Source organism: Pristiophorus japonicus, chromosome 15 (assembly GCF_044704955.1).
Source record: "Pristiophorus japonicus isolate sPriJap1 chromosome 15, sPriJap1.hap1, whole genome shotgun sequence".
Lineage (NCBI taxonomy): Eukaryota > Metazoa > Chordata > Chondrichthyes > Pristiophoridae > Pristiophorus > Pristiophorus japonicus.
The window spans coordinates 13,716,821-13,954,785 of NC_091991.1; the positions used below are offsets into that span (position 1 = coordinate 13,716,821).

General features: G+C 49.4%; 3 protein-coding genes across 3 annotated transcripts in view; 2 read left to right on the forward strand and 1 right to left on the reverse strand.

The window, feature by feature from the left end:
* LOC139281403 (dihydrofolate reductase) overlaps window positions 1-12,769 on the reverse strand; it is an 18,403-nt gene extending 5,634 nt beyond the window's left edge. The window contains exons 1-4 of the mRNA XM_070901562.1: window positions 12,123-12,769; window positions 11,504-11,553; window positions 5,712-5,808; window positions 1,280-1,406 (exon numbers count right to left, since the gene is read on the reverse strand). Coding sequence (XP_070757663.1) covers window positions 1,280-1,406; window positions 5,712-5,808; window positions 11,504-11,553; window positions 12,123-12,208 — 360 coding nt within the window. The 5' untranslated portion in view covers window positions 12,209-12,769. The remainder of the gene's footprint in view (window positions 1-1,279; window positions 1,407-5,711; window positions 5,809-11,503; window positions 11,554-12,122) is intronic.
* A 65,585-nt stretch (window positions 12,770-78,354) lies between these two features.
* Window positions 78,355-224,480, forward strand: btbd11b (BTB (POZ) domain containing 11b). The gene is made up of 17 exons (XM_070900172.1): window positions 78,355-79,286; window positions 154,223-154,363; window positions 177,665-177,857; window positions 179,530-179,682; window positions 181,282-181,447; window positions 183,183-183,272; window positions 184,423-184,524; window positions 185,807-185,900; window positions 194,931-195,066; window positions 195,730-195,947; window positions 198,070-198,248; window positions 215,451-215,556; window positions 215,662-215,764; window positions 218,751-218,841; window positions 219,970-220,038; window positions 220,980-221,093; window positions 223,950-224,480. Exons 1-17 carry the CDS (start codon window positions 78,497-78,499, stop codon window positions 224,157-224,159), a joined length of 2,955 nt encoding a protein of 984 aa, XP_070756273.1. The 5' UTR covers window positions 78,355-78,496; the 3' UTR covers window positions 224,160-224,480.
* A 12,679-nt stretch (window positions 224,481-237,159) lies between these two features.
* The window catches only part of pwp1 (PWP1 homolog, endonuclein), a 53,075-nt gene continuing 52,269 nt past the window's right edge, over window positions 237,160-237,965 (forward strand). The window contains exons 1-2 of the mRNA XM_070900174.1: window positions 237,160-237,301; window positions 237,906-237,965. The exon at window positions 237,906-237,965 is cut by the window's right edge and continues 10 nt beyond it. Of these exons, the coding sequence (XP_070756275.1) occupies window positions 237,236-237,301; window positions 237,906-237,965 (126 nt within the window). The 5' untranslated portion in view covers window positions 237,160-237,235. The remainder of the gene's footprint in view (window positions 237,302-237,905) is intronic.

Consider the following 237,965-nt stretch of genomic DNA (forward strand, 5'->3'; position numbering starts at 1 on the left):
ACGGGGGTGCCCGGGGGGGGCCCCAGTACTGCACTGGGAGTGTCAGCCTAGATTTTTATGCTCAAGTCCCTGGAGTGGGACTTGAACCCACAACTTTCTGGCTCAGAAAAATATATAAAATATCGTTTGACACAACTTCCTCCTTCTGGCACAAATAATTCAGAGTTGCTGGAAGTGTGGGCTGGTGAAAGATTCCCTATTCTTAAAACAGTGACACCCGTGATTCAGCTAATTGCTCAACTGTTATCAGTAAAATTTCTCGCCCCAAATCTAACCCATTAGTTCCTGTATACACCGCAGTAAGTGACTAAATCTCATCGTGCAATGAGCTCAGCCTCAGCACTGTGCACAATATAAAACGTACACCTCAAGCCAGAGCTGGACCCATTTCTGGCTGGGGTGGTGGTCAGTGTTGCAAGGATTATCAAGGCTGAAGGGATCTCCTGGACTTGTTTCGATCACCATGGGAATTGGGAGGTGGTGTCGGAGGGAAATCTCCCAGATTTTGTCCCCAAATTGGCCTGGGTTTGCATCTATTTATGCGCCTCTAAGGAGATCACATGGTTTTTGGTGTAGGGCGCCTATTTATTGTAATACACAAGGTATCAGAGTGGTGTGGGACAGGCCAGATGGACCCACAGGGTCTTTTCCTGTCCATCATTGTTCAAATGCCCACCAGTCATTTGTTGTAATCTCTGGTTCCTGGAGTGATTCTCCACTGAGCCATATCCATCTGATCACCCCCACCCCATGTGCCCATCACCACTTCAACACTCGCCCATCACCGCTGTTCCCGTTCAATAAAGGGTTCTAAAGGGGCAGCTTCAACAAGTGAACCATTATTCCCACCCCTGTCCCTCAGGTTGGTTCTCTACCCAACTCCATTCACCGTTTCATCATCTCAAGCAGTTGCAGCAACAGGGAACGTCACACGTGGCCAGGAATTTCTTCGGAGCGGTGACCCGTTCCATATCTTTGACGGATTTTCGGTGTAAACCACATTTACATGCTTAAACCCGAGAAAATCCCAGCCCACAGTGTTGCAGAACTGGATGGGGGCTGGTTGAGCGACAACAGTCTAGCTCTCATCACCTGAGTCTCCCGTTTCTCCTCCAGTAAATGGGTAATGGGCTGGCTGGGGAAAGCAGGGCCGACTGGCGTCAATGCAAAGCCCACAAGTTGTCCCTAATGGACAGGAGAGCAGCGGAATGGGCGGAACCCTGACACACTCTGATCTGATAAATGTGGAATAATACTGAATACATTTTCACATCCTTACCGCATAGGGCTTGACACCGCCTATAACCCATATTGTTTCAACCTCTTCACTCAGCGGAGGGAGGGAGCAGAGTACAAGAGCGCTGGGCAAGTCTCGGCAGAGATAGTTAGCATTCTCGGGCACAGAACTGATAAAAAATAAACCTGAAATCAGTCACTGTCCTAGCTGAAGTATAACTGATCAATTTAAATAATTCTTAAACAAAAAAGTATTTACTTGCTTTTAAATCACCCCTTCAAAAATGTAACGCAGTATTTTGTCTCGGCTCAATGTACAAGAATGACATGGGGAAAGCTTCAGTGTTTGAGAATTATGTGAAAGGCTTTTTGTTCAGTTAGCAAACTGATCTAAGCGGGTCCTGTGGCAGCTATATTTGTGATCAAAGAAATAAAGTCATTGCAAACACATTTCATCCTCGATGGAGCTGTCTTTGGATTGGACCTGCCGTTTCCATTTATTGCCCGAATTCAGTGGAGCAATTGTGTGCGACAACTTTACACTGACTCAGGGGTCCGAGCGCTGGCGGAACACGGGAGGTGATCCTGTGTTTAAGGGTGATCCCTCACACAGAGCACAAAGCGGGTTGTGTAGAGGACACAGAGAGGCTGCAAGGAGATTTAGATAGGTTAAACGAATGGGCTGAGGTTTGGCAGATTGAATACAATGTCGGAAAGTGTGAGGTCATCCACCTTGGAAAAAAAAACAGTAAAAGGGAATATTATTTGAATGGGGAGAAATTACAACATGCTGCGGTGCAGAGGGACCTGGGGGTCCTTGTGCATGAAACTCTTTTGGAGCAAACAAAAACATTAAACCGTGGCCCCCCGATCTGGGGGACGCACCAAACATTTACAACGCCCATTTTTTGTTTTTTTTGGGGGGGTTTTTGTGTTTTTTGGGCACTAAAATAATATTATTTTTCCTAAGTGCCCCCTATAAAAGGGGAGGGAGACACTAAAAAACACCGGCAATTAAAACAAATTAAACTTTAAAACATAAAATCAAATTAAAATTTGGTTGCTGGGCGTGACGATGTACTCCAGTCCCTCCGGTCCCACCTCTCGCGGAAGGCCGCAAGCGTACCGGTGGACACCGCGTGCTCCATCGCCAAGGACACCCTGGCGCGGATGTACGCGCGGAAGAGAGGCAGGCAGTCAGGTTGAACGACCCCCTCGACCGCCCGCTGCCTGGACCGGCTGATGGCACCCTTGGCCGTGCCCAGGAGCAGTCCTACGAGGAGGCCCTCGGACCTACCCGCTCCCCTCCGCACAGGGTGTCCAAAGATCAGGAGTGTGGGACTGAAGTGCAGCCAGAATTTCAGGAGCAGCCCCTTTAATAATAAAACAGGGGCTGCAACCTCATGCATTCCATAAAAACATGGAACACGGACTCTTCCAGACCGCAGAAATTGCAGGCGGCCTGGGAGCCCGTGAACCGGCTTAAAAATTTATTGCACGGGACTGCTCCGTGCACCACCCTCCAAGCCAAGTCCCCGATAAATACTGGGAGGACTCCCGCGTAGAGTGCCCTCCGTCGGGGAACCCGCCTCCTCCGGACGGCAAGATGGTACGCCATGGCGTGTCCGGACGGCAGGCGAGGATGGCAAAGTTGAGGGTGTGCAGGAGCAGCCCGTACAGGAAACCCCTCCGCGCGGAACTGAAAGGAACAGAGGGGATTTCCTCGAGGCGGCTCAAGTTGTGAGGCGCCGGCTCCCGAGGGAGGTTCTGAAACTCTTTTGAGTTCACCTGTGAAGACATAAAAACAATAAACGGTGCCACCCGACCTGGGTGACACTCCAGACATTTTCAAGGCCCTTTTTTTCCCCCCTTTTTTTGGTTTTTTTTTGTGTTTTTCTTTTTTTTTTGTTTTTTTTTTGTTTTTTTTTTTGGGCACTAAAATAACAATTTTCCCCAGTGCCCCCTATAAAAGGGAAGGGGGACACTAAAAGCACCGGCAATTAAAACAAATTAAACTTTAAAACGTAAAATCAAATTAAAATTTGGTTGCCGGGCGTGATGATGCACTCCAGTCCCTCCGGTGCCCACCTCTCGCGGAAGGCCGCGAGCGTACCGGTGGACACCGCGTGCTCCATCTCCAAGGACACCCTGGACCGGATGTAAGAGCGGAAGAGAGGCAGGCAGTCAGGTTGAACGACCCCCTCGACCGCCCGCTGCCTGGACCGGCTGATGGCACCCTTGGCCGTGCCCAGGAGCAGTCCTACGAGGAGGCCTTCGGACCTACCCGCTCCCCTCCGCACAGGGTGCCCAAAGATCAGGAGAGTGGGACTGAAGTGCAGCCAGAATTTCAGGAGCAGCCCCTTCAAATAGTGGAACAGGGGCTGCAACCTTGTGCACTCCATAAAAACATGGAACACGGACTCCTCCAGACCGCAGAAATTGCAGGCGGCCTGGGAGTCCGTGAACCGGCTTAAAAATTTGTTGCACGGCACTGCTCCGTGCACCACCCTCCAGGCCAAGTCCCCGATAAATACTGGGAGGACTCCCGCGTAGAGTGCCCTCCGTCGGGGAACCCGCCTCCTCCGGACGGCAAGATGGTACGCCATGGCGTGTCCGGACGGCAGGCGAGGATGGCAAAGTTGAGGGTGTGCAGGAGCAGCCCGTACAGGAAACCCCTCCGCGCGGAACTGAAAGGAACAGAGGGGATTTCCTCGAGGCGGCTCAAGTTGTGAGGCGCCGGCTCCCGAGGGAGGTTCTGAATCCCAAAAGGTTAGTTTGCAGGTGCAGCAGGTAATCAGGAAGGCGAATAGAATGTTGGCCTTCATTGCGAGAGGGATGGAGTACAAAAGCAGGGAGGTCCTGCTGCAACTGTATAGGGTATTGGTGAGGCCGCACCTGGAGTACTGCGTGCAGTTTTGGTCACCTTACTTAAGGAAGGATATACTAGCTTTGGAGGGGGTACAGAGACGATTCACTAGGCTGATTCCGGAGATGAGGGGGTTACCTTATGATGATAGATTGAGTAGACTGGGTCTTTACTCGTTGGAGTTCAGAAGGATGAAGGGTGATCTTATAGAAACATTTAAAATAATGAAAAGGATAGACAAGATAGAGGCAGAGAGGTTGTTTCCACTGGTTGGGGAGACTAGAACTAGGGGGCACAGCCTCAAAATACAGGGGAGCCAATTTAAAACCAAGTTGAGAAGTAATTTCTTCTCCCAGAGGGTTGTGAATCTGTGGAATTCTCTGCCCAAGGAAGCAGTTGAGGCTAGCTCATTGAATGTATTCAAATCACAGATAGATAGATTTTTAACCAATAAGGGAATTAAGGGTTATGGGGAGCAGGCGGGTAAGTGGAGCTGAGTCCACGGCCAGAACAGCCATGATCTTGTTGAATGGTGGAGCAGGCTCGAGGGGCTAGATGGCCTACTCCTGTTCCTAATTCTTATGTTCTTATGTTCACTCATTGGTTGAGTTCATGTTAATCAAAGCCTCAGACAGGTTTGGATAAGGTTGACAGAGAAAGGCTGTTCCCATTAGCTGATGGTACATGGACTAGGGGGACACAGATTTAAGGGTACAAGGACTAGAGGACACAGATTTAAGGGTACATGGACTAGGGGGACACAGATTTAAGGGTACATGGACTAGGGGACATAGATTTAAGGGTACATGGATTAGGGGTCACAGATTTAAGGGTACATCGACTGGAGGACACAGATTTAAGGGTACAAGGATGAGAGGACACAGATTTAAGGTTTTGGGCAAGAGATACAGGGGGGATGTGAGGAAGAACTTTTTTACGCAGCGAGTGGTAATGACCTGGAACTCGCTGCCGACGAGGATGGTGGAAGCAGAGACGATCAATGATTTCAAAAGGAAATTGGATAGGCACTTGAGGGAATTAAACTTGCAGGGCTACGGGGAGAGTGCAGGGAAATGGGACTGACTGGCTGGCTCGACAGAGAGCCGGCATGAATCGAATGGCCTCCTTCTTTGCCATAATGGCTATGACTTGTTGGGTTGGATTCCCCTCCGAATTATGGCCAGTTTGGGAGCAGAAAATGGGTTCCTAATGTCGTCAGGGGGAAGAGTGTTGACCCACTGACTCATTTCCTCCAACTTCCATCCACTACCCAACTCAAAAATGATTGCTACTATACAGGTGGAGTTTTGGGAGAGTGGGCAGGGATCTGGGAGGTGACAATATTTTCAAGGGCTTTAGCGAGGAAAGGGAGATTTGTACTGGGCTGAGGTAGAACAGGGCTGATGGGCCGAGCTGACAGAAAGGCGACACTTCAACTAAACAAACAATTCCGTCCTTTAACAGTCAACGTGCTCAAGATTCCATGGCTCACACAGTGAGCTCAAAGCCATCAGTTTCCCAGTGGAAAGGATGAAGATTGTGCGATTCATCTGGTTTGTAAATCCAATTTCTCCATCTTATGGACAATCTCAAGTCTCAAACAATGTACCTCAAGGTTCTGCTTAAAACGACACCATAGCAGTTCGGCAAAGATGGACAGTCTTTGACGGCACTTCCTCGGCCCCAGATCACCAGGTTTTTCCTGCCTAAAATTGGAATAGTATAAAAAGTGACATTATCTCCATTCCATTCAAATTGATAACTTAAAACCTTTGTGCAAAATTAAAGTAACAAAACTAGCAGTATAACAGCCTGAGTATACAGTAATTTGGGGCAGGCAATATACTGCACAAGTATTGATTAAATCATTATATTGGGAGCTGATTAAAATGTATTAATATCTGTAATCTGAGTTGGCTCCTCAGAGCATTCCTGAGCAATGGTTTAAAGCCAAACTACAACATTAATGGTGTGGTCAGTGAGCTGCTCATTCACATGCATTAAATTATTTGTATTTTAATGCTAATTGTAAGGGGCTGGAATGGCCATCAGACAAGGGTCTGGGAGCAGTCCTCCGCCCCCCCCTCAGGGTCACCCCCCCACCGGTCACTACCCCCTCTCCTCCTCCACCCCCCTCCCTGCCCCCCCCCCCCTCTCCGACCCCCCTCCTCCAACCCCAGGGTCACTAACCACCTTCCCCCCCACAGGTCACTATCCCCCCCCCCCCCTTCAGGGTCACTCTCCCCCCTCAGGGTCACTATCCCCCCTCTCCCACCCACCCCCCCCTCAGGGTCACTATCCCCCCCTCAGGTTCACTATTCCCCCCTCCCCCCTCAGGGTCACTATCCCCCCTCCCCCCCGCCCTCGGTCACTATCTCCCCTCCCTCTCCCCCCCCCAGGGTCACTATCCCCCACCTCCCCCCCCCCAGGGTCACTATCCCCCCCTCCCTCACCCCCCAGTGTCATTATCCCACTCCTCCCCCCTCCCAGGGGTCACTACCCTACCCCCCCCCCCTCCCCACCTCAGATCACTACCCCCTGCCCCCCCGCGGCACCACCCTGGGTCACTCTTCCCCCCCCCCCCCCCCTCCAGGGTCACTATCCCCCACCTCCCCTCCCCCAGGGGTCACTACCCAACCCACCCCAGATCACTACCCCCTGCCCCCCCGCGCCACCACCCTGGGTCACTCCTCTCCACCTCCCCCCCCCCCCCCGCGCCACCACCCTGGGTCACTCCTCCCCCCCCCCCCCCAGGGTCACTTCCTGCCCACTTGGACCTCAGATACCAGACACCAGTTGGGAAATGCTTTCCCCGAGGCGATGTGAAGGAGCACAGTCCCTGTATTGGTACCAACTCCATCCCTTGGTTCAGCCTCACCCCATCAAATTACACAGTGACATCGATAGATTAAGTGAATGGGCAAAACTGTGGCAAATGGATTTCAATGTCAGCAAATGTGAGCTCATCCACTTTGGACCTAAAAAGGATAGAACAAAATACTTTCTAAATGGTGAAAGGCTAAAAACAGAATGTCCGAAGAGACTTGGGATGTTACGTACATAGATCATTAAAATGTCATGGATACAGAATATAATCATAAAGATTGGCCTTTATATCTAGAGGACTAGAATACAAGGGGGGTAGAAGTTATATTACGGCTGGTTAGACCACACCTGGAGCAGTTTTGGGCACCACACCTTAGGGAGGATGTATTAACCTCGGAGGGAGTGCAGCGTAGGTTTACCAGAATGATACCCGGACGTCATAGGTTAAGTTACGAGGAGAGGTTACACAAATTAGGGCTGTATTATCATGAATTTATAAGGTTAAGCGGTAATCTGATCAAGGTTTTCAAGATATGAAGGGGAACAGAGAGATAGTGAGAAACTATTTCTGCTGGTTGGGGATTCTCGGTCCAGGGGGTATAGTCTAAAAATTAGAGCCAGGCCTTTCAGCAGTGAAATTAGGAAACACTTCTACACACAAAGGGTGGTAGAAGTTTGGAACTTTCATCCGTAAACGCCAATTGATGCTTGGGGTCAATTGTTAGCTTTCTGTTAACCAAAGGTATTGAGGGATATGGGCCAAAGGCAGGTATGTGAAGTTAGATCACCCATGATCTCATCGAATGGCGGAACAGGCTCGAGGGGCATAGTGACCCCTTTCTGTTCCTATGATCATAGAAACATAGAAAATAGGTGCAGGAGCAGGCCATTCAGCCCTTCTAGCCTGCACCGCCATTCAATGAGTTCATGGCTGAACATGAAACTTCAGTATCCCCTTCCTGCTTTCACGCCATACCCCTTGATCCCCCGAGTAGTAAGGACTTCATCTAACTCCCTTTTGAATATATTTAGTGAATTGGCCTCAACTACTTTCTGTGGTAGAGAATTCCACAGGTTCACCACTCTCTGGGTGAAGAAGTTTCTCCTTATCTCGGTCCTAAATGGCTTACCCCTTATCCTTAGACTGTGACCCCTGGTTCTGGACTTCCCCAACATTGGGAACATTCTTCCTGCATCCAACCTGTCCAAACCCGTCAGAATTTTAAACGTTTCTATGAGGTCCCCTCTCACTCTTCTGAACTCCAGTGAATACAAGCCCAGTTGATCCAGTCTTTCTTGATAGGTCAGTCCCACCATCCCGGGAATCAGTCTGGTGAATCTTCGCTGCACTCCCTCAATAGCAAGAATGTCCTTCCTCAAGTTAGGAGACCAAAACTGTACACAATACTCCAGGTGTGGCCTCACCAAGGCCCTGTACAACTGTAGCAACACCTCCCTGCCCCTGTACTCAAATCCCCTCGCTATGAAGGCCAACATGCCATTTGCTTTCTTAACCGCCTGCTGTACCTGCATGCCAACCTTCAATGACTGATGTACCATGACACCCAGGTCTCGTTGCACCTTCCCTTTTCCTAATCTGTCACCATTCAGATAATAGTCTGTCTCTCTGTTTTTACCACCAAAGTGGATAACCTCACATTTATCCACATTATACTTCATCTGCCACGCATTTGCCCACTCACCTAACCTATCCAAGTCACTCTGCAGCCTCATAGCATCCTCCTCGCAGCTCACACTGTCACCCAACTTAGTGTCATCCGCAAATTTGGAGATACTACATTTAATCCCCTCGTCTAAATCATTAATGTACAATGTAAACAGCTGGGGCCCCAGCACAGAACCCTGCGGTACCCCACTAGTCACTGCCTGCCATTCCGAAAAGTACCCATTTACTCCTACTCTTTGCTTCCTGTCTGACAACCAGTTCTCAATCCACATCAGCACACTACCCCTAATCCCATGTGCTTTAACTTTGCACATTAATCTCCTGTGTGGGACCTTGTTGAAAGCCTTCTGAAAGTCCAAATATACCACATCAACTGGTACTCCTTTGTCCACTTTATTGGAAACATCCTCAAAAAATTCCAGAAGATTTGTCAAGCATGATCTCCCTTTCACAAATCCATGCTGACTTGGACCTATCATGTCACCATTTTCCAAATGCGCTGCTATGACATCCTTAATAATTGATTCCATCATTTTACCCACTACTGAGGTCAGGCTGACCGGTCTATAATTCCCTGCTTTCTCTCTCCCTCCTTTTTTAAAAAGTGGGGTTACATTGGCTACCCTCCACTCGATAGGAACTGATCCAGAGTCAATGGAATGTTGGAAAATGACTGTCAATGCATCTGCTATTTCCAAGGCCACCTCCTTAAGTACTCTGGGATGCAGTCCATCAGGCCCTGGGGATTTATCGGCCTTCAATCCCATCAATTTCCCCAACACAATTTCCCGACTAATAAAGATTTCCCTCAGTTCCTCCTCCTTACTAGACCCTCTGACCCCTTTTATATCCGGAAGGTTGTTTGTGTCCTCCTTAGTGAATACTGAACCAAAGTACTTGTTCAATTGGTCTGCCATTTCTTTGTTCCCCGTTATGACTTCCCCTGATTCTGACTGCAGGGGACCTACGTTTGTCTTTACTAACCTTTTTCTCTTTACATACCTATAGAAACTTTTGCAATCCGCCTTAATGTTCCCTGCAAGCTTCTTCTCGTACTCCATTTTCCCTGCCCTAATCAAGCCCTTTGTCCTCCTCTGCTGAGTTCTAAATTTCTCCCAGTCCCCAGGTTCGCTGCTATTTCTGGCCAATTTGTATGCCATTTCCTTGGCTTTAATACTATCCCTGATTTCCCTAGATAGCCACGGTTGAGCCACCTTCCCTTTTTTATTTTTACGCCAGACAGGAATGTACAATTGTTGTAATTCATCCATGCGGTCTCTAAATGTCTGCCATTGCCCATCCACAGTCAACCCCTTAAGTATCATTAGCCAATCTATCTTAGCCAATTCATGCCTCATACCTTCAAAGTTACCCTTCTTTAAGTTCTGGACCATGGTCTCTGAATTAACTGTTTCATTCTCCATCCTAATGCAGAATTCCACCATATTATGGTCACTCTTCCCCAAGGGGCCTCGCACAATGAGATTGCTAATTAATCCTCTCTCATTACACAATACCCAGTCTAAGATGGCCTCCCCCCTAGTTGGTTCCTCGACATATTGGTCTAGAAAACCATCCCTTATGCACTCCAGGAAATCCTCCTCCACCGTATTGCTTCCAGTTTGGCTAGCCCAATCTATGTGCATATTAAAGTCACCCATTATAACTGCTGCACCTTTATTGCATGCACTCCTAATTTCCTGTTTGATGCCCTCCCCAACATCACTACTACTGTTTGGAGGTCTGTACACAACTCCCACTAACGATTTTTGCCCTTTAGTGTTCTGCAGCTCTACCCATATAGATTCCACATCATCCAAGCTAATGTCTTTCCTAACTATTGCATTAATCTCCTCTTTAACCAGCAATGCTACCCCACCTCCTTTTCCTTTTATTCTATCCTTCCTGAATGTTGAATACCCCTGGATGTTGAGTTCCCAGCCCTGATCATCCTGGAGCCACGTCTCCGTAATCCCAATTACATCATATTTGTTAACATCTATTTGCACAGTTAATTCATCCACCTTATTGCGGATACTCCTTGCATTAAGACACAAAGCTTCAGGCTTGCTTTTTTAACACCCTTTGTCCTTTTAGAATTTTGCTGTACAGTGGCCCTTTTTGTTCTTTGCCTTGGGTTTCAAAAGCCCAGCGGGAGATCGAGAGCCAGCGGCAGTTGGTGAGAGGGGAGCGACCTATCAAAAGCGTACCGGTGCAGCTACAGCGGGAGAAAGCAAAATAGAAGTAGAAAGTAATCAAAAAGTGACGTCACAGCCAATGGGGTAAGTGATTGGTGAGTAGCTTTTCTTTTATTTTTTATATCAGTAAGTGAACTGTAACATTGTTATTACCAATTTAAGGGTATCTAAGGTTAAGACATGGCAGGAGAGCTCGGTCACGTGATATGCTCCTCCTGTACCATGTGGGAACTCGGGGACACTTCCGGTGTCCCTGGGCGCTACGTGTGTGGGAAGTGTATCCGCCTCGAGCTCTTGACGGTCCGCGTTGCGGAATTGGAGCTGAGGGTGGATTCACTCTGGAGCATCCACGATGCCGAGAATGACGTGAGTATCACGTGTAGTGAGTTGGTCTTACCGCAGGAGAAGGGTCCACAGCCAGATAGGGAATGGAAGACCAGCAGGAAGAGCAGTGCAAGAAAGATAGTGCAGGGGTCCCCTGTGGTCATCCCCCTGCAAAACAGATACACTGCTTTGAGTACTGTTGGGGAGGATGACTCATCAGCAGTGGGCTCGGCCACCCAGGATAGAGTTTAACAGGATTGGCGATGTTTGTAAAAGGGGCAGTTCAGTTTAAAGTGAGTGGAGAGCTGAAACAGGACTCTGATATATTTTTGGCCTCAGCAAATGACTTTGTGCATCAGTACCTACCTGGAGCGGAGACCGCAGTAATCTTCGAAAAAAAGTAACGAAACTCATTCCTGCAGATGAGAAAGCTGTGATTAGTAACGGTGCGGGATATAATGTGTTACTGGGAAGGCGTATCTGGGGCTCAGTGATGGAGAGAAGCAAAACAGGAAATGCTGGAAACACTCAGCGGGTCAGGCAGCTTCTGTGGGGAGAGAAACTGAGTTCAGGTTTCAGGTCGGTGCCTTTCACCAGAACTAGAAACAGTGAGAGACGGAACAGGTTTCAAAGAATAGCGAGACATTTTTACAGATTTGACACTGATGGTTAGGGCAGGGAAGCATTAAAAGTTTTTCTTGAGTTAAAACGTATGTGGTTGGATAACATGAACTAAAGGTGATCACCGAACAGAACATTAATCCCGACCCCGGGCAGCCAGGAATATGAGCAGCCCAGGTTCCAGCTCAGGAGGCCTCGCCCCTCCTGATATCTGAACTGATGGGATTACAGTTCCTGACAACACAACACTCAGTCAGTCAGTCAGTCAGTCACTGACATCTCCACCCTGTCCAGAACCGGTCCGGCCAACTCAATGGAAATAAAAGCTTTCTAACCCGTGGCCCTAACAGTCGCTGATACTCACGGTAGCTCCCATGGCACAGTCCCACATTTCCCAATCCCCAGATTCACATCCGCGGCGGAGATCACACGCAAGGGTTTCTGACTCATTTCAATCCCACAGACCGAGGCTGCAACAGGGAGCTGGAAGTGAGAGAGACTGGCTGCACTGATCGGCACCCGGCTCTGAACTACAAGCTCAGCAAACCAGAGAGACAGGCTGTATTCACGGATTAACTACAGGGTCAGGAGTGGAGAAAGAGAAAGAGAGACTGCATTAAATGTTTGACCACAGGATCAGGAGTGGGCGGGGAGAGAGAGACAGAGACTGCATTAACTGTTTAACCACAGGATCAGGAGTGGCTGGAGAGAGAGAGAGAGAGACTGCATTAACTGTTTAACCACAGGATCAGGAGTGGGTGGAGAGAGAGAGAGAGAGACACTGCATTAACTGTTTAACCACAGGATCAGGAGTGGCTGGAGAGAGAGAGACTGCATTAACTGTTTAACCACAGGATCAGGAGTGGGTGGAGAGAGAGAGAGAGACTGCATTAACTGTTTAACCACAGGATCAGGAGTGGGTGGAGAGAGAGACAGAGACTGCATTAACTGTTTAACCACAGTATGATATCTTCAAGAGCACACTTAACACACGATGGCTGCAGGTCTGGAACTTCCTGTGGAAGCCTCCTTCCTGTCAGGTGACCTGACTGTATTAAACAGCACTAGCTGCAGTAAAACAGTAGGTCCACAGTGTGGAGCTACATACATTACTCTTCTCCCTCCTTAATGAAGAAGTCATTATGACAAACAATCATCATACATAACTTGCATGGTTATACATAACAAAGGATATGGACTTATTTTGCAACATTTACAAATCAAGCTTAACCACTTGTTTTCTGTTTCGAAGAGAATATCTTCGCTTTCGAACAGAACCTTCCAAACATGGTGTCGAATTTAAACTCATTCGAGGCTGATCCTGAGGGAAGTTTTCTTCCAAGGCATGCCCTTGATTTCCATTTGAACTCTCTCTCACTTCAGACTGTTGGTTTACCTGACTCAGACTCAGACTTACATTCTGATTTTCTCTTGGATTTGTTTCCAGTACATTGGATGTAGGATAGGCTATTGGTATATCAAAACTATCTGATGAGTCAGAAATAATTGAATCATTCCCACCTTCAACTACTTCCATGTTTGTGGATAAAATATGATCAATGTGAATAAACCTAACCTATCCAGTATCAAACATCTTGACCAAATATGTGCGAGGACCAAACATTTTGACCAAATATGTGCGAGGACCACATATCTTCACCACTCTTCCTGGTAACCACTTTACACATTTATGGTGATGGTTCTTCATTCTCACCTTCTGATTTAATTTCACACTTCTCTCTTTTACTCTGCCTCTATCATGATTCTCTTTCTGTCTTAATTGTGTCTTCTACGGACTGTGCCAAAGTTTGGTTTCAACAATGAGAGTCTGGTTCTTGGCTGTCGTTTGAGAAACAACTCTGCTGGTGTTCTACCAATAGTTTTGTGAGCCATATTATGATACGTTATTAGAAAATTAGCCAATTTGTGGTCCAATGACAACTGTCGTTTCTTTGGAGTTGGATCCAACATTTGTTTGACGAGGGCACATTTTACAATTTGTACGGTGCGCTCTGCTGCACCATTCGAAGCAGGGTGGCATGGTGGAACCTTGGTATGTTTCACACCATTTTTGCTCGTGTACTGTGCAAATTCTTCTGAACAAAATTATGGTCCATTATCTGAAACAATTTCTTATGGGAGGCCAAATGAAGAAAATAATCTTTGCAAAATGTCTAATGTTTTACTTCTTGTTATTTTAAACATTGGAAACACCTCAACCCACTTTGAATGGCTATTAATCCTAATGAACAATTGTTGTCCTTCTAGCTCAGCAAAATTAATATTGGCCTTTGCCACATCATGGGAGGCCATTTCCTGTAATGGAACTGATGGTGGTTGCTTGCTTACCGATTGACATGTCGTACACTGACTTACGATGTACTCTATATCTTTATCAAGACCTGGCCACCATAGGTAACTGCGTGCAAAACTCTTGGTCAAGCACATTCCCAGGTGCTGGTCATGGAGGTCTCCTAATAATTTTGGACATGAATTTATTTGGTATAACCACTCTTGCACCCCACATGATACAATCTTTATCGATTGATAATTCATTCCTACGAATGAAGAATGGATGAATATCTTTGTCTGTTACCTGGTTTGGCCATCTGTTTGCAATATAATCTTACACCTTTAACATAAGTGGGTCATGTTTGGTTGCTCTACCAATCTCTTCAGCTGTGACTGGCAGTTCATCAATGTATGAAAAATAGAACACCTCTTCCCTATCGGGTGTAACTTGAAGGCAATCTAGACATTGCATCAGCATTACTGTGATCAGCTGATCATCTGTATTCAATATCATATGTATATGCTGACAAACTCAAAGCCCTTCTCTGCATTCGGGCTGCAGCTAATGTTGGAACTGGGGACTTTGGATGGAGGATTGCTGTCAGGGGCTTATGGTCCGTAACGAGAGTAAGCTTATGACCATACAAGTATTTGTGGAACTTCTTGACCCCAAAAATTAATGCCAAAGCTTCCCTTTCGATTTGCGCATAATTACACTCACTGGCACTGAGCGTGCGTGAAGCAAAAGTAATTGGTCTCTCTTCCCCACTACGTGATACATGAGAGATTTCTGCCCCAACTCCATATGGAGAGGCATCATATGCTAACTTGATCTTCTTATATATGTCATAGTGAACTAACATGGTGCTCTCTACCAATTCACTTTTACACTTCTTGAATGCTGTTTTGCATTCGTTTGACCACTTCCAATGGGTCTGTTTTTTCAAAAGTTCATTCAGTGGCTGTATTACTGTAGCCAAATTTGGTAGGAACTTCCCATAATAGTTCAAAAGACCCAAAAATGATTGAAGTTCAGTGACATTCATGGGAGTGGGTGCATTTCTGATTGCATCCAGCTTTCCCTTGGTTGGATGTAAACCATCTTTGTCTACTCTGTACCCTAAGTACTCCACTGAGTTTAGAAGTAACTCACACTTGTGAGCAGACACTCGTACTCTGTGCTTCTCTAGCCATTTGAGGACTTCATTCAGTATGTTATGAATTTGCCTATTTGGTGCTGAAATTAATATGTCATCTAAATAACATACTACCCCTTCAATACCTTGCAAAATCTGGTTCATCACCCCTTGGAATATGGCAGGAGCAGAAGACACTCCAAACGGTAGCCTATTAAATTGATGTAGGCCTAGATGAGTATTTATAGTCAAGCATGACTTGGACTCCTCATCTAGTTCAAGCTGTAAGTAGGCATTCGTAAAATCCAACTTTGAGAAGATCTGACCACCTGTCAATGTTGTGAACAAATCTTCTATATTTGGCAATGTATTGGGGACAGTACCCTCTAGAACCTGGTTTACTGTTACTTTATAATCACCACACAATCTTACCTTACCATCGGACTTAGGTACAACAACAATGGGTGTAACCCAATTACATCGATCTATCTTACAAATAATGTTCACAGTCTCTAGCTCAACTTTCTCCTTGAGTGCATATGGTATGGAACGTGGCTTGTAGTAAACCTGACACTCGCCTTGAAGCCTTGGATCGGACTGCCCGTTTCGCAGAACACCTTCGGATAATCCTTGATGACATCACCCTTTGATGCAAATCTCGTTTCAACACGAAAAATCTCACTCCATTCCAGCTTCAATGATCACAACCAGTTTCTTCCTAATAAGACAGGCTTGTCTCCTGCCACTACTATTAGAGGCAAGCTCTGAACTTGATCCTTGTATTTCACCGGTACGGTAATATGTCCTACCACCGGAATGTTCTCTCCCGAGTAGCCTCGCAGCTCTATCTTGGCTTTCTCCAATGGGAAATCATGCAATTTGTCAAGGTATAGCAACTCCGGCACTACACTCATAATTTTATACCCTCAGCCTACTCTGTTCCAAAGAAAACAAACCCAGCCTATCCAATCTTTCCTCATAGCTAAAATTCTCCAGTCCAGCCAACATCCTCGTAAATCTCCTCTGCACCCTCTCTAGTGCAATCACATCTGTAATGTGGTGACCAGAACTGCATGCAGTACTCTAGTTGTGAGCTAACCAGTGTTTTATACACAACCTCCTTGTTCTCGTATTCTATGCTGCGGCTAATAAAGGCAAATATTCTATATGCCTTCTTAACCACCCACACAATTGTGATACCTTGTGTATCACAACTTATACATTCTCCACCCCACCCGAAACCATGTGATCTCCTGGGAGAGGCAAAAATACAGGTAAAAGACCCAGGCCAATTTTTGAGGAAAAAATCTGGGAAATTCCTCTCCAACCCATCTAGACGATCGAAACTAGTCCAGGAGATCACTCTGGCCTTGAATTCCCTGCAGTACCTACCTTCTGTAAGAGAGTTAATCTCCGCCACAGCCAGAAACAAATCCAGCTTTTGCTTGAAGGAATTCAGTGAGTGCATCCACCACATGAAACAGCAGCCTGTTCCAGAGGTCTATTATTCTCTGTGAAAAGAACCACCTCCTGACATCTAACCTAGATCTAGCCTTATACAACTTAAATTTGTGCCCCCTGGTCCTGCCTAACCTATTTCATTGAAATAAATGGTCAGCTGGAAAACTGCCTATTCCCTTTATTATATTCATTATTAATTATATTCAGTTCATAGATATCTTCCTACAGTCCACAGCTTTCTTCTTCATTATCAATCACACAGCCGATTGTGTATCATCTGCAAACTTCTTAATTATACCCCCTACATTCAAGTCTCAATCATTGATATATACCACAAAAAGCAAGGGATCTAGTACTGAGTCCTGCGGAACCCCATTGGAAACAGCCTTCCAGTCACAAAAACATCCATCAGCCATTACCCTCTGCTTCCTGCTTCTGAGCCAATTTTGGATCCAACTTGCCACTTTGCCTTAGAGCCCACGGGCTTTTACTTTCGTGACCAATCTGCCATATGGGACCTTATCAAAAGCCTTGCTAAAATCCATATACACTACATCAAACACATTACCCTCATCGACCCTCCTGGTTACCTCCTCAAAATAATTCAACCAAATTAGTCAGACATGACCTTCCCTGACTGTCCTTGATTAATCCATGTCTTTCTAAATGAAGATTCATCCTGTCCTTCAGAATTTTTTCCAATAATTTTCCCCCCCGCCAAACTTAGACTGATTGGCCTGTAATTACTCGGACTATCCCTTTCTCCCTTTTTAAAGAAAGGTACCACTTTAGTAGTCCTCCAGCATCACACCTGTAGCCAGAGAGGATTGGAAAATGATGGTCAGAGCCTCTGCTATTTCTTCTTTTGCTTCCCTTAACAGCCTGTGATACATTTCATCCGGGCCTGGGGATTTATCCACTTTCAAAGGTGCTAAACCCCTTAGTACTTCCTCTCTCACTATGTTTATTTCATCTAATATTTTACACTCCCCCTTGCTTATTGCAAAGTCCATATCGCCCCTCTCTTTTGTGAAAACAGAGGCAAAGTATTCATTAAGAACCATACCCACATCTTCCACCTCCACACACAGATTACCTTTTTGGTCTTTAATAGGCCCTACTCTTTCTTTAGTTATCCTCTTGCTCGGAATGTATTCTTAAATCATCTTTGGGTTTTCCTTGATGATACTTGCCAAAAAATGTTCATGCTCTCTCTTTGCTTTCATAATTTCTTTTTTACTTCCACCCCTGCACTTTCTATACTCCTTTAGAGTTTCTGCAATATTGAACCCTCGGTATCTATCATAAGCCTCCCATTTTTTCATTATCCTACCCTGTCTGCCCCTTGACATTCAACGGCCTCTAGATTAGTTAGTCCCGCCCTTTTTCTTTCAGGAACATACTTGCCCCGAACCCTTCGGATCTCTTCCGTGAATGCCTCCCACTGCTCTGACACTGATTTATCTTCAAGTAGCTGTTTCCTGTCCACTATGGCTAAATCACCTTTCAACTTACCAAAATTGGCTTTTCCCCAATTGAGAACTTTTATTCCTGGTCTATCTTTGTCTTTTCCATAACTACCCTAAATCTAACTGAATTATGATCACTAGCACCTAAATGCTCTCCCACTGATACCCCTTCCACCTGCCCAGCTTCATTCCCTAAAACTAAGTCCAGAACCGCCCCCTCCCTTGTTGGGTTTGCTACATACTGGCAAAAAAGTTTTCCTAAATGCATTTTAGGAATGCCATACCCTCTATTCCTTTCACACTAATTTGATCCCAGTTAATATTAGGGTAGTGAAATCCCCTACTATTACTGCCCTATAGTTTTTGCACTTCTCAGAAATTGGCCCACATATTTGCTCTTCTATCTCCCTCCGACTATTTGGGGGTCTATAGTACACTCCCAGCAGTGTGATCGCCCCTTTTCTTTTTTCAATTCGACCCATATGGCAATCCTTCCAACATATCATCCCTCCTCATAGCTGTAATTGTTTCTTTAATCAATACTGCAACCCCCCTCCTTTTTTACCCCCTCTCTACCCCGTCTGAAAACCCTGTAACCAGGAATGTTGAGCTGCCATACCTGCCCTTCTTTTAGCCATGTATCAGTAATAGCTATAATATCGTACTCCCAAGTGTCTATCTGTGCTCTCAGCTCATCTGCCTTATTCCCTAGACTCCTTGCATTAAAGTATATATCATTTAGCATTGCCAAACTCCCTTATTGTCTATTTTCTAACTGTTTCCTCTGCCTTCCAAATTCAATTTCTACTTTTTTGCTTTCCAATTCCAGCTTTGCTTCTCTCCCTACTGAATCTATTCTCAGGTTCCCATCCCCCTGCCAAGCTAGTTTAATCAGTGGCCGTGCCTTCAGCTGCTTGGGCCCCAAGCTCTGGAACTCCCTCCCTAAACCTCTCCGCTCCTTAAAACCTACCCCTTTAACCAAGCTTTTGATCATCTGCCATAATTTCTTCTTATGTGGCTCAGTGTCAAATTTATCTGTTTTGTCTTGTAACACTGCTGTGAAGCACCTTGGGACATTTTACTATGTTAAAGGTGCTATACAAATAAAAGTAGTTGTTGTTGATATTGGTCCCGGCTCTGTTGAGGTGCAACCTGTCCGGCTTGAATAGGTCCCACCTCCCCCAGAAGCGGTCCCAATGCCCCAGGAATCTAAAGCCTTCCCTCCTGCACCATCTCTCCAGCCACGCATTCATCTGCTCTATCCTCCTATTTCTGTACTCACTAGCATGTGGCACCGGGAGTAATCTGGAGATCACAACCTTTGAGGTCCTGCTTTTTAATCTCTCTCGTAGCTCACTAAAATCTGCCTGCAGGACCTCATCCCTCTTTCTATCTAAGTCCGTGGTCCCAATATGGATCATGACCTCTGGCTGTTCACCCTCTCCCCGCAGAATGCTCTGCAGCCGCTCGGTGACATCCTTGACCCTGGCACCAGGGAGGCAACATACCATCCTGGAGTCACGTAGAAATGCCTGCCTGCTCCGCTAACCATCGAAGCCCCTACCAATATAACACTTCCATTCTTCTTCCCCCCCTCCCCCTCTGCAGCTGAGCCACTCATGGTGCCATGGGCTTGGCTCTGGCCAGTTGAACCATCGCCCCCACCAGTACTCAATACAGAATACTGGTTGGAGAGTAAGATGCACTCAGGGGACTCCTGCACTATCTGCCTGGTCCTCCTCTTCTGACTGGTGGTCACCCACTTCCTCTCTGCCTGCACACTCTTAAGCGGCGGGGTGACTACCTCTCGAAACGAGCTATCCACGAAGTTCTCAGCCTCGCGGATGCACCCGGAGCTCGAGTTGCCGGAGCTGGTAACACTTCCTGCACACGTAGTCGTCCAGGCTACGCAAAGCATCCAGGACTTCCCACATGGCACAGGATGTGCACTCCACGGGACTGAGCTGTCCTGCCACGCCTCTAGTTATTTGACTATGAACTAAACTATGAACTATTTGACTATGAAATAAACTTAAAACTAGAAGACAAAAACACTCACCAGCCACTCACCAATCAGCGGTTTCCCTTGAGCCGACATCACCTTTTCGATTTTTGCCTGTGTTGGGTCGATCCCGGTCTCCGCGCTCTTTTATCCCGCTCTGCCCCACCTCCCCTCGGGTCCGCCGCCTTGTCATTTATTTAAATAATTAGTTTTTTTAAGTTTTGAAGTATCACTCAATTATCTATCTACAGTTTCTATTCTATAACTGCGGCTCTTAATTTACACCAATGCCCTGGTTTTAGAGAAAAAGAGAAAAATAGTGCCCCTGAGATTCCGGTTGGAAGCTTCTTTCGAACGAATGCCTCCGACCGGAGAATTTTTACGAGTTTACCTGTTGGTCCCGGAGGCGCCTGCGATTGCGTTGGGGAGGCCTTCTCTGCCTGTGCTGTGGAGTGCGCTCCCGTCCTCCAGGTTCCAACGCAGACGGTGCACTCACGTGTGATTGCTCAACCAATCAGCTAAAGTATTCCCAATAATCGCAATGAGAACTCCGTATCTACGAGTTCTCATTGCTATTAATGAGAGAAAAAAAAACCCACTCTAAACACCATAATAAAAAATAAAAAACACACCTCGCATAATTAAAATTAATTGAAATTAAAGTTAAACGTCTTTAGAAAAAAAAATCACAAATGACATTTTATGTGACTGTGACAAAGGTGAACTATCCCTCCTCGTCCTCCTGGACCTATCTGCAGTCTTCAACATGGTTCTGCTCCACATAATTCTGCTCCAACGCCTCTCCACCATCGTCCAGCTGGGTGGGACTGCACTCGCCTGGTTCCATTCTTATCTATCTAATCGTAGCCAGAGAATCTCCTGCAACAGCTTCTCTTCCCTCTCCTGCATCGTTACCTCTGGTGTCAAGGATCTATCCTTGGCCCCCTCCTATTTCTTATCTACACGTTGCCCCTTGGCGACATCATCTGGAAACACAGGGTCAGTTTCCACATGTACGCTGATGACACCCAGCTCTACCTCACCACCATTTCTCTCAACCCCTCCACGGTCTCTAAATTGTCAGACTGCTTGTCCGACATCCAGTTCAGGATGAGCAGAAATGTTCTCCAACTAAATATTTGGAAGATGGAACCCATTGTCTTCAAACCCTACCACAAGCTCCTTTCCCTAGCCATCGATTCCATCCCTCTCCCTGATTACTGTCTGAGGCTGAACCTTGGTGTCATATTTGACCCCAAAATGAACTTCCTGTCACATATCCGCATCATCATTAAGATCGCCTATTTCCATCTCCATCACATCACCCGTCTCTGTCCTTGCCTCAGCTTAGCTATCCGTGCTTTTGTTACCTCAAGACATGACTAGTCCAATGCTCTCCTGGCTGGCCTCCCATGTTCTACGCTCCATAAACTTGAGATCATCCAAAACTCAGCTGCCGGTGTCCTAACTCATACAAGTCCTGTTCACCCATTACCCCTGTGCTCGCCGACCTACATTGGCTCCAATGGCCGTGCAGTTCTTGGAACGGTCTCGCACTGACCGCTCTCCGCCTTCTCCAGTGTAAACACCACCCGGCATGCAGATTTAAAGATCCCGCACCGACCGCTCACTGGCTTGTCCACTGTGAACACTGCCCAGTGTGGAGATTTAAAGGGGCCGTGCAGGCTGCTCACTGACTTGTCCACTGAACACTGCCCGGTGCGGAGATTTTTAAAGGGGCCACGTACTAAACAAAACCAGCCACGCAGAACAAAGCGCCGCAGACGGGAATGTTGATTGGCTCTTAGTTATGTAACACCTCAATTTTAAAATTCTCATCCTTGTGCCAATTCTGGCTTCTTGAGCATCCACGATTTTAATCATTCCAGCTTTGGTGGCCGTGCCTTCAGCTGCCTGGGCCCGAAGCTCTGGAACCCCCTCCCTAAACCTCTCCACCTCTCTCTTCTCCTTTAAGACACTCCTTAAAACCTTCCTCTTTCTATCCTAATATCTCCTTATGTGGCTCGATGTAAAATTTAGTTTGATAACCCTCCTGTGAAGCACCTTGGGACGTTTTACTACATTAAAGGTGCTGTATAAATGCATGTTGTTGTTGAATCTCTTTGTCCGCCCCCCCCCCCCCCCCCCCGGCCATGGAGTGTCGGAGTAGATGCGTTGGAGCAGTTTGCCAACTTTACATCGATTCATCCCGGGTCAATATTCCATATTCCTTCATGCTGCATTTAAGTTAGAGAGCAACCAACTGGTGGGAAAAAATTCACACATTTATTGGACATTTTACGCATTGAACGTTACAACTGTAGCTTCACTGTGGCCCAGTAATCACCAAATGTTTTAAACTAAGATGTGGCCTCTTGCACTCTTTTTATATTTACATGCTTAGAGATAAAAACTTGAAAGCTTCAAAAACATACAGCAGAACAGAAGCATTAGTTTCCATATCCATGAATCCCCCTCACCGACCCTCCCAACCCCCCACCCAACTCCCCCCCCAACCCCCCCCCCCACACCCCTGCTTATTCCCCTCACCCCACCTCCCCATCCCCCACCCTACCCGCTCACCCCGAACCCCCTTCCCGCTCATCCCCTAACCCCCTCCCTCCCTCACCACCCCCCCCCCCCCCATGGGACATTCGTGCTCTGTATGACTTCCCCATCAAGAGCCATCGAGAGACTGGGCTGGCCGCAAACTGGCTGCGTGTTTACCTATATTGCACTTTAGATAATTGCATGACTGTGAAGCACTTTGGAACATCCGGAGGACGTAAAAGCACTTTTAAAATAAAAGTTGTTTTTTGATGTCGATTTTAATGGCCTCAACAGCAATATCATGACTGATAGAATCCCACTGAGGATGGAGCATAACCTGCCGGGCTGGAACAAAGAAATCTTGGGTGTTTTGAAACAGCAACGTCCTGAGGCACCTCACCAGATGCACAACGCAGGAGCGGACTGCTGTGGGCTTTCAAACTTCAGAGTTTTACATTTGAAGCCAACCCGAATCAAACTGAGCTTTCACTTCGAAGGCAGCAATCTCACTGGGGAATGGCACCTGTCTGAAGGAATATCCAACATCAGCTGCTCCAGAGTGCAAGTACGCAAAACAACAGACGCACTTTGTTTCTCCGCATTGAACCAGCACCGAGGTCATTTAAGAAATAACACTTCAAACAAATAAATATTCTTCACTCTCCCCAAGGCAACTGGGAGTTTCAAAGTGCAGCTCCAAGTGAAATAGAGTTTTCTTCCAGGGGCCATCTGAAGTTTTAAAGCCCACAGCAGTCCACTCCTGCGTTGTGCATCTGGTGAGGTGCCTCAGGGAGACCAGGAAATAGCCGGAGGTAGCTTTCAGTGACTGGGGCCAGGGGAGATGGTTATCTTAAGTAAAGAAAGAAAGACTTGGACTTCTACAGCGCCTTTCACGACCAACAAGTAGCTCAAAGCGCTTTATAGTACCTTTTGAATTGTAGTCACTGTTGTAATGTAGGAAACGCGACAGCCAATTTGCTCACAGCAAGCTCCCACAAACGGCAATGTAATAATGACCAGATAATCTGTTTTTGTTATGTTGATTGGGAGATAAATATTGACCAGGACACCGTGGATAACTCCCCTGCTCTTCTTCGAAATAGTGTCATGGGATCTTATATGTCCATCTGAGGGGGCAGACGGGGCCTCGGCTTTAATGTCTTATCCGAAAGATGCCACCTCCGACAGTGTAGCACTCGCTCAGTACTGCTCCTCCTATAGTACAGCGCTTCCTCAGTACTGCCCCTCCATCAGTGTGCTCCCTCAGTACTGCCCCTCCGACAGTGCAGCGTTCCTGCAGTACTGCCTCTCCGACAGTGCGGCCCTCCCTCAGTATTGCCCCTCCGACAGTGCAACGCTCTCTCAGTACTGCCCCTCCGACAGTGCAGCACTCGCTCAGTACTGCTCCTCCTATAGTACAGCACTTCCTCAGTACTGCCCCTCCGACAGTGCAGCACTCACTCAGTAGTGCCCCTCCGACAGTGCAGCACTCACTCAGTAGTGCCCCTCCGACAGTGCAGCACTCATTCAGTAGTGCCCCTCCGACAGTGCAGCACTCACTCAGTAGTGCCCCTCCGACAGTGCAGCATTCACTCAGTAGTGCCCCTCCGACAATGCAGCACTCACTCAGTCGTGCCCCTCTGACAGTGCAGCACTCACTCAGTAGTGCCCCTCCGACAGTGCAGCACTCACTCAGTAGTGCCCCTCCGACAGTGCAGCACTCACTCAGTAGTGCCCCTCCGACAGTGCAACACTCACTCAGTAGTGCCCCTCCGACAGTGCAGCACTCACTCAGTAGTGCCCCTCCGACAGTGCAGCACTCACTCAGTAGTGCCCCTCCGACAGTGCAACACTCACTCAGTAGTGCCCCTCCGACAGTGCAGCATTCACTCAGTAGTGCCCCTCCGACAATGCAGCACTCACTCAGTCGTGCCCCTCTGACAGTGCAGCACTCACTCAGTAGTGCCCCTCCGACAGTGCAGCACTCACTCAGTAGTGCCCCTCCGACAGTGCAGCACTCACTCAGTAGTGCCCCTCCGACAGTGCAACACTCACTCAGTAGTGCCCCTCCGACAGTGCAGCACTCACTCAGTAGTGCCCCTCCGACAGTGCAGCACTCACTCAGTAGTGCCCCTCCGACAGTGCAACACTCACTCAGTAGTGCCCCTCCGACAGTGCAGCACTCACTCAGTGTCAGCGTAGATTTTTGTGCTCAGTCACTGAAGTGGGACTTGAACCCACAACCTTCTGACCCATAGGCTTTTAAAAAAATATTAATAGTTATTGAACATTAACAACATTGTGACCATTCCATTGTATCATACAAATCCATTCTGCCCCTCTGCACAGCCATTTCTCCAACACAAATTAAACCTGGAGTTTAATTTGTCTCCTGTAACATATAATAATCTATTGTACTTTACAAATTGATCATAAAATACTATCTTTAAATTCTTTTCAGAATAAAACATTCATAGAGCCTTATAGTGATCTTTTAGTTTATGTTTAAAATACTCTTTTAGGTTTATTCTCCTCTCCTTAAAAAACAGAGCATTCCTTCTTTGCATAATCACAAATCTAGCTAAACTGAACATTACATTAATTGCCACTCCGCTAGACTCGGGCAGACTCTCCTGCAATCCACATCTTGAAATTTGAGTCCCCCGGGATTCCCATTCTTGCTCTTCAGTCCTCACCCAGCAAGAAAACCTCCGGCCACTCCACTCACACCTCCTGCTCCTTCTCCCATCTCCTCGTCACTCAAGGAGCTTCCTTCTGCCTCACACTCACAGCGGGTGGGGCCTTTGTGACAAACCCCACAGCTCTCTGCCCTGCAGTTCCGAGCGATGTGTCCAGACTTACCACAGTTATAACAGTACAGGTCTGGACAGCTTCTTACTAAATGGTCCTGTCCAAGACACTAATAGCAAACCTTCACCTGGTTATCATGCAGAACCCGGAAGTATTGCACTCCTTCCATTGGCTCGAGTTTCATGCTGTAGGGTAATGACTTCACCCCTTCTGGGAACCGCACTTTTACATAATGGGTTCCATCAGCTACCCGCGTTCCAGCATAGTAGCTCCTCTTTATTACTGAGCAAAGTTTAATATCCCAAGACTCCAACTTTTTTATCAACACATCGGCCTCAACATAAACCGGCAAGTTTAAGAATGAAACCACCACCTCTTCGGAATACAGCAAAGATACATCCAAGTACTTCTCACCAACCTTCAGGCTCAGTAAAAGTCTTTCCACCTCCTCTCGGCCACTGACCGTCACTTCGAATCCAACATTCGGCTTTGGTCGGCAAGTAAAGCAACTTCCCTCACAGTCCTCATGTACGGCCTGAATAATATCCCAAGCTCGCATCTCCTTATCCTGGCAGTGAACTACCACCGTGTTTTCTTTTCCAAACCTCCTGAGGTCCCGGCCCAAATCTTTGAGCCTTTTATTCTCCCTTCTCAAGATATTCTCTCCCCTGGTTAAATTCACACTGGGAGCATTGTCCTCTGAGGGGCCCGGCTTTATTGTGTTTAAAAGGAAGTAAAAGGCACACCTTTAATAACACACACAGAATAGTAATACCAATACACAATGAGGCGTACAACACATTGAATAAAATGTCAACATACAGCCTGTGGGGAAAAGAATACAGCTTAAACTCTAAATGGGGTAAAGAGGAGAATGCATTTACATTTACACAAATTATCCCAGCCTCCCCCTCCCAATTCCCCGAACTAACTAAGTTATAGCTCTGGGGGTTCAGGAGCTATGCTCACCAATCCCTTTTGACAGTTGCCGGTGAATCGCGGTTTCGGGGTTCGCTGCACTTGGCCTTCTAGGTGAGCCGTACCCCAGACGGAGGAAAGGACTTCGGACTGCGTAGTCTTTAGTTGGGGTGAGTCCGTTGATGCGGTATGTTGCGTTTTGGATGTATGGGGTAAGTACCCACTTTCTTTGGTTAGGAATAGTTTTAGTTAGTCCTTTTTGGTAATTTCTCACCCGTTGGTCGTTCAGAAGTAGATTGTAGAGTGGAAATAAATGTCGATTCTTCGGTTTTTGCTGAGTTGGTTTCGGTTGGTCGTTTCGCTGGTTGTGGTGGCCTGGGTTGTCAATTTGGTTGCTGACAACCTTCCGTTTCGTGGGCCTCGTGCTCGGTCAGTCCTTGATGATTTCTTGTAGTTTTCTTCACTACTCCATTTCTTCACTCCCCACCTCTAGTTGCTTGAGTGTTCCTTTCCTTGTAAAACTGGGAATTGATATACCCCAAAAAGCCTTCCTTATCTCCCACAAAATCTGGCCCAGCTCTTTGTTTCAATTTTGCAGCCCAGCTAACTGAAACTTGATTAGGTGGTTTTAATCTGGCTTTTCTGAGTTGATGAGCTCTTGTTCAGTGAGCCCGATATTTCCAAGCCTGTTGAAAAGGTGTTGGAATATGTATGTGACATTTGGATCCTCTGGGTGGGGTGGATAATGTTTCTTCTGTGGTCGATTGTTAAAATGTAAATGTCTTCTAGGGACAGGTTTCGAGGGTAAACAGTTCCCAGGCAATTTGATTAGCTCCAATGTCCAAACTGGCCCTTTAGAGATTGACCCCACCCCCTTTTCTTGCAAACCCAACATTCACCTTTTAAAAATCCCAAATTTGATTAAAGTTCGTAGTTTCTTCCATGTGCACTTTAAGATTTCAAACTTTCTGGTAGATAGTTCCAAATTAAATTCCCTTTCCAATGAGTCCAAACACTGGGGGGGGGGGGGGGTTTCTCCATAAATGCATCCCCTTTTATCCCCTGCAGGCCTCGTCTGCCCCTTTAAACTCATTTGTGTCCCGAAGTTTTTCCTTCCATTTTAAAAGTCCAGAAAGGGATTCTTCTCCTCTGCAGGGGAAAGGTACCAGAAATCTTTGCAAAATATTGGTAAATTCTACAAAAGCACTGGAGCAAGACCTAAAACAAGGGAAGCTTTCATAAACAAAGATTCTCCATGTTTCTAATTGCCGTATCAATTGAAACATTAAACAAGAGGAGAGGAAATGTTTTCTGTAACTTGCATACCATTCACAATCCATTCATTGTACCGCACAGCCTGTGTGGAGTATAAATATTAGCACAGACTTGTTGGGCCGAATGATCTGTTTTGGATAAACTTGATTTAGTTTTCAATCATTTAAGAATTGTTTAAAAATAAAAAAAATGAATTTCAGATTTTTAAAACATGGTTACTATAATATTTTATGGTCCCAAAATATTTTTGTAAACTGACACATATTTGTTAAAGGCAAATCGTGTTTAACCAACTTGATGGAGTTTTTTGATGAGGTAACAGAAAGGGTTGATGAGGGTAATGTAATAGAAAGAAAGAAACATAGAAAATAGGTGCAAGAGTAGGCCATTCGGCCCTTCGAGCCTGCACCACCATTCAATAAGATCATGGCTGATCATGTAACTTCAGTACCCCATTCCTGCTTTCTCTCCATACCACTTGATCACTTTAGCCATAAGGGCCACATCTAACTCCCTTTTGAATATGTCCAACGAACTGGCATCAACAACTTTCTGTGGTAGAGAATTCCACAGGTTCACAATTACCTGAGTGAAGAAGTTTCTCCTCATCTCAGTCCTAAATGGCTTACCCCTTATCCTTAGACTGTGACCCCTGGTTCTGGACTTCCCCAACATCGGGAACATTCTTCCTGCATCTGACCTGTCCAATCCCATCAGATTTTGATATGTTTCTATGAGATCCCCTCTCATTCTTCTAAATTCCAGTGAATATGAGCCTAGTCGATCCAGTCTTTCTTCATATGTCAGTCCTGCCATCCCGGGAATCAGTCTGGTGAACCTTCGCTGCACTCCCTCAATAGCAAGAATGTTTTTCCTCAGATTAGGAGACCAAAACTGATCACAATATTCAAGATGTGGCCTCACCAAGGCCCTGTACAACTGTAGTAAGACCTCCCTGCTCCGAAACTCAAATCCTCTCGCTATGAAGGTCAACATGCCATTTGCCTTCTTCACCACCTGCTGTATCTGCATTGCAAACTTTCAATGACTGATGTACCATGACACCCAGGTCTCGTTGCACCTCCCCTTTTCCTAATCTGTCACCATTCAGATAATATTCTGCCTTCCTGTTTTTGCCACAAAAGTGGATAACCTCACATTTATCTACATTATACTGCATCTGCCTTGCATTTGCCCACTCACCTAACCTGTCCAAGTTACCCTGCAGCCTCTTAGCATTCTCAATTGACGATGTGTGCATGGATTTCCAAAAGGTGTTTGATAAAGTGCCACATAATAGGCTTGCAGGCAAAGTTGAAGCCCATGGAATAAAAGGGACAGTGGCAGCATGGATACGGAACTGGCTAAATGACAGGAAACAGAGAGTAGTGGTGCACGGTTGTCTTTCGGACTGGAGGAAGGTATACAGTGGTGTTCCGCAGGGGGCGGTACTGGGATCATTGCTTTTCTTGATATATATTAATGACTTGGACTTGGGCGTACAGGGCACAATTTCAAAATTTGCAGATGACACAAAACTTGGAAGTATAGTGAACAGTGAAGAGGATAGTGATAGACTTCAAGAGGACATAGTCAGGCTGGTGGAATGGGCCGACACGTGCCAGATGAAATTTAATGCAGAGCAGTGCAAAGTGATACATTTTGGTAGTAAGAATGAGGAGAGACAATATAAACTAAAGGGTACAATTCTAAAGTGGGTGCATGAACAGGGAGACCTGGGGGTATGTGTGCACAAATCGCTGAAGGTGGCAGGGCAGGTTGAGAAAGCGGTTAAAAAAGCTTACAGGATCCTGGGCTTCATAAATAGAGGCATATAGTACAAAAGCAAGGAAGTTATGATGAACTTGTATAAAACACTGGTTTGGTATATTGTGTCCACTTCTGGGCACTTTAGGAAGGATGTGAAGGCCTTAGAGAGGGTGCAGAAAAGATTTATGAGATTTATGGTTCCAGGGATGAGGGACTACAGTTAGGTGGATAGACTGGAGAAGCTGGGGTTGTTCTCCTTAGAGCAGAGAAGGTTGAGAGGAGATTTGATCGAGGTGTTCAAAATGATGAGTGGTCTGGACAGAGTAGATAGAGAGAAACTGTTCCCATTGGCGGAAGGGTCGAGAACCAGAGGACACAGATTTAAGGTAATTGGCAGAAGAACCAAAGGCAACATGAGGAAAAACTTGTTTATGCAGCGAGTGGTTAGGATCTGGAATGCACTGCCTGAGGGTGGGGGAGGCAGACTCAATCGTGGCTTTCAAAAGGGAGTTGGATAAGTAGCTGAAAGAAAATAAATTGTAGGGCTATGGGGAAAGGGCGGGGGAGGGGACCAGCAGAGAGCCAGCACAGCTCGACGGGCCGAATGGCCTTCTTCCGTGCAGTAACAATTCAATGATTCTAAGATTCTATATTCTATGTAACCTCTCCCGTTAATCAACAGAATACAAAAATGGTTCATTTCCACTGAAGATTATTGGTAGACATTGTCAAAACAAAAATACAAGATTAAAAATGTGCCCCCTTGGTAATGCTGTCCCGCTCCCTGTACGTTATTCTTGTCCCTAATATATATAGAATGATTTCATGTTGTCAGTGTGAAACATCCTGAGGTGGACAGAACAAAGAGGCAACAATATCTCATCTTACAAGAGCCTCTAAGTTAATTTATTCAAGGTACTGTCTGGTCATTTAAACAGGTTACCCACTGGGCAAACTCACTGGGCGAGCAGCAGTGGACCCATTTCTGCAACTGTGCAATTGCCTTCTTGACAAACCTGTATTCGTCCCGCATCCCTGCCCACTTCCCAGCGGTCCTTGCTCTGTAAACCCACAGACAGATTCCCCTACATAGCGAGTGCTAAACAAATGTTGTATTTCTGCTTCATGCATTTAATGATAACAATACAGACTCCACGAAGCTATTCCTCCCCCAGACGAGGCCTCTGTAACCGGGAAGCTGCTGATAGATCAGTTTGAGGCGTTCGATAGTCAGGTGGCGAGCTTCAGCGAGTCCACCATGGCTTTGGGGTCATGGGCACCAGTGATGCATTTGGCAGTTTTCTGTGCATTCCAGGGATCATAAATATGTTTGGCAGGAAAAGCACTGGCAGAGATTGCCTCTAAACACAAGCACATGCATTCAGCAGAATGCCAATACCCGACATCTTCGATACCAGGGTAAAAACTAAACAATTAACATCAAACAAAATTCGCTTTTTAATATACAGTACAATGATTCCTCAAATATAGTTTTAAAAATTGCTGTCATTCAGCAAAATATGACCATGGAGCCATGCATTCCAGGTCGGTTATTGAAGTTGGGTTAATGAAAGGAATGTTGGCTGTAAGCCCTTTATCTCAGCTGGACTTGTGTCCTGGGGACAGAAAGTATAACCGTAGATAATATCACTGGTGCCAACATATGGTAGTGGAGAGATATTGAACCTTGGTTCAGTGGTAAATCAGCTCCCACTACACTCACATGACAGACAAATACCAGCAGCAGCGGGGAAAAGCACAGATGGGTGGTGAGGGTGCAAGGTTGGAAACGGCTTTGTCAATGATAGCCACCCCAAGAGTAGAGGGGCCACGGGAGATGGCAAGGTCAAGGGGCTGGTCTTGAATATGGCTGGGACCGTTTATATAGAGAAGAGGAATAGGGAGGACATGAAGGCAGTGAATTGGAAGGAGAGAGAAGATTAGCAAAGATTGAAACGGCTGAAGATGAGGAGTTGCTCAGTAGAGGCCAACATGGGTAATAAGAACATAAGAAATAGGAGCAGGAGTAGGCCATACGGCCCCTCGAGCCTGCTCCGCCATTCAATAAGATCATGGCTGATCTGATCATGGACTCAGGTCCACTTCCCCGCCCGCTCCCCATAACCCCTTATCCCCTTATCCTTTAAGAAACTGTCTATTTCTGTCTTAAATTTATTCAATGTCCCAGCTTCCACAGCTCTCTGAGGCAGTGAATTCCACAGATTTACAATACTCTGAGAGAAGAAATTTCTCCTCATCTCAGTTTTAAATGGGCGGCCCCTTATTCTAAGATCATGCCCTCTAGTTCTAGTCTCCCCCATCAATGGAAACATCCTCTCTGCATCCACCTTGTCAAGCCCCCTTATAATCTTATACATTTCGATTCTTCTGAATTCCAATGAGTAGAGGCCCAACCTACTCAACCTTTCCTCACAAGTCAACCCCCCCCCCCATCTCCGGAATCAACCTCGTGAACCTTCTCTGAACTGCCTCCAAAGCAATTCAATAAGATCATGCCTGATCCTCGATCTGGTCGAGAGGAGTAGGTGATAACTGGGATTTTTAGGAGAAACATTCAAAGGAGGTGGAGGGGTGAGAGGAGAGTTGGGAAGAGCTTTTCTCACCCAGAGGGTGGTGGGGGTCTGGAACTCACTGCCTGAAAGGGTGGTAGAGGCAGAAACCCTCATAGCATTTAAAAAGTAGTTGGCTATGCACTTGAAGTGCCGTAACCTGCAGGGCTATGGACCAAGAGCTGGAAATTGGGATTAGGCTGGATAGCTCTTTTTCGGCCAGCGCAGACATGATGGGCAGAATGGCCTCCTTCCGTGCCGTCAATTTCTATAAAACTAGGAAATGGGGAAAGAGAGCAAAGTGTGACTGTCTTGTTGATAAGGGCCACACCACCCCTGCGGGGTTTGGCTGGGGAGCTGGTAGGAAGTATAGCCAGACAGGGAAGCCTTGGTAAGGGACATCCGTGAGCCAAGTTTCAGTGAAAACCAGGATGTCAGTGCAGTCAACCACAGAGTGACAGCCTTCAAATACTTTTCCACCGTAACACAGATATGCATCAAGTACCTGATGTAATCTCCTTTAGGGTCAGTTCTACATCCAAAACCCAAAGGACAGTAGCAATTAAAAAACTGTCGGCAGAAGGAGCTGCAAGTCAGCCAACTCCCAGCCGGTGCCCAGTGATAACTCTCCAAATACCTTGGGTGTTATATAAATGCAAGCTGTTGCTGAATATTTCAGCTCTAAACAGGATATTTTGTTACAGCACAGACTGTGAATTCATCAACGCAACAGAGAAAAGCAGAACCTAAGATATTTGTGGTTACTCAAGTAGCACTTGTTGAAAGAAAGACTTTATATAGCGCCTTTCACGACCACCAGGTGTCTCAAAGCGCTTTACAGCCAATTAAGTACTTTTGGAGTGTAGTCACTGTTGTCATGTAGGAAATGCGCCAACCAATTTGTGCACAAACAAGCTCGCACAAACAGCAATGTGATAATAACCAAATAATCTGTTTTTTTGTTATGTTAGTTGAGGGATAAATATTGGCCAGGACACTGGGGATAACTTCCCTGCTCTTCTGCGAACTAGTGCCATGTGATATTTTACCTTCACCTGACAGAGCAGACGGGGCCTCGGTTTAATGTCTCTTTGAAAGATGGCACCTCCGACAGTGCAGCACTCCCTCAGCACTGCATTGGAGTGCAGTAGCCTAGATTTTTGTGCTCATGTCCCTGGAGTGGGACTTGAACTCACAACCTTCTGACTCAGAGGCAAGGGTGCTACCCACTGAGCCACAGCTGACTTAAACTTGGCAAGGGCGGGGGGGGAAAGGTGGTCTGCTTCTCCCATCAAAGAATGGTGTACTGTATCAGGAGGTGGAGATGAGGAAGCATGGGTACATGGAGCAATGTGGTATATGCTCCATTCCTTACTGCAGCGTGCTTCCACCCTCAGAGACATTAATGTGGGCAAGCATGCAGATTAGATGTTGCAGTGTCGGTGGAACATGTTTCCCAACAGTCAGCACCTCTAAGCAGGCTAGTCCCCTTGTCAGTGGCTGGACAAAACCACAGCATGATGAAAATTGCTGAGGGGGAGAGAAGCGCTAATGGGAAAAGGAGGAGAACCAGAAATGTATCGAACTATAGAAGTTTACAGCACAGGCGATCAAACACCCCAGCATGTCCACAATACAACACCACTGACAATGCCCCACTCTTTCCCCATCGCCCTGTATCCTCCTCTGCATAAACCATTTATCCTAGTTTCTCTTACAAACTGAAATGCTGTCCGCCTCAACCAAACTTGTCCGCCTCAACCAAACTTTAAATAAAAAGGAAATTCTGCTCCAAACATGATTAGATTAAATAAAAATCTTCGGGCATTGCGAGTGACCAGAAGAGTCACTTATGATTTTGTTTTGATTCATACCGAGTTCTTGCAATGATGGGACTCCATACTCGTCCTGGTGATCAAGGACAGGTTCCCCATGGCCTTGATCACCATGAACGTTTCTGTTGTGTCCTTACACTCTACGGCAAATCAAATTGAGGCACATACTGGAGACAAGGTCACTCTGTGACCTGTACCTTTATTCACAGGACCAAGGAGTGTTGACCCTGCGTGGGACCTCCCTTTATATACCTGGATGACCAGGTGAGGAGTGTCTCCCACAAGTTCACCCCCTGTGGTCAGGGTGTGCATTTCTTGGGTGTATACAGTGTACAGTGTTGTTACATGAAGGTTACAGTTACATGAAGGTTACATACATGACATCACGTCCCCCCCAATGTCTTTGGGTCAAAAATTGAGTCCTTCAGGCGGTCGACGCTCTCTTGTGGAGCGCCGCAGTTGGGGCTCTGGTTGTTGAGCCTTGGCATGTGTCTCTGTCACCTGTGGTGATTCCGGCTTGTCCGGGCTGGCTGCAGGGACTGTGCATGCTGCTGAAGGTTCTTGTTGCTCGTTCACTGGCAGTGGTGTGGGCAACATCTTATGATTTTCCTCAGGTTCCTCAGTGTCCATGCTGAACCTTTTTTTTACTTGGTCCAGATGCTTGCGGCATAGCTGTCCATTGTTGAGTCTGACCACTATGACCCTATTCCCCTCTTTACCAATTACAGTACCCTCGAGCCACTTGGGCCCCAAAGCGTGATTAAGAACAAATACAGGGTCATCGATTTCTATATATCTCCCCTTTGAGTTACGGTCATGGCACTCATTTTGGGACTGGCACTTGCCCTCAACAATGTCTGACAGGACTGGATGAATGAGAGACAACCGAGTTTTAAGTGTACGTTTCATGAGTAGTTCCGCTGGCGGGACTCCCGTGAGTGAATGCGGTCGGGACCTATAGGCCAGCAGGAGGCGCGATAGGCGGCATTGAAGGGAGGGTCCTTGAATCCGGAGCATGCCTTGTTTTATGATTTGGACCGCACGTTCCGCCTGACCATTGGAAGCCGGCTTGAACGGTGCTGTCCTGACATGTTTGATGCCATTACCTGACATGAACTCCCGGAATTCATAGCTAGTGAAGCATGGGCCGTTGTCGCTAACCAGGATGTCTGGCAAGCCATGGGTCGCAAAGACCGCACACAGACTCTCCACTGTGGTGGATGTCGTGCACAAATTCAATATGATGCACTCGATCCATTTCGAGTACGCATCAACAAAAATGAGGAACATTTTCTCCATCAACGGGCCCGCGTAGTCTACGTGTATACGTGACCATGGCTTGGTGGGCCAGGGCCACCGGCTGAGTGGGGCCTCCCTGGGGGCATTGTCGTGCACCTGCGACACAATGTTCCAGGTCTGCATCAATTCCCGGCCACCATACATGTGACCGGGCAATGGCCTTCATTAGCACAATGCCTGGGTGCACGTTGTGGAGTTTCCTGATGAATGCTTCCCTTCCCTTCTGGAGCATGACTACCCGGCTGCTCCATAGTAGGCAGTTGGCTTGGATGGAGAGCTCCATCCATCTGTGAAACGGTCTGACCTCTTCAGGGCATGCTCTGTGTGCGGGCGCCCAATCCCCAGTAAGGACACATTTCTTAATCAAGGATAGGAGGGGATTTCTGCTGGTCCAGATTTTGATCTGGTGGGCTGTGATGGGGGAGCCTGCTCTGTCGAAAGCATCGACAGCCATGACCATCTCAGCACTTTGCTCCACTGCCCCCTCAGTGGTGGCCAGTGGAAGCCTGCTGAGCACATCAGTGCAATTTCGGTGCCTGGCCGGTGCCGTATGGTGTAGTCATACGCAGCCAGCGTGAGAGCCCATCGCTGTATACGAGCTGACGCATTGGCATTGACAACTTTGCTGTCGGACAACAGGGATGTTAACGGCTTGTGGTCCGTTTCTAACGCGAATCTTCTGCCAAAAAGGTACTGGTGCATCTTTTTCACCCCGTAAACACATGCGAGTGCTTCCTTTTCAACCATCCCATATCCCCTTTCTGCTTAGGAGAGCAACCTGGAAGCATAAGCCACGGGTTGGAGTTGACCCTCATCATTATTCTGCTGCAACACGCACCCAACCCCATAGGATGATGCATCACATGTTAAAACCAATTTCTTACAGGGGTTGTACAGAGTCAACAGCTTGTTAGAACAAAGCAGGTTCTGCGCCCGATTGAAAGCCTGTTCTTGACAGTTCCCCCAAAACCAATCACAACCCTTACGCAGGAGTACGTGTAGTGGCTTCAACAATTTGCTTAAGTTCGGCAGAAAGTTCCCGAAATAGTTCAATAGTCCTAGAAATGAACGCAACTCCGATGTGTTGCCAGGCCTGGGTGCGCAACGGATCGCCTCCGTTTTGGATTCGGTAGGCCGGATCCCGTCTGCAGCAACCCTCCTGCCCAAAAACCCGACCTCTGGGGCCAAAAACACACACTTAGACTTCTTTAGTCGCAGGCCTACCCGGTCCAGTCGGCATAGCACCTCCTCCAGGTTGTGAAGGTGTTCCTCGGTGTCTCGACCCGTGATAAGGATGTCGTCCTGAAATACGATTGTTCCGATTTGAGCAGGCTTTCCATGTTCCTTTGAAAGATAGCGGCTGCTGAACGAATGCCAAATGGACACCTGTTGTAAACAAACAGCCCCTTGTGCGTGGTGATGGTGGTCAGTAGCTTGGATTCTTCGGCCAGTTCCTGGGTCATGTAGGCCGAGGTGAGGTCCAACTTGATGAACGGCTTGCCTCCTGCCAGCGTTGCAAAAAGATCCTCCACTCTCGGAAGCGGGTATTGGTTTGCAGTGACACTCAGTTGATGGTGGCCTTGTAGTCGCCACAGATCTTGACCGAGCCATCCGTTTTTAGGACAGGGACGATGGGGCTTGCCCTGTCGCTGAATTCAACAGGCGAAATTATACCCTCTCTTAGCAACCTGTCCAACTCACTCTCAATTTTCTCCCGCATGACATACGGCACAGCTCTGGCTTTGTGATGCACTGATGTGGCGTCCAGGGTGACGCGTATCACTACTTTGGTACCTTTGAAAGTACTGACACCAGGTTGAAATAGTGACTCAAACTTTTGTAGGACCTATGAGCATGAACTTCGCTCCACAAATGAAATGGCGTGCACATCCCCCCATTTCCAGTTCATCTCAGCTAGCCAGCTCCTCCCCAAAAGCGCGGGACCATTTCCCGGGACAATCCAGAGTGGCAGCCGATTCTCTGATCCATTATGTGTGACCACCAACATTGCACTGCCTAGCACTGGGATGATCTCTTTGGTGTACATCTGTAATTGCGTGTCAATGCGTTCTAGTTTGAGATTGCTAGCTCTGACTGGCCATAGTTTCTCGAATTGTTGGACACTCATAAGTGACTGGCTGGCCCCTGTGTCCAGCTCCATGCGTACCGGGATGCTGTTTAACAGTACTCTCATCATCATGGGTGGCGTCTTTGTGTATGAGCTGTGGATGTTTGCCACCTGAACCCGCTGAACTTCAGCGTCCATTGCTGTGTACCAAGCATACCCCTGCCTTGCAGACCCCTCTTGTGGTTCATCCATTTCGTAAATCAGCCTCGCTGCGGGCTTCCTGCACATTCTGGCCAAATGTCCACTGAAGTTACAATTTCTACAGATAAATTGTTGAATCCGGCAGGTTTTCACAGCATGTCTGCCCCCGCACCTCCAGCATGAGCTGAGATTGTTGTGAACAAAAGAGCTGTTTCCTGGCATTCCTCTCTGATTGTCTCTTTGATTACTCTTGAGCACTCTGTTAGTTGGTGTCAATGGCCCCATCCCGGGATGTACTGTCCCTTATGATGGTGTAATTGTCCGTTCGACCTGCGATTGTCTCTGTTGAGGACCCACTCTAGAGTCTGTTATTGCCTGGTTGGTGTCGAATTGTCCTTGCCTGCCTGCAGGGTTCTGAGTCGCGTTTACCATGTTAACTCCCTGCTCCATCGCCACGTTGGAAGCAGAGTTGCGCGCGTATATGATCTTGGTTTCCTCCTCCCCCGCCATGAAGGTTTGAGCCATCAACGCCGGCGCTTCCAAGGTCAAGTCCTTGGTCTCAATTAGCTTCCTAAAAATCCCGGCATGAGCAATGCCCCCAATGAAGAAATCCCGCAACATCTCCCCCCTGCAGGCGTCTGTGAACTTAGAGGCTGACCAAGCGCCGAAGGTCCGCAACAAAATCCGGTATGCTCTGCCCTTCCCGACGTCAGTGCGTATAGAAACGGTGTCGGGCCATGTATATACTGCTCGATGGTTTGAGGTGCTCACCGATCAGTTTGCTGAGCTCCTCAAAGGTCTTGTCCGGCTTCTCGGGTGGGAGCAGGTCTTTCATCAGCGCCCACGTCTTAGGTCCACAGCTGGTCAGTAGATGCGCCTTTCGCTTGTCAGCCACTGCATCTCCCAGCCAGACCTTCGTGACAAAGCTCTGCTGGAGCCTCTCAACGAAATCATCCCAGTCCTCACCAACACAGTACCGTTCCTCTGTGCTACCAGTGGCCATTCTCGTGCGTCGTTGATTCCTGTTTCTCGTCGCCAAATGTTGTGTCCTTACACTCTACTGCAAATCAACACGAGGCACATACTGGAGACAAGGTCACTCTGTGACCTGTACCTTTATTCACAGGACCAAGGAGTGCTGACCCTGCGTGGGACCTCCCTTTATATACCTGGATGACCAGGTGAGGAGTGTCTCCCACAAGTTCACCTCCTGTGGTCAAGATGTGCATTTCTTGGGTGTATAAAGTGTACAGTGTTGTTACATGAAGGTTACAGTTACATGAAGATTACATACATGACAGTTTCCACAGGCATCTCTCCATTCGGCTTATGTGTCTGGAAATGTTTGTACGTTCGAGGTGCTGCCTCCGATGATCCTGTAAAAAGAAGCAAGTGGAAGAGCCGATGAATCTTGGCCATGATAAAGTGAGGCGTACGAAAGCACAGGCCTTACACTAAACATCCGTAAAACAAAGGTCCTCCATCAGCCTGTCCTCGCCGCACAGCACTGCCCCCCAGTCATCAAGATCCACGGCACGGCCCTGGACAACGTGGACCATTTCCCATACCTCAGGAGCCTCTTATCAACAAGAGCACACATTGACGACGAGATTCAACACTGCCTCCAGTGTTCCAATGCAGCCTTCGGCCACCTGAGGAAAAGAGTGTTCGAAGACCAGGCCCTCAAATCTACCACCAAGCTCATGGTCTACAGGGCTGTAGTAATACCTGCCCTCCTGTATGGCTCAGAGACATGGACCATGTACAGTAGACACCTCAAGTCGCTGGAGAAATACCACCAACGATGTCTCTGCAAAATCCTACAAATCCCCTGGGAGGACAAATGCACCAACATTAGCGTCCTCGACCAGGCCAACATCCCCAGTATTGAAACACTGATCACACTCGATCAGCTCCATTGGGCAGGCCACATTGTCTGCATGCCAGAGACGAGACTCCCAAAGCATGTGCTCTACTCGGAACTCCTTCACGGCAAAAGCCTCCCTGATAAAGTGCAACATCCCCACCGACACCTGGGAGTCCCTGGCCAAAGACCGCCCTAAGTGGAGGAAGTGCATCCGGAAGGGAGCTGAGCACCTCGAGTCTCACCGCTGAGAGCATGCAGAAATCAAGCGCAGGCAGCGGAAAGAGCGTGCGGCAAATCTGTCCCACCCTCCCTTGCCCTCAACGACTATCTGTCCCACCTGTGACAGGGACTGTGGCTCTCGTATTGGACTGTTCAGCCACCTAAGGACTCATTTTAAGAGTGGAAGCAAGTCTTCCTCGATTCCGAGGGACTGCCTATGATGATGATGATAATGACGAGATCTTGAGTGACTAAACTGCATGGACCTCTGCTCTCAATTCATTCATGTCAAGTACAGAAACTAATTAAGGCAAATCAGTTTTTACTCAAAGATACATTTCAGATCAACTTTTGCTTCTTTGAATTATGAAGTTTAAAAGCAGAATACTTTCAGCACCAGAGAAATTAGCCTGTGGTCTTGTAACACCTGCTAAATACTGGTGCTCGTGTTATTAGTAATGGTTTGGAAACACGCCGGCTCCTGAAGTGAGAGGGGGCCATCAAACTAGTTTCCACTTATTAGGGTCAAGTTTCGGCCTGAGTTGCTCCAATTTTTTTGGAGCAACTGGTTTAGAATGGAGTATCTTAGAAATTGCAATTCTCGGCATTTAGTTTGCTCCAGTTCTAGTCAGTTAGAATAGTTTCATTTTGGAACATTTTTTTTTCAAAGGAGGGCGTGTCCGGCCACTTACGTCTGTTTTGAAAGTTTAGGCAGTGAAAACTTACTCCAAATGAACTTAGAATAGAGTAAGCGTAGATTTTTGAACGCTCAGAAAAACCTTGTCTACACTTTAGAAATCAAGCGGAGGTTGCAAATCAGGCGTAGGGAACGAGGGGTGGGGGGGCGGGGGCAAGGGAAGTCATTAAATTTTACAAACATTCAACAGTCTTACTTGTACAAATAAAGAGCCACCCTGAATAAAAAATTATAAACAAAGCAAATACAAAATGTTGTATATTCCTACCTGTGAGAAGCAGCAGCAGCCTTCGAGCTGCGATGCTTCAGGAAGGTCTTCCATGTAGGAGACAGGGGCGGCGTCAGTGGCTCGACGGCGGCCGAAGACACAGCAAGCAGCCTTCGAGCTGCGAGGGAAGCTGAGGCCATTCGGCCAGGGACAGGGAGGGGCACCCAGATAGCCAGTTTGAAACTTAAATTTGTAATTGCAGAATGGGTGCTGCATTGTCAACACCACGTATTATGCAATGGTTCGCCAGCAATTCACTGCATAGGAGAGAATTGATTAGAGCTCACCGCACCAAGAACGTCGTAGCCCGTAGGCTGATGGGCAGGAGACCTTACCCACGTCGCCAATATCGAGCCAGGTGCTCGTACCTGGACACGAGCGAGGCTGATTGTGTCAAAAGGCTGCGTTTTCGCAGAGAAGTTGTCGTTGAGATCTGTGATATGCTGAGAGCAGATTTGCAGCCCAGAAGCAGAACATCAACTGCCTTGTCTGTTGAAGTGAAGGTAACAGCTGCACTTGCCTTCTATGCCTCGGGATCGTTTCAGGTTACAACTGGAGATATGTGCGCCATCTCTCAACGTGTACTACATGCCTGCGTTTACCAGGTCAAGGCTGCACTGTATGCACGGAGGAATGACTTCATCAATTTCCCAATGACCGCACAAGCGATCCATGAGAGGGCTGTGGGCTTCTTCAGGATTGCTGGCTGCCCAAAGGTACAGGGCTGCATTGATTGTACCCACATAGCCTTGCAAGCACCTGTGGAGGATTCCGAGCAGTACAGGAATAGAAAAGGTTTCCACTCTATCAATGTGCAGTTCGTGTGTGACGACAAACAGCGCATCATGTCAGTCAATGCGAAATACCCTGGCAGCACCCACGATGCGTTCATCCTACGCGACAGCGTTATATCTGACATGTTTGAGCAGCAGCCAGAAGGGCAGAGCTGGCTACTGGGAGACAAAGGCCTGACCACCTGGCTCATGACGCCGCTCCGCGTGATACGGACAGAAGCTGACCGTCAATACAACATGGCACACATTGCGACGCGCAGCATCTTGAGAGGACGGTTGGCATATTGAAACAGCATTTCCGATGCCTGGACCATTCCGGAGGCCACTTGCAATACTCTCCTCAGATTGTCGGTCACTTCACTGTTGTGTGCTGCATGCTCCATAACTTAGTCATCATGAGGCAGCAGGAGCTGGTAGTGGAACCAGAAGGCCCACATGAGGGTCCAGTGCATGATGATAGTATTACAGAAGAGCAGGATGTGGATGATGACGACGATCAGGAAAACATGCAAGTGCCAAATGCCGGAGCACGAGGTCGGAGGAGGGCCGTCCATCGTGCTTCTTTAACGATTGCTTGAGCCTTGCTCCAGCAGCTCATCCGTGAACCCTTCAATTACTGATGCCTGAGGGCTCTGCGACCACTGTTGCGCATGGACATGTTTATTCTTTGGAGTTGTTCCTACGTTGTGTTGTGTTAATGGAAGATGAATCAGTTTTAATGAAAAAATATTTTATTGAAAAGTTAACGTCACTGTAATAAAATATTTGTTGTATCAAAATTCACTTTTTAATATGACTCTTAAAGATCACTTAAAAACTTTAAGATCACTTCTAAACTTGTAAAGTTACAGAACAATTTCAATGTGAAAAATCTTACACTCTTAAGATCACTTAAACTTCAAGATCACTTTTACATAGAAACATAGAAACATAGAAAATAGGTGCAGGAGTAGGCCATTCGGCCCTTCTAGCCTGCACCGCCATTCAATGAGTTCATGGCTGAACATTCAACTTCAGTACCCCATTCCTGCTTTCTCGCCATACCCCTTGATCCCCCTAGCAGTAAGGTGCAAAATTAAATAAGTTACAAAAAGTGAGAGCATTTACATTATAAGATCACTTAAAAACCCTAAGATCACTTATAAGTTGTAAAGTTATAAAACTTACAAAACAATTTCATAGAGATTTATGACACAGACATGGGCCATACGGCCCATCATGTCTATGCCGGTTGAAAAAGAGCTATCTAGCCAAATCCCACTTTCCAGCTCTTAGTCTGTAGCCCTGTAGGTTACTGCATTTCCAAGTGCATATCCAAGTACTTATTAAATGTTGTGAGGCTTTCTGCCTCTACCATCCTTTCAGGCAGGGGGTTCCAGATCCCTACGACCCTTTGGCTCAAAAATGTTCTCAACTTCCCTCTAATCCTTCTACCAATTACTTCAAATCTATGCCCCCTGGTTATTGACCTCTCTGCTTAGGTGCTGACTATCCACTCTTTCTCGGCTCCTCATAATTTTATACACCTCAATCATGTCTCCCCTCAGCCTCCTCTGTTCCAAAGGAAACAATCCCAGCCGATCCAATCTTTCCTCATAGCTAAAATTCTTCAGTCCTGGCAACATCCTCATAAATCTCCTCGGTATCCTCTCGAGTGCAATCACATCTTTCCTGTAATGTGGTGACCAGAACTGTAGGCAGTACTCTAGTTGTGGTCTAGTGTTTCATACAGTTCCAGCATAACCTCCCTGCTCTTGTAGTCTGTGCCTCAGCTAATAAAGGAAAATATCCTGTATGCCCTCTTAACCAACTTATCTGCCTATCCTGCACCTTCAGGGATCTGTGGACATGCACTCCAAAGGTCCTTCTATTCCTCTACACTTCTCAGTATCCTACCATTTATTCTGTATTCCCTTGTCTTGTTAGCCTTACCCAAATGTGAAAAATCTTACACTTAAGATCACTTAGACTTCAGGATCACTTTTTAGGTGCAAAATTAAATAAGATACAAAATGTAAGAGCATTTACACTACAAGATCACTTAAAAACCCTAAGATCACTTATAAGTTGTAAAGTTACAAAACTTACAAAACAATTTCAATTTGAAAAACGCTACTATAGCTACATCAAGAACAAGAACAAAAGCAGCAAAGAAAGGCTGCAACCATGTCTCATCCACATCTCAGTGAATGTTCACTTCTTCATGGGGGTGTCATTTGATTGGTGGGGCTGTGTGCCCTTATTGCAGCAGCTACCTCCCTGACAGCCTGTGCCGTCACTTGCATGCCCTCCCTGACGGCCTGTGCCATCGATTGCACTCCCTCGGACATTCCCTCCCTAAGTTCCCGTGTCTTTACTGCTATTTCTCCCGTCAGGACCGTCACCTCTTCACCCACTGCACTGACGCTACCGATGAGTGATCGGGTAAGCTCATTGGTCTCCATACCCAATGCCACAACCTGAGCCACATCTGTTGCATGCTGCATCTCAGGAGAGCGTGTCTCCAATCTCCTTCTCCTCTGCCTGGGTCTGCCTCGCGGCGCCACTACACTGAGAGGCGCGCAGGGAAGGTGGGAAGCTCGGTGTTCCAAACGGCACCACTACACAAGGAGGCGCGGGTCAGGATGGTGGGACGCTCTGTGTTCCAGACGGCAGTACTAGAGAGAGAGGTGCAGGCTGGGACTGTGGGACGCTCTGTGTTGCAGATGGCAGTACTAGAGAGAGAGGCTCGGACTGGGACAGTGGGACGCTCTGTGTTCCAGACGACAGTACTAGAGAGAGAGGCTCGGGCTGGGACAGTGGGGCGCTCGGTGTTCCAGATGACAGCACTCGAGTGCGAGCTGTGGGCTGGGATGGTGGGTGAATGGGTGTAAACTGCTTCATTATATCACCAGCACCACTGGGACCCACAACGTCGGAATCAAAACCATGGAAGGTGGAACCAGAACCTATGCGAGTGGGAAGCGCAGGCTCGGACGGTAGTGCACTGACTGTAGAATGCTGCATTATACAAGCAGCACCACTGGGACCCACAACATTGGAATCAAAACCATGGAAGGTGGAACCAGAGCCTATGCAAGGGGTTGAAACTCTGATGCCCCTTAATGGGGACTCATAAACAGTAATTTGGAAGCTCTCCCCTGTAGACATTTCAGTCATCGGCGCCATCATCCAGTCTGGATCAGTCTGCATATGGTTGTACTGGTCTGGATCATTAGGGTTGGCAGCATCATCATCATCATCATCATCATGTCCTGCAAAATACATCAGAACAGTCAAATGTTTAACAGCAAGGGAAGGGGGCAGGATGGGTGGCATGAGTACTCTCACACATAGCAGGCCAGGCAGTAGGTTGATTTGAAGGGCCACGATGCATTTTCAGGACTTGCCCTCTTCCTTGCGTGCGGGCCCAGCTTGTGCTGTACTGATTGCTTTTCTCCATGTACGACTCATCATAGCAGCTACCCTCTGTTCCAAGGGTGTCAGTGGATGCAGATTGGGCACGCCTCCTCCTGTCCGAGTTGCTTCCCTTTTGTTGTGGGCCAATTTCTTCCGCAAAGAGTAAAATATAACTTTTTACAGAGTGCGTCTTTCTGAAGGGTGGGATATACAGATAATCACATTCCAATTACGATTACATTAAAAAATGAAAATATTACTTACACTAACTACTTGACCAAGGTCGTGCCATTTCTTTTTACACTGGCTTCCAGATCTCCTGGTATGCACCACTGCGCAGTAATCTTCTGCAACTTGGTTCCAGCGTTTCTTCATTTCTTTAGGTGGCACTTTTATGCGACCTCTGTTGCTGGTATCTAGCTCCTGCCATCTCTGCTCAATGACGTTGACTAATATCTCCACTTCCTCATGCAAGAAATTCTTTGTTCTTGGTGGACGTTGTTCCATTGCTGTATTGAATTGACACTCTTATTTTTCAAAACACACAGTTCTTAATTTGCATGCACCTATGCAGCACCTGTTCTGGAAGTTTAGCAGTGAAAAGCAGCACTCACTGATTTCAGCAGGTGATTTATTCAACAGTGCTGCTAAAAGCACTCCTTCAGACACCAAAAAATCACCAAAATTCAATCCCAAGCCTTTCCAGAGGTCCACGAGATAAATCAGCATTTTTCTTTAAGTTCCTTTAAAAATGGCCGAGTGCCAATGTTTCTGGGCTACTGCGCATGCGCGCGCGCTCCAACACGCAAGCGCAGGGTTGCTGGCACGACATTCCCTCATTTGACTTAGCCCTGCTCCCCTCCACTTGCAGAATCGGCGCGTCTCTGTGGCTCCGCCCCCCCCGCTGCTGTCTGCGCGCCGCGCCGAGCTCCCAGAGACCAGCAAGGAGCCCGAGAATTACGAGGTAGATTTTTGCGTCCATGTCGGGGCTGCGCCGTTCTAGGCGTGGCCCGAAACTTGACCCCATTAAAGGTAACAAGGTCAAAGACGAGTGTTTGTTGTACTGCTGCTTTGGCCTGTTTCTGTCAGCAGCATCTAGTGGCAGCAATCAAATACTGCAAGCCCACTGCCTCACTTTAAAAAACAAACTTGACAAAATGATTTTTTTTACTCTTTCTGGCAAGGCCGGCATTTATTGCCCGCCCCTAATCGCCCTCGAGAAGGTGGTGGTGAGCCGCCTTCTTGAACCGCTGCAGTCCATGTGGTGAAGGTGCTCCCACAGTGCTGTTAGGGAGGGGGTTCCAGGATTTTGACCCAGCGACGATGAAGGAACGGACGATATATTTCCAAGTCAGGATGGTGTGTGACTTGGAGGGGAATTTGGAGGTGGTGGTGTTCCCATGTGCCTGCTGCCCTTGTCTTTCTAGGCAGTAGAGGTCACAATTCATACACAATAGACAAGCCCAGCAGAAAATGAATGATTAGCTAAAACTAGGACAAGGACTGGCAAGGAGACAAGGCGAACAGCTTGATATATTGGAATGGTTATATATCGAAGCTCAATCTACAAGGTTTCTCTGTATTGGAGTGCCCACACAGGAATCAGAAGAATAGCAAATCTGAGCAAGAATGCCATGAACACAGCTTCAAACATTCCAAGTGTAAAATTCTACTTTAAACACTGAACATTTACAATCGCATACTATTGTTATGTGTAAGTGTTCAGTCATTTAACAAAGTACTAAATTTATTGGTCCAGTATTTGCAGTGGGTGATAACAGTAAGCGTTCACTGTTATTTACCCCTTTGAAATTGACCGCAACTTCAGGATTTAGCGCATGGCATATCCCAACGCTGAAATCCTGAATGTGCGGTCAGTAATTCACTGCTCCGACATTGGCTGCACTGTGCACCCCCCGCCCCTGCCCCCAACGCAACCCCCGCACCCCCTCCCCATAGCCGACAGATTGCAGAATTTACCCATATCTTGCCCAGCAAATGTCCTCGAAATTCTTGCGCCTCAAAAAGCTGGCGCATAGCCTACTTTTACAGGCGTAAGTGTTTAAAAACATACACAAATATAATTAAATTAAATCAAAAAAACGCATTTTGTTGTTAAAAAAAAACCCTGCCCACTACATTACATTTATTTTTAACCATAATTAAAAAAACCTTGTTAAAAACTCGGAATTTTTTTCGACAAGATATTTATTAACTTTAATTTTAATTACATGAGGTCTGTTTTTTATTTTTTGTTATATGTGTTTAGTGTGTTTGTTTTTTTTCTCTCATTAATAGCAATGAGAACTGGTAGATTCAGAGTTCCCATTGCTATTAATGGGAACGCTGTGGGATACAGTACCTGATTGGCTGAGCAGTCACACGTGACTGCATCTTCTGCGTGGGAACCTGGAGGACGGGAGCACACTCCGCAGCGCGGGAAGAGAAGGGCCTCCCCACCGGAATCCCTCGCTCCTTCCGGGCCACCAGGTACTTCCGTAGAAATGTTTCAGGTCGGAGGCCATTGCCCGCGGGAAGCCTCCGACTGCAATTTCAGCTCCAATATCGCTGTTTACCACCCCATTAAATGTTAGGTTTTGTTGGATCAGGTGGTAACTGGAGCTTTAACAGCATAACGACTGCTAAGCAACCATTATGGCCCTGAAAAACAAATTTTAATTTTGTAGAGTGTCAAATTTCTCCATAATGATGAAAATTACAAGTTTTAAGAAACTTAAAAAAAATTATATATTTTTTAAGTTTGTTCATCTTTATTTCAGGATTACCTTTTCCCCATGTGAGCGCCCCAATCTTTGTGTTGCTCGCTGTAATAATTTTTAAAAGTCAGAATAAAAGGAGCTTTTCCACTATCTGGTTCCCTGTCGGAGAATTCTGCATTGTGATTGGCTGCTCAGACAGCTAGTTGATGTCACAGCAGCTGGCGTTAGGGATTCCCCACTACACTGCACTGATCTGACATGCGTGCTGAGAAATTTTTCGCCACGGAGACCTTGCAGCTTTCTGCGGGACCAGCAGCGAACATCTTTGCTTCGGGCCATTGTGGTTGATACCAACAGCTTCTGAAGACCGGTGACCAGGACAGTAACTGAGCGCAACCTTTTACACACAACAGCTCTTTTAGAACTGACTTGAAACAGGTTATCTATTTTCAAAAAGTTCCTCACACAAAATCAGTCGACATGAACAGAACCTTAGTTTGGAAGCGCTTGGCGACACTTCAAAAACTTACATATCCAGGTCATATAAAGTGTGTGAAATCCACACATCACTCGCCTCTGCTTCGATGGCCAGCTTGCTGATTGCTGCATCTCGCTCCTTGCTAAAGGGTTCAGAGTCATATTCAAAGGAAAGTCAGGAATGTTATGTCTGTAGTATACTTGTGAATGACTCCATGAGGCAATGTGTTGTACTCAAACTGTGGTGACCTTGGTCCTTTATTCCAAACTCCAGAGTGTGGCAGCTGCATGGTGCCACCAGGGCAGGAAACCCCGGTCTCCACCAGTTGCACCCTCTAGTGGTGCCAGCATAGTATATACACAGTGTCACATCATCATAGGCAGTCCCTCGGAATCGAGGAAGACTTGCTTCCCTGGTAAAGTGCGACATCACCACTGACACCTGGGAGATCCTGGCCGGAGACCGCCTGAGGTGGAGAAAGTGCATCCGGGAGGGCGTTGAGCTCTTCGAGTCTCAATGCAAAGAACGTGAAGAGGCCAAACGCAGGCAACGGAAGGAACGTGTGGCAAACCAGCCCCACCGACCCCTTCCCTTGACGAATATCTGTCCCACCTGTGACACAGTGTAAACCTTATTGACAGTACATCTGGTAAACAAGTCTCCATCTTATGCAACTATACAGTGACTACACAGAGAGTACATCTATAGTCTGCATATATAACAGGAAGATATACCATTTCTAGAGTAGATTGAAAGAATAACCAAGAATGTACATTTGACATTTTAATATATCTTTCCTTCCTCAAATCATAAGAGTTTGGGGAATTTAGCGTTTTATAATCATAAAAGTTGCCAATGGACAGGACATGGGGTGCATCCTCCATTCCCACATGTGAAGGGATGCAGAGCAGAGACGAAGAAATTCACAGGAGTTCGGAAGAAATGGAGCCACAATCCTCACAGGCTTCTGTTGCACATCTCCAAGTGACTGAACAAACAGTCCACCCATCCATCCCTGGCATCAGTCATTAGCACATATGGAAAATGGAAAATATACTAAAACTCTGCAAATACATCAAGACAAACACCACATGTAAAGGTTAGCCTGCATCTGGAGAATATTTTTAACACATTACTCTAATGCAACAGTAAATAATTGTGCCAATTTTTCCAAGTGCTGTTTAGCAAAACCAGATGCCATTTGTAAAAGATCAACATGGGAGACAGCAGAAAAAAGCCTCTCAAACCATGGCTTTTCCCGCGGGTTACAACGATACAGCTGGGTGGTCTGCTCGTGTTCACTGCAAAAGTAATATCCAGCCTCCAAGAACATTCTCCTCCAAACAATGTTGTAAACTTCACAAGAAGCTTTACAGAAAAACAGTGCAACAATAGATACACACACACAGAGCACTGCAGCAATAATACAGAGCACATATATATATGATCCATGAATGCACGAACATGTTTGCAAGGAATGTAAAATCCCTTAATTTACAGCAGGGGTAAGAAGTTTGTTCCAAAACCTCCTTCACAGTATTCTGCATGAATGTACCACAACCCAATTTTTCAATTAAAAGTTACATTTTAGGATGATATTTTTCAATATTGACTGTTGCCCCCTGTGGAAAGAGGCTTCAGATTTCTCCTGAAACTGCGGTGTTTGTATGTGTTTCTGTGACAGTACGCACAGTGATTGAAGTTGACCAGCTCCCCCTATTGGTTTGATTCCGAGCTGGGCCATTGAAGTTATTTGCACAAATTGGAATTGATTTTGGTCAGTGTGAGTTGCCATCTTTCTGTCGACGGTTCCATAAAGGTCACTTGATAACGTAAAACATTGTTCCAACCGTGAGACTTGTGCTGGAGATACTGAATTGCAGGCTTTTTGTACACCGTGGGGCTGAAATTCAGCCTCCCTCAAAGGCTTCTTCCTGCCAGAGAGCGGCGGCCAAGCGGTGAAATCGAGTGGTGATGATTTGCGGTCGACTGGCCGGCGCTCGCGAAATTCACCTCGGGGGATTTTTCTGGCGGTTCCCACTTCCGTCCCGCTGCTGCCGACCCATCCTCAGTGCATCATCAAAGTGCTCACCGCCAATCTCCCGTCCCTCCCGCCAAATTTAGCTCCAAAAATCTTTGATCCGCCATGCCGTGCCCCCGACAGCTTTTTCTGTGGGTGCACCTTGCTTTCAGTGTGCGAGCCATGGCAGCACGACCCCCGGGTTCGGCTGGGCGTCAACAGGCAGCCTAGCACCGCCCCCCCCCCCTCTTGGGTGCCAGGCCGCTGGCCCCGGCTAAACCCTCCCTGGTGGCCCAGTGGGCCAAAGTTATAAAATGCCGAAGGCCCTCCCCTTTAAGTGAAGGCGAAATCGTGGTGACGCACACGCGTCATGACGTCATCTCCGCTCCGCTGATGATTGACAGCGGGGTGACTCCGTTCTGCCTCCACGTCCGCCCCTCTCATTGCCGATCCTCTGCTTACCGCATGACCTCCGCCCCTCTCGTTGGCGATCCGCTGCTCACTGCTTGACCTCCGCCCCTCTCGTTGGTGATCTGTTGCTCACCGCTCGACCTCCGCCCCTCTCGTTGGTGATCTGTTGCTCACCACTCGACCTCCGCCCCTCTCGGCGATTCGCTGCTCACCGCCTGACCTCCGGCCCTCTCATTGGTGATCCTCTGTTTACCACTCAGCCTACGCCCCTCTCGTTGGCGATCCTCTGCTCACCGCCCGACCTCCGCACCCTCGTTGGTGATCCTCTGCTTACCGCATGACCTCCGACCCCATTATGACCGACTTCTGGTCCAACTGGAAAAAAAAGACAAAGAGCTGAATTTGCCGAAAGAGGCAACCCCATCATACACGGCGGATAAAACACTTCAGGAGCGGAAGGTGCGGCCTGTTTCGGGCGGAGTGAATTTCGGCCCCTGTACATTCTCGGAATAACAAAAATGAAAAGTACACGCCTTAACCGATCTGGGAAAGACATCAGCAGGTTGCCCACGTATGACAAACAAGCAGGAGTTTAATTTCCGCAAATTGGCATCAAGATCTTCACGACACTGTAACAGGAATCTGGAAGGCAGAAAGGAAACAATAAACACCAATGTACACTCAATATATCCCATTAATGGCTGAGGAACTGGCAGTGCACACAGCTAGTGTTTGAAGCTATCACTGTATCTCTGCACAATATTTTAAACTAGTCCTTCCTCCTGCCCCATGCAGAATATAAATATAGGGAACAGGACACTTGGAAAATCACAATATGATTAGGCAGAATCAACACCGTTTTATAAAATGGAAATCATGTTTGACAATTCTATTAGAATCTTTTGAGGGTGTAACTAGCAGAATAGATAAGGGGGGGACCATTGGATATGGTGTATTTGGATTTTCAGAAGGCATTCTCTAAGGTGCCATTCAGGCTCATGGGTTGGGGGTAATATACTAGCATGGATTGAGGATTGGTTAACGGACAGAAAACAGAGAGTAGGAATAAAAGATCATTTTCTGATTGGCAGGCTGTAACATGTGGGGTGGCGCAAGAGCTTGGGCCTCAGCTATTCACAATCTATATCAATGATTTGAATGAGGGGACCAAATGTAATATATCCAAGTTTGCTGATGATACAAAGCTAGGTGGGAATGTAAGTTTGTGAGGAGGATGCAGAGGAGCTTCAAGTGAATCGGCAAGAACATGGCAAATGGAATATAATGTGGAGAAATGTGAAGTTATCCACTTTGGTAGGAAGAATGGCAAAGCAGAGTATTTTTGAAAAAGTGAGAGATTGGGAAATGTTGGTATTCAAAGGGACCTGGGGGTCCTTGTACACAAATCACTGAAAGTTAACATGCAGGTACAGCAAGCAATCAGGAAGGTAAATGATATGTTGGCCTTTATTACAAGGGGGTTGGAGTATAAGAGTAAGGAAGTCTTGCTACAATTGTACAGGGCTTTGGTGAGACCGTACCTGGAGTACTTGCGCACAATTTTGGTCTCCTTACACCATGAAGGATATACTTGCCTTAGAGGGGGTGCAACAAAGGTTCACTAGATTGATTCCTGAGATGAGGCGGAATGTCCTATGAGGAGAGATTGAGTAGAATGGGTCTATACCCTCTGAAGTTTCGAAGAATGAAAGGTGATCTCATTGAAGCATATAAAATGATTAGAGGGCTTGACGGGGTGGATGCTGAGAGGCCATTTCCCCCAGCTGGAGTCTTAGGGAATAAAATTTCCCCGTTCGCGCCTCCCGTTAGCCCTCCTGACTCCCGCTTGGGCGTTAGTGGAGGCACGAACACGGTAGAGCCGTATCCTGCTGGTGGCACACTGGGCTGCAGCGGCTGACACCCCACGGCGGAAATTGGCCAGTGCCCCACAAGGCTACCATTGGCAATGTCCACGACAGCCTCACGGGTCATGAACTGGGCCACCTCCGCTCCCGAGGCGGATGTTAAAGGGGAGTTGTGCTGTGCCGTGAGTCGCCAGTTTTTACTCCCGCTTTCCCATCACACCCCCACCATTCTCGCACCAAGTCCCGCTCACCCATAACTCCCCCTGTGCTCGCACCAAGTCCCGCTCACCCATAACTCCCCCTGTGCTCGCACCAAGTCCCGCTCACCCATCAACCCCTGTGCTCGCACCAAGTCCCGTTCACCCATCACTCCCTGTGCTCGCACCGAGTCCCACTCACCCATCAAACTCCCTGTGCTCGCACCAAGTCCCGTTCACCCATCACTCCCTGTGCTCGCACCGAGTCCCGTTCACCCATCACCCCCCTGTGCTCGCACCGAGTCCCGCTCACCCATCACCCACCCCCTGTGCTCGCACCAAGTCCCACTCATCCATCACCCCCCCTGTGCTCGCACCAAGTCCCGCTCACCCATCACCTCTGTGCTCACACCAAGTCCCACTCACCCATCAACCCCTGTACTCACACCAAGTCCCGCTCACCCATCACCTCTGTGCTCACACCAAGTCCCGTTCACCCATCACCCCCCTGTGCTCGCACCAAGTCCCGCTCACCCATCACCCCCCTGTGCTCGCACCAAGTCCCGCTCACCCATCACCCCCCGTGCTCGCACCGAGTCCCGCTCACCCATCACTCCCTGTGCTCACACTAAGTCCCGTTCACCCATCACTCCCTGTGCTCGCACCAAGTCCCGTTCACCCATCACTCCCTGTGCTCACACCAAGTCCCGTTCACCCATCACTCCCTGTGCTCGCACCAAGTCCCGCTCACCCATCACCCCCCCTGTGCTCGCACCAAGTCCTGCTCACCTATCACCCCCTGTGCTCGCACCAAGTCCCGCTCACCCATCACCCCCCCTGTGCTCGCACCAAGTCCCGCTCACCCATCAACCCCTGTACTCGCACCAAGTCCCGCTCACCCATCACCCACCCCCTGTGCTCGCACCGAATCCCGCTCACCCATCAACCCCTGTACTCGCACCAAGTCCCGCTCACCCATCACCCACCCCCTGTGCTCGCACCGAATCCCGCTCACCCATCAACCCCTGTACTCGCACCGAATCCTGCTCGCCCATCACCCCCTCGTGATTGCACCGAGTCCCGCTCACCCATCACCCCCCTGTGCTCACACCATGTCCTGCTTGCCCATCACCTCTGTGCTCGCACCAAGTCCCGCTCACCCATTACCTCTGTGCTCACACCAAGTCCCGCTCATCCATCACCTCTGTGCTCACACCAAATCCCTCTCTCCCTTCACCTCTGTGCTCACACCAAATCCCACTCTCCCTTCACCTCTGCGCTCGCTGACCTACATTGGTTCCCATTAAATGCCTCAATTTCAAAATTCTCATCCTTGTTTTCAAATCCCTCCATGCCCTCACCCCTCCCTATCTCTGTAATCTACCCCAGCCCCACAGCCCCCGCGAGGTCACCTGCCCTAATTTCTCCTTACGTGGCTTGGTGTGGGGAATGGAAGGTGACTGGCTGAACACCAGCTTCAGTATCACGGATTGAGAGCAACCTTGGAGTGCCAGTGTAAATCCTCAAAACCTATAGTGGGTGCAGAAGTCCAAAGTGATCACATGGCTACACCTGGATCAAAGGTCAGGGATCCGACTGTTGTTGCCCTTGAGAAGCACCCTGAACTCCATCATTCAGTGCCCTCATCCAGCATCGAAACGATGGAAGGTTGGGACTGAGATCTGGGTTAAAGCGGGAGCGCTGCCAGGAACCATGGCCGCACCTGGGAACTGTCCATCTGAGGCACACACACACATGGTCCACACACACCCATGGTCCACACACATGCAAGGTCTACACACACCCATGGTCCACACACACCCATGGTCCATACACACGCAAGGTCTACACACACCCATGGTCCACACACACCCATGGTCCATACACACGCAAGGTCTACACACACCATGGTCCACACACACCTATGGTCAACACACATGCAAGGTCTACACACACCCATGGTCCACACACACCCATGGTCCACACACACCCTTGGTCAACACACACCCATGGTCAACACACACCCATGGTCCACACACACCCATGGTTAACACACATGCAAGGTCAACACACACCCATGGTCCACACACACCCATGGTCCACACACACCCATGGTCAACACACATGCATGGTCCACACACACCCATGGTCCACAGCACACCCATGGTCCACAGCAGAGATATTTTTAAAGAGAATAAAAATAATTTGCATTTATAAAGTACCTTTCATATCCTCAGATTATCCCAAAGAAATTGTGTTTTATTCATTAACGGGATGTGGGCGCCACTGGCAAGGCCAGCATTTATTGCCATCCCTAATTGCCCCTTGAGAAAGTGGTGGTGAGCCACATTCTTGAACCGCTGCAGTCCGTGTGGTGAAGGTGCTCCCACAGTGCTGTTAGGGAGGGAGTTCCAGGATTTTGATCCAGCGACGATGAAGGAACGGCCAATATATTTCCAAGTCAGCATGGTGTGTAACTTGGAGGGAAACGTGGAGGTGGTGGTGTTCCCATGCGCCTGCTGCCCTTGTCCTTCTAGATTGTAGAGGTCGCGGGGTTTGGGAGGTGCTGCCGAAGAAGCCTTGGCGAGTTGCTGCAGTGCATCTTGTAGATGGTACACACTGCAGCCACGGTGCGCCGGTGGTAGAGGGAGTGAGTGTTTAAGGTGGTGGATGGGGTGTCGATCAAGCGGGCTGCTTTGTCCTGGATGGTGTTGAGCTACTGCCTTATAGAAAAATAGAAACATTGGGCCCAAGTTTCGAGCCGCGCCTAGAACGGCGCAGTCCCGACCTGGACGCCCGTTTTTCGCGCCACAAAGTGCGCCTAAAAAAAACCTCCAGATTCTCCACCTCCCTGCAGGTCCTCTGGCCCTCGGCGCAGCGCAGCAGGAGCTGTGGGGGGGGGAGCCAGGTCCCTGTGCCGAAAACAGTGCCGGGACCTCTGCACATGTGCGCTACAGTGGGCACGCAAGTGCAGTAGCTCCAGGCACCCGAAAATGTGTGGGAGGGGCCCGAAGCACGCAGCCCCTAGCCCTGGCCGAATGGCCTCACTGGGGCTGTGTGAATAAGGCTCCTCCCACGGCCAGCTCCTGCTTCCTCCCGACCCGACTCGACTCCCGCTTCCCGCCCACCGCCTTCGGACCGGACCCGACACCGACCTAACTCACGCTCCCCTGCCCCCCACCCCCAACTGGACCCGACCCGACTCCCGCTCCCCCCCCCACAACTGGACCCGACCCGACTCCCGCTCCCCCCCCCGATTGGACCCGACCCGACTCCCGCTCCCTCCCCCCCGCCCCGACTGGTCCCAACCCGACTCCCGCTCCCCCTCCCCCCCACCCCGACTGGACCCGACCGACTCCCGCTCCCCCCCCCCCGCCCCGACTGCACCCGACCCGACTCCTGCTCCCCCCCCCCGACTGGACCCAACCCGACTCCCGCTCCCCCCCTCCCAACCGGACCCGACCCGACTTCCGCTCCCCGCCCCCTACCACGACTGGATCCGACCTGACCTCCCTCCCCCCGACCTGACCTCCCTCTCCCTCCCTCCCCCCGACCTGAACCGAACCGACCTCCCTCCCACCCCCCCCCCCCGACCCGACCCAACGCCACCTACCTGTAAATCTGGTGCTGGGGACGGGCCCTGCCCGAAGTCTCGGGCCCGGACTGTTCAGCCTCCCTCCTCCTTCTCCTTCCCCCCCCCCGAATCTCCTTCCCCCCCCAATCTCCTTCCCCCCCATCTCCTTCCCCCCATCTCCTTCCCCCCCAATCTCCTTCCCCCCCATCTCCTTCCCCCCACCATCTCCTTTCCTCCCATCTCCTTTATCCCCTTCTCACCCCTCCCCCCTTCTCACCCCCTCCCCTCTTCTCCCCCCTTCCCCTTCTCCCTCATCCCTCCCCCTTCTCCCCATCCCTCCCCCATCCCTCCCCCTCCCCTCCCTCTGCTCCCCCCTCTCTCCCTCTAACCCCCTCCTCCCCCTCCCCTCGCTGTCAGAAACACAGACACTGACAGACAGAGAATGTGAGACACACACAGACAGACAGACAGAGAGATAGAGACACTGACAGAGACACACTGAGGGGGGGCATCCCAGCACGCTGTTGGAGGGCTCCCGGTGCTGCAGTCGGTAAGTAGAAAATGTTTTATTTATTGATTTTTTTAAAAATTATTGCTTATTACATTTTTTTGATTGATTTATTGGTTGATTTATTGATGTATTTATCATTTATTATTGATGATGGCTCTTTATTTGTAAAACTGAAGTGTTTAATGTTTGTAAACTTCCTTTTAAACCCCCCCCCACCATTCCCTACGCCTGATTTTCTAAAGTGTAGACAAGGTTTTTTCGAGCATACAAAAATCTTCACTTACTCCATTCTAAGTTAGTTTGGAGTAAGCTTTCACTGACGAAACTTTGAAAACAGGCGTAAGTGGCCAGACACGTCACCTTTTGAAAAAAAATTCTGTTCCAAAGTGAAACTGTTCGAACTGACTAGAACTGGAGCAAACTAAATGACGAGAATTCCGATTTCTAAGATACTCCGTTCTACACCAGTTGCTCCTAAAAATCAGGAGCAAATCATGTGGAAACTTGGGGCCATTGAAAATAGGTGCAGGAGTAGGCCATTCGGCCCTTCGAGCCTGCACCGCCATTCAATGAGTTCATGGCTGAACATGCAACTTCAGTACCCCATTCCTGCTTTCTCGCCATATCCCTTGATCTCCCTAGTAGTAAGGACTACATCTAACTCCTTTTTGAATATATTTAGTAAATTGGCCTCAACAACTTTCTGTGGTAGAGAATTCCACAGGCTCACCATTCTCTGGGCGAAGGAGTTTCTCCTCATCTCGGTCCTAAATGGTATACCCCTTATCCTTAGACTGTGGCCCCTGGTTCTGGACTTCCCCAACATTGGGAACATTCTTCCTGCATCTAACCTGTCTAAACCCGTCAGAACTGTAAACGTTTCTATGAGATCCCCTCTCATTCTTCTGAACTCCAGTGAATACAAGCCCAGTTGATCCAGTCTTTCTTGATATGTCAGTCCCGCCATCCCGGGAATCAGTCTGGTGAACCTTCGCTACACTCCCTCAATAGCAAGAATGTCCTTCCTCAAGTTAGGAGACTAAAACTGTACACAATACTCCATGTGTGGCCTCACCAAGGCCCTGTACAACTGTAGCAACAACCCCCTGCCCCTGTACTCAAATCCCCTCGCTATGAAGGCCAACATGCCATTTGCTTTCTTAACCGCCTGCTGTACCTGCATGCCAACCTTCAATGACTGATGAACCATGACATCCAGGTCTCGTTGCACCTCCCCTTTTCCTAATCTGTCACCATTCAGATAATAGTCTGTCTCTGTTTTTACCACCAAAGTGGATAACCTCACATTTATCCACATTATACTTCATCTGCCATGCATTTGCCCACTCACCTAACCTATCCAAGTCACTCTGCAGCCTCATAGCATCCTCCTCGCAGCTCACACTGCCACCCAACTTAGTGTCATCTGCAAATTTGGAGATACTACATTTAATCCTCTCGTCTAAATCATTAATGTACAATGTAAACAGCTGTGGCCCCAGCACAGAACCTTGCGGTACCCCACTAGTCACTGCCTGCCATTCTGAAAAGTACCCATTTACTCCTACTCTTTGCTTCCTGTCTGACAACTAGTTCTCAATCCATGTCAGCACACTACCCCCAATCCCATGTGCTTTAACTTTGCACATTAATCTCTTGTGTGGGACCTTGTCGAAAGCCTTCTGAAAGTCCAAATATACCATGTCAACTGGTTCTCCCTTGTCCACTCTACTGGAAACATCCTCAAAAAATTCCAGAAGATTTGTCAAGCATGATTTCCCTTTCACAAATCCATGCTGACTTGGACCTATCATGTCACCTCTTTCCAAATGCGCTGCTATGACATCCTTAATAATTGATTCCATCATTTTACCCACTACTGATGTCAGGCTGACCGGTCTATAATTGCCTGTTTTCTCTCTCCCTCCTTTTTTAAAAAGTGGGGTTACATTGGCTACCCTCCACTCGATAGGAACTGATCCAGAGTCAATGGAATGTTGGAAAATGACTGTCAATGCATCCACTATTTCCAAGGCCACCTCCTTAAGTACTCTGGGATGCAGTCCATCAGGCCCTAGGGATTTATCGGCCTTCAATCCCATCAATTTCCGCAACACAATTTCCCGACTAATAAGGATTTCCCTCAGTTCCTCCTTCTTACTAGACTCTCTGACCCCTTTTATATCCGGAAGGTTGTTTGTGTCCTCCTTAGTGAATACCGAACCAAAGTACTTGTTCAATTGGTCCGCCATTTCTTTGTTCCCCGTTATGACTTCCCCTGATTCTGACTGCAGGGGACCTACGTTTGTCTTTGCTAACCTTTTTCTCTTTACATACCTAAAGAAACTTTTGCAGTCCATCTTAATGTTCCCTGCAAGCTTCCTCTCGTACTCCATTTTCCCTGCCCTAATCAAACCCTTTATCCTCCTCTGCTGAGTTCTAAATTTCTCCCAGTCCCTAGGTTCACTGCTATTTTTGGCCAATTTGTATGCCACTTCCTTGGCTTTAATACTATCCCTGATTTCCCTTTATAGCCACGGTTGAGCCACCTTCCCTTTTTTATTTTTATGCCAGACAGGGATGTACAATTGTTGTAGTTCATCCATGCAGTCTCTAAATGTCTGCCATTGCCCATCCACAGTCAACCCCCTAAGTATCATTCGCCAATCTAAGCTAGCCAATTCACGCCTCATACCCTCAAAGTTACCCTTCTTTAAGTTCTGGATCATGGTCTCTGAATTAACTGTTTCATTCTCCATCCTAATGTAGAATTCCACCATATTATGGTCACTCTTCCCCAAGGGGCCTTGCACAACGAGATAGATGGTGGAAAGGCTTTGGAGAGTCAGAAAATGAGACACTCGCCACAGAATACCCAGCCTCTGACCTGCTCTTGTTGCCACAGTATTTGTGTGGCTGGTCCAGTTAAGTTTCTGGTCAATGGTGAGCCTTCAGGATGTTGGTGGGGGATTTGCCGATGGTAATGCCATTAAATGTCATGCAGCCAATAAATTCATAGAATCACTGAAATGTATGGCACAGAAGGAGGCCTTTTGGCTCATGTTGTCCATGCTGGCTGAAGAAGAGCTAACCAGCCCAATTATACTTTCCAGCTCTTGGTCTGTAGCCTTGTAGGTTACGGTACTCAAGTGCATATCCAAGTACTTTTTATATGTGATGAGGGTTTCTGCCTGTACCACCCTTTAAATCGATGCTCCCTGGTTGTTGACCTCTCTTCTAAGGGAAATAGGTCCTTCCTATCCACTCTATCCAGGACCCTCATAATTTTATACACCTCAATAAGGTCAACCCGAGGCCTCCTCTGTTCCAATGAAAATAATTCCAGCCTATTCCAATCTTTCCTCACAGCTAAAATTCTCCAGTCTAGGCAACATCCTCATAAATCTCTGTACCCTCTCTAGTGCAATCACATCCTTCCTGTAATGTGGTGACCAGAACTGCATGTAGTACTCTCGCTGTGCCTAACCAGTGTTTTGCACCGTTCTGTTCTTGAATTCCATGCCTTGGCTAATAAATGTAAGTATTGCGTAAGCCTTCTTAACCACCTTAGCTACCTGTCCTGCTACCTTCAGGGATCTGTGGACATGCACTCCACGGTCCCTCTAATCCTCTGCACTGCCAAGTGTTGTACCATTTAATGTGTAGTCCCTCGCCTTGTTAACCCTCCCCAGGTGCATTACCTCACACTTCTCCAGATTTCATTCCATTTGTCACTGTTCTGCCCACCTGACCGGTCCATTGATATCTTCCTGCAGTCGACAGCTTTCTTCCACACTATCAACCACACGGCTATCTTTTGTATCATTTGCAAACTTTTTAATCATGTCTCTACATTGAAGTCCAAATCATTGATATATAGCACAAAAAGCAAGGGACCTAGTACTGAGCCCTGAGAAATATATGGGTTCAATTTTCCCCACTGATTTGTGCCGTTTCTTTGACGGCGCCGTTTTTTTTGGCCTAAATTAAAATATCCAAGTTTCCCCAAAGATTGTGCGCCAGCGTAACTCAGTTTTTTAGGTTCGTTTTTTTTTTGCGTCATAGAGGATGTAAACTGATGTCTGCGCCAGTTTTGCACATTTATGCAAGTTTGGCCAACTTACAATTCTCCGAGGATGGCACATGTGGCCACTCCCAAAAAACCATCTGGGCACTTAAGAAAAACCAGCGCCTATAAGAAAATTGGTGCAGAAAGACGCCATTGTTTTTAGGCAAAATTTTGGAGGGAGTCAAGAACACATTAAATATGCAGCATGAAGCTTAATTTTTTCAAACTTAAAACGCAGAGAATGGAACTTAAATGCAATTCTTTCATTTTGGATTTTTTTCAAAGTGCCACGCCACCACCGAACATCTCCAAACCGGGCTCGAGGGTTGGAGCGTCGGCCGGCAGAATCAGTCCCTCGCCCCGACACAGGGGCTCGGGGCTCAGCTTCAAAAGAAGCCCGGGAGGCGGGGGGAGGGGGGAGGGGGGTGGGAATGTGTGGAAGCCGAACTGAAGCGATGAGAACCCTTACACTATGCAGCAGCAGCATCAAATGAAGCCCGGGGGGGGGGGCGCGGGGGGAAGGAGGGGGGGGAGTGTTTCCCGTTCTAAGCAAGCCTATTGCGCATGCGCAGACATGGGTCTGGTCCATACTAGGGTATCGACCTTGGGGAGAGAGAGAACAAAGAAGTTTGTCCTGCTGTTTTGAGCTTCTTGCAAAGGTACAATTTAATCACGGGGGCAATACTGACAATGCCATACCTTATGCAAGCCTTCTGCATGATGGTGCTGTGGAGGAGATGATTGATTCGACGTCATCGCATGAGGAACCTCAGAGCATGTAGGATGATGGGCAGGAGGCCTTATCCATGTCGGGTATATCGTGCCTGCACCTGAGTGATGCAGACTGTGTGAGAAGGCTGCATTTCTGCAAAGCAGTTGTAACCGAGGTCTGTGAGTTAATAAAAGCAGATCTGCAACCTAGAAGCGTCAGGAGCACTGCTTTGTCAGTTGAAGTGAAGGTTACAGCTGCACTTTCATTCTATACATCTGGATCATTCCAGGCCATAACTGGGGATGTGTGCGTCATTTCTCAACATGCAACACATATCTGCATTCGGCAGGTGACTGCTGCACAATATGCCCCGAGGAATGACTACATAAAGTTCCCCATGACCGCCCAGGCAATGTGTGACAGGGCTGTGGGCTTCTCCAGGATTGCTGGCGTCCCAAAGGTTCAGAGCTGCATTGATTGTACCCATATCGCCTTGCAAGCACCTTTGGAGGATTCCGAGTTATACAGGAACAGAAAAGGCTTCCACTCCGTTAACATGCAGCTCATCTGTGACGACGCGCATCGCATCATGTCAGTTGATGCAAGATACCCTGGGAGCACCCATAATGCGCTATATCTGCCATGTTTCAGCAGCAGCCAGAAGGGCAGAGCTGGCTGCTGGGAGACAAAGGGCACGGCCTCGCCACCTGGCTCATGACGCCCCGACATATAACCCGAACGGAAGCTGACCGGGAATACAACATGTCGCACATTGCAACTTGCAGCATAATAGAGAGGACCATCAGCATCTTGAAACAGCGTTTCCGATCCCTGGATCATTCCGGGGGCTACTTGCAATACTCCCCTGAGGTTGTCAGTCAGTTCACTGTTGTCTGCTGCATGCTGCATAACTTAGCCATCATGAGGCAGTAAAGCAGCTGGTAGTAGAAGACCTACCTGAGGTGAGAGTGGCTGATGATGAGGAGAAAGATGCAGATGATGAGGAGGAGGACGAGGAAGCCATGCAACTACCTGAACCCGGAGCACGACAGTGAACACTTTGCTGCCTGAAGGCTCAGCAGCAACTATTACAAATGAACCATGTTTACTGTTTGGACCTGTTCCGTAATGTTATATTGTGTTAATGGAACAAATAATGGAAATGATTCAGTTATAATTTAAAATATATTTTATTCAAAAGTTTAACAAACACTTGTTTGTACTTAACTTTAATAAAATATTCTTGTATCAAACTTTAAAGTTTTCAGTTACGATCACTTAAAAACTTTAAGATCACTGACAAACTTTTAAACTTGTAAATTTACGTAACTAACAAAAAACGTTTAATTTGAGAATGGTTACAACAGTAAGAACAATAATAATAACAACAACAGCAAAGAAAGGCTGCACCCATCTCTCCTCCCCCTTATTCTAAGACCGCCCACTGCGCTTGTTCTTGGTGACTCCATCCCTGCCCGCAGGCAGTGGCGCAGCGTTTCTTGGGTTGGTACCAAGCTTACTCCTTCGAACATCTCGATTAATACGCACTTCTTGATGGTGGGGGGCAGGCAGTAATATGGAAGGCCCGGCTTGGGCCCCTTCAGAGGCTGGTCTGGGGATTGGAGTGGGAGTGGCAGTTGATTCTGTCAATGAGCGCGGGGTCTGGGCGTGTTCCCTTATTGCAGCAGCTAGATCTGACATACCCTCCCTCATTTACCCTGACAGTCTCTCAACTACCTCCAACATTCCCTCCCTCGTGTTCCCGGACATCGTTCCCATTTCTCGTGAGAGTGTTGTTACTTCTCCCGACAGTCCCGTTACCTCAGCACCCACTCCACTGATAGTGTCCAGGAGTGACTGGGTAAGGTCAATGCCCTCAGCACTCATTGCCATCATCTGAACCACGTCTGTTAGATCCTGCACCTCAGGAGACGCTGTCAAATTATCCTTCCCCTCCTCACCCTGGGTGTTACTCGCTGCACTTCACTGGGACCCGCAGCCTCGGACGGTGGGGCCCTGGGTGTTACTCGCTGCACTTCACTGGGACCCGCAGCCTCGGATGGTGGGGCCCTGGGTGTTACTCGCTGCACTTCACTGGGACCCGCAGCCTCGGACGGTGGGGCCCTGGGTGTTACTCGCTGCACTTCACTGGGACCCGCAGCCTCGGACGGTGGGAAACCATGGAATGTCCCACCAACACTCGTGCCACTCAGGAAAGGGGCTGCCACCTCAATGGGCGGCACCTGCACCTCCTCCAGAGTGAGTACAACAGTGGGGACTGCATCCATCCCCTCCACTTCCCCCTCACCCCCATGCTCTTGGTCTGGAAGGAGGGATTGGAAGATGTTCTCCTCTTCAGGCTCGTCCGTGTCTGAATCTGTATCGGCTTCAGCCTCATCAGGGTTGGCCTCAAGTTCTGCAAAATATAACAGAACAGACAAATGGTTAGCAGCAGAGGAGGGGGCAGGATGGGTGGCATGAGCAGGCTCACACAGCGCAGGCAGCAGGCTCATTTGAAGGATCATGCATTGCATCAACTGAAGTGTGGCTGATGGAGACATCCCCATGAACCAAAGCATGGCTAGCCTGTGCAGTACTTAACATTTAGCAAAGCCAGACTGCGGAATTTGCAGGACGTACCCTCTCCCTCGAGTGTGGGCCCAGTTTGTGCAGTGGTGGTTGCTTTTCTCCAGGCAGGACCCATCAAAGCAGCAACCCTGTCTTCCAAGGGTGTCAGTGGATGCAGATTTGCCGGGCCTCCTCCTGTTCGCGTTCTCTCTCTTTTGTTGTGTGCCACCTTCCTCTGCAAAGATGAAAATATAACTTGTTAGAGAGGGTGTCTTTCTGCTGGGTGGGACATATTGTCACATTTATAATTGCAGATTGTCACATTTATAATTGCAATTCCAGTGAATAAATAAAAATATTACTGACACTAACAATTTGACCAAGGTCCTGCCACTTCTTTTTGCACTGGCCTCCAGACCTCGGGATGGTCACCATTTCACAGTAATCTTCTGCAAGTTGGTTCCAGCCTTTCTTCATTTCTTTGGGTGGAACTTTTATGTGACCTCTGCTGGTGTCCAGTTCGTGCCACCTGGCCTCAATTACAGTAACCAGTGCCCCCACTTCATCCTGTGATAAATTCTTGGCCCTTGAGCCACGTTGCATCTTGTATTGCAGCTCCGATTTTTCCACTGAGAATGAAAGTTCTCACACACCAACTGGCTCTTTAAAAATGGCCGAATGCAGACCGGGAGCTGCACTGGGCATGCGCGCCCATAGTAGTCGCGTCAAAAACGTCATTTTTTTTTTTTCACGCATGCGCAGAAGGGCGAATCATTTTTTCGGCGCAGACATTAGGCGAAGCTAAAGGACAGGCTGCGTAACTCTGGCAATACGCCAAAAAACAACACTCGGGAAAATTGAGTCCATAGGGCTGGATTTTCAGCTGTTAAGATTTCGAGAGTGTTAATGGCGGCGAGCCAGGCTGATACCACCTGGGAACTGTTTCAGTCTCAGTGTGGGGCGGAGCGCTAAGGGAGGCTTTGCACACCTCTCTTAGGGTGCTAGGCTGGCTGAGCAAGCAAAAATCCCGAGCTAAAGATCTGGCCTCGGAGCACTCTGTGAGAGACCTGGGGAGGAAAAAAAACACTGAAAGAAACCCACCAAAAACATTCCCAAAAAATGCCCCACGCCACCACAACATAAATCGCAAAAAAATATAAAATAAAAAGCAATCACACTTACCTCACTGCGGCCGGTACAGCTCGGACCGCCCATTTTCACAGCACGGTCCTAGCACGGTGCTCGACGGAGCGCTACAGGAGCCAAAAATCGAGCTGGTGTCGCAACCAGGGGCGTTGTACACTGGCTTGCCTCTCCCGGGAGGTAATGCTCCGCGCCCTGCTGAAACCGGCCCCAAAAACATCGGCGGGGTGCTGGAAGATGGCCGCCAGCCCAGAGGAGCTCACCGCCGCCATTGCCGCCTCTCCGGGACAAAAACAGAGGTGGACAGGAGCAGGAAATCCAGCCCAAATAAGTAACTGATGTTGATATAGCATCTCTCATAAGCTCAAGAAGACAATATGTGTGGCGTCCGAAATCCATTAACCTCGGACCCATTCCGGATTCTGGGTATTTCCGGATTTCGTGATGTCTTTGCTTGGGCTGAGGTAGGTAGGGTAATGGAGGGAGGGTCGATCGGGCCAATGGTGGTGGGTGTGTTGGTCGGGCCGCCAAAGGTCAAGGGAGGTGTCGGTCAGGCCGAGGCCAGGGGCGATCGGTTGGGCCATCGAAGGTCAGGAGGGTGTCGGTCGGACCGAGGGTGGGGGGGGGGGGAGGTGTTGGTCGGGCCGCCAAATGTCGGGGGAGTGTCAGTCGGGCCGAGGCCAGGGGCGGTCAGTCGGGCTGAGGATGGGGGGGGGGCGGGGGTAGTGTCGGTCGGACCGAGGGTGGAGGGTGTTGGTCGGGCCGCCGAAGGTCGGGGGGGTGTCGTTCGGGCCGAGGGTGGGCTGGTCGGTCGGGCCGAGGCCAGAGGGTATCGGTCGGGCAGAGGCTGGATGGGGGGGCGGGGTCGGCCGGGCCACCGGAAATTGGGCGGGACAAGGTGGGGAGCCGTGGCGGGAGAGTCCGGATTTTGGAACATTTTCCGGTTTCCGGAGAACCCCGCCACGGATCGGCCCGGTGTCTGGATTCCGGAACTCTGGAGTTTGGACATCGCCCCTGTATGAATTAGATGTGGCTGACGATGTGGTTGTTTATTTCCTGTTTATTCCCTAGAGCTCTTGTCCAAGGAATTATACTGCTCTATGAATGTTATATGTGCTAATGCCGTCCCACTATACACACAAGTTAAAACTCTTGGAGTTTGCAGCCGTTTTGACCCTGTTCCCTGAACCCCGCTGTGCTGGAATGGCCTTCCCTGCCAGTAAAAACCTTCAAACACCATCCTTCAATCCTGTTCACACTTGTCTGAGCGAGCAGCAGTAAAGCACTAGAGGGAGTAGGAGGCTGAGAATTTGCTTTCCTCATTACATGGGGGAGGTCATCTGGCTCACTGTAGCTCACACTTCCACAGCGCTACAGACCCCATCACATCTTGAATGAGTTGAAGGCTCTCGTCTCCACCAGACTTGCTGGGAATCTATTCCAAATGTTGATTACTGCTGGTGAAGAAATTCTTCCTGACATCAGTACTAAATTTATCCCTCACTGTCTGGCTCTTGTTCTACAGCCGTTGTTAACCTTTCTATATCATTAAATCCTAGAGCGATACAGCACAGAGGGAGGCCATTCGGCCCATCGCCGGCTCTTTGGTACCGATGTATATCACATATTTATTTCAATAGGTTCACCCCGAGTCGCCTTATTCTGATCTCACCCTGGAACTCAGCTCCTCTGATACTGGGATCGACGGGTGGCTCTTCTCCAAGCTGCCCGCAGGGTTTGATTAATTCCCTTGTGCCCTGTTGCCCTACACTGCTCATGATATAGAATCATAGAATCATAGAAATTTACAGCACCGAAGGAGGCAATTTCAGCCCATTGTGTCCGCACCGGCCGACCAAGAGCTATCCAGCCTAATCCCACTTTTCAGTTCTTGGTCCGCAGCCCTGCAGGTTACGGCACTTCAAGTGCACATCCAAGTACTTTTTAAATGCGATGAGGGTTTCTGCCTCTACCATCCTTTCAGGCAGTGAGTTACAGACCCCCACCAAAGATTTCCCCTCAAATCCCCTCTAAACCTCCGACCAATTACTTTAAATTGATGCCCGCTAATTATTGACCTCTCCGCTAAAGGAAGTAGGTTATTTCTATCCATTCTATCTGGGCCCCTCATAATTTTATACACCTCAATAAAGTCTCCCCTCAGCCTCCTCTGTACCAAAGAAAACAAACCCAGCCTATCCAATCTTTCTTCATAGCTCAAATTCTCCAGTCCAGGCAACATAAACATAAACATAAAACATCCTCGTAAATCTCCTCTGCACCCTCTCTAGTGCAATCACATAATTCCTGTAGTGTGGTGACCAGAACTGCACGCAGAACTCCAGGCACGTGCTGTGGTTACCGGCTTCACCTACATATTTCTTTTGTGATTTGTACCAAAGACCCCTCCTGTAAGGGAAGATATGATAAACCTGTCTCGAACCTTCGTTACACCACACTTAGAGTACTGCGTACAGTTCTGGTCGCCATATTATAAAAAGGATATAGAGGCACTGGAGAGGGTGCAGAGAAGATTTACAAGGATGATACCAGAAATACGAGGGGATACATATCAGGGAAGGGTGAACAGACTGAGTCTCTTTTATCTTGAAAAAAGAAGGCTAAGGGGTAACCTAATAGAGGTCTTTAGAATTATGAAAGGTTTTGAGAGAGATAGAGTGTTTCCTCTTGTGGGAAAGAGCATAATTAAAGGCCATCAATATAAGATAGTCACCAAGCGTGTCAGTCTAGATTTATGTGCTCAGGTTCCTAGAGTAGGACATGAACCCACAACAAGAACAAGTTATATTTATATAACGCCTTTAACATAGTAAAACATCCCAAGGCGCTTCACAGCAGTGTTATAAGACAAAAAATTAATTTGACACTGAGCCAGTTAAGAAGAAATTATGGCAGATGTCCAAAAGCTTGGTCAAAGAGGTAGGTATTAAGGAGCGTCTTGAAGGAAGAGAGAGAGAGGCGGGGAGGTTTAGGGAGGGAGTTCCAGAGCTTGGGGCACAGGCAACTGAAGGCACGGCCACCAATGGTTGAGCGATTATAATCAGGGATGCTCAAGAATTAGAGGAGCGCAGGCATCTCGGGGGGGTTGTGGGGGGCTGGAGGAGATTACAGAGATAGGGAAGGGCGAGGCCATGGAGGGATCTGTAAACAAGAATGAGAATTTTGAAATCGCGGCATTGCTTAACCAGGAGCCAATGTAGGTCAGCGAGCACAGGGGTGATGGGTGAGTAGGATTTGGTGCAAGTTAGGACACGGGCTGCCGAGTTTTTGAATGTGGAGGCCAGGCAGGAGTGAGTTGAATTAGTCATGTCTAGAGGTAACGAAGCCATGGATGAGGGCTTCAGCAGCGGATGAGCTGAGGCAGAGGCGGAGGCGGGCAATGTTATGGAGGAGGAAATAGACGGTTTTAGTTATGCCACGAATATGAAGCCGGAAGCTCATTTCAGGGTCAAATCTGACACCAAGGTTGCGAACAGTCTGGTCCAGCCTCAGACAGAAGTTGGGGAGAGGGATGGAGTCAGTGGTAGGGAACAGAGTTTGTGATGGGGACCAAGGACAATTTCTGCTCATCCGGTACTGGATGTCGGACAAGCAGCCTGACAATTTAGAGACCGTGGAGGGGTCGAGAGAAGTGGTGGTGAGGTAGAGCTGGGTGTCATCAGCGTACATGTGGAAACTGACCCTGTGTTTCTGGATGATGTCGCCAAGGGGCAGCATGTAGATGAGAAATACGAGGGGGCCAAGGGTAGATCCTTGGGGGACACCAGAGGTGATGATGCGGGAGTGGGAAGAGAAGCCATTGCAGGAGATTCTCTGGCTACGATTAGATAGATAAGAATGGAACCAGGTGAGTGCAGTCCCACCCAGCTGGACGATGGTGGAGAGGTGTTGGAGGAGGATGGAGTGGGTCAACGGTGTCAAAGGCTGCAGACAGGTCCAGGAGGATGAGGAGGGACAGTTTACCTTTGTCACAGTCAGAGAGGATGTCATTTGTGACTTTGATGAGAGCCGTTTCGGTACTCTGGCAGGGTGGAAACCAGATTGAAGGGATTCAACCATGGTGTTCCTGGAACGATGGACACGGATTTGGGAGGCGACAACACGTTCAGGTACTTTGGAGAGGAAAGGGAGGTTGGAGATGGGGTGGCAGCTTGCAAGTACAGCCTGGTCAAGGCTTTATTTTTGAGGAGTGGGGTGCTGATGGCAGATTTGAGGGAGAGGGGAACAGTACCTGAGGAGAGAGAACCGTTAACAATGTCGGCTAACATGGGAGCCAGGAAAGGAAATTGGGTGGTTAGCAATAGTGGCAATAAGGTCAAGGAAGCAGGAAGAGGTTTTCATTAAGATAGAGATAGATTTTTGAATGATTGGGGAGTCAAGGGTTATGAGGAAAGATTGGAGATGCTGGGTCTGTTTTCTTTGGAACAGAGGCTGAGGGGAGACCTGATCGAGGTGTATAAAATTATGAGGGTCTGGATAGAGTGGATAGGAAGGACCTGTTTCCCTTGGCAGAGGGGTCAACAACCAGGGGGCATAGATTTAAAGTAATTGGGGGGAGGTTTAGAGGGGATTTGAGGGGAAATATCTTCACCCAGGGGGTGGTGGGAGTCTGTAACTCACTGCCTGAAAGGGTGGTAGAGGCAGAAACCCTCACCACATTTTAAAAATACTTAGATGTGCACTTGAAGTGCCGTAACCTACAGGGCTACAGACCAAGAGCTGGAAAGTGGGATTAGGCTGGATAGCTCTTGGTCGGCCGGCGTGGACATGATAGGCCGAAATGGCCTCCTTCCGTGCTGTAAATTTCTTAGATTCAATGATAAGTGCAATTGTAAGAGAGTTTGAAGAGTCTTCTTTCCAGGGGTGGACACAGGACGAAGTAGGGTTGGGTGAGGGAAGGGGGATGTGGGTGGAGAGCGATAAATGGAAATGGTCGGCAGATGGCCCGATCTGCAATTGATACGGTAGGAATAGCGAGGCCACGAGAGATGCGAAGGTCAAGGGCGTGGCCGTGAATATGGGTTGGGGATTTCACATGGAGGGAGAGATTAAAGGAGGACAGGAGGCTCATGAACTCAGAGAAGAGAGAGCATGATGAATTGAGATGGAGCTTGAAATCACCGAGGTTGAGAAGTCGCTCGGTGCAGAGGCTGAGGGAGGAAAGCAGTGAAGATATCTCTGTGATAACATTTATATGGTACTTGGGTGAACGATAGAGAACGAGAATTTTAAATGAGAGGAGAGGGGTGGAATAAGGTGAGATGTTCAAAGGAGGAGAAAGTGCTGGAGGAGTAGGGGGACAGACCAAGGTGTGATTTGCTGATGAGAGCCACACCGCCACCAAGACGGTCTGAAGTGGGCAAGTGGTGGAAGGTATAGCCTGGCGGGGAGGCTTCATTTAAGGGTAAGGTGTCATCACCCCTCAATCAGGTTTCCAACAGGGCCATGATATCGATGCAATCATTCCTCGATAAGCTCATGGATGGCAAGAGCCTTGTTCGCAAATGAAGGACATTCTTCAAGGAGCTGCGGAGAGGATCGGTGATGGCTGATGCATTGTTAGTATCCACAGGGTCAGCGCTTGGAGGGGTGAGTTGGACGGGGAGGAGATTGGCAAGGTTAGCCCCCCTGGGCAAGCTGGGCGGTAAGGTTGGTGAGAGAGTAGGATTTCTTTAAATTTCAAAATATACTTTATTCATATAAAAATTTGTACAGTACATTCAAAAGCAGTTCAGTACATTTAGCTGCGGTCAGCAATCCCATACACTACATTTGGGTGCTGACGGCAGTTCCATTCGATACATTTCCTTGCTTTTCAGTTCAAGTACAATTCGGTACAATACGGGATACATTGTAGTACATTCAAACAAATTACATTACATGTGTCACTATACAGTACACGGAATGGGTGACGGTACATTTACACTTTTCCTTTCCAATGTGCATCACGAAACAGACCTTGCGTTGTACATGGCACTACCTAGGTGTTTACAGATCATGGTGCTCCATGTACACAAAAAAGAAGTTACAAGTACGGCCCAAGGGGAGTTTTGTACTGATTCCTGCCCCCGGGTTTACCGTGACAGAAGGGCTTTAAACTGTGGCTCTTCCCCATCGTGCCTTTGCGGCGACTGCACCAATTTTAAGTGCGTCCCTCAGCACGTACTCCTGGATCTTGGATTGCGCCAGTCTGCAACACGCAGACGTGGACATCTCCTTGCTCTGGAAGACCAGCAAGTTTCGGCAAGACCAAAGAGCGTCTTTGACCGAGTTGATGGCCCTCCAGCAGCAGGTGATGTCTGTCTCGGTGTGTGTCCCTGGGAACAGCCCATAGAGCAGAGAGTCCTGTGTTACGGAGCTGCTCGGGATGAACCTCGACAGCAACCACTGCATCTCTTTCCAAACCTGCCTTGCGAAGGCGCAATCCTGAAGTAGATGGGTGACAGTCTCATCCGCCCCCCAGCCGACTCGTGGGGCACCGTGCCGTGCTGCTGAGATGTCGGCTGTGCATGAACGCTCTGACGGGTAAGGCCCTCCTCACCGCCAACCAAGCTACGTCTTGGTGCTTGTGTGAAAGCTCTGGCGATGAGACGTTCTGCCAAACGAGTTCGACAGTCCGCTCAGGGAACTACCCGACAGGGTCCACCCTCTCCTTCTTTTGTAGGGCGTCCAGGACCTTACGTGCTGACCACTGTTTTATGGCCTTGTGGTCAAAGGGGTTCTTTGTGAAAAACTTTTCCACGAAGGACAGTTGGGCAGGCATGGTCCAGCTGGTGGGGGCGTTTCGCGGCAGCGTGGCCAGGCCCATCCTTCGCAACAAAGGGGACAGGTAGAACCTCAGCACGTAGTGACACTTGGTGTTTGCGTACCGGGGGTCTGTGCACAGCTTGATGCAGCCGCACACAAAGGTGGCCATCAGGATGAGGGCCACGTTCGGAACATCCTTTCCTCCACTGTCCAGAGATTTGTACATTGTGTCTCTGCGGACACGTTCCATTTTGGACCTCCAGACAAAGTGGAAGACGGCCCGGGTAACTGCCGCGGCACAGGAGCGAGAGATGGGCCAGACCTGTGCCACGTACAACAACACCGAGAGCACCTCACTCCTGATGACCAGGTTCTTTCCTGCCATGGAGAGGAAGTGCAGCTTCCACCATCCCAGTTTTTGCTTCACTTTGGCGATATGCTCTTCCCAGTTTTTGGCGCATGCCCCGTCCGCTCCGAACCATATTCCCAACACCTTCAGGTAATCTGGTTTAACGGTGAAGGGAATAAAGGATCGGTCGGACCAGTTGCCAAAGAACATGGCCTCGCTTTTGCTGCGATTGACCTTTGCTCCCGAGGCCAGTTCAAACTGGTCGCAGATTGTGAGCAATCTGCGGACCGACTGCGGATCCGAGCAAAAGACGGCGACATCATCCATGTACAGGGAGGTCTTGACCTGAACGCCTCCGCTGCCTGGGATCGTCTAATGCCCGCATCCCTCCTGATGGACTCGGCAAAGGTCTCGATACAACACACACACAAGACAGAGGAGAGAGGACAGCCTTGCCTGACTCCAGATCTGATTGGAAAGCTTTCAGTTTCCCACCCGTTGATTTGAACTGCGCTACTGATGTCTGTGTAGAGCAGTTGGACCCAATTGCGGATACCCTCCCCAAACCCCATTTTGGAGAACACGTCCATCAGGTACGTGTGCGATATCCTGTCAAAGGTTTTCTCCTGGTCTAAGCTGATTAAGCAGGTGTCCACCCTCCTGTCCCGCACATAGGCGATTGTATCCCTGAGTAGCGCGAGGCTATCAGAGATCTTCCTGCCTGGGACAGCGCAGGTCTGGTCCGGGTGAATCACCAGCTCAAGAGCAGACTTGACCCTGTTGGCGATGATCTTTGACAGGATCTTGTAGTCCACATTGAGCAGTGAAATGGGCCGCCAGTTTTTGATTTCCTCCCTCTCCCCCTTCTGCTTGTAGATGAGGGTGATGATGCCTTTCCTCATCGATTCTGACATGCTGCTGGCCAGTACACTTCCAGCAGGTCTGGGCCCATCCAGTCCCACAGAGCCGAATACAACTCGACCGGTAAGCCGTCGCTTCCGGGAGTTTTATTCATCTCGAAGTACCGGACGGCCTTAGGCAGGTAGTGCAGGGGTCCCCTGAGGCCATCTCACTCTCCAACAAGAGTGCTGGCTCTTTTCATGCAAAGGCACTCCCTGTTGGCTCTCAGCCTTTTGGCTAAGATCAAGTATAGTCTCGGTTGATTGGGCATTCATATGCAAATTGACTGATTGCAGAAACTCGTTTTTCCAGTTGAGCTGGCTCTGGCCTTTTGGCTTGGCCCAAGTGGCAATTGGAGAGAAGAGGAAAATCTGCATGTCGACCGACCAGTGGGCGGGCCCGAAGACCCGCCAAGGTGCTGGACTGGCACCACAACAGATTGAAGGCTTCGGCCAAAATACACATCGAAAGGAGGAATCTGCAACCTGGATGGCGGCCAACCGAGCAGCCAACCAGGGCGTCCGAAACACCATCTGAGTGACGGTAAAGAAAGTGGATGGACAGACAACGATCAACCGGGACCTGTTCGTGAAGAAAATACTGCTGGGAACATGTGGCATGAAAGTCACCGACATCTTCGCCTTGCAGGACCTCCCGAAGAGAGGTTACTTCGATGTGACCTTCAGAACCGCCACCCTCTGCCTGAAGTTCCCGAAGGGACTGAAGGAGGCGAGTGAACCGCTGCGCTCAGTGCTGACTTGGGAGTCACTGTTCACCCTCCCGTTGCAGAGAAAACGCACTATCACAGTGCAGATGTACAACCCCCACATCCCGGTCATTGATGTGCTGACTTTCGTCGCCAGGTATGTCGATGGGGCAGGAAACAGCAGCGACTTGAAAGACTTGCACAGGATTTGGACCAGCAAGCACCAGATCCAGGTCACCATGAAGGTGGACGCCAGTGGAACCATCCTGCACCCCCCCTCCAGCTTCGCCATCGGAGGAAGTCGGGGCTACATGGTGTACGCCGGCCAACCCAACGTGTGCCGCACCTGCGGGAAGGCAGGCCATGTGGCGGCAAGCTGCAAAACTCTCATCTGCTGAAACTGCAAGAACGAAGGCCACCAGACAAAGGGCTGTAAGGAGACCAAGTGCTGCAACCTCTGTGGTCTGGCTGGGCACTTTTACATAAACTGCTCCAAACACAACTACAGCTATGCGCTGGCAGCAAAGAACATTGCACCAGAGGAGGAGGAAGCTGAGGAACACAACGCTCCAGAGGAGACCCACACCCTACCCCTTACCAACGCCCGGGGCAAAGAAGCAACCGCCCCCGTGGACTCAGAACAAGTCGGCGAGGAAGAGAAGCCTGACACGGCGAGCTGTGAAACACCAGCAGCCAGCAGCGAAGCTCTCCCCCAGCGCACCGAGTCCAGGAACGAGGAGACAGCAGACGATGAAGCGGGATGGGAGACCGTCAAGAAAAAGGCCCGCAAGCGTCAGGAGAACAGGCGAGCAAGGGCCCCTGCGGAAATGACAGGGAAGAGGCGGCTATCAACCATGACAGATAGCAGCGACGGCAGCTCGTCTGATGAGGAAAGGCGAGAAAAAGCCCCTTACTACTGCCGCCAAAACAAGAGGCAATACGCCAACCCTCAGCCACAGGCGACCAGGAGCAGTGAAGCGACCAGCGCAGCCCCGCTCCAGGAACCCGCGAGCAGCGACGCGCCCAGCGCACACGAGCTCCGGAACACCGAGAGCGAAGAAGCGACCAACGCAGACCAGCTCCGGAATACCGGGAGCGATGCAGCGATCGAAGCACACCAGCCCGAGACCGCCGCGACTGATGAAAAGAGGGAACCACCAACACCAGGCGAGGACAGTGCAGACGACATATCGGACCTTATAACAGCACTGCAGCAGTCCCCTGGTCGAAACACTACCACGGCAGAGGATGACGACCACGCCAGCCCAGGTGCAGTAGACTTGTATAGTTTAAACCTATGCATGACAGAACTGGCCACTGGGAGACCTCGGACTTAAAGGACGATTTATTTGAAGTGTAATGTTTGTAACTGTAAACAGTAACTTTAAAATGGATTTAAAAATAGCTACTATTAACGTGCGTAGCGTAAAATCCACCTACGCGATGTGTTTCCACCTTGGGGTACCTCGCCAAGGTCAAAGCGGACCTGCTGTTCTTGCAGGAGTGCGGTCTGCCGCACTCCAGCAGTTACCGGCAGTGGTCACGATGGTGGGCCCATGGACCATCCATATGGTCAGGAGGCAACGACTGCCGGTCTTCCGGCCTGGGCATTCTACTGCGGGGAGGTCACCAAAGTTAAGGAGGTGGTGGGCGGCCGCCTCCTCGTAGCAGATGTAATGTACAAAAATTCCCCTCTAAGGCTAATTAACGTGTATGCCTCGCCTCTCAGAAGCGAGCGGCTGGCCCTCTTCCAGCAGTTCCCACTGCTGCTGGCGACGTCCAGGCCGCTCATTCTGGGCGGTGACTTCAACTGCATCATCGATGCGGCTGGACGATCCAGCAGAGCCGACAGCAAACTGGACGCCACGTCCAGACTCCTGATGGACGCGGTAAAAGATGCCAAGCTGTGCGACGTCTTCAGCAACCCTGCAGACGGAGCACCGCGCAGACACACCTGGTTGAGACCAGACGGGTCCGTCCGTTCCAGAATAGACTTCCTGTTTGTGTCCCACACGCTCAAGGTCAGATCCACCGACGTCACGCCGGTGTTCTTCTCTGACCACTGCCTCCTACTGGCCGACTGTCGCCCACAGGAAAACCAGAAAGTTGGCAGAGGGATATGGAAGCTGAACGTGAAACTGTTGACTCCGGAAAACGTTGAGGAACTCGAGAGGGATTACAAAGGTTGGAGAACCGTAAAACCCCTCTGCGATTCCCCGATGCACTGGTGGGAAACAATCAAGACGAACATCAAGAGGTTCTTCATCCTCAAAGGTGTTCAGGAGACGAGAGGGAAACAGAGGGAATTGTCCCAACTCAGGACGAATATGCAAAACCTGCTCCTGCAGAGGTCGATGGGGGTCGATGTCGCGGGGAACTCGAAGAGGTGAAGGGCCAGCAAGCCTCACTCTTTGCCTTAGAGTCCTCCAAAATCATCTTCCGCTCCAGAGTCCGCTCCGTTGAGCAGGATGAGACGTGTTCGTGCTTCTTCTTCCAAAAGGTACACAGAGGGAGCTCTGTGATTACCAGCCTGAAGGAAGAAGTCGGGTCTGTGACATCTTCGCAGCCTGACATGCAGAGGATCAGCAAATCCTTCTATGCCGGGCTGTACGACGTCAAGCCCACAGACCGCGCGGCCTCCCAGTCTTTCCTGTCGTCTATTTCGGAGGTCTTAGACGACAGCAAGCGGGAGAGTCTGGACCACTCGCTAACTCTGGACGAGCTGACAAAGGTTGGTGAGAGAGTAGGATGGGACAGTTGGGGTTGCTACTTCCTGACAACCTTTCTCACAATTTTCTGACGCAGAGACGAGTGTGATACCCACTGAGCCACAGCTGACTGAGGGAGAAGGGAATAGAGGATTATGCTGATAGATTTAGATGAGGAAAGACGGGAGGAGGCTCGAGTGGAGCACAAACACTGGCATGGACTGGTTGGGCCAAATGGCCTGTTACTGTGCCATATATCCTCTGTAATCCTATGTAAGCCAGAGAGGGCAGACGGGGCTATGGCCCAGGTTATTCTGTCGTGCACACAGGAGCAGCCCCACCTCTGAAAGTTAGGGCAGGGCCTGTAACCTCTACACAGATCACATGATTCAGCAGGAAGATACCTGCCCACGTACACTGCGGATCGAGTTTAACCTGCTCCATAATATTACTGCAAATATACAAATGTTACTCCGAGGAGGCAGCACTTGTGTTGTGAGGATAAGTGTAACAGAGTGCTCAGCCTGGCAGTGAAGGGGGTCTGCAGTCTGAAATGGGAGCCCTGGCTGCACTTCGGTTGGATGTAAAAGATCCCATGGCACACTATGAAGACGGAACCCCTGAGCCAATACAAGGCACCCCCAAAAGAGACGAGGGTCACAGTAGCGCGGTGGTTGGATCTGGAGCAGCAGCTCAGTGCTTATACATTCACAGCCTATCAATGGCAAGATGTGAAACTCAAATCAATAAATTTGGTAATTTGTGGGTTGGCAACAACAAAATGACCATGAAATCTATATTAATGTTTATTACTCTTAACTACACCGTGTACAACTGGACAAAACCTTGTTCATATTTTTGCTATTGCATTACAAAGAGCAAGTGAAATCCAATTACCGCAGACCCAGAGCAAGCGCTGAATGAACCTGTGTAATAATCACTCCAGTTTCTGTGATAATTGCAACAGATGGGAGCCCAGGCAAATCTACACAGAACTCCTCTCAAATTTCCCTACAATTCTTTACCGTTTTAAATGTCATGGAAAGTGTGCATAGTGTGACAAATCATCATTCACAACAACATTTAACAGGAAACTTCTGCTTTGTGGCCAAGGGTGAAGATTTTGTACTTTTAAGGTTTATGCCTGGCTGATGCCTTTGTGGGGATTGGAGGTGTAAATGTTCACCACTGTGGTGATCGGGGGAGTACTGTCCCTCACTGATTGGCAGCCTGCTATTGGATACTGTTGCATCACTGCCGATACAATTGAATTAACTTTCAAAATGAATTTAAAATAAGCTTTAAAACTGCTGGTATAAGCATTGAGGTAGTAGGTTTCCTTTGAGTGTGTTTACAGAACTGAGTGTGGACCCATTGAGGTGCCGTTTTTCAGATGAGACGTTAAACCGAGGCCCCGTCTGCCCTCTCAGGTGGATGTAAAAGAACCCACGGCCACTATTCGAAGGAAAGCAGGAGGGCGTTCTCCCCGGTGTCCTGGTCAATATTTATCCCTCAACTGACACCACTAAAAAAAATGGACTGGTCTTTGTCACATTGCTGTTTGTGGGATCTTCCCGTGCACAATTGGGCTGCCGCGTTTCTTACAGGGCTATGGGGAAAGAGCAGGGGAGTGGGATTAATTGGATAGCTGTTCCAGGCAGGATGGGCCAAATGGCTTCCCTTCCCTGTTGTATAATATATTACAACAGTAAGAAGTACTTCATCGGCTGTAAAGGGCTTTAGGACGTCCTGAGATTGTGAAATGTGCTGTAGGCATGCAAGTCTTTCTTTCATTATGATTCTATAAGTGTTTTTGTATCACAGCGAGTCGGTTGTGGAAAGTTTAGTCAGGGTTATTGTGAAATACAAGTGTGCGTCAGGAGTGGGGAACTCCAACAAGGAAGGTCCGCACTGAACTCAATTCAAATTCGTGAACTTTGCGAAGTTTGGAAGCGGGTCCGCGCCCCGCCCATTGTTCCATCGGTGTCTCGGCAGCAGCCCGCTCACCCATTGGCCAGCGGGCCGCCAATCAGAAGCGCGCCTCGCCGAGTGGGCGGGGCCGAGGCGCCAGCTGGAGCCGGGGCTGCGGCGCTGCGGGCAGCCGGCCGTATAACTGTGGTCCGGCATGCGGCGCGGCGATGGGTGGGCGGGCTAGAGCCATGGGCCGGACACTGGAGGAGGTCAGCCGGGACTCTGGTTACGGGGGCACCGCCGACTCGCTCGGCTCGTCCAGCCTGTCGCTGTGCTCGGCCCATGGAGCCGAGCCCATGGAGGACCGGCGGAGCGGCGCGGGGGCTGGCTGTCCGGAGTGTCCGGAGCCGGGGCCCGAGTGGCCGGCGCTGGCCGAGCTGGGACCGCCGCCCTGGGGCTTGCAGCAGCTGCAGACGGTGGTGGAGCAAGAACTGGGCGACTGCGCCCGGGAGCCGGGAGGGCTGGCCCGCCTGTCCCGCCTGCTGGGCCGATCGCTGGTGCGAATATCGCGGGAGGCGGAGCGGCTGAGCCGGCGGTACCGGCGCTGCGGGCGGGCCGAGGTGCACAGCGCCCTGGCCATGGTGCTGTCCGGCCCGCTCACCCAGCGCTGCTGCTCGGCCGGACTCGCCGCCCTGTCGCGCTACAGCCTCAGCGCCGGCGCCCGCTTCGCCCGCGGCAAGTCGGCCAGGTGTGGCCTCACCCTGCCGGTCGGCCGCTTCTTCCGTTGGATGAGGGACTGCCGCCTGGCGCCGCGGCTCCACCCGCACTCCGCCATCTGCCTGGCGGCCGCCATGGAGTGCCTGTTCCGGGAGATGCTGCTCCGCATCGGCCGTCATCCAGGCTCCGGGAGCCCCGGACTCACCCTGCGGACCATCGAGCGCACCGTCAACTCCGACCCCGAGCTCTGGGCCATCTGCCAGCCCGGACAGCACCTGGAGAGCGGCCGCAACGCCCAGGGTAAGTCCCGATATTCGCTCAATGTTAATCATCGGGCGCTGCCCCGCTTCGCTTGTTCCGGGGCTTGCGGGGAAAGAGGGACCGATCTACCCCTGAGGTAGACACTGGGACTCAGCCCCCCTCACCCCTGGGGTAGACACTGAGGGACCGATCGCCCCCTGGGGGGTAGATACTGAGGGACTGAGCCCCCCACCCTGGGGGTAGACACTGGGACTGAGCCCCCACCCCTGGGAGTATAGACTGGGACTGAGCCCCTCCCCCCTGCACCCCTGGGGGTAGACACTGGGACTGAGCCCCCACCCCTGGGAGTATAGACTGGGACTGAGTCCCTCCCCCCTGCACCCCTGGAGGTAGACACTGGGACTGACCCCCACCCCTTGGGTAGATACTGGGCCTGATTTCCCCCCCCCCCCCCCCCCCCGTCACCTCCCCTGGGGTAGACACTGAAGGATGGATTCCCCACCCCCTGGGGTAGACATTGGGACTGAGCCCAAACTCGTGGGGTAGACACTCAGTGGCTGATTCCTTTCCTCTCTGGGGTAGACAGACACATTCTGAGGGATTGGAGTCCAGACCTGGCCTGTCCCCTCCCCCACAGCACCTTGCTCAACCAGTCAGGGTCTTTTGACATTCCTGCAGTTTCTGAATGGGGTGGGGTGGGGGGGAAATGTGTCACTGGGGGCGATGGTCAGTGGATCTTCCTCACCAGCAGAACAAACAGGAATTCATGTTGTGCAGTCACTAACTTATCGATGTAATGCTGGTCACTGTGACTGTTTTGTACTGGGGATAGATTGGAGAAATTAGGAAACCTAGTTTATTCTAAAAGTGAAGAAGACTTGGACAATCTCGGTGTTACATATCCATAAATGTCACTCCCGACCCTGATCAGCATGTGGTCTCCAGGTTTCCATTGTGGATTCTGTTTACTTTCCAGACAGTAAAGTTATATGAACAGTGACATATTTAAGATATCAATTTAGTCATATAAATTTATTTATTACAAATGTTATTTTAAGTCTATGAAACACAGCTGTAAAATAAATTTAAATTCTTGCTATGAAAATTGCCCTTGTGATATCAGGGTGACTGATGACAGCTGTGATGATCAGTGTGCTCTGAAAGCAGGCGGGCAGAGACACGGGCACTGTCCGGACAGTCCAGTAATTGGGCAGGTTAAACCACTCCCTGTGCATAGAAATTGTTCGTCAGTTAATTATTTAACAAGAGGTGTCTTAGTTACTCAACAACAAAATGTTACCAGAGTTAATTATTAAAGGGGTCTTGTCCTCTTCGTGGGAGTTTTGATGAGTAAAGTCAGATCCTGCAACGTTACCATAGTCCCCTCCACAGAATAAAGGAATTCCTGCAAGTTTACATGTACTGTAACTATTTTAAATAATCCCACTGTTCATAATTAACAACCTACTGGGCAAGAGAAAGATCTCTCATTCACTGATAACACCTATCACAGTTTAAAAAAAAACAAGATACATTTTTTGGATGGGTGCCAATGATATAGGGACCCAGGCTGAAATACAAAACTCATTTCCAACCAACACCTCCCATCCTGTAGAAATCCGTGATGCCTGGGGAATTGAATGTGTCTGTGGTAATGTCTGTTATCGGTGAAGCTTGGCTCTCGGGTGGTATGTCTTTTTAAAAATTCATTCCTGGGATGTGGGTGTTGCTGGCAAGGCTGGCATTTATTACCCATCCCTAACTGCCCTTGAGAAGGTGGTGGTGAGCCACCTTCTTGAACCGCTGCAGTCCGTGTGGTGAAGGAACTCCCACAGTGCTGTTGGGGGAGGGTTTCCAAGATTTTGACCCAGTGACGATGAAGGAACGGCTGATATGTTTCCAAGTCTGAATGGTGTGTGACTTGGAGGGGAACTTTCAGGTGATTGTGTTCCCATGTGCCTGCTGCCCTTGTCCTTCTAGCTGGTAGAGAGTGTTGTTGAAGAAACCTTGGCGAATTGCTGCAGTGCATCTTGTAGATGGTACGCACTGCAGCCACGGTGGAGGGAGTGAATGTTTAAGGTGGTGGATGGGGTGCCAATCAAGTGGGCTGCTTTGTCCTGGATGGTGTCGAGCTTCTTGAGTGTTGGAGCTGCACTCAGCCAGGGAAATGGAGAGTATTCCATCACACTCCTGACTTGTGCCTTGTAGATGGTGGAAAGGCTTTGGGGAGTCAGGAGGTGAGACACTCGCTACAAAATACCCAGCCTCTGACCCGCTCTTGTTGACACATTATTTATGTGGCTGGTCCAGTTTCAATGCTGACCCCCAGGATGTTGATGGTGGGGGATTTGGTGATGGTAATGCCGTTAAATGTCAAGGGGCAGTGGTTGGACTCTCACTTAGAAACATAGAAAATAGGAGCAGTAGTGGGCCATTCGGCCCTTCGAGCCTGCACCGCCATTCAATATGATCATGGCTGATCCTCTACCTCAACACCATATTCCTGCTTTCTCCCCATATCCCTTGATGCCTTTTATGTCTAGAAATCTATCTATCTCAAATATATTCAGCTTGTTGGAGATAGTCATTGCCTGGCACTTGTGTGGCATGAATATTACTTGCCACTTAGCAGCCCAAGCCTGAATGTCGTTCAGGTCTTTCTGCATACAGGCATGGACTGATTCATTATCTGAGGAGTTGTGAATGGAACTGAACACTGCAATCATCAGCGAACATCCCCACTTCTGACCTTTGTGATGGAGGGAAGGTCATTGATGAAGCAGCTGAAGATGGTTGGGCCTAGGACACTGCCCTGAGGAACTCCTGCAGCGGTATCCTGGGACTGTGATGATTGACCTCCAACCACCACAGCCATCTTCCTTTGTGCTGGGTATGACTCCAGCCAGTGGGGAGTTTTCCCCCCGATTCCCATCACCTGCTGGGCTCAGTACTGACCAGCTCTCCTGATCGGAGCCCACTGGATTTGTGTAGATGGAGGTTGCAGTCCCATACCTGATTCAATCAGCAGGGCAGCACTGAGCACAGCCCCCACGCCCTCCCCAGGGAAGCACTGAGCTCAGCACCCCAGGGAGTGAGTGCAACATTTGTATGTAGCCCTTCACATGGAACACAAAGAGCTTGGATTGTAATAGCACCGTCTTCCATCCCTTCAAATTCAGTGACTTACTTGCAGTCACTGTTATGCAGCCAATATGGGTGTCAATTTGTGCACAGCAAGATCCCATAAACAGCAATGGGAGTAATGAGCAACCTGTCTGTTTTGGAGGTTATTGAGGGAGGAATGTTAGCCCAGCACACTCTGAAATGGTGCAGCTGCATCAGCCTACATGGAGTCAGGCTCAAGGTTTAACATCTTCTGTAAGACGGCACCTCGGGCAATGCAGCACTTCCTGGAGCAAGGCATGAGCCCACAGCCTCTGACCCTGAGCTGAGTTGTGTGACCAACTGAGCTAAGTTCGCACCTGATCAACAGTCCAGGAAAAGATCCGCTCCAGATCACCTGTTGCCAGCCTGAAAGCGTTCGTGTTATTAAACGTTACCGGGCCCTTCCCAGTCTGAGGCCATTATGAAACTTGAGGTTCGCAGTCCAACACTCCCAGTAACCGCCTACCAGATTCCCGGCCCTGTCGGGGGAGAGTGGGACCCCTGCCCCGGGGGGTGCTCAGTGGGGCCGAGACCCTGGCCCAGCGGGGTTGGGTGGGGCCAGGCGCCCCCACCCTGGTGGGCAGGGGCTATTCTGTGGGTGAGGGGTTGCAGATCAACACAATTCTTGTGCTTTCCCTTTATGGTACTTTGAGCAGCTGCTGATTGTTTTAAAGAAACCCGGCCACATCGCCACAATCCAATCACAGCGGGATTACTGCCTTTTAACCTTCATTGCTTGCAGTGTCGGGCTGACGATATTATTGGGTAATATGAAGCTCAAAGACTCTGTGCTTAACTGGCCGCTGTACAGTATAGCATTCCGCAGGTCATCGCTCAGTTAGATTACCAATGAGTGGCTTTGAATGTTATGACAGTTTTTACAATTTGGTGTCACCGGGCACGGCTCTCTTTCTCCCCCCGGGCACTGTCACTCTCCCCCCTGGGCACTGCCCCTCTCCCCCAGCACTGCCTCTCTTTCCCTCCCCCAGTGTGTGGAGTTACAGTGCAGGGTGCTGCCGGGGACTCTGTAAACCTGGGATTCCTGTAACTCTTCAGACTGCGGCTTTTTCTCTGCTTTAACCAGAGGACGGAATCGTGTGTTGCGTACAGCCCACATGGGCGGGAAAGTTGGAGTTTGAGCCTGGCATTGTACACGTGTGTGAACCCGGGGGGCCCTTGGATAAATTACTGAGACACTTTTGTCAACTTAATTTAGCGTGAAATCAACACTTTAAGCATATGTGTAAAGGCCCATTTAGACAGGGTTAACAGGCGCTGATTGTAAACACAGCTCTGAGATACGTAGGGTTGAGCAGTTTGTGAAAGGTGGTTTGTGCCCGCTATTTATTTGAATTCTGAGAGAATGTAACCACACTGCTGGACGAGAAGTCAGGAGTTTCTAAAACCCGGCTTTCGGGAGACTTTCCCAATGTCCGTCCCGTAATTGCTGCAGCCGAGGGAGACCTTGCAGGGCCATGGTGAAGCTGCTCACTGTCTCATTTAGTTGGCGAGGTGACAGGGTCTCGGCGAATGGTCTGTATGATCCGCTTTGGACAGTGTGTGGCTTGGCCCTGTGAGCACTGTGTGTCATTGATGAAGGAAGGCACGGGAAAAATATCAAAGTAAATGGGAAAGCGGGAGGTTTTCAGGAGTTGGATTTCATTCAAAGGTTGGCCACTGTCGCCTAGAAACTGGGCGCATGTACGGCAAAGGACCATGCACGAGAGGGCCCCAATCCCCACTGCCCCCCCCCCCAACTCCACCGGGACCCCACTGCCCCCCCCCCCCCAACTCCACTGGGACTTCCACTGCCCCCAACTCCACCGGGACCCCCACTGCACCCCCCCCCCAACTCCACTGGGACTTCCATTGCCCCCAACTCCACCGGGACCCCCACTGCCCACCCCCCCCAACTCCACTGGGACTTCCACTGCCCCCAACTCCACCGGGACCCCATTGCCCCCCCCCCCCCAACTCCACTGAGACTTCCACTTCCCCCAATTCCACTGGGACCCCCACTGCACCCCCCAACCCGCTGGTTTTCCGCTCTCCCCCCCACCCCCCCACCCCTCTCCGGCACCATCGCTGCCATGTCTCATTCCCGCTGGTCAGTGCTGGGATTGTGGGTATGGAATGTGCCGGACCCTGAGAGGGAGCCCGACTGCCAGACGTTGATGTTTGAAGTTGGTTTTGTTGCTCCGCAGAGACCAGAATTCACACATTCAGAAACCTCGCGAGGCACACATCTCATGTAGGTAATTAATGGATTAGCAATTAACTCGCACTTGTTTTATCACTATTCATTCTAACTATTCAATCCTGACCTGTTTTCATAGAGCATCTCTGGAGTTGTCGACCTCATCATCATCATCATAGGCAGTCCCTCGAAGCGAGGGTGACTTGCTTCCACGCCAAAAAGGAATGAGTTCACAGGTGTTTCAATGAAGGATCTAATATTCCAGATCCCGAACTACATCCTGAAGGGTGGAAGATACCTGTGCGAGGATTTTTTTAACGTGTGGTGACCGTTGCACACCAGCCAGCACACGGGCTTGACAGAGCTAGGTCTTGGTCCAGTGGCAAGGATTACCCAAGGCTAACGGAGACCAGCTCTGCTGCACAGACCAAGCACGCGCACATATCGCAGTGTGGGCAGGCCCATGCTGCCCCTGGGCCCTCGCCTCTTCTGAGCCCCAGATTCACGCCTCTCCTGGGCCCCGGTCACTGCTGTATAATTAATGCTACAGCATATTCCCTGAAACCAATTACTGAAAACACAAGGTCGGTTCCCGGTCAGATTAATCAGAGCCAAACTTGTCTCCTCGAACATCTTCAACCACCTGAGGGGTTTGAGAAGAATTTTCCCATTCTCTCTTTCTCCCCCCCCCCCCACTCCAACAATTCTGGGGTTTTTACCTCTTTTCTTTGGCCCCTCCCAGGAGATGCCAAGACCCCAAATGGGGAGCAAGTGTCTGTATTGCAAAGCACAAAAGATCACGATTGTATGGGACAGGCTGGATAGACCGAAGGTTCTTTTGCATTCCATCAATTTTTCATATGTACCTTTTGGAATACTGAGACTGAGGAATGAATAGGAAATGCTTGTAGACCGAGGCAATTGTTGCATCTGATTCAGCATTGCATGTGAATCAGCACAGCCAGTGTGGAAGTCAGACAGTCTTTGTCACTCTGGTGATCGCTGCCCTTGAATCCAATAAAACACCATTAAATAATTTGCAATTTTATATTCGTACCTGGGATGTGGGCGTCGCTGGCAAGGCCAGCATTTATTGCCCTTGAGAGGGTGGTGGTGAGTCCGCCGCCTTGAACTGCTGCAGTCATTGTGGCGAAGGTGCTCCCACAGTGCTGTTAGGGAGGGAGTTCTAGGATTTTGACCCAATGACGATGAAGGAACGGCCGATATATTTCCAAGTCAGGATTGTGTGTGACTTGGAGGGGAACGTGGAGGTGATGGTGTTCCCATGCGCCTGCTGCCCTTGTCCTAGGTGGTAGAGGTGGCGGGTTTGGGAGATGCTGTTTACAGTATCCTCTCTGGGTCGAAGGGGTAGACCGCTGAGTGACCGAGACGCTCCGAGCTGCCCCGATCTATCCGTAATAATTCCACCCTGCGATTCTCCTCACAAACCAAGGAACCGCAGCATGAGCAAAGCTCCAACACACTGGTTTTCATTAACAGACACTTGCACGTTGCCATAATTACCATCTTGATGAGCTTTCTGTGACGGATGAAAAGTTGGAGGCTTTCCTAACTCGTGTTTATTTGCGAATAAAGAATTTGGCATGATTTTATACATTTGAAACCCATTTTGTGCAGACTGGTTGTAGTTTTTTGGTCATCTGCCCCGCTGTCTCCTTGTGCGGTTCAGTGTCACATTTTTTTGTCTTGTAACACTCCTGTGAAGCGTCTGGGGACGGTTTATTACATTAAAGGCGCTATATAAATTCACGTTGTTGTTTAGTTCAGTTTGTTATGGCACGGGTTACTATTTGATTGTAAGTTTGTAGTTAATCCACCACATGGTTGATTGAATGTCTCGCAATGATCTTTCCACTGTCAGTTCTTTAAATTGTCAGACATAAATAGCAACGTAACTATGGGGGAGCCAGAGATACAATTCAATCTTCATGCACCATAAAAAATCCTGATTTTATTTTTGAAAAGTACTCGAGCTTTGCGTTCCACTCGACCTCCTTTAGGAATTATAAATTTCATGAGGAAATCCGCCATGACCAGTTGTACTGCTGCAATTTACTGCTTCAAGCACTCGGCTGTAACTAGCCACGATACAGCCAATTCAGGGTGTGTGCAAAATTTCATATTTCCAGTTCTATCGTCTCATGTTCCTCGCTTTGTAACTTGTGCAGCGCTCGCTATTTCTGGAAAATAAACCTGCAGATGTTGAAACAAACACTGACTGACTGCTGGAGACACTCAGCCGGTGGGGGCAGTGTCTGTGGGGTGAGCAGAGGTATTCCAGTTTCAGCTATAGACCTTGTATCATCTCTTCTGTTTCTCTCCCTCCAAACACCTTTCTTGTGCCTGGGGTGGTGACTCTGCCCCACCCTGGATCCCAGCACCCTGGGACAGCTGTGTTTTGCCCACACGTTTAACGTGAAACAAGAGATGCCCTAACTCCCACCTTCTGGTATATAGGAAAATGGAAACTAAACAAGTCACGGATGAATTAAGCACATTAGTTTCAAGGCCCCCGGTGTCCAGCTCCGGTCCCATAGGTTGCCCCTGTAGATTGAGTCATGTATAAACAGCTCTGTAAATGCAGCAATAGCCCGAAGCCCTGGAGCGCTGAACCAGAATCTGTTCATACTGTGAATGTAAACAGTGTGTAGGCTTCGAACTGCGAGTGTGTGCAATAAAGAGCCATTGGTGAAATGGTTGCTGCTCCGTCAGTGGGATATGGACAAACTGCGCTCGATGGCTCAGTGCAGAGCACGTCTGTGGCCATGTCCAGACCCACGCAGCACCATTGGGGGGGTATCCATGCCAGTTTGATGTATTTATATTACAAAAAATGCAATGGACATTGTTAAACGGTAGACAGTGCATAGATGGAGTGTGACTTGGTACATTCCACTTTCAAACAACGCAGGAAACATTTTACATTCCACTTGTGCAATTGAGGTTTGAAAGTTCGCACCCAGTCAGAGGAGGCTGTGATTTTCCTGAATTGGGGGGGGGGGGAGGAGGCTAATTTTCCTGAATTGGGGGGGTGGGGGTGGGGAGGCTGTGATTTACCTGGGGGTGGTGGGGAGGCTGTGATTTACCTGGTGGGGGGGGGGGATTTTCAAGGGGGAGGGGCATGTTGTGATTTTCCTGTAACTGAAGGGCGGAAACTGACTTCTGACACTGGTGTGTGTCGTACATTGGTCGGTTCAGGGGACGAGCTCTGTTTCTATGGGAGCTGCTCTGTGTTCCTATAGCTGTTGTAACAATAGATTGTGATTGGTTGGAGAGCTCCCGGATTGGCTGAACACCAGAATTACGCCAAGGATCCTGTGGCAATGTTCTGGTGAATACCAAGTTTGATCAGTACACAGTGAGCTGTCTAACTCCTGCCCCCTTCTCTCTGTTTACCCCCCCGCCCCTCCTGCACTACCCGTTCGATAGAGTTGCGGGGGGATTGCAGGGGCACTTCGGAGGGTATTTACGAGTCAGCCATGCAGGTATGGGATTGGAGTCGCATATTGGCCTTCCCTCCAGGACTCTGCCACCACACCCTATCCCACACACCGACAGGGACTGCTGTGGTTCTCGTTAAGAGTGGAAGCAAGTCTTCCTCGATTCCGATGATGATGATGATCCTTCGCTGATCCCATCAATCATGTTCTCAACAGCCGCCATTGGCTCCTAGTCCAGTATTCAGTTCAACACCACCTCCCATTTACAACTCCTTTCCCCTACCCTGTGCTGCACTTCTTCCACCCCCCACCTCCCGGACTTGGCTTCCTTCTGGGTGTCTGGGTGTTTCTTACATGAAAGATGCTGACTCGGGGTGGCCCAGTCCTCGGGGTTGCCGAATCCCCAGGATTCCTGGGATGGCCGAGCCCCCAGTGTCGCCGAAAATGAGCGATTGGTCCCCTGGGCGCTGCTGCAAGCGACACCCAGGGGAAACGTCAGTCAAAAATTATATTTTATTTCCATTTTTGTTCATTAATTATAAAAATATTGCAGATGGAGAGAAGGCTGTTTGACTGGGTGAGGCAGCTGGAGGCCGGAGATGACATGATTCAGGCTGGGTGCGATGAGTACGAGTGAAGGATTCTGTTCCTGCTCTAACTTTACTGGCAGCATTTCTCCAAATGAACTTTTCCTGCAACAGTTGTTTATCAAAGAAAAGATGTATTAACTTGTTTACACCAGTTGCTGACTGTCAGTGTTGTGCATGTATATACCCTGTACACTCAGTGTACAGTTGCATAAGACAATTGAATGTATCTTCACACTGTATACACTATGCCAGTACCACCAGAGGGTGCAACTGGTGGAGACCAAGAGGTCACCTTCACACTGCAGGTAACCAGGTATAAAAGGGAGCTCACCTTACTGTACCCTCATTCGGGAGCTGCAATAAATGGACTATGGTCACAAGAGTTCAAGTGCAATACCTTACCTCGTGGAGTCATTATTAGAGTCAGAATGTCCCCTTTGAGTAGAGTTGCAGGGAAAGGGTCTCAACCTTGGAGTTTGTCACTGGGCACAGACGGGCAGAAGCCCCACTCACCTGTAGGTTGAAGTACTGAGCGTGGCCTCGGATACTGCAGGGTGTCAGTTATTGTTCTGGGTGTAGCTCTTTCACACACTGACAGACTTGCTGGGTATTTCCAGAATTCTCCATTCTTTGAAGTTTACAGCACTTTCAGTTTGCTTTTGAATCTGTATTTGCAGAAAAGGTTTAATCGCCTCCAAAGATCCTTGTCTGGTATTTCAGTGTGCTTGCCATAGACTTTGAGAAAGCAGGTTACTGAAAAGAACATAAGAATTAGGAGCAGGAGTTGGCCATTCGGCCCCTCAAGCCTGCAATAAGATCATGGCTGATCTTCGACCTCAATTCCACTTTCCCGCCCGATCCCCATATCCCTTTATTTCTGTAAAGTCCAAAAATCCATGGAACTGGGCTTACTAAAATAAAGAGAAATGTTGGTGTATCTCTTGTTTGATGCAACGTGACGGGGCTCGGCAGACTGGGGTGCAATGTGGTGTATTTGGATTTTCAGAAGGCATTCGATAAGGTGCCATACAAGAGGTTATTAAACAAAATTCAGGCTCCTGGGATTGGGGGTAATATACTAACATGGATTGAGGATTGGTTAATGGACAGAAAACAGAGAGTAGGAATAAATGGGTCATTTTCGGGTTGGCAGGCTGTAACTAGTGGGGTGCCACAAGGATTGGTGCTTGGGCCCCAGCTATTCACAATCTAGATCAATGATTTGGATGAGGGGACCAAATGTAATATATCCAAGTTTGCTGATGATACAAAGCTAGGTGGGAATGGTAAGTTGTGAGGAGGATGCAAAGAGGCTTCAAGGGGATATAGGCAGGCTAAGTGAATGGGCAAGAACATGGCAAATGGAATATAACGTGGAGAACTGTGAAGTTCTCCACTTTGGTAGGAAAAATAGAAAAGCAGAGTATTTTTAAATGGTGAGAGATTGGGAAATGTTGGTGTTCAGAGGGACCTGGGTGCCTTTGTACATGAATCACTGAAAGTTAACATGCAGGTACAGCAAGCAGTTAAGAAAACAAATGGTAGGTTGGCCATTATTACAAGAGGATTTGAATATAAGAGTAAAGATGTCTTACTGCAATTATGTAGGGCCCTGGTGAGACGGCACCTGGAGTATTGTGTGGTCTCCTTACCTAAGGAAGGATATACTTGCCATTGAGGGAGTGCAACGAGGGTTCACCAGACTGATTCCTGGGATGGGGGGATTGTCCCATGAGGAGAGATTGAGCAGACCAGGCCTATATTCTCGAGAGTTTAGAAGACTAAGAGGTGATCTCATTGAAACATACAAAATTCTTACAGGGCTTGACAGGGTAGATGCAGGGAGGATGTTTCCCCAGGCTGGGGAGTCTAGAACCAGGAGTCACAGTCTCAGAAAAAGTGGTCGGCCATTTAGGACTGAGATGAGGAGAAACTTCTTCACTCAGGGTGGTGAATCTTTGGAATTCTCTACCTAAGAGGGCTGTGAAGGCTCATCCGCTGAGTATATTCAAGACCAATCAATAGATTTTTGGATAGTAAGGGAATCAAGGGATTATAGAGAGAGAGCAGGAAAGTGGAGTTGAGGTAGAAGATCAGCCATGATCTCATTGAATGGCGGAGCAGGGGCCAAATGGCCTACTCCTCCTATTTCTTATGTTCTTATCTCGGAGGCTTGTAGGGCTTGAGCAAGTTAGAGATGGGGAGGGGGCGAGGCCATGGAGATATTTCAACAAGGATGAGAATTTAAAAACTGAGGCATGGGTTAACCACATGCCAATGTAGGTTAGCGAGCACAGGGGTGGTGGGACTCGATGCGGGTTAGGATACAGCAGCAGAGTTTATGGAGGGTAGAACGTGGGAGGTCAACCTGGAAAGCGTTGGAAGTCAACTCTAGAGGTAACAAAGGTGCAAATGAGCCAAGGCAGGGACGGAGTCGGGCAATGTTACAGAAGTAGAAAAAGGCGGTGATGGAACGGATATATGGTCAGAAGCTCATCTCTGGGTCAGATATGACAATTTAGAGACTGTGGAGGGATTGAGAGAAGTGATGGTGAGGTAGAGCTGGGTGTCATCAGCGTATACGTGGAAACTGACGCTGTGTTTCTGGATGATGTCGCTGAGGGGCAACATGTAGATGAGAAATAGGAGGGGGTCAAGGATAGATCCTTGGGGGACACCAGAGGTAACGATGCGGGAGCAGGAAGCGAAGCCATTGCAGGAGATTCTCTGGCTACGATTAGAGATGAGAGTGGACCCAGGACAGAAACCAGAAGCCATTGAAGGCACAATGGGCACAAGTTTCGGGCCGCGCATAGAACGGCGCAGCCCCGACCTGGACGCCCGTTTTTCGTGCCACAAAGTGCGCCTAAAAAAAACTTACAGATTCTCCGGCTCCCTGCAGCTCGGCGCGGCGCAGCACGAGCTGTAGGGGGCGGTGCTAGGTCCCTGCGCTGAAAACAGTGCCGGGACCTCTGCACGTGTGTGCTACAGTGGGCAGTAGCTCCAGGCGCCCAAAACTGTGTGGGAGGGGCCCGAAGCACGCAGCCCCTAGCCCTGGCCGATACGAACCGACCCGACATCCCTCTGCCCCCGCCCCCCAACCCCGACCCGACCCACCCCGGCCTGCGCTCCCTCCCTCCCCCCCCCCCGTCCCCCTCACCGACCCGACCCGTGCTCCTGACCACCCCCCACCAGGACCGGATCCGACCCCACTCGCGCTCCCGACCCCGGACCCGACCCGACCCAACGCCACCTACCTGTAAATCTGGTGCTGGGGACGGGCCCTGCCCGAAGTCTTGGGCCCGACCCGTTCAGCCTCCCCCCCCCGCCTTCTCCTCCTCCCCCCCGCCTTCTCCTCCTCCCCCCCCGCCTTCTCCTCCTCCCCCCCCGCCTTCTCCTCCTCCCCCCCCGCCTTCTCCTCCTCCCCCCTTCTCCTCCTCCCCCCCCGCCTTCTCTCCTCCCCCCCCGCCTTCTCCTCCTCCCCCCCGCCTTCTCCTCCTCCCCCCCCGCCTCTCCTCCTCCCCCCCCGCCTTCTCCTCCTCCCCCCCGCCTTCTCCTCCTCCCCCCCGCCTTCTCCTCCTCCCCCCCGCCTTCTCCTCCTCCCCCCCCGCCTTCTCCTCCTCCCCCCCGCCTCCCTCCTCCTCCCCCCCCCGCCTTCTCCCTCCTCCCCCCCCGCCTTCTCCTCCTCCCCCCCGCCTTCTCCTCCTCCCCCCCCGCCTTCTCCTCCTCCCCCCCCCGCCTTCTCCTCCTCCCCCCCCGCCTTCTCCTCCCTCCCCCCCCGCCTTCTCCTCCTCCCCCCCGCCTTCTCCTCCTCCCCCCCCGCCTTCTCCTCCTCCCCCCCGCCTTCTCCTCCTCCCCCCCCGCCTTCTCCTCCTCCCCCCCCGCCTTCTCCTCCTCCCCCCCCCGCCTTCTCCTCCTCCCCCCGCCTTCTCCTCCTCCCCCCCCCCCGCCCTTCCTCCTCCTCCCCCCCCGCCTTCTCCTCCTCCCCCCCGCCTTCTCCTCCTCCCCCCCGCCTTCTCCTCCTCCCCCCCCGCCTTCTCCTCCTCCCCCCCGCCTTCTCCTCCTCCCCCCCCGCCTTCTCCTCCTCCCCCCCCGCCTTCTCCTCCTCCCCCCCCCGCCTTCTCCTCCTCCCCCCCCGCCTTCTCCTCCTCCCCCCCCCGCCTTCTCCTCCTCCCCCCCCCCGCCTTCTCCTCCCTCCCCCCCCCGCCTTCTCCTCCTCCCCCCCCCCCGCCTTCTCTCCTCCCCCCCGCCTTCTCCTCCTCCCCCCCGCCTTCTCCTCCTCCCCCCCCGCCTTCTCCTCCTCCCCCCCCGCCTTCTCCTCCTCCCCCCCCGCCTTCTCCTCCTCCCCCCCCGCCTTCTCCTCCTCCCCCCCCGCCTTCTCCTCCTCCCCCCCGCCTTCTCCTCCTCCCCCCCCCCGCCTTCTCCTCCTCCCCCCCCTTTCCCCTTCTCCTCTCCCCCCCCACCTCCACCCCCCTCCGTCAGAAACACAGACACTGACAGACAGAGAGATAGAGACACTGACAGAGACACACTAGGAGGGGGGGGGGGGGCATCCCAGCACGCTGTTGGAGGGCTCCCGGTGCTGCAGTCGGTAAGTAGAAAATGTTTTATTTATTGATTATTTCTTATTAATTTTTTTTTGATTTTATTGGTTGATTTATTGATGTTTTTATCATTTATTATTGATGATGGCTCTTTATTTGTAAAAGTGAAGTGTTTAATGTTTGTAAACTTCCCTTTAACCCCCACCCCTCCCTCCATTCCCTACGCCTGATTTGTAACTTACGCCTGATTTTCTAAAGTGTGGACAAGGTTTTTTCCAGCGTACAAAAATCTTCACTTACTCCATTCTAAGTTAGTTTGGAGTAAGTTTTCACTGCCGAAACTTTGAAAACAGGCGTAAGTGGCCGGACACGCCCCCTTTTAGAAAAAAAAATTCTGTTCCAAAGTGAAACTGTTCTAACTGACTAGAACTGGAGCAAACTAAATGCCGAGAATTTGAATTTCTAAGATACTCCGTTCTACACCAGTTGCTCCAAAAAATCAGGAGCAACTGAGGCCGAAACTTGGGCCTAATAGGTGTGTAATTAGCAAAGCAATTGTGAGGCATGTTTCCTTCTCGGTGCAGACTGACCTCGAGAATCAAGTCGTGTTAAATAACAAACTTAGAAAAGAATTTGCAAACCCCCAGCGTAACCACATCAGGCGTCGCTAAAGGTGGGAATTACCCAGGTAATGACCAAAGTTGAGAGATGACATCGTGAACATTTGAATTGTGTAACCAGTCTGCCTCTCTCTCGCCTGTTTGCGACTGTGTTTGTCAAACCATCTTGCTTGGATGTGTTTCGGGCTGGATCTTGGCGTCCGAGGACTGAGTTGTGGGGAAAGATTGGATTAACCTTGGCTTTTTAGCCTTGTGAGGAGGTGACTGAGAAGTGTGAACGGTATATAAAAAGGTAAATCCGAACACTCGTGGAGGCTGCTCCAACCCACAACCTCTCTCAGCTCTGCGTCCCTCCAACTCTGGCTTGATGCATCACCCACTCCCTTTGTTCCCCCCTCAGTGCCCGTGCCTTCAGTATGCTCTGGAATTCCCTCCCCAATCCCCCTCCTCTTCACTGTTGTCAGTTGGGTGGTAACTAGCCGTTTTATTTCCAAGATCCACTGGAATCTTTGTCAAAGAATAACACAACAACACCAGAGACCTTGGAGTGTAATTGTTACAATGCGCTAACTCCTGCTGTTAACAATATGCACGTACCGTATGTGTCCTCCACCTCCCTCTCCTTTATAACCTCCTTAAAGCCCACCTCTTTGGCCCTGATGTCAGCCACCCCTCCCAATGTCACCTTTGCCTCAGCATACATTCTTGTCGGGTTACATTGCTCTCGGCATTTTTCTACTTTAAAGGTGCTATATAAATGCAAATTGTTGCTGATGTACTTCAGACTAAACCGTTGCAGTCGGACAAGAGGAAACACCATCTATAGAAGAAGAAGAAAGACCTGCATTTCTATAGCGCCTTTCACGAACTCAGGACATCCCAAAGTGCTTCGCAGCTGAAGAAGCACTTTTGACGTGTGCTCACTGCTGTGAATACAAGAAACGCAGCAACCAATTTGCGCACAGAAAGCTCCCACAAATAGCAATCGTGTAAGTGATCAGGGTCTGCTTTAATGATGATGATTGAGGAATAAATATTGGCCAGACCAACAGGTAGAACTCGCTTGCTCCTCTTCGAAGTAGTGCCGTAGGATCTTTTGCATCCACCCGAGGGGGCAGACATGGCCTTCGTTTAACGTCTCACCTGGAAGATGAAAACTAATATATAGAGTTAATCTGGGCCCGATATTGGGAGGTTCGTCACACTGGCAGGAAATGCGTGGAATGATACCCAGACCGGGGACTGCTGGGCCTGGTACCTTAGTTGCATAGTTATGTAGTATTTACAGCATAGAAACTGGCCATTTGGCCCAACCAGTCTATGCTGGTGTTTATGCTCCACTCGAGCCTCCTCCCATCTTTCCTCATCTAACTCTTATCAGCATAACCCTCTATTCCCTTCTCCCTCCCCTTTCTCACATTCTCACCACTCTCTGGGTAAAGAAGTTTCTCCTGGATTTATTAGTGACTATCTTATACTTATGGCCTCTAGTTTTGTTCTCCACAAGTGGAAACACCTTCTACGTCTATCCTATCGAACACCTTCATAATTTTAAAGACCTCTATCAGGTCACCCCTCAGCTTTCTCTCCTAGAGAAAAGAGCTCCACCCTGTTCAATCTTTCCTGATGGCTATAATCTCTCAGTCCTGATATAGGCCTTGGAAATCATTTTTGCACCTTTTTCCAGTGCCTCAATATCCTCTTTGTATATATCCAATTCCCCCTTTGAAACAATTTCTGGGGGATGTCCATCAATAGGTACCCATGCTGGAAATTCCCTCGGGATTCTCCCAACCGACCACCATAAGTTCCGCAAAAACCATTAGAGGGATGCCCTTCACCCTCTGACTGTGTCTGGATCTGACCCCGGGTCACAGTAGGTGAAAGGTCAGTGTCTGTCCACTGCTCTGCCCCTTTCCCTGAGTTTACTTTTCCTGTGCCCTCTCAATACTCCAATCATAGCTCCTTCTAATTCTGGGCTCCCCTTTCCTCACTCGGGTCGTAGAATCATCGAATGATTACAGCACGGAAGGCCATTCGCAGATCTTTCGTGAATTATATTCTGTACCGAGATAAAAGCTAGAATTCCATTACTGCCTTTAGTGACCTGTGATCCTGAACCCCCAAATCCCTCTGCTTCTCCCCAGCACCGAGCCACATCCATTCACAGCACCATTGCTGCCGAGATTAACCAGAGGGCACTTGATTGATGTTGTCTACAAAAATAGTTGTCACCGCACACTCTGACATTGAATTCCTTTGCTCTCCCCCACCCCATCGGATTCTATATGTTGCTCATAAGTGTGATTAGCTGAATACAAAAAGAAAATTAATCCTTTTTCAAAAGAGAGAAAATGAGACTTTTTGATTGAAGTCTCCAGCTCCCAGTGGAGCCCGAGCTGTAGCAGAGAGCGCAATGTTTCTGACCCAGATATGGGGAACAGGCTATTTCAAGTAGGCCTGTGGGACCAAAAGCCACTTCACTTCTCTGCCTTTTCTCCTCCTGTCCCCAAAAACATTCACACACGATCTGCACAGCAGCACACTGACGGTGCCCAATAAATCTCTGCAGCCTGTGTATGTTGCCCAAGGTCAGCGCTGCTGTTTGCCAAACAAACACATTCTGCAGACTCTCGAGTGAAGCGAGTTTAATATATCCGGCCGGTGGATTCTCGGCCTCGTTGCACTAAATACCTGCTGAATGTCCTACATAAAGCTCCAATGGGATTATTGGAGGTTTACATAAGATATCCTGAAGGATCTTGCAAATGTTACATGTACCTCGATGCGGGAATGTTGGCCTGATTGAGAACACTGACGTTGGTGCGTCTATCCTGCCAGTGGATTTGCAGGATGTTGGGGAGAATTCTCCAAGTCCAGCTGTTGGAGGATCACAATCCGACAATATTGTACAACCGAGGTGAACAACCCGAGCTCTGAACAGGACACTAATGGCTCTGACACAAAGCTGCTGGGCATGTGCTCTCTGCTACTCTTTTACTACAGAGATATTCCTGACCAACCGATCCACCACAGACCCGATACAAGTGCGGACAGGAGTCCGGCAAGGCTGTGTCATCGCACCAAAGCTCTTCTCCATCTTCCTCGCTGCAATGCTTCATCTCGCCTTTAACAAGCTCCCTGTTGGAGTGGAGCTAATCTATAGGACAAACGTGGAAACTGTTCAACTTCTGTCGTCTCCAGTCCAGATCCAAGGTTGTTTCAACCTCTGTCATTGAATTACAATATGCTCCCTGCTGAAGTGGAACTAAACTATAGAACCAGTGGGAACCTGTTCAACCTGCGCCATCTCCAGGCCAGGTCCAAGACCACCCCAACCCCTCTCATCGAGCTACAGTACGCGGACGACGCCTGCGTCTGCACACATACAGAGGCTGAACTCCAGGACATAGTCGATGTATTAACTGAGGCATACGAAAGCATAGGCCTAACGCTAAACATCCGTAAGACAAAGGTCCTCCACCAGCCTGTCCTCACCGCACAGCACTGCCCCTCGGTCATCAAGATCCACGGCACAGCCCTGGACACTGTAGACCACTTCCCATATCTCGGGAGCCTCTTATCAACAAGAGCAGGCATCGATGACGAGATCCAACACCGCCTCCAGTGTTCCAGTGCAGCTTTCGGCCGCCTGAGGAAAAGTGTTTGAAGACCAGGCCCTCAAAACTGCCACCAAGCTCATGGTTTACAGGATTGTAGTAATATCCGCCCTCCTGTATGGCTCAGAGACATGGACCATGTACAGTAAACACCTCAAGTCGCTGGAGAAGTATCACCAACGATGTCTGTGCAAGATCCTACAAATCCCCTGGGAGCACCAACATCCTCGCCCAGGTTAACATTCCCAGCATTGAAGCACAGACCACACTCGATCAGCATAGTTCGCATACCAGACACGAGACTTCCAAAGCAAGTGCTCTACGCGGAGCTCTTTCATGGCAAACGAGCCAATGGTGGGCAGCGGAAACGTTACAAGGACACCCTGAAAGCCTCCCTGATAAAAGTGTGGCATCTCCACTGACACCTGGGCGTCCCTGGCCAAAGACAGCCCTAAGCGGAGAAAGTGCATCAGAGAGGGCGCTGAGCACCTCGAGTCTCGTCGCAGAGAGCATGCAGAAATCAAGCGCAGGCAGCAGAAAGAGCGTGTGGCAAATCTGTCCCACCTGTGACAGAGTCTGTGGCTGTCGTATTGGACTGTTCAGCCATCAAAGCACTCACTTCAGGAGTGGCAGCAAATCTTCCTCGATTCCGAGGGACTGCCTATGATGATGATGATGATTTGTGCACATTTGGAGTCCGAACTATAAACCATCGTCTACAGCTTCGCACTAAATAGCCATAAGACAAAGGTTCTCTACCAATCTTGCCCTACCCCACAGCACTGCCTCCTGATTATCAAAATCCACGACCAGACTTTGGACAACATGGACCATTTTCCATACCTCGGGAGCCTACTATCAACAAGGGCAGACGTCGATGACGAGGTCCAACACCGCCTCCAGTGCGCCAGTGCAGCCTTCGGTCGCCTGAGGAAGAGAGTGTTCGAAGACCAGGACCTCAAACCCGGAACCAAGCTCATGGTCTACAGAGCAGTAGTGATACCCGCCCTCCTTTATGCTTCAGAGACATGGACTGGGTACAGTAAGCACCTCAAAGCACTGGAGAAGTACCACCAACGCTGCCTCTGCAAAATCCTGCAAATCCACTGGCAGGATAGGTGCACCAACATCCTCACGCCAACATCCCCAGCATCAAGCGTGGTCAATGCCTCGATCAGCTCTGATGGACGGGCCACATTGTCCGCATGCCCGAAGCTAGACTCCCGAAACAAGCACTCTACTCCGAACTACGTCACGGCAAGCGAGTTCCAGGAGGGCCGAGAAAACGCTTCAAGGACACCGCTCAAAGTGGAGGAGAAGCATCCGGGAAGGCGCTGAACACTTTGAGTCTCTTCATCGGGAGCAAGTGGAAGCCAAGCACAAACAGCAGAAGGAGTGTACGACAACCCAAGCGCCCCACTCACCTGTCTCTCCAACCACCGTCTGCCCCACCTGTGACAGAGACTAGATCCCCGCATTGGCTTCATCAGTCATCTTAGAACTCATATTAGTGGAAGCAAATCATCCTCTACTCCGGGGGACGGCCTGCGAAGGAGAACAATATAAATACAGTGAAGACAAGATGCCCATAGCCTATTCCAGCTCGGGCAGGGAGACCCTGCAGACTCCCATCACAACATCAGTTTCTTGCACTGTTTCAGGGCATTCACCCACATCCCAAAGTACCATTCCCACATTCCCTGACCCAGCATGTGAAAGCATTAGAAAATATGCGCAGGAGCAGTACAATGCTGACCCATAAATAGGGGTCTAGAGTACAAAAGCGTGGTAATTTTGATGAACCTTTATAAAACACTGGTTTGGCCTCAACTGGAGTATTGTGTCCAATTTGGAGCACCACACTTTAGAACGGATGTGACAGCCTTAGAGAAATGCAGCAGAGATTCCAATTCACGGGACTCGGCGTGGGATTCCCCGAGCCAGCAATTTCTGGCCCTTTGTGGTAGCATAAAGATCAGAACTGGGGTGTCAGTCTCTGGGTCCAGGGTCAGTCTGGGGTCGGGTCTCTGGGCCCCGGGTCAGGCTCTGTCTCTGGACCCTGGTCTGTTCTGACTTTGTTGTGGCCCTCGCTGTGATATGAATCAGTTTGTGTATAGCCAACACCCAGAAGCACTTCCCACATGCAGGCACTCGTGAACATGTCTGAGCAAATACATCCAGCCACAGAACTATTGTTGCAGCCAGGAGTCTTCTGTCATCCGCCAACTGCTGTCCCGAGGCATTTATGCTTGGAGCACTGAGGCTGTCTTCCTGAAATGAAATCTGTACAGAGATACATTTGTGACTTGAGCACTAGATCTAGGCTGACACTCCAGTGCAGCACTGTCGGAGGGGCAGTACTGAGGGAGCGCCGCACTGTTGGAGGTGCCATCTTTCGGATGAGCCGTTAAACCGAGACCCCATCTGCTCTCTCAAGTGGACGTGAAAGATCCCATTGCACTATATTGAAGAAGAGCAGGAGAGTTATCCCTGGTGTCCTGGTCAATATTTATCCCTTAACCAACATAATAAAAAAAAAAAACAGATTATCTGGTATCACTTTGCTGTTTGTGGAAGCTTGCTGTTCGCAAATTGGCTGCTGTATATCCTACATTACAATAGTGGCTACACTCCAAAAGTACTTCAATGGCTCTGAAGCGCTTTGAGATGTCGTGAAAGATGCCATTATAAATCCAAGTCTTTTGTTTTTTGTGAGTAAATGTCTCCTGAACTTTGCAGGAACCAGAAATATCGAGAGTCTGTGTGCAGCGGGACCATGAGGGCTTGATTTACAAGAGTTGTAAATACTGTCTGTGGAATTTGAATCATGGCTTTGGAACATTGAAGCCACATGTTGCTCCGTTAAGCTGCAGTATGAGTGGCACAGCGAGCTGTACCTAATTAATTGTATTACGCAACACGCAGCGCTTAGTTTGCACCGAACTGAAGATTTACAGAATTATTCATTGTAGTACAGTAAAATGGGAAGCTGTCCCAATGCTTGGCAGTGAATGTAGAGCACTGACTCTCATCTGTCGTACAAGCTGCGTTCAATCTCCAATACATCCAATGCCAAATGTGTGCTGAAGGCTTTTATGCTGCATTAAATTCAGACATTCTCCATTATTATAAACACTAATTATTGCAAATAAAAATGGAGCAATTCATGTCTGAAGAATAGTGTAGCTGAAATGGGCAATTAAATTCGAAATTCTCCCAACTTACAGCCAGCAGCACTGAGCAAATGAATCGAATACCTGAAGCATTTGGGTATTTTTGCTTATGCAAAGAGGGCAGTCGACTTCTGTTTGCACAGCACCATGTACCCGGGCCGACGGAGGGGTCCATTCCCAGGCGGCTGGGGTGAGGGGGACTCGTGCTGGGCGACAGACTGGGTGGGAGGGGTTGTGGTGTTCCTGGGCAGAGGGAGGGAGGGGGCGATGCTCCCGGGCGGGGGCACTCCCATTCTCTCCGGCTATAACGAAGCCTGCAACAGTCCGATCTTTTATGCGGCTAATCTTCCATTTTTACTCTTCTTCTATTTCACTTTCGGAAAGATTGCGGATTTTTCTTGATGTACTTGTGTTTAAGGAAATTGGTTATTGGGTGTTGCGAAGATGTGGTGATACTGCAGAGTAATTGTTCACTCCCGATACCTTCCGCTCACACTTTCTCATCATTGCTCTCGCTGTTAATTGTACTTCTCCCTGTAAAGTTTCCTCTGCTGTCGGCCAGCTCAGTAAGTGGAAGCAGAATTAACGGGAATGTCATTAGACAGCTACATATTTGAACGGAGTATTGAGTGTGGAAGTCTTGATGTGTTCACTGTCCTTAGGGTGTGGTGTATGCAAATTGTGCCGTACTTTTATTTTTTTGAAAAACCAACCTGCTTTGTATTTGGTTGGAGAACAGGTGGGGATTTACAAGCACCCGCCAATCCCCAGTGAAACTATCCCTGTGATTAACAGCTGGTCTCGGGATGTGTCTGAACAATTCACCTGAGGTGTCAGCCGTGGCCCAGTGGGTCGCTCTCTCACCTCTGGGTCGGAAAGTTGTGGGTTAATATCCCACTCCAGGGACTTGAGCACAAAATCCAGGCTGACCTTCCCAATGCAGTACTGAGGGAGCGCCGCACTGTCGGAGGGGCAGTACTGAGGGAGTGCCGCACTGTCGGAGGGGCGGTACTGAGGGAGCACCGCACTGTCGGATGGGCAGTACTGAGGGAGCGCTGCACTGTCTGAGGTTCTATCTTTTCAGATGAGACATTAAACAGAGGCCCCGTCTGCCCCCTCAAGTGGATATAAAAGATCCCATGGCCACTATTGGAAGAAGAGTAGGAACAATTCTCCCCGCTGTCCTGGGGCCAAAATTTATCCCTCAACCAACATCACTGAAACAGATCATCTGGTCTTTATCATGTTGCTATTTGTGGGAGCTTGCTGTGCGCAAATTGGCTGCCGCGTTTCCTACATTATAACTGTGACTACACTTTTTAAAAAGTACTTAATTGGCTGTAAAGCACTTTAGGACACTGAGGTTGTGAGATCAACTATAGAAATGCAAATTCTTTCTACCTTTCCCAGTTGACCTCTGGATATGTCTAGCGCAGTTCATGCGAATGGCGTCAGTTACACACCACTCCACTTCAGCAGCAGAATCGAGAGCCCGAGTTTTTCTTCACTCCGGCCAGCATTGCTCCAGGCAGTGAAGTCCTGGTCACCCTTCCCAATTCCCTACTTCAGCTTGGTTTTTTTTTGGTTTCACCCCTGCAAAGCGCCTAGTGACATTTTTCTATGTTAAAGATGCTACATAAATGCAGGTAGCTGATGTTGTTGTATAAAGTGCAGGGTTATTGAGAACAGGTAAGTGAGAGCTGAGCCTGCACTTGATCAAAGTGAAGAATGTGAGCTGGATTTCTGTCCCGTGATATCATTCACTGAGAGAAGTAGCAGATGTTGGGCAGCAAACATCAATGTGCCGATTTCAGGCGAACCTGAGAATGAGGTGCCAACCTGGGGAAGCTGCAACACAGGACTGCATGCATGCTAAACAGCGAAAGTAGCGTGCTATAGACTGGTCTAAGTGATCCCACAACCAACGAATCAGATCAAAGCTCTGCAGTCCTGCCACATGCAGTCGTGAATGGCGATGGACAATTAAACAACTCATGGGAGGAGGAGACTCCGTGAATATCCTCGTCCTCACTGATGGCGGAGCCCAGCACGTGAGTGCAAAAGACAAGGCTGAAACATTTACAACCATCATCAGCCAGAAATACTGAGTGGATGATCCATATCAGCCTCCTCCTGAGGTCCCCACCATCGCCAATCTTCAGCCAATTCGATTCACTCCACTTGAAACGGCTGAGCTCATTGGATACAGCAAAGGCTATGGACCCTGACACAACATCCCGGCTGTCGTGCTGAAGCCTTGTGCTCCAGAACTAGCTGCGCCTCTAGCCAAGCTGTTCCAGTATAGCTACAACACTGGCATCTACCCGACAATGTGGAAAACTACCCAGGTATGTCCTGTCCACAAAAAGCAGGGCAAATCCCAGCTGGCCAATTACTGCTCCATCAGTCTACTCTCAATCATCAGCAAACTGATGGAAGGTGTCATCGACAGTGCTATCAAGCAGCACTTACTCACCAATAGCTGTCTTTCAGATGAGACGTTAAACTGAGCCCCCTCTCTGCCCACTCAGGTGGACGTAAAAGATTCCATGACACTATTCGAAGAAGAACAGGGGAGTTCTCCTGGTGTCTGGCCAACATTTATCCTTTCACTAATCTCTGAAGCTGATTATCTGATTTATTTATTTCATTGCTGTTTCTGGGAGCTTGCTGTGCACAATTTGGCTGCCGCATTTCCAACATTACAATAATAATTACATTTCAAAAGTACTTCATTGGCTGTAAAGCGCCTTGGGATGTTCCAAGGTCATGGAAGGTGCTGTTTTGGTGTGCACTCTCCCTCTTTACGTCCATTTCTCAGCCACTCATTCAAAGTTTGGATTCCGCCAGGAACACTCGGCACCAGACCTCATTGCAGCAAATATTGGTAAAGGATTTAAATTGGTGAGAGTGACTGCCCTTAACATCATGGTAGGGAGAAATTCTACTGTGACTGGAGTCACACCTGGCACAAAGGAAGATGGTTGTGATCATTGGAGGCCAATCCTCTACCCCAGGCCATCTCTGCAGGAGGTCCTCAGGGCAGTGACCCTGGCTCAACTACCTTCAGCTGCTTTATCTGTGCCCGTTGCCAAATCCCCCACCGTCAACACCCTGGGGTCGCCCAAGACCAGAAACTCCACTTGGAGGCGGTGCAACAAAGGTTCACTAGCTTGATTCCTGGAACGAGAGGGTTGTCCTATGATGAGAGATTGAGTAGAATGGGCCTGTTTAGAAGAATGAGCGGTGAACTCATTCAAACATATAAGATTCTGAGAGTTAGTTTCTCCTGGCTGTGGAGTCTAGAACTGGGGGTGCAGTCTCGGGATAAGGGGTCGGCCATTTAAGACTGAAATGAGGAGAAATTTCTTCACTCGGAGGGTTGTAAATCTTTGGAATTCTCTGCCCCAGAGGGCTGTGGAAGCTGAATCATTGAGTATTCAAGGCTGAGATCGATAGATTTTTGGACTCTAGGGGAATCGAGAGATTGGGGGAGTGGGGGGGTGGGGAGCTGAGGTCAAAATTCAGCCATGATCTTAGTGAACGGAGGGGCCATGTGGCCTACTCCTGCTTCTAATTCTTATGTTCTTAACTGGACCAGCCACATGAATGCCATGGCTACCAGAACAGATGAAACGCTGGGTATTCTGCAGCGAGTGTCTCTCCTCCTGACTCCCCAAAGGCACAAGCCAGGATTGTGATGGAATACTCTTCCCCTGCCTGGATGGGTGCAGCTCCAACAACACTCGAGCTCAACTCCAGCTAGCACAAAACAGCCCGCTGTATCGGCAGCCCATCCACTGGCTTCAGCATCCATTCCCTCCTTCTCAGTCGCTGGGTCAAAATCCTGGAACTCCCTCCCTAACAGCACTGTGGGAGTACCTTCATCATCATCGGCAGTCCCTCGAGATCGAGGAAGACTTGCATCCACTCTAAAAGTGAGTTCTTGGGCAACTGTACAGTCCAATACGGGAATTACAGTCTCTGTCACAGGTGGGACAGATAGTGGTTGGAGGAAAGGGTGGGTGGGGAGTCTGGTTTGCCGCACGCTCTTTTCGCTGCCCGCACTTGCTTTCTGCATGCTATCGGCGACGAGACTCGAGATGCTCAGCGCCCTCCCAGAAGCTCTTCCTCCACTTGGGGCGGTCTTTGGCCAGGGACTCCCAGGTGTCGGTGGGAATTGTTGCTTTTTATCAAGGAGGCTTTGAGGGTGTCCTTGTAATGTTTTCTCTGCCCACCTGGGGCTCGCTTGCCATGTAGGAGTTCCAAGTAGAGCGCTTGCTTTGGGAGTCTTGTGTCAGGCATGCGAACCCAACGGAGCTGGTCAAGTGTGATCGAGCACCTTCACCACACAGACTGCAGCAGTTCCTGAAGGCGGCTCACCACCACCTTCTCGAGGGCTATTGGGGATGGGCAATAAATCCTGGCCTGCCCAGCGACACCCACATCCAAAAAAATTCATTTTTAAAAGTAGTCTTTGAACATCAAACATGGTTTAATGGACCATCTAACTGTTGTGGGGAGAAGATGAAAATAAACACAGCCTTTGCCAGTGGGGAGAGGCTTATTCCCCACGGGTGCTCCGTACACGACCCCCTCAAAAGCCTTCAAAACATGGACCTGCGAACTGCTTAGACACAAGCTTTGGAAAGGGCTGTGGTTTTGTTGCAACAGAGCCTCCTATTGAGTCAACATTCCAGGGTAGAAACAGTTTTCATTGCCCTTCCCCAGTAACTCGTGGAAGATCTGCCTGGATCCTTTAACACCATCTTTCAATCTCAAGGTAAGTGGACAGGACAGGCAGGAGTATTGTAAAGATCCACATTATCCATTGAAGCACCAGTGGGCAGTGAAGTTCCCTCCAACTGTGGTACAGGCAGGCACAGACAGACAGACGGGCGGGCGGATGTGAGTGTGAGCGAATCCCCACCATTGTGTGTTGTCTTGTGGTGAGGGCCACAACACATCATGGTAGCAACTCTGAACAATGAGGCTATTCTGAGTGAGGCACATCATGAAGTACAGTCAGAACACACCGTTTCTATTATGTCTGTAATGTACTTATGAATGACTCCACGAGGCAGTGTGTTGTACTCAAACTGTCGTGACCTTGGTCCTTTATTCCAAACTCCAGAGTGAGGCACAAGCATGGTGGGCAGCCTTTTATATACTAGGCCCTGCCATCAGGGCAGGAAACTCTGGTCTCCACCAGTTACACCCACTAGTGGTGCCAGCATGTATATACACAGAGTAAACCTAATTGATAGTACATCAGGTAAACAAGTCTCCATCCTGTGCAACTACACAGAGTATATCTCTAATCTGCATACACCAATTTCCCCAGTGCTTGTTTGTGAAAATAACTCTGCAGTGAATTCCTTTGTCCGGTCAGCTATGTGAATGTTAGATCAGCAGATCTGAATTTGGTCCAGGACAAAACTTGGCTTGGTTTAGGAAACCACAGCGAGCTGATGAGAATTTTGTACGTGGAGTGACGCCTCTGTTGGACATGGTGCTCGGTTGTTGTGGGGCTGTCATTTATCGGCACTCAAATTTTAATTAAAGGACTTTGTAAAGTTGGTAATTCAGCTGGAGAGACACTTGTTTCCTCTGGCAGGGACTGTTTATTCATGTTGCAGTAAATTGGAGCTCCCACAAGTGGATTCGTATCTCTCTGATCTGAAGCGTGCGTGCTGTGAGCTGGTGTAACTTGAGACTGACAGCGACCCTTTTCAAAGCAAGAAGCTGAATTTATATAGCACTTTTCACTGGACATCTTAAATTGCTTAACAGCCAATTTGCATACAGCAAGATCCCACAAACAACATATGAGGTAAATGACCAGTTTATAAGTTGATGGTGTTGGTTGAGGGATGAATGAGGGAGAGCTCCTGCTCTCCTTCAAATAGTCCCAGGGATCTCTTATTTCCACTTTGGTTTAACGTCTTGTCTGAAACATTGCCCCTCCGACAGTGCGGCGCTCCCTCAGTACTGCCCCTCCGACAGTGCGGCGCTCCCTCAGTACTGCCCCTCCGACAGTGCGGAGCTCCCTCAGTACTGCCCCTCCGACAGTGCGGCGCTCCCTCAGTACTGCCCCTCCGACAGTGCGGCGCTCCCTCAGTACTGCCCCTCCAACAGTGCGGCGCTCCCTCAGTACTGCCCCTCCGACAGTGCGGAGCTCCCTCAGTACTGCCCCTCCGACAGTGCGGCGCTCCCTCAGTACTGCCCCTCCGACAGTGCGGCGCTCCCTCAGTACTGCCCCTCCGACAGTGCGGTGCTCCCTCAGTACTGCCCCTCCGACAGTGCGGCGCTCCCTCAGTACTGCCCCTCCGACAGTGCGGCGCTCCCTCAGTACTGCCCCTCCGACAGTGCGGAGCTCCCTCAGTACTGCCCTGAATGTCGATTCGGTGCCACAACCTTATTTCTCTGGCACTAGAGTGCCACCACTGAGCCAAGCTGATCTTTGTTTTAATGTTTGCTGACTCCTTCCAGCTCAATTTGACAGCGGCAATTATACAGAGGCTGCCTCTGTCCTTTGAGCTGGAAGCAACATTTTGCCAGACTATTATTCAGGTGAAAATACAAGATGGATTTGTTTACAATTACAAAGATTGCATCGAAGCAAGAGTATCGGAAGTGTATTGACTGTACAGACACTTCTTGCACAACAAAGGTTGTATTAACACTCATATTTTTCACACAGTCCAATTAACTGTCGATTTGACGAGAGCACTGAAGGTCATAGGTTCCTTGATGTAACCTCTGAGGAACTGTTTGTGCACTGAGCTCCGACAGCACCTGAGACACAACTGGAACGGACTTTAGGTAATGAATGTAGCAGCTCCATAGTCTATCTCCGCACTCTGCTGCCTCTCCCTATAATTGCACCAGCTCCATAGTGAGACTCCCTCTTGCCCTCTCCTCCGAATAAACGAACCAGCATTGAATTTGAAACCAAACTCTGTTTTGGGGTTTTGTAGTCTGGAATCGTCTCTTAGTTCTGCGGTGGGAAAACCGCCATGTGATTTGGCAATTGGGGAAGGAGGTTGAGGAGGTTTTCACATCCTGGCCAGGGGAGAACCGTGGGAACAGCTCTTGTTGCAGGCTTCAAACCGCTGTCAATAAACCCAATGTGGATCTTGAAATGCCTGTTGCTCCTAGTCTCGTGACCCTTATTACCAATTCATCGGGCAGAGCTCGATGGCTCACGTGGAGCCATCTTATCAGCGTTCAGACTTGAATTTACCGTCACGCTCCCAATGATCATTTTTGTTTTATTCCTGTAACTTCTGCCTGCGGCAGAATTTAACCAGTGCGTGGGTTACACAGCTGGACAGTGATCAGCTGTTGGCTCCTTGCCGTGGCTCTACTCAATGATCCAGGTGTGCACTGCTGAAGGACAGATCGATGTCTGCCGGCAGATTGAAGTGACCCGTGCTGTGGGACTGGCCGGAGCGGTGGGGCTGTGGAGCTGACCGGTGCTTTGGGGCTGACGCTGTCCAATAGCGAGGCTGTGAGGTGGTGAGGCTCACATTGCATATTTTGAATTCCACGTAGAGGTCCTGTGGGAAGGAGGGCAGTCGGAGTATGTTTGAGTGTGAGTGTCTGTATTGGCACATGCAGCAGAGCAGGTCTCCAGTCGTCTTGGATCCCCTTGCCACTGGACCAAGACCCTGCTCCGTCAAGCCCGTGTGGTGGCTGGTGTGCAACGACCACCCCACATTAGAAGAATTCACGCACAGGCATCTTCCACCGTTTAAAATGAGTTCATCAGTCACCTGAGAACTCATTTTTAGTGTGGAAGCAAGTCATCCTCGACTCCGAGGGACTGCTTATGATGGGGCTGACCCATGCTGTGGGGTTAAGACCAACTACCTCGCATTGGAAGGTAGAACAGGAATCGTCACGGTACCAACCCGTGACGTGACAACACGCAGGGAGAATATTCGGATTAAGGGTATTGGATTGCAAACAGCAAATGGCTTGTGATATGGATGGTCCCAATTTGGCATCTTGGAAAAGCCTCTTTAGGTCGACCAACCAATCCAATTCCATCAGCTCCAACCTTTGAACTCTGAGGCCTTCCCTCCTCAACGCAAGTCCGAGGAATCATGTGTCCTCCAAATCCAAAAAGAATCAATTGATGCACGAAGGGAGGATGTTTCTGCCAATATGTAGGAGGTGAATTGAAGGGATGTAAACTGATCTATTTCGGACCTGTGGACCATGCTAACGGGAAATAAAACCGTACCAAATTATTTGGCCAAATTCTAAATTTTAATAATTCTTCAGAATTGACAACAGCTTGCATTTATATAGCGCCTTTAACGTAGTAAATCATCCCGACAATCCCATTCTTCCCTTCTGCCATTTCATTGATCTGTTAACTGATTTTAATATTCTCAGCCTTGTTTTCAAATCCCTCCCATAGCCTCGCCCCTCCCTATCTCTGTAATCTCCTCCAGCCACACGACCTTTTTCCCCCGCCCAAAATGTCTGCCCTCTTGAGCAACTTGATTATAATCGCTCAACCATCAATGGCCGTGCCTTCCGTTGCCTAGGCCCCAAGCTCTGGTACTCCCTGCCTAAACCTCTCCGTCTCTCTCTACCTCTCTTTCCTCCTTCAAGACGCACTTTAAAACCTCCCTCTTTATCCAAGCTTTTGGTCAATGCCTTAATTTCTCCTTATGTGGCTTGGTGGCAATTTTTTTTTAAATCGCATAATACTCCTGTGAAGTGCCTTGGGATATTTCATTACATTAAAGGTGCTATATAAATACAAGATGTTGTTGGTTGAGAAAGCTGACTGAATGTAGATTTAGTACACAGGTGGGAAATGATTCATCTGTCTACTGATGAGTTTGAGAATGTCACCAAACTGGCTCAACACCTTGCACATTAAAGGTAGTAAACCAACGTACAAGCCCACTGCAGCTGATTGGTCCGTGCCATGGCTTGTCTGAACGATAAGGGAGTGAAGGGTTATGGGGAGCAGGCAGGGAAGTGGAGTTGAGGCCAAGATCAGATCAGCCATGATCTTATTGAATGGTGGAGCAGGCTCGAGGGGCCAGGTGGCCGACTCCTGCTCCTATTTCTTATGTTCGTATGTCTGCTGTTCACAGCAAGGTTGGCAACATTTGCCGTGTCCTTGAAAAAAGAGCCACAACTGTACAAAATGAGTTGCGTGGTGTCCATGGGGACGGTGTATATCCTGGGGCGGTGTCGGGTGATGCAGCTATTGTGTCAGAATTTTGCAGTGTAACCAATCCTCCTCTGGAGAATTCCTTCCTCCTGCAAAATAATCCTGTGGAAAAGCAAAAAGTGGTGTTTGGTGGTGCCAGCCGTCTGAGACACAGCGTTGCAGGCTGTGGAAAATATTGCATGGTCGCAAGGACGGAGCTGACCTTTAGTAACGGGTGTGAGTGGGTCAGTGCGCAGCAGTGCGTTTCACCACAACTCGCCGCTGATCGTTGTTGAATATTTCCTGCTGAGAAATCGTGCATGGCATGTCCGAGGGGCATGTGGAGCCGTGGCCGAGGGGCTTGCGAGGCATGTCCGAGGGACGTGCAGGGCCGTGGCCGAGGGGCGTGTCCGAGTCCGTGGGGGCGTGTCCGAGCCCAAGAGGGGCGTGCCCATGGGGCTGCCTCCAAGGGGGTGTGTCTGTTAAAGGGGAGGGCCGCTGTGAACTCTGCAGGGCCTCTGACGGCCTCCGCTGGGCCCCGGGGCTGTGTGGGGCCAAGGCCACAGCCTGGCACCGAGACGGAATGCCGGGCTGTGCGATGGCGGCCCAGAGCACACGCCTCCACCAAACCCTGCACCCCGGAGGCACTAACGGGAGGTGCAGTACAGGGCAATTTCAGCCCCAAAGGCCGACATTCTGTGGAGTTTAGAAGGATGAAAGTTGATCTCATTGAAACGTATTGGGGTGCTTGACCAGGTCGATGCTGAGGCATTGTTTTTCCTGGCTGGAGAGTCTAGAACTTAGGGGGCATGGTCTCAGGATAAGGAGTTTAAGACTGACATGAGGAGGAATTTCCTCACTCAGAGGGTTGTGAATCTTTGGAATTCTCTGCCCCAGAGGACTGTAGATGCTGAAAAGATCAATAGATTTTTGTACTCTTGGGGAATCAAAGGATATGGAGATCGGGCGGGAAAGTGGAGTTGAGGTCGAAGATCAGCCATGATCTTATTAAATGGCGGAGCAGGCTCAAGGGTGTCCGAGTGACCTACTCCTGCTCCTATTTCTTATGTCATATGTTTTGGGTATGGGGTAGGTCTGTCTGCTACCATGTCACTGGATTGTGCCAAGAGATTGTTGAGCTGCTCCCAAACATTGGGACTGGACTCTCGGGGATTCCTCTGGGAAGTCTCAGCAGACAGTGTGGCTCAGTGTAGCGCTTCTTACCACTGTGGATTAACTTTTTTCAGTTTTTTTTTTTGGCCAATATTGATGTACATGAATGACGGAGCTTTCCCCTTGGACGAGGCACCTGAGCTGGTGGACAGCTGCCGTGTACTGTAATGAAGAAATGGGCATAAATAATAGATCCCCCATCAGGCGCTGGCTGGGAGAGGCAGACAGCACAGTGATGGAGAACTGAGATCGTATTATTTCATCACGCAGAGACTCGTGGAGCTACGCAAAGTTAAATGTGCGGCAGTTTGGGGCTGAGCAGAGCTCTCGAATACCCACTAGTTAAGGTCACACTTAGTCGAGGCATTGAAGGAAACTCTTCCGTTAGTCCCGTGTATCTCTGCAGCTTTCGGCTGTTCAGTTTCAACTACTCACAGAACCCAACTTCAGAGCTGGGGTAGTGCTGACATTGTTTAACCTATGCCCTTTCTATGGCCATTGCCAGACATTCTGCATGGTCACTGACCTCGATCATCATAGGCAGTCCTTCGGAATCGAGGAAGACTTGCTTCTACTTCTGAGGTGAGTTCTTTGGTGGCTGAACAGTCCAATACGAGAACCACAATCCCTGTCACAGGTTGGACAGACAGTCGTTGAGGGAAGGGGTGGGTGGGGAGTCTGGTTTGCCGCACGCTCCTTCTGCTGCCTGCGCTTGATTTCTGCACGCTCTCGGCGATGAGACTCGAGGTGCGCAGCGCCCTCCTGGATACACTTCCTCCACTTAGGGCGGTCTTTGGCCAGGGACTCCCAGGTGTCAGTGGGGACGTTGCACTTTATCAGGGAGGCTTTGAGGGTGTCCTTGTAACGTTTCCTCTGCCCACCTCTGGCTCGTTTGCCGTGAAGATGCTAAACATCCACTGACCTCAGCGAGCAGCGATCAGCAACCAGGAGAATCGACCCATCCATCCATCCTTCAATCCTCCTTGATCCCGACCCTGGAATCAGTCCCCACCACCATCCACATCCTTCCGTTTCATACACACCTGCATTGTGTGGGAGGCACGAGGAGTTTTTAGGTGAATCACCCCTGAAGAATCTTGGCCAGCAGTGGGGTCAGCAACAACAGCAACTTGTATTTGTATAGCGCCTTTAACGCAGCGAAGCATCCCAAGGTGCTTCACAGGAGCATTATGAAATTAATAATTTGACACCTAGCCGCATAAGTAGAAATTAGCGCAGGTGACCAAAAGCTTGGTCAAAGAGGTAAGGAGCTGTGGACATTGTGCTCTATAACCAGGTAGTTTGTGGGAAGGGGAAAGTTATTTTAGTTGAAGATTTCAATCAACCCACTAATAAAGTGGAGAAACCCAAGTGATTTGGAGTCTGAGCTGGTAAATTTCATGACGACCTTCTGCTGACAGACTGATGGGGTGAGAGGAAGAGGGGTGGGAGGAGGCTGGTGTGGAGCATAAACGGACCACTTGGGCCGAATGGGCTGTTTCTGTGCTGTACATGCTGTGTGATTCTATGACCCCCGTGCGTTAGAATAACCGCACAACGACTGAAAATACTGCAAATCCACAGTGGGAGACAAATAAATAAGAGAGTAAGAAGTCTTGCGGGGTGGGGGGGGTGGGGAGGGAGGCGTTAATTGCAGCTTGGGCACCTTTTGTTAAGTGGGCAGCAAATAGTCGAAGCAATGAGTTACCCGAGACTGTATCTGCGAGGTTGTTGGCTCAGTGATGCGGTGATTGGTCAATCCCTGTCACATTGAGGCTGTAGGGGAATGGAGTAAATATCAAAGTGTGAGTCAGATCCTGGCCCTGCGGTAAGCATTGCCGCAGGACGCTCTACGGGTAATGGATGTTGATTGGGCTCACCGCTGGTTTACGCAGGCGGTTGGGTCTAAAGCTATGACAAGTTGCACCAGAAAGAGAACCACAATTGTAAGCACAAGCAACACTTGCTGAAACCTAACAATCCCCATGCACAACTTCCTCATTCACACACTAATTTTAGCTGCTTTTAATTCCGTTTCACGTCAACCTTTTATCTCAAATATTTTAGACATGTATCTCATCAGTTCCTCAATTTGCTGCCTTTGGCACTAAAAATCCAAGGTCAGACTTCGTGTTTCAGTACAGGATGGCTGAAAGTTTGCTCTCATTCTGACCTCTGTCTTTGGCTTCTTACACTGTCTCAACCAAGTTGAGCGTAAGCTTCAGGAGCAGTTTCATTTTTCTCCTCGGTACTCATAGAAACATAGAAAAAAGGTGCAGGAGTAGGCCATTCGGCTCTTTGAGCCTGCACCGCCATTCAACAAGATCATGGCTGATCACCCACCCCAGCACCTCCCCCCCCCCCCCCCCTCAAGCCCCCTTCACACCCCCCCGACCCCCCCCCAACCGCAAGGACCACATCCAACTCCCTCCCGAACACATCCAATGAACTGGCATCAACAACTCTCCGCGGCAGGGAACCCCACAGGCCAACAACTCCCCGAGTGAAGAAATCTCTCCCAATCTCAGCCCCAAACAGCCCCCCATTCCCAAGAGCATGCCACCCCCCCGGCTCCGGACCCACCCAACACCGGGAACACTCCCCCCCGCAATCATACCCGCCCCGTCCCATCAGAATCCTTCCCAAATGCCGAACACCCCCCGGATGTCGAGCCCCAGCCCCGGCCACCCCGAAGCCACGCCCCCGCGACGCCAACCACACCACATCCACCAACCGCCATCTGCGCAGTCAACCCGTCCACCCCACTCTGAACACTCCCCGCACCGAGGCACAGAGCCCCCAGGCCCACCCCTCCAACACACTTTGCTCCCCCCAGACCTCCGCTACAATGTAGCCCCTCCTGTCCCCCGCCCTGGGTTTCTCCGCCCCCTCACCTCCACCACGCTCCCCTCCATCCCCCGCCCCCGCCCCCCCTTCAACTTCCCTCTGCCTCCCCGCACAGGCTCCCATCTTCGGGGCGGTAACCTTCTGGGGCAGGGAATTTTAGCCCCCAGCGCGGAAGTCCTGCTCCCGCCACACAATTGGCCTAACCACCCCTCAATGGAAGCGGAGTGCCATTTCCCACACTCCACTTCCTTTGGGGGCAGTTATCGGGGCACGACTGGATGCTCCTGTGACAGTTTGAACTGGTGCTCTCCACTTTCTCTCCTGTGATTGTATGAACTGGTGCTCTCCACTCTCTGTCCTGTGATTGTATGAACTGGTGCTCTCCACTCTCTGTCCTGTGATTGTATGAACTGGTGCTCTCCACTCTCTGTCCTGTGATTGTATGAACTGGTGCTCTCCACTCTCTGTCCTGTGATTGTATGAACTGGTGCTCTCCACTCTCTGTCCTGTGATTGTATGAACTGGTGCTCTCCACTCTCTGTCCTGTGATTGTATGAACTGATGCTCATCACTCTCTGTCCTGTGATTGTATGAACTGGTGCTCTCCACTCTCTCTCTCCTGTGACAGTTTGAACTGGTGCTCTCCACTCTCCCCTTTTCACTGAACATTGACTTATATCTTTAACAATATTCTACATTTTCTTTACAGTAAACAATGCTGGTGATTGAGGCGGGGCGGGGGGGGTGGGGGCTCCTCTGAGTAATGGGAAGGTGGCTTGACTTGCCACAAACTCCGTTCCCTAGCCACCGACTCCAGCCCCCTCTCTGGCCACTGTCTGAAGTTGAACTCGACTGTTCACAATCTTGACATCCTATTTCACACTGGGCTCACTACCAACTCCATATCCCCTCCGTCACCAAGATCACCTTGCACCTCCCCTTTGGGCAAAGATGGGCAAGAAAGTGGTCTTGGTGATGAAGGCGATATGGGGTTGGTAGCTCAGCTGCTAAAACCCTCATCCATGCCTCTGTTACCTTGAGACTCAACTATTCCAATGCTCTTTTTGCCGGCCTCCCACCTTCCAGCCCCCGTAAACTTGAGCTCATCCAAAACTCTGCTGCCGGTGTCCTGACTCGCACAAGGTCCTGTTCACCCATCAGCCCTGTGCTTGCTGACTTACATTGGCTCCCGGTTAAGCAACGCCTCCACTGTAAAATTCTCATCCTTTGTTTTCAAATTCCTCTATGGCCTCGCTCCTCCCTATCTCTGTAACCTCCTCCAGCCCTACAAATCTCCGCGATCTCTGTGCTCCTCCAATTCTGGCCTCTTGTATATCCCTGATTTTCATCGCTCAATTGTCTGCCATGCCTTCAGTTGCGTAGGCCCTAAGTTCTGTCATTCCCTCCCTAATGCTCTCTACCTCTCCTCCTTTTAAGGCGCTCCTGAAAACATACCTCTTTGTCCAAGCTTTTAGTCACCTGTCCTAATATCATCTAATGCGGCTTAGCATTACATTTTGTTTGATAACGCTCCTGTGAAGAACCTTGGGATGTTTTACTACGTTAATTGTGCTATATAAGTGCAAGTTGTTGTATTCAGATAGAAAGTGCAAGTTAAATATATAGCATCTAGAAGTTAAATATGGAAATGAAAGATAGTATAAGGGAAGATTAGAAACTCGGTGTTAAGCGGACTAGGGGATGAGAAAATGGGAAAACAGATTAAACGAAATTTTAAAACTCCGGCATCAATAAGGGAAAATTGGTAACGGAATTTGCGAGGGCTGTTGGGAGCGATTGAGTTATTTGGATAGGTTCAGAATAGATGAAGTATTTAAGAATACCGTGTCCTCTTCAAGCTAATGGGAAAGGAAAAAAGTGACTTATTGTAACATTGTCTTCAACTATACAAAATATATTTTTTAATTCCATTAATTGAAGGGATTGGAGGTGTGCCCACGGAGAAGATGATTTGCTATGAAATTATTACTTTAATAAAAAAACTGCAGTGTTTGAATATCCATAAGATAATGGCACGAGATGGAATTAATCCAGGAATAGTTGAATGAATGAAGTTCAAAATGAGCTGTCTGATTTTTTTTTTCCAAGTCATTAAAGCCGCATGTTGTAAATTGAAATCTAGATTAGTTAAATGTTGAGAAGAAAGGGTGGCGAACTGTTGTATCAGTCCTAATCGAAGTGGACCTAAGGAACAGCACTGTTCATAATGTTGATAGGTGGCCTTGATGAACATACTTAAAAGTAGAATATCAAGTTTTTTTTTCTGAGAATCGAGGTGTCAAAGCCCATGGTGAAGGTCACCACCCACCGGTCGGTGATTGGAGCGTGGGGAGGAACAGCAGGAGTGGCGAGTGATCATGGAGCGACGTGATCGGGGCCCAGGAGAGGTGTGAGTTTGGGGCCCAGCAGAGGCGAGGGGCCCAGGGGCAGCGATATGTGTGCACACTAGGTCCGTGCAGCAGAGCTGGTCTCCAGTCGCCCTGGTTAATCCTTGCCACTGGATCAAGACCTAACTCTGTCGAGCCCGTGTGGTGGCTGGTGTGCAACGGTCACCACACGTTCAAAAAAAATCCACGCATACAGGCATCTTCCACCCTTCAGGATGTAATTCGGGATCCGGAATATTAGGTCCTTCATTGAAACACCTGTGAACTCATCCCTTTTTGGCATGGAAGCAAGTCATCCTCGATTTTCTATATTTCTATGATACGAGGGACTGAAATATCTCGAGTATCTGCCGTCAAAGAGAAAATGCACTGAAACATTATTTTTGATCTTTTCTGCAAAGTAATTGAGGCAGCTTTACTGTTAGTGACTGAAATCACCAAAACAGTAACAGGCACAAGGGTAGTGCTGGAAAATTACTTTCACAGACTGTTCTAGAATATTCTACTACTGGTGATCTATAAAAGCTCATCAATCCCCTCGCCGCGTCATCCTGGGGTTCAGATCCCTCCATGGCCTCGCCCCCTCCCTATCTCTGTAACATCCGCCAGCCCTACACCCCTCCTTATCTCTGTAACATCCGCCAGCCCTTACGCCCCTCCTATCTTTAACATTCTCCAGCTCTGCACCGCATCCCACCCCCCTCCCTATCTCTGTAACCTCCTGCAGCCCCTACACCCCTCCCTATTTCTGTAACATCCTCCAGCCCCTACACCCCTCCAAGATCTCTTCGCTCCTCCAGTTCTGGCCTCTTGCGCATCCTTCCCTCTTCGCCCCACCGTTGGTGTCCGTGCCTGCAACTGTCTGGGCCCTGAGCTCTGGAAGTCCCTCCTTAAGTCTCCCCACTTCCCTGTAAGACATTTATTACAACCTACTACTTTGACCAATCCTTTGGTCACCCTACTAATATCTCCTCTTTTAGCTCTGTGTCAGTCTTTGTCTGATTACGCTCCAGTGAAGCTCCTTGGGATATTTTTCTATGTTAAAGGCAAGTAGTTTTTGCCTTTCTTTCTCTCCTTTCTCTCGGATGTAGACTAGTGATTGTCAAACCTGTCTCTATGGAGACCCCTCCACCCTCCCATCCTACCTTTCAGACAACTGCCCCGGCTAGCCAAGGGAAAACAGTGCGATAGCGGTACTGATATTTGCAGTAAATAACATGCTAATTAGTCAAATACAGAGCACTACGAAAGTCTGACTTCATGGACCAGCGGGCTACCCAGGATTGCAGTGTGAAAACCCACAACCTAGATTCAACCCACAACCAGTTCAGGCCTATGATGGATACTAGTCTCCGCTCATGCTCATTAACACCTGTAATGCTCTCGAGACTAAGGATCTTATCCAGAAAGCAGTTGGATTTTTAATATCCTTGGGATGTCAGAGTGCTTCACAGCCTGTCAATTACTTTTGGAACGTAGCTACTGTTGGTTGCCATGTGGGTACGGTAGCACAGTGGTTATATTACTGGACTAGTAATCCAGAGGTCTGGACTGATGAGCCGGTGACACAAGTTCAAATCCCACCACGGTAACACAAGTTCAAATCCCACCACGGTAACTGGGGAATTTAAATTCAGTTAATTAAATAAATCTGGAATTTATTTTTTAAAAAAAAAGCTAGTATCCGTAATGGTGACCATGAAACTACCGGATTGTTGTAAGTAACCCATCTGGTTCACTAATATCCTTGAGGGAAGGAAATCTGCCACTCTTACCTGGTCAGGGCCTATGTGTGACTCCAGACCCACAGCAATGAGGTTGATTCTTAACTGCCCTCTGAAATGGCCCAGCGAGACACTTATTTAAGGTGGATCATCACCTTCTCAAGGGGCAATTGGAGATGGGCAATAAATGCTGGCCTAGCTGGCGACGCCCACATCCCAGGAACAAATAATAAAAAAATGTGTATCTGCAAATTTTACACAGCAAGGTCCCATAAAAATAAATGCGATAAGAAACCAGTTAATCTGTTTTGGTGGCGACTGTTAAGGGACGATTAAATGTTGGCCAGGACACTGGGGAGAAGACCCTGCTCCTCTTCCAATATTGTCGTGGGATCTTTCCCGTCCACTCGAGGGGCCAGAATGAGCACCGTGGGAAGGTCAGAGGCTGAAGCTACATCAGTTGCAGCAGATCAGAACTGTGCCTGACACCGCCCACAGTACACACCCACTTCGTAGTTACAGTCTTTAGTATCTCAAGACACATGCCGCCACGAAAACTGCATTTCAAACTTATTAAACTGAAACCAGTAAATAAACCTCCTGAATACTGACTCGAGGGGCGGGATTTTGTCTTTGTTAGCTGTGGAAAGGGGCAGTTCTCGAGTGAAGAATTGTCGCGAAGTATGAAGTGAGAGCTGAGCCTGTTGTGGATGGGCGATGTGGCAGAGTGAAAGTGGCGGTCCATTCTCCCACATCAGCCCGGGAGCAATCGGACCAGCGCGTACACCGGGCTGACAGCTTAATCGCTTCAAGCTGCAGCGGGGGCTGTAACAGTTTGCACGTTGAGGTACGGAGTTGATTACATTTGGTTACCAGAGGGCTGTATCTCGCCTTCTGTAACTTGAGCGACCCCAGGCAGCTGTCGAAGCCGTGATCGGTTAATGGTTTGAAGTGGCAGTGCGGCTCCTCCCCTTTACAATCCGGGCAGTAAGAAAGAAAGACTTGCATTTATATAGAGCCTGTCACAACCACTGGATGTCTCAAAGCGTTTTACAGCCAATGAAGTACTTTTGGAGTGTAGTCGCCTTGGAATGTGGGAAACGTGGCAGCCAATTTACGCACAGCAAGCTCTCACAGACAGCAATGTGAAAATGACCAGATAATCTGTTTTTTGTGATGATTGAGGGATAAATATTGGGCAGGACACTGGGGTTAACTCCCCTGCTCTTCTTTGAAATAGTGCTCTGGAGGTGGGAACAGTGTACAAGACTGAAAGCAGTGGGGATTGGCCGGTTGCTCCCTGTTGGGGAGATCAGCACAGAAAGCCAATCCAAGGCCCTCAACTGATCTCTGGAACCCTTTGTTATCTGGAGTAACGGCAAGCGTGCTGGTCCTGACTCTTTCTTCTTTTGTCGAGGAATCTGAATAAACCTTTCGGTGGTTTGTTGTGTTCAGTCTCTGATGATCACTCACCCACTGAGATGAGCTTTGATGCAGTGGGAATCCTGTGTAAATCCAGTGCACGGTCCATTGTTCGAGTGCGATTTGCTGCTCACAGATTACTGTTTGCACACGCACCGCTTCAAGGTCGGCCGCTGGGAGCGCGGCTTGTGCTGGGCGTGGGGTGAAACACTGGAGAAACCCAGCCGCTAATACTTGGCTGGGAATGCTGTTGGGACCAGCGCGCTGTTGGGACCAAGGCGCTCTGGGGGATCATGGCGCTGCAGGATCGCTCCAGTGACATTGGAGCTGGAATAAAATCGGGTCTGTGAGTGGGGTTCGCTGACGGCAGCGATGCCGGGAGTCTTTGGGAAGGAATAACGGGCAGAATGTCACTGCTGCTCTGTGACATCCAGTCATTGGGTTTAGAACTAAATATTTAATAAATTATCAGGCTACAGGCACCGCTGGCAAGGCCAGCATTTATTGCCCATCCCGAATCGTCCCCGCCTTGAACCGCTGCAGTCTGTGTGGTGAAGGTGCTCCCACAGTGCTGTTAGGGAGGGAGCTTTGACCCGGAAACGATGAAGGAACAGCGCTATATTTCCCAGTCAGGATGGTGTGTGACTGGGAGGTGATGGTGCTCCCATAATGGTGCTGCTCTCGTCCCTCTCGGTGGAGGGCAGAGCTGATGTTGAAGTGACCTTGAAGAGTGGCTCGGCCTGGGGGCGGGCGCTTCCTGTCGCCGGGGTGGGCGCTTTCTGTCGCTGGGACTCATTGCTGCCACGGTGCGTACGTAGGATTAGGTCGCTGTGGGTGACGTCATTTTGCAATAACCACTATCCGGGGAAAGCCGAACGCTCCGTGTCATGGAGGTCGCTGCCGTGGGCGGTGACGATCACCAGTTTTAGCTTGTGGAAATCGGCTGTCTCTGTTTATCGGTCACGAACCGGGTCCCCAGTGTCCTGCAGATTAATCTGCAATTCCTGGACAGTCGTGGAGGGTTGGTAACCCTCATCCCCGCTGGACCCAGGGCCCAACTCCAGCAAAGGCTTGGAACCCTCGCGGACTGAGACCCGGGGGCAGCGTTGGAATACCCCCTCGAGACGGAGGGGCAAAAATCCCCCCCCAGCAGCCCCCCCCCACCCCCTTGCAGGGAGGCAGCAAAACCTGACTAGCAGGCCTGGCGGTAGCGATAACTGTAACCACACTAACACACCGGGCAAACCACCCGCTGTGGGTGGTGACGGGACCAGAGGGAAGTTGGTCAGTTTCTGTCCCGACGGTGTAACTCTGCACCGAACACTTCCACCCCGGAGCACATTACCGATTTCACCAACCCCTCGGGTTAACTCTTCACCTGATCAAAAATGAGCAGCACTTTCACTCGTGCAGCCGGAGAGCGACACTCCCCACGCTCTCGCTGCTGCCGCTGCAAATCTTAACGCGAATGCAAGGCCTCTTTATAAAAATTAAAAACATTGACAGGCTTTGTTTTTTGGGTTTGTGTCAGCTGTGGCTCAGTGGGTAGCACACCCGCTCTGAGTCAGATGGTTGTGGGTTCAAGTCCCACTCCAGAGACTTGAGAACACAATTCAGGCTGACACTCCCAGTCCAGTACTTGGGACCAGGAATATTAGGTCCTTCATCAAAACACCTGTGAACTCATCCCTTTTTGGTATGGAAGCAAGTCATCTTCAATACGAGGGACTACCTGAAAGAGAGTGTACTGAGGGAGCGCTGCACTGTCAGAAGGGGCAGTACTGAGGGAGCGCTGCACTGTCAGAAGGGGCAGTACTGAGGGAGTGCTGCACTGTCGGAGGGGCAGTACTGAGGGAGCGCTGCACTGTCGGAGAGGCAGTACTGAGGGAGCGCTGCACTGTCAGAAGGGGCAGTACTGAGGGAGCGCCGCACTGTCGGAGGGGCAGTACTGAGGGAGCGCTGCACTGTCAGAAGGGGCAGTACTGAGGGAGCGCCGCACTGTCGGAGGGGCAGTACTGAGGGAGCGCTGCACTGTCTGAGGGGCAGTACTGAGGGAGCGCCGCACTGTCGGAGGGGCAGTACTGAGGGAGCGCTGTACTGTCGGAGGGGCAGTACTGAGGGAGCGCTGTACTGTCGGAGGGGCAGTACTGAGGGAGCGCTGCACTGTCGGAGGTGCCGTCTTTCAGATGAGACATTAAACCGAGGCCCCGTCTGCTCTCTCAGGATGTAAAAGATCCCATGGCACTATTTCAAAGAGCAGGGGAGCTCTTCCTGATAATCTGGCCAATATATTTTCCTCAATCAACATCACTAAAAACAGGGTCAGTAACCAGAGGACACAGATTGAAGGCAATTGACAAAAGAACCAGAGGGGGCGATGAGCAGAAACATCTCTATGCAGCGAGTTGTTGTGATCTGGAACGCGCTGCCTGAAAGGGCGGTGGGAGCAGATTCAATAGTAACTTTCAAAAGGGAATTGGATAAATACTTGAAGGGGAGAAATGTGCAGGGCTGTTGGGAACGAGCAGGGGGAGTGGGACTAATTGGATCGCTCTGTCTCAGGCACGATGGGCCGAATGGCCTCCTCTGTGCTGTATCATTCTAGAATCTGGTCATTATCACATTGCTGTTTGTGGGAGCTTGCTGTGCACAAATTGGCTGCCGCGTTTCCTACATTACAGCAGCGACTACACTTCAAAAAGCTCTTCATTGGATGTGCAGTGCGTTGGGACGTCCTGGCGGGGTGGAGAAATCACAGTTCTTTAATCTGGTTGCTGCTCAGCAAAGGTAAAATTTTGTTTTTTGCAAATGAGCAGGGAAGTTGTTGGATTTGAGTTTGGTGAAGTGACATGAACTGTGACTGAGGGCCCGTGTCTAACGGTTAATATCTCACTCTCGCTCTCGGCCTGGAAGGTAGTGACATTCTATGGAAACACGCACCATTGATCGAACCCGTGCCAAAGCCATCTGGTGTGCAGATGTTATGTATGGACTTTCTGTTAGGTGAACTCCAGCCTAATGGGGAGAGGGATTTTAGACTAAACAGTTGAGAAAAATATGTGGCTGAAGACAATATTCCTTTTCAGCATATGCCATTGCAACAGGAGTGAGGAGGAATACACTCACCGGCGGGGCTGGTGTGTTCAACTACTGCGTTTTAACCGGGTGTGAGTTAGGGTGTCGGGCAGTGCAGGGGTTAATTGGTCAGGTTACTCTCTGAGCGGGGAAAGAGAAGTGTACTTTTATTCATGAGTGACGATAAATAAGTAGACAGTATTTTAGCGCTGTGTCAGACCAGTGTCGAAGCCAGTGTTGTCTGGGACTGACACCGGCAAACGGTTTCAGCTTCAAGATGATTGCCTGCTTCAGAGAAAAACATAGGAAATGAAAAGCACATGGGCGCTAAGCTGGTGTTACTCGAGCTGCCAACTAATCGTCTGATGCACTGTGTAACTGGAAGAGAACTTCAGTCACTCCGACTGCACTGTTGGAAGGTGCCAGAGAGTCGCAGACATTACTGCGCAACACATTTCTACACTGCGATAAACACAGGGACCCGTTAACCATCAACCCAGCCCCTCCCTTCCTGCAGGGTAGAATGTGTTAGTAAACTGAATCATAAAATCCCTCCGCGCACTCGCTGTGTGATGTTATGACAGTGTGTGTGCGACAGTGTGTGTGATGTAGGTGAGTGTGTGATGTAGGTGAGTGTGTGATGTAGGTGAGTGTGCCAGTGTGTGTGATGTAGGTGAGTGTGTGACAGTGTGTGTGATGTAGGTGAGTGAGTGTGCCAGTGTGTGTGATGTAGGTGAGTGTGCCAGTGTGTGTGATGTAGGTGAGTGTGTGATGTAGGTGAGTGTGTGACAGTGTGTGTGATTGATGTAGGTGAGTGTGCCAGTGTGTGATGTAGGTGTGTGCCAATGTGTGTGATGTAGGTGAGTGTGTGATGTAGGTGAGTGTGTGACAGTGTGTGTGATGTAGGTGAGTGTGTGATTGATGTAGGTGAGTGTGCCAGTGTGTGATGTAGGTGTGTGCCAATGTGTGTGATGTAGGTGAGTGTGTGATGTAGGTGAGTGTGTGACAGTGTGTGTGATGTAGGTGAGTGTGTGATTGATGTAGGTGAGTGTGCCAGTGTGTGATGTAGGTGTGTGCCAATGTGTGTGATGTAGGTGAGTGTGTGATGTAGGTGACTGTGCGACAGTGTGTGTGATGTAGGTGAGTGTGTGACAGTGTGATGTGAAGTCTGTGTGTGTGACAGTGTGTGTGATGTAGGTGACTGTGTGACCGTGTGTGTGACAGCGTGGAGGCCCCGACCTGCGTGAGAACACCAGCGGCAGGTCGCGGCCATAAAAGGAGCGGCGAGCGGCCCGGGAGCAGCGTGGAGGTGTACTACTCCAGGGAGCAGTGCGAGCTGGTGCAGGAGGGCGACAGCAGCAAAGAGTGACATCACCAAGGTCCAGGTCGGGGTGAAGGAGCGGTGAGAGATTGTAGAGGGAAGTGATCGGGGCACAGGAGAGGCGTGAGTTTGGGCCCAGGGGCAGCACGGCCCAGCCCACACTGCGATGTGTGCGCACACTCGGTCCGTGCAGCAGAGCAGGTCTCCAGTTGTCTTGGATAATCCTTGCCACTGGACCAAGACCTAGCTCTGTCAAGCCCGTGTGGTGACTGGTGTGCAATACCCCCCCTCCATGTTAAAAAAAATCCAATGTCAGTGAGTGTGACAGTGATGTCAGTGAGTGTGCGACAGTGCGTGTGATTTAGGTGAGTGTGTGCGTGATGTCAGTGACTTTTTTCCTCAACTGAGAACAGCGCAAAAAATACTGACGCCTTCTACACCGTTCCTTCAATTCATCCTCCTAGCGGCCAATTCACAGGAAGTTGGAACTTGCAGATACGAGACCAATAACCACAGCTTGAGTCACAAAGTCAGTTTATCCAAACTTGGCTAGTTCATTGGGACCTCTCTGTATCCATTGCGTTGCACTGGGAGCTCTCTCTGTATCCAGTGCGTTGCACTGGCAGCTCTCTCTGTATCCAGTGCGTTGCATTGGGAGCTCTTTCTGTACCCAGTGTGGTTCACTGGGAGCTCTCTGTATCCAGTGCGGTTCATTGGGAGCTCTCTGCTCAGATGAGAGTGCTGCCCACTAAGCCACAGCTGATAATGCCACCAAAATGCAGCCCTGGAGAGACTGGGTCTAGTAGCCTCCTCTCCTTCCGATCTTGTGCCTCCTGTGTGGCCCTCAGTCTCTGCCAAATTAGAATCTGCAAATGCTGGGCCTGATTTGAAATTTTCAAGACCGAGATCAACAGACTTTTGTTGGGTAAGGGTATCAAGGGAAATGGAACCAAGGTGTGTAAATGGAGTTAAGGTACAGACCAGCCGTGATCCAGTAACATAGCGGAGCAGGCTGGAGGAGCTGAATTGCCTCCTCCTGTTCCTGTGTTGTAGGGTTTGGGAGAAGCCCACTCCGACTGCTTTCACTGATTGTGGTAGGGCTTTGGCTGACTGTCTTGCGGCCCCCCCCCCTGGAGAAACTGGGATTCTGTGGCCGATCCTTGCACTTTATCCAGGGTGTATGCTGCAGCTCCCAGATTCATGTGCGGGCAGAGACAAGGTTGTTCACCCATCTAATCCAATGAGATGTTGGATGTTATAAGCGTTGAACATGGAGCCACTGCTCCTGGCGATGCTCAAAGACATTTTGTTTGACAGATGACGCTTGCTGGGGATCGGCATCAGTCGGCCGGCCCTCCGACCGGGTATGCAAGTGGGTGTCCCCGAGTGTGCGGATAGAGCATTGCACAGCTCGAGGGAGCACCACGGTATTAATTGCAGGACACAGGAGGCATCTGCCGCAGTTGCTGGCTGTCCGGGCAACAGGATGTTCTGCTGGATAATGAACATGAGCCTGAATGTCGTTCTTTAGGTGCAGCTCAAGATGAGGCAATGGATTTTGCTCAACTTCCTTCAATCATTTTGAACCCGGTGCAGGTTCAGCTTTGGCGTCCAAACTGCCTCATAGTTCAGAACTCCTGGGCGTGCGGAGGGAGGGTCTGCCTGGCCCTTCTATCGGATCCAGGACCAGACTGTGAGGTCGATCTGTGACCGGGGAAAATGGCTGCGGGGAGGGAGGGAGGATGCGGCCTACACAGGCCTGTGCGGGTACCCTGCAGAGAGACTCGACTTCACCGTGGTCAGTAAGCCCAGTATGTGGCATTGGACTTGGGCATTAGGGGAGGTCTGCTACTGGGGGGGCTGAGAATCTTTGCGCTCTGCTCTACATTACCCTGAAAGGCAATGCCTGGTGGGTGCAGTGGTTCTGGCTGGCCAACTGAGAGAAGCCTCCCTGTGCTGACAGCCAGTGTCCTTACCTGCCGACATTTCAGGTCTATGACCCTTCCTCAGGACTTGCTGTCCTGGTCTTAAACCTGAAACATCGAGTGACTGAGCTCTGTTCTTTCTCAGACGTTGCCTGCCCTGCCGAGTATTACCAGCTTTTGCAGTTTTCTGGTTTGCAGTGTTTTTATTTTCAGACACTTGCTGCTCAGTGTGGAACTGAAACCAAGCTTTCTACCTCCACCCACTCCATTTACATATAAACTTTTATATCTTTCCATAAAGCTGCTGCCGTCTCCGTGTCCTGTCTGTATTGTTTTCTCATTGGGTTACACGGTTTATTCTCCCTGACTGGTTTGATCTCTTTTCTGATTGGTTACGCAGTCCCTTTCTATTTCCTTCACCAATCGTATTCGTTTTCCCCCAATTACAATTTTCTCTCAGTATTAAAATTTTTTAAAAAATTATACTAAAAACCTTGCACAAAAAAGCAGCAAATGCTGAGCCTCCGGGTGATGGTGTAGACTGGGGCCAGGCTCCGCTCCGCTCTCACTGACGGGACTGCTCCATACAAAAACCGCCAACCGGTCCAAGCCCCACACTTTGATTAAGGAGCCTATGGCCTATGGCACAGCCGCTATTGCCTTGTGCTGGACATCACTGACATGGAGGAGCGAGTGCTAGCACTCGTGGGGAAGCAGCCACGGACGCATCTGCAGACCCTGAAGTGATGATGCGGTGTTGTACCCCACTGGCCGGGTGTAATCTGTCATGTAACATTAGTGTGATGCAGTGTTGTAGCCCAGTGGGGATTATTGCGGTTCCAGTGTGGGTGAGCGGGATTATTGCGGTTCCAGTATGGGTGAGTGAGATTATTGCGGTTCCAGTGTGGGTGAGTGGGATTATTGCGGTTCCAGTGTGGGTGAGTGGGATTATTGCGGTTCCAGTATGGGTGAGTGGGATTATTGCGGTTCCAGTGTGGGTGAGTGGGATTATTGCAGTTCCAGTGTGGGTGAGTGGTATTATTGCGGTTCCAGTGTGGGTGAGTGAGATTATTGCGGTTCCAGTGTGGGTGAGTGAGATTATTGCGGTTCCAGTGTGGGTGAGTGGGTTTATTGCGGTTCCAGTGTGGGTGAGTGGGATTATTTTGTAATGTCGGTGTGAAGCGAACTCAGTTAGCGGGAGATTTGATGAGTTTGATCGTGTGTACCATGTCCAACATTCAGTCAGCGTTTATAGCAGGAGATTTACACAGTAGGGTTAAGCGTTTTGTTGCTTGAAAGTTGGAGGCAGTTCCACCGGATACCCAGACTTAGTAAATGTTGTGGTATCTTCACATTGCTCCTCCCTCCAGATAATTCACAGTCTTCAACGCTTTCACAGTTATCTTTTAACTGGATCAAGATTTGTTGCAAACCTCTAACTGTCCTGCTGGTGTAACCCTGCGTAACCGAGCTCGTGAAACTAAAGGGCACACAAGGAGGCCACTTCCTGCAGTCAAACCACACAACTGCAGCATTGTTGATAACTGGAGGGGCCAGATGCTTACACACCTGCCCCCCCACCCCTCCCCCTGCCAGTGGGGGAGGCAGAGATTTTGGCCAGCGTTGGTGGGAGCGGTGGGAGATTGGGGTTCAGGAAAGATGAGGCTGGTAGGGGTGGTGAGGGGGGGTGACTGGAGAGAGGCAGAAACTGGGGCCTGGGAGAGACTGTGACCTGGGAGAGACTGTGGGGGGCAGGAGGATGGGGAGAGACTGAGACTAGGCAGAGCTGAGCAGAACAAAAGACAAATGGAATGGAATAGGACACGGCAATGATGTATTTTTTGCTTGAATTGTTATTTCTGTAGCTTCAAAGCGTAACCGAATCCTCTTAAGGAGGTGGGATTTTCCTTTGAACCTTCTGGTTATTCAAAGTACACTTTGCGAATGAGTCAGTTTACAAAGCCTCGCTCTGTGAGGAAATATTGCAAGCGGTGGGAAGACTAAACGGTGCACCGCCGCTTTCTGTGTCTGTCGCAGTGATGGACACAGCATCATCTCCTGCATCAGGGATTATGCAAGGAAGCATTGCAGCCTGTGTAAGAACATAAGAAATAGGAGCAGGAGTCAGCCATACGGCCCCTCGAGCCTGCTCCGCCATTCAATGAGATCATGGCTGATCGTCAATTTCAACTCCACTTCCCCGCCAGGTCCACACATCCCTTGATTACTCTGGAGTCCAAAAATCTATCGATCGCAGTCCTGAATATACTCAACGACTGGCCATCCAAAGGATGATCTCCTAGTAAAGGATCCTCTAAGAAAGAGTGACCATAGTGTGGTTGAATTTCAAATTCAGTTGGAGTGTGAGGAAAGTTGGATCGCAAACCACTGTCCTAAGCTTAAATAAAGAGAGATTACAAAGGTATGAGGGCAGAGTTGGCTAAAGTGGACTGGGAAAATAGATTAAATGTAAGATGGTTGATGAGCAGTGGTGGACATTTAAGGAGATATTTCATAACTTGCAACAAAAATATATTCCAGTGAGAAAGACTTTGAGAAGGGATAAACATCTGTGGCTAACTAAAGAAATAAAGGATGGTATCAAATTGAAAACAATGGCATACAAAGATGCCAAGAGTGGGAGGCCAGAGTATTGGGAAACTTTTAAAAACCAGCAAAGAATGACTAAAAAAGAGGGAAGATAGATTATAAAAGGAAACTAGCAAGAAATATAAAAGCAGAGAGTAAGAGTTTCTACAGGTATAAAAAGGAAGACAATGGCTAAAGTAAATGTTGGTCCCTCAGAGGATGAGACTGGGGAAGTAATAATGGGGAACAGGGAAATGGCAGATACTTTAAATAACTATTTTGTATCAGTCTTCACAGTAGAAGACTCTAAAAACATCACAATAGTGGATAATCAAGGGGCTGTAGGGAGGGAGGAACTGAATGCAATCACTATCACGAATCACGTACTCAGTAAAATAATGGGACTAAAGGTGGACAAGTCCCCTGGACCTGATGGCTTACATCCTAGAGTCTTAAAAGAAGCGGCTGCAGAGATAGTGGATGCCTTGGTTGTAATCTACCAAAATTCCTTGGATTCTGGGGCGGTCCCAGCAGATTGGAAAACTGCAAATGTAATGCCCTTATTTAAAAAAGGAGGCAGACAGAAAGTAGGAAACTAGAGACCAGTTAGCCTAACATCTGTTGTTGGGAAAATGCTGGAGTCCATTATTAAGGAAGCAGTAGCAGGACACTTGGAAAAGCATAAAACAGTCAAGCAGAGTCAGCATGGTTTTCTGAAAGGGAAATCATGTTTGACAAATTTGCTGGAGTTCTTTTGAGGATGTAACGAGCAGGGTGGATAAGGGGGAACCAGTGGATGTGGTGTATTTGGATTTCCAGAAGGCATTCGATATAAAAGGCTACTGCACAAGATAAAAGCTCATGGGGTTGGGGTAATATATTAACATGGATAGAGGATTGGCTAACAGGGAGTCGGGATCAATGGGTAAATTTCCGGTTGGCAAACAGTAACTAGTGGGGTGCCACAGGGATCGGTGCTACGGCCTCAACTATTTACAATCTATATTAATGACTTGGATGAAGGGACTGAGTGTAATGTAGCCAAGTTTGCTGATGATACAAAGATGGGTGGGAAAGCAAATTGTGAGGAGGACACAACAAATCTGCAAAGGGATATAGACAGGCTAAGTGAGTGGGCAAAAACTTGGCAAATGGAGTATAATGTGGGAAAATGTGAGGTTATCCACTTTGGCAGAAAAAATAAAAAAGCAAATTATTATTTAAATGGAAAAAAATTACAACATGCTGCAGTACAGAGGGACCTGGGGGTCCTTGTGCATGAAATACAAAAAGTTAGTATGCAGGTACAGGAAGTAATCAGGAAGACAAATATTGCAAGAGGGATAGAGTATAAAAGCAGAGAAGTCCTGCTACAACTGTACAGGGTATTAATGAGGCCACACCCCTAGAGTACTGCGTACAGTTTTGGTCTCCTTATTTAAGTAGGGATATACTTGCATTGGAGGCAGTTCAGAGAAGGTTCACGAGGTTGATTCCTGAGATGAAGGGTTTGACTTATGAAGAAAGGTTGAGTAGGTTGGGCCTATACTCATTGGAGTTTAGAAGAATGAGAGGTGATATTATTCCCTGCCTGCTCCCTATAACCCTTTACTCCCTTATCGCTCAAAAACCTGTCTATATCCGCCTTAAATATATTTAATGACCCAGCCTCCACAGCTCTCTGGGGCAGAGAATTCCATAGATTTACAACCCTCTCAAAAAATAAATTTCTCCTTATCTCAGTTTTTATATGGGTGGCCCTGTATTCTAAGACTATGTCCTCTAGTTTTAGTTTCCCCTATGAGTGGAAATATCCTCTCTGCAGCCACTTTTTCGAGCCCCCTCGTTATCTTATGTTTCAATAAGATCACCTCTCATTCTTCTGAACTCCAATGTGTATGGGCCCAACCTACCCTCATAAGTCAACGCTCTCATCTCTGGAATCAACCTAGTGAACCTTCTCTAAACAGCCTCCAATGCAAGTATATCCTTCTTTAAATACAGAGACCAAAACTGTACGTAGTACTCCCGGTGTGGCCTCACCAATACCTTGTACAGTTGTAGCAGGACTTCTTTGCTTTCATACTCCATCCTCTTGCAATAAAGGCCAACATTCCATTTGCCTTCCTGATTACTTGTTATACCTGCATACTCACTTATTGTGTTTCATTCACAAGGACTCCAGGTCTCTCTGTACTGCAACACTTTGCAATTTCCCCCATTTAAATTTGAATTTGCTTTTCTATTATTTCTTACAAAGTGGATAACCTCACATTTTCCTACATTATACTCCCATCTGCCAAATATTTGCCCACTCACTTAGCCTGTCTATATCCCTTTGCAGATTCTTTGTGTCCTCCTCACAATTTGCTTTCCCACCCATCTCTGTATCATCAGCAAACTTGGCTACATTACACTCGGTCTCTTCATCCAAGTCATTAATATAGATTGTTCCGGGGAGGGAGGGAGGGAGGTTTTTGTGGAGTGAGTCGCGTCATTTTCTGCTTGTTTTTTCTCCCTTGGATGAACTTTGTGTGTTTATCATTTTGAATGACGTCAGTAGCCAAGGAACAGAACATTTGTGTCCGTGTCATCATTCAGCGATCTCGGGTCAAATCATTGCGCCAGAACCAAATGCCTGTCCTCCTGATGGGCTCCAAGCTCAGGCTCACCGGCATCAATGTTCATCATCGATCACTGCCCTCCGTGAGGCCTTGTCTCAGTGAGGCTGGGTTTGCTGACCCGGGGGGGGAACCGAGGGAACGGGGTACGACGCTCTCTCGTTCTCAGTTCCATTTTCACTTACATGGAGTGAACCATCTTTAGCTTTTCATTTTTCTCACCTTTGGCTTCTGTCGGGTTTCTGTGAGATGGGTTTGCCTGCTGTCATTGTGCAACTGTTTAAAGGTCGGGAGAGGGCAGTGAACAATGCTCGGGCGATTTGCTTGTGTCATCACCACCTTTTGGGGCGTGATGTTTTGAGACATGACAGTAATTCTGTGCAGTATAACCTTGCTGTATCGCTCACTGTGAATCAGCCACTAACCACACACTGACTATTGCAGCTCGGCTAACCATCGGTTCACTGCTGTGAAGTTATTTCAGAGCAGTGGAAGATTCTCTCTGTTTTATGACCCATTAGTGGCCCTCGGGATTATGAAGGGTTCTAATGTGATTGATCTCGAGTAATCGATCGATTCCACTGGTCAGCAAGGTGATACTGAGCGATTATAAATTAAAGATAGAATTGTAGAATTTTACAGCACAGAACGAGGCCATTCAGCGTATCGTGTCTGTGCCGGCACTCTGAAAGTGTCTCGTCCTCAGTCCTATCGCTGCCCTGACCTCCAGACCCTTTTACATTTTTCTTTTTCAAATATTTATCGATTTCCCTTTTAAAAGCGATTCTGGATTCTGATTCCCGCACCGTTTCTGGTCAGACATCCCATGGTACAGATTCATAGGTTACTGCACAGGAGGCCATTCGGCCCGTCGAGCCCGTGCCATCGGGCTCGCTGCAAGAGCACCTCAGCCAGTCCCACTCCACCGCCCTTTCCCTGTAGCCCTGCCATTTTTTTCAGATAGTAATCCAATGGCCCTTTGAAAGTTAACATTGAGTCTGCCTCCACCACCCTCTCAGGCCGTGCATTCCAGATCCTAACCGCTCACTGCGTAAACAAGTTTTTCCTCATGTCGCCTTTGGTTCTTCTGCCAATCGCCTTAAATCTGTGTCCTCTGATTCTCAACCCTTCCACCAATGGGAACAGTTTCTCTCTCGATCTACTCTGTCCAGACCCCTCATGATTTTGAACACCTCAATCAAATCTCCTCTCAACCTTCTCTGCTCCAAGGAGAACAACCCCAGCTTCTCCTGTCTATCCACTTAACTGAAGTCCCTCATACCTGGAACCATTCTCCTAAATCCTTTCAGCACCTTCTCCAGTTGGGGCCAAACCAGTATTTTATAAAGATTCATCATAATTTTCACACTTTTGTACTCTCTGCCACTATATATGAAGCCCGGAATCCCTTATGCCTTTTAACTGCTTTCTCAACCTGCCCTGCCACCTTCAACGATTTGTGCACATATACCCCCAAGTCTCTCTGTTCAAGCACCCCCTTTAGGATTGTACCATTTAGTTTATATTTCCTCCTAATTTTTTTCCACCAAAATTTATCACTTCACACTTTTATGCATTAAATTTCATCTGCCACATGTCTGCCCATTCCACCAGCCTGTCTATGTCCTCTTGAAGTCTATCACTATCCTCCTCACTGTTCACTATACTTCCATGTTTTTTGTCATCTGCAAATTTTGAAAGTGTGCCCTGTACTTCCAAATCATTAATATATATCAAGAAAAGCAGTGGTCCTTGAACCGACCCCTGGGGAACACCACTGTATACCTTCCTCCAGTCCGAAAAACAACCGTTCACCACTACTCTCTGATCCCTGTCACTGAGCCAGTTCCGTATCCAGGGGTAATATATTAGCATGGATAGAGGTTTGGCTAACTGTTTTCTGTTAGAGAATCGGGATAAATGGTTCATTCTCTGGTTGGCAACCAGTAACTAGTGGGGTGCCGCAAGGATCAGTGCAGGGACCCCAACTATTTACAATCTATATTAACGATTTGGAAGAAGGGACTGAGTGTAACGTAGCCCAAGTTTGCTGATGATACAAAGATGGGAGGAAAAGCAATTTGTGAGGAGGACACACAAAATCTGCAAAAGGACATAGACAGACTAAGTGAGTGGGCAAAAATTTGGCAGATGGAGTATAATGTTGGAAAGTGTGAGGTCATGTACTTTGGCAGAAAAAAATCAAAGAGCAAGTTATTATTTAAATGGAGAAAGATTGCAAAGCGTCACAGTACAGCGGGACCTAGGGGTACTTGTGCATGAAACCCAAAAGGACGGTATGCAGGTACAGCAAGTGATCAGGAAAGCCAATGGTATCTTGGCCTTTATTGCAAAGGGGATAGAGTATAAAAGCAGGGAAGTCTTGCTACAGCTATGTAAGTTATTGGTGAGGTCACACCTGGAATACTGTGTGCAGTTTTGGTTTCCATATTTACGAAAGGATATACTTTCTTTGGAGGCAGTTCAGAGAAGGTTCACTAGGTTGATTTCGGGGATGAGGGGGTTGACTTATGAGGAAAGGTAGAGTAGGCTGGGCCTCGACTCATTGGAATTCAGAAGAATGAGAGGTGATCTTATCGAAACGTATAAAATTGTGAGGGGGCTTGACAAGGTGGATGCAGAGAGCATGTTTCCAATGATGGGGGAGACTAGAACTAGAGGGCATGATCTTAGAATAAAGGGCTGCCCATTTAAAACAGAAATGAGGACAAATTTCTTCTCTCAGAGCGTTGTGAATCTGTGGAATTTGCTGCCTCAAAGAGCTGTGGAAGCTGAGACATTGAATAAATTTAAGACAGAAATAGACAGTTTCTTAAACGATAAGGGGTTATGGGGAGCGGGCAGGGAAGTGGAGCTGAGTCCATGATCAGATCAGCCATGATCTTATTAAATGGCGGAGCAGGCTCGAGGGGCCATATGGCCTACTCCTGCTCCTATTTCTTATGTTCTTTTGAATCTAAAGTCCTCCCTCTGCAGCATCTCTGCAACCACGCATTAATCTGCTCTATCCTCCTATTTCTATGCTCACTAGCACGTGGTAATCTGGAGATTACTACCTTTTGAGGTCCTGCTTTTTCATCTTGCCTAGCTCCCTAAAATCTGCCTGCAGGACCTCATCCCTCTTTCTACCTATGTCGTTGGTACCGATATGGATCACAATCTCTGGCTGTTCACCGTCCTCCCTCAGAATGCCCTGCAGCCATGCGCTGACATCCTTGACCCTGGCTATATACCATCCTGGAGTCACGTCTGCGACTGCAGAAACGCCTGTCTGCTCCCCTAACTATTAAATCCCCTATCATTATTGCTCTTCCACTCTTCTTCCTTCCCCCCCCCCCCCTCCCGGCCTGTGCAGCTAAGCCACCCGTGGTGCCGTGAGCTTGGCTCTGGCTGTACTCCCCAGAGGAACAGAATACTGGCTGGAGAGAGAAATACACCCCAGGGCTACGTGCCTGGTCCTCTTTTGCTGTCTGGCGGTCACCCATTCCCTCTGTGCCAGTGCACTTCTTATCTGCGGGGTGACCACCTCCTGAAACGTGCTATCCACGTAGTTCTCAGCCTTGCGGATGCACCACAGTGCCGCCAGCTGCTGCTGTTAACTTCGACGGTATGAGACGTGAATTGGCTAGGATAGACTGGCAAATGATACTTAAAGGGTTGACGGTGGATAGGCAATGGCAGACATTTATAGATTACATGGAGGAACTTCAACAATTGTACATCCCTGTCTGGAGTAAAAATAAAACTGCGAAGGTGGCTCAACTGTGGCTAACAAGGGAAATTAGGGATGGTGTTCAATCCAAGGAAGAGGCATATAAATTGGCCAGAAAAAGCAGCAAACCTGAAGACTGGGAGACATTTAGAATTCAGCAGAGGAGGGCAAAGGGTCTAATTAGGAGGGGGAAAATAGAGTATGAGAGGAAGCTTGCTGGGAACATAAAAACTGACTGCAAAAGCTTCTCTAGATATGTGAAGAGAAAAAGATTAGTGAAGATAAAGTAGGTCCCTTGCAGTCAGAATCAGGTGAATTAAAAATGGGGAACCAAAGAAATGTCAGCCCAATTGAACAAATATTTTGGATCTGTCTTCACTAAGGAAAACACAAATAACCTTCTGGAAATACTAGGGATTCAAGGGTCTAGCGAAAAGGAGGAACTGAAGGAAATCATTATTAGTCAGGAAATTGTGTTAGGGAAATTGATGAGATTGAGGACCGATAAATCCCCAGGGCCTAATAGGCTGCATCCCAGAGTACTTAAGGAAGTGGCCCTAGAAATAGTGGATGCATTGGTGATCATTTTCTCTGGATCAGTTCCTATGGACTGGAGGGTAGCTAATGTAACACCACTTTTTAAAAAAGGAGGGAGAGAGAAAACGGGGAATTATAGACCAGTTAGCCTGACATCAGTGGTGGGGAAAATGTTGGAATCAATTATTAAAGATGAAATAGCAGCACATTTGGAAAGCAGTGACAGGATTGGTCCAAGTCAGCATGGATTTATGAAAGGGAAATCAAGCTTGACAAATCTCCTAGAATTTTTTGAGGATGTAACTAGTAGAGTGGACAAGGGAGAACCAGTGGATGTAGTGTATCTGGACTTTCAAAAGGCTTTTGACAAGGTCCCACACAAGATTAGTGTGCAAAATTAAAGCACATGGTATTGGGGGTAATGTATTGACGTGGATAGAGAACTGGTTGGCAGGCAGGAAGCAGATAGTCGGAATAAACGGGTCCTTTTCAGAATGGCAGGCAGTGACCAGTGGGGTGCCATAGGGTTCATTGCTGGGACCCTAGCTATTTACAATATACATCAATGATTTAGATGAAGGAATTGAATGTAATATCTCCAAGTTTGCAGATGGGTGGCAGTGAGGGCTGTGAGGAGGATGCTAAGAGACTATAGGGTGACGTGGACAGGTTAGGTGAGTGGGCAAATGCATGGCAGATGCAGTATAATGTGGATAAATGTGAGGTTATCCACTTTGGCGGCAAAAACAGGAAGACAGAATATTATCTGAATGGTGACAGATTAGGAAAAGGGGAGGTGCAACGAGATCTGGGTGTCATGGTACGTCAGTCATTGAAGGTTGGCATGCAGGTACAGCAGGCGGTGAAGAAGGCAAATGGCATGTTGGCCTTCATAGCTAGAGGATTTGAGTATAGGAGCAAGGAGGTCTTACTGCAGTTGTACAGAGCCTTGGTGAGACCACACCTGGAATATTGTGTTCAGTTTTGGTCTCCTAATCTGAGGAAGGATGTTCTTGCTATTGAGGGTGTACAGCAAAGGTTTACCAGACTGATTCCCGGGATGGCAGGACTGACATATGAGGAAAGACTGGATCAACTGGGCATGTATCCACTGGAGTTTAGAAGAATGAGAGGGGATCTCATAAAAACATATAAAATTCTGACGGGATTAGACAGGTTAGAGGCAGGAAGAATGTTCCCCTTGCTGGGGAGTTCCAGAACCAGGGGTCACAGTCTAAGAATAAGGGGTAAGCCATTTAGGACCGAGATGAGGAGAAACTTCTTCACTCAGAGAGTGGTTAACCTGTGGAATTCCCTATTGCAAAGAGTTGTTGAGGCCAGTTCGTTAGTTATATTCAAAAGGGAGTTAGATATGGCCCTTACGGCCAAAAGGATCAAGGGGTATGGAGAGAAAGCAGGAAAGGGATACTGAGGTTGAATGATCAGCCATGATCTTATTGAATGGCGGTGCAGGCTCGAAGGGCCGAATGGCCTATTTCTGCACCTAATTTCTATGTTTCACGCTCCGGAGCTCGACCTCCTCCAGCTGACAACACTTCCTGCACATGGTGGTCCAGGACACGGAAAACGTCCTGGAGTTCCCACATGGCACAGGATGTGCATTCCACGGGACTGAGCTGCCCTACGATACCTCCAGTTATTCGACTATTAACTAGCTTTACAGAAACTTAAGACTAAGATGTATCAAATTGAAATTATTCTATGAAGCTCTCCCCTGTTACATTTATGCCCTCCAGTTACCAACTCACTAACCAGTGGAAAGCGTTTCACTCTATTAACTTTATTAAAACCCATCATCATGTTGAACGCCTCCCATCACCAGAACACACGGTTTTGTCTGGCAGAGGGAGACCATGGTGTGCCCCTGGGCATCGCGGGACCACGGGCAGTTATTGTATTTGTGAACCTGGCCCCGGGAACGCCAGGCGTGATTTCCGAGGGGACCTGGCACCAGCTCCGGGCAGGCATCCTCCCCTGGCACAGAATGGCTGGCCCTCGGCTGCAGCCCTGCTGATGTGGGCACCTGCCAATGGCGGGAATAACTCGGCCCCTCTTCCCCCCCCCCCCCCCCCCCCACCCCTCCACACTTTTCCCAGGAGAGTCGGCGGAGAAGGCTCCAGACTCGCTTGATACCCGCGTAACCGCGCAATCCCACAGGGTTTTTGGGCCCGTGTTGGACCTGCCGATAAACCCGTGTTTTGTCCGGGTTTAGCATCATTTCTTGCTCTTGTTCTCTCCGTCTCTATTTATATAACCCAGGACCCTGTGTGCACATTTACATATTTGTCCTTCCCTATTGAACACATTCGAGTCCAAACATGGAAACATAGGAAATAGGTGCAGGAGTAGGCCATTCAGCCCTTCGAGCCTGCACTACCATTCAATAAGATCATGGCTGATCATTCACCTCAGTACCCCTTTCCTGCTTTCTCTCCATACCCCTTGATCCCTTTAGCTGTAAGGGCCACATCTAACCCTGAAAGCTCTCTGCTCTTCCACTCAATTTAAAATTTTACCAGTCAGGAGGTATTTCTTCCACTTCCTAAAATGAATGTCTTATTTCTCTGCATTAATCTTTACTCGCTACCCAGCTGCTCAAATTGCGAGCCGCTCAGTCCTCCTGAACCCACTCCCAGTCCTTGCACAGTTAACCATCTCACGATGTTTGTGTCTGCTGGAAATATTTATCCAATTTTCCCATAAAATGGTTTCTGCCTCAGCCACTCCCAGTGGCAAAACTCCAACCCCCCTCTGCATGTAACACATTCTCCGAACCTCTCGCTTTACTCTCCCAATGACAAATTTAAATGATGAACCTTTATTACTGAATTCCCATCCCTTTCACCCTATCAGTACCCTTCATAATATTAAATCTCCTCTTCACCTTCTCTGCTCCAGTGGGAACAGTCTCAGTTTCTCCAGTCTCGCCTCATTAACGATAATTCCCCATCCTGGTGTATCCACACCGTTGGCTCTGTGTGGATTTAATGTCCTTTCTATAATGGGAACCAGAGCTGTGCACAGTCTCTGACTGTGTCCTGACCAGTGTTTGGCATTAATTCATCATTCCTTCTTTGCTCTTTTATACGCTGTGTTCCTATTTATAAAAGTCTGAATGCCCCTCTGTCCATCCACACCCTTCAGTGTCTTTCCATTCAGTGTAGACTTCGTTCCTTGTTTCATTCCCAAAATGGATGAACTCTGCTTTCTCCACATTAACTTGCTTCTGTCCCACGCCACTATTTCGAAGAAGAACATGGCAGTTATCCCCTGTGTCCTGGCCAATATTTATCCCTCAATCAACATCACTAAAACAGATTATTATCTGGTCATTATCATATTGCACAGCAAGCTCCCACAACAGCACAGATTGGTTGCCGTGTTTCCCACATTACAACAGTGACTACAAAAGTACTTCATTGGCTATAAAGTGATTTGAGATGTCTGGTGGTCGTGAAAGGCGCTATATAAATCCAATCTTTCTTTAAATGCTCACTAAGTTTACCTCGAATTATAGATTCTGTTTCACTATAAATGACATTGGACTAAGTGGTCGACAGTTGCGCAGTTTATCCTTCGCTCCCTTGTGCAACAAAGGGGTACATTGGCTGCCCAGTCCTGGAGTTGGGTGGACTAGTTGATGCCCTGTCCAAACGCACTTTGTCAGGAGCACGAACCTGTGTCCGTTTTCCTTTTCTCCAACCCAGGGGCACTGGAGCCAACGATTAAATTAGTGACGCCTCTTCCGTTCTGGGTGATTATTATGTGTCACTAAATTAATCGCTCACCCACAGAGTGATGGGATAAAAAATTACTGCCTGTTGTAGCTGAGCAATTTCTCGCATTCCATCTCTTTCCTTCGTACTCTCTTTTCTTCTCTCCTGTCCCTCTCTCCCTCTCTCCGCTCTCTCCCTCTGCTGTCTCCTCTCTTTCTCTTCTCTTCTCTCTCTCTCTCCTTCCTCTTCTGCCTCCCTCTTACCTCCTCTTCTCATTTCCTGCCCTCTCTCTCCCTCCCTTTCTCTACATGTTTATAACATTCACTGATTGCTACCTTTATAACGATGTAATCCATATAGCCAAAGTACGGTGTGTGACTCTCATCAGGAATTGATTTTTGAGGTAGATGTTTAATGTTGCAGCAGACTGTGACAAAGAAGATCTTGGAGCTGTCAATCAAATGAAAAGATGTGTTTATTTAGAAACTGATGAAGTCCCCGGAGACGACGGGACCCTCGATCCCTGGGATGACCTGTTGTGTTGTAGCTGGGTTCGGATTCTCGCTGTGTGTGTGTTACACTGAACCATGCGACACCTTACCTTTTAAAGCTTTGGCTGGAGCAGAATACTTAATTAACTTGAGCGTCAGAAATGTGAAACAAAGTGAATTACATCATCAAACCATCCGATTGGAAATGGGATTCTCTTTTCGAACCGCACCTGCTCCCATTGGTTTAGGGGCAAACACCTCGGCCAGAGTGACTGAGCACAACATGGAAGGCTGGTCTGGTGTGGGAGGCATTTTGGCTGTCATTATTCTGTGAAAGGCATCTATTGCACAATTCCCTGGATTGGAATGAGAAGCCTCGATTTGACCCGGTCAGCTGTCAGTCCGGTTTCTCTCCCTGAACTCTCTAACTCAGTTTAACTTTCACAACACACAATAGAGCCTACAGAAAATTTGAGGCCACATTGGTTTAACCCTCCAATCCTCCTTCCCTCCGTCGCTCTGTCTTCCCCCCCCCCCCCCCCCGGCACCCCTCCCGCCGCTGTGTGCTCCAAGTTGGCCCGTCTCGATCAGACACTGCTGGGGTCGAGTCACTTGGCTCGAGTCCCGAGGCTCGGACCCCTCCCCTCCTTCCCTCCCTCCCTCAGCGAGCCCCTCACAAACTGGCTCGGTCCAGACCCTTGGATCTGTATGAGTTCATTTCAGATACACGCATCTTGTGTCATTTGTTGAAATATAGCATTGATTGCCAGTTTTTTATGAACTTTAATGGCTATTTAAATCTACCAGTCACTGTTTGATGGTAATTATCAGCTGCCTGTGCGGAACCTGTGAAGCGAGTTTGACTCCTGACCCAAGGATATTCTTGGCATCGTACGCTGACCCAACAGTTGCAGAATATTTGCTGCTAATCGAGGAGCTGGCTACAATTTACACCCCTGTAAACGTTCTGCTCGGTGCGCTAACTTATTACCCAGCAACAGAAATGTAAAGTTTACAGAGATCTGCCCGTGGTGGGAACCTGGTGATTGCGGGGAGACTCTCTCGGGCCCAGAGACCCCACACTGACAGGCAGCCTGCGGCTCAGGGAGCTCTCCCCACCACACAGCTGGCAAGGCATCTGACTCCCCGCCCCGGGAACTCGGGCTGTGGCCTCTAGAACATTGGTGCAGACAATTTTTAGTATGCTTGTTTGAAAATAATCACTAGCTTGATTCTCTCAACCCCTCCCACCTGTCCCAAGATCAATTCGACAGCAATTCAATAATCCTCTCCCCTCAATATTCCTGTATATTATTTTGCTTCATTCAGGTGTCAGCCGTGGCTCCGAGAGTAGCACTCCCTCTTGCCTCTGAGTCAGAACGTTATGGGTTCAAGTCCTACTCCAGGGACTTGAGCACAAAAATATAGGCTAACACTTCCAGTGCAGTACTGAGGGAGCGCCGCACTGTCGGAGGGGCAGTACTGAGGCAGCGCCGCACTGTCGGAGGTGCTGAGGGAGCGCTGCACTGTCCGAGCGGCATGACTGAGGAAAAGACCAGGCCCTCAAAACTGCCACCAAGCTCATGGTCTACAGGGCTGTAGTAATACCTGCCCTCCTGTATGGCTCAGAGACATGGACCATGTACAGTAGTCACCTCAAGTTGCTGGAAAAATATCACCAACGATGTCTCCGCAAGATCCTACAAATCCCCTGGGAGGACAGACGCACCAACATCAGCGTCCTCGACCAGGCCAACATCCCCAGCATTGAAGCACTGACCACACTTGATCAGCTCCGCTGGGCAGGCCACATTGTTCGCATGCCAGACATGAGACTCCCAAAGCAAGCGCTCTACTCGGAACTCCTTCACGGCAAACGAGCCAAAGGTGGGCAGTGGAAACGGTACAAGGACACCCTCAAAGCCGCCCTGATAAATGCAACATCCCTACTGACACCTGGGAGTCCCTGGCCAAAGACCGCCCTAAGTGGAGGAAGTGCATCCGGGAGGGCGCTGAGCACTTCGAGTTTCAACGGCGAGAGCATGCAGAAATCAAACGCAGCCAGCGGAAAGAGCGTGTGGCAAACCAGTCCCCCACCCACCCCTTCCCTCAATGACTATCTGTCCCACCTCTGACAAAGTCTGTGGCTCTCGTATTGGACTGTTCAGCCACCAAAGAACTCACTTCAGGAGTGGAAGCAAGTCTTCCTCGATTCCGAGGGACGCCTATGATGATGACTGAGGGAACGCTGCACTGTCGGAGGGACAGTACTGAGGGGGGGGGGGCAGTACTGAGGGAGCGCTGCACTGTCGGAGGGACAGTACTGAGGGGGGGGGGCAGTACTGAGGGAGCACTGCACTGTCGGAGGTGCCGTCTTTCGGTGGAAACATTAAACTGAGGCCCTGTCTGCTCTCTCAGGTGGATGCAAAAGATCCCATGGCACTATTTTGAAGAGCAGGGGCGTTATCCTTGGTGTCCTGGGCCAATATTTATCCCTCAATCAACATCACTAAAACAGATTATCTGGTAATTATCACTTTGCTGTTTGTGGGAGTTTGAGTGTAAATTGGCTGCCGTGTTTCCTGCATTACAAAGTGACTATATTTCAAAAGTAGTTCAATGGCTGTAAAGCGCTTTGGGACATCCTGAGGTTGTGAAAGGTGCTGTAGAAATACAAGTCTTAATGTAGAAGTTTGATACTATTTGTACGCTTCTTGAGTCACTGCATGACCACCACAGATTTAGGAAGCTGGGCTCTGGGATTGCATGTGGTGCAGTAACCTGTGTCCGGAATTGCAGCAAGCCTTAAACTGCCGTACACAGCCTGGTCTGTCCTTGCACAACTCCACGCTGCCTCCTGAAAGATTCAGATGGGCGAATGCCAAACAAAACACAACGAGCTGTGCCACACCCACTGGGAGCAGCTTGAAGGAACTCTATGAAGGCGAGAGTTGAAATCCAGGCTACAGTCATCTCGTACCCATCCACTTCTCATGTGGTTTTGCATGTTGTTGACTGAGTTATTTTTTCATTTGGCACTGAGACACAGCCAGATCCGCAGTCCAAGAACTTGGATCTATTTTAATAAACGTGAAAGAGGTTGAGTAAAGAACTTGATATTCTGCAGCAGCTTTTGTTGTTATTAATTCCCAGACAGTAAAAAGGACTAAAATCCTCCACTCTAAATTACTTCTAGCCTCTGTTATGTCCCGAATAAAGCACTGTGACTGAGTACTGTAGACTTGAATGAGTGTGACCTTAGTCTCTTTATTCTGACTCCAGAGTGCCCGCACAGCATGGGAGGCCTGCTTATATACAGTGCTCCCAAGGGATGCTGGGATCCCTTGAGGCTCCAACAGATGTGCCCTTTGGTGGCAGTAGAATGCTGGTTACAAAGTGTTGCACACATAACATCACTCCCCCGCCCCCCCCCAAAGTAATAGTATACTTCTTTACAGATTGAGACGATCTGGGGCTTCCCGCTCCCTAGTCGATTGTCTCGGTACAAACACAGGTACAGGTGAGTTGGTTGAGCCTTCGCAGGGCCGCTGTGCAGCCGGCCTTGCTGGGCTTCTGGGGACGATGAGTTCAGCTTCGTGGTCAACTGTGGTGTTGGTTGCACTTGTGTGTGTATCAGAGGGTCGAAGTTGGTGGTGTCCTCTTCAGGTTGCACGTGCCTGTCTGTGAATCACAGTTTGGTTTTGTCCAAATGCATTCTGCAAGTTAGTCCATTTGCAAGCTTGGCCTCAAACACCCTACTCCCTTCTTTGGCTACGACAGTGCCAGCAAGCCATTTGGGACCATGTCCATAGTTGAGTACAAATACAGGGTCATTGACCTCAATATCGCGTGACAAACTTGGTACATGCTTTGTTGATGCCACTTGCCCTCGACATGATCATGGAGATCAGGGTGGACTAGAGAGAGTCTTGTTTTGAGCGCCCTTTTCATGAGCAGTTCGGCAGGGGGAGCCCCGGTGAGCGAGTGGGGTCTTGTGCGGTAGCTGAGCAGGACTCGGGACAGGCGGGTCTGCACGGAGCCTTCCGACACATGTTGCAAGCTTTGTTTGATGGTTTGGACTGCTCGTTCTGCCTGGCCGTTAGATGCAGGTTTGAACGGGGCAGATGTGACATGCTTTGATCCCATTGCGGGTCATGAATTCCTTGAATTCAGCGCTGGTGAAGCACGGCCCATTGTAGCTGACAAGGACGTCAGGCAGGCCGTGCGTGGCAAACATGACTCGTAGGCTTTCGATGGTGGCAGTGGACGTGCTTACAGACATTATTACACACTCAATCCATTTTGAATAAGCATCCACAACAACCAAAAACATTTTGCCTAGAAACGGGCCAGCAAAGTCAATGTGGATCCTAGACCACGGTTTGGAGGGCCATGAGCACAAACTTAGCGGAGCCTCCCTGAGTGCATTGCCCAGTTGAGAGCAAGCGTTGCATTGGCGCATGCAAGACTCCAAATCTGAGTCAACACGTGGGTTCTGGCTATAGCTTTCAACTTTACTATGCCTGGGTGGGTACTGTGTAGGTCATGTATAAACGTTTCCCTGCCTTTCTTAGGCAAAACCACGTGATTACCCCACAAAAGACAGTCCGCCTGTATGGACATTTCGTCTTTGCGTCGCTGGAACGGCTTGATCTCTTCATGCATCTCCGCTGGGACGCTGGACCAACTCCCATGGAGGACACAGTTTTTTTTACAAGGGACAGTAAAGGATCCTGGCTGGTCCAGGTCCTGATCTGGCAGGCCGTAACTGGTGACTTTTCGTTTTCAAATGCATCCATCACCAAGAGCAAGTCTGCAGGCTGTGCCATTTCCACCCCGGTGGTGGGCAATGGTAGCCGACTGAGAGCATCAGCACAGTTCTCTGTGCCTGGCCTGTGGCGAATTACATAGTTATATGCAGACAGCGTGAGCGCCCATCTTTGGATGCGAGCAGAGGCTTTGGTATTGATACCTTTGCTCTCTGAGAATAGCAATATGAGCGGCTTATGGTCAGTTTCTAACTCAAACTTAAGCCCAAACAGATACTGGTGCATTTTTTTCACCCCGTAAACGCATGCCAGAGCTTCTTCAATCATGCCGTAGGCCCTTCTGGCCTTGGACAAACTCCTGGACACATAAGCGACCGGTTGCAATGTTCCCGATTCGTTAGCTTGTTGTAACACACACTCGACCCCGTATGAAGACTCATCGCAAGCTCGCACTAAACATTTACATGGGTCAAAAAGAACAAGCAGTTTGTTGGAACATAACAGATTTCTGGCTTTCTCAAAAGCAGTCTCTTGTGATTTCCCCCATACCCAGTCATCTCCCTTGTGTAGTAACATGTGTAGAGGTTCTAGCAAGGTGCTTAACCCGGGTAGGAAATTACCAAAGTAATTGAGGAGTCCCAGGAATGACCAGGTCTCAGCGCGTTCTTGATGGCCTCCGTCTTGGCGTCGGTGGGTCTGATGCCGTCTGCTGAGATTCTTCTCCCTAAGAACTCGACCTCAGGCGCCAGGAAAACACACTTCGAGCATTTCAACCTGAGCCTCACACGATCTAGCCGACTTAGAACCTCTTCCAGCTTCTGCAAGTGTTCGATGGTGTCCCGACCTGTGATCAGTAGTCCTGGAAAACCACAGTGCGCAGAACCGACTTTAGTAGGCTCTCCATTTTCCTTTGAAAAATAGCCATGGCCGATCGAATCCCAAACGGGCATCTATTATAGATAAACAGACCTTTGTGCGTGTTGATGCAGGTGAGGCCTTTCGAAGATTCCGCCAGCTCCTGCGTCATGTAGGCCCAGGTCAGTTTCAACTTGGTGAACAGCTTCCTATCTGCCAGCATCGCAAATAGGTCGTCTGCCTTGGGTAGCAGGTACTGGTCCTGCAGTGAAAAACGGTTAATCGTTACTTTATAGTCCTCACAAATTCTGACCGTGCCATTGCCTTTGAGAATCAGGACAATCGGACTGGCCCACTTGTTGAACTCAACGGGCGTGATGGTGCCCTCTCGTTGCAGCCCGTCCAGCTCGCTCTCCACTTTCTCTCGCATCATGTATGGCACCGCACGTGTCTTGTGGTGATGGGTCGTGTGCCGGGAACCAAGTGGATCTGCACCTTCGCCCCAGAGAAATTTCCGATGCCTGGCTCGAACAACGACGGGAACTTGCTTAAAACCTGGGCACATGGAGGCGTCATCGACGGACGAAAGCACTGGGATGTCGCCCTAGTTCCAGCGGATTTTTCCTAGCCAGCTTCTGCCGAACAGTGTGGGGCCATCTCCTGGTACAATCCATAGTTGAAGTTCGTGCACCGCTCCATCGTAGGAGACTTTTACTGTTGCGCTGCCAATTACAGGGATCAGCTCTTTAGTGTAAGTTCTCAGCTTGGGCCTTTGTGCCTTGTTGCACCACAGCCTCTCGATGGCCTTTTTGCTCATGTTAGACTGACTCGCATCCATGTTCAATTCCATGGATACTGGAATTCCGTTCAGCTCAACTTTTAACATGATTGGTGGACATTTCGTGGAGAAGGTGTGTACCCCGTACACTTCTGCCTCCTCAGTTCGAGTCTCTAGTCCAGTTTGATCTGCCATGGATCGGTCCTCCTCTGCAACGTGGTGGTTTGCAGTGTTTGCAGCTCGTCTGCTGGTGTCCCATTGTTCCACAGCCTTTGCACACATTAGTGTTTGAAGCAGCATTGATGGGCTCGATGATCAGTTCCGCAGCGCAACAAGGTGTCAATTGCCTCGCATTCACGCTTGATGGCGGACTCGGAGTCATCTGAGGTCGTGCAGCTGCAGGCGTGTACGTTCTGCCATATGCATTCCTGCCTGAAAACGACGTTACTTTGTGTACAGTACTTGCCGAAGCATCTTTATGCTGCGAAATTTGTTTGGTGTTATCGCTGGTGGATATAAATGCCTCAGCTATCGTTATGGCTTTGCTCAGGTTCGGTGTTTCAACAGTCAATAGCTTGTGAAGGATAACCTCATGGCCAATGCCAAGCACAAAAAAGTCTCAGTATTTACTCCAGGAATCCATCGAATTCGCAATGTCCTGCAAGGCGCCTTAGTTTAGCGACGTAGCTCACCATTTCCTGGCCTTCAGACCGTTGACATGTGTAAAATCGATACCTTGCCATCAGAATGCTCTCCTTTGGATTTAGGTGCTCCCTGACCAGCGTAAATGTTCTTCATACAATTTGGGAGTTGGTTTCACCGGAGCAAGAAGATTCTTAAGACCATAGGTTGTTACCCCACAGACGGTGAGGAGGATCGCACTTCGTTTGGCAGCGTTGACATTCCCTTCCAGCTTGTTGGCCATGAAATATTGGTCGAGTCGCTCCACGAAGGCTTCCAAATCATCACCTTCTGAGAATTTCTCCAGGATACCAACAGTTCTCTGAATTTTCGCATGATGGTTCTTTATCTCGTCGCCAGTTGTTATGTGTACTGGAGACTTGAGTGAGTGTGATCTTAGTCTCTTTATTCTGACTCGAGTGCTCGTACAGCATGGGAGCCCTGCTTATATACAGTGCATCCTGAGGGTTGCTGGGATGCCTTGGGACTCCAACAGATGCGCCCTCTGGTGGCGGTAGAATGGTGGTTACAAGGTGTTGCATACATAACAGCCTCGATCTCTACTATCTTCTTACATCTGCACACCTTCCTGTTAACTTTCTCCGTTATAAATCCTTGTGAGCTGATAGACTGGTTGGGCCGAATGGGCTGTTTCTATGTCATATATCCTACATAAGAACATAAGAAATAGGAGCAGGAGTAGGCCACCTGCTCTGCCATTTAAAAAGATCATGGCCTCAGCTCCAGTTCCCTGCCCGCTTCCCATAACCCTTTACCCCCTTATCGCTCAAAAATCTGTCTATCTCCACCTTTGGCACAACGACCCGATTGCCGAATAGGAGTCAGTCTGCCTGTATAGACATTTCATCTTTGCGCCGCTGGTACGGCTTTATTTCTTCCTGCATCTCTAAAGGGACACTTGACCAAGTGTGAGGTTATCCACTTTGGGGGCAAAAACGCAAAGACAGAATATTATCTGAATGGCGGCAGATTAGGAAAAGGGGAGGTGCAACGAGACCTGGGTGTCATGGTTCATCAGTCATTGAAAGTTGGCATGCAGGTACAGTAGGCGGTGAAGAAGGCAAATGGTACGTTGGCCTTCATAGCTAGGGGATTTGAGTATAGGAGCAGGGAGGTCTTACTGCAGTTGTACAGGGCCTTCGTGAGCCTCACCTGGAATATTGTGTTCAGTTTTGGTCTCCTAATCTGAGGAAGGACATTCTTGCTATTGAGGGAGTGCAGAGAAGGTTCACCAGACTGATTCCCGGGATGGCAGGACTGACATATGAGGAGAGACTGGATCGACTCGGCCTTTATACATTGGAGTTTAGAAGGATGAGAGAGGATATCATAGAAACATATAAGATTCTGATGGGATGGGACAGGTTCGATGCGGGTAGAATATTCCCAATGTTGGGGAAGTCCAGAACCAGGGGACACAGTCTTCGAATAAGGGGTAGGCCATTTAGGACTGAGATGAGGAGAAACTTCTTCACTCAGAGTTGTTACCTGTGGAATTCCCTGTCGCAGAGAGTTGTTGATGCCAGTTCATTGGATATATTCAAGAGGGAGTTAGATATGGCCCTTTCGGCTAAAGGGATCAAGGGATATGGAGAGAAAGCAGTAAAGGGGTACTGAGGGAATGATCAGCCATGATCTTATTGAATGGCGGTGCAGGCTCGAAGGGCTGAATGGCCTACTCCTGCACCTATTTTCTATGTTTCTATGTTTTAAACATATTGAAGTACCCAGCCTTCACAGCTCTCTGGGGCAGAGAATTCCACAGATTTACAACCCTCTGAGAGAAGAAATTCCTCCTCATCTCCATTGTAAATGGACTGCCCCTTATTCTGAGACTATGTCCCATAGTTTTAGTTTCCCCTAGTTTTAGTTTTCTCTGAGCAGAAATATCCTTTTTCAAGCCTCCTCATTATCTTTATATGTTTCGATAAGATCACCTCTCATTTTTCTGAACTCCAATGTGTATAGGCCCAACATACTCAACCTATCTTCATAAGTCAACCCTTCATCTTTGGAATCAACCTAGTGAACCTTCTCTGAACAGCCTCCAATGCAAGTACATCCTTCCTTAAATACGGAGACCAAAACAGTACGCAGTACTCCAGGTGTGGCCTTACCAATACCCTATACAGTTGTAGCAGGACTTCTCTGCTTTTATACTCTATCCCCCTTGCAATAAAGGCCAACATTCCATTTGCCTTCCTGATTACTTGCTGTACCTGCATACTATTTTTTTTGTGTTTCATGTACAAGGATCCCCAGGTCCCTTTGTACTGAAGCAATTTTTCTCCATTCAAATTGTAATTTGCTTTTCTATTTTTTCTGCCAAAGTGGATAATTTCACACTTTCTCACATTATACTCCATCTGCCAGATTTTTGTCCACTCACTTAACTTGTTTATATCCCTTTGCAGATTTTTTGTGTCCTCACAATTTGCTTTCCCACTCATCTTTGTATCATCAGCAAACTTGGCTACATTACACTCAGTCCCTTCATCCAAGTCATTAATATAGATTGTAAATAGTTGAGGCCCCAGCACTGATCCCTGTGGCACCCCACTAGTCACTGTTTGCCAACCGGAAAATGACTCATTTATCCCGACTCTGTTTTCTGTTAGTTAGCCAATCCTCCATCCATGCTAATATATTACCCCTAACCAGTAAACTTTTTTCTTGTGCAGTAACCTTTTATGTGGCACATTATCGAATGCCTTCTGGAAATCCAAATACACCACATCCACTGGTTCGCTCTTATCCACCCTGCTCGTTACATCCTCAAAGGTCTCCAACAAATTTGTCAAACGTGATTTCCCTCTCATAAAACCATGCTGGCTCTGCTTGATTGAATTATGCTTTTCCAAATGTCTCGTTACTGCTTCCTTAATAATGGACTCTAGCATTTTCCCAACGACAGATGTTCAGCTAGCTGGTCTATAGTTTCCTGCTTTTTGTCTGCCTCCTTTTTGAAATAGGATTGAAAACTGCAAATGCCCATATATAAAGTGCCACCACTGGCAGGAAGGTGTAATTACAGTGTGACAGGTTTACATAGTAAGTTTCCATTGTAAATGTGGATTATAGGAAATATAAAAATAAGGGCAGAATTTCTAGCTTTAACATGAGGTCTGAATGACCCCCTCATGTCCTGGTCTGGTTATCCCTGCCCTCCAATCACACTTCACATGAAGAGGATACTGGATCTTGGTTCGCCCTGTGTATTGTGCCGGGAAATAGACCAGTATTAGTGAAACGTGATGCTCACGGCTGCATTAGCTCCAGTGACCAGCTGAATTATTCATTAATAATCTTGTAATGATTATATGACAATCGTTGATGCTTCAGTGTGAAGGTCACTACTCCTCAGAGACCGGAATGGGCACAGGTGCTCACACGCACGGCAAAGCCAAGAAGATCGGGGCGGTCTGTAGCGGTTCTGTTACTGGACCAATAATCCAGAGAGCGAGGGTTCAAATCCCACCAGGGCAGGCTGAGAATTTTAATTCCGTTTATAAAAAAATTTTAAAAATCTGGAAATCAGCACCAATAAAAACCCAACTGGTTCACTAATGTTCTTCTGGGAAGGGAAGCTGCCACCCGTACCCGGTCTGGGCCTATCTGTGACTCCAGTCCCACAGCAATGTGGTTTACTCTTAACTGCCCTGTAAAATGGCCGAGCGAGACACTCCGTGCACCTCGGGATGGGCAACAAATGCCGGCATAGCCAGCGACGTCCACATCCCGAGACTGGATTTTAAAAAAACAAAGTGGGCATCACGGCCCGCATGTTTTGCCTGGAGGCTAAGCACTGGTTTTAGATTCTGATCTAGGGGTTCAGATGCCAGTCGCACATGCTGGGGATTCCTGTGATCAGTGATGTTCTCTGGTTCCAGGTTATCACCTGCTCCCTGCAACCTCTGTTCCAGGGAAGGCCCCTGCTCAAAGCATCCATCAATCATGCCTTCTCCCTCCCTCGCTCTTTCACTCTCTCTCTCTCTCTCCCTCTCTCTTTTGCTCTCTCTGTCTCTCTCCCTCTCTTTCTCCTCCACTCCCCCCGTCTCCTCTGCACCTCTCTCTTCTCCACCCCCTATTTCTCCTATCCCCTCTCACTCTCTCTCTCTCTCTCTCTCTCTCTCTCTCTCTCTCTCTCTCTCTCTCTCTCTATCTTGCCCCCCACTCTCCCCCTCTCTATCTTTCTCCCCCTCTCTCTGTCATTTTCTCTCTCCCTGTCTCACCCTCTCTCTCCGCCCCCTCTCACAACCTCTCACTCATTCACTCTCTCTCTCTGTCCCTCTCGCTCTCTCTTTCTCTCTATCTGATGCTGATGATCCCATTGTGCATGTCCAGCATTCTCTGTTATTTACCATCCTCTCCCCTGTCATTTTGTGAAACAAAGTGACCCACAATCAAAGAGTTTTTTTAAAATAACCTGGAAATTATATTTTAGTGGATTGAAAAGCCACACCCATCTGTGAATTGCTGTGTCTGCAAAGCTGGAAAACAGAATGATTCACCTGCAAGTGACACAGCGTCTGTCCCAGTGACATCAGCCCAGCTGACAGTTTCTGAGCCCATCACATCGCACCTGAGGCAGCAGGATCTGACGGGGGTGATGTCAGATATCCAGTAATCTTCAATCATTAATACAATAACCTTCAACACATCAGTGCCAACATCAAACGTGGTCAGATCCACAGTTAAAGGCAGAATCGCTTCATTAATGAGCTCGGCAAACCTTTGTAAAGTAAACCATTAAATAACCCTTTTCCAAACATCATCACTCCACTTTAAATTTCGTAAAACACGTGACACACCACATCTTCAAACAAAACAATTTAAAATGCTCACCGAGTGTGGCGAGTTTGGGAGAAACTTTACACAGGTTTCTTTGGGCACAGAATGCTCGGCCACAGGGACTGCTTGTGGTCGACACCGTCACATTGTTTAAAACAAAGGGGTCAGTAATCACAGCAGAGACAGATACAGGGCTATAGGGAGAGAGCGGGGCAGTGAGATTCGTTTGGGATTGATACAGAGCTATGGGGAGAGAGTGGGGCAGTGGGATTAGTTTGGGATTGATACAGGGCTTTGGGGAGAGAGCGGGCCAGTGGGATTAGTTTGGGATTGATACAGGGCCATGGGAAGAGAGTGGGGCAGTGAGATTAGTTTGGGATTGATACAGGGCTATGGGGAGAGCGGGGCAGTGGGATTAGTTTGGGATTGATACAGGGCTATGGGGAGAGAGCGGGATTAGTTTGGGATTGATACAGGGCTATGGGGAGAGAGCGGGGCAGCGGGATTAGTTTGGGATTGATACAGGGCTATGGGGAGAGCGGGGCAGTGGGATTAGTTTGGGATTGATACAGGGCTATGGGGAGAGCGGGGCAGTGGGATTAGTTTGGGATTGATAAAGGGCTATGGGAAGAGAGCGGGGCAGTGGGATTAGTTTGGGATTGATACAGGGCTATGGGGAGAGAGCGGGGCAGTGGGATTAGTTTGGGATTGATAAAGGGCTATGGGGAGAGAGCGGGGCAGTGGGATTAGTTTGGGATTGATAAAGGGCTATGGGAAGAGAGCGGGGCAGTGGGATTAGTTTGGGATTGATACAGGGCTATGGGGAGAGAGCGGGGCAGTGGGATTAGTTTGGGATTGATAAAGGGCTATGGGGAGAGAGCGGGGCAGTGGGATTAGTTTGGGATTGATAAAGGGCTATGGGAAGAGAGCGGGGCAGTGGGATTAGTTTGAGATTGATACAGGGCTATGGGGAGAGAGCGGGGCAGTGGGATTAGTTTGGGATTGATAAAGGGCTATGGGGAGAGAGCGGGGCAGCGGGATTAGTTTGGGATTGATAAAGGGCTATGGGCAGAGGGTAAAGTCAGAGGTTTGCGGGCGAGAATGTGGGGGCAGCACAAATATCAAAGGTGGCATCACTGACCCAAATTATTTCAATCAACATCCACAAGTTATTGTACCCTCGTTTTAAAACGAGTTGAAATTGGCCATTATGCCCGGTCAGTGGAGTGGAGGGAGAAAGTGTCCCTGCTCCTAGAGTTTCCCCTCCCAGGTTTTAGGTTTTGGGGAAGGGTTGGGACCGGGCTTGACTCATTGTATCTGACTTTGCAAATTCATTCAGCTCACTTCCCGCTTCAGGGCGGGGGGGACTGCCAGCGGAATAAAAACGACAATTTTCCAAACCTCGGCTCTTCGAAAGAGCTACACGGTTATTAAATTTGTGGAAACAATTATTTCTCCCCCTGAGTAGTATGTGTTTAAATTATCCCATACTTTAGGGGCCGGAGGATATAAAGGGGAATCTTGGACACACACCTGGTACGGAAATGGCGGTTACAGCTCAGTTACCCGAGTGATGGAAAGTCGAGAGTAGTTGGAGGCAACATTTGGATATCAGGACAGTTCAGAGCAGGAATGAGTTACTTACATAATGAAAATCATATTGTGGTTAATTGTGCTTTATTATGCTGCAATGTTCACTTAACTCTCAGGCCTCTGGGTCTCCGTGTACACTGGCAATGTAACTGTGATCCAAGACAGCCCGATCCCCGAACCCCTCACCAGGCCCTTGGTCCGACCCCCGACCCTCCTCACCAGGTCTTCAGTCCGACCCCCTCACCAGACCTCAGCCTGACCCCCGACCCCCCCCTGCTCACCAGACCCTCAGCCTGACCCCCGACCCCCCCCTCCTCACCAGACCATCAGTCTGACCCCCTCCCCTCTTATCAGGCCCTCAGTCTGAACCCCCTCTATCGGGTTCTGTGGACAGAGGGCAGAATAAACTAATCTTAACTATCTTCCCTATCGAAACTAATCTTTGTCTAACTTCTGCCATGACCATCTCAAGTCGGCTCAGCATCCCTTTTGTCTCTCTCTCCACAGATGCTGCTTGACCCACTGAGATTGCCGGCATTTTCTGTTTTAGTGACAGAATAACACATTTGACCTGTGACAATCTCAAAATTTTTATTACGGGGTAAACGAGATGGGATTTTGCCCACATTGAGATGAATTGTCTGATTTTGTGGCGAATGTACATTTATATACAATCAGTCACTGATATAAAGAGATGTTATTTTTGCATTTAATGAACGCTATCTAAGCCTGTAAAGCTCAGACTGTGATCGGGAGGCGAGGAGATGCCAGTTTATCGTAAAGACATTGAATTTTTATTCGGCACATTCTTTCATACAGGATATTAAAGCTTACACAAGGACATAAGAAATAGGAGCAGGAGTCGGCCATTTGGCCCCTCGAGCCTGCTCCGCCACTCAATAAGATCATGGCTGATCTGATCCTGGCCATAACTCCACTTCCCTGCCCGTTCCCCATAAACTTGACTCCCTTTATCGCTCAAAAATCTGTCTATCTCCACCAAAGACCCAGCCTACATAGCTCTCTGGGGCAGAGAATTCCAAAGATTCACGATCCTCTGAGAGAAGAAATTCCTCCTCATTTCTGTTTTAAATGGGCGGCCCCTTATTCTGAAACTAAGCCCCTAGTTCTAAGTTCCCCCATGAGGAGAAACATCCTCTCTGCATCTACCCTGTCAAGCCCCTTCAGAATCTTCTTCGTTTTAATCAGATCACCTCTCATTCTTCTAAACTGCAAGGAGTATAGCTTTCTTGGAATGGAATGAGTCTGTTGATAATTGCTGAGGGACAATGGCATGTGTTTCAATCTTGTTCTAATTCTGCTTTTTCTCCAGGAATCCTGAGCCTGCCGGAGAGTTTGAACCTGGACAGGGAGGCGAGCGAGTCTGGGGGAGCGCGGGAGTACAGTCAGTCAGAGCTCCGCACTCTTGAGCAGTCGCTGCTGGTTACTCGTGTGGGAAGCATTGCTGAGCTGAGTGAGTACAGAATTTACCCATTCCAGCATTTCTGTGGTTCCGCATCGCTACTGTCCACTGCCCATGTGTGTAAACGGTGCATTACTCTCCGAGATTTCATTAATGTGAACATACCTTTTATTCAGTGAGCCTCCATGTTGCTAAATGGTGCGACACGGGAGGTTGAAAGTTGAGCGGGATTTTCCAGCGCGCCAGTGTTTCCCGTGAGCGCACGGATTGATTTTCTCAGTCACAGTGGCGGAAGATGCTCAAACTTGAACTCCTCACAACTTTCATTCTCGGAGATTTTTTCTCCTCTTGATGTTTGCTAATCTGAAAAGATAGGTTTACATTTTAAATAGCCCTCGAGACAATGGGATACTACAACAGGGGATACGTTAGGATCTCTGGATTAGGATGGGCCAAATTATCTTGTGACCATCCCAGCATGCTTCGCTACCATGTGCAGTGACTGAGGGAGGTCCAAATCCACCTTGATCTAATCGAATGGTGAACAGGCTCGAGGGGATCTTTATAAAATTAATTCATGGAATGTGGGCTTCGCTGCAATCATAGCAACATAGAAACATAGAAAATAGGTGCAGGAGTAGGCCATTTGGCCCTTCAAGCCTGCACCACCATTCAGTATGATCATGGCTGATCATTCCCTCAGTACCCTATTCCTGCTTTCTCTCCATACCCCTTGATCCCTTTAGCCATAAGGGCCACATCTAACTCCCTTTCGAATATATCAAACAAACTGGCCTCAACAACTTTCTGTGGTAGAGAATTCCACAGGTTCACAATTCCCTGAGTGAAGAAGTTTCTCCTCATCTCGGTTCTAAATGGCTTACCCCTTATCCTTAGACTGTGACCCCTGACTCTGGACTTCCCCAACATCAGGAACATTCTTCCTGCATCTAACCTGTCCAGTCCTGTCAGAATTTTATATGTTTCTATGCGATCCCCTCTCAATCATTAGTCCAGGCCTCTCCAGCAACATAACCACAATGCTACCGTCCACAGAGTGGGATACTACAACAGGGGATACATTAGGATCTCTGGATTAAGGTCATGGTGAAGATGCAGAGGCGATTCACTGAGATGGTTTCAGGGATTTGGGACTTCAGTTACGTGGAAAGAGACTGGGGAAGGTGGGGTTGTTCTCCTTGTAGCAGAGAAGGCTAAGAGGAGATTTGATCGAAATTATGAAGCGTTTAGATCAGGCAATTAGAGAAAATCTATTTCCACTGGCTGGAGAGTCAGTGACTAGAGGGCATGAATGTAAGATTATAAGATCATCACCAAGAGCCAAGAGAGGTTAGGGGAATGTTTTTACACAGAGCGCTGTTGGGACATGGAATGTCTGGTCAAAGCAGGGCATGGAGGCAGAATCCAGGACAGCTTTTAAAAAGGAAGTGAAAAAGCTTGTAAATAATATTATGGGAATAGGGTCGGGGGGGTGGGACTAAGGGGTGAGCGCCTTCTGCAAGCCGCCACAGGCACGATGGGCCGAATAGCCTATTTCCGTGCTGTAAGATTCTATGTAGGGAAAAACATGCAACCATTTTGCGCAGAGCAAGGTCCCACAATCGGCAGTGAAATGCGTGACTGATTGTTATTGGTGGTGTTTGAAGGAGGAATGTTGTCCAGGACACCAGGGAAATTCTACTGTTCCTCAATTTGTGCCACAGGATCTTCAACTTTCACCGGAACCCAACAGTGCCCGTGTTTAACATCTCGTCCTGCAGTGCCCCCTCGATACTCGGGTCTTGAACCCACAACTTTAACCCAGAGGTGAGAGTGCTCACCCAGCCAAGCTGTGGTATATCTAAACACCTGAGCACCATATAGATTTCTCCCCATGCACCCCACCACCCCACCACCCCACACACACAAACACACACACACACACACGGGCTATTAATGAGGGCACCAATTTCTCCCAATGGGTTGACTTGAAGCACAGTGAATATACCATTATTTACTTCACAAGGATGGTTGAGAGTCTGTCTCACAGTTCCGCATGCTGCCAGACCTGGACGACATTCAGGCTTAGGTTGCTAAGTGGCAAGTAACATTCGTTCCACACAAGTGCCAGGCAATGACTACCTCCAACAAGTGAGAGTCTAACCACCGCCCCTTGACATTCAACAGCGTAACCATCGCCAAATCCCCCACCATCAACATCCTGGGAGGTCACCATTGACCAGAAACTTAACTGGACCAGTCACATAAATACTGTGGCCACAAGAGCAAGTCAAATGCTGGGTATTCTACAGCGAGTGCCTCACCACCTGACTCCCGAAAGCCTTTCCACCATCCACAAATCAGGAGTGCGATGGAATACTCTCCACTTGCCTGGATGAGTGCAGCTCCAACAACACTCAAGAAGCTCGACGCCATCCAGGACAAAGCAGCCCGCTTGATCGGCACCCCATCCACCACCTTCAACATTCTCTCCCTCCACCGGCGCACCGTGGCTGCAGTGTGCACCATCTACAAGATGCACTGCAGCAACTCGCCAAGGCTTCTTCGACAGCATCTCCCAAACCCGCGACCTCTACCACCTAGAAGGACAAAGGCAGCAGGTGCGAGGGAACACCACCACCTCCAAGTTCCCCTCCAAGTCACACATCATCCTGACTTGGAAATATATATGCCATTTCTTCATCGTCGCTAGGTCAAAATCCTGGAACTCCCTCCCCAACAGCTCTGTGGGAGCACCTTCACCACACGGACTGCAGCGGTTCAAGAAGGCGGCTCACCACCACCTTCTCTAGGGCATTTAGTGATGGGCAATAAATGCTGGCCTTGCCAGCGACGCCCACATCCCAGAAACAAATTTTTTTAAAGTCCGCTGAGAGTCTGTCACACACAGTCCGCTGCCCCTTGATGCCCTGTTCGACACACACTTGGCTCTGAATTTCCAAGAGTGTTTTGGACACAATCGCCGTTTCCCAATGCAGCTGGTTAGAAGCTGATTTGCTCACACTTCTCAGTCATTGTTCGAGTTTCCATGCTCAACATATCTACCTCTGCACACACAAAACATATCCTCATTGAAACATATACAATTCTTACAGGGATTGACAGGGTAGATGCAAGGTCGATGTTTCCCCTGGCTGGCAAGTCTCAGGATAAAGGGTTGGCCATTTAGGACTGAGATGAGGAGACATTTCTTCACTCAGAAAATGGTGAATCTTTGGAATTCTTTACCCCAGAGGGCTGTGGAGGCTCAGTCATTGAGTATATTCAGGACAGAGATCAATAGATTTTTGGATATTAAGGGAATCGAGGGATATGGGGACAGAGCAGGGAAGTGGAGTTGAGGTAGAAGATCAGCCATGATCTTATTGAATGGTGGAGCAGGCTCGAGGGGCTGAATGGTCGACTCCTGCTTCTATTTCTTATGTTCCTAAAAGGAACAGCTGGAAAAAGATGGCAAAGCTTCAGTCAGCTTGGCAGGCGATGCTCACTCTATTGGAGGAAGACAGTCAAACTGATTGCTGAACCTTGGCAGATTCCAACTTCATGTAAACTCAATTGACACTTCCGCCCCAATCCAAACAAAGGGTGAGCCAAGTCCATCAATGTAACGGTGCATCATCTCCCACCACTGCCAGCGCTTGTTTCCCTGTGTCTCCGTGCTGATGCTTCATTAATCTCTCTTGCTTCTGGACAGCCCAGTGTCATTTAAGACGAGTGAATTAAGCGACATGGCCACTCCGCTGTGTAGGGCATTTTCTTCAGTAGTGACAGAATGTATCTGGGCTGTCAGTACAACACTGAAGGACTGGCTGGTTGCTAAGTCAAACCCAACTGCTTGACAACAGCAGCAAAGCTGCTGGAACGTCATCTTCCTGGTCTGACCCAGTCCCACTCTGATAGTCTGGGCCCCGAGAGTCTGCGCCCTAAGTGGAGGAAGTGCATCCGGGAGGGCACTGAGAACCTCGAGTCTCATCGCTGAGAGCATGCAGAAATCAAGTGCAGGCAGCGGAAAGAGTGTGCGGCAAACCAGTCCCACCCACCCTTCCCCCAACGACTATCTGTCCCACCTGTGACAGAGACTGTGGTTCTCGTATTGGACTGTTCAGCCAACTAAGAACTCATGTTAAGAGTGGAAGCAAGTCTTCCTCGATTCCGAGGGACTGCCTATGATGATGATGGTGATGAGTCTGTGCCCTGATAGCCAAGTTTGCTGATGATACAAAGATGGGATGAAAAGCAATTTGTGAGAAGGACACACAAAATCTGCAAAAGGACATAGACAGGCTGTGAGTGGGCAAAAAATTGGCGGATGGAGTATAATGTTGGAAAGTGTGAGGTCATGCACTTTGGCAGAAAAAAATCAAAGAGCAAGTTATTATTTAAATGGAGAAAGATTGCAAAGTGCTGCAGTACAGCGGGACCTGGGGGTACTTGTGCATAAAACACAAAGTTAGTATGCAGGGACAGCAAGTGATCAGGAAGGCCAATGGAATCTTGGCGTTTATTGCAAAGGGGATGGAGTATAAAAACAGGGAAGTCTTGCTACGGTTATACAGGGTATTGGTGAGGCCACACCTGGAATACTGCGTGCAGATTTGGTTTCCATATTTACGAAAGGATATTCTTGCTTTGAAGCAGTTCAGAGAAGGTTCACTAGGTTGATTTCGGAGATGAGAGGGTTGACTTATGAGGAAAGGTTGAGTAGGTTGGGCCTCTACTCAGCTGCGGAAGCTGGGACATTGAATAAATTTAAGACCGAGATAGGCAGTTTCTTAACCGATAAGGGAATAAGGGGTTATGGGGAGCGGGCAGGGAAGTGGACCTGATTCCATGGTCGGATCAGCCAATATTGTATTAAATGGCGGAGCAGGCTTGAGGGGCCGTATGGCCTACTGCTTCTATTTCTTATGTTCTTATAGCCTGGGCCCTGATGGTCTGCGCCCTGACAGTCTGCGCCCTGATAGTCTCCGCCTCCACAGTCCGCGCCCTGCTTCTGCTGCCCAGGTAACTGACCCCCGACTGCATTATTATCTGCAGCTCCGTGCACAGAGGTCACCAGCATTCACCAATCAGTGCGGTCAAACTGCAGAGACTTGGGGAAAACTCTGCCTTACCCATCAACTGAATTGCCTCAAATGTTCCTGTCTAGCCCAGCAACCAGCAGGATTAATGTTGTGGGGCACCTTACAGGTGATCTGACTGCAGCCTGTTGTTAAACCATTGATGTAAAATATCCCTTGAGCTGCACATCCCTGGTGGGTATTACAGGAATCAATGGATTTGGAGACAGTGCAGGAAAGTGGAGATGAGGTAGATCAGCCACGATCTCACTGAATGGCAGAGCAGGCTCGAGGGGCCAAAAGCCTACTCCTGCTCCTATTTCTTATGTTCTTACGACAAGGCAAACCAGACTGAGATAGTGTCTTGTGCCAAATGCTCAGGTAGTGTAGAGTTACCATGTAATGCACGACTGGGTTCTTCAGTGTATATTAGAGTGGCTGGTGAACATCACTAAACAGATTTGCCAGATTTAATGATATCGCCCAGAACCTTCCGACCCAGAACCATCAGATCCTAATTGGCTAGTGTTATGTCTTGAATAAAGAGTCAGACTAGATACTGCAAGCTCTAAGTAAGGTATGACAGTAGTCCTTTATTACAGATCTCAGAGTGCCTCTCGAGCCTGTGAGGCCTCCTTATATATATATATATATATATACACACAGGTGCTCCCAAGGGATTATGGGATCCCTTGGGACTCCAGGAGATAAGCCCTCTGGTGGTTAGACATGGTAATTACAAGTTTACATACATAACAACACCCCGCCCCCCTCAATAGTGTAACTATTTACAATGTGAGTCGATCTGGGGCCACCCTTTCCCTGGTTGATCGTCTCAGTGCAAATGCTGGTGTTGGTGAGTCGTTTGTTGGGCCTTAGCTGGGCTGCTGCGCAGCTGGCCATGCTGGGCTGCTGGGGGTGGTGAACCTTGCTGGGCTGCTGGGGGTGATGGGTTCTGCTTCGTGGTCAACCGCTGGGTCAGTTGCCACCTGTGTGTGTGTGTGTGTGTGTGTTGGAGAGTCGAAAAAGATAGAGTCTATTGTGGGTTGTTCTGGATAGTCCGTAAATCTGAGTTTGGTTTGGTCCAAGTGTTTCCTGCAGGTGAGTCCATTTACGAATTTGACGACAAACACCTTACTCACCTCTTTGGCCAAAACAGTGCCAGCAATCCACTTGGGACCTTGTCCATAGTTCAACATAAATACAGGATCATTTATTTCAGTTTCATGTGACACATTTGCGCGATCGTGATATGTATTCTGTTGAAGCCGCCTGCTCTCTACCTGTTCGTGTAGATCAGGGTGGACTAACGAGAGCCTTGTCTTACGTGCCCTTTTAATGAGCAGTTCAACGGGAGGGACCCCGGTGAGCGAGTGGGGTCTTGTGCGGTAACTAAGCAGGACTCGGGATAAGCGAGTCTGCAGTGAGCCTTCAGTTACCCTTTTCAAGCTCTGCTTGATTATTTGAACTGCTCGTTCTGCCTGACTGTTGGACACTGGTTTCAATGGGGCAGACGTGACATGTTTGATCCCATTGCAGGTCATGGACTCCTTGAATTCGGCACTGGTAAAGCACGGCCCATTGTCACTTACAAGGACATCAGGCAGGCCGTGCGTGGCAAACATGGCCTGTAGAAACATAGAAACATGGAAAATAGGTGCAGGAGTAGGCCATTCGGCCCTTCAAGCCTGCACCACCATTCAATACAATCATGGCAGATCATTCCCTCATACCCCTTTCCCGCTTTCTCCCATACCCCTTGATCCCTTGAGCCATAAGGGCCAGATCTTACTCCCTCCTGAATATATCCAATGAACTGGCATCAACATCTCTGCGGCAGGGAATTCCACAGGTTAACAACTCTGAGTGAAGAACTTTCTCCTCATCTCAGTCCTAAATGGCCTACCCCTTATCCTAAGACTGTGTCCCCTGACTCTGGACTTCCCCAACATCGGGAATATTCTTCCCGCATGTCGAGGAACCAACTAGGGGGGAGGCCATCTTAGACTGGGTGTTGTGTAATGAGAGAGGATTAATTAGCAATCTCGTTGTGCGAGGCCCCTTGGGGAAGAGTGACCATAATATGGTGGAATTCTGCATTAGGATGGAGAATGAAACAGTTAATTCAGAGACCATGGTCCAGAACTTAAAGAAGAGTAACTTTGAAGGTATGAGGCGTGAATTGGCTAGAGTAGATTGGCGAATGATACTTAAGGGGTTGACTGTGGATGGGCAATGGCAGACATTTAGAGACCGCATGGATGAACTACAACAATTTTACATTCCTGTCTGGCATAAAAATAAAAAAGGGAAGGTAGCTCAACCGTGGCTATCAAGGGAAATCAGTATTAAAGCCAAGGAAGTGGCATACAAATTGGCCAGAAATAGCAGCAAACCCAGGGACTGGGAGAAATTTAGAACTCAGCAGAGGAGGACAAAGGGTTTGATTAAGGCAGGGAAAATGGAGTACGAGAAGAAGCTTGCAGGGAACATTAAGACGGATTGCAAAAGTTTCTATAGATATGTAAAGAGAAAAAGGTTAGTAAAGACAAACGTAGGTCCCCTGCAGTCAGAATCAGGGGAAGTCATAACGGGGAACAAAGAAATGGCAGACCAATTGAACAAGTACTTTGGTTCGGTATTCACTAAGGAGGACACAAACAACCTTCCGGATATAAAAGGGGTCAGAGGGTCTAGTAAGGAGGAGGAACTGAGGGAAATCCTTATTAGTTGGGAAATTGTGTTGGGGAAATTGATGGGATTGAAGGCCGATCAATCCCCAGGGCTAGAGGGACTGCATCCCAGAGTACTTAAGGAGGTGGCCTTGGAAATAGCGGATGCATTGACAGTCATTTTCCAACATTCCATTGACTCTGGATCAGTTCCTATCGAGTGGAGGGTAGCCAATGTAACCCCACTTTTTAAAAAAGGAGGGAGAGAGAAAACAGGGAATTATAGACCGGTCAGCCTGACCTCAGTAGTGGGTAAAATGATGAAATCAATTATTAAGGATGTCATAGCAGCGCATTTGGAAAATGGTGACATGATAGGTCCAAGTCAGCATGGATTTGTGAAAGGGAAATCATGCTTGACAAATCTTCTGGAATTTTTTGAGGATGTTTCCAGTAAAGTGGACAAAGGAGAACCAGTTGATGTGGTATATTTGGACTTTCAGAAGGCTTTCGACAAGGTCCCACACAAGAGATTAATGTGCAAAGTCAAAGCACATGGGATTGGGGGGTAGTGTGCTGACATGGATTGAGAACTGGTTGTCAGACAGGAAGCAAAGATTAGGAGTAAATGGGTACTTTTCAGAATGGCAGGCAGTGACTAGTGGGGTACCGCAAGGTTCTGTGCTGGGGCCCCAGCTGTTTACACTGTATATTAATGATTTAGACGATGGGATTAAATGTAGTATCTCCAAATTTGCGGATTACACTAAGTTGGGTGGCAGTGTGAGCTGCGAGGAGGATGCTATGAGGCTGCAGAGTGACTTGGATAGGTTAGGTGAGTGGGCAAATGCATGACAGATGAAGTATAATGTGGATAAATGTGAGGTTATCCACTTTGGTGGTAAAAACAGAGAGGCAGACTATTATCTGAATGGTGACAGATTAGGAAAAGGGGAGGTGCAACGAGACCTGGGTGTCATGGTACATCAGTCATTGAAGGTTGGCATGCAGGTACAGCAGGCGGTTAAGAAAGCAAATGGCATGTTGGCCTTCATAGCGAGGGGATTTGAGTACAGGGGCAGGGAGGTGTTGCTACAGTTGTACAGGGCCTTGGTGAGGCCACACCTGGAGTATTGTGTACAGTTTGGGTCTCCTAACCTGAGGAAGGACATTCTTGCTATTGAGGGAGTGCAGCGAAGGTTCACCAGACTGATTCCCGGGATGGTGGGACTGACCTATCAAGAAAGACTGGATCAACTGGGCTTGTATTCACTGGAGTTCAGAAGAATGAGAGGGGACCTCATAGAAACGTTTAAAATTCTGACGGGTTCAGACAGGTTAGATGCAGGAAGAATGTTCCTAATGTTGGGGAAGTCCAGAACCAGGGGTCACAGTCTAAGGATAAGGGGTAAGCCATTTAGGACCGAGATGAGGAGAAACTTCTTCACCCAGAGAGTGGTGAACCTGTGGAATTCTCTACCACAGAAAGTTGTTGAGGCCAATTCACTAAATATATTCAAAAAGGAGTTAGATGAAGTCCTTACTACTAGGGGGATCAAGGGGTATGGCTAGAAAGCAGGAATGGGGTACTGAAGTTGCATGTTCAGCCATGAACTCATTGAATGGCAGTGCAGGCTAGAAGGGCCGAATGGCCTACTCCTGCACCTATTTTCTATGTTTCTATGTTAACCTGTCCAATCCCATCAGAATCTTATACATTTCTGTGAGATCCCCTCTCATCCTTCTAAACTCCAGTGTATAAAGGCCCAGTTGATTCAGTATTTCCTCATATGTCAGTTCAGCCATCTCTGGAATCAGTCTGGTGAACCTTCGCTGCACTCCCTCAATAGCAAGAACATCCTTCCTCAGATTAGGGGAACAAAACTGAACACAATATTCCAGGTGAGATCTCACCAAGGCCCTGTACAACTGCAGTAAAACCTCCCTGCTCTTATGCTCAAATCCCCTAGCTATGAAGGCCAACATACCATTTGCCTTCTTCACCGCCTACTGTACCTGCATGCCAACTTTCAATGACTGATGAACCATGACACCCAGGTCTCGTTGCACCTCCCCTTTTCCTAATCTGCCACCATTCAAATAATATTCTGCCTTCGTGTTTTTTCCCCCAAAGTGGATAACCTCACATTTATCCACATTATACTGCATCTGCCATGCATTTGTCCACTCACCTAACCTGTCCAAATCACCCTGCAGCCTCTTAGCGTCCACAGCTCACACCTCCACCCAGCTTAGTGTCATCTGCAAACTTGGAGATATTGCATTCAATTCCTTCATCTAAATCATTAATGTGTATTGTAAAGAGCTGGGGTCCCAGCACTGAGCCCTGCGGCACTCCACTAGTCACTGCCTGTCATTCTGAAAAGGATCTGTTTATCCTGCTTCTCTGCTTCCTGTCTGCCAACCAGTTCTCTATCCACATCAGTACATTACCCCCAATACCATGTGCTTTGATTTTGCACATCAATCTCTTGTGTGGGAGCTTATCAAAAGCCTTTTGAAAGTCCAAATATACCACATCCACTGGTTCTCCCTTGTCCACTCTACTAGTTACATCCTCAAAAAATTCCAGAAGATTCGTCAAGCATGATTTCCCTTTCACAAATCCATGCTAACTTGGATCGATCCTGTCACTGCTTTCCAAATGCGCTGCTATTTCATCCTTAATGCTTGATTCCAACATTTTCCCCACCAGTGATGTCAGGCTAACCGGTCTATAATTACCCGTTTTCTCTCTCCCTCCTTTTTTTAAAAGTGGTGTTACATTAGCTACCCTCCAGTCCATAGGAACTGATCCAGAGTCTGTTGGAAAATGATCACCAATGCATCCACTATTTCTAGGGCCACTTTCTTAAGTACTCTGGGATGCAGACTATCAGGCCCCGGGGATTTATCGGCCTTCAATCCCATCAATTTCCCTAACACAATTTCCTGCCTAATAAGGATATCCTTCAGTTCCTCCTTCTCACTAGACCCACTGTCCCCTAGTACCTCCGGAAGGTTATTTGTGTCTTCCTTCATGAAGACGGAACCAAAGTATTTGTTCAGTTGGTCTGCCATTTCTTTGTTCCCCATTATAAATTCACCTGAATCCAACTGCAAGGGATCTACGTTTATCTTCACTAATCTTTTTCTCTTCAGATATGTACAGAAGCTTTTGCAGTCAGTTTTTATGTTCCCTGCAAGCTTCCTCTCGTACTCTATTTTCCCCCTCTTAACTAAACCCTTAGTCCTCCTCTGCTGAATTCTAAATTTCTCCCAGTCCTCAAGTTTGCTGCTTTTTCTGGCCAATTTATATGCCCCTTCCTTGGATTTAACACTATCCTTAATTTCCCTTGTTAGCCACGGTTGAGCCACCTTCCCCGTTTTATTTTTACTCCAGACAGGGATGTACAATTGTTGAAGTTCATCCATGTGATCTTTAAATGTTTGCCATTGCCAACCCTTTAAGTATCATTTGCCAGTCTATTCTAGCCAATTCACGCCTCATATTGTCAGTTACCTTTCCTTAAGTTCAGGACCCTAGTTTCTGAATTAACTGTGTCACTCTCCATCTTAATAAAAAATTCTACCATATTATGGTCACTCTTCCCCAAGGGGCCTCGCACAACAAGATTGCTAATTATTCCCTTCTCGTTACACATCACCCAGTCTAGGATGGCCAGTTCTCTCGTTGGTTACTCGACATATTGGTCGAGAAAACCATCCCTGATACACTCCAGGAAATCCTCCTCCACCGCATTGCTACCAGTTTGGTTAGCCCAATCAATATGTAGATTAAAGTTGCACATGATAACTGCTGTACCTTTATTGCACACATCCCTTATTTCTTGTTTGATGCTGTCCCCAACCTCACTACTACTGTTTGGTGGTCTGTACACAACTCCCACTGGCACTTTCTGCCCTTTGGTATTCCGCAGCTCCACCCACACTGATTTCACATCATCCAAGCTAATGTCCCTCCTTACATTTGCATTAATTTCCTCTTTAACCAGCAATGCCACCCAGCCTCCTTTTCCTTTCTGAATACCCTTCCTAAATGTTGAATACCCCTGGATGTTGAGTTCCCAGCCTTGGTCACCTTGGAGCCATGGCTCCGTGATGCCAATTACATCATATCCGTTAACTGCTATCTGCGTAGTTCATTCGTCCATCTTATTCCGAATACTCCTCGCATTGAGGCACAGAGCCTTCAGGCTTGTCTTTTTAACATACTTTGCCCCTTTAGAATTTTGCTGTAATGTGGCCCTTTTTGTTTTTTGCCTTGGGTTTCTCTGCCCTCCAATTTTACTATTCTCCTTTTATCTTTTGCTCTGCCTCCATTTTATTTCTCTCTCTCTCCCTGCATAGGTTCCCATCCACCTGCCATATTAGTTTAACTCCTCCCCAACAGCACTAGTGCCCAGGTGCAGACTGTCTGGTTTGTACTGGTCCCATCTCCCCCAGAACCGGTTCCAATGTCCCAGGAATTTGAATCCCTCCCTTCTGCACCACTGCTCAAGCCACGTATTCATCTGAGCTATCCTGCGATTCCTACTCTGACTAGCACGTGGCACTGGTAGCAGTCCTGAGATTACTACTTTTGAGGTCCTACTTTTTAAATTTAGCTCCTAGCTCCCTAAATTCATCTCGTAGGACCTCATCCCGTTTTTTACCCATATCTTTGGTACCTGTATGTACCACGACAACTGGCTGTTCACCCTCCCTTTTCAGAATGTCCTGCACCCACTCCGAGACATCCTTGACCCTTGCACCAGGGAGGCAACATACCATCCTCGAGTCTCGGTTGCGGCTGCAGAAACGCCTATCTATTCCCCTTACAATCGAATCCCCTATCACTATAGCTCTTCCGCTCTTTTCCCTGCCCTCCTGTGCAGCAGAGCCACCCATCGTGCCATGAACTTGGCAGCTGTTGCTGCTCTCCCCTGATGAGTCATCCCCCTCAACAGTATCCAAAGCGGTGTATCTGTTTTACAGGGGGGTGACCGCAGGGAACCCCTGCACTACCTTCCTTGCACTGCTCTTCCTGTTAGTCATCCATTCCCTATCTGGCTATGTGCCTTTACCTTCGGTAAGACCAACTCACTAAACCTGCTATTCACGTCATCCTCAGCATCGTGGATGCTCCAGTGTAAATCCACCCGCAGCTCCGCAATGCGTTCCGTCAGGTGCTGCAGGCGGATGCACTTCCCGCATACTTAGTCGTCAGGGACACTGGAAGCGTCCCTGATTTCCAACATATTACAGGAGGAGCATAACATGTGTCCGAGCTCTCCTGCCATGACTTAACCCCTAGATTAACTTAATTTGGCAACAACAATGCTAAAAGGTTACTTACTGATAAAGGAAAAGAAAAAGAAAAGCTACTTACCAATCACCAGCCAATCACTTACCCCGCCTTGGCTGTGACATCACCTTCCGATTTCGTTCTACTTTTTTGCCTTCTGCCCCTGCTGCAGCTGCACCAGCTGGCCTTTTTATAGGCCTCTCCTCCGACGTCCCCAGACTCCCGCCTCTCCGTAGGCTTTCAATGGTGGCAGCGGACGTGCTTGCCGACATTATCTCACGTTCAATCCATTTGGAGTACGCTTCTAAAACCACCAAAAACATTTTTCCCAAGAATGGGCCTGCATAGTTGACATGGACTCTAGACCACGGTTTGGAGGGACAGGTCCATAAACTTAGTGGCGCCTCCCTGGGTGCATTGCTTAACTGGGAACATGTATTACATTTGTGCACGCAGGACTCTTAAGTCTGCAATGATACCGGGCCACCACACGTGGGATCTGGCTATCGCTTTCATCATTACGATGCCTGGGTGGGTACTGTGGAGATCACCAATGAAAGTGTCCCTGCCCTTTTTTGGCACAGCTACCCAATTACCCCATAAGAGACAGTCTGCCTGTATAGACATTTCATCTTTGCGCCACTGATATGGCTTTATTTCTTCCTGCATCTCTAACGGGACACTAGACCACTCCCATGGAGCACACAGTTTTTTTTTTAAACTAAGGACAGTAAGGGGTCCTGGCTCATCCAGATTCTAATCTGTTGGGCGGTAACAGGTGATTGCTCACTCTCGAATGCTTCCATTACCATAACTAAGCCTGCAGGCTGTGCCATTTCCACCCCGGTGGTGGGCAATGGCAGCCTTCTGTGCCTGGCTTGTGGCGGATGGCGTAGTTGTACGTGGACAACGTGAGCACCCACCTCTGGATGTGGGCCGATGCATTCGTATTTATCCCTTACTTTCAGAAAAGAGGGATATAAGTGGCTTATGGTCGGTTTCCAATTCAAATTTGAGCCCGAACAGATATTGATGCATTTTCTTTACCCCGTAAACACACGCTATCGCTTCTTTTTCGATCATACTGCAGGTCCTCTCAGCCTTAGACAGACTTCTGGATGCATAAGCAACCGGTTGCAATTTCCCAAATTCATTAGCTTGTTGCAATACACACCCGACCCCGTACGACGACACATCACATGCTAGTACCAAATGCTTACATGGATCGTACAACTCCTTTACGCAGTAAAGAGTGCTGGGGTTCTAACAATGTGCTAAGACCCAGTAAGAAGTTACCAAAATAGTTCAGGAGTCCTAGAAACAACTGCAGCTCCGTCACATTCTGTGGTCTTGGTGCATTCTTGATTGCCTCCATCTTCGAATCGGTGGGCCTGATGCCAACCGCTGTGATTCTTCTCCCCAGGAAGTCCATTTCAGGCGCCAGGAAAACGCACTTCGAGCATTTTAGCCTGAGCCCCACACGATTAAGCCGACTAAGAACCTCCTCCAGATTCTGCAGGTGCTCGATATGCCCCGACCTGTAACCAAGATGTCGTCCTGGAAGACCACTGTGTGCAGGACCGACTTCAGTAAGCTTTCCATGTTCCTCTGGAATATCGCCGCAGCCGATCGAATCCCAAACGGGCATTTGTTATAAATGAAGAAACCTTTGTGCGTGTTGATGCAGGTGAGGCCCTTCGATGATTCCTCTATCTCCTGTGTCATGTAGGCCGAGGTCAAGTCCAGCTTAGTGAACATTTTCCCTCCTGCCAGCGTGGCAAATAGGTCGTCTGCCTTTGGTAGTGGGTATTGATCCTGCAGTGAGAAACGATTGATAGTTACTTTGTAATCACCACAGATTCTGACGGTGCCGACTCCCTTGAGGACTGGAACAATTGGACTGGCCCACTCATTGAATTCGATCGGCGAAATGATGCCCTCTCATTGCAGCCTGTCCAGCTCGATCTCCACCCTCTCTCTCATCATGTAAGATACCACTTTCACCTTGTGATGGATGGGTCACGTCCCCAGAATCAAATGAATCTGCACTTTTGCTCCTTGGAACTTCCCGATGCCTGGTTCGAACAGCGAGGGGAACTTGCTTAGGACCTGGGCACATGAGGTGTCGCAACGGACGAAAGCGCTCGGACGTTGTCCTAGTTCCAGCGTATCTTTCCCAGCCAGCTCCTGCCGAACAGCGTGGGGCCATCGCCCAGTACAACTCAGAGTGGTAACTCATGCACCACTCCATCGTAGGAAACCTTTACGGTAGCACTGCTAATTATGGGAATCAGTTCCTTTGTGTACATTCTAAGTTTAGTTCGAATGGGAGTCAGGACTGGCCTTGAAGCCTTGCTGCACCACAATTTATCAAAAGTCTTTTTACTCATTATGGACTGGCTTGCACCCGTGTCCAGCTCCGTGGACACCGGAGTCCATTTAATTCAACCATCCGCATTATTGGGGGACACTTTGTGGTAAATGTGTGCACCCCATATACCTCTGCCTCCTCAGTCTGAGGCTCTGGTTTGTCATGATCCACCGTGGATCTGTCCTCCTCTGCAACATGGTGGTTTGCAGCATTAGCAGGGTTTGCAGCTCGCCTGCACATGTGCTGGAGGTGTCCCATTGTTCCACAGCCCTTGCAAACGTATCTTTTGAAGCGGCACGAATGGAAATGATGATCACCCCCGCAGCGCCAACAAGGTGTTAATGGCCTTGTATTCACCACCCTTGATGGTGGACTCTGAATCATCTGCGGACGTGCAGCTGCAGGTGTGTAAGTCCTGCCATGTACATTTCGATTCAAAAACAACGTTACTTTGTTCACAGTACTTGCAGCAGCACTAGTGTGCTGAGAAATTTGTTTGGTATTGTCACTGGTGGAGATAAACACCTGGGCTATCGCTATGGCTTTCCTCAAGTTTGGAGTCTCCACAGTCAAAAGTTTGCGAAGTATTACTTCATGACCAATGCCAAGTATAAAGAAGTCCCTGAGCATGTACTCCAAGTGTCCTTCCAATTCGCAAGGCGACTTAGCTCGGCGACATAGCTCACCACTGCCTGGCCTTCAGAACGCTTTCCTTCGGGTTTAGATGCTCCCGGACCAGTGTGCACAACTCATCGTACGATTTGTCTGTGGGTTTTGCTGGAGTGAGCAGGTTTTTCATGAGGCCATACGTTGATGCCCTGCTAACGGTGAGGAGGATCACCCTTCGTTTGGCAGCATTCGCTTCTCCTTCCAGCTCGTTGGCCACGAGGTATTGGTCAAGTCTCTCCACGAAGATTTCCCAATCATCTCCCTCCGAAAATTTCTCCAGGATGCCCACAGTTTTCTGCATTGTTGCGGTAGGGTTCGTCATCTGTATCTCATCGCCAGTTGTTATATCTTGAATAAAGAGTCAAACTAGATACTGCAAGCTCAAAGTAAGGTGTGACCATAGTACTTTATTACAGATCTCAGAGTGCCTCTGCAGCCTGTGAGGCCTCCTTATATACAGGTGCTCCCAAGGAATTGTGGGATACCATGGGACTCCAGCAGATAAGCCCTCTGGTGGTTAGACATGATATTTACAGGTTTACATAACAGCTAGTTTGATCCAAAATTGGCTTCGAGGCAGGAAGCAAAGGGTAATGGTTGATATTTTTGTGACTGGAAAGATGTTTCCAGTGGGGTTCCACAGGGTTCAGTACTGGGTCCCTTGCTTTTTGTGGTATACATCAGTGATCTAGATTTGAATATAGGGAGTATGATTAAGAAGTTTACAGATGACACTAAAATTGGCTGTGTGGTTGATAATGAAGAGGAAAGTCATGGGCTGCAGGAGGATATCAATCTACTGGTCAGGTGGGCAGAGCAGTGGCAAATGGAATTTAATTCAGGGAAGTGTGAGGTAATGCACTTGGGAGGGCTAATAAGGAAAGGCATTACACATTAAATGGTAGGCCACTTAGAAGTGTCGATGAACAAAGGGACCTTGGAGTGCTTGTCCACAGATCCTTGAAAGTAGTAGGCCAGGTGTATAAGGTGACTAAGAAGGCATACGAATGCTTGTCTTGGTCCAGAGATAGAATACAAGAGCAGGGAGGTTGTGCTTAAATTGTATAATACTCTGGTTAGGCCATAGCTGGAATACTGCGTACAGTTCTGGTCGCTGTATTATAGGAAGGACGTGATTGCACTAGAGAGGGTGCAGAGGAGATTTACTTGGATGCTGCCTGGAATGGAAAATCTTAGCTATGAGGACAGATTGGATAGGCTGGATTTGTTCTCCTTGGAACAGAGGAGGTTGAGAAGAGACCTCAATGAGGTGTACAAATATTGCGGGGCCTGGACATAGTGTCTATTTCCATTGGTGGAGGGATCAATTTCGAAGGGGTTTTAAGGTGGTTGGTGGAAGGTTTAGAGGGAGGGGGGGCTTCTTTACGCAGAGGGTTGTGGGGATCTGGAACTCCCACCTGGAAGGGTGGTGGATGCAGAAACCCTCACCACATTTAAGAGATGGTTGGATGGGCACTTAAAGTGCCGTAACCTGCAGGGTTACGGACCTAAAGCTGGTAATTGGCATTAGACTGGATAACCTCTTGTTGGCTGGCACAGATACGATGGTAAGTACTGCAGGGCATCGAATACGGCAAGGGTGATCTCCTGGGCTAGCTTTGATCGCCTGGATGGGTCGGAGAGGACTTTTCTCAGATTTTATTTCCCCAATTGGCCTGGGTTTTTATCTGGTTTTTGCCTCTCCCAGGAGATCACATGGCCCCAGTTGTGGTGGAGTGTAGAATGATTCAGTGTAAGGGGTGTTTCAGTTGTGTAAGGCGGACTGGTTGGGCTGGGTGCTCTTTACCTTTCCATCATTGTTCATACGTTTATATGTAACCTTCGGGGCTGCTGACCGAGGGCCCTGCGGCTCTTTGTCGGCCGGCGGGACCTCCTCCTGTGCTGTAGATTTCTATGTTTTTATCCCAGAACAATCCAATCCCAGTAGCAGACTTTCCGCAGAAAATAAATGCCAAGAAAGGCTAAAGTATTGAATAAATTTGATGAAATGGTTCAGAATTGTCTCAGGAGTCGAGTGTAGGAAGTTCCCCGATGGTTTGCGCTGAGCTGGAATTGATTCAGTGATTGGCTTATTGGAACGGCTGATCGCGATGGTTTCAAAACTCTGAAATCCTTTCGAGTTTGTTACCAGCTGGGACAGTTTGCCTGTTATCACTGGAGGGCGTGGATTGACTCCGGATGGTGATGGAGCCCAAACGCTCTGTACTTTGTGAACAGCAGAATGTTTATCTGTGTGTTCACAATCTCGCTGTGCAGCAACATTCCATTCTGCTCTTGTGAGATGAATAATTCTTTGTCATAATTCTAATTGGGAATGCCCTGCCATATTATGCTGCAGTCTTCCTTTACGTTACTGCAGGCAAGCAATGTCTCTCAGTCCTGCAGCACCTCTGTGCTCCCCGCACCCCCCCCCCCCCCCGATCCTGACCCAGCCAGCTGTGGCACTTCTGACCCCCTCCCCCAGCTGTGGTTTCTTTACCCCCCCCCCCCCCCCTCATCTGTGGGCACTTCTGGGCCCTCCCCTGCCCAGCTGTGGTTCCTTCCTCGTCGCCCTTCCCTCCCCCGCACCCCCCCCCCCCCCCCCCCGGGCACTCCCCTGCCCAGCTGTAGCTCCTCTCTCTCTCTCTCTCTCTCTTTCTCGCTCTCTCTCTCTCTCTCTCTCTTTCCCCCCCCCCACCCCCCCATCCTTCAGTGTTGCAAACAAGCCGTAGATCACGGCAGAGGGTCCTTGGTTACACAGTTTAGATTAGGCTGCTGATTAACAGGCGGCTTGCTTCACTAAATGCCCAGCTTGTATCTTGCAGGATGTTACACAATGTTCCTCCATAAGCACTTCTACCAATCTCACTTCATAAAATGAAAACCATTCTTTTAAAAACATTTGATTATTAAACAGGCTGCTCTGTAAGCATCACCGGGTCTTGTTGCAGTGTTTGTGAACAGCAATATCAGCCGATATGCTCTCGTATTCCATATTCCAGAGACTACAAGCCTCGTTTATGTAATCTCTCTCCACCACCATCTCAGGGCCACTCGGGATGGGCAATAAATGCCGGCCTTGCCAGTGACGCCCACCTCCCGAGAGTGAATAAATACCCTCGAGCTGTCAGTATGTGAGTTGAGTGTTGAATCACGGCCCATACTATGTATTTGATGGTGAGATAAATGCCTTTGATTAGTGGTTATCTTTCGATGGACATCTGTGAGCATTTAAATTCTCTGAACAGCTCCCTGTCGGTTGCCAAATTGTGCAGATGTTTTAGGGATTTAAACATCTGTAAACCATTTTGATATGGGTCAGAGTTCTGGGCAGAAAGTTCTGAAAATAGACATTGAGGAGGAGAGGACTTGATGGATGCTTTGGGTCTTTAGTGAGAAAACAGTTAACCCAGGAAACCACAGCCACGCCTCGGGCTGTCGCTGGGACCCGGGCCTCGGTCTGTCACTGGGAGCCTCGGGCCGTCGCCGGGAACCGGGCCTCGGTCTGTCGCTGGGACCCGGGCCTCAGTCTGTCGCTGGGACCCGGGCCTCAGTCTGTCGCTGGGACCCGGGCCTCGGGCTGTCGCTGTGACCCGGGCCTCGGGCTGTCGCTGTGACCCGGGCCTCGGTCTGTCGCTGGGAGCCTCGGGCCGTCGCCGGGACCCGGGCCTCGGTCTGTCGCCGTGACTCGGGCCTCGGTCTGTCGCCGTGACCCGGGCCTCGGTCTGTCGCCGTGACCCGGGCCTCGGTCTGTCGCCGTGACCCGGGCCTCGGTCTGTCGCCGTGACCCGGGCCTCGGTCTGTCGCCGTGACCCGGGCCTCGGTCTGTCGCCGTGACCCGGGCCTCGGTCTGTCGCCGTGACCCGGGCCTCGGTCTGTCGCCGTGACCCGGGCCTCGGTCTGTCGCCGTGACCCGGGCCTCGGTCTGTCGCCGTGACCCGGGCCTCGGTCTGTCGCCGTGACCCGGGCCTCGGTCTGTCGCCGTGACCCGGGCCTCGGTCTGTCGCCGTGACCCGGGCCTCGGTCTGTCGCCGTGACCCGGGCCTCGGTCTGTCGCCGTGACCCGGGCCTCGGTCTGTCGCCGTGACCCGGGCCTCGGTCTGTCGCCGTGACCCGGGCCTCGGGCTGTCGCCGTGACCCGGGCCTCGGGCTGTCGCCGTGACCCGGGCCTCGGGCTGTCGCCGTGACCCGGGCCTCGGTCTGTCGCCGTGACCCGGGCCTCGGTCTGTCGCCGTGACCCGGGCCTCGGTCTGTCGCCGTGACCCGGGCCTCGGTCTGTCGCCGTGACCCGGGCCTCGGTCTGTCGCCGTGACCCGGGCCTCGGGCTGTCGCCGTGACCCGGGCCTCGGGCTGTCGCCGTGAGCCTCGGGCCGTCGCCGGGAGCCGGGCCGGGAACCGGGCCTCGGTCTGTCGCTGTGACCCGGGCCTCGGTCCGTCGCCGGGAGCCGGGCCGGGAACCGGGCCTCGGTCTGTCGCCGTGACCCGGGCCTCGGGCCGTCGCCGGGAGCCGGGCCTCGGGCCGTCGCCGTGACCCGGGCCTCGGTCCGTCGCCGTGACCCGGGCCTCGGGCCGTCGCCATGACCCGGGCCTCTGTCTGTCGCCGGGACCCGGGCCTCGGGCCGTCGCCGGGACCCGGGCCTCGGTCCGTCGCCGGGACCCGGGCCTCGGTCTGTCGCTGGGAGCCTGAGGCCGTCGCCAGGAGCCGGGCCGGGCCTCGGTCCGTCGCCGGGACCCGGGCCTCGGTCCGTCGCCGGGACCCGGGCCTCGGGCCGTCGCTGGGAGCCTCAGGCCGTCGCCAGGAGCCGGGCCGGGCCTCGGGCCGTCGCTGGGAGCCTCGGGCCTCGGGAGCCGAGCCCCGGACATGCTCCTCACAGAACCGCTCTCAGCAGCTGCTGCCGGTACATCACATCTCCTCACCTTCCAACTCCTCCTTTTCCCTCCCTCCTTTATTTTTCTCTCTCGGTGGCTTTCTATCTCTTTGTCTGTCAAAGAATCATAGAACCATTTACAGCGTAGGAGGAGGCCAATTGGCCCGACTCCAGAGTCCTGTTCCTCTGCCCTTTCCCATACCCTTGCAATTTATTCTATATCAATCTATCCATTTGCCTTTTGAGAGCTATGATGGATTGCGCTTCCCATTGTTTATGCTTGGGCACGTCCCAATCTCTCCCCTCGTTCTTTTGGTGCTGATGATAAAGTTAAGCCCTCTAGTTTTCCCCCATTTACCTTATTGAAACCCTTCGAGGTTTTAAACCCCAGTTCTCCTCTTGCCCTTCTCTGTGATGGGATCGGGATTGGGAGCGATCTGGATCGGGAGTGAGTGGGATTGGGAGCGGGATTGGGAGCGAGTGGGATTGGGATCAGTATCTGGAGCGAGCGGTTCTTTTGCCATCGACAGAAGCTGGTTTTGCCTTATCCCTATTGGCCATGCCCATCCTGACCAATCGGGATAAGACGCCATGATTGCTCCACAACGGTTGGCTCAGTCCCAAACCTGCGGAGGAGCCGGTCCCAGTGGGGCTCAGTGCCTTGGGGGACGGGATTCCCACAAGGAAACAAGTCAGAAAATTCCTTAGGAACTCATCCTCCCGAATGATTCCCAGTTCCGAATGTAACCAGGCCGATGATCCCAGCCCAGCCAATCAGGTCCCTGCTTAATCATTATTTAGAGGCAAATCTAATAATGTCTTGTCATCATTTAATGACATTTAAGAATCAAACATGGTCATAGTTAGTAAGAAAAAGTATTAAGAATCCAAAACATGGAACAAGAAGATATTATCGCGTTAGAGACAGCAATTTATCCCCTGTTGGGCCCTGCTGACTGTCACTGTGCCGGGCTATCCCTCCATGGGCAGCAATGCTCTCTTCCTGCCTGTTTGAATCAGGAGACCGAGTTTCGGCCGGGCATTCACCCACAGGAGCCACGGGAGGGAATGTCCGTTCCGAATACGACATGGGCACAGACAACACAGTGGGGGGCTCCTGGTTACACGGGGAGATACGCGGACCATCGCGCTGCCTGTGTGACTAACAGGGCGCTGCATTTCCCGTCTGAGCCAGCGGCACGATTAACAGGCAGCAACATCGGCGGCAGAGCGCTCAGGTTAGAGCGCTGGTCTGACCCATTACTGGAGGAAGGTGTGTGCCATGTGCACATTCCCTCCCGTGACTCCTGTGTGTGCACTGATCACAAAGCCAGGTTACTAAACACTTCCCTTTCATATCCTACAAGTGTTTAAAACATGTGAGGGGTTTGGACAAATTGGATCCAAGTGAGATTTTCTGTCATGTTCAGAATTTAAGCACAAGGGGTCAAACTTACAGACTAAGGACAACAAAAGCAAATAGGAAATGTCGGAGGAACTTTTTACTGAAAGGGCGGTGAGGGTGTGGAAAAGAAACAAAAAGAACCAGACAGCGGATTCAGAGTTATTAGAAACACACCAATGGAACTCTGGATCGAAGGGAGCGCTGGATCGGAGGGTTAGATGGGCCAAAGGGAGCACTGGATCGGAGGGTTAGATAGGCCAAAGGGAGCACTGGATCGGAGGGTTAGATGGGCCGAAGGGAGCACTGGATCGGAGGGTTAGATGGGCCGAAGGGAGCACTGGATCGGAGGGTTCGATGGGCCGAAGAGAGCACTGGATCGGAGGGTTAGATGGGCCGAAGGGAGCACTGGATCGGAGGGTTAGATGGGCCGAAGGGAGCACTGGATCGGAGGGTTAGATGGGCCGAAGGGAGCACTGGATCGGAGGGTTAGATGGGCCGAAGGGAGCACTGGATCGGAGGATTAGATGGGCCGAAGGGAGCACTGGATCGGAGGGTTAGATGGGCCGAAGGGAGCACTGGATCGGAGGGTTAGATGGGCCGAAGGGAACATTGGATCGGAGGGTTAGATGGGCCGAAGGGAACATTGGATCGGAGGGTTAGATGGGCCGAAGGGAACATTGGATCGGAGGGTTAGATGGGCCGAAGGGAACATTGGATCGGAGGGTTAGATGGGCCGTAGGTCTCCTGTTGAACCTGTTGCTCTGCTATCACATAAATTCTTACGGGAAGTGTGAAGAATTAGAATTACACAGGATATACGGTACAGAAACAGGCCATTCGGCCCAACCAGTCCTTGCTGGTGTTTATGCTCCACTAGAGCCTCCTCCTCTCCAACAGCGTAACCCTCTATCCCCTTCTCCCTCGTGTGCTGGTGTTGGGATGTGTGAGGCTGACCTGACGTCTGGTTCTGTTCCGCAGGTGACCTGGTCTCACGGGCAATGCACCAACTGCAGCCGCTGAATGGGACACACTGTGGGAACGGTTACAAACAGGGACCGCTGCACTGGGAGCCCGAGGCGCTCTACACCCTCTGCTACTTCATGCACTGCCCGCAGACAGAATGGGAGAACCCCAATGTGGAGCCGTATAAAGTGACCCTGACCACAGAGAGGTACGGAGCGCGGGGACACGGAGCCCCTCCACACCGAGCACGGGGACACCAAGACACTTCACTTCAACACCGTGAACATAGTCAGCTAATAAATAATCTCACTTTCCTTTTGACATCCATCCTGCGCCGTTGCTCTGCAGTCAGAGACTGCCTCATTGAGGTTAACGGTATCCACACTTCAGGAGCCAGGAATGCCGGGCGGTGGGAAGAGCTTTCCGATCATTTGCCAGGTCCCAGTGTGGAGTGTGGCAGAGCGAAGGGACTGAATTAGCAGAGAGAGTCGAGAGAGTGCTGCTGTAATGACACTAATACAGCTCCCGCAGGCCAGAGGGACCAGTCACCCTGTCCACTCTCTCACTCACTATATCGCTACTGACCATTTACAGAACAGAATTGTAAACACAAGCAGATAAACATGCCCGTTAATGCTCGTTGTCTTTGAGGGTTTGAATTTGCTCACAGTAGGGCGTTCACTTCGAGTTAATTTGAGAGTTGTGCAGCAGCTCGTATTCTGTGAAGTAAAAGTTAAACATCCAAATTTGTAAAGTGTTAAAAAATATGAAAGGGATCAAATCCCTCAGGAGGGAAATCGATTGACGATTGACAGAGGCATAAGGTAATTGGCCGTTACATTCTCTAAGCTTCTCTTAGCTTGGCTCAGTGGGCAGCACTCTCTCCCCCAAGTCAAAAGGTTGCGGGTTCACGCCCCTACTCCACAGACTCGAGCAGATAATACAGGCTGGCACTCCGATGCGGTGCTGAGGGAGCGCTGCACTGTCGGAGGGCCGTACTGAGGGAGTGCTGCACTGTCGGAGGGCCGTACTGAGGGAGTGCTGCACTGTCGGAGGGCAGTACTGAGGGAGTGCTGCACTGTCGGAGGGCCGTACTGAGGGAGTGCTGCACTGTTGGAGGGCAGTACTGAGGGAGTGCTGCACTGTCGGAGGGCCGTACTGAGGGAACGCCGCACTGTCGGAGGGGCCATCTATCAGATAAGATGTTAGACCGAGACCCCGTCTGTACTGTTAGGTGGGTGTAAACGATCCCATGGCCACTATAAAAGGTTAGGTGGTTCTCCTGGTCTTCTGCCCAACATTTATCGCTTAACAATAAACAGGTTTACTGGGCATTCGCCCATTTGCTGTTTGTGGGATCTTGCTCTGCGCAACTGACTGCACTTTAAAAGTTCTTTATTGGGTGCAAGCACTGGAGGGTGTCTGGACGATGGGGGGTGGGGGTATGTCTGGATGATGGAGGGGTGTGTCTAGACAATGGAGGGGGTGTCTGGATGATGGGGTTGTCTGGACGATGCAATGGGGGGTGTCTGGACAATGGGGGGTGTCTGGACGATTGAATGAACGTGTCTGGATGATGGGAAGTGTCTGGATGATGATCTGGACGATGGGGGGTGTCTGGATGATGCAATGGAGGGTGTCTGGATGATGGTCTGAACGATGCAATGGGGGGTGTCTGGACGAAGGGAGGTGTCTGGATGAGTGTCTGGACGATGGGGAGTGTCTGGACGATGGAGGGTGTCTGGACGTTGCGATGAACATGTCTGGACGACGGAGGGTGTCTGGACGATGGGGGGTGTCTGGACGATGCGATGAACGTGTCTGGCTGTATCTGTGATGGGAGTGCAGTTTAGATGGTGATGATCTGCTGTCACCTACAGGCCGTTCCTGGTCCAGCCGCCGCTGGTGGAGTGGATCCGAGTGGCAGCGGCTCACGCTGAACATCGCAGGAGTTTCTCGGTTGACAGCGATGATGTCCGACAAGCTTCCCGGATCTTGCTTCCTGGAGTGGATTGTGAACCTCGCCAATTAAAGTACGACTAACTCCAACCCCAACTCTCCATGTACAGATAACCTGCTCCCATCTGACAGCATGTGGGAGGCATTGGGCCAGGGCGCTCTCATTCCCCTCACCTTCCCCCGCATCTTTCTCAATCATTCTTTTCCAGATATTTATCCATTTCCCTTTTAAAAGCGATTCTGGTTTCTGCTTCCAGCACCGTTTCTGGCCGGGAATTCCATGTCCGATCAGCCCTCTGTAAAATAAATCCTCCCAGCTTCTCCCTTTTCTCTTTTGTTGTCGATTTGAAGTTTGTGCCGACAGTTCCCCAGCTCCCCGAGCAGTGCGAATATTTCCACAGTCCGAAACCCTGGCTATTTGTGAGCTTTCACATTTAAAGTTTGAATTTGCGGTATTGAAATCCAATAGTTAAAATGCCAGGCTGGTCAGTTCCCAAACGTGGGAGAGTGATGGAATATGGCATTTCAGGAAGTTCGTCTGTGCCCGAGTTATCTTGGGGTTTGCCTCCCTGACTTGCTCCCTCGCTCCCTCTCCCCACGCTGCTGTATTGGTTCTGCCCGCTCTCACTGGCTGCTGTCTGGCTGTTAACCCCCGCCATCCCCCCCGCCACCTCACCCACCCCGATACCCCCCCACCCACCCCGCCACCTCACCCACCCCGATACCCCCCCCCCACCCCGCCACCTCACCCACCCCGATACCCCCCCCACCCCGCCACCTCACCCACCCCGATACCCCCCCCCCCACCCCGCCACCTCACCCACCCCAATACCCCCCCCTCCCACCCCGCCACCTCACCCACCCCGATACCCCCCACCCCCCCCACACCTCTCGGGACTCGGCAGGGGACAGAGGTGCGATAAAGGAAAAGAGTGGCAGGAGAGAGCGTTAAAACTGAAGATAAAGGGAAACGGCTGAGAGAAATGAGCGGGGAAGGACAAACTACCAACCAGGAGAGAGAGCGTGTGAACCAGGACAGAATCGAGACATGAGAAAAATAGGGAGAGAAAGGGGGGAGAAAGAGTTTAAGGAGGAATGGTCACAGAGAGACTGAAGGGAAGGAGGGAGAGAGAGAGAGAGAGCCGCACAGTTGGGAAGAAAATACAATGGGTTAAAAGAAAGAAAGAAGAGAGTGAGACAGGAGGAAAGGAGGAGATCGATATTCCGGGCAGTGGAATATTTGTGCTTGTTTGTGGGTATTGCTCATCCCATCTCTCTTCCCACCCTCCCCCTCTCCCTTCCCCCCCGCCCCCCTCCCTTCCCCCCCTCTCCCTTTCCCCCCCACTCCCCCTCTCTCCAATACCCCCTCTCCCTTCCCCCCTCCTTCCTTGAGAGATCAGGGGAGGGGGAGAGATCCGGGGAGGGGGAGAAATCGAGGAAGGGAGTATGCTCTGTGTGGGCCAGACCCGGAAGGGGAGCAGGTTCGTTGCTGAGATTTGATGACAATGCGACAGATTTCATGGCCATTCCCTTCAGTCCACAAATGATGGGAATTATTCCATTGAGTTTCTCAATATGCTATTGGTGGGATTTGCCCAGAGGACCCCCTGGGATCCCGGTCCAATATGACGAACTCTGTACCCTGTGTGAATCGGCTTCCTGGTCTCTTGCAGAGCTGACGACTGCTCTTGTGCCTCTCTGAAACTGGACGCAGCCGCGACTGAGGCGAAGTTTCGGCAAGGACTGGGATTCCGCATGTTAAACTGTGGCCGCACGGACCTGGTCAACCAGGCCATCAATTTACTGGGACCTGACGGTATCAACAGCAGGAGCGAGCAGGTACAGTCCCGGCTATGGGTCACGACGGGCCAGGGTTCAGTCACCACTCATTGCAAGCTTTTTACAGCAACTCCTTGAATAATATAAATGGCACTTGGGTCTGTGGGATCCGTACCTCTGACCCCCTTATTTAATATCATTGAATGTCACTCCTGCTGATTGATACACTCAGTGAGTTTGCTGTTTTTAACGATGCTATCGTGGAATTATTGTCGGAGAAAGTAACACAATTTCTGTTGGGTTTTTGTTGGCGAAAATATTTTGCTAAAGAACTTGTGAAACATTGCAACACACATTCCTATTGACTCCAGGTTGTCTGCTGCTGATTTTTCAGACACTAGGGGTGAAATTGCCCCGCGCCCCATTGGGGCGCACAATTTGAATTAAATAAATATTTAGCACCCGGCGAGATGTTGCTGGATTGGGGTCTTTGTCTGAAAAAACTGCGCGGGGCGGTACCGGAGGCGTGACTGCCCTCCGCGGGGCGGTACCGGAGGCGTGACTGCCCTCCGCGGGGCGGTACCGGAGGCGTGACTGCCCTCCGCGGGGCGGTACCGGAGGCGTGACTGCCCTCCGCGGGGCGGTATCGGAGGCGTGACTGCCCTCCGCGGGGCGGTACCGGAGGCGTGGCTGCCCTCCGCGGGGCGGTACCGGAGGCGTGACTGCCCTCCGCGGGGCGGTACCGGAGGCGTGACTGCCCTCCGCGGGGCGGTACTGGAGGCGTGACTGCCCTCCGCGGGGCGGTATCGGAGGCGTGACTGCCCTCCGCGGGGCGGTACCGGAGGCGTGACTGCCCTCCGCGGGGCGGTACCGGAGGCGTGACTGCCCTCCGCGGGGCGGTACCGGAGGCGTGACTGCCCTCCGCGGGGCGGTACCGGAGGCGTGACTGCCCTCCGCGGGGCGGTACCGGAGGCGTGACTGCCCTCCGCGGGGCGGTACCGGAGGCGTGACTGCCATCCGCGGGGCGGTATCGGAGGCGTGACTGCCCTCTGCGGGGCGGTATCGGAGGCGTGACTGCCCTCCGCGGGGCGGTACCGGAGGCGTGGCTGCCCTCCGCGGGGCGGTACCGGAGGTGTGATTGCCCACCGCGGGGCATTAGCGCGGTGTTAGTGGGGTACGAGGCTCAGCACTGACCACGTCACAACGTCCCTCCCCTTCTTTTAAAGGGGAGGGTCGCTGCAAACTCTGCAGCCGCTTTTCTGGCGCCCGCTGGGCCATCGGGGAGGGTTTATGCCGGGTAAGTGGCCTGCCACCCAACAGGGGGCACCGGGCTGCGTGTTGGCGGCAAACCAGCGGCCGCCATCGCCGGGCTGACTGCAAAGTCAACCGATAAAACAAAGATGGCGGCCACGGCGCAAGGCCCCCCCCCCCCCCTTTACGTCCGGCCGGGGAGCCCCAGCTACACCAGTCTCGCGTTCCGCGGGGCAATTTCCCCCACGGGGCGCAAAGGGGTCGCGCGCGCGGCGATGACATCATCGCGGTGTGAGCCCTCGCCCGGGGTCAAAACAGGCGCAAACCCGTTTCGCCCGCTGCTTCGCGGTGTCGCTTCCCCAAGGTGCCAGCGGGGCTATAAAAGGGGCAATTTCGGCCCCGTTTTGTTTGTGAGGTTTTTACCGACCGAGAAGGTGACGGATTGCGGTGATGGTTTACATTGATTTCCCGTGTCGTGTTCGCGGGGAACTGACTGTTTGTTGTGTGTTGCGCACTCTGTGAATGATGTCTCTCTAACACCCAGGGTCTGAGCCCGCTGATGTACGCCTGCGCTCGGGGAGACGAGGCTATGGTTCAAATGTTGCTCGATGCCGGAGCAGCTGTAAACTCTGAGGTAATGAGCGAGATTGCGGCTCCGGATTGAGGACAGGCTCCTGTTACAGGACAGACTTCACTGGGCCGCTGCCCGTGTGCTGATTTAATCAAACCTGCCCCACTCCTTCACGCCTTCAGCAGCACAACCAGCCCTCGCAGCCCCTGCGCTCTGCAATTCCCTCCCTAAACCTCTCCGTCTCACCAGCTCTCTCCTCCCTTAAGGTGCTCCTTAAACCTCCCTCTTTGACCAAGCTTTTGGTCACCTGTCCTAATATCTCCTTATGTGGTGCCCATTGCTTGATAAGGCTCCAGTGCAGCGCCTTGGGCCATTTTAACCACGTTAAAGGCGCTATATAAATGGAGCGTGTTGATTGAATCGTTGCAGTAACACCTAAAACGTACAGAAAGACACTGCTACATGTTCAGGACTTATTCAGCACTGAAATATTGCTCAAATAACCGTCTGCTGGGGAGCTGCAATAATCTCCACGTGTTGGGACAAAGGTTATTCTCCATTAGTTGCCACAATTATTTACAGTGCTGATGCTTATATCCTGCCTCCCTGCCAGCACGTCCCACACGTTCATCGTTCACCACTAATCGGGTTACAGTTGCCTTATCCCACTGGCATGCGTGGGATCTTGCTGTCACACAATGATACGGCACAGGAGTAGGCCATTCGGCCCATCGTGCCTGTGCCGGCTCTGTGAAAGAGCGATCCAATTAGTCCCACTCCCCCCCCCCCCCCCGCTCTTTCCCCACACCCTACAAATGTTTTTCCTTTTCAAATATTTATCCAATTCCCTTTAGAAGGTTACTATTAAAACTTCTGTGTGTGGATCTTGCTGTCCGCACATTGGCTGCCGCATTTGTCAATAAAACAATACTTCAAAGATAATTCATTGGGTGAAGTATTTTGGGATGTCCTGAGGATGTGTGAATGCAAGTTCTCCCTTGCCTCCCTTTTCTTTATAAACGTCAGAACTCCTCTTCCGCTGTGAGTTGTGGAATGTTCCCAGTAACTGCTGTCAGTGTAGGTGGCCTGTTATATTCATGGTCTCCGCGAGTCGAACTATAATCGCAGCCTTCCTCTGTTCCTGCCGTTTCACGATTGTGTGTTTGTTGGGCTGTAAACGCCAAGTTACTGACCGCCTGTTCCGTGCCTTCAGATTCCCAGTCCGTCCCACAAATACCCGTCTATCCCCGTGGAGACGCGGCATTGGACCGCCCTGACGCTCGCGGTGCTGCACGGACACATGGCGGCAGTTCAGGTAATTCATCGCCGTCCCCCACACCGCCTCCGGCTCGGTCCGACACCGGGAAACCACTGGGCAGCAATACAACCGCTGGGCTGGCAGAGAGTGTCGGGGATAGCTCACCCTCCGCTCGCTATCTGTCATCGCGGGTGGGGGAGAGGGAGGGGGAGAGGGATGGGGGAGGGGGAGAGGGGGTGAGGAGGAGGGATGAGGGAGAGGGATGAGGAGAGAGGGGGAGAGGGATGGGGGGGAAGAGGGGATGGGGATGAGGAGATGGGGAAGAGGGGATGGGGATGAGGAGATGGGATGAGGGGGATGGGGGATGAGGGAGTGGAGAGGGGGATGAGGCGATCACACCCTGCGCTGTAGCGAGGCACAAAAAGAAGAGTAACTACAGCAACACTCGAATTTTCCTCCGCTCTTCGATTTAATCGACGAGGCTAAATGCAGCATTCCCCCACTCGATGGGACGGGGGGATCTGAGGTCAGACTGAACAATCTCGCCGGTTTCCCCCCTCCCCCCACCCAGAGAGACACACCATCCACACCCCCGCTATACAGACCCTGACCCTGCTCCTGCTAACTGCTATCAGGGGGGGCGCAGAAGGACAGTTGGAGGGTTTAGTGTTTGAGACAATGGGAGGGTTTGCCGAGGGGGCAGTGGGTTCTCTCGCTGGGCCCTGGGTCTGAATCCAGCGGCTGTAAGCCTGGTGTGTACACTTGTATCGGATCGCAATCGGTGATCCCACAGCAATGGCTCATTGCGGAGAAAGGACGGTCTGTGCCAGCAGGTCCACACCTTGCAATTATCGGAGTTTGAAAAGAGGCCAATATTGCCACAGTCCGTTGCCCTGTGTCCTTCAGGCATCGAGTGTCCACCACGTGTGGGCCTGACTGGGCGGGGGTCACCCTCCCCATTTGACCTCCCCCCCCCCCCCCCCACCCCTCCGGGTGTTACTCTGCTCCCCCGCCCCCCTCGGGTGTTACCCTCCCCCTGGGTGTTACTCACCCTCCCACCCTCCCGGGTGTGACTCCCCCTGCATGTTACTCCCCCCAGGGTGCGAGGCTCCCCATTGGCAGCCCGGGATCACTCGGGAGTAAATACCGTTACTGGAAGTCACGGGGCAGAATCCTGAATGCTGGGATTGTGAGAAATGTGAATGCCGACCGTGTGCGGAGGCGAGTGGAAACTTCACCGTTATAGTTTGTGTGATTGAGAGGACCAGTCGCTGCTGAGCCGTGGGCGAACTTGCCCCCGTTTTGTGTCTGGGTCACGATATCCTCCTCTTGTCTGCAGCTGCTGCTGGATGCCGGAGCGAACGTCGAAGGGTCTGTCGGCCAAGGGGGTGAAAATTACTCTGAGACCCCCTTACAGCTGGCGTCTGCAGCCGGTGAGTGCCTGATGGACCGTGAATGACGTGGCTGGGGGGTCCTCCAGGTCCACAGCTTCACAACTCCAATGTTGCTGGCTTTTTATAGTTTAAATCCACATAAGATGTCGAGGAATCTATTAACTCAGAGGCGCATTGCCAGATTTCGGGAGAGACTGGATTCAGAGAATTGTTTGGGAGACCAGACACTGAGGTTACAGCGCTGAACTTGAGCCAATCACTCCCTCCATCACCTTGCACCATGGCTGCAGAAAACAAAGGCATACAATGTTGCGAAGAATAGTGGAGGGCCAGAGGATTGGGAAATTTTTAGAAGTCAGCAGACCACTAAAAGAAATAATAGAGAGAGAAGATAGTTTGAAAGTTCATGAGATATAAAAACAGACCGAGCTTCCAAGGTATATAAAAAGAAAGAGAGTAGCCCCCAAAGTAAAGAGAGTAGCCAAAGTCCCTTAGAGGATGAGACTGAGGGATTAATAATGGGTAAACAGGGAAATGGCAGAGACTTTGAACAAATATTTTGTCTCGGTCTTCACGGTAGAAGACACTAAAAGCATTCCAATAATAAATTATCAAGGGGCTAAAGGGAGGGGAAGACTTCAAACAATCACTATCACTAATGAAGTAGTACTCGGTAAAATAATGGGATTAAAGGTGGACAAGTCCCCTAGACCTAATGGCCTGCATCCTAAGGTCTTAAAACATAGAAAATAGGTGCAGGAGTAGGCTATTCTGCCCTTGGAGCCTACATCACCATTCAATATGATCATGGCTGATCATGCACTTTAGTACCCTATTCTGCTTTCTCTCCATACCCCTTGATCCCTTTAGCCGTAAGGGCCACATCTAACTCCCTTTTGAATGTATCTAACGAACTGACCTCAACAACTTTCTGTGGTAGAGAATTCCACGTGCTCACAACTCTCTGAGTGAAGAAGTTTCTCCTCATCTCGGTCCTAAATGGCTTACCCCTTATCCTTAGACTATGATCCCTGGTTCTGGACTTCCCCAGCATCGGGAACATTCTTCCTGCATCTAACCTGTCCAGTCCCGTCAGAATTTTATATGTTTCTATGAAATCTCCTCTCATTCTTCTAAATTCCAGTGAATATAAGCCTAGTCGATCCAGTCTTTCTTCATATGTCAGTCCTGTCATCTCGGGCATCAGTCTGGTGAACCTTCGCTGCACTCCCTCAATAGCAAGAATGTCCTTTCTCAGATTAGGAGACCAAAACTGTACACAATATTCAAGCAGTGGCCTCACCAAGGCCCTGTACAACTGTAGTAAGACCTCCCTGCTCCTATACTCAAATCCTCTCGCCATGAAGGCCAACATGCCATTTGCCTTCTTCACCGCCTGCTATACCTGCATGCCAACTTTCAATGACTGATGTACCATGACACCCAGGTCTCATTGCACCTCCCCTTTTACTAATTTGGCATCATTCAGATAATAATCTGCCTTTCTGTTTTTACCACCAAAGCAGATAACCTCACATTTATCTACATTATACCGCATCTGCCATGCATTTGCCCACACATCTAACCTGTCCAAATCACCCTACAGCCTCTTAGCATCCTCCTCGCAGCTCACCCAGCTTAGTGTCATCTGCAAACTTGGAGATATTACATTCAATTCCTTCATCTAAATCATTAATGTATATTGTAAATAGCTGGGGTCCCAGCACTGAACCTTGCGGTACCCCACTTGTGGCTGCAGGGATAGTGGATGCATTGGTTGTAATCTACCAACATTCCCTGGATTCTGGAGAGGCCCCAGTGCATTGGAAAACCGCAAATGTAACACCTCTATTTAAGAAAGGAGGAAGGCAGGAAGCAGGAAACTATCGACCAGTTAGCCTAATATCTGTCATTGAGAAAATGCTGGAGTCCATTCTTCTGCTTCTTGGGCGGTCCCTCGAATTAAGGATGACTTGCTTCCATGCCACAAAGGGATGAGTTCACAGTTGTTTCAATAAAAGATCTAATATTCCAGGTCCTGAACTACATATTGAAGGGTGGAAGATGCCTGTGCGTGGATTTTTTTAACGTGTGGTGGCCGTTGCACACCAGCCACTGCACGGGCTTGACAGAGCTAGGTCTTGGTCCAGTGGCAAGGGTTAACCAAGACGACTGGAGACCAGCTCTGCTGCACGGACTTAGTGAGCACACGTATCGCAGTGTGGGCTGGCCCGTGCTGCCCCTGGGTCCTCGCCTCTCCTGGGCCCCGATCACGTCACTCTACAATCTCTCGCCGCTCTTTCACCCCAACCTTGCTGCTCCTGCTGTACCTGTCCACGTTCCAATCACTGACCTGGTTTATGGTGACGTCCAATCCAGTCACCCTCTTCACTGCCGTCGCTTTCCTGCACCAGCTCACACTGCTCCCTGGAGTATCGCGCTGGTTCCAGGTCCGCCGCCATACCTTTTAAGGCCCCGACCTGCCGCAGATGTTCCCTCGAGAGTCCATTATTAAGGAAGCAGTAGCAGGACATTTAGAAAATCGTAATACAGTCAAGCAGAATCAGCCATGGTTTTATGAAAGGGAAATCATGTGTGACAAATTTGCTGGAGTTCTTTGAGGGTGTAACGAGCAGGGTGGATAAAGGGGAACCAGTAGATGTCGTGTATTTGGATTCCAGAAAACATCCGATAAGGTGCCACATTAAAGGTTACTGCACAAGATAAAAGTTCACTGGGTTGGGGGTAATATATTAGCATGATCATAGGCAGTCCCTCGGAGTCGAGGATGACTTGCTTCCACTCTAAAAGTGAGTTCTCAGGTGACTAAAGAGTCCAATGTGGGACCCACAGTCTCCGTCACAGGTGGGGCAGATGGTGGTTGAAGGAAGGGGTGAGTGGGGAGCCTGGGTTGACTCACGCTCTTTCCGCTGTCTACGCTTGGTTTCTGCTTGTTCTCAGCGATGGGACTCGAGGTGCTCAGCGCCCTCCCGGATGCTCTTCCTCCACTTTGGGCAGTCATGGGCCATGGATGCCCATTTGTTCTATAATTTAGCTCCGCTCCAGCGAGGAGCCTGCTGAGGGTGAGATGAAGCATTGCAACAAGGGAGATCGAGAAGAGCGTTGGTGCAATGACGCAGCCTTGCTTGACCCCGGTCCGGATATGGATTGGGTCTATGGTGGATCTGTTGGTCAGGATCACGGCTTGCATGTCATCGTGGAGTAGATGGAGGATGGTGACAAACTTTTGAGGGCAGCCGAAACAGAGATGGATGCTCCATAATCCCTCACGGTTGGCAGTTTCAAAGGCCTTTGTGAGGTCAAAGAAGGCCATGTACAAGGGTTGGTGCTGTTCCCTGCATTTCTCTTGTAGTTGTCGCGTGGTGAAGATCATGTCCGTTGTACCCCTTAGAGGGTGGAATCCGCATTGCGACTCTGGGAGGAGCTCTTCAGCCACGGGGAGAAGACGATTGAGGAGGAGCCTTGCAATGACTTTCCCAGCAGGCCAGCAGTAGGGAGTTTCCTCTGTAATTGCCACAGTCGGACTTATCCCCTTCTTTGAAGATGGTTACGATTACAGCGTCCCTGAGATCTCCTGGCATGCTCTCCTCCTTCCAGATAAGAGAGATTAGGTCATGTATTCGTGCCAAAAGTGCCTCTCCACCATACTTTAGTGCCTCTGCAGGAATTCCATCTGCTCCTTTTGCCTTGTTGTTGTTCAGCTGGCGGATGGCCTTTACTACCTCGTGCCGGGCTGGGGGTTGTGCTGAGATGGTGGCGAATCTTGGTTAAGGAGGTCTTCGAAATGCTCCTTCCAGCGGGCACCGACTGCCTCGGTGTCCTTGATGAGCATCTCTCCGTTCTTGGCTCCCTTGGGAGCTCTTCTGCCGAACAATTTTATCCAAGGCCATCTATTGCCTTCCCTTCCCCACTGTTTAACTTGCCCTGGCCCTAAATGGGGTGCATTTTTTGCCCGTAAGTGCATCTCCATGCTGCAAGGTCAGCTACCTGAGCTCACTGCCCATCCCCCAATCATGTCTGCTCTACCTTCATCAGTGAGTATCAGATCTCCACCAAACCTGTCTTCCAACTTACTGGACTTCTCTGTCCCAAGACTTCGCTTCCTCACTAGATGTGACTGACTCAGCTATCCTTCCGATCAATTCTCAAGTTTGGACACTATCCTCTCTCTCCGCCCCCAAACTGAGCTAACCCAGTCCCACTGGCAATTTGGCCTCTCATCGACCACTGGTCCCACTCTCTTTCTGCCCCCACACCGAGCGAATCCAGTCCCGTTCTCGCTCTCTTTCTGCCCCCGCACTGAGGTAATCTGGTCCCGCTCTCTCTCCGCCCCCACACCCAGCTAATCCGGTCCCACTGAAGATTCAGCCTCTCATCGGCCGCTGGTCCCGCTCAACTGCGGAGTCGAAAGCCGCTGGAAGAATCATGGCGACGCCTCTGTCGGGCACATGCTGCGTGTAATGGCGGCGTGAGCACGCTGCACTCCAGTACGGCATCATTAAATGCCATACGACCGCGCTTACACCTCAGGAAAAAGCCGCACTGTGAGCTGTCAGCGCTCGGCTGGCCGAGCCTCATGCCTCTGAATGTCTCTGTGCTCTACCGGAACACTCTCCTGTCTTCTTCTGCGACCGACCTTCACTGGGAAACAAAGTTGGCACGGGACGCAGTGGAAAAGTGCAAGTGGGACCGCAGTGGGGTAATATTAGCATGAATAGAGGATTGGCTAACTAACAGAAAACAGAGAGTCGGGATAAATGGGTCATTTTCCGCTTGGCAAACAGTGACTAGTGGGGTGCCACAGGGATTGGTGCTGGGTCCTCAACTATTTGCAATCTATATTAATGACTTGGATGAAGGGACCGAGTGTAATGTAGCCAGGTTTGATGATGATACAAAGATGGGTGGGAAAGCAAATTGTGAGGAGGACACAAAAAATCTTCAAAAGGATATAGACAGGCTAAGTGAGTGGACAAAAATTTGACAGATGGAGTATAATGTGGGAAAGTGTGAGGTTCTCCACTTTGGTAGGAAAAATAAAATAGCAAATTATTATTTAAATAGAAAGAAATTACAAAGTGTTGCAGTACAGAGGGACCTGTTTCCTTGTGCATGAAACACAAAAAGTTAGTATGTAGGTACTGCAAGTAATCAGGAAGGCAAATGGAATGTTTGCCTTTATTGCAAGATGGATAGAGTATAAAAGCAGACATGTCCTGCTACAACTACAGGGTATTGGTGAGACCACACCTGGAGTACTGCGTACAGTTGTGGTCTCCATATTTAAGGAGGGATATACTTGTATTGGAGGCAGTTCAGAGAATGTTCACGAGGTTGATGCCTGAGATGAAGGGTTTGTCATATGAAGAAAGGTTGAGCAGGTTGGGCCTATAGTCATTGGAGTTGAGAAGAATGAGAGGTGATCTTATTGAAGCATATAAGATACCGAGGGGGCTTGACAGGGTAGATGCAGAGAGGATGCTTTCCCTCATGGGGGAATCTAGAACTAGGGGGCATAGTTTCAAAATAAGTGGTTGCTCATTTAAAACGGAAATGAGGAGTCCCACACCATCAAAACCAACTAAGACAAAGAGCTTGTTGAGTGTTTGAGGATAAAATTCTATGAGCGTTTTACACACAGCACAAAGTAACATTTAAAACCCGGAGTGAAGAGCAGATTTACATAGCATCGGGAGCACGGGATATCGTCGCTGGGTCAAAATTCTGGAACTCCCTCCCTAACCGCACTGTGGGAGCACCTTCACCACACGGACTGCAGTGGTACACCACCAGCTTCTCAAGGGCAATTAGGGATGGACAATAAGTGTTGGTCTATCAATGGGCTACACTTTCCAAGAATGAATTTAAAAAAAAACTAAATGTAACTCCTGGACAGACGATTTGTCACTGAGCTGTTTGTTGGTAGATTGGAGTAACACTCGAGCATTGTTGAAATTCTTCCAAAAGAGAAGGCCGATTTTTGGTTGAAGAGCAGGTAAAGGGCTATGGGCTTGTTGACTAGGCAGGAGGGAGATGACAATGATCTGTCCGCTGCACAGATTTCAGTCGAACTCCTCACCCATTAACACTTCCCAACCTGTATGGCCAGAGACTCCTCACCGCTGGGCTCAACCCAGAAAGTCGGCCCTTGAAAACCCTCTGTTCCCGCTGGGGAAAGTCAATTCACAAATAGCCAAAAGCGAAATCCCGGTGTTTTGTAAATCTGCTCTTCACTCTTGGTTTTAAAAGACACCTTGTGCAAGAACGCTTGCAGAATTCTATCCAGAAACATTCACCGCTCGCTCTGTTTGAGTTGGTTTTGATGCAGATCTGCTCCTGCAGCCCTTGGAATCAGGCTGTGGGTTTAGAGCTCTGATTTTAACCAATTATCGCTCGGCCGGTTAGATTAACATCGGGGCATGAGATTTTCTAATTAGTGAAAATTCAGTGACTCCGAGCAGGGATGTCTTGACACACAAGAACATAAGAAATAGGAACAGGAGTAGGCCATTTGGCCCCTTGAGCCTGCTCCGCCATTCAATAAGATCATGGCTGATCTGATCATGGGCTCAGCTCCACTTACCTGCCCGCTCCCCCTTTACTCCCTATCGCTCAAAAATCTGTCTATCTCCGCCTTAAATATATTCAATGACCCAGCCTCCACAGCTACTTGGGGCAAAGAATTCCAAGATTTATGACACTCAGAGAAGAAATTCCTCCTCATCACAGTTTTAAATGGGCGACCCCTTATTCTTAAACTATGCCCCCTAGTTCTAGTTTCCCCATGAATGGAAACATCCTCTCTCTATCTACTTTGTCGAGCCCCCATTATCTTATAAGTTTCAATAAAATGACCTCTCATTCTTCTGAACTCCAATGTGTAACAGTCCAACCTATTCAACCTATCCTCATAAGACAACCCTTTCATCTCTGGAATCAACCGAGTGAACCTTCTCTGAGCTACCTCCAATGCAAGTATATCCTTCCTTAAATACAGAGACCAAAACTGTACGTAGTACTCTTGGTGTTGTCTCACCAATACCCTGTAGTTGTAGCAGGACTTCTCTGCTTTTATACTCTATCCCCTTTGCAATAAAGGCCAACATTCTATTTGCCTTCCTGATCACTTGCTGTACCTGCATACTAACTTTTTGTGATTCATGCACAAGGACCCCCAGATCCCTCTGTACCGCAGCATTTTGTAATCCCTTTCCATTTAAGTAATAATTTGCTTTTTTATTTTTCTTGCCAGAGTGGATAATCTCACACTTTCCCACATTATATTCCATCTGCCACATTTTTGCCCACTCACTTAGCCTGTCTATATCCCTTTGTAGATTCTTTGTGGCCTCCTCACAATTTGCTTTCCCACCCATCTTTGCAACATCAGCAAACTTGGCTACATTACACTCGGTCCCTTCATCCGAGTCATTAATATAGATTGTAAATAGTTGAGGCCCCAGCACCGATCTCTGCGGCACCCCACTAGTTACTGTTTGCCAAGCGGAAAATTACCCATTTATCCCGACTCTCTGTTTTTGTTAGTTAGCCAATCCTCTATCCATGCTAATATATTACCCCCAACCCCGTGAGCTCTTATCTTGTGCAGTAACCTCTTATGTGACACCTTATCGAATGCCTTTTGGCAATCCAAATACATCACATCCATTGGTTCCCCCTAATCCACCCTGCTCTTTACATCCTCAAAGAACTCCAGCAAATTTATCAAACATGATTTCCCTTTGAGAAAACCATGCTGACTCTGCTTGACTGTATTATGATTTTCTAAATGTCCTGTTGCTGCTTCCTTAATAATGGACTCCAGCATTTTCCCAACGACAGATGTTAGGCTAACTGGTCTATAGTTTCCTGCTTTCTGTCTCCCTCCTTTTTTTTAAATAGGGGCGTTACATTTGCGATTTTCCAATCCGCTGGGACCTCTCCAGAATCCTGGGAATTTTGGCAGATTGCAACCAATGCATCCACTGTCTCTGCAGCCACTTCTTTTAAGACCCTAGGATGGAGGCCATCAGGTCATGGGGACTTAACCACTTATAGTCCCATTATTTTACCGAGTACTTTTTCTTTAGTGATAGTGATTTTAAGTTCCGCCCCCTCCCTATAGCCCCTTGATTATCTATTATTGGGATGTTTTTAGTGTCTTCTACTGTGAAGACAGATACAAAATATGTGTTCAATGTCTCTGCCATTTCCCTGCTCCCCATTATTAATTCCCCAGTCTCATCCTCAAAGGACCAATGTTTACTTCAGCTACTGTCTTCATTTTTATATACCTGTCGACGCTCTTACTATCTGTTTTTATATTTCTTGCTAGTTTACTCTTATAATCCATGTTCACTTTATTATTTTTTTAGTCGCCCTTTACTGGTTTTTAAAAATTTCTCAATCCTCTGGCCTCCCACTAAGCTTGGCCACATTGTATGCCATTATTTTCAATTTGATACCATCCTTTATTTCCTTAGTTAGCCAGAGATGGTTATCCCTTTTCTTACAGTCTTTCCTTCTCATTGGGATATATTTTTGTTGCGAGTTATGAAATATCTCCTTAAATGTCTGCCGCTGCTCATCAACTGTCCCACACTTTAATCTATTTTCCCAGTCCACCTTAGCCAACTCTACCTTCATACCTTTGTAATCACCTTTATTTAAGATCAGGACAGTGGTTTGAGACCCAACTTTCTCACCCTCCAACTGAATTTTAAATTCAACCATGTTATGATCACTCTTTCCTAGAGAATCCTTTATTCTGAGATCATTTATTAATCCTGTCTCATTACACAGTTCCAGATATAAGATAGCCTGCTCCCTGATTGGTTCCACAACGTACTGTTCAAGGAAACTATCCCGGATACACTCTATGAACTCTTCCTCAAGGCTACCCTGACCAATTTGATTTGTCCAATCAATATGATTATTGCCGTACCTTTCTTACAAGCCACCATTATTTCTTGCTCCAAAAGCGGGCAGGTTGGAATCTTTAACTGAGCATTGTTTCATTGTGACAGGACGAATGTTTTGGTGTTTCAGGTAACTTCGAACTTGTGAGTTTGCTCCTGGAGAGAGGTGCTGAGCCGATGCTCGGGACAATGTGCAGGAATGGCTTCTCCATCACTCCGCACGGGGACATGAGCCCGTTCAGCCAGGCCGCCGCACACGGGCACAGGTAACCGGGGAGTCGGTGGCAAGGGGGTGGGAGAGGGTCGATAGGGGTGGGATAAGGGGGTCGGTTGGGGGGGATCGGGAGCCAATAGGGATGAGGATAGGGGTCGATAGGGGTGGGAAAGGGTGTCGGTGCATGGGCAGGAGGTCGATAGGGGTGGGGTCGGGGGTCAGTGGAGGGGGTTGATAGGGGTGGAGGAGAGGGTCGATGGAGGGGTGTCGGTGGCAAGGGGGGTGGGGGGGGGTCGGTGAGTGGGCAGGGGGTCGATAGGGCTGGGATAGGGGAGTCGGTGGGGCAGGAGGGGTTCGATTCGGGTGGGGGAGGGGGGGTCGATGAGAGAGGGGGTCGATAGGGGAGGGTGTTGATGGAGGTGGGGGGGAGGAGGGTCGATAGGGATGGGGGAGAGGGGGAGGTGGGGGGGCAGTGGGTCGATAGGGGTTGGGGGGCAGAGGGTCGATAGGGAGTCGGGGGTCGGTGAGGGTGAGAGGGTCGATGGGGATGGGGGTTGGTAGGAGAGGGGGGGTCGATGGAGGGGTAGGTGGGAGAGGGGGGTCGATAGGGGGGGTTTCAGCCTCCGAGTTGGATCAGGGAGCTTTAGGCGGGACCCACAGTCTCTCGCCGCTCTCTGGAACCTCTCTCGAGCCTTATCCGGTTTTCCGTGTTTAGGAACGTGTTTCGGAAACTGCTGTCACACTCGGAGAAGGATACGAGGAACGTTCTGTCCCTGGAGGAGATTCTGGCCGAGGGGACAGACCCCACGGGGACAGCACCAACCCCAGGCTCCAACCGCAACAACAAGGCGCGGCTGAATATTCTGAGAGAGGCCGTTTATCACAGCTCGGAGCACGGATACCTGGACATCACCATGGACAGCAGGGGCCTCGGTTAGTCTCGCTCTCCGTCCATCTCTCTGTCTCGCTCTCTCTCTCTCTCTCTATCTATCGCTCTCTCTCTCTCTTCGACTCTCGCTCTCCCTGTCTCTCTCTCTCTCTCTCTCTCTTGCTCTCTCTCTGTCTCTCTCTCTCTCTCTCTCTCTGATATCAGACTGCCAATAGTGACTGGGGTGATATTACAACGGGCATTTCCTAGAACTAAGTCCTCATCTTCGGGAGATATCAGCTTCAGCCTTTGAGTGACGGGCACTGGCGACGTGTTGCTCTGGAGCCGCTGGTTTTTAGTTCAAATTTTACAATTGCATGAAAGCAGAATATTGATGGGAAGAAACACACTGTAACTGTTGGACAGCGAACCTGTAAATCTGAGCTTTATATAGATTTCCATTTTGCTCATCTTCGTGACTGACTCTGAGAACCAGGGCCTTGGTGAAATGCAGAGAGTCTGGATTCGCTGCCAGCTCCTCACAGTGTCCCCTCCCAATTGTCAGCTTCATTTACACAGCGGCAAACAGGGAGGTGGGGAAAATCCTCCAGTGCCCACCCTGCCCGTTACCAATCCTGGCGCCCCCTCCCCTCCCTCCCCCAGCTCTGCTTCCCCAGCAAACCCTTCCTCTCCTCTCTTCCTCTCCCGCCCCCCCCGGCTCTCCTCTCCGTCCCCTCCCCTCCTCCGGCTCCCCTCCTCCTCCGCTCCCCCTCCCCAGCAAACCCTTCCTCTCCCCTCTTCCTCCCCCGCACCCCCCCCCCCCCCCCTTCGGCTCTCCTCTCCCTCCCCTCCCCTCCTCCGGCTCCCCTCCTCCTCCGCTCCCCCTCCTCAGCAAACCCTTCCTCTTCCCTGGCTCCCCTCTTCCTCCCCCTCCCCCCCCCCCACCCCCTGGCTCTCCTCTCCCTCCCCTCCCCCCCTCCTCTGCTCCCCCCCCTCCTCTGCTCCCCCTCCCCAGCAAACCCTTCCTCTTCCCTGGCTCCCCTCCCTCGGCTCCCTTCCTCCTCCGCTCCCCCTCCCTTCCCCTCCCCCGGTTCCCCTCCCCTCCCCCTGGCACCCACTCTCTCAACATCCCTTCCCCGTCCCCAGTACTCCCTCCCCACCCCCTCCCCCGGCATCCCCTCCCCTCTTCCTCCCCTCCCCCCACCCAGCACCCCCTCCCCCTCCCTCCTGTCCTCTCCCCTCCGCCAGCATGTCAATCTCACTCACTGACGGCACACTCAGCTCACTCCGAGCGTTGTGGGTTTTAGCACCTGTCTGAGACATTAAATCGATGCCCCATCTGCTCTCTCGGGTTGACGTAAAAGATCCCATGGCACTATTTTGAAGAAGAGCAGGGGAGTTATCCCCGGTGTCCTGGGGCCAATATTTATCCCTCAATCAACATCACTAAAACAGATGATCTGGTCATTGTCACATTGCTGTTTGTGAGAGCTTGCTGTGCGCAAATTGGCTGCCGCTTTTCCCACATTACAACAGTGACTACACTCCAAAGGTACTTCATTGGATGTAAAGCGCTTTGGGACGTCCTGAGGTTGTGAAAGGCGCTATAGAAATGCAAGTTCTTTCTTTCTCTTCTCCATCCGATCTCGGGGATTTTCCCCCCGACACAGTTAGACAAGCTCTGGGAATTCCTGGATGCATTTGGAAAGGGGAGTGGGACTGGCTGAGCTGCTCCTGCAGAGAGCCGGTACAGGCTCGACGGGCCGAATGGCCTTCTGTGCTGTGACCATTCTATGTACTTAACCACGTCACTCCGAAACTTCCAACGTGCCCCCATTACCCCGGGAACGTCGAATGGTGAGTGACTGGAAAACCCCCTCTGTCCCAGGCCATTCCACCTCTCACCCCTCACTGACCCTGTCTGTGGGGCATTGATCCAGTCCCCTCTTGTAATGTCCAACATCCTGCACTGATCCCTGGACAGGTACTGCCACATACGCGCCCTCGGTCTATTTTGCATGTTGTCGGGTGCAATGAAATATTTAAATCAGAGAGTACTTTTGGAAACGGTTACTATTCTTCGCGTTAAACGGAGAGAGGGGGCGGTGGGCGGGGGAGAGGTGTATGGCGGAGTGGCGAGCTGAAGACTGCGACATGCACACGTGTAATGCTGCGTTTGTTACACAGGCGTTCCGTGGAGCCTGCACTCGTGGTTATTGTCCCTGGAAACTGCATTCCAGCAGCACCGGCGGCCGGTGATCCAGTGCTTACTGAAGGAGTTCAGCACCATCAGGGAGGAGGAGTACAGCGAGGAGCTCCTCCTGGAGGGGCTGCCTCTCCTGTTTCAGATCCTGAAAGCCAGCAAGGTAATGCTCGCAGTCTGCGCAAAGTTAGACATGAACCTTCCAAGGAGCGAGAAATCTTGTGAGCCACAAATTCATTTCTGTCACTTGTTTCCAAATCTGATGGCCACTGTAGGGAGAAATCGACAGCAGTTAAATGGTGAGAGTTTGTGGTAATTGGCAGGAGACAGAATCCTAGGACCCAAACTTGGTGAACGCTAAGGCCCGCCCATTTCTCGGCGGTCCCTGGGCGGAACGTATCTTTTTGCTGCCCGCTGCCGCTGGGGCTAGTCGGGAGCGAGTTTCGGCGCGGTTGTGTCGATGACACCGGGAGTCGGCAGTAGGCGTGGGCGGGAGCGGGCGTGAGCGGGAGTCGGGCGGGAGCAGGCGTGAGCAGGAGCCGGCGGGCGGGAGCGAGCGGGAGTCGGGCGGGAGTTGGGGTGCGGGATTGGGCGGGAGCGGGAGTTGGAGGGCGGGAGTGGGCGGGAGCGGGCGTGAGCGGGAGTTGGGCGGGAGCGGGCGTGAGTGGGAGTTGGAGGGCGGGAGTGTGCGGGAGCGGGCGTGAGCGGGAGTTGGAGGGCGGGAGTGGGCGGGAGCGGGCGTGAGCGGGAGTCGGGCGGGAGCAGGCGTGAGCGGGAGTTGGAGGGCGGGAGTGGGCGGGAGTCGGGCGGGAGTTGGGGTGCGGGATTGGGCGGGAGCGGGAGTTGGAGGGCGGGAGTGGGCGGGAGCGGGCGTGAGCGGGAGTTGGGCGGGAGTGGGAGTCGGGCGGGAGCAGGCGTGAGCGGGAGTTGGAGGGCGGGAGTGGGCGGGAGCGGGCGTGAGCGGGAGTCGGGCGGGAGCAGGCGTGAGCGGGAGTCGGCGGGAGCAGGCGTGAGTGGGAGTCGGGCGGGAGCAGGCGTGAGCGGGAGTTGGCGGGAGCAGGCGTGAGTGGGAGTCGGGCGGGAGCAGGCGTGAGCGGGAGTTGGCGGGCAGGAGTGGGCGTGAGCAGGAGTTGGGAGCGGGCAGCGATGGGCGGTAGGTGCAGGCCTCTCGACTCAGCAAAGATTGGAGGCCATGCACCGCGCATGCGCGAGATTTGGAGTTTTTTTCGTAGTTTCCTCTGGGCGATGACGCCACTTTTGTCGCGATTGGGGCTGATGGCACAGCTGTGCATGCTCAGATAACCTCGCTACTCACTTGCATCTGCCACTTGGAGAGGGCTCAGTTTTGGAGAGAGAAATACAAATTCATCATCAGCCATCCATCAAGGAAAGTAATAATGAGTGCAAAAAAAGCTCCCAAGTGTGATGGAGCCAAGCCCAGAGCTCCCTGGTTTAATGAGGACGAGCTGGAGGAGCTTGTATGTGAGGTGGAGCGCCGGTATAAAGACATCACCGGGATGGTCGTGGCAAGCCTCCACCTCCCCAATATGGACACGTTTGGGGGAGATTGGTGAGGCCGTGTCCTCGGTGGGCAACATTGTGCGGGATGGAGACTAGTGTCGGAAACGATGGAACGATGTGGTGGCTTCAGCAAGAGTGAGTAAACATTTATTGGGCCACTCCCATACTACTCCAAAAGGTTCTGTGCCAGTTGTGTGAGTGTGTGTGTGTGTGTGTCTGTGTGTGTGAGTATGTGTGTGTCTTATGGCCATTTCTACCTCGTGCAGTGTTGGGGTCTCACTGAGGGTGGTGGCGGGTAGTATGCTGTGGGATGGAGAGGCAGAGTCTCGATTGAGAAGATCTTCGAAGTGCTCCTTCCAGCAGGCCCTCACTGCCTCAGTGTCCTTGATGAGTGTTTCCCCATTCTTGGCCAGCAGTAGAGTAGGGCCTTGGCCTGTGCACATACAGAGGCTGAACTCTAGGACATAGTCAATGTATTTACTGAGGCGTACGAAATCATGGGCCTTACGCTAAACATCAGTAAGACAAAGGTCCTCCACCAGCTTGTCCTAACCGCAAAGCACTGCCCCCAAAGATCAAGATCCACAGCGTGACTAAGGACAATTGGACCACGTCCCTTATCTCAGGAGCCTCCTATCAACAAGAGCAGGCATTGACAATGAGATCCAACACCGCCTCCAGTGCACCATTGCAGCCTTAGTCCGCCTGAGGAAAAGAGTGTTCGAAGACCAGGCCCTCAAAACTGTCACCAAGCTCATGGTCTACAGGGCTGTAGTAATACAGAGATGTGGCTCCAGGATGATCAGAGCTGGGAACTCAACATCCAGGGGTATTCAACATTCAGGAAGGATAGAATAAAAGGAAAAGGAGGTGGGGTAGCATTGCTGGTTAAAGAGGAGATTAATGTAATAGTTAGGAAGGACATTAGCTTGGATGATGTGGAATCTATATGGGTAGAGCTGCAGAATACCAAAGGGCAAAAAACGTTAGTGGGAGTTGTGTACAGACCTCCAAACAGTAGTAGTGATGTTGGGGAGGGAATCAAACAGGAAATTAGGGGTGCATGCAATAAAGGTGCAGCAGTTATAATGGGTGACTTTAATATGCACATAGATTGGGCTAGCCAAACTGGAAGCAATACGGTGGAGGAGGATTTCCTGGAGTGCCTAAGGGATGGTTTTCTCGACCAATATGTTGAGGAACCAACTAGGGGGGAGGCCATCTTAGACTGGGTGTTGTGTAATGAGAGAGGACTAATTAGCAATCTCATTGTGCGAGGCCCCTTGGGGAAGAGTGACCATAATATGGTGGAATTCTGCATTAGGATGGAGAATGATACAGTTAATTCAGAGACAATGGTCCAGAACTTAAAGAAGGGTAACTTTGAAGGTATGAGGCGTGAATTGGCTAGGATAGATTGGCGATACTTAAGGGGTTGACTGTGGATGGGCAATGGCAGACATTTAGAGACCGCATGGATGAACTACAACAATTGTACATCCCTGTCTGGCGTAAAAATAAAAAAGGGAAGGTGGCTCAACCGTGGCTATCAAGGGAAATCAGTATTAAAGCCAAGGAAGTGGCATACAAATTGGCCAGAAATAGCAGCGAACCCGGGGACTGGAAGAAATTTAGAACTCAGCAGAGGAGGACAAAGGGTTTGATTAAGGCAGGGAAAATGGAGTACGAGAAGAAGCTTGCAGGGAACATTAAGACGGATTGCAAAAGTTTCTATAGATATGTAAAAAGAAAAAGGTTAGTAAAGACAAACATAGGTCCCCTGCAGTCAGAATCAGGGTAAGTCATAACAGGGAACAAAGAAATGGCAGACCAATTGAACATGTACTTTGGTTCGGTATTCACTAAGGAGGACACAAACAACCTTCCGGATATAAAAGGGGTCAGAGGGTCTAGTAAGGAGGAGGAACTGAGCGAAATCTTTATTAGTCGGGAAATTGTGTTGGGGAAATTGATGGGATTGAAGGCCGATAAATCCCCAGGGCCTGATGGACTGCATCCCAGAGTACTTAAGGAGGGGGCCTTGGAAATAGCGGATGCATTAACAGTCATTTTCCAACATTCCATTGACTCTGGATCAGTTCCTATGGAGTGGAGGGTAGCCAATGTAACCCCACTTTTTAAAAAAGGAGGGAGAGAGAAAACAGGGAATTATAGACCGGTCAGCCTGACCTCAGTAGTGGGTAAAATGATGGAATCAATTATTAAGGATGTCAAAGCAGCGCATTTGGAAAGAGGTGACATGATAGGTCCAAGTCAGCATGGATTTGTGAAAGGGAAATCATGCTTGACAAATCTTCTGGAATTTTTTGAGGATGTTTCCAGTAGAGTGGACAAGGGAGAACCAGTTGATGTGGTATATTTGGACTTTCAGAAGGCTTTCGACAAGGTCCCACACAAGAGATTAATGTGCAAAGTTAAAGCACATGGGATTGGGGGTAGTGTGCTGACATGGATTGAGAACTGGTTGTCAGACAGGAAGCAAAGAGTAGGAGTAAATGGGTACTTTTCAGAATGGCAGGCAGTGACTAGTGGGGTACCGCAAGGTTCTGTGCTGGGGCCCCAGCTGTTTACACTGTACATTAATGATTTAGACAAGGGGATTAAATGTAGTATCTCCAAATTTGCGGATGACACTAAGTTGGGTGGCAGTGTGAGCTGCGAGGAGGATGCTATGAGGCTGCAGAGCGACTTGGATAGGTTAGGTGAGTGGGCAAATGCATGGCAGATGAAGTATAATGTGGATAAATGTGAGGTTATCCACTTTGGTGGTAAAAACAGAGAGACAGACTATTATCTGAATGGTGACAGATTAGGAAAAGGGGAGGTGCAACAAGACCTGGGTGTCATGGTACATCAGTCATTGAAGGTTGGCATGCAGGTGCAGCAGGCGGTTAAGAAAGCAAATGGCATGTTGGCCTTCATAGCGAGGGGATTTGAGTACAGGGGCAGGGAGGTGTTGCTACAGTTGTACAGGGCCTTGGTGAGGCCACACCTGGAGTCTTGTGTACAGTTTTGGTCTCCTAACTTGAGGAAGGACATTCTTGCTATTGAGGGAGTGCAGCGAAGGTTCACCAGACTGATTTCCGGGATGGCGGGACTGACCTATCAAAAAAGACTGGATCAACTGGCTTGTATTCACTGGAGTTCAGAAGAATGAGAGGGGACCTCATAGAAACATTTAAAATTCTGATGGGTTCAGACAGGTTAGATGCAGGAAGAATGTTCCCAATGTTGGGGAAGTCCAGAACCAGGGGTCACAGTCTAAGGATAAGTGGTAAGCCATTTAGGACCGAGATGAGGAGAAACTTCTTCACCCAGAGAGTGGTGAACCTGTGGAATTCTCTACCACAGAAAGTTGTTGAGGCCAATTCACTAAATATATTCAAAAAGGAGTTAGATGAAGTCCTTACTACTAGGGGGATCAAGGAGTATGGCGAGAAAGCAGAAATGGGGTACTGAAGTTGCATGTTCAGCCATGAACTCATTGAATGGCGGTGCAGGCTAGAAGGGCCGAATGGCCTACTCCTGCACCTATTTTCTATGTTTCTATGTTTATGTTTCTAATACCCGCCCTCCTGTATGGCTCAGAGATATGGACCATGTACAGTAGATACCTCAAGTCGCTGGAGAAATAACACCAACGATGTCTCCGCAAGATCCTCCTAATCGCCTGGGAGGACAGACACACCAACATTAGCGTCCTCGTCCAGGCCAGCGTCCTCGTCCAGGCCAACATCCCCAGCATTGAAGCACTGACCACACTTGATCAGCTCCGCTGGGCAGGCCACGTAGTTCGCATGCCAGACACGAGACTCCGAAAGCAAGCGCTCTACTCTGAACTCGTCCACGGCAAACGAGCCAAAGGTGGGCAGCGGAAACGTTACAGGGACACCCTCAAAGCCTCCCTGATAAAGTGTGACATCCCCACTGACACCTGGGAGTCCTTGGCCAAAGACCACCCTAAGTGGAGGAAGTGCTTCTGGGTTGGCGCTGAGCACCTCGAGTTTCGTCGCCAAGAGTATGCAGAAACCAAGCGCAGGCAGCGGAAGGAGCGTGCGGCAAACCAGACTCCCCGCCCACCCTTTCCTTCAACCACAGTCTGTCCCACCTGTGACAGAGACCGTGGTTCTCATATTGGGACTGTGCAGCCACCTGAGAACTCATGCTAAGAGTGGAAGCAAGTCTTCCTCGATTCCGGGGGACTGCCAATGATGATGATGATGATATGTCTGTCTGTGTGTGTGTGTGTGTGTTGGTCAGTGTGTGAGTGTGTGTATCTATGTGAGTGTGTCTGTGTGAGTATGAGTGTATGTGTGTGTGTTGCATGAGCAAAAGGGGCAAAGGCTGCAATGTTTCTTTATGCAGAATAAAATATACTGAAATGTTGTCCTCTGCTTGCAGATGTTGATCTGGACAGCACTGAGCAATGCACACCATCCATCTCTGGCACACAACGGCAGTGTGTGACACTAACGTCTCCCACCCAGAGTCACGAAGACCAGGCGGGAGAGGAGGGAGAAGTACCAGTCTTCGATCCACTTGAGGTCGAGGAGCTGCAAGAGGAGGACTCCAGCCTCCTGACATGTGTGCCACCTGTCCAGCCAACATCGGTGTTGGGGTCTGACTCATTAGGATTCGAGTCGGACGAGGCAGGACCAAGTGCTGGGAGGCACAGAGGTCGAGACGGAAAAGCCACCAAGCCGCCAGCACCCAGGATGATGCAACAATCCGAGGAGGATGGAGGACGGACCGCAGCAATTCAGGAAATGGTCCAGCTGTCGAGGATGAGCGTGGAACTAGCTCGTGATGTGCTGCAGACCATGGCTGGGAGAGCTGTCGGCATCGCCACCGTTGCTGAGCAGCATTCGGCCAATATTTCGCGGCTCATTAGTGCGGTGGAGCGAAACACCGACTCTGTTGAGGCGCTGAGGCAAGCGATGGTTTCTGGCCATGTCATGCAACCCCCCTGAGCCTACACCATCGAGGCCGACAGATCGAGGAGCCGGAGATGCCGGCGACTTCCATCACGCCCCCTACATTCTCTCCCAGACAAACACGGCAGCAGCGCTCTGGTTGCCCTCCTGCATAACGTGATGGAGCAGAGGCGGTGAGGGGCAGGGGTGCGGCTCACCGTGGTGAAGGCGGATCCGTGAAGAGGATGATGGACCTCACATTGGAGGGTGGGGAGGGGGAAGAGAGGTGGTGGTAGTGGATAGAGGGTTGGGTGTTGGTGGTGGATATGTTCTTTACTCCTCATTAAGTTGTGGCTGTTGTTTCACATGGGTCGTTGTGAATGTCACTTGACTGGTCTCGGAACAACAGTACATATGTTGGATTCAATTGTTTGCATGTTCTATCACTTTGGCATGCTGCACTATTCAATACAGTCACACTGTTCACCCACTCTTGGTCAGTGTCTCACTTTTGCATTATCTGCGGTGTGTCCTGAGAAGAAGACAAATCTCCTTCGGGGGTACTGCTGTATGACGAATCTCTTGCCCTCCACATATGATGCGACTGTTTAATGGGTCCTGTCATCAGGCGATTGCGATGCGACAAGTAAGGGTCACCAATGCAGGAAGGCTGCCATTCAATGAGAGACAGTTACACTACTTGCAGGGCACACATTAAGGCTTGTACTTCAGTCCATATTTTCTTAGGTCCAACATCGCGGAGTCCCACCCCTGATATCACATGTTCCTCAGTGACCTTGCAGTCCATTATATATCTTTTTCCATCTTCTATACTTGAGGTGATGCTGTTCTCACTATCACATGCTGCAACCTGCCAGAGCATTACATGGTCGCATTTTCGCCTATTTACTATGACAGAAGCTCGTTACATCTGTACACTCACATTCTGCCAATAACTCTGTTCTGCCTGCAAGGGTCTACAAACTCTTGTAGGGCATCTCCAGTGAGCCTTTACCATCTCTAACAATTCCTTACCGCTTTCTCCACCACACCTTCCCTTCAACGGAGAACTTTTAATTTACATGTCTGAACTCATTCTGTGCAGGTTAAGGTCGATCAGATAACTAATTCTGAGCCTGTGATAATGGTGCAGCATATGGACGCTACCCGGGATGTGCAGCGCTGCAACACTCTCAGCGATTCTCCCTGCCGCCCGATTGACAGCCAGCTCACACCATCTTTTTGCCAGCGATCCTCCTGGCGGGCGGGGGGCACGATCTTAGAGGACGGTTCACGAGGAATGTCCCTGTTTTTGAGTCTCCGGCATGAGCAGGCGGCAGAATGTTGCGCCAGCGGTACTTCAGCGAGGAATCTTCCGCCAGGCGGGATCTGGGCGACAGAGAAATTGGGCGGGGCATGGGCGGGGCCTGAGGAATCAGGCGGGGGGTGGTCGGGGCCTGAGGAATCAGGCGGGGCCTGGGCGACACATGGGCAGGGCCTGAGGAATTGGGTGGGGCATGGGCGGGGCCTGAGGAATCTGGCAGGGCATGGGCGACAACTGGGCGGGACCTCAGGAATCAGGCGGAGCCTGGGTGACAAATGAGCATGACCTGAGGAATCGGGCAGGGGGGGGGGGGGCCTGGAAAGCAGATGGGCGGGACCTTGGAAATTGGGCGAGGTATGGGCGGGGCCTGGGGAATCAGGCGTGACATGGGCGGCAGATGGGCGGGGCCCGAGGAATTGGGCGGGGCCTGTAGAGTCGGGCGGGGCCTGGGCAACAGATGGGCAGAACCTCTGCGGCTGTGGGTGGGACTCTCACCAAGTTCGGGCCCCTCGAATCTGACAGGTCTGAACGAGGCCGTTCGGCCCGTCGTGCCTGTGCCGGCTGATTGACCGAGCGATCCGATTCATCCCACAGATATATTGGGGATTGTATGGGAAAGACATTAGTGAAGAAAAAATGCTAAATACTGGATGGGATAAGAATTGATAAAGAGGAGATGCTAGAAAGGCTGGCTGTACTTAAAAGTAGATAAGTCACCAGGACCAGATGGGATGCATCCTGGGATGCTGATAGGTTAAGGAGGAAATCACAGAGGTACTGGCCATAATCTTCCAATCCTCCATAGATACATGGGGGGTGCCAGAGGACTGGAGAATTGCAAATGTTACGTCCTTGTTCAAGAAAGGGTGTAAGGATAAACCCAGCAACTACAGGCCAGTCAGTTTAACCTCGGTCGTGGGGAAGCTTTTCGATACCATAATCAGGGAAAAAAATTAACAGTCACTTGGGTAGGGGTGGATTAATTAAGGAAAGCCAGCACGGATTTGTTAAAGGCAAATCGTGTTTAACCAATTTGATCCGAGTTTTTTGATGAGGTAACAGAGAGGGTTGATGAGGGCAAAGTGGTTGACATGGTGTACATGGACTTCCAAAAGGCGTTTGACAAAGTGCCACATAATAGGCCAGTCAGCAAAGTTGAAGCCCATGGAATAAAAGGGACAGTGGCAGCATGTATACGAAATTGGCTCAGTGACAGGAAACAGAGAGTAGTGGTGAACTGGAGGAAGGTATACCGTGGTGTTCCTCAGGGGTCGGTACTGGGACCACTGCTTTTCTTGATATACATTAATGACTTGGATGTGAATGTACAGAGCACAATTTCAAAATTTGCAGATGACACAAAACTTGGAAGTATAGTGAACAGTGAGGAGGATAGTGATAGACTTCAAGAGGACATAGACAGGATGGTGGAATGGGCAGATACGTGGCAGATTAAATTTAATGCATAAAAGTGTGAAGTGATAAATTTTGGTAGAAAAAAATTAGGAGGAAATATAAACTAAATGGTACAATCCTAAAGGGGGTGCATGAACAGCGAGACCTGGGGGTATATGTGCACAAATCATTGAAGGTGGCAGGGCAGGTTGAGAAAGCAGTTAAACATAGAAACATAAAAAATAGGTGCAGGAGTAGGCCATTCGGCCCTTCAAACCTGCTCCACCATTCAATAAGATCATGGCTGATCATTCACCTCAGTATCCCTTTCCTGCTTTCTCTCCATACCCCTTGATCCCTTTAGCCGTAAGGACCATATCTAACTCCCTCTTGAATATATCCAATGAACTGGCATCAACGACTCTCTGCGGCAGGGAATTCCACAGGTTAACAACTCTCTGAGTGAAGAAGTTTCTCCTCATCTCAGTCCTAAATGGCCTACCCCTTATCCTAAAACTGTGTCCCCTGGTTCTGGACTTCCCCAACATCGAGAACGTTCTTCCTGCATCTAACCTGTCCCGTCCCGTCAGAATCGTATATGTTCCTATGAGATCCCCTCTCATCCTTCTAAACTCCAATGTATAAAGGCCCAGTTGATCCAGTCTCTCCTCATTTGTCAGTCCTGCCATCCCGGGAAACAGTCTGGTGAACCTTCGCTGCACTCCCTCAATAGCAAGAACGTCCTTCCTCAGATTAGGAGACCAAAACTGAACACAATATTCCAGGTGAGGCCTCACCAAGGCCCTGTACAACTGCAGTAAGACCTCCCTGGTCCTATGCTCAAGGGATCCTGGGCTTCATATATAGTGGCGTAGAGTACAAAAGTGTGAAAATTATGCTGAACCTTTATAAAGTACTGGTTTGGCCCCAACTGGAGCGGGTGCGGAAAAGATTTACGAGAATGATTCCAGGGATGAGGGACTTCAGTTACGCAGATAGACTGGAGAAGCTGGGGTTGCTCTCCTTGGAGCAGAGGAGATTTGATAGAGGAGTTCAAAATCATGAGGGTTCTAGACAGAGTAGATAGAGAGTAACTATTCCCATTGGCGGAAAGATCAAGAACCAGAGGACACAGATTTAAGGTGATGGGAAGAAGAACCAAAGGCGACATGAGGAAAAACTATTTTACGCAGCAAGCGGTTAGGATCTGGAATGCACGGCCTGAGAGGGTGGTGGAGGCAGATTCAATGTTATCTTTCAAAGGGGAGTTACAGAGCTACGGGGAAAGGGCGGTGGAGTGGGACTGGCTGAGGTGCTCTTGCAGAGAGCCGGCACGGGCTCGATGGGCCGAATGGCCTCCTATGCTGTAACCATTCTATGAATCTGTACCATGGGATGTCTGACCAGAAACGGTGCGGGAATCAGAATCCAGAATCGCTTTTAAAAGGGAAATCGAGAAATATTTGAAAAAGAAAAATGTAAAAGGGTCTGGAGGTCAGGGCAGCGATAGGACTGAGGACGAGACACTTTCAGAGTGCCGGCACAGACACGATACGCTGAATGGCCTCGTTCTGTGCTGTAAAATTCTACAATTCTATCTTTAATTTATAATCGCTCAGTATCAACTTGCTGACCAGTGGAATCGATCGATTACTCGAGATCAATCACATTAGAACCGTTCATAATCCCGAGGGCCACTAATGGGTCATAAAACAGAGAGAATCTTCCTCTGCTCCGAAATAACTTCACAGCAGTGAACCGATGGTTAGCCGAGCTGCAATAGTCAGTGTGTGGTTAGTGGCTGATTCACAGTGAGCGATACAGCAAGGTTATACTGCACAGAATTACTGTCATGTCTCAAAACATCACGCCCCAAAAGGTGGTGATGACACAAGCAAATCGCCCGAGCATTGTTCACTGCCCTCTCCCGACCTTTAAACAGTTGCACAATGACAGCAGGCAAACCCATCTCACAGAAACCCGACAGAAGCCAAAGGTGAGAAAAATGTCACGGAAAAAGCAAAAGATGGTTCACTCCATGTAAGTGAAAATGGAACTGAGAACGAGAGAGCGTCGTACCCCGTTCCCTCGGTTCCCCCCCGGGTCAGCAAACCCAGCCTCACTGAGACAAGGCCTCACGGAGGGCAGTGATCGATGATGAACATTGATGCCGGTGAGCCTGAGCTTGGAGCCCATCAGGAGGACAGGCATTTGGTTCTGGCGCAATGATTTGACCCGAGATCGCTGAATGATGACACGGACAGTATCAGAAACAAATGTTCTGTTCCTTGGCTACTGACGTCGTTCAAAATGATAAACACACAAAGTTCATCCAAGGGAGAAAAAACAAGCAGAAAATGACGTGACTCACTCCACAAAAACCTCCCTCCCTCCCTCCCCGGAACAATCTATATTAATGACTTGGATGAAGAGACCGAGTGTAATGTAGCCAAGTTTGCTGATGATACAAAGATGGATGGGAAAGCAAGTTATGAGGAGGACACAAAGAATCTGCAAAGGGATATAGACAGGCTAAGTGAGTGGGCAAAAATTTGGCAGATGGGAGTATAATGTAGGAAAATGTGAGGTTATCCACTTTGTAAGAAATAATAGAAAAAAAATTATAATTTAAATGGGGGAAATTGCATAGTGCTGCAGTACAGAGGGACCTGGGGGTCCTTGTGCATGAAACACAATAAGTTAGTATGCAGGTACAGCAAGTAATCAGGAAGGCAAATGGGATGTTGGCCTTTATTGCAAGGGGGATGGAGTGTAAAAGCAGAAAACTCCTGTCCAGGGTTTTGGTGAGACCACACCTGGAGTACTGCGTACAGTTTTGTTCTCCTTATTTAAGGAAGGATATACTTGCATTGGAGGCTGTTCAGAGAAGGTTCACTGGGTTGATTCCAGAGGTGAGGGGGTTGACTTATGACGATAGGTTGAATAGGTTGGGCCTCTACACATTAGAGTTCCGAAGAATGAGAGGTGATCTTAGTGAAACATAAGATAATGAGGGGGCTCGACAAGGTGGATGCAGAGAGGATATTTCCACTCATAGGGGAAACTAAAACTAGGGGACATAGCCTTAGAATAAGGGGTCGCCCATTTAAAACTGAGATAAGGAGAAATTTCTTTTTTGAGAGAGTTGTAAATCTGTGGAATTCTCTGCCCCAGAGAGCTGTGGAGGCAGGGTCATGAAAAATATTTAAGGCGGATATAGACAGATTTTTGAGCGATAAGGGAGTAAAGAGTTATGGAGAGCGGGCAGGGAATAATAATATCACCTCTCATTCTTCTAAACTCCAATAAGTATAGGCCCAACCTACGCAACCTTTCTTCATAAGTCAAACCCTTCATCTCAGGAATCAACCTCGTGAACCTTCTCTGAACTGCCGCCAATGCAAGTATATCCCTCCTTAAATTAGGAGACCAAAACTGTACGCAGTACTCTAGGTGTGGTCTCACTAATACCCTGTACAGTTGTAGCAGAACTTCTCTGCTTTTATACTCCATCCCCCTTGCAATAAAGGCCAACATTCCATTTGCCTTCCTGATTACTTGCTGTACCTGCATACTAACTTTTTGTGTTTCATGCACAAGGACCCCCAGGTCCCTCTGTACTGCAGCATGTTGTAATTTTTCTCCATTTAAATAATTATTTGCTTTTTTATTTTTTCTGCCAAAGTGGATAACCTCACATTTTCCTACATTATACTCCATCTGTCAAATTTTTGCACACTCACTTAGCCTGTCTATATCCTTCTGCAGATTTTTTGTGTCCTCCTCACAATTTGCTTTCCCACCCATTTTTGTATCATCAGCAAACTTGGCTACATTCCACTCGGTCCCTTCATCCAATTCATTAATATAGATTGTAAATAGTTGAGGCCCCAGCACCGATCCCTGTGGCACCCCACTAGTTACTGTTTGCCAACCGGAAAATGACCCATTTATCCCGACTCTCTGTTTTCTGTTAATTAGCCAATCATCTATCCATGCTAATATATTACCTCCAACCCCGTGAGCTTTTATCTTGTGCAGTAACCTTTTATGTGGCACCTTATCGAATGTCTTCTGGAAATCCAAATATACCATATCCACTGGTTCCCCCTCATCCACCCTGCTCGTTACATCCTCAAAGAACTCCAGCAAATTTGTCAAAAATGATTTCCCTTTCATTAAAACAATGCTGACTCTGCTTGACTGTATTATGCTTTTCCAAATGTCATGCTACTGCTTCCTTAATAATGGATTCCAGCATTTTCCCAATGACAGATGTTCGGCTAACTGGTCTATAGTTTTCTGCTTTCTGTCTGCCTTTTTTTAAATAAGCGCATTACATTTGCATTTTTCCAATTTGCTGAGACCGCCCCAGAATCCAGGGAATTTTGGTAGATTACAACCAATGCATCCACTATCTCTGCAGCCGCTTCTTTTAAGACCCTAGGATGCAAGCCATCAGGTCCAGGGGACTTGTCCACCTTTAGTCCCATTATTTTAACACTCGGCGGCTGTGGGTTGGACTCTCACCAAGTTCGGGCCCCTAGAATCTGACAGGTCTGAACGAGGCTATTCGGCCTGTCGTGCCTGTGCCGGCTGATTGACCGAGCGATCCGATTCATCCCACAGATATATTGGGGATTGTATGGGAAAGATATTAGTAAAGAAAAAATGCTAAATACTGGATGGGATAAGAATTGATAAAGAGGAGATACTAGAAAGGCTGGCTGTACTTAAAATAGATAAATCACCAGAGGTTAGATAAAGGTTAAGGAGGAAATCACAGAGGTACTGGCCATAATCTTCCAATCCTCCATAGATACGGGGGTTGTTCCAGAGGACTGGAGAATTGCAAATATTACACTCTTGTTCAAAAAAGGGTGTAAGGATAAACCCAGCAACTACAGGCCAGTCAGTTTAACCTCGGTTATGGGGAAGCTTTTTGAAACAGTAATCAGGGAAAAACTTAATGACTTCGATAGGTGTGGATTAATTAAGGAAACCCAGCACAGATTTGTTAAAGGCAAATCGTGTTTAACTAACTTGATAAGAGCTTTTTGATGAGGGCAATGCAGTTGATATGGTATACATGGATTTCCAAAAGGCGTTTGATAAAGTACCACATAATAGGCTTGCCGGCAAAGTTAAAGCCCATGGAATAAAAGGGATAGTGGCAGCATGGAATCGAAATTGGCTCAGTGACAGGAAACAGAGAGTAGTGGTGAACTATTGTTTTTCGGACTGTAGGAAGGTATACAGTGATGTTCCCTAGGGGTCGGTACTAGGACCACTGCTTTTCTTGATATATAATAATGAATTGGTTATAGATGTACAGGGCACAATTTCAAAATTTGCAGATGACACAAAACTTGGAAGTATAGTGAACAGTGAGAAGTATAGTGATAGACTTAAAAATACATAGACGGGCTGTTGGAATGGGCGGACACGTGGCAGATGAAATTTAACGCAGAAAAATGTGAAGTGATACATTTTGGTAGAAAGAATGAGGAGAGGAAATATAAACTAAAGAATACAATACTAAAGGGGGTGCATGAACAGAGGGACACTTGCGGAGGAGCGGCGAGAGATAGTGACGGAGGAGCGGCGAGAGATCGTGGCGGAGGAGCGGCGAATGTTTTTGTGGCGGAGGTGCTGCAAATGAGGGTACGGGGCCCAGAAGAGCCGAAGGCCCAGGGGCAGCACGGGCCAGCCCACACTGCGATATGTGTGCGCACTAGGTCCGTGCAACAGAGCAGGTCTCCAATTGTCCTAGTTAATCCTTGCCACTAGATAAAGGCCTACCTCCGTCAAGCCCGTGTGTTGGCTGACTTGCAAAGGTCACCACACGTTAAAAAAATCCACGCACCGGCATCTTCCACCCCCTCAACTGGAGTTCAGGACTGGAACATCGGGTCCTCCATTGAAACATCTGTGATCTCATGGAAGCAAGTCATCCTCGTTCGAGAGATCGCCTATGATGATGATCTCTAGAGTAAATGTGAAAATATTGTTGAATGTGGCAGGGCAGGTTGATAAAGCGGTAAAAATAGCTTACGGGATCCTGGGCTTCATAGATAGAGACATTGAGTACAAATTGTGATGAACCTGTATATAAAAAACAGGCTCGGCCTCAACTGACGTATTGAGTCCTACTCTGGGCACCGTACTTTAGAAAGGATATGAAGGATCTGAAGTGTTCAAAATCATGGTGGGTCTGGACAGAGTAGATTTGGCGGAAGGGTCGAGAACCAGAGGACGCAGATTTAAGGTGATTGGCAAAAGAACCAAAGGCGACATGAGGAAAAACTTTTTTTACGCAGCGAGAGGTTAGAATCTGGAATGCACGGCCTGAGAGGGTGCTGGAGGCAGACTCAATCACGGGAGTTTGATAAATAGCTAAAAGAAAAAAAATTGCAGGGCTACGGGGAAAGGGTGGGGGAGTGGGACTGGCTGAAGTGCTCTTGCAGAGAGCCGGCATGGGCCGAATGGCCTCCTGTGCTGTGACCATTCTATGGTCCGGGGATACTGCAACATTCGAAGGCAACGGAGAGATGTGTGAAGAATAATCACACCAGATAGAGCAGCTCCAAAACTGAACAACACCTTGCATTTTATATAGCGCCTTTAACATAGTAAAACATTCCAAGGTGCTTCACAAGAGCAATTATCAAACATCATTTGACACCGAGCCGCATAAAGAGATGTCAGGTCAGGCAACCCAAATGCTTGGTCAAAGAGGTCGGTTTTAAGGAGCGTCTTAAAGGAGGAGAGGTTTAGAGAGGAATTTCCAGAGCTTGGGGTCCAGGTAACAGAAGGCACGGCCACGATGTTGAGCGATTTGAATCAGGGATGCGCAAATGACCAGAATTAGAGCGCAGACATCTCGGGGGTTGTGGGGCTGGAGGAGATTACAGAGATAGGGAGGGGCGAGGCCATGGAGGGATTTGAAAACAAGGATGAGAATTTTGAAATCAAGGCGTTGCTTAACTAGGAGCCAATGTAGGTCAGTGAGCACAGGGGGTGATGGGTGAATGGGACTTGGTGCGAGTTAGGACATGGGTAGGAGAGTTTTGGATGAGCTCAAGGTTACAGAGGGTAGAATGTGTTAGCCCAGCCAGGAGTATGTTGGAATAGTCAAGTCTAGCAGTAACAAAGGCATGGATGAGGGTTTTAGAGGCTGGGTATTCTGCGGCGAGTGACTCACCTCCTGACTCCCCAAAGCTTTTCCACCAGCTACGAGGCACAAGTCAGGAGTGTGATGGAATACTCTCTACTTGCCTGGATGAGTGCAGCTCCAACAACTCTCAAAACCTCGGCACCATCCAGGACAAAGCAGCCCGCTTGATCAACACCCCATCCACCACCTTCAACACTCACTCCCTCCCCCACTGGCGCACCGTGGCTCCAGTGTGCACCATCTGTAATATGCACTGCAGCAAACTCACCAAGGCTTCTTCAGCAGCACCTCCCAAACCTGCGTCCTCTACCACCCAGAAGGACAAGGGCAGCAGACACATGGGAACACCACCACCTCCATGTTCCCCTCCAAGTCACACACCATCCTGACTTGGAAATATATCAGCCGTTCCTTCATCGTCGCTGGGTCAAAATCCTGGAACTCCCTCCCTAACAGCACTGTGGGAGCACCTTCACCGCACGGACTGCAGCGGTTCAAGAAGGCGGCTCACCACCACCTTCTTAAGGGCAGCTAGGGATGGGCAATAAATGCTGGCCTTGCCAGCGACGCCCACATCCCGAGAATAACTTTTAAAAAAGAAGCAGATGAGCTGAGGCGTGGTGGCAACAGGCGATGGTACAGAGAGGGAGACGGGGAGATGGCACGGAGAGGGAGATGGCACGGAGAGGGAGACGGGCAGATGGTACAGAGAGGGACATGGACGATGGTACAGAGGGAGACGGGCAGATGGTACAGAGAGGGACACGGACGATGGTACAGAGGGAGACGGGTAGGTGGCACGAAGAAGGAAATGGGCAGATGGTACAGAGAGGGACACGGGCGATTTTTCAGAGAGGGCACAGGCAGACTGATAATGATTGAGTAACCGATACCGTGGCTTTGGATAGTTCCTGTGGTACAGTTGGCGGAGATCAGAATCAGCATCAAGCTCTGATAAATACATTTGCAGTCGCACAGCCTCATTCTTTGCCTTTTCATTCACTCTGATTTCAGAATGAAGCAATCAGTCAGCAGTTGGCGGCGATTTTCGTTCAGTGCTACGGCCCATACCCGATTCCCAAGTTTACAGAAATCAAACGGAAACAGATTTCACGGTTGGGTATGTACTCCAGGCTTGTCGTCATTTAACTCTGCGTTTGTGTTACTGTCATTTAACCCTTGTGTTGTTGCTGTAATATAACCCTGCATTTTGTGTTATTGATAGATCCTCACTTTCTGAATAACAAGGAGATGTCTGACGTCACGTTTCTGGTGGAAGGGAAGCCATTCTATGCTCACAGAGTGTTGCTATTTACGGCCTCACCCAGGTAAACCCCTTCCTTCATTTCTTATAGGTTCTGTGCTGGGTATTGGGGGCGGGCCGATGGGGGCGGGGCCAGGCTGGTGTTGGGGTCGGAGCCGGTAAGGTATCAGGAAGATATGGGGCAGGTCCAGGATGGTATGGGGGTGGGGGGGGGGCAGGGCTGGGGTGGTGTTGGTATTGGGGGCGGGGCCGGGCTGGTGTTGGGGATGGGCAGGATATGGTATTGGGGGGAGGGGGCGGGGCCGGGAAGTAATGGGGCAGGGCCAGGATGGTATGGGGTGGGCGGGGCCGGGATGGTGTTGGGGGCGGGGCCGGGGTGGTGTTGTGGGTGGGCCCGAATGTGATGGGGGCGGGCCAGGATGGTGTTGGTATTGGGGGTGAGGCTGGGATGGTGTTGGGGGCGGGGCCGGGATGGTGGTGGGGGCGGGGCCGGGGTGGTGTTGGGGGCGGGGCCGGGGTGGTGTTGGGGGCGGGACCGGGGTGGTGTTGGGGACGGGACCGGGGTGGTGTTGGGGACGGGACCGGGGTGGTGTTGGGGGCGGGGCCGGGATGATACGGGTGTGGGGCCAGAATGGTATTGGGGCGGGGCCAGCACGGTATAGGGCGGGGGCGGGATGGTGTTCAGTAATGTGGTGAGCAGAACTGCACGCAGTACTCTAGCTGCGGCCTAAGTAGTGTTTTATGCAGTTCACGCAGAACCTCCTATTCTATTCTGTGCCTCAGTTAAGGCAAGTATTCCGTATGCCTTCTTAACCACCTTATCTACCTGGCCTGCTACCTTCAGGGATCTGTGGTCATGCACTCCAAGGTCCCTTTGTTCCTCTACGCTTCTCAGTGTCCTACCATTTATTGTGTATTCCCCTTCCTTGTTAGCCACCCCAAATGAATTACCTCACACTTCTCTGGATTGAATTCTATTTGCCACAGTTCTGCCCACCTGACCAGGTCATTGATATCTTCCTGCAGTCTACAGCTTTCTTCTTCATTATCAACCACACAGCCAATTTTAGTATCATCAGCAAACCAGCGACACCCCACTGGAAAAAGCCTTCCAGTCCAAAAGCACCCATCAACCATTACCCTCTGCTTCCTGCCGCTGAGCTAGTTTTGAATCCAACTTGCCACTCTACCTTGGATCCCATGAGCTTTTACTTTCACAAGTCTGCCATGTGGCACCTTATCAAAAGTCTTGCACAAATCCATATACACTACATCAAACGCACTGCCCTCATCGACCCTCCTTGTTACCTCAAAAAATTCAATCAAGTTAGTCAGACACGACATTCCCTTAACAAATCCATGCTGACTGTCCCCGATTAAGCCATGTCTTTCTAAATGAAGATTTATCCTGTCCCTCTGAATTTTCTCCCATAATTTTCCCACCACCGAGGTTAGGATGACTGGCCTGTAATTACTCGGCCTATCCCTTTCTCCTTTTTTAAACAAAGGTACAACATTAGCTGTCCTCCAGTCCTCCGGCACCACACCTGTAGCCAGAGAAGATTGGAAAATGATGGTCAGAGCCTCTGCTATTTCCTATTTTGTTTCTCTTAACAGCCTGGGATACATTTCACCCGGGTCTGGGTATTTATCCACTTTCAAAGCTGCTAAACCCCTTTATACTTCCTCTCTCATTATATTTATTTCATCTAATATTTCACACTCCTCCTCCATGATTGCAATGTCTGTATCGCCTCTCTCCTTTGTGAAAACAGGTGCAAAGTATTCATTAAGAACCATATCCACGTCTTCCGCTTCCACACACAGATTACCTTTATGGTCTCTACTAGGCCCTACCCTTTCTTTAGTTATCCTCTTGCTTTTAATATATTTATAAAATATCTTTGGGTTTTCCTTGCCAAAATATTTTCATGCTCTTTGCCTTCCTAACTTTTTTAATTGCACCCTGCACTTTCTATACCCCTCTAGGCTTTCTGCAGTATTGAGACCTTGGTATCTGTAATAAGCCTCCTTTTTTTTCTATATCCTATTCTGTATGGCCCTTGACATCCAGGGGGCTCTAGATTTGTTAGACACCCTTTTTCTTTAAGGGAACATACTTGCTCTGAATCCTTCGGATCTCTTTGAATGCCTCCCACTGCTCTGACACTGATTTACCTTCAAGTAGCTGTTTCCAGTCCACTATGGCTAAATTAGCTCTCAGCTTAGTAAAATTGGCTTCCCCCAATTGAGAACCTTTATTCCTGGTCTTTCTTTGGCTTTTTCCATAATTACCCTAAACCTAACTGAATTATGATCACTAGCACCAAAATGCTCTCCCACTGATACCCCTTCCACCTGCCCAGCTTCAGTCCCTAAAACTAAATCCAGAACCACCCCCTCCGGTGTTGGGCTTGCTACATACTGACTAAAAAAAGTTCTCTTGAATGCATTTTAGGAATTCTGCATCCTCCATAACTTTCACACTAATTCTATCTCAGCTAATATTAGGGTATTTGAAATCCCCTACTATTACGGCCCTATAGTTTTTGCATATGTGATACGTTTATGCATAAATTTATGAATGGACTTTGTAATATTTTGTGGTCTCTCTCATTTCACCTTTGTGCCCAGGAGGACACTGTGATGTGACATGATGCAGGGATGGTATGATGGGTGTGCGGTGGTGTCTTTGTTAAACGTGGAGATGATCAACCCCCTCCTCCCCCCACCCCCCTCTCCCCTCCCCCCACAAGGTCTAGGGGATATCTGGAGGCTCCTGCAGTTGTGTGAAACGATGGTTCAGTGCTGGGAATGTGTCTTCTGCAATCAGGGAATGGACTCAAATCTCTTTTTTAATGCTGTTTAACTGATGGCGTGTTATTAAACACACAGGTTTAATCATTTTGTATTTAGTATCGGGGCTGCAACCGTTATTTGAAGTTGTGTTTACAGAGAGGCTGTTGGAATTGTGTGTTCCCCATCCCCTGAGTTGTCCTCCGTGACGCTAATCCGACTCTTGCTGACCTCGTTGTTTATGTTTTCTTCAGGTTTAAGATGCTGCTCTCGAGCAGGATGTCCTCGGACAACCCCTCCAGTATTTTCATTGAAATCGGCCACATAAAGTACAATATATTCAAGGTAACCGAACCAGCAACAAACAGCTTGTCCAAAACAGCAGAGCGACAGACAGTGAAGAACGTCAGGCAGTAGCCGTAGCTCAGTGTTGGTTCTCTCGCCTCGGATTGTCACAGTGCTGTGTCTGTGTGAAATTAAGAATCTCCTACTCTAGCCGCGCTTCCCTGATCTTGGTGTACACACATCCCCCACTCCATCACAGCTGTCAGGAGGGTTGTACACAACCACCGGGCATCTTTTACTCTTCCTTCGTTCGGTAGCGTAGTGGTTATGTTAACGATCCGGAGACCCAAGTTCAAATCCCACCACGGCAGCTGGGGATTTAAATTCACTTCATTAAATAAATCTGGAATAAAAAGCTAGTATCAGTAATGGTGACCATAAAACCACCGGATTGTCGTAAAAAACCCATCTGGTTCACTGATGTCCTTTAGGGAAGGAAATCTGCCGTCCTTACCTGGTCTGCAGACCCACAGCAGTGTGGTTGACTCTGAAATGGCCCAGCAAACCACCCAGTTGTAACAAACCACGAGGAAAACCTTCACCACAGGACTGCAGCGGTTCAAGAAGGCGGCTCACCACCACCTTCTCGAGGGCAATTAGGGATGGGCAATAAATGCCGGCCTTGCCAGCGACGCCCACATCCAGAGGAATGAATTTTTAAAACGGGTTCTACCTATACTGTTTCCAACATTCATTGAAATCCTTTCTTCCCTCGCTATAATTGTGCCTTTTATCAATATTGCTTCTCCTCCCCCTTTCCCAATTTCTCTGTCCTTTCTAAAGATCGTACAGCCTGGAATATTTCGCTCCCAATCATGCGCAGCTTGTAGTCAGGTTTCTGTAAAGGCTGCATCATATCCGCTAAACTGAATTTGTGCTTCAAACTCACTTGTTTTATTCCTAACGCTACATGCATTGTGTGTCCATAACTCTGGGTACCTTTCCCCACTCAGCCCCCCGGCCCTGCTGGCCCTGCAGAGACTGACGTGCAAATAGGTTTTAATTTTAAAGAATCCGATGGGGGCAAGTGGATATTTTACAATCTTTCCACCAAAATGTGGTTTTGCCATTATTTTAGTTTCATTCGATTTTGTTGTGAGGGTAATCTGCAACTCCTTCTTTCTGCAGATGGTGATGCAATATCTTTACTACGGAGGGACAGAGACGCTGCAGATTCGGCCCAGCGATATACTGGAGGCAGGTTCCACCTTACACTGATTGGACCCGCTCATTGCTGGTCCTGAGCAATGTGGTGGGGGCGGCTGAATCGGGGGGAGGGGTGAATCAGATGGGGAGGGATAAATTGGGGTTGAGGTGAATCGGGAGAGGGGGCTGAATCGGGATTGGGGGGATGTGAATGGGGGCTGTCGGGGGGTATGAATTGGGGGGGGGTGAGTTGGGGGTGCGTGAATTGGGGAGGGGGTGTGAAACGTTGGAGGTGAGAATCAGGAGGTTGATCTGGTCCAGTCAGTTTGAGGTTGGATGGGTTTGTCTCCAGTGACCCCCCCTCCACAGAAACACTGGGGACCCATCCCCCAGACAGGCTCCGGTCCTGTAGACAGCCTGGAGACCCCACAGCCTGAGTTTGTGCCCGTCCTCCTCCCCCTCCCCCTCCTCCTCCTCCTCCCCATCCCAACCCAACTCCCCTCCGCACCTCCCCTCCTCACCCCCTCCCCACCCAATCCCCAATTCCCCTCTGCTCCTCCCCTCCCCACCCCATCCCCAACTCCCCTCCGCACTTCCCGTCCACCATCCCACTCCTCCTCACCCCTCCCTTCCCCCCCCATCCCCAACTCCCCTCTGTGCCTGTGTGTGTGTGTGTATGTGTGTGTACGTGTGTGTGTGTGGCGGGGGGAGGGGCGGGGGAGTTTGGAGGTATGTGTGGGGCGGGGGGGAGAGGGGGTGTTTGTGAGGGGGGGTGGCGGGGGGGTGCGGGTGAAATGCTCCCCGCGGTGAGTGCAGAATCGATGCTGAGTTTCTCTCGGGGAGTTTGCTGTTGTTTATTTTAGAATCTGAGAAACACTTGCTTTTTAACGACCGATTCTCTCTGAGCATTTTAAGATATTGAGAGTAAAAATGTCAGTGTGTTTATGTTGTGGGATTGCGACACCGAGCTCACGGACACTTTTCTTTTCTAGCTGTTGTCAGCAGCTAAGTTTTTCCAGCTTGATGCTTTGCAGCGGCACTGTGAGCTGGTGTGTGCAAAAAACATCGCCGTCGACACCGGAGTGGAAATGTACAGACACGCCAAGGTCAGGAGCATTGCACAACCTCCGCTCCCGCTCTCGCTCTCTCTTTAGCTCTCTCCCTCCTCGCTCCCTCTGTCTCCCTCTCTCTCTCCCTCTCTCGCTCGCTTTCTCTCTCGCTCCCTCCCTCTCTCTCTCTCTCTCTTTCTCTCTCTCTCTATCTCTAACTCTATCTCTATCTCTATCTCCCTCTCTCGCTCTCTCTCTCTCACTCTTTCTCGCTCCCTCTTTCTCGCTTGCTTTCTCTCTCTCGCTCCCTCTTTCTCTCTATCACGCTCCCTCTCTCTCTCTCTCTCACTATCTATCTCCCCTCTCTCTTTCACTCCCCTTCTCTCTCACTCTATCTCTCTCGCTCTCGCTCGCTCTCTCTCGCTCCCTCTCTATCTCGCTCCCTCTTTCTCACTCCCTCTCTATCGCGCTCTCTCTCACTTCCTCTCTCTCTCGCGCCCTCGCTCTCTCACTATCTATCTCCCCTCTCTCTTTCGCTCCCCCTCTCTCTCACTATCTTATCTCCCCCTCTCTCTCTCTCTCTCCCCCTCTCCCCCTCTCTCTCTCACTATCTCACCCTCCCCCTCTGTCTCCCTCCCCCCCTCTCGCTCCATCTCTCAATCTCTCTTTCACTCCCTCTCGCCCTCTCTCCCTCTCTGTCTCTTGCCCCCTCTCCTGCTCTGTCTCTCTCTCCTTTTCTGCACCTATCCCCTCTCAACTCCTGTAAGGGTCTTGAGTGAAATAAGAAGCAGCTGAGATGCTGGTTTGGTAAACAGAGAATTCTGTTGACGGGCTCAGACACAAAGGCCAGCCATCGCTGCGTGCTCAGTAAAGTACAGAACGCCAACACTAAACATTGGCTGCACGACCTCTCTGTTCTGCTGTAACAGTTGGTTGCTAATCACGGAAATTACAGCACAGACTGAGGAGGTCATTCGGCCCATCAAGTGCAGTTGCTACCTCCTGAACTGGAGTGAATGTGACCGAAAGTTTCAGTGCCAATATAAAACGCATCAGTGTACCTTGTGCCTAACAGCACAACAACTTACATTTATATAGTGCCTTTAACATAATAAAACATCCCAAGGCACTTCACAGGAGTGTTATCAGACAAAATTTGACACCGAGCCACACAAGGAGATAATAGGGCAGATGACCAAAGGCTTAGTCAAAGAGGTGGGTTTTAAGGAGGAGAGAGAGGTAGAGAGGCGGAGAGGTTGAGGCAGGGAGTTCCAGAGCTTGGGGCCCAAGCAGCTGAAGGCACGGCCACCAATGGTGGAGCGATGGAAATTGGGGATGCGCAAGAATTATAGGAATGCAGAGTACAGGTAGTTTGTGGGAAATGAGAGGCCAGCCAGAAGTGCATTGGAATAGTCAAGTCTGTAAGTAACAAAGGCGGATGTGGGTTTCAGCAACAGAGGAGCTGAGGTTGGGGCGGAGACAGATGATGTTATGGAGGTTGAAGTAGGCAGTTTGATGATGGAGAGGATATGTGGTCCGAAGCTCTGCTCAGGGTTAAATATGACTGCAAGGTTGCGAACAGACTGGTTCAGCCTCAGACAGAAGTTGGGGAGAGGGATGGAGTCAATGGCTAGGGAATGGAGTTTGTGGCGAGGACCAAAAACAATGACTTCAGTCCTCCCTATATTCAATTTCTGCCCATCCAGAACTGGATGTCGGACAAGCAGTCTGACAATTTAGAGACCGTGGAGGGGGTCAAGAGAAGTGGTAATGAGGTAGAGCTGAGTGTCGTCAGCGTACATGTGCAAGGGCCTTTATTGCAAGTGGGATGGAGTATAAAAGCAGAGAAGTCCAGCTACAACTGTATAGGGTATTGGTGAGGCCACACCTGGAGTACTACATAGGTCTACGTATTTAAGGAGGGATATACTTGCATTGGAGGCTGTTCAGAGAAGGCTCACGAGGTTGATTCCGGAAATGAGGGGGTTGACTTATGAGGATTGGTTGAGTAGGTTGGGCCTCTACACATTGGAGTTTAGAAGAATGAGAGGTGATCTTATTGAAACGTATAAGATAATGAGGGGGCTCGACAAGGTGAATGCAGGGAGGATATTTCCACTCATCGGGGAAACTAAAACTAGCGGACATAGAATACATGGCCGCCTTTTTAAAACTGAGATGAGGAGAAATTTCATCTCTCAGAAGGTTGTAAATCTGTGGAATTCTCTGCCCCAGAGAGCTGTGGAGGCTGGGACATTGAATATATTTATAAGGCGATAGACAGATAAAGAAGTAAAGGGTTATGGGAAGCGGGCAGGGAAGTGGAGCTGAGTGCATGATCAGATCAGCCGTGATCTCATTGAATGGCGGAGTAACTCGAGGGGCCAAATGGCCGACTCCTGCTCCTATTTCTTATGTTCTTATGTGGAAACTGACACTGTGTTTTCGGATGATGTCACCAAGGGGCAGCGTGTAGATGTAGAAATAGGAGTGGGCCAAAGATAGATCCTTGGGGGACACCAGAGGTAATGATGCGGAAGAGAAGCTATTGGAGTTGATTCTCTGGCTACGATTAGATAGATAAGAGTGGAACCAGGCGAGTGCAGTCCCACCCAGCTGGATAATGGTGGAGAGGCGTTGGAGGAGGATGGCGTGGTCAACCGTGTCAAAGGCTGCAGACAGGTCGAGGAGGAATAGTTTATCTTTGTCAAGGATGTGTTTTGCGATTTTGATGAGAGCCGTTTCAGTGCTGTGGCAGGCGCGGAAACCGGGTTGGAGAGAAGCGGGAGAAAGATGGGCACGGATTTGGGAGGTGATACGTTCAGGGCCTGTGGAGGGGAAGGGAGGTTGGAGATGGGGCAGTCGTTCTGTAATCACTGACCCACTGCCTGTGTTTTGTTTGGTCTCCTGCAGTTTGTTGGAGCCGCACATCTCTCCGCGTTCTGTGAAGGATATTTCCTGAAGAACATGGTCTCTCTGATGGAGAATGAAGCTTTTAAACAGTTACTGTATTCCACCCCCGAGGATGCCCAGGGCCAGGATGTGCTGCAAGATTTGGAGACGGCCTTGACAGCAAGGATCCAATCAATACAGCTGTCGACCTCAAAGGGCTCCATCGTATGACCATCGTACGATCCTGACATGAGCGGACTCGTGGTTTTCAGACATTACTGCTCAGGCTGTGCGTTGATGCATTTCGATAAAAAGTGTGGCAGCTGGTGAAAGACACGGGACGGGTTCCATTCCAGCCCTCTGTGCACAATTCTCTACTCCGCACAAACTGGTTACAGTTACAAGTGTTTCTCGAATTCCCTGAGATTATTTAGATTCACGGCCAACAAAAGCAAAGTCAGTGTCTGGGGGAGACGGCTCTAGGTTTGGGGGAGAGACGTCTGGGGGAGACGGGTCTGTGTCTGGCTGGCCCGGGTCTGTGTCTGGCAGGGGAGGGGAGGCAGGGGAAGGGTGGGTCAGGGGGGAGGGGGTCGGAGGAGGGTTCAGGGGGAGGGGGTCAGAGGGGGGTTCAGGGGGACGGTGGGGTCCGGGGGACAGGGTCAGAGGAGGGGGGGGGGGGGTCAGGGCCAGTCAGCAAATGCCAGACAGACTGGGATGCTCTGTGGGTTGGTGGGTTACTGAGGGAGGGCCAGCTCTCCGGGTGGTAAATGCCGAGTGTCTCCGGGACTGAGAACTTGCAGTAGCCCAACACCAGCCTGATTCTCCGCTCCTGGCCCTGGGCTCCGGGAGCTGAGCTCTGCAACAATGCATTGGGAATGTTTCAGCGGATCTAAGCTCGGAGCCAAGCAGACCTCCTGCTTTTTCTGGACTGAAGATGGATTTTGGAAAAGCGGATCGACGAGACTGGAGAGAGTGCGATCCCGGAAATGTATAATAAAATGTATCGATATATTTCTTTAATATTCCTTATATAACAATTGTGATATTACAAAAATGTTTGAGCTGTGTTCGGACTGCAAATGTTTGAAATTGGTGCAATGGGAAGTCTGGTTATGTGGATTGTGTCTGAGCACTCGCTCCGCTCCCGGGCTCCACCCATCTCCCCCGGGCCCCGCCCATCTCCATCTCCCCATGGGTTGCCCCGCCAGGCCCCGCCCATCAACGCCGGGCCCACCCATCTCCCCCAGGCACCGCCCGTCTCCCCATGGGCTCTTCCTCCCGTCTCCCCATAGGCTGTCCCGCCCGTCTCCGCCGAGGCCCTGCCCATCTCTATCTCCCCCATGCCCCGCCCATCTCCACCCGGCCCCGCCCACCTCCCCTGACCCCGCCCATCTCCATCTCCCCCGGACACTAGGGACCAGCTCAACAATTATTGATATGAAATCTTGTTTGCACCACAGTAACCAGCAACATCCCGCAAGTGAGAATATTTTGATAGATTTAAATTATACCTTGTAATATAGATTAGCAAAATGAATGTTTTTATATATAAAAGATTGTTTTTAAAATGTTTGAGAAGTTCAAGCTAAAGACATTGTGAATAATACACAGACCAGCAAACCGGAGATTTATTGGGAGTTCGGAACAAATCTATCAAGTTATTAAAATGCTGAAGGAGATCGATGACCTCACTGAACAGAACAGGTAAACTCCCCACCCCAGGGAGTCCCACACCCCAGGGAGACCCCCCCACCCCAGGGAGTCCCACACCCCAGGGAGACTCCCCACTCCAGGGAGACCCCCCACCCCAGGGAGTCCCAGATCCCAGGGAGACCCCCACTCCAGGGAGAAACCCCCACCCCAGGGAGACCCCCCACTCCAGGGAGTCCCACAGCCCAGGGAGTCCCCCCCCCTCACCCCAGGGACACCCCCACCCCAGGGGGGCACAGATCCCAGGGAGACCCCCCCCCACCCAGGGGGACATGGACCCCAGGGGGAGCAGCACAGGGAGGGAGTGTGGGTCTGAGACAGAGCACCACCCATGGTGATTCACAATGGGAGCAGGGCTCACTGGGCAGTGATCAGGAGCAGGGACCATGGCAGATTCCCTCTATCTCTAACCCAGGGCTCATTGGACAGGGACCCTGGCAGATTTCCTCTATCTCTAACCAAGGGCTCACTGAACAGTGATCAGGAGCAGGGTCCCTGGCTGACTTCCTCTATCTCTATCCCAGGGGTCACTGGACAGTGATCAGGAGCAGGGTCCCTGGCTGATTTCCTCTATCTCTAATCCAGGGCTCACTGGACAGGGACCCCGGCAGATTTCCTCTATCTCTAACCAAGGGCTCACTGAACAGTGATCAGGAGCAGGGTCCTTGGCTGATTTCCTCTATCTCTATCCCAGGGGTCACTGGACAGTGATCAGGAGCAGGAACCCTGGCTGATTACCCTGGTACAGAGTACAAAAGCGTGGAAATTATGATGAACATGTATAAAATAGTGGTTCGGACTCAACTGGAGTAATGTGTCCAATTCTGGGCACTGCACTTTAGGAAGGATGTGAAGGCCTTTGAAAGGGTGCTGAAAAGATTGACGACAATGGTTCCAGGGATGAGGGACTTCAGTTACGAGGATAGACTGGAGAAGCTGGGGTTGTTCTCCTTGGAGCAGAGAAGATTGAGAGGAGATTTTTAGAGGTGTTCAAAATCATGAGGGGTCTGGACAGAGTAGATAGAGAGAAACTGTTCCCATTGGTGGAAGGGTTGAGAACCAGAGGACCCAGATTTAAGGTGATAGGCAGAAGAACCAAATGCATCATAAGAAAAAACATTTTTTACGCAGCGAGTGGTTAGGATTTGGAATGCGCTGCCTGAAAAGGTGGTGGAGGCAGACTCAATCGTGGCTTTGAAAAGAGAATTGGATAAGTACCTAAAAGAAAAATTGCAGGGCCATGGGTTAAGGGCTGGGGAGTGGGACTAGCTGAGGTGGCTCTTGCAAAGAGCTGGCATGGGCTCGACGGGCCGAATGGCCTTCCGTGTTCCAACCATTCTATGATTTCCCCTCTCTCTAACCCAGGGGTCATTGGAGCGCGATGAGGTGCAGGAATCCTGACTGATTTCCCCTCTATCCCGGGGGGGGGGGGGTGGGTCACTGGACAGTGATCAGGAGCAGGAACATTGGCTGAATTCCCCTCCCTCTAACCTGGGGGGCTGTACTGAGGGAGCTCTGCACTGTCCCAAGATGCCGCCTTTCATACGAGATGTTAAATCGAGGCCCCCTCCACCATCTCAAGTAGATTTAAAAGATCCCATGGCATTATTGGAAGAAGAATTGGGGAGTTCTCCCTTTAATCCTGGCTAATATTTATCCCTCAACCAACAACCCGAGAACAGTTTATCTGGTACTATAGAAATGACAAACAGTAATATTGCCGAGTGATAGGGGGAGTGGTTAATAATCGTGTGTGTTGTGGTGGACATTGACCAGAATGCCCCTATCCCGATCATGAACCTGCCTCCCTGCAGTCTGACCTCACTCATCTTGTTGCTTGAGTTCAGTGATGGTCTGCGTGTGTGGTCAGCTCCTCACCTTCCCCCCAGACTCCAGCTGTCACTCTTACCTTCTGGGAATAAGCTCAGGTACATTCCCAAACTTACAATCCGTTAATTATCAACAACAATGCATTTATATAGCGCCTAAACTGTCCTATGGCGCTTCACAGGAGAGTTATCAAACAAAATTTGACACAGAGCCATGTAAAGTGATGTTAGGATATTAGGTGACCAAAAGCTTGGTCAAAGACCTGGGTTTTAAGGAGCATCTTAAAGGAGGACGGGCGGCAAGCTCCAGGGAGGGAATTCCAGAGCTTGGGGCCCAGGCAGCTCAAGGCATGGTCACCGATAGTTCAGTGATTATAATCAGGGATGCTCAAAAGGGCAGAACTGGAGGAGTGCAGACATCTCAGTGGGGGGGGGGGGATTGCAAGACTGGAGGAGATTACAGAGATAGAACATAAGAAATAGGATCAGGAGTAAGCCATTTCGCTCCTCGAACCTGCTCCGCCATTCAATAAGATCATGGCTTATCGCTCAAAAATCTGTCTATCTCCACCTTAAATATATTCAATGACCCAGCCTCCACAGCTCTCTGGGCAGAGAATTCCAAAGATTCATAACCCTCTGAGAGAAGAAATTCCTCCTCATTTCCGTTAGACGACCCTTTATTCTGAAACTATGCTCCCTAGTTCTAGATTACCCCACAAGGGGAAACATCCTCTCTGCATCTACCCTGTCAAGCTCCCTCAGAATCTTATATTGTTTCAATAAGATCACTTCTCGTTCTTCTAAACTCCAATTTTTTCAGAAGACAACCACTTCATCTCAGGAATCAACCTCGTGAACCTTCTCTGAACTGCTTCCAGTGCAAGTATATCCCTCAAATAAGCAAACCAAAACTGTATGCAGTACTCCAGGTGTGGCCTCACCAATAACCTGTACAGTTGTAGAAATTCTCTGCTTTTATACTCCATCCCCCTTGTAATAAACGCCAACGTTCTATTTGCCTTCCTGATTACTTGCTGTACCTGCATGCTAACTTTTTGTGTTTCGTGCACAAGGACCCCCAGGTCCCTCTGTTCTGCAGCATTTTGTCACCTCTCCCAGTTTAAATAAAAATTGGATTTTTTTTTTCTGCCAAAGTAGATAACCTCACATTTTCCCACATTACACACCATCTGCCAAATTTTTGCTCACTCACTTAGCCTCTTTATTTCCTTTGCAGAATGTTTGCGTCCTCCTCACAACTTGCTTCCCACCTACCTCTGTATCATCAGCAAACTTGGTTACATTACACTCGGTCTCTTCCCTTCATCCAAGTCATTAATATAGATTGTAAATAGTTGAGGCCCCGTGAGCTCTTGTGCAGTAACCTTTTATGTGGCCCCTTATCAAATACCTTCTGGAAATCCAAATACACAACATCTACTGGTTCCCCCTTATCCACCCTGCTCGTTACATCCTCAAAGAGCTCCAGCAAATTTTGTCAAACATGATTTCCCTTTCATAAAACCATGCTGACTCTGCTTGAATGTATTATGATTTTGTAAATGTCCCACTACTACTTCCTTAATATTGGACTCCAGCATTTTTCCAACGACAGATGTTAGGCTAACTGGTCTACAGTTTCCTGCTTCTGTCTGCCTCCTTTTTTAAATAGGGTGTTATACTTCCAGTTTTTCAATCTGCTAGGGCCTCTCCAGAATCCAGGGAATTTTGGTAGATTACAACCAATGCATCCACTATCTCTGCAACTACGTCACAAGACCCTAAGATACAAGCCATCAGGTCCAGGGGACTTGTACATAAGAACATAAGAATTAGGAACAGGAGTAGGCCATCTAGCCCCTCGAGCCTGCTCCGCCATTCAATAAGATCATGGCTGATCTGGCCATGGACTCGGCTCCACTTACCCGCCCGCTCCCCATAACCCTTAATTCCCTTATTGGTTAAAAATCTATCTATCTGTGACTTGAATACATTCAATGAGCTAGCCTCAACTGCTTCCTTGGGCAGAGAATTCCACAGATTCACAACCCTCTGGGAGAAGAAATTCCTTTTCAACTCAGTTTTAAATTGGCTCCCCCGTATTTTGAGGCTGTGCCCCCTAGTTCTAGTCTCCCCGACCAGTGGAAACAACCTCTCTGCTCGATCTTGTCTATCCCTTTCATTATTTTAAATGTTTCTGTAAGATCACCCCTCATCCTTCTGAACTCCAACGAGTAAAGACCCAGTCTACTCAATCTATCATCATAAGGAAACCCCCTCATCTCCGGAATCAGCCTAGTGAATCGTCTCTGTACCCCCTCCAAAGCCAGTATATCCTTCTTTAAGTAAGGTGACCAAACCTGCACGCAGTACTCCAGGTGCGGCCTTACCAATATCCTATACAGTTGCAGCAGGACCTCCCTGCTTTTGTACTCCATCCCTCTCGCAATGAAGGCCAACATTCCATTCGCCTTCCTGATTACCTACTGCAAGCTAACTTTTTGCGATTCATGCACAAGGACCCCCAGGTCCCTCTGCACCTCAGCATGTTGTAATTTCTGCCCATTCAAATAATATTCCCTTTTACAGTTTTTTTTTCCCAAGGTGGATGACCTCACACTTTACGACATTGTATTCCATCTGCCAAACTTTAGCCCATTCACTTAACCTATCTAAATCTCTTTGCAGCCTCTCTGTGTCCTCTACACAATCCACTTTCCCACTAATCTTTGTGTCATCTGCAAATTTTGTTACACTACACTTTGTCCCCTCTTCCAGGTTGTCTATGTATATTGTAAACAGTTGTGGTCCCAGCACTGATCCCTGTGGCACACCACTAACCACCGATTTCCAACCCGAAAAGGACCCATTTATCCCGACTCTCTGTTTTCTGTTCGCCAGCCAATTCTCTATCCATGCTAATACATTTCCTCTGACTCCGCGTACCTCTATCTTCTGCAGTAACCTTTTGTGTGGCACCTTATCGAATGCCTTTTGGAAATCTAAATACACCACATCCATCGGTACACCTCTATCCGCCATGCTCGTTATATCCTCAAAGAATTCCAGTAAATTAGTTAAACATGATTTCCCCTTCATGAATCCATGCTGCGTCTACTTGATTGCACTATTCCTATCTAGATGTCCCGCTATTTCTTCCTTAATGATAGTTTCAAGCATTTTTCCCACTACAGATGTTAAACTAACCGGCCTATAGTTACCTGCCTTTTGTCTGCCCCCTTTTTTAAACAGAGGCGTTACATTAGCTGCTTTCCAATCCGCTGGTACCTCCCCAGAGACCAGAGAATTTTGGTAAGATTATAACAAATGCATCTGCTATAACTTCCGCCATCTCTTTTAATACCCTGGGATGCATTTCATCAGGACCAGGGGACTTGTCTACCTTGAGTCCCATTAGCCTGTCCAGCACTACCCCCCTAGTGATAGTGATTGTCTCAAGGTCCTTCCTTCCCACATTCCTGTGACCAACAATTTTTGGCATGGTTTTTGTGTCTTCCACTGTGAAGACTGAAGCAAAATAATTGTTTAAAGTCTCAGCCATTTCCACATTTCCCATTATTAAATCCCCCTTCTCATCTTCTAAGGGACCAACATTTACTTTAGTCACTCTTTTCGTTTTATATATCTGTAAAAGCTTTTACTATCTGTTTTTATGTTTTGCGCAAGTTTACCTTCGTAATCTATCTTTCCTTTCTTTATTGCTTTTTTAGTCATTTTTTGCTGTTGTTTAAAATTTTCCCAATCTTCTAGTTTCCCACTAACCTTGGCCACCTTATACGCATTGGTCTTTGATTTGACACTCTCCTTTATTTCCTTGGTTATCCATGGCTGGTTATCCCTTCTCTTACCACCCTTCTTTTTCACTGGAATATATTTTTGTTGCGCACTATGAAGGAGCTCCTTAAAAGTCCTCCACTGTTCCTCAATTGTGCCACTGTTTAGTCTGTGTTTCCAGTCTACTTTAGCCAACTCTGCCCTCATCCCACTGTAGTCCCCTTTGTTTAAGCATAGTACGCTCGTTTCTGACACAACTTCCTCACCCTCAATCTGTATTACAAATTCAACCATACTGTGATCACTCATTCCGAGAGGATCTTTTACTAGGAGATCGTTTATTTTTCTTGTCTCATTACACAGGACCAGATCTAAGATAGCTTGCTCCCTTGTAGGTTCTGTAACATACTGTTCTAAGAAACAATCCCGTATGCATTCTATGAATTCCTCCTCCAGGCTACCCCGTGCGATTTGAATTGACCAATCGATACGTAGGTTAAAATCCCCTATGACTACTGTCGTTCCTTTTTCACATGCCTCCATTATTCCCTTGATTATTGCCCGCCCCACTGTGAAGTTATTATTTGGGGGCCTATAAACTACGCCCACCAGTGACTGTTTCCCCTTACTATCTCTAATCTCCATCCACAATGATTCAACATTTTGTTCATTAGAGCCAATATCGTCTCTTACAACTGCCCTGATATCATCCTTTATTAACAGAGCTACCCCACCTCCTTTCCCTTCTTGCCTATCTTTCCGAATCGTCAGATACCCCTGTATGTTTAATTCCCAGTCTTGGCCATCCTGCAACCATGTTTCTGTAATTGCCACCAAATCATACCCATTTGTAATGATTTGTGCCGTCAACTCATTTACTTTATTGCGTGCGTTTAGGTAGAGTGTTTTAATCCTAGTTTTTAAACCATGATTTTTAGTTTTGACCCCTCCTGCAGCCCCTTTATATTCAGCGGCCCTTTTTGTTTTTTGCCTTGGGTTTCTCTGCCCTCCACTTTTACTCATCTCTTTTCTGTCTTTTGCTTTTGTCTCCTTTTTGTTTCCCTCTGTCTCCCTGCATTGGTTCCCATCCCCCTGCCATATTAGTTTAACTCCTCCCCAACAGCACTAGCAAACACTCCTCCTAGAACATTGGTTCCGGTCCTGCTCAGGTGCAGACCGTCCGGTTTGTACTGGTCCCACCTCCCCCAGAACCTGTTCCAATGCCCCAGGAATTTGAATCCCTCCCTGCTGCACCACTGCTCAAGCCACGTATTCATCTGCGCTATCCTGCGATTCCTACTCTGATTAGCACGTGGCACTGGTAGCAATCCCGAGATTACTACTTTTGAGGTCCTACTTTTTAATTTAACTCCTAGCTCCTTAAATTCGTCTCTTGGACCTCATCCCTTTTTTTACCTATGTCGTTGGTACCAATGTGCACCACGACAACTGACTGTTTTCCCTCCCTTTTTAGAATGTCCTGCAGCCGCTCCAAGACATCCTTGACCCTTGCACCAGGGAGGCAACATACCAGCCTGGAGTCTCGGTTGTGGCCACAGAAACGCCTATCTATTCCCCTTACAATCGAATCCCCTATCACTATCGCTCTCCCACTCTTTTTCCTGCCCTCCTGTGCAGCAGAGCCAGCCATGGTGCCATGAACTTGGCTGCTGCTGCCCTCCCCTGGTGAGTCATCCCCCTCAACAGTACTCAAAACGGTGTATCTGTTTTGCAGGGGGATGACCGCAGGGAACCCCTGTACTACCTTCCTTGCACTGCTCTTCCTGCTGGTCTTCCATTCCCTAGCTGGCTGTGGACCCTTCACCTGTGGTAAGACCAGCTCGCTACACGTGCTACTCATGTCATTCTCAGCATCGTGGATGCTCCAGAGTGAATCCACCCTCAGCTCCAATTCCGCAACGCGGACCGCCAGGAGCTGGAGGCGGACACACTTCCTGCACGTAGTCGTCAGGGACACCAGAAGTGTCCCTGAGTTCCCACATGGTACAGGAGGAGCATATCACGTGACCGAGCTCTCCTGCCATGACTTAACCCTTAGATACACTTAAATTGGCAACAACAATGCTAACAGGTTACTTACTGTTATAGGAGAGAAAAAAGAAAAACTACTCACCAATCCAGCCAATCACTTACCCCCTTGGCTGTGACATCACCTTTGTTTCTTTCTACTTCTTTTTTGCCTTCTCCCTGTCGCTGCACAAGTATGCCTTTTATAGTCCACACCAACGGACCTCCTCGACGCTGCTCCCGACTGCCACCGACGCTGGGCCCCGGACTCCCTGCTGTGCCTTTTATAGGCCTCCTTTGTCCACCTTTAGTCCCATTATTTTATCGAGTACTGCTTCTTTAGTGATAGTGATTGTATTACGTTCCTTCCTCCCTATAGCCCTTTGATTATCTACTTTTGGGATGTTTTTAGTGCCTTCTACAATGAAGACTGATACAAAATATATGTTCAAAGTCGCTGCTATTTCCCGGTTTCCCATTATTAATTCCCCAGTCTCATACTCTAGGGGACCAACGTTTACCGTAACCATTAGCTTCCTTTTTATATACTCGTAGAAGCTCTTACTGTCCATTTTTATATTTCTTGCTAGTTTACTGTCATAAGCTAGCTTCTCTCCTTTTATCATTTTTTTAGTTGCCCTTTGCTGGTTTCTAAAAATTTCCCAATTCTCTGGCCTTCCACTATTCTTTGCAACATTGTATGCCTTTGTTTTCAATTTGATACCATTCTTTACTTCCTTAGTTAGCCACGGATGGTTCATCCTTCTCTTAGAGTCTTTCGTTCTCACTGGAATATATCTTTCCTGAGAGTTATGAACTATCTCCTTAAATGTTTTTCATTGCCTATCTACCGTCTTACCCTTTAATGTATTTTCCCAGTCCACTTTAGCCAACTCTGCCTTCTTACCTTTATAATTACCTTTATTTAAGTTCAGGACAATAGTTTGACACCTACCTTTCTCACCCTCAAACTGAATTTGAAATTCTACCATGCTATGATCATTCTTCCCAAGAGATCATTAATTAATCCAGTCTCATTACACATTACCAGATCTAAAATAGTCTGCTCCCTGGTTGGTTCCACAAAGTATTCTAAGAAACCATCCTGAACACACTCGATGAACTCTTCCTCAAGGCTACCCTTCTCAATTTGATTTGTCCAATCAACATGAAGATTAAAATCGCCCATGATTATTGCCATACCTTTCTTACAAGCCTCCATTATTTCTTGATTTATACTCTGTCCTACAGTGTAGCTACTGTTAGGGTGCCTATAGACTACTCCCACCAGTGACTTATTTCCCTTATTATTTCTTATCTCCACCCAAACTGATTCTACAACTTGATCTTCTGAGCCAATATCATTTCTCACTACTGCATCGATGTCATCCATTATTAACAGAGCTATCCCACCTACTTTTCCTTTTTGCCTATCCTTCCGAAATAGCAAATACCCCTGAATATTCAGTTCCCAGCCTTGGTCACCTTACAACCACGTCTCTGTAATGGCTAGCAGATTATACCTATTTGTATCTATTTGTGCCATCAACTCATCTATCTTGTTACGAATGCTGCGTGCGTTCAGACAAAGAGCTTTCAATTTTGTCTTTTTACCATTTTTCCCTACTCTGCCCTTTCTGATACACTCTTATGTTTATATGCTCTGTCCCTTGCTGTCACACTCTGGTTATCATTACCCCTGTCGCTGCCCTGCACTATTGCCTTCTCCTTTCTCTGACTTTTTACATTTCCGCTCACCTGATTCCACTCCCCCCACCAGTTAGGTTAAAGCCCTCTCTGCAGCCCGAGTTATTTGATTCACCAGGACACTGGTCCCAGCCTAGTTCAAGTGAAGCCCGACTCAATGGAACAGCTCCCTCTTCTGGTGTCAGTGCCCCATGAATCGAAACCCATTTCTCCCACACCAATCCTTGAGCCACGCGTTCATCTCTCTGAACTTATTTACCCGATTCAAATTTGCTCGTGGCTCAGGTAGTCATCCAGAGATTATTACCTTTGAGGTTCTGCTTTTTAATTTGGCCCCTAGCTGCTCATAATCTCTCTGCAGAAGATCTTTCTTTGTCCTACCTATGTCATTGGTACCCATGTGGACCACGACAATTAGATCTGCCGCCTCCCACTCCAAGTTCCTCTCCAGCCCAGAGGAGATATCCTTAGCCCTGGTACCGGGCAGGCAAACACAGCTTTCAGGACTCGCACTCTCGGCTGCAGAGAACAGAATCTATCCCCCTAACTATACTGTCCCCTACCACTACAACATTACTTTTTACTTCCCTAACTTGAATGGCCTCTTGTATCATGGTGCTGTGGTCAGTTTGCAGTCCTTGCTCTCATCCACACAGAGAGTAAGAACCTCATACCTTTTGGACAGGAGCGAGGGCCATGGAGGGATTTGAAGACTAGGATGGGGTTAATGAAGCAGTTGTGATCTAATGTAGAGTCTTGCTTCCTTTCAGTGAGGATGTTGCGAGTTAGACACTGACTGAGGTTAGATCGTATTGTCTGTCCACAGTGTCTAATGCAGCAATAACATATTCCATTAAATGTGACATCTATTCAGAGAGTAGCTGAGAATAAGGTCATTGTTTATTTAGCTGTGAAATTGCAGGTAAAGGAAGCAATTCCAAGAGGAATAGGTTTTCAGAGACCATGTCCCCAGGACAGCATGGCCACTGAAACACTGAAGACAAGAACAGTCACTCGGTCCATGGGCACAATGATTGAAGCAGTGCAGTTCTCCCCGGTGTGCTGGCCAATACTAAACACTCAACCAACGTCACTAAAACAGATTATCTGGTCATGATCATGTTGCAGTATGTGGGAGCTTGCTGTGCGCAAATTGGCTGCCACGTTTCCTATATTACAACAGTGACTACCCTCCAAAATTACTTATTTGAGTATAAAACACTTTGGGGCGTCCCGAGGAGGTGAAAGGCACTGTAGAAATGCAAGTATTTCTTTTATATTCTGCTCTGGTTGAGCAACAACAACAACTTGTATTTACGTAGCACCTTTAATGCAGTAAAACGTCCCAAGGTGCTTCGCAGGAGTGTTTTAAGACAAAATACATCAATTTGACACTGAACCACATAAGAAGAAATTACGGCAGATGACGTAGGTTTTAAGGAGCGTCTTAAAGGAGGAAAGAGAGGTAGAGAGGCGGAGAGATTTAGGGAGGGAGTTCCAGAGCTTGGGGCCAAGGCAACAGAAGGCATGGCCACCAATGGTTGAGCAATTATAATCAGGGATGCTCAAGAGGGCAGAATGAGAGGACGCAGTCATCTCGGGAGGCATCTGCATCAGGAGTAAAATTAGCTGAGTTGCAATACTGGGGAGCCGCGGGCTGTAGTACCGGGGAGCGGCGCTAGGGGCGCTGGGCTGTAGTGCCGGGGAGCGGCGCTAGGGGCGCTGGGCTGTAGTGCCGGGGAACGGCGCAAGGGGGCGCTGGGCTGCAGTACCGGGTAGCGGTAGGAGGGGGCGCTGGGCTGCAGTACCGGGGAGCGGCGCTAGGGGCGCTGAGCTGCAGTACCGGGGAGCGACGCGAGGGGCGCTCGGCTGCAGTACTTGGAGCGCTGGGCTGCAGTACCGGGGAGCGGCGCTAGGGGCGCTGGGCTGCAGTACCGTGGAGCGGCGCTAGGCTGTAGTGCCGGGGAACGGCGCAAGGGGGCGCTGGGCTGCATTACCGGGGAGCGGCGCAAGGGGGCGCTGAGCTGCATTACCGGGGAGCGGCGCGAGGGGCGCTGAGCTGCATTACCGGGGAGCGGCGCGAGGGGCGCTGGGCCTGCAGTACCGGGGAGCGTCGCTCGGGGCGCGGTAAACCGGAAGTGGCGGACCGGAAGCCGCGGGGTTTTGCGTCCGGCGCCGGGACGCGGCGAATACCGCTCCGCCGGAGCCCGCGATTTGGCAGCGGGCGGAGCGGCCATGAGCGGCCAGAGAACGTGCGCCGGCTGGGCCCCGCGCGGGGCGGCCCGGGGAACCCCGGAGAAGGTCAGGCCTGGATGGTGTGGGATCTTGCTGTGCACGGCCGCTTTGGGCCGTTGCGGGCGGGGCGAGGCGAGGGGGCTGAAGGCGCTACACAAATGCAGGCCTTGACAGAGCTGGGGGCCCTGACGGAGCGCCGGCTGTAAATGGGTCGGTGGGACGGCCGGTGGGAGGATATTTGGGACACGGACAGAGGCCGCCCCCACACCGAGAGCGCGGAGCCCACCGACCCTGGGGCCGGAGCCCCTGCTCCTTGACTGACCGCTCCCCCCCCTCCTCCCCACACTCTGGCCGGCTCGCTGCCCCTGGTGTTCCAGAACGTTCTGTCCGAGGGGACGCTCCGGAATGAGCGCCAGAGTTCCCTTTCACCGGGCGGCCTCGCAGCCCAAAAAAAAGTAAGTGGCGGGAGCGGCTGAGCTTTCCTGGCGGGAGGGAGTTCCCGGCCGCGGCGCTGAGCCTATCCCCGGGGAAGGGCTGGACCGGTCGGCCCGGCCGCACGCGGCAGAGTATTTGCCGGTTTAAGTTGCTCAGCGAACATTTTGTTCCGTTGGCCGGTCGGTGTGCGACTGCGGAGACCGTGGCGGTAACCTCAGTAAACTCTCTGTTCTAGGTCACGCTGAGCAAGGACGAGTTGCAGCAATTAATCCTCAGTGCCAAAGAAGAATTTGAG

Bases quoted from the DNA above. Each gene is read 5' to 3' on its own strand.
- btbd11b (XM_070900172.1), top strand. From the start codon at position 78,497: ATGGGTGGGCGGGCTAGAGCCATGGGCCGGACACTGGAGGAGGTCAGC. The intron at 177,858-179,529 runs GTACGGAGCGCG...TGTCACCTACAG, and splicing joins GTGACCCTGACCACAGAGAG to GCCGTTCCTGGTCCAGCCGC. The intron at 221,094-223,949 runs GTCAGGAGCATT...GGTCTCCTGCAG, and splicing joins AAATGTACAGACACGCCAAG to TTTGTTGGAGCCGCACATCT.